The sequence below is a fragment of the Mytilus edulis genome, chromosome 5 (genome assembly GCF_963676685.1).
Source record: "Mytilus edulis chromosome 5, xbMytEdul2.2, whole genome shotgun sequence".
In the NCBI taxonomy this organism is placed as follows: Eukaryota; Metazoa; Mollusca; class Bivalvia; order Mytilida; family Mytilidae; genus Mytilus; species Mytilus edulis.
Genome location: NC_092348.1, coordinates 6,978,899 through 7,235,869, shown reverse-complemented (window position 1 = coordinate 7,235,869; position 256,971 = coordinate 6,978,899). Strand labels below are relative to the sequence as shown.

The window sequence follows — 256,971 nt, the reverse complement described above, 5'->3', positions numbered from 1 at the left end:
AAGTGGAAAACTAACAATCCCTGTCAATTAAGCTTTTGAGTGGAATTCACCTATGTGAGCAGGGTTTAAACTTCTCAGAGAATTTGAATTCAAATTTACATAACAATCAATTGATTATAATCTACATGGACAGACACCTGTCAATCAATAAAAAAGGGGGGTGGTTGGGCGAAAGACACCAGAGGAACAGTCAAACTCATAGATAATAAATAAACTAGCAACGCCATGGCTAAAAATGATAAAAACAAACAGACAAATAATAGTACCTATGACACAATATAGAAAACTAAAGACTGCAACATGAACGCCACCAAAAATTTATGGCGATCTCAGGTGCTCCAGAAGGGTAAACAGATCCTGCTCCTCATGTGGCACCCATCATGTTGCTCATGTTATTACAAACCGATAAAACAAAAGCTTCACTGGAGAATATAAGAACACATGCAGGAGGTTTTTATATGACTACAAACATTTTTTTTGTTCGTATAATGCTATCACGCCGTCTTCGTCTATATACACATTTGGTTTCTAGGCAATAAATTTAGTTTAAGCATGTTATTTTAATGGACCTATATTAAATTTTACCAGAAGGTCTAATAACACAAAAGGAAGGTTGGGATTAATTTTTGGCTGATGGTACCAACAGTTTAGGAAATGGGGGGGCCACAAATAAGATTTATATAAAAAAAAAAAAGGTCGTATATTTGTATCACGTCGTCAGCGTCCAGGATTATAACTTTAGTATAAGTAAATAGAAATCAATCAAATTTTAACACGAGGTTAATAACCAATAAAGGAAGGTTGGGATTGTTTTTGGAAAATGACGCAGTCATTGTTCCATAACTGCCGACCTGAACTTCATTACATTTCTCTGCCTACCGCGCTTGGTTTCGTATTTCCTATTTTCCATACAAACTGGAATCTGCTTGTGTTATCATTATGCATCATTGTGTAGTATTAAATCAGCCAGGACCCAGTTTACACTGGTTTTTGCTTGTATTCCACTACACTCGAACAAAGTGTTGTAGTTTGACGGGAACCAGTTTTAGAATTTGTAAACTACAAAACGTAATCGGTTATTGTTCATTCCGTTTTGGTGTTTCATACCGACTTATATGGTTTGAATAAGCTTAAGACCCTTCAAACATTAATGTGATAGGTATATTAAAGATTGTTTTACAAAAGGATTGAACTGTTTTACTTTCAAAGTCGTACTATAGGGATATCTGTCATATACGGATTTCCACTCTCACCGGTTAATTTCTTCTTTTACACGTGCTTTGGAAACTTCCTGTTTAATCGCAAGTTTTAAAATTGTTTTTGAGTGAATTAAACTTATTTTAACAATCATGAAGCGTTCCAGAATCATTTTAAAGCAGTTTCTTCTTCTCTTTGATGATGGAAAATAGGTTTTCTCAAGAAAATACCGCAAACGATCGCAGAGGAATTGAAACGTACAAGTCAAGTCGGCACCTGGTTAAATTGGCATCTAGTCAAATCGGCACCTATTCGACGTCAATTCGGCATCCAATAATATTTGTTATAATATTTTATATTCAATTAATTAATTACTGTTACCAAGAATAGTGAATATGTTGTTGTGTATTTTGGTAAACCACGAAACGAAAGTGAATATGTAGTGTATAAAGGTAAACAACGAAGCCCTTATCAAAGCTGTTGTTTTAACAATTAGACAATTTGTGTAATTGTAAATACAAGTCAATTATTAAAATAAAATTGAAAACTATGAGTCCCTTTCAATAAATCAAACTTTCATGCCAAATAATTAGCAAATTTAAGGTGTTTGTTTTTCAGTAAAGTTTAAACAGCATTAAACCAACAATCCTGTAAAATGCTCAACTGTTTAAAATAAGGGAGCTACCATTTGATTTTTATGGGGGGGCTAGGATGAAAAATTTTGTCCTGCTTTTTTTTTTAGTTGAAATCTCTGTCCTGCCTTTTTATTTTTTACTCTATTCGGTCCTGCCTTTTTTTTTTTACTAGTTATCCTGACTTTTTTTACACAAATTGTCATCCTGCCTTTTTTTTTTACCAAGTTGCTCATCCTGCCTTTTTTTTTAACTCAAAACTCCTGTCCTGCCTATTTTTTTCAAATTTCATCCTAGCCCCCCCATAAAAATCAAATGGTAGCTCCCTAATGCAGAAAAATACACAATATCTCGTGTATTAGTCCAAATAATTATGACGTCTGGCAAGGCTATGTTAATTTTTTTTCTGGGACGCCTTCCTACGACGTTCGTAGGAAGGCGTCCCAGAAAAAAAATTAACATAGCCTTGCGGTCATAGGAAGGTGTTCCAGAATAAAATTAAAAAAGCCTTGCCAGACGTAATAATTATTTGGACTACTCATATATATATATATCATTAAAAATACACCAAAAAAGTCATTAGTTGAGAAAAATAGATATATACAAAATGTACATGAACACCCAAAAATGTGAAAGTTAGTATTTAACTCTTTTTGCTTAAATACTGAAAAAAATTCTGGCAACCCCTTTCTTATTTTTACCCTATTGCTTAAAATACTGTTAAAAATATATATTTAACATGGGTGACGAATTGACTATATCAGGTGTCGATTTTAACCAGGTGCTGATTTGTCCAGGTGCCAATTTAACTAGGTGCCAGTTTGACTAGAATTCTTTGACAAATGTTTGAAACTATCTGAGTTTCATTAGACCTTTGATAGCAGTAACAAAAAGATTATTTACTTAATATTTTGTGGGAGAAGGGGGTTCAGACTGTGTGGTATCAGGTCTGTTTGTGCCCAATACATTTTCGCACCCTACACGTTCGCACATTCACACTCCACTCATTCGCGCCCAATTTTAATTCAAATTCAAGTTGAATAATTGGAAAATCATGGTTGTTGTTTTAAATTGCTTTGGTGTAAATACTGAATGTATTTATAGCTTGGTATGAGTAAAACATTGAAGATTTTAAAGGAAAAAACACAAAAGATAATTGTTTTTAACAGCTTGGTCCCATTGATCTGAAACAACGAAACAATAAAACATAGAAACCAAAATATAGCAATCCACTAATATAACCAAAACATGATAAAATTTATTCAACACGCAGAAACAAACATAGTCAGAATCTCACTTCATTTTGAAACAAGTCAATGAAACAAGTTATAGCAATACACTAACCAAAACATGATTAAGAGTTATTCAACACAAAATAAAACGTTGACAAAATACCACTTTATTTAGAAAGGATTATTATTATTTTTAGCAATACCTTATCCAAAACATGATTAAGATTTATTCAACACAAAAAAAAAATTGCTGTCTCACTTTATTTTGAGACAATGACAACAATTATACTTATAAGAAAACACTTGCTTACAGAGTTATTAAACACAAAACCAATTAAGATTGGGTGCGAACATGTAGGGTGTGAAAGTGAAAGGGGTGAAAATGAGTGGGCGCAAACGTGAATGGAAGCGAACGGACCCAGATTCAGACTATGTACCAGTGAGAAATATACAAGCCTTTCTACGGTATTTATTTGTACAATTCAGCTAGTCTTGACCTATTCATTTGTCTTAAAAAAACAGCCAGTTGTCACCTTCACTTCACACACACACACATATACGAATATCAATTATATGCTCACGATACATGTTGCATTGTTAAACTAATTACGGTATGTGAAAATCAAGACTTGCATAAAAACTATCCCAATATTAGAGAGAGTGGCGTCATTTTTCTTCAGAGCTTTCAGCTCTTTGATTAGGGGTTTTGGTTCAAACTGTTTAGGAATTAGCGGCCAAAAAGGGGCACAAATAAGCATTTTTCTTGGTTTTCGAAAAATAACTATAGTATAAGTAAATAGAAATCTATGAAATTTAAACACAAGGTTTATGACCACATAAGGAAGATTGGGATTAATTTTGGGAGTTTTGATCCTACAGTTTAGGAATTAGGGGCCAAAAGGGTCTAACATTAAATTTTGTTTGATTTCATCAAAAATTGAATTATTAGGGTTCTTTGATATGCCGAATCTAACGTATTTAGATTCTTAAGTTTTGGTCCCGTTTTCAAATTGGTCTACATTATGTTCCAAAGGGTCCAAAATTAAACTTAGTTTGATTTTAACAAAAATAGAATTCTTGGGGTTCTTTGCTATGTTGAATCTAAAAATGTATTTTTTTTGCGAGACTAAGCACTCCCACATTCCATCAGCATCGGCGGTGGCTGGGTCCACAAATATTCACTCTGTGGTTAAAGTTTTTGAAATTTCAATAACTTTGTTAACTATCCTTGATTTCTACCAAACTATGATGGAATAGATATAGGAAGATGTGGTGTGAGTGCCAAAGAGACAACTCTCCATCCAAAGCTTGTTTTATATGATAATAAGATACTAGTAGTATCAAGATGTAAATTTTGTAAAAAAATAAATTCATTTTTTTCGTATTTTACTTTTAAATGGACTTAGATTTTCTGCCAGGAAACCACAATTTTAATAACTTTCTTACACTATTTTGGATTTTATATTTGGTATATGTAATGATTGAAAGGTGTAAACGTATGTCTAGCTGGATTCATCTGACCTCAACTTTATTTTCATGGAATAATTGGATGGTGTAATTTGGTATGGCATGGTTCATTTAACCTTGACTTCATTTTATGTTGGGTTTTTTTAATACTCGACCATTAGCAATAATATAACTATATTTTGTTGGTATTGTATGATTGTAAGGTGTTTATGTTGTTTAACAGGGTTCACCTGACCTTAACCTCATTTATATTGAGCATTGATAATAATAAGTTTATTTAGATTTATAGTAAATTCTCAATGTAACAATCTTCCACATTATTTAATCACGATTATTAATTCTCTCTTGTTGTTTGTGCTTCGTATCAATCTACTGGGTCAAGCCATTTTCAACTGATTTTACGGGTTGTTCTTATGGCATGATGTTACCGTAGTACAACACTGTCTCATGTAATACATGATGTATGTTTGAGTGTCCTAAGTCCGAAGACTGTAACTCAGTAATTGTAGTTGGTTCATGCCCATCGAAGTTTTGTTTCAAAAACGTTTTGTTATAAATAAAGTGGTTAGTTTTCTTACTTCTTACAAGCTTAATACTTTAGAAGGTAGAAGACCTGGATGCTTCAGACTTTGTATAAAGGTATCTTATGTTATGAAATTTATGTCTGTCATATGTTCATTGTCCTTGACTTCATTTTCATGGTTCAGTGACTTCTTCGTAATAACGGTTTATTTATTGTATAATAGTTATTTCTCTATTATTATGAGTAATTGCATAACTATAGTTGGTATGTGGGTACATTGCAAGGTCCTCGTGTCTGTCAGACATTTTTCACTTGACCTCAACCTCATTTCATGGATCAGTGAACAAGTCAAAGTTTCGGGGTTAAGTCCATATCTCAGATACTATATGCGATAGATCTGCATTGTTGATGTATGGAATGACTGTTAGGTGCTATTGTCCACTGGCAGGTGTCATCTGACCTAAATTATCGTTTTCGCGGTTCCGTGGTTAAAATTAGGTTTCTATGTTTTGTCTGTTTTTCTTGTGTGCAGAAGGTCAACTTTATTTGGTGTATGGAGTGATTATAAAGAGTTTATGTTCCCCTGGCAGGTATCTTTTAGCCTTTACCTCATTTCCATAGTTCATGGTCAATGCTTTCCCCGATACCAAAAAGGCAATCACCTTCCCCAAGTAGGTCAATATGTAATATTATGGTATACACTAAAAGGATATCCATTCTGAGAGATTTAGTTTAGATAAATGGTCTTGTGTATAAAGACAAATAGAATTGAGAATGGCCTTGAAATGGGGAATGAGTCAAAGCGACAATAACCCGACCAAAGAGCAAACAACAGCCGAAGGTCCTCAATGCAGCAAGAAACTTCCGCACCCGGAGGCGTCCTTCAGCTGGCCCCTAAACAAAATGTATACTAGTTCAGTGAAAATGAACGTCATACTATCCAATGGCACTATTACTTGCAAAGATACAAGCCTCGTTGAATAGTCTACTGATTTTTTCTCCGCATTTATTTCATGATTTGTAGTTTTTGAGATAACTGAATTCTATCCATTGTTCTCTGATGTGAATTTTCGATTACTTTTACGTTTAATAACACAAAAGACAGAACAAAATAAAAACGAAGGTACATCTACGTCTAAGGGAGCTACCATTTGATTTTTATGGGGGGCTAGGATGAAAAATTTTGTCCTGCTTTTTTTTTTTAGTTGTAATCTCTGTCCTGCCTTTTTTTTTTACTAGTTTATCCTGACTTTTTTTACACAAATTGTCATCCTGCCTTTTTTTTTAACAAGTTTCTCATCCTGCCTTTTTTTTACTCAAAACTCCTGTCCTGCCTATTTTTTTCAAATTTCATAAGTACTATTCTGGTGATAATTGTAATTCGGAAAGGGCAGGGCCGTAACTAGCCTCTTATAATATTGAGGCAAAATATATTTTTGCGTGGGGTCTCGGGGCCGCTTAAGGCCCCCAGAAGCTCTGAGAAAAATAACGCAAGATCGTGCATTCTGAGCGTTTCCCGGACTCTTTCTTACATTGAAACGCAATTAATTTTAAGCTATTTCTTTTGACAATATTCTTCTCTCAAAGCAAAAACTCATTGTAATTTAAGACTTTTAGGTTTTACGGGGACAACATTTATAAAAGTAGACCGATATGTAGAATAAAGCAAAAACCGAAATTCTCATAATCATTATGTCTGTCTGTTCTTGTCTTGTATTGTGCTTAATTCAGACTTTGGTGATTTTTTTATGGCTAGATTGAAATAGAGTGACAGTGCAGTATTATATTTTAAGTACTAGTACTGCTTAAGTCGACACTAAGGACCATCTTGACTTTGTTTTATGGTATTAATGATTCTTTTATTGTTGAAGACCCTCCATCAACTATCAAGATGAAGAATAGGGAAAAAAAACTTTGGCCATTGATCATTTGTATTTTTTCTATGCATTGACTTTGTTTGAGATAAGGTCCTGTGCACGTTTACTCCATATTCTTTCTTTCTGTTTAAGAGTCTAAACACGACTTCATGCAAGTTTAATCCTTCAATGTAAAAGGTCATATGGCAATACATTGACTTTTTTTAAAGATGATTTGACACCGGTAAATTGGTGGTCTTACTTTAATTTAAACAATGTCAGCTATCTTGTTTCATCTACAAAAAAGAGCCAGTTTTGTATTCTTTGATATCAAGTTCAATTCTCCATGCAGAAACGACAATTTTTTTTATGTCCAGTAGCATCGTATATTCTTAAAATAGTTTCTCGTACAATGTCTGGACATCGGTGGACATGCAACATGGCAAAACCACAGTTTACGAATGAAAATCTACACTCTGCAGATTATAGTTATAAAGTAGGACAATAAATGAACAAAAGACAAACCCGGGACACAGAAGTACAAACAATAGACCATCAACTCTGAAAACTAAAAGTAAAATAGAAACATGGATCTCGAAAAACATGCACGGGAGACATCAGAGAGACTTGCAAGACACTTTCCGTGAAAACAATTTAGGTTGATATGAAGACAATCCTGTTTCAGTTTTTTTTTTTTTTTTTTTTTGGAAATTTCCAACATGAGGCATTTGCCTCATTTGCCTCAATGTACTTACGGTCCTGAAGGGGACAGGATTGGAGTTACGACCTGTCGTCATCCGTAAAACGTAACAAATACGTTTTATACAAGAAAACAAGCATCTGGATAATGTTAGCTTCAGATTTTTTTGTTTGAATAAGAATGATTTTTTTTAAAGTACGATTTATCCTTCACTAAGATAAAAGAATGAGTTGCAACTGCCCGAAGTCATTTACTGTATTCAAAAAGTGAACTTTTATGATTGAATTTGATTAAGATCTTATTTCTCTTACCATTAACTGCACTGTAAATATGTTAAAATCATTGTACAGAGACATCAAAACTAACTAATAAGATTTTACGTATAAAAATGTACGTCAATTTGGTAAATATAGAATAGAGCTAGAAGACCTTTTCAACAACTCTCGATACCGACTAATGGCACCTACAGTTTGCAGGTAAAATGGAGGGGTCGTCACATAGACAAAAACGTCTGATTATCATTACGATATATAAATTCCGTTTGGAAGTTATATACAGCTACAGAAGATATAAAAAAGTAAATAAAAATATTTCTCTATCATACAATATTCTTATTACATGTATTTACACGACATTTCACGTTGAATTGATTAAACTAGAGGCTCTTAAGAGCCTGTGTTGCTCACCTTGGTCTATGTGCATATTAAACAAAGGACACAGATGGATTCATGACAAAATTGTGTTTTAGTGATGGTGATGTGTTTGTAGATCTTACTTTACTGAACATTCTTGCTTCTTACAATTATCTCAATTTATAATGAACTTCGCCCATTAAATACAGAGGAAAATATTTTAAAATTTACAAAATAAAAATTGACAATAAAGGGCAATTACTCCTTAAGGGGTCAACTGACCTTTTTGGTCATGTTGACTTGTTTGTGGATCTTACTTTGCTGAACATTATTGCTGTTTACAGTTTATCTCTATCTATAATAATATTCAAGATAATAACCAAAAACAGTAAAATTTCCTTAAAAAATACCAATTCAGGAGCAGCAACCCAACAACATGGTGTCGGATTCATCTGAAAATTTCAGGGCAGATCGATCTTGACTTGCAAAACAATTTAACCCTGTCTGAATTGCTCTTAATTCTTTGGTTTCAGAGTTATAAGCCAAAATCTACATTTTACCCCTATGTTCTATTTTTAGCCATGGTGGCCATCTTGGTTGGTTGGCAGAATCACTGCACACATTTTTTAAACAAGATACCTCAATGATAATTATGGCCAAGTATGGTTAAATTTGGACTAGTGGTTTTAGAGGAGAAGACTTTTGTAAAAGATTAGAAAAAAATACGAAAAATTGGTAAAAAATGACTTTTTTGTAGATCTTACTTTGCTGAACATTATTGCTGTTTGCAGTGTATTTCTATCTATAATAATATTCAAGATAATAACCAAAAAACGGTATAATTTTCCTTAAAATTGCCAATTCAGGGGCAGCAACCCAACAACCCTGATAAACAATTTTACCCCATGTCAGATTTGCTCTAAATGCAAATGGTTTCAGAGTTATAAGCCAAAACCTACATTTTACCCCTATGTTCTATTTTTAAACATGGCGGCCATCTTGGTTGGTTGGCCGAGTCACGCCACACATTTTTTAAACTAGATACCCCAATAATGATTGTTACCAAGTTTGGTTTAATTTGGCCCAGTAGTTTCAGAGGAGAAAATTTTTGTAAAAGCTAACGACGGACGCCGGACGCAAAGTGATAAGAAAAGCTCACTTGGCCCTTCGGGCCAGGTGAGCTAAAAATTACTTCAATCATTCCGCATCCTGATCAGCTTTCTCTTCAACTTTATGATTATGCCGCATGCCATGCAATAAGAATAAATGTGTATCTGTTTAAGTTTTTCTGAAAATTTCTGAGAATTTCTGAAAGAATATTAATACTGGACTGTCTGTCCGTCTGTTATCACACTTGTTAACACGGTCGATACTTCTTTAAACGATCTAAACCTTACCCGATGTACATGTTAAATTTTGGGAGGGGTAGGCATATTGATTTTAAAGGTCGAATGAAAAGATCAAGATATCTTAAAGTTGGTGTATTTCCTTCTTGAATAAGGGGAGATGTATCAACATTTAAGCAGTACATACGTGCGTATGGAATTTATAATTCAACATACTAGTTACTATAGAACGTTATCGGACCACAGATGAATTATCACGTTGTGATTGGTTAAACACCGTCACGTGGTGACCCCCTATTATAAGTTATATGGTTCCCTACTGACCCCCGTTGCGGCGTTTAACCAATCACAACGTGATAATTCATCTGTGGTCCGATAAGAGACCGTATGGGGTAAGTAAGTTTCATATGGGGTTCATGACGCGTTAATGGCGACGTCATCCATTAATGTTGTTGTTTATTTTTCAACAAAATGCCGCAGAAAAAGTCCAGCGTCCGATAAATTCGTTATACGGTTAACTACTGACTCCCTACGGATCCATAGAGGGTGAATAAAATGCATAGGGGACTCGGCCTCCGGCCTCACCTCCCTATGGATTTTACTAACCCTCTATGGATCCGTATGGGGTCAGTAGCGAACCATATAACTTATATTATCTATTTTATCGTAGACAAATCTTTGCCGGTTTTATAATCTTTTAATTTTTTTTACAAATGATTCTTTTTAAATTTCGTCTATGACCATGCATAAGGGAGGGTTTTTTTAATCTAGTAATCCTGTCGCCTGTTTTGTTCGCCTGAACCAAGTCCTGAAAATGTTGATACTGTGTATAGATATAATAATAAATAAATAAATAAGCTTTATTTAGAGTCAGCAAGGTATACAAACATAGACAAACATAAGCTCTAATGAGCTTTTAACCGACATACGAGACATGTTTAACAATACAACATTTATAACAATACAACCGCAAAATGCATAGCATAAAAATTTGAAAAATGGGGTATGATCTAGACGGTAAATAAATTTGCATAATATATAAACTAAAAGTCTGCGCAAACTATGCACTTACAGCCATTTCCATTCCATGATTTTAAAATATTTTTGAACTGACTAAAATTAGCATTTTTTCTAAAATCATCAGGTAGATCATTCCATTAAACAGCCTGTGTATTTAAAATAGTTCTTACCATAGGTTGATGTTCGGACCCTAGGTATATCTACAATATTGGAATATCTAAAAATAAAAATTATATTTACAATCTTTCAATACAACTGAATCATGTAAGCATGGTGGTGACAATTAATATAAAATTTTAAAACACTCAATAGCCATGTTATGCATGTACGTCTAATTTTCAGTGATGGAACCTTTGCTCGTAAAAGAAGTTCAGCATATAAACTAACATAGTCTTCATATATAAATTGTAAAGCCCTTTCCTGATTTTTTTCCAATTTGGTGGTGTTCTCTTTGTTGCAAAAATGCTATGCCATATGTTTTATTTCCAACTGCAATGGCTTGGAATTTGTCGGGATTTGCCTGCAAACAATTAAAACAAAACCAGTCAGTTAAAACAGCACTTTCTCTTTCAAGTGTACATAATAAATTTTCAAAATTGTTGTCTGCATATGACAGAGTATTATCATCGGCATAATTATATAATATAGGGTACCATGTTCAATAAAATAGAATATGTCATTTATAAAAAATATTAAATAATAGGGGCCCCAGGATTGAGCCTTGGGGTACCCCTTTCTGGATGTCAGCCCAACTGCTGAGTACTCCTTGAAGTTTGATTTGTTGCCTACGATCTGTAAGATAATTTTGAAGTAATTTCACTGATTTAGAAGAAAGACTGTAGGCAGATAATTTACTTAAAAGGATATAATGTGGTAAACAGTCAAAAGCTTTCGAAAGATCCATAAGAATAGCTGCCACATACATATTAATTATCCGGCCTCACACGGTGGAAATTATGCTTCGCCTTCATATTTGATTCCTTTTTAGTCGATCAGAGATTGTTGTTGTTTTTTTTGGGTTTTTTTTCTCCACCGTACAGAAAATGAGTTGATCGTTGTTTTTTTTCTTTCTAAATTTAAAAATGCCATTTTACTCTGTTGGAAGGTATCATTGTCACTCAAATAAATTGCAAGCATTAAATCTCTTAGTGATGATTAGTGAAGTATCGTATTATTTTTATTTTTTATTTTTGAAACGACCCCTCACATCTTACCTGTCGTAGTCGTGCTCAACTGTAGGTGTAGACAATTGTTAAAAAGGTCTATGAGTTGAGGGGCAAACAGATGATTTAGAGTCATAGAAATACAAGAAACTTTAAATATGAAATCATTATACCAATTAATATTTAGATATCCAACTAAAAATAAATTAAAAATATTTTTAATGAATGCATTATATTGTCCCACGAAAAACCTTTTTATTTAACTTTGAGTTCGGTCTTTTATTTACTATAATTTTAAACATAAGATATCGGTACATATATCATAAGTCAAATACCACTGCTTACCCTCTTGTAGGAGCAGAACCGAGGGGAAAACATACTTACCTTCTTTATAAACATTGCCAGAAAAGAGTGGGAATTATACACAGACAAATAGTTCTGGCTGACCATAGAGAAAATAACCTTAGCAATAGAGTGGGGAACACTATTTCTAAAACATCTGTAGTCATTACATAGAAAATTCTACGGGAAAGATTGATAGAAATTAAAAACAATGAATCATTCTGGAAAAACAAATGCCACAAACAAATTAAAAACACATCGTATGAAGATTTTCAAAACGGTCCACATAAACAAATCCGTAACATTTTATAAAGTGTAAAACACATCACACACACGAGAAGTCAAGACAGGAAAATTGAGTGCCTCTTTCTTGAATATCATGCACAAGAAACATTCTCACCTTTTGAGTATTATATTTGTGTCTCCCCATACATGCCATAGGAGAATATTTTTCTTTATAAATACAGGAAACCGTGAACTGAACTGGTATGCCATTCTTATCTGTATGATATTAAAAATAACCTTTAATGTCCTTACTTGTTCATAATATGAGTTTCCTTTATTATTTTTGGTTCTATTTTAAATCAAGCTTATTTTTTTAGCCCCAAAGGATCTTAATCCGTCCTACTAACTTAAATAAAAATACGTCCAGAAATCGACAATTTTGATGAACATTCAAAATATAGATTAGGACGTTGTCTTGATTTGCGATATTAAATCGCATTTGGGTTGTTGGTTTACAATGTCAACTGAACATTTCCGCTTCCGGAAACGCTAGGAAAATGCCGGCTTGATCACCATTCAAAGTTACAGTGAGCTTAATCCATTGAAATCAAATGCTTTTCTTATGCTGACATGTCATGATAAAGAAATAAGGTGCAAATAAGATAACATTCAATGATAACAAACCCGAATGAAAGCCCACAAATCTCTACAATACATTGCATTTCCTGTGTTTATACCACCCTTGTTCAGTGACATTTAGAACATACAAGAAAATAACTTGATATCATGTTCCTCATGATATCGGAGTATATCCTAATTCATTAATGTTTATTGTGCGGTATATGTCAACCATGTAAAGCTATTTTTGTCTATTATCGGGCTGCAAAAGCACCGAACACAACAAAAATATACCACAGAAAACCTTAAATTATATACAGTTTATGCATGTTTACTTTTATCAACAGCGCATTAAACGACGCATATGTAGAAAAGATAACGGTAACATGGGCTTTGATGAACAGCTCATACCTAGTTTAAATAAATTTTTATGTCCTTCCCCTGAAACTGAAAGTGAAAAGTTTGTCAGTAAAATTATGCATGCCAATCGCCATTTACCAGATAGAGGGAATTGCCTGTAAAGTTAGTCAAACAACTTCACGATCTGTATTATGCAGAATAACTAGAAATATTGTTAGTTCCACAGGTACTTAATCGTTCATAATGAAAGCAATGCTGATTATCAATTATGAAATTTAATTTGCCGATTGATTTGTGCAATACAGATTTGTATGTTTTCAACCACTTGCTCCACATGGGAAGGAAGTGACCCTGCCCCTAAATGCACAAACAATGTAGACAGTGAAAAAAGTACACAATTTAAAGCAAGAGCAACACTAACACCTTTAAACATGTTAAAACAAAACTAGGGGCGATCCAGAAGGGTAAGCAGATACTGCTCCACATGTAACGTACTATACGTAGGAAACTCTTCTCAAATGAGTAAGACCTTTGCAAAATAAAGGTTTTCACTTTTAGAGGAAGCAATCTACAATGCAGCAACACAGTTAAGTTTTTTAAAAATATTATCAACTAAAACTAATATTTTTCTCAGTTAGATATTTTCACAATCAGATTTTTACATAGGTCACATCGTGTTGAAAAAATCTTAGACATCTCACAACTGCTTTATCTGTATTTCAGGCTTGAAGAATGTATCTGTATAACTTAACTTTACAAAGAGCTACTGGTATTGCTCATGCAATCCATGGCAACTTTTCTGGAAGCAAGTTACAAGAAATAGTTGTATCCAGAGGCAAAATTTTGGAACTTCTAAAACATGACCCAAATACTGGAAAATGTTACCCTTTGTTGTCAACAGAAATATTTGGAACTATTAGAGCTCTTATTCCCTTCAGATTGACTGGTGGTTCTAAAGGTAAGTTAAATAACTGCTGAGGCCACAATTAAAAATATTTTGGTTTGCCCAAACACTATCCAAAGGTTGAGACAGTGGGTAGGTAGGTAGGCATTTTCTTTCTTTTTTTTCAAAAAAAGAAATTGAAGTATCGGGTGTTTATTAGTCTTCATGCCTATCTGATTAAAAAAAAAAAACTGCTTCAAATCAGGACAAGAAAAGAATTTGAGTAGGCAGCTTTTTTCTGGGTAGGTATATACGTAGGGTTTGGGCAAACAAACCTATTCTTTTTTATGGCCTGATGTATGGCTTTTTATAGATCTTCTTTTAGTTGTCCCTCCACCAATAAAAACTGGCTGCACCAAAATAGCCTAAATATATGGCTATGCAGTGCTCAAAGGTGGCATTTAAGCACCAGAAATCAAAATCCTTTAGTTGTCTTTTATACATTTATGTAGGACTCTTATAAAGTGCGATGGTTGATGTTTTTTTTTTAGTGCGATCAAATGACACGCTAAAGTGTGATGATATATAACATGCCGACAGATGCATTTTAAAATTATTTAATTCAATAAATTTATATCGGACACTTGAAACCGAAAATAACTAGACCAGTCTCAAAATTACCGGACATTTGCCAATGTCTGACTGACCTTTGAAATCACTGAGAGTGTAATTCAGTTTTTCTCACATACACAAAAAAAAATTCTATGAAAAAAATGTTTCCAAGGACAAACACTCAACAAAAACTTGTGGCCACCTATATGGTAGAGGTATTACAGAGAAGTCTGTCAGTATAGTTAATGATAGGTAGGGAATTGACTGATACTTAGTTAGGTAAATCAAGCTATTAACAACAAGCTACCATATATTTAATTTTGAAGTACTTAACATTTGCAAATTTACCTAAAAATTATTGTATACATGCCAATTTTTGAGTAAAATGATATTTTCAGATTACATTGTGGTTGGGTCCGACTCTGGAAGAATTACTATCTTGGAATATATACCTCAGAAGAATGTGTTTGAAAGGGTAGGTTTACAGCTGATAAAAAAATGTTTACCACATATTTGAATTTTCGTGTTTTAGAAAGAAAGGAACATCTGTATAATAAAACAAATTTGTGAGGGTTCCACAAACCAGTGTCTCGCCTACTGTTGCTGTAAATTACAGGCTCAACAAAAAGGAAAGAAAAAAATCAATAGAAATATTCCGCTTGATACTATCTTTTGATTGTAAGAAGCTTCTGTCCAAGTTTGGTAAAAATCCAGGATAGTTTATGAATTTTAAAAACTTTAACTGCAGACTGGATGTAATGTTAACTGGAAGAAAAACTAAGTCCATTTACAAGTAAAATACAGATACACAGGTACAAAATATTAACAAAATTTCCTTCTAGATACAAGCTTATGTCCACGTTTGGTACAAATTAAAAATAGTATAAGAAAGTTATCAAGATTTTTAAAAATTTTAACCACAGAGTGAATGTGTTGTTTCCTGGCAGAAAATCTAAGTCCATTTACAGTAAATTAAGGAAAAAATTAATTTATCGTTTTAAAAAATTTACTTCTGGATACTATCTTATGATCATAAACAAGCTTCTGTCCAAGTTTGGTACAAACCAAAGATAGTTTATGAAAGGTAACTTTAACCAGAGTGAATGTAATGTTTTCCCACAGAAAAACTAAGTCCATTTATAAGTAAAATACAGAAAAAGTGGAATTTTATTTTTACAAAATTTACTTCAGTCAGGGGTACTACTTAAACAAGTTAATTTAATTTACTTGAAGAGGTAAAAAAAAATATACACATATAAGTAAATAAATAATGTTTGAATACTCTCCACTCAATGACAAAGGTGATAAATACATAAATTTTCATTACATTAGTTGACATCTTCGATTTGCATATTTTGTCTTGACATTTTAGTTCTGCCATTTAGAACCAACTTTACTTTGTCTGTAACATCAATTCACTTTCAAATAACAGGTTCACCAAGAGACATTTGGTAAAAGTGGTTGTAGAAGGATTGTTCCTGGACAGTACCTGGCTGTGGATCCTAAAGGAAGAGCTGTCATGATAGGTATTTCACTTACGACTACTTAAATATATCTATAAATCAGTTGGTTTATTACAACAAGTCTTTTTCAAAAATCAAACCGATTTTGATCATAATTGTAAAATAGAATAAAAAAGGTATTAATATGCTGTTTGTTAAGATTAGGGAATCAATTGGTTGAAACTTATGTAACCATAAAATATTATACTTGAGAATTCAGGTAGTGTGAATTTGATATTTAGCGAAGTTTAGGATTACATTTGTTGAATTATAGAATATAAGAAAAAAATTAGTCTTATAAACATAATTTCACCTATTAAGAAGATTATATCATACATGCAGAGCAATATTACATCCTATTCTTGATTATTTAATGATTTTTAAATATATCTCTTTAATTATTAACAGGTGCAGTTGAAAAACAGAAATTGGTTTACATACTAAACAGAGATGCACAAGCTAGACTGACCATTTCTTCACCTCTAGAAGCTCACAAAGCTAACACACTGGTCTATCATATAGTAGGAGTTGATGTTGGTTTTGAAAATCCAACATTTGCTTGCCTTGAAATTGACTATGAAGTGAGTACCTGTTTTAAATACAAATGTGATTTCATAGTGGTAAAGAAAAAATATTACAAAATATTTTGATATAATAATTTTAAGCATATCCAAGTCAAAAGATGGTATTCACAAATTTAAAGCAAATAGACTTTTTGCATCAAAAACTCTCAGTCTACACTGAAAACCACTAGTCTGATGCCCAGACTAGTAAATATTGATTTGACGTAGTGAAAATTTTCAAAAGGACAAGTTTCCAGAATAGTAGATGAAAAGTTTTTGGCACAGACTGAACACTAGAAAAGGAACATTGAAAATTTTATTTTCACAACAGAATTTTGAGTCTTTAAGATGAACAAAGCAGTAAAACAGATTCTTATTCAGTACATGTATCTTAATTTTTTTGTAAGCTAGAGAAAACATATTTAGATAATTTAAATCTAATCCAAAAATCATTTACATTTCTATTTCAAATGTTTTTGTACTCCAGAATTTTCCTTTATTATAGGTCTCTATGATATCTATTTAGTAGTTAAGTTAGCAATGCAGGCTATCTCTTTAAAGTCTCAACACTTCTTCCTATGATTCTGAATAAGTGTAATTTGTAAACCCTGGGTCTGACTTTCTTCTAATTTGAAAAAAAAAATAGTTTATTGGTTCAGGAGATTGCCTTTCTGTATTGTCTGAACATGTAAAACAAGAATAGTCTTTTTAACTTACAGGAATCGGACAGTGACCCCTCTGGAGAAGTAGCAGAGAAAGCACAACAGTTACTGACCTATTATGAACTGGACTTAGGATTGAACCATGTTGTTAGAAAGTACTCAGAACCACTTGATGAACATGCTAATTTTCTTGTATCAGGTAAAGTGGATGTCTGTTAGTTCTATTCCATTGAATGTCCTAGAGGGTTTGACATCACATAATATTATTTTCTGTGGGTAATAGAGATGAAAGCAAATATAACTATTTTACAAATGAAAATAACAATAACTGGTGGTGGGGCAATATAAAAAGTGTTTTTATTCTGACTTAAAGAATTAAAATGCTAAAAACATTTTGTTTAGATACATATTAACCAAGGAAAGTTTGATTGTCCATCTATATGTGATAAATATTAAGATAGTATATCAATGTTACAAACCATGATGTCTATTTTAGTTCCTGGAGGCACAGATGGACCAAGTGGTGTGTTAATTTGTTCTGAGAATTATGTTACATACAAAAATATTGGAGACCAACCAGATATCAGATGTCCTATTCCTAGACGCAGGGTAAGTGGTGTTCTGCTATCATTATTTTCTTTAAAATACTCTTGTGATTATATTCTTTAGTAAATTAGTGAAAGGTATTATGATAAAAAGTTTTCAGAATTTTATTATTTTTAGTTTAATTCTCAGTTTTTTTATGAAAGACATGTTGCGGCAAATTTCCATATGCTAATATTTCAATACCCATTAAAACTTGAGATTAAAAATCTAAATTATATTCAATAAAATTGTAAACCACCTATGCATCTTTTACAGAATGATCTTGATGATCCAGAAAGAGGGATGATCTTTGTATGTAGTGCTACCCATAAAACTAAAGTAAGTATAATACATGTAATTCTAATAAGTGTTCATAGTTTCTAATCAAATGTCATGAATTACCATCCCAACAACCATGTTTTATCACAGTTATAATGTGAGCCTTGCTTTTTCACTAAAAATCATTCATTTAAGTATTGTGAACTTTATATCAATTTAGTTTCCTGTTTTGGCTCATTTTAGAGCATCATGACCTGACTTGTGACTGATTTTAAACAGCATTAAGTTTCAAGTAGTTTTGATTTTTTGAATGTATATTTATACCTTTTGGTGAAAAATTCACCTAAATATAAATTTGTGAGTTACAGAAGATTCAACATGTATTTTGTCCTTATTTTCTGTTTTATTCTAAATTCGAAACATTTTGATAAGAAGATAATTAATAATTTCTTTTTACACTTTGCTCTTATGATGAGGTTGCGTGGCTGGAAAATTACCTTGCAAACTATTGATATATACTTGTTGCAGAAAAATCTTGACAAAATGAATTTATAATTTTATTAATTTATCTTTTCAGTCCATGTTTTTCTTCCTGGCTCAGACAGAACAAGGAGATATATTTAAGATAACTTTAGACACGGATGAAGACATGGTAAGAGGACAAAGAACTTTTTACTGGAAAATTTTCATTTTATATCAACTGCACTTGTGAAGAATAGATCAATTGAATTCTCTTTAAATACAAACAACAGAAGACAAGCATAATTTAAATTTCTTTTAAATTTTTTATCAGAAAATCATACAGTAAATTATGACCCAGAAATTGACAAAATATATTTTACATTTTATTGACTTCCTTTTAGGTAACTGCCATAAATTTAAAGTATTTTGACACAGTTCCAGTGGCAGCTAGCATGTGTGTGCTGAAATCTGGTTTCCTCTTTGTTGCATCAGAATTTGGAAACAGGTATTTATGATATAAAATTCTTATAGGGTGCTAAAGAGTATTAACAGCAACAAAATATTTCTATATAATAGTATTGATGCTAGAGAAGGATCAAGCTCATATTTGGAATAGAGACCATTCCATGGATTAATTTTTTTACGTACAGCAAAGGAAATTACTGGACATCATAAATGACTAGTTTAATATGTTTTGCAGTGATGTTTGGCTTAGAAGATATATGTTTGAGCTGTTTCATTTTATTCATAAAGTCCAGATCTGTTTTGTGTTGAAATTGATGTTAATAGAATATAACTTTCAAATGCACAACTGACTTACAAATGTATTTTGAAGTGTAAATTTAGACCTATTCACAGAAATACCCATTTTTAACATGGGTGTAAAGAAAGTTAGAAAATTTCTTAGCAATTTTGTTACAACACTTGGGGAAATATGATGAAAAAAGTATTGACTTAGCATAGCCTAACTGAATAGCATATTTCTTTCATTTTTTACATAAAATGAATTTTTTCAACTGTAGGTCCTGACAGTGATCAATTAGTTTATTAACTCTGTTAATTTAATTTGAAATAAATTTTATTTCAGTTTTCTATACCAAATAGCACAGTTAGGGGATGATGACGATGAACCTAGATTCAGCAGTAACACACCATTAGATGAGGGTGACACTTTCTTCTTTTCACCAAGATCTCTAAAAAATTTAGTACAAGTAGATGAAGTAGACAGCCTTTCTCCAATTATGAATTGCCAGGTAATTATATGTGTTGCCTTTGATGATGGCCTTTGCTGTTAAGATTAAAAATTTTGTTCAGTCTGAGTCAGATATTTGGATAAAAACATGTGTGATCACATGTGATTGATTCCTATATTCACATTACTTGGCTGATAATTTATTTTCGTGCTATAAATAGAAATTTTTAAGATTGGAATACAGAGATGATTTTATAATCTTTTGCTTAGATATGGATAAGTGAATTACAACTGTTCTTCTATTATATTTGAGATATGTGTATTTATTTTTTGTAGATTGCTGATTTGGCTAATGAGGATACACCCCAGTTGTATACACTGTGTGGGAGAGGACCACGATCTACTCTACGAGTCTTGAGACACGGTTTAGAAGTAAGAATTTACAAACTTTTTATCAAGATTACATTTATTCCGGTAAAATAAACTTGTTAACAAGTCTTGATGTATGCTTTTAGAATCGAAGAGTTTTCTTTTATCACTAGTAAATACAGAAATAACTGAAGAAATATGGCTATAAATGTTAAAGGAATTTATATAACTGTAATATAAATGATTTGGTAATCAATGCACAAAAAGATAAATATATTGCAGTAAAAAAAGAAAAACAGTTGTTGAAATAAAAAACTGAACTATGATTGATGTTATGATACATTATTACATTTATATCTTTTTAGGTATCAGAAATGGCTGTTTCAGAACTGCCCGGTAATCCTAACGCTGTATGGACTGTAAAGAAAAATGTTGACGGTAACTTCATACCAATTCTGTTTATTTTGTAACCACTTTATTCCAGGTATTATATAGCAGATTCCTTTATAGTGGCAGGGAGGGAAATCAATTTGGAAAACTTAAATTTTTTGTTGTAAACTTATTACAAGGACCTCATTTGATTTTTCAGCAGGATACATTTGAAATGATGATTAATCATAGGATCATGTCTTTATCTCACCTGTAATGAAATCTGTTTCCTTTATAAAGTTTTTTAAATGGTCACACATACACAAGACATTTTTGTGTCAGTTGAAAGTCTGATGTCATAAAGAGTTAACAAATTTGTTTATAACTTTAATCAATTACTAATATTCCTGCTGCAAATGAAAGTGAGGTTCATGTGTTAGAAATTGTAGCTGTTGATAGATGCATTTGTAATCAACAGAATAGGCTTGATAGAGAGAGGAAAATTATAACAATATTTCTGATTTTATCTTGCCTTTCTGTTTTATCAGTTTAAAACCTGATAAGAACAGTGCCCGATGTTGACAGTTATTGTTATAAGTTAAACTTGGTTAGGATCAATTTTAGAAAAAAAGATTAATGAGGGCTGGTGTGATGGAAATCTTCCAACACCAAGCCTCTTTTCTAATTTCAGATCCTGTCTAAGAAGCATACTGTACAGTAAACAGGTGGGTAGAGTCAGTAACACACTGACCGGACATTTGAAGCAGAATATTCATTACTCATTCATATCATTTAAGGGAAGGGGAATTAGTGAAGTAAGAGTGAAATATCTGGAATGATTCTGTGGTTTGATTGTTTATCAGGGATGATTTGAGATATATCTTGTTCGGACCTAGAAATATTTTTGTGGCCTACTTAGGATACCGGTAGTAGAGGGGAAATGTGTTTTCAAGTCTGTGGGTATGTCTATCTTGTAGCGATACCTGAACTATTTCATTTATAAAGCCAAATTAGATATGACCCAAGATATCATGGTTCAGCTAGGCATGGTGTTGTATGAATAAATTTTTGTTTGCTTTAAGAAGTTGCTTATAAAAAAAGATGTGGTATGATTGCCAATGAGACAACTCTTCAGAAGAGAGTATGTCATAGTTATTTAGGCTTTGAGGTGCAACGTTCATATTTCTTTCTTTTATATGTTTTGATAGCCTCTGTTGCAGAGGGAATTATATAAAAACAAGACTAATCGTAATGTTTCCCGTTTGATGACCTTAACATGTAAAGGTGAATTTTTGTTTGAATAACTGAATATTTTTATTTTCCATTTCATGAATATGAAAAACTTGTGTCTATTTAAATTTCATTATTAATGTTATAAATTTAAAATACATATCCTGTGTACACTCTTATCTAACAAGAATCTGAGAACACGTTTCTGTTCTAGTTATTTACTACCTAGATCAGCCAATGAAATTACAGCCAACAGAAACAGTAGAATTCTCAGATCCTTCTAAGTGATGCATGAACACAGAATCTGTATTTCAATGATTTATTTCTATGCTATTCCCATGCAAGCAAATGTGTCCCATCATTCAACAGGATATACTTACATGTCAAAACATTTATTAAATTTATCATTCACAGAAGGTGTTTAGCAATCCATCCATATCAACCTAAGGATTCCAGAAATTGACTTTGATTAAACAGAACAACTGATTACTCTATAATAAAAATATGTATTTGATATAAACAATATCATTCTGTAGATTATTCATACAAAAAAAACCGGTGAAAGACGTATTTTATGTATTAGTTCTGATGAATATTAAATAGTTTAATTTTCATCCATGGAGATTGAATATGTGGCCTAGCTTGAAATTATTCCCTCGTCAAATATGGTATTTTGACCAAGTGTTCAGTCATATTTGTTTTTTCATTTTTCAAAAAGAACAGATTATAATAGCTAGAGTCTTAAAGTTTAAACTCTTAGATAATGACTGGAATCTTAATCAAAAGTTCATCACCCTGGTAATTTCTTTTGAATTTTATATGATTTCTAACCAGTCTTTTATCCCCAAAAACGCAAAAATGAATTTTATAAGAAGCAGACTATATTATTGTACCATTTCTACTTTCAGAGGAATTTGATGCCTATATTATTGTGTCCTTCGTCAATGCTACTCTAGTATTGTCCATTGGTGAAACAGTTGAAGAAGTAACAGATTCTGGGTTCTTGGGAACAACACCTACTTTATCCTGTTCACAGCTTGGAGACGATGCATTGGTGCAGGTTAGTAGATGTCATCTATTAAATAGAAAAACTGAATAAATTATAATATATTTGAAAACTACAAACGAATAAAGACATTTCAAATTGATAAAAAAAAAACAAACAAAAAAAACACAATAGTAATAGTACAATGTTCAGTAATCCAACAAAACTTAGGATTTAATTCACTCCACAAGGCTTCAGTTGTAAAAAATATCACTGAATTTTTTGTCCGTATTTGTATTATTAACTTTAAATAGCCAATCTACACCTTATTGTGTAATGAGTCTATTAAAATGTATAGAAACATTATGACATTTTTAATATAGATTCAAATTAAGTAAACAAGAGACCATAAGAACTCTCATTAAGTATATTTAAATATCTAAAAGCTTTTTGAATTTTTAAACAGATTTATCCAGATGGAATTCGTCATATCAGGTCAGACAAGCGTGTAAATGAATGGAAGACACCTGGTAAGAAGAATATTGTAAAGTGTGCTGTCAATCAGAGACAAGTTGTCATAGCTCTGACGGGTGGTGAATTAGTCTACTTTGAAATGGACCCAGTAAGTATTCCTAAATTGTGCACTACAACAATTTCATAGGCATAAAGAGATTCATGTAATATTCTATTTTTTGTTAGTGAAGATTACTTATAAATACAACATGTATCTTAAAAGATAATTTTACTTTTTTCTAATTCTTTGATGAATGTCAAGTTTTAGTTCTGACAAAATCAAGTATTTGCTTGTGATATATCTAAATAAATGAATGTGAGATTTTATCATTGTAGACAGGACAACTTAATGAATACACAGAGAGGAAAGAGATGTCCTCAGATGTTGTATGTATGGCTCTAGGACGTGTCCCTACAGGTGAACAGAGATGTAGATTCTTGGCTGTTGGTCTCTCAGATAATACTGTCAGGATTGTTTCATTAGACCCTACTGTAAGTTTTATGGTATTATATATGTTTCTGGAATTGTTTGCTTTACAAAGAAATTTTGATATGTATTGTTACCTTTTTGGGGAAATTTATCAAATAAAAGCAGTCAGGGATTAAATATTGACAGATGATTCAATTGCTATTTACACCAGCTCAATGGTTCAGCTATTGTTTGTGATTTGATCATTATAATTTCTTTCTTTGTCTTGTAATTCTTTTGAGTACAGTCATTCCACCTTTTGAAATATTCCACAAGCCATCTTTATTTGTGTATTATAAGTTTTATATTTCCTACAGGATTGTTTATCACCATTGAGTATGCAGGCTTTACCAGAACCCCCAGAGTCTCTGTGTATTGTAGAGATGGGAGGTACGGAAGCCAAAGAGGAAACGGGAGAGACTGGAAGTGTGGGAGGCCTCTTCCTCAACATCGGACTTCAGAATGGTGTACTACTGAGAACTGTATTAGACACAGTAACTGGTGACCTGTCTGATACAAGGACCAGATATTTAGGATTGAGACCAGTCAAACTCTTTAGAATATCAATGCAGGGATCTGAAGCTGTGAGTACCTTTTGGAAAGGAAAGATTTCATCTTTCTTGATATGAACTTAGTTATGTAGTGAAACTATATACTTTGAAGTTATGACCATATATACCTTCAAAGACTTGACTTTTGCCCTTTACATTGTGTGTAAACTACTTCTAAAGTTCCTGTTGATCTCGTTCCATTCTATACATAATCTGTACTCATAAAATTGACCACAAGGAATTACAGATGCATGAATTTAAAAAAAAATTTAGCGACAAAGTAAAAGCCACATAGATGTTCACATAAGATTAAAGAAAATCTTAAAATTTTCTTACTAAAAGTCATTCAAAAATAAGCGAGATGTTTATTACAATCTGTATACGTAGTATCATTAGAGATTGTTACTTCATTGTATTTTTACAGGTGTTGGCTATGTCAAGTAGATCCTGGCTTAGTTATACCTACCAAAACAGATTTCATCTAACACCATTGTCATACGAATCTCTAGAGTATGCATCAGGATTTGCCTCTGAACAGTGTCCAGAAGGAATAGTAGCCATCTCTACAAACACACTTAGGTAAATCATATTTATTTAGATGAAAAGAAAATTTTAATTGGAAGAGATTTTGTGATGAAGAAAAATTCTGCTCCAGGTCAATAATGTATTGTTAATTTCATATTCAAAGTAATAGCAGATGATTATAACTTATGGAAGCTGAAAAGCTATTTAAAAATATTGACTAGAAATGTAATTCATAACTAATAGAGGATATAATTTTATAGTTGAAATGTAATTTTTGTTAAAAAAATTTAATATTAACTGTCAATCTCAGTGATCTTTATATAATATTGCACTCTGTTAAATATTCTGAGCATTTGGAGTTTGTTTATAGCTTATAGAGAACTTATGAAGAAGATTTGTTTTATTTGTTTAGGATTTTGGCTTTAGAGAAACTTGGAGCAGTGTTTAATCAGGTTTCACATCCAGTACAGTTTACTCCAAGAAAGTTTGTGATACACCCCGAGTCTAACAATCTTGTCCTTATAGAAACTGATCATAATGCTTATACTGATGCTACAAAGATGGAGAGGAAACAACAAATGGCTGAGGTTAGTTTATGTTGACTTTATAAGTGGAATGAATTAAAGCTTGCCTCCATGGAAAAACCAAGAACAATAAAAAATGTTTTGAAAGTTGAATGTTCAGGAGGAGTAAGAATTAGTCCTAAGATTTTTATGGGTTTTTTAATGAGAAAAAAATATTACTAATTTTTCATAGAAACAGATGTTATATTGCTATTAATACAAAAATGACTTCATTAAGGCACATCACAAAATTACTTACAAAGTTATAACCCTTTAACTTTGCATTATTTGTGTTGTAACATCTGATTATTCCCTATTTACTATTCAGAAATGATCTTATGAATTAGATCTCAGGAATTGTGCTGAATATGTAACATAATACAGTTTTATTATGGGATATGGGAAATAAAGGATAATACTGTAGATTGAATATTAAAGAAATGATGGAATGTTTGGTCAGAAATGCTTCCTTTATTGTCTGTTGTATTATTTATATCAAATGTTTAATTGCATTTGTTGTAGGAAATGGTAGAATCAGTGACAGAAGAACAGAGAGAAATGGCAGCTGAGATGGCTGCACAGTTCTTAAATGAAGAATTACCAGAGAGTATATTTGGTGCACCAAAGGCAGGCTCTGGCATGTGGGCGTCGGTCATTCGTATCATCAATCCTATCAGTGGTCAGACACTGGATAAAATATCACTAGAACAAAATGAAGCTGCTCATAGGTATTTACATTTATATCATGAATACAACACTATATAAATAATTACAACTTTTTGTTTTCCAGTATTAAAAAATACAAAGATATTATCCAACAGTGTTTCAAATATTAAGAGGAATGAAAACAAAAAACAACTGAAACTCCAGGCAGGGTCTTCAAAGAATAGTTTGAATTTGAGTGTTCTTAGTTTTAACTCCATACACATTTAAATATTGTAAACAAGAATGATATAATGTGTCATCAGACAACTCTCTCCCCCCTCCCCCACAGGTATATTCTATTCTTAAGTAGCGGTATATTCTATTCATGAGTAGCTATATTCTATAGTGACCTCAGTGGCTGAGTGGTCTTTTAAGTAGTTCTTATTTGAAACTAATTTATATGTCATGTGGAAATGATGTAAATTACAATCCGTGTTTCAACTGACAAACAGCTGATTATAACAATTTGTACCTGATCCACATGTTCAATTATCAAGTGGTCTTGGTAGTTCAACTACAGTAATCACTAGCCTGTCAACACTGGGATGAGTTCAAACCACACTTGTAACAGGTGCTCTTAGACTCCAATCTTCTTTACTGTATGACGGCTTCCACCACCAATTATAACTGGCTACCAAGAGTGATGAAAGTCATTCAACACCCTACCAATCAATCATATGCATACTAAATGAGTTGCCAAAATAAAGCCAAAAGTTACATAAAAGCATTCAAACGAAATTCTGCAAGTTTCATTTGAAATGTACTGAAATTGCTCCTTTCTACTTACAGTATATCATTACTGAAGTTTGCCAGTCGTGGAGATGATCAGTTTATATTAGTGGGTGTGGCCAGAGATCTTGTTCTACAGCCCAGATCACTGACAGCTGGTTATATATATGCCTATCAATTAAAAGACAATGGAGAGAAATTAGAATTCTTACATAAAACAGAAGTGGAAGAAGTGCCAGCAGCAATTGCTTCATTCCAAGGAAGGTGTCTTATTGGTGTGGGCAAATTTTTAAGAATTTACGATCTTGGCAAGAAAAAGATGCTGAGGAAATGTGAAAATAAGGTTGGTCAAACTATATATCATTTAAATTAGTATTTTGCCACTATAGCCTTCTTGCCCTGATGTAGGACAAAGGAAAAACCAATCAATTCATTTAAATTATGATACTTTTAAATTATCCTAAATAGAGAAAATCACCTGATCTGTGCATTGCATGTACTCCTTTTGTTCATGATGAAGTATTAGATTGGCTGAAGTTTATTTTATTTTATACCTCTAGTTGTAAAAGTATGTCAACATTGACTATGTAGCTTAAGAAAATAATCTATGAAATGCTAATGGAGATTTTTTTATTTTTCAGCATATCCCAAACTTTGTGATAGGAATTCATGTGACAGGAAGTCGTATTGTAGTGTCAGACATTCAGGACAGTTTTCATTTTATCCGATATAAAAGACAAGAAAATCAGTTAATTATATTCTCCGATGATACAAATCCTAGATGGATTACTGCTTCCTGTATGTTAGATTATAATACAGTAGCGGGAGCAGATAAATTTGGAAATATTACAGTGGTAAGTTGACAGCCTTAGAAATGATGACCACTAGATATTTTTTAGGTGTAGATACGCCAACATGTATTCACAATTAGTGTTCTTCCTTTTATAATCCTGGATTTTGTGATGCTTTATTTTATGTAAACAACAATGTATTTAAAAAATTTCTGTTTACCATGATGATCTATAAAATTGTCAAAACAGTAATTTTGTGTCAAGAACTCTACACTTTGTTGACAAATTCTTCAGAATATGGCTTAAAACCTACCGAAGAAAAAAAATAGAAATTGTATGTATGAACAACTTACTTAAGCTCCAATAAAAAAACAAAACTTAGATATTATTGGTAGAAAAACTGAACTCTAACTGAACTTTAGATAAAACATTTTAAAACTTAAGCTATTAAATCAGCGAATTTTTTCTTAGTTATAGCAAGCTTTACTAAAGTTCAACCAAAACTGAATTATTAAAGAATCTCTGCCAAAACACCTTTTAAAGGCTTGCATTTGATATTGACAAAAACATTTATAAAGTACTTGAAAGAGAATATTGTTGTATATGCCAGACAAATTATTCAACTGCTTTTGTTATCTACAGGTTCGGCTGCCAGAGGATATCAGTGATGATGTTGATGAAGATCCAACAGGAAACAAGGCATTATGGGATAGAGGCCTGCTGAGTGGTGCATCTCAAAAGGTATACTCTACTTTCTGATTAAGTTGAAGACAAATTTTTATAGTTGTGTATCAAAGTTGTTTTAAGCATTTAACAAACTATGCATGGTATTAATTGTAACATTTATGTTAATTGTCACACAAGAAAACTTCTTTTTCTTTGCTATCAAATTCTTGTTAAAGTGGTTCAAACATAATTTGTTTCATTGTAGGTTGATATAGTAATGAATTTCCACATAGGAGAGATAGTGACATCTCTACAGAAAGCCACCCTAATCCCTGGAGGTTCTGAGTCTCTAGTCTACACCACACTGTCTGGTGGTATTGGTATGCTGGTACCATTTACTTCACATGAGGCAAGTAACCTATAAAGTAAACTTATTAAGACTTTGTGTAGGAAATAGTATAATATACATGATTACGACTATACAAGTCCAATGCATTCTGTAGATTTACTCACTTGACAAACAAGTTTTTTTAACCAAACAGAAGTAATGAAGAAAAATAAATTTTAACATTTCTGTTTTAAACTGACTAAAATCTTAATTCTGGCAGGCATGTTGAATATTTAAAAATATAGAAAACTTTTTTGAATAAGTCAGATATAATGTAGTATGTATTATTAAATGAAGAGCTTATATTTTTCAGGACCAAGATTTCTTCCAGCATCTAGAGATGTACATGAGATCAGAGAATCCTCCTCTGTGTGGGAGAGACCATCTATCATTTAGATCATATTACTTTCCTATCAAGGTAATACTAACTAGTTAAAAAGTCTAAAGTTTCTTTGTTGAAGTAGTATGTATTAAGGAAAATAAAGGAATGTGATATGATTGCCAAGGAGAATTATCCACCAAAGTCTAAATGATATGATTGTAAACAACTTGACTATTGAGAAGAATTCAATATTATTCTAGGAAAATAAAATAGTCCTTTATAATTGCAAGTGTACAAAATTAGTAGTTCCTTTGATTATTTCAATAGTATTATAAGTATCCTTTTGGTCATTCCAGAGCATCATTGATGGAGACCTGTGTGAAATGTTTAATTCTATGGATCCTGGTAAACAGAAGGGTGTGGCAGAAGAATTAGATAGGACACCTAGTGAGGTAATGTTATTCCTTGATTTCAGGAACATTGATGCTACAGTACATTCCGGTTATTTGCATAGCCTATTTGTCAGACGAAATTATGCAATAAAGCGGAGTATGCTTATATCCGAAATGCCAAATTACGGAGTCAAATAACATCGATAGTGCAGATCAACAAAGAAGGAAGATGAACGTCCATAGTCCACTTACAACATATTGAATGCTTATTTATTCTAATAAAAGTTATTTGTCTAGTGTCATACATTTTATTTCATTGTGTATTCTTTCAATAAAGATTATAAACACATTTTGTTAAGTTTATTTATGTACCGATTTTTCCTTTACCTGAGATACGAAAATAAAATTGTTCTAAAAATAGATTTGTTTCTATGACCCAGATGTACAAATTACATTGTTACACCTTGTTTAAAATAAACTGTTTAACAATACTACACAGTTTATAATCATTGTAAACAATAATTGTGCAATGAACTGTCTTTGATATTCAGTATTTACCGATTACACAGTGATGTGACACTGTTACTTTAACACCGCTAGTTTCGTTTATGCAAAGCAGTTCACAGGTGATGGGGCCATGCACGGGTTATTTGCTGGACACGAGTGTTGAAAGTGAGAAACATATAATAATCAGAAGTTAATTTTCTTTTAAAAAATATTAAAAAGAAAAGATTAATGTATAAAATTCTTCAACCATATATAAAAGCCCTGTAATATTTAACATAAATGTAGATCACCCAAGCTGAATTACGAGATTACACATTGGATAATGATCGATAATTAGCAGGCGTTAATGTTTTAAAAATTCACCCAAAATGGAATCTATGAACAATGTTTGAAATCCAATCAATAATTAACACCTTTTGAGATAGAAGATCATAGAATAGTTGTGTTTTTACAACAATCAGCTGATTGACATTTTTATGACCTCGAGGCTTAAAATAGAATATGGGAAACTTTACCTGTGTACACATCGAGGACTTTTTTATAATCATATAAACACGAAAGATACTGTTTTAAAACTTTATTTGAATAACACACAAGTAAATGTGAAATAATAATGAAAATTATGATGCATTCAAGTAAAATATACTTACCAAATTGCCGTTTCCGGTCAAAAATCTCGTCAGTTTTAACAGAGCATATCTAGCTGGCGATTATTTTCTATGCAATAAACCGAAATGCCACTTGTAAGGCTATGCATATAACTGGACAATTTAACATTAGGTGAATGGGAAATGGTTTCGTGCAGGAGAAAAGTATGCAATTAACCGAATTATGCTATTAAGCGGTATGCAATTAAGTGGAATCGACTGTATTATATTACAATAAGGCAAAACTTTTAGGAATTTTGGTCCTTAATGTTCTTCAACTTTGTATTTGGCCTTTTTAAATTTTTTGGATTCGAGCGCCACTGATGAGTCTGTTGTAGACTAAACACGCCTCTGTGGTGTAAATACAAAATTTAATCCTGGTATCTATGATGAGTTTATTTTCGTAACCACTTTAGGCACCCATTCAAACAGTAATAAGGATAAAAATTTACCACCTATGTTATAATGAGGTATATGGTGTTGTCTTATAAAAGTTGTGTATGTGTAGTATAAGTCAATTTTGTATCACAAATAAAAGATATGTAAAATAGTTAAACTAAAAAAAGACAAATTTATATAAACTGGACATGATGTAGATTACAATCCGTGTTTCAACTGAGAAACTGATTATAACAATTTGTACCTGATCCTTGTTAAATATTTGATAATGAATCATTTTTTGATTGAATGTATTTAAGAAGGTTTAGGAAGATGCGAAGTTAGTGGAAATATTGAAATTCAGGTATCACAATATAAACATACATATAGATAAACATGGTATAAATGCCAATGAGACACCTCTCTATTGGGACTTTGAAATCAAAATTGTAAACTGTGGACATGATGTAGATTACAATCCGTGTTTCAACTGACAAACAGCTGATTATAACAATTTGTACCTGATCCACAGGTTTATTATTGGTAGGTCCAATAATGAACATGTAATACAATAAATCTAAATAATTATACAGTGATGTGAGTAAGTCTTAAAATTGAACTTTAGGTAGCAATACACAGTTAGGAAAAAAACTTAAAATTGACACTCATAATTTTTAAACATCCTCTTTCCCCTCCTGTCTAACAAAGAAGGCTTTATATGTGTGTTATGCATGTATATACTTATAGAAAGAGAATCTTCCATAGATTTCATTTCTAATGGTCATAAGGGTGAAATATAATCCCTCTTGGGTGTAACCATGGCAACAATCTGCATTTCTTAGATACAAAATATAGCAAAAAAGGGGGGTGAACATGTCACAAAAGTCTCCAAAATTTGGTCTAAAGGAAAATTTCAATCAATTACAGTGATACCTTTCCTGAATCCATAGGTTTATATCTATCAAGTGGTCCAAAAAAAATCATATGCTTATCTGCTCGTTTTTCCATAAAATTGAATTGAAAAGATCGAGCGCAAAATCTTTGTTGATAAAAACTACAATAATTTATGGACCTATGAACGGTACGGATAGGAAAATACGGACTGTCAATCATATAAATGGCCTATAAAACATGTTAAAAATAATCAAAATGTTCATATAAACCCACTAAGAAGGCTATATTATTCTTCAATTATCTAAAAATCAATTTTCTTGTACAAAAACTTTCATATTTAAAAAATTCACAGGGGCCATAATGCGAAACTAAACTTCTAACTGTGTATTGCTACCTTAAGGATTAACAATTTTTTTCCCAATTCCACTTTAAATAGATTTCTGTTTTCTACTAGCTAAAACGAGCAAATTGGCCTGCTAGTTTTGAAAATCGGTTCAGAAATAAATATTTTATGAAGGTTAGCAGTTGACACTGAAATGCAACAAAAAAGTGATTTTATGAAACATGCCATGTCAAAGTGCATTTTCTCCTTTTTTAGTCAAATTTCTAAAACTTTACCTTCTAAGCCTGTCTTTTCTAGTTTAAAAACTTAAATTAACCTTAACAGTAGACAAATTATACAAGTTAAAGCTATTTTAAAGCTCTAGAATGTCAATTTTGTTGTGTATTACCATACCAAAGCCTTGGTTAAAATTTAGTAAATACTGAATTCATTTATAACAGCTGGAAAAAATTTAGGCTAAATTCATGCTAAATTGTGACTTTATACTTGCTAAAATAATAAATTTGATTTAGTCGCATGAAAAAATATAAAGCGTTTCCTTCTAAGGTTTCTACATAACGCGCAATCTTCTTTTCCAAGGGGTAGCCAATAAAGTATCAATTTATGACGGAACCAAGTCTTTGTGTCAAAATGTCTATATTGGTTGCTAAGGACAATAAACAACAAAACTAACATATATTGTCATTCTAAAGGTTGTTTCTCCCTCAGCATTGTATCTATAACCTAATTATCAATAGATTTGTGGTATGATTTGTCTTAAAAAAAGCAATTTTTTGCTTTGCCAAATGCCATAAGGTAGCAATACACAGTTAGGAAAAAAACTTAAAATTGACACTCATAATTTTTAAACATCCTCTTTCCCCTCCTGTCTAACAAAGAAGGCTTTATATGTGTGTTATGCATGTATATACTTATAGAAAGAGAATCTTCCATAGATTTCATTTCTAATGGTCATAAGGGTGAAATATAATCCCTCTTGGGTGTAACCATGGCAACAATCTGCATTTCTTAGATACAAAATATAGCAAAAAAGGGGGGTGAACATGTCACAAAAGTCTCCAAAATTTGGTCTAAAGGAAAATTTCAATCAATTACAGTGATACCTTTCCTGAATCCATAGGTTTATATCTATCAAGTGGTCCAAAAAAAATCATATGCTTATCTGCTCGTTTTTCCATAAAATTGAATTGAAAAGATCGAGCGCAAAATCTTTGTTGATAAACACTACAATAATTTATGGACCTATGAACGGTACGGATAGGAAAATACGGACTGTCAATCATATAAATGGCCTATAAAACATGTTAAAAATAATCAAAATGTTCATATAAACCCACTAAGAAGGCTATATTATTCTTCAATTATCTAAAAATCAATTTTATTGTACAAAAACTTTCATATTTAAAAAATTCACAGGGGCCATAATGCGAAACTAAACTTCTAACTGTGTATTGCTACCTTAAGGATTAACAATTTTTTTCCCAATTCCACTTTAAATAGATTTCTGTTTTCTACTAGCTAAAACGAGCAAATTGGCCTGCTAGTTTTGAAAATCGGTTCAGAAATAAATATTTTATGAAGGTTAGCAGTTGACACTGAAATGCAACAAAAAAGTGATTTTATGAAACATGCCATGTCAAAGTGCATTTTCTCCTTTTTTAGTCAAATTTCTAAAACTTTACCTTCTAAGCCTGTCTTTTCTAGTTTAAAAACTTAAATTAACCTTAACAGTAGACAAATTATACAAGTTAAAGCTATTTTAAAGCTCTAGAATGTCAATTTTGTTGTGTATTACCATACCAAAGCCTTGGTTAAAATTTAGTAAATACTGAATTCATTTATAACAGCTGGAAAAAATTTAGGCTAAATTCATGCTAAATTGTGACTTTATACTTGCTAAAATAATAAATTTGATTTAGTCGCATGAAAAAATATAAAGCGTTTCCTTCTAAGGTTTCTACATAACGCACAATCTTCTTTTCCAAGGGGTAGCCAATAAAGTATCAATTTATGACGGAACCAAGTCTTTGTGTCAAAATGTCTATATTGGTTGCTAAGGACAATAAACAACAAAACTAACATATATTGTCATTCTAAAGGTTGTTTCTCCCTCAGCATTGTATCTATAACCTAATTATCAATAGATTTGTGGTATGATTTGTCTTAAAAAAAGCAATTTTTTGCTTTGCCAAATGCCATAAGGTAGCAATACACAGTTAGGAAAAAAACTTAAAATTGACACTCATAATTTTTAAACATCCTCTTTCCCCTCCTGTCTAACAAAGAAGGCTTTATATGTGTGTTATGCATGTATATACTTATAGAAAGAGAATCTTCCATAGATTTCATTTCTAATGGTCATAAGGGTGAAATATAATCCCTCTTGGGTGTAACCATGGCAACAATCTGCATTTCTTAGATACAAAATATAGCAAAAAAGGGGGGTGAACATGTCACAAAAGTCTCCAAAATTTGGTCTAAAGGAAAATTTCAATCAATTACAGTGATACCTTTCCTGAATCCATAGGTTTATATCTATCAAGTGGTCCAAAAAAAATCATATGCTTATCTGCTCGTTTTTCCATAAAATTGAATTGAAAAGATCGAGCGCAAAATCTTTGTTGATAAACACTACAATAATTTATGGACCTATGAACGGTACGGATAGGAAAATACGGACTGTCAATCATATAAATGGCCTATAAAACATGTTAAAAATAATCAAAATGTTCATATAAACCCACTAAGAAGGCTATATTATTCTTCAATTATCTAAAAATCAATTTTATTGTACAAAAACTTTCATATTTAAAAAATTCACAGGGGCCATAATGCGAAACTAAACTTCTAACTGTGTATTGCTACCTTAAGGATTAACAATTTTTTTCCCAATTCCACTTTAAATAGATTTCTGTTTTCTACTAGCTAAAACGAGCAAATTGGCCTGCTAGTTTTGAAAATCGGTTCAGAAATAAATATTTTATGAAGGTTAGCAGTTGACACTGAAATGCAACAAAAAAGTGATTTTATGAAACATGCCATGTCAAAGTGCATTTTCTCCTTTTTTAGTCAAATTTCTAAAACTTTACCTTCTAAGCCTGTCTTTTCTAGTTTAAAAACTTAAATTAACCTTAACAGTAGACAAATTATACAAGTTAAAGCTATTTTAAAGCTCTAGAATGTCAATTTTGTTGTGTATTACCATACCAAAGCCTTGGTTAAAATTTAGTAAATACTGAATTCATTTATAACAGCTGGAAAAAATTTAGGCTAAATTCATGCTAAATTGTGACTTTATACTTGCTAAAATAATAAATTTGATTTAGTCGCATGAAAAAATATAAAGCGTTTCCTTCTAAGGTTTCTACATAACGCACAATCTTCTTTTCCAAGGGGTAGCCAATAAAGTATCAATTTATGACGGAACCAAGTCTTTGTGTCAAAATGTCTATATTGGTTGCTAAGGACAATAAACAACAAAACTAACATATATTGTCATTCTAAAGGTTGTTTCTCCCTCAGCATTGTATCTATAACCTAATTATCAATAGATTTGTGGTATGATTTGTCTTAAAAAAAGCAATTTTTTGCTTTGCCAAATGCCATAAGGTAGCAATACACAGTTAGGAAAAAAACTTAAAATTGACACTCATAATTTTTAAACATCCTCTTTCCCCTCCTGTCTAACAAAGAAGGCTTTATATGTGTGTTATGCATGTATATACTTATAGAAAGAGAATCTTCCATAGATTTCATTTCTAATGGTCATAAGGGTGAAATATAATCCCTCTTGGGTGTAACCATGGCAACAATCTGCATTTCTTAGATACAAAATATAGCAAAAAAGGGGGGTGAACATGTCACAAAAGTCTCCAAAATTTGGTCTAAAGGAAAATTTCAATCAATTACAGTGATACCTTTCCTGAATCCATAGGTTTATATCTATCAAGTGGTCCAAAAAAAATCATATGCTTATCTGCTCGTTTTTCCATAAAATTGAATTGAAAAGATCGAGCGCAAAATCTTTGTTGATAAACACTACAATAATTTATGGACCTATGAACGGTACGGATAGGAAAATACGGACTGTCAATCATATAAATGGCCTATAAAACATGTTAAAAATAATCAAAATGTTCATATAAACCCACTAAGAAGGCTATATTATTCTTCAATTATCTAAAAATCAATTTTATTGTACAAAAACTTTCATATTTAAAAAATTCACAGGGGCCATAATGCGAAACTAAACTTCTAACTGTGTATTGCTACCTTAAGGATTAACAATTTTTTTCCCAATTCCACTTTAAATAGATTTCTGTTTTCTACTAGCTAAAACGAGCAAATTGGCCTGCTAGTTTTGAAAATCGGTTCAGAAATAAATATTTTATGAAGGTTAGCAGTTGACACTGAAATGCAACAAAAAAGTGATTTTATGAAACATGCCATGTCAAAGTGCATTTTCTCCTTTTTTAGTCAAATTTCTAAAACTTTACCTTCTAAGCCTGTCTTTTCTAGTTTAAAAACTTAAATTAACCTTAACAGTAGACAAATTATACAAGTTAAAGCTATTTTAAAGCTCTAGAATGTCAATTTTGTTGTGTATTACCATACCAAAGCCTTGGTTAAAATTTAGTAAATACTGAATTCATTTATAACAGCTGGAAAAAATTTAGGCTAAATTCATGCTAAATTGTGACTTTATACTTGCTAAAATAATAAATTTGATTTAGTCGCATGAAAAAATATAAAGCGTTTCCTTCTAAGGTTTCTACATAACGCGCAATCTTCTTTTCCAAGGGGTAGCCAATAAAGTATCAATTTATGACGGAACCAAGTCTTTGTGTCAAAATGTCTATATTGGTTGCTAAGGACAATAAACAACAAAACTAACATATATTGTCATTCTAAAGGTTGTTTCTCCCTCAGCATTGTATCTATAACCTAATTATCAATAGATTTGTGGTATGATTTGTCTTAAAAAAAGCAATTTTTTGCTTTGCCAAATGCCATAAGGTAGCAATACACAGTTAGGAAAAAAACTTAAAATTGACACTCATAATTTTTAAACATCCTCTTTCCCCTCCTGTCTAACAAAGAAGGCTTTATATGTGTGTTATGCATGTATATACTTATAGAAAGAGAATCTTCCATAGATTTCATTTCTAATGGTCATAAGGGTGAAATATAATCCCTCTTGGGTGTAACCATGGCAACAATCTGCATTTCTTAGATACAAAATATAGCAAAAAAGGGGGGTGAACATGTCACAAAAGTCTCCAAAATTTGGTCTAAAGGAAAATTTCAATCAATTACAGTGATACCTTTCCTGAATCCATAGGTTTATATCTATCAAGTGGTCCAAAAAAATCATATGCTTATCTGCTCGTTTTTCCATAAAATTGAATTGAAAAGATCGAGCGCAAAATCTTTGTTGATAAACACTACAATAATTTATGGACCTATGAACGGTACGGATAGGAAAATACGGACTGTCAATCATATAAATGGCCTATAAAACATGTTAAAAATAATCAAAATGTTCATATAAACCCACTAAGAAGGCTATATTATTCTTCAATTATCTAAAAATCAATTTTATTGTACAAAAACTTTCATATTTAAAAAATTCACAGGGGCCATAATGCGAAACTAAACTTCTAACTGTGTATTGCTACCTTAGGTGTCACCACATTTCTCATCAGATTGTTACAAGAGCTTAAAAAAAATCACTGTTGCAATCAAAATTTAGAAATTTGATATAATGGCCTTAATGAAGCTATTTTGAATGAAATTTTTGCTTCATATAGTCTGGCGATAGGTATCCTTATTACCTTTATTGGCATATTTAATATAGTCTGGCGATAGGTATCCTTATTACCTTTGTTGGCATATTTAATATAGTCTGGCGATAGGTATCCTTATTACCTTTGTTGGCATATTTAATATAGTCTGGCGATAGGTATCCTTATTACCTTTGTTGGCATATTTAATATAGTCTGGCGATAGGTATCCTTATTACCTTTGTTGGCATATTTAATATAGTCTGGCGATAGGTATCCTTATTACCTTTGTTGGCATATTTAAGAGAAATCATCTATTTCTCTGTATTTATCTAATAGAATGTCATAACCACTAATTTGAGCATCTATTGAGTATTTGCTCATCATTTAAACTTGTGTGTAATAAACCACTTTTGTACCAGGAATAAATCATCAAAGTGCAAAGTAAAATAGGAAAAAATTATATTTGATATGGACATGATGTAGATTACAATCCGTGTTTCAACTGAGAAACTGATTAGAACATTTTGTACCTGATCCACAGGTTCATTCTATAATTTGAAAACTTGAAACTTGCATCTATCTTTTGGCTGTTGAATATGCCTTCTTCATATTAAAGTTGTTTGTTGGTAATAAGGCAGGTTTGAATCACACAGAAGATGAAATGAGATCAGCTTCTTTGAGACAAACTTATATACTATGTGGAAATGATGTAGATTACAATCCGTGTTTCAGCTGACAAACTGATTATAACAATTTGTACCTGATCCACATGTTCATTATTTATATAATGGGTCATTTTCTGATTGAATGAAGTAAAACTAAAGAGGGAAGAACATTATTATACTGGAAGAATTAGAGTTATTTGTTTAATGAAATTCAAGGATCACCAGTTTATTCTTGACATCAGTCATTTCTATTCAGTTAAACTTTAGTCTGTTAAGATCTGAAATATAAAATATTTTTTTACATCCAGAAATTTTTACAACCTCCATCTAAATTCATGAAACATCTATAGGTTTAGTTTGTTGAATATTTGCTTGTTATATAAAAAATGTGTGTTTGTTATAAGCCACTTGTGTATCACACAGAAGATGAAATAAGATCATCTTTAATAATTGAAACAAATTTATATAAACTGGACATGATGTAGATTACAATCCGTGTTTCAACTGAGAAACAGCTGATTATAACAATTTGTACCTGATCCATGTGTTCATTATTTGAATAAGTGGGCATTTTCTGATTGATTGAAATAAAATTTAACAGGGAAGAAGAACATTAAACAGAAAGAATTGAAGTTCAGGGATCACCAGTTTATTCCTATAATATCACTATTACTATTTAGGTTGTAACATAACTTTGAAAAGACGTTGTAATAATTGAATTTATAAAAAAAAATGGTAAATCTGATGCAATATAACCTTTACTAGGTAGTTTCATATGACCAAATATACGCCCTACTTGTAACTTACTTGACACATAATCAGAAACTGTTTGCATTGTCAACATTAAGGTTCTGTCAAAAGTGTTAAAAGAAAATTTTTTAAACTTTCTATAACATGAATCTTTAAACTTGAGCATTTATTTTTTGATTGTTGAATATTTGCTGGTCATCTAAAAGTTTTGTGTGTGTTTGTTATAAGCCACTTGTATATCAAAAATAGAAGATAAAATAAGACAATTTCATTGGAGTATAATTTATATACTATGTGGACATGGTGTAGATTACAATCCGTGTTTCAACTGAGAAACTGATTATAACATTTTGTACCTGATCCACATGTTCATTATTTGAATAATGGGACGTTTTATAATTGTATAAAACAAGGTTGAGGCAGGAAGATGTTAAGTTTGTAGTTATAATAAAGTTCAGGAATCATAAGTCTTTTTTTCTATATTGGTCATTTCTGTTCAAATTGGTAGAAGAACTGATGAATTTAAAATTGTTGTAAATCTGATGCATTATGTGTTATAATAAAATTGAAACTCTTTTGTATCTGGACAAAATTAAAAGATCTGAGTTGAGACAAACTGTGGACATGATGTAGATTACAATCCGTGTTTCAACTGAGAAACTGATTATAACAATTTGTACCTGATCCACATGTTTATTTTATAATTTGAAAACTTGAAACTTGCATCTATCTTTTGGCTGTTGAATATGCCTTCTTCATTTCAAAGTTGTTTGTTGGTATTAAGGCACTTTTGAATCACATAGAAGATGAAATGAGATCAGCTTCGTTGAGACAAATTTATATAAACTGGACATGATGTAGATTACAATCCGTGTTTCAGCTGACAAACTGATTATAACAATTTGTACCTGATCCACATGTTTATTTTATAATTTGAAAACTTGAAACTTGCATCTATCTTTTGGCTGTTGAATATGCCTTCTTCATTTTAAAGTTGTTTGTTGGTATTAAGGCACTTTTGAATCACATAGAAGATGAAATGAGATCAGCTTCGTTGAGACAAATTTATATAAACTGGACATGATGTAGATTACAATCCGTGTTTCAGCTGAGAAACTGATTATAACAATTTGTACCTGATCCACATGTTCATTATTTATATAATATAATGGGTCATTTTCTGATTGAATGAAGTAAAACTAAAGAGGGAAGAACATTATTATACTGGAAGAATTAGAGTTATTTGTTAATGAAATTCAAGGATCACCAGTTTATTCTTGACATCAGTCATTTCTATTCAGTTAAACTTTAGTCTGTTAAGATCTGAAATATAAGATATTTTTTTACATCCAGAAATTTTTACAACCTCCATCTAAATTCATGAAACATCTATAGGTTTAGTTTGTTGAATATTTGCTTGTTATATAAAAATTATGTGTTTGTTATAAGCCACTTGTGTATCACACAGAAGATGAAATAAGATCATCTTTAATAATTGAAACAAATTTATATAAAACATGGACATGATGTAGATTACAATCCGTGTTTCAACTGACAAACAGCTGATTATAACAATTTGTACCTGATTCATGTGTTCATTATTTGAATAAGTGGGCGTTTTCTGATTGATTGAAATAAAACTTAACAGGGAAGAAGAACATTAAACAGAAAGAATTGAAGTTCAGGGATCACCAGTTTATTCCTATAATATCACTATTACTATTTAGGTTGTAACATAACTTTGAAAAGACGTTGTGATAGTTGAATTTATAAACAAATGGTAAATCTGATGCAATATAACCTTTACTAGGTAGTTTCATATGACCAAATATATGCCCTACTTGTAACTTACTTGACACATATGATCAAATATATGCCCTACTTGTAACTTACTTGACACATATGACCAAATATATGCCCTACTTGTAACTTACTGACACATAATCAGAAACTGTTTGCATTGTCAACATTAAGGTTCTGTCAGATGTGTTAAAAGTAATTTTTTTTAAAACTTTCTATAACAGGAATCTTTAAACTTGAGCATTTATTTTTTGATTGTTGAATATTTGCTGGTCATCTAAAAGTTTTGTGTGTGTTTGTTATAAGCCACTTGTATATCAAAAATAGAAGATAAAATAAGACAATTTTATTTGAGTATAATTTATATAAACTGGACATGATGTAGATTACAATCCGTGTTTCAGCTGAGAAACTGATTATAACAATTTGTACCTGATCCATGTTAAATATTTGATAAATGAGTTGTTAACCGATCTTTCTAAATGAAATCAGGCTAAGAGTGAGATAGAAAATAATTATATAGAATGTGACATTTGTTCCCTGAGATTTGTTTATGCAGGTCGTCTTTAAGCATGTTAAATCTGGACATGATGTAGATTACAATCCGTGTTTCAACTGAGAAACTGATTATAACAATTTGTACCTGATCCACATTCATTATGAACAAATTGTTTTAGTAGTATGAAATTGTAACATCTTGTTTTACAGGCTATTATTATCAAATAAGTTTGTGAACCTTTTAGATATCATACTTTACCTACATTCATTAGATTGCACCAAACTTATGTTTTACTTCTATTTTTATTTTATACAGGTATCCAAGAAGCTAGAAGACATTAGAACAAGATTTGCATTCTAATTTTGGAACAAAAACATTAAAACAGGAAAATGATCGGGAGATTCTAGTGAAAAGTCAAACATTCTCTTCGTTAGAATTTGAATAAGTTTTATATTTCCACAGTCTTGGGGAAGTGTTTGTTAATGATAAGTGTTATTATGTATATATGGCAGCTGTATTGTGATTAAATGTCAATTTGTACAAAAGACAATGATTCGTGTAGGAATTGACTTTCATGGCTATTTGAAGGTTAAATAAGGGGATTTTTCTTCTTCATTTATTGCAGAAAAGCTTTCTGTGAATATTACATAAAGGTTTTATTTCATAATTCAATTTCAAATTTAATTAGGTTATATTCAGATTTAACTGGGTTATATTCTGACACCAATATTTATATCCTGCTGTCATAATAAATATTTTCATCATTTGCATGCAACTATTTCATGTAATGAAAATAAGTCACATGCAATATAAGTACCATAAGAATCCAAATATCATTTCATCAGTTATTATATTAAATATGATACGCTTTGTCAACATGTAAATTAATTGTCATAATCATGTAAATAACATCGACACTAAATTGTATTTATTGTAAATAAAAAGATTAAAATATTGTGTGTTAACTTGGTACTGCGCAATCAGCTTTAATCATAGTTAATGAAATTAAAAAGAATGGATATGGAGTATTTATTCATCATACACACAAAGAACATACCTTCATAGTTAAGCCCTTGTTAGTTCACACTCACAAATTCAAGTTGGCTTCAAGCAACGATTTAGCTCTATGTTGATACTGGTTGCACTTGATTCTAAATAAAATCTCTCAGGTAATGGGCAACATTTTCAAATGGAAAGTCCTTAAACAAATGGCAAAATCAAAAAACCAAAACATTAAACGAATGTATAACAACTGTCATATGACCATTTACTGCATAATTAAACAAGAATGTGTCTGAAGTACACGGATGCCCCACTTGCACTATCCATTTCCATGTTCCATGGACTGTAAAAATTGGGTTATAATCTAATTTGGCATTAAAATTAGAAAGATTATACTATAAACTAAAAAAAAATTGTAAATTTCATAAATAAATAAAAGTAATAAAAAAAAAAAAAAATGAAATTAACTTAAAGCGACCTCATACAGGCATGCGCCGGAAAGTAATCCTCAAAAAGTTGATGGTATTCCGTAACTAAAGAAGAAGAAGAGATAGGGAACATATGTACTAAGTTTCAAGTTGATTGGACTTCAGCTTCATCAAAAACTACCTTGACCAAAAACTTTAACCTGAAACTCCCCCTTTCCTTTTCTATGTTCAGTGGACCGTGAAATTGGGGTCAAAAGTCTAATTTGGCTTTAAAATTAGAAAGATCATAGCATAAGCAACAAGTGTACTAAGTTTCAAGTTGATTGGACTTCAGCTTCATCAAAAACTACCTTGACCAAAAACTTTAACCTGAAACTCCCACTTTCATTTTCTATATAAAAAAGAAGATGTGGTATGATTGCAAATGAGACAACTATCCACAAAAGACCAAAATGACTATGTTCAGTGGACCTTGAAATTGGGGTCAAAAGTCTAATATGGCTTTAAAATTAGAAAGATCATATCATAAGCAACAAGTGTACTAAGTTTCAAGTTGATTGGACTTCAGCTTCATCAAAAACTACCTTGACCAAAAACTTTAACCTGAAACTCCCACTTTCATTTTCTATATAAAAAAGAAGATGTGGTATGATTGCAAATGAGACAACTATCCACAAAAGACCAAAATGACTATGTTCAGTGGACCTTGAAATTGGGGTCAAAAGTCTAATATGGCTTTAAAATTAGAAAGATCATATCATAAGCAACAAGTGTACTAAGTTTCAAGTTGATTGGACTTCAGCTTCATCAAAAACTACCTTGACCAAAAACTTTAACCTGAATGGATGCACAGACCAGAAAACATAATGCCCTTCTACTATCGTAGATGGGGCATAGAAATAGAGGTTTTCTTGGTATAGGAAGTAAAGAAAATGAATTAGATAGGTGTTAACTACCGTAGTACTTTGACATTGAAAAAATTTTCAAAGAAGTTTATGCAAACAAAGTGAATAGCAAAAACCTAAAATTATTGTTTGAAAAAAGTATTAAAAAAATGGAAACAGCATGTTCATGCGTTCAGGAGCTTTTCTGGATTAACCTTTATCAGAAACACTCGAAGACGAGTAGTTGAAAGCGAAAGGTGTATATGTACCAAATCAGTGGCGGATCCAGAACTTTTCATAAGGGGGGGCCCACTCCAGTCATGCTTCAGTGATTCCCTATATAATCAACCAAATTTTTCCCACAAAAGGGGGGCCCCCCTGTATCCGCCTATGCAAATATAGCTAAATCCATGTAAGTCCAACTTTGCCTGAGGGAGTGAAAACCTAAGTTTCTTTATAATTTTAAAATTAATAATCAGACGATTTAAGAAACATTTGTTTTAAAATGATGTCAGTTTCAAAGTACTGACTACTGGGTTTATGATACCCTTGGGAATGATAGTCCATCAGCAGAGGTATCAACCCAGTGATGTGCATTAAAAGCTTGGAATAGAAGAGGATTTTTCTTCTTTTTTTTTATCCAACATATAATATACAACAGTACAGTTCATACATATAAATGTAATATAATACAACTCATCAGAAATTGTATAGAGCTTAAAAATAACACATTGTTGGGATTTTACTAAAAAGGACAAACAAAAAAAAGTATAGAGAATTAATAAGAAAAGATGATTAAGAAAAAAAGCAAAAAACAAAAACAAATATAGTAACTTGAAAAGAAAAAAAAATTAGTTTCATATCTGTTTGTACCAAGCTTGATTAAACTTATCAAAACATTTATTTTTAATTGATATCTTCTCCAAAATATAAAATAGGATTTGGCATTTTGTGGTTCAATTTTACTTTTGAGTGCTACCTGTAACACCCGAAAGCCATACTAAGTTAATGGTGGAGTTACACGTTGTCTTATCACCTTCCACAATTTAATTTCAGCAAACACATTTGTTGCTGTGGGAGTAATACGATCACATACTTTTCATACCTTAGAATGAAATTGAGAAAGTGTCAAAAGAGCAGAAAACAGTTGAAGGCCACCAACGGGTCTTCAACACACTGAGAAAATCCCATGTCCAGAGGCGTGCTTCACCCGGCTCCTAAACAAAAATTTGTACCAGTTCATTGATAATAGACGCCATACTAAACTCCGAAATGTATAATAATCTAAAAAAATAAAAAGCATACAACGCTAACTAAGGTCAGAGGCTGGTGAATTATGATAGGTCGGGTTAAACATGTTTTGGGAGATCTCAACCATATTCTATACCTCTAGCCAATGTAGAAAAACAAACACAGTATTACTCAGAGTAAACAATCAGTTTAAAAGAAGTCCTAGTCCGATGTCAGAATATGTAACTATACGAAACTAAGCAAAATGACAATGATTCATAAATTAACATAGGACTACTAGCAGCTACCGACCCCAATTAAACTGATTGAAAGATGATGTCTAGACTTCATCATATGAATATCAAGCACAATCGCTCTCGTTAGGGGTTTAGTATAAAATATATGAGAAGAACATATCCTGTATCATGCCAACAACTGGTTTTAGAATAAATGTGTTCAATTCCGATGCAAATACCCTATACGTGAATCAATATTAAAGCCAAAAACCATACCAAGACTGCATTCTTACGTTTATTTTCATCTTGACATGAGTATATTTTGATGAGAAATGTTGTAGGCATTTTGCAGATATAAAAGTTGATTTTCAATTTGGAAGTACCGAACGTTTTGTTGACAGCAGGACAGAAAGGAACCGGAAGAGTAGAAATAAACTCGTAAAATTTGCTTAGATGAGACAAATTGGTGAGATGAATTATCATACGATATTCATAGGCATGATGATATAGAAAAGGGGTGTATACTCCAGTTAGATAGAATCCAAACGACACAAAATGTATCAAGTCAGCCCAAGAGTTTACTTGATAATTAAAATATTATATTCTCTAAGAACTTCTCCCGAGCGATTATAAAGTTTTGTATGCAAGGCAATATTTCTACAAAAATACCCAACTCCGAGGAAAATTCAAAACGGAAAGTCCCTAATCAAATAGCAAGATCAAAAGCTCAAACACATCAAAGGAAAGGATACCCTCATTTTCCAGTGGCAGCTCAGAAGTCCTTTCCCCGGTTTTTGCTCTTCTTTCATCCTTAGAGCATCAGGAGGGGGGAAGCAAACATTTGACGAAATGGTTATCTGATACAACACAATTTGTATAGTTTATCACTTTACATATTAACACACCCGATCTAGCACATTTTAAGGACCTCTGTTTTGTCTGCAACCCGGAAGGAATTATATCTTATTTACATCGATAATCTACTGTTGCCTGAATGGATGTAATAAGTGAGTATGGCATGTAAATATGAGGGTAGAAATGCCCCTTTCCGTCAGGCATCAAACTATCAGTTTAGGTTACCGTTAGCGTCTAATTGATCAAACTTTTATCATTATTAGTCAATATATCTTAAGAGGTCTCTAATATTTATCTGTTATCGTTATTTCTTAGAAGAATTTAACGTGGTTCGTCAAAATCAGTCGATTCTTTATCGTTCCAAAGAAAGTGTACAATTTTTTCGTCATGCACCTAAAGATAACAGAAGTATACCGCTGTTTGAAAGTCATGAATCGATTGAGAGAAACATTTGGGTAGCCTGAAAATTTCCTTGAATTCATTCGGTAAGATTTTTTACCGTTATTCGTCAAGAAGACACCCCTAGTACGTCCCTTTAGTATGTCATCGTGGGCGGGAGGAAATCTTTGGTATACAAAAAATAGCGTACAGTTAGACCAATCAAAATGAGTGAAATAAGACATATTACAAAATTGCCAATGTCAGTTGTTTGTAAAGTTTGCTTCCAAAATGTTGTATGAAAACTTGAAAATCGTTGTAGAATGGCTTTGGGAACAAAATAATTGTACATTTCTTTATTTCTGTGAAAATAGTTTAAGTTCTTGGATAATCCAGAAATGTCAAAGCTTTTATTTTACTGCTGTTTACAAAAATGTTCAAGTGCACACGACATTTTGGAAGCCATTTTGCCAAAATTTTCAAAGCCTGTTTGTGAGATATTTTTTTATTGCAAAATTTGTAATTTACAAGATTTTAGAAGCCCAGCGACGATGTGTAATCAATAATTATTAAATCAAATGAATTTGTTAAAAAAAATGTATTAACCAAAAATTATGACCTCAAGAGATAAATTCAAAAGTCCATGAAATCAAACACTTCGACTTTATTAACCAACTGTTATTATTCTTTTTGAAAAAGTTATTTTCTGATGGAAATAGTGGTTACAACTGGTTCTGTAGTTAGCTAAATTCGTTCTTTTTTGACAGTTTGTATAGATTTTTTGTAAATGTGTCAGCCAGACTTTGGCAGTCACGTTCAAAATCAAGCTGTATAATACATTTTTTTCTGGGATTCAGGTTATGTACAAAAATGTTATGTTTGGCTTGCCGTTTAAACTTTTGCACGCTGAAAATTGTCTGCGTTTAAAGAGTTTTCGGATAAACCAATATCGTCCTTTATTTGATAGGGGATCATATTTTATCGATCAACCTCCGAAGCAGGGACGACGACTGCAGATTTCTGGAAACAAATTCCTAAAATGTCAAAAATTGCAGTATTTTCTACATATGACAGGCTCATTTAAATGTGGTTTTGACCATTTCATTGATTTTTGGCCTCGAACAATACCGAAGAGACATTTTCGTATTGGCAACCAATTTTAGGTAAATGTAGATAAAGGTATAAGTTCCAATTATCACCAAGGACGATTTAAACTGATGTCGTGTTGTCCTGTTTGTCTTTGATACTATTAAATGATTTGTTATGGCTTTTTTAATTTGACCTTCGATCTATGATGTTGGTATCTTCCGACTCGATTTTGTTTTTTAACTCTTCTTTCTTGTCTTTCAATTTTGCTTATGTACGTTGCCATCTGACAGTTGTTATCCATTTGTTTGATGTATTTGAGCCTTTTGCTTTTCCATTTGCTCAGGGACCTAATTTCCGTTTCGCATTCGAGTCCGGTATTTTTGTTATTTTATTTGTCATTAAATTATGCAATTTTGTTTTTCTTTATTGACATTTATTTGGTTCCATAAATTAAGATTATAACACATTGGTGACTATTGTACCTCTATTTTTGTAATTTTTTGCCTGTATGTTTGTACATATATTGGAATTACATATATTGGAATTTAATGCGACTGTGACTTATCACCTAAGTGACAGGTTTAGCTAGCTACAAAACCAGGCTTTATCCACCATTTTCTACACAAGGAAATGCCTGTACCAAGTCAGTTATTATGATAGTTGTTTTCCATTCGTTTGATTAATTTGAGCATTTGTTTTTGCTGTTTGGTAAGAGACTATCAGATTTTTTTTGTTCCTTGGAGTTCGGAATTTTCGTTATTTTACTTACTCTTTTTTTAAGAATCATTGAACATAAACAAAACCTTTTACTCCCTGATGGAAGTTGCCCCCAAACAATTGTTTTGTAACGTTTTTCTGATTGACCATTGCTTGGCTTGGGCCAAATCGGCTCTCCTTGGTATATGAACTTCAATCATTGCTTTCTTTTACATTTAGCCTTTCATATCACATTGACTTTTTGGCTAATAATGTGTGTTATATATGACTTAGAATATAGACGATACTAGGGCTAACAGAGTTATAGAAAATTTAGAATTTGAAACGATAATTGGTTCTGTCATTGACATATTTTTTAGGTCCTGGCATCACAGCATAGCTGACATCGAAAAATATACTGTTTCGAGGTAAATTGAAAGTAGTGTGATAAATTTTAAAGAGTCCTTTGTGTTCTATGCACTGGTTAACCTTTTTGCAGTACAATTTACTTCCTTGTCGGTTACCATTGTAAACAAAACTAGGGTAGGTTAATTTTCTTACTGAACTATTTAGCTATTAGAATATTTCTATTCATCGATTGCACAAATGAAAAATACAAATAACATTACACACTGAGGAACAATATGTTGTGTATATATAGGTCTGAAAGGTACTAGTAAATTTATTATGAGCATTTACAATAATTATAAATGCACATTTCAATTATTTCAATTATTTCGGTCGATTTGCAGTTAAAATATCTAAATAACTTTACATTATTTTTAACATTTTGAGTACCATCATGGAGCAATACACTGTCCCCTCCTGCGCATTACACAGCAAAAAAAGGAAATGCCAATAAAGGGAAAGAAAAGGGTTGGTCTAATCGATACATTTACCTTCTAAGATTCTTCTAACACTTTTGATATTAAATATAAAAGTTAAGTATTATCTAAAAAAGTAAAAGTAGTGCGAATATACATCGTTGGAACATATATTTGGTCTATGATTTATAACAAGGCTGGCTTTCGTTATGTTCATTTGTGTAAGTCATACCTGCCAACTGTTCCTATGTGCTGGGGATTTCACCCATGAATGTTCCCAAAAGGAAATTTTGAAAGAGCAATTTTTCAACAATTATAAAAAAAAATCAATCAATTTACCATGGCTATAGATTTGATAAAAGTATGAAGTAGCAAAACAAAATACACATTAAAATAATTTAATGGCCACTTAAAAAGTTTTGTAGAACTATAAGACACATCTTCCAAATTCAAACCCCAATGGGAATTTTGAAATGTTGGTAGGTATGTCACTTTCTAAATTAAATTTGTTTTCCAATTTTAGGAATTCAGGATGTCGATCCCGGTGTTGATGGTAGCAGCCATTGATTTAGGAACAACGTTTTCAGGATATGCATTTTCAATGAAAGCTGAATTTGAAAACAATCCTTTACAAATCAATGCAAATCAAGCATGGAAGCCTGGAAATCCATCCATAAAATGTCCAACTTGTATTTTGTTTGATGAGAACAAAAATGTTTTATCATTTGGGTATGACGCTGAAGATGACTACATGAACATTGTGTTGGACAAAACACAGAATGAGTATTATTTCTTCAAGAATTTTAAAATGAATCTTTATAAAATAGAGGTTAGTAAAGTAATAAATTATCCTTTTTTTTCTAAAGCTATGTAAATACATATCTAGTAAGCCAAGCTATTTCCAAATATCTATTTCCATTGTATTCAATGTCGAAGTTCCAAATGTTGAAGAGATGAAATTGACCCTTTAAAAATTTCACGATTACCATCACGAGCTGGTAGACCATAATGGAATATCTGCTTCACAGATGACGACGGATATGTCCTGATAACTCCTTGGTTTTCAAATATTCAACTTCCTGATGATGATCATGCATGTGACCTATCGAATTAGACTAACGTGAATAACACGACGGTTGCCTTATTAATTGCAGGGTCTATTAACCTTTTAGAAAAAATTAAATCACCCACGGTTTATGATTTGTTTTGAACAGTTAAATCGGTTTCTGACTGTTGAACAGCGACAAAATACCGGTGCCTTTATCTATGTTGGTGTTCGTGTTGCTCAGTCTTTAGTTTTTTTAAGTTTCGTTGTGTATCATGTTGTTAGTCTTTTGGTCGCTGTCGTTTCTTTGTTTAATATTAATATATCATTTGTTTCGATATAATATTGATGAGGTCCTTTTGATATCCTTTTCCTCTCTTTTTCAATCATCTGAGAAAGGAGCTATTTACAGGAAACAAAAAGCTGCATGGACTTTTCTCATCAGCTTGGTGCAATAACTGTTGAGACACATTTGAAATGCCAACAAATATCACTCCAGTAACATGCGTAAGAAAAAACATGTATTGGTGTGTTACATGTAAGAAAGATTAAACTAAAAACGTAATTCAATATATTTCACTGCTTAGGTCTTAACAAATGACTCCATGATAGAAGATGTAGCAGGGAAACCATTGTTAGCGAAAAAAGTTATTGTCGGATCATTAAAGTCATTAAAGGACAATTTACTGGAAAATTTGAAAAGCAGAGGTCTTCTAGGCAGATTAATTCAGGAAAATGAAATAAGATGGGTATTAACAATTCCTTCTATATGGACAGAACCAGCAAAGAAATTTATGCGAACATGTGCAGTGAAGGTATATGAATTAAAAAAAAACATAATTATTATTTGATGTAACAGTCTTCTTGTCTGATTAGTTTTATTTATTATTTATATAATATCCTGCATTGTATTGCTCTACTGTATGTTGTAATTGTCAAGACGGAATAATATAATTTTGTGAATATTGAATATAAAAAGTTTCATTTTTCTGGTATTCGATTCAATTTATTGAATTAATTTATAAGCTAATAATCGTTTTACTTGCTGAAAATAAAATGATAGAATCAGCACCTCTATATCACAACATCAAGAAAAATATTGCAGATTGGTTTCTTCAATTTTGGTCCTCCAAAATAGTTTTATATCTTATACTCTTTTATCTTAAAGGCTGGATTAGGACATAATCCCATTATTGCTCTGGAACCAGAAGCCGCCTCTATATTTTGTCAATGTGTTCCATTTTCCGCAACGCCATCATTACATCTAAAATTCATGATAGTGGACATCGGAGGTGAGTACATTCTGTGGTATTTTCAAAAAAGATTGACAATAATAGTAGAATGGGTATAGATGTTTTGACATTTGACACACCTCTCTTGTAAAGGAGACGATCATTTTGCTGCATAGGACAAACATTTGAACATTGAGAAATCATACGATAGTACAAACAAGTCAATACATTTGGCGTCTGGCGCAAATACAAAATTTCAATACTCGTATCTCAAATAAGTTTATTGATTCAAGGTATTTGAGAATGCAATGACGCTCTTTGCACCTTAAATCATGCGAGAAACAAACCATTTTTGAAATGTCAACGTGGAATTTAATACGGTCTCATTTTAAAGGTCCAACACATTTTAAATCTTACCAATTGGTATACTGGGAAATAAAACATTTTCTTGTTTAATTTCGTGTGTCCGAATGGTTTTGCTGAACAGGGATTATTCTTTAGTGATGCTTAACATTTGACTTATTATAAGCATCATGTAGATAGAAAGTAAATACGAATGCTGCTATTCAATTTATGTTATAACTTAATAATGCTAGTGCTTATAAAATGTTAAATTTACGGAAACGAAAGTCATGGAAAATTTATATCTCAGCCCGACATAAGTAAATGCATTGCAAGACTAACAAGTGAAACTTTGAAACTTTGCAACCACTGGGTTGATGCCACTGCTGGTGGAGATTTATTTCCCCGAGGGTATCACCAGCCCAGTAGTCAGCACTTCTGTGTTGACTTGAGTTATCATTGATATGTTCATAATTATAAATTAACTGTTAACAAAACTTTGAATGTTTGAAAAACTAAGGCTTTTTCTACCTCATAGACTACCTAAGCTGTATTTGGCAACACTCTTAGGAATATTTTATCCTGAATGCTCTTCAACTTCGTACTCTTTTTGGCCTTTTAAACATTTTTTTATTCGAGCGTCACTGATGAGTCTTTTGTAGACGAAACGCGCGTCTGGCGTAAATATCAAATTTTATTACTGGTATCTATGATGAGTTTATTCGAGCTAGTGCCCAATGATGACACCCCACCTAAATATGCATTAGGAATATTTAAACCATTCTAATTACTTGAAAAATATTCATAGGACGGTTGGACGAACTGATGGATGGACGGACGGACGGACGGACGGACAGACGGACAGACAGACTGAGGTAGAATAGTATACTCCCATTTTTTAAAAAAAAAGCAGAGGCATTAAAAGTATGCATAGCTGATGCGTTTAATCATTTAACACTTCGAATGAAGCACATATAGCAAACAAGAAAATATAGAAATAGCAAATGCATACCAAAATTACAAAACACTTTAAAACGCCAATTATTTCTTTTTTGATCTGTGTGATTGTTGACATGTAAACAATTTCCGTATACTTATTGCACAATCAATTCTAAAATTAAGCGTTGTGAATATTTTTTTAATTTCACAGAATGATATCGTCAGGTGTTTTTATTTCAAGGTTTTGACATTGTGTCAAATAATTCAATGTTGATCAAACAACAGAATATGTTTATTGATGTACCAAAAATGCAACCAAAAACACCTCTTGTCAATCTTTTTTTTTATAGGAGGCACAACCGATATTGTTATTCAAGAGAAACTGAAAGACGGAAGACTGAAAGATTTGTGTAAACCTTGTGGTGATGAGTGTGGCGGTACAAATGTTGATAAAGAATTTATGAAGGTTGTATCACAAATTCTAGGGAACGATGTGATGCTTGAATTCAAACGTGACTATCCATTGGACTATTTAGATATACGGAGAAATTTAGAACTCTTAAAACATGCAGATCCAGAGAAAAGAATTCGAATGTCGGTACCATTGGCGGCGTTCGATAAAATTTGCTCTGCTCATTATAAAAAGAACTTCATTGATACTCTGAAACAGTCAAAACTTAAAGACACCGTGACACATGTTACGGGGGATAAAGTGCAGTTGTCGAAAGAGTTATTCTTGTCTTTATTTAGTTCAACTACATCAAAAATAGTTCATTTGATAAAAGAGAACTTGAAAAATCCCAAATGTAAGGATCTATCTATGTTATTACTTGTTGGTGGGTTTTCTGAGTCGGTAGTTGTACAAAATACGATAAAGAAGGCGTTTCATGACAAAACAGTGATAATTATACCTGACAGCAGTACTGCAGTACTCAGAGGGGCTGTCATGTATGGACATAATCCAAATATAATCGCTTCAAGGATTGTTAAACACTCATACGGAATTTCAAGCAGTCAAAGATTTGATCCTTCAAAACATCAAGAGCGCCGTGCTGACACTGTTGATGGTGTAAAACGTTGTCGAGATACATTTCATAGTTTAATTTCAGCCAATACACCAGTTGTTGTGGGAGAAAAACGTTCACATACATTTCATACAATACAACCCTTCCAGGATATTGCTACTTTTCGTTTATTTTCATCTCCACATGAAAATCCTGTGTATATTGACGACAAAGATTGTAGACACTTTGCTGACTTTAAGATAGATATTCAGAACCCATCAAAAGACAGAATTGATATAGATGTTAATTTTCAATTTGGACTTACAGAGCTTGCTGTAACAGCAAAACAAAAAGGAACCGAAAATAAATCAAATATTTCAATAAAGTATAAGTAATTTTTCACGTTAGACTAATAATGAAAAAAATATAATATTGATATAAAAGATAGGCAATAGATACCAAAATGATATTTAAGCTCGTACGACGAAAAGGAAGCTGACAATGCCATGACACAAGCTTAAAACATCAAACAACAGTACACACACAATATTTTCATATGGTAAAAAAGAGAAGTTGCATTTTAAAGGGCTTTTGGGATTATGCAAACTTGCGAACATCAAAGCAAAACAATCGTGAAGAGCACATCATCCAACTAAACACTCGTGTCTGTTACAGCCATATTAACCTGTCTCGATGAGGGTCGGAATATAACTTTAGTTTAAACATAAGCAATGGTGTAGTGATTTATGAATCGTTATTTTTCATAATGTTTTCTTTGTGCAAAGAATATGAATCGTTTTCATGATGTTGTTACAATTTTTTTTTTTTGAAAGGTGTGCGCACAGAAATCTGAATAATTCACATACTTCTAAAATGTATTTGTCAAAAATGAAAAGACGATTTCCCATATGGGGTAAGCATTTAGGCAGTTTAATGACAGACATATTTCACAATTTCCATACCAATATATATTGATATTTAATGATGTATGTTTTGTGCTATACTCCATACAGCTTCCTGTTTAAGGCACAAAGTTGCTTAATGAGTCCATCATGAGGTAAAATCCTGCGTATTTTCGCTATTTGTATTGAGGCTTGTGTTAATGGCATTCTTCGTTTTGACATCAGATAAGCTATAGCCACTGCCGGAGACTTCCTGTATCCAGCGTTACAGAACAAAAAGGCTTTACCTACAAGACAAATGATGTGTTATTCATTGAACAAATATGTCAAAAGTTTTTTTTACACAAAATTATTAATCCTAAATAAAGGCAACAGTAGTATATCGCTGTTCGAAAGTCTGATTGAGATTGAGAGAAAACAAATCCCGGTGACAAACTAAAACCGAGGAAAACACATCAACTATAAGAGGAAAACAGTGGAACAACAAACAAACTGAAGTGTAATAAAAACAAACGCCAATGCAACACACATAGAAACTAACTATTAGATAACAACTGCCATATTAAAAAAAATGGTGGGCTGAACTTGGTTTCATGGCTAGAGCCAAACCTCGCGCTTAATGGTAATGTTAAAAATACTGCTAAAATTACAACGTTTCATGACAGGAGTACATTACAAGTAAATACAAGAACCCTAAGGACAAAGAAATTCATAAATAAATAACATTATAGTACATTTTTAAATGTTAATCACAGAATAACAACGAACAATTAAAATATGGTAGTTAAACACTTTCAAGACATGCTTCAATTGAAATAATTTATATACTCTTACACAGTCCTTGTCAGAACAAAGTTGTAGAATAAACCTTTTTCTAGAATAATGAGTATCATACTTCTATGACAATCAATCGGAATTTGTTGATGCTTTCAAAACACAACAAATTGCATGCACAAAGCATCGACCTAACACAAACTGTTCTGACATGTCTTTTTATATAGTCCAAATATTCCCTCTTTTAATCATTTTTAAAATTCTTCTTATTTCTTATGTATTTTTTATTCAGTTCATCCACCCTCGATAGATTTTTTTTTGTGTTTAATTTAACTTTCACCATTTGTGGTGGAATCTATTCCTGACTTATAGCATTTGTTCAAAAATCATTGTAAAGGTTTAGTGAAACTAAATTGAGCATGATCTTTCTTTGTCATATTTGTGTATTTTGAAATACTAACGAGTACACAATTATTTGTGTAAATAATATAAAAAATGGAACACAGTCTGAAATTGTCGGGTTGCAAAAAGGTGCATCTTTGTACTCAATGTTTATATATCTGTATCTGATTAACTTTCAGGAATCTTGTCTGAAAACAGTAAAAGAAGTTGATTATACAAAATTGGTCGAGTATTCTGTGTGTTTTTCTCTCTGTTGAACGACCATATTTCGAAATTATGATAAACAGGTGAAAAATTATTTTTGGCTAAAAAATGAATAAATTAAAATCTGCAGAAGAAATTGATTACACAATATAGATGCCCAATTTTTGTCTCCTGCCTGCCTACCGTCTGTCGTTCCAACAAAAAAAAGGTAATGGGGAAATGAAATGGTTGTGTTACCCGTCAAATAACCCGCTAAACTTTATACAATGACAATTTTCGTGTTTCCTTTGTTTTGGACATCTATATTATACTGAGAAAGCTCTGCAATGATATGTTTTTTCTCGTGTCTGACCAAAACGGAAACCGGTTATGAGGAATACATCTTACTAAAAATCCTGTACGTACCTCCTTTTCTGATGATTCTGTCTATTAGATCTGCTGTTTCCAAAAACAGCGGAATATAATTCCTTGTTGGTTCCGCTTCATCAGATATATCCACTGGGTGATAGTTGATTCCTGAATCTCTGTAGAAATTCGAGCTTAGATAATGTACATCAAAACTTATAACATCAGTTATACCCATGATAATAAGTTCCTTCTTATTTTCTGACTGCATACTAAAAAACAATTTCAATATAATTAATCAAAAGGATTCCCTTTACTTACTATAGTAAACTAGAAAGTGGTAAACGCTAAATTTACTGTTTATATAATAATGAAATATAGAATAGGTTATACCGATTTGCCAATGACGAAAGATATTTGACTTAAATATAATTATTCCATTAATTTTCAATGAAAACGTCTCACAATTTCATGAAAGAGAAGGCCAAAAATGTGTGTTATTGAAAATGGCCATTCAAAGTATTAGTACCAAGTGATACATTTTAAAATCAGACGATACAGAAGACCGATATGTACTTACTCAGTGCCCACAAAAAGGTCAGGATATACCTCTGTACAATGTGTCATTTTGGCTTCTGAATCTCTGTCTTTTAAATGAGATGATACCGACAAAAACAAATCATTGTCATAATCCATGTTTTAGACGTCAATTTAACACTAGAATTACAAGATCATGGTTTATATTCTCGTTTGGTTGTCTATGGTAAGATCGGAGGTGGAATAAACATTTTATATAAATAGTTTAGATTTCAATAAGTGTTGTAAACAAAAGCTAAAATTTAATTGTGCCTTTAAATTGGAAGTGTAAACTCTTGAGAATATTTGTTTAACGGACATAAAGGCCGTCAGAGTACACATTTACATCTATTCACTGATCTCTATATTGTTTACTTATATCTACAATTTCATTTCCGTTCTAATTTTTGTAGTTTTCTTTTCTTTAAGGGCTGATTGACAAAACTAATAGAAAAAAATACATTCAAAACGATCGTAATGACTTAAAAGTTTTTATTTTTGTTGACATAATTAGATGTTTTAACTTGTTTCTTCTTTAGATCACAGATAGTAACCTTTTAAAATTGTATTTAGTATCAAGTTCTCGGTGTTGCCCTATTGTAAATAACTGAATCATCATCTTATATCTGTGGTTGTATTTTTCTTCTCTTTACACTCAGTATTCAAAATATCAAGCATGTTTCATATTTTGCTAACTTATTAGTACATTTTTGGAACGGTAAGATTTTCCTACCTTAAGTCCTAGTTTGCCTAAGTCATAGTTGACAGAACATTATGAGAATTTTCGATTTATGATGCTATTCAACTTCGTACTTGATATGACCTTGCATCTAATTGATTCGAGCGCAACTGGTGAGTCGTATGTAGACGAAGCACGCGCCTAGCGTACCATTATTATAGTCGATGAGTTTTTATATTGGTCTTAATCGGTAGATATAAATACTTCAAAAATGAAGTAGAAAATGTCGAGAACTAAACAAATGTTTATATCATTTTACATGATTTATTTAGTTATATGTGATAACGGCTAATATTGCAAAGTAAATAGTATTCAATAAAATATGCGTTATGTAAATATACAGTTACGTGCCGAATTAAAGTTCACGGTACAACTTTTTCATATATATGAACAACATGTATATCAAAACATGATAGTGCATTATTTTATGGAATACATGCCATGCTATATCGCTTCTTTATTTCTAAGTAATTCGATTCCCCACCTTTTTGTCAAAAAAGCATATGATGTTACCTGTATATGAGTAAAAGTGTGCAATGATTTGCAATGCAATTTCCACAGGGTACATGTTGATGGTAAACATTTTATTCATTGAAGAAAAAAATTAAACATACAGACAGACATGTCATTGTTTATTACAGAAAAAAAGATAAAAAATGGTATGTGCTCATGCGGAATAGCTTATCATAATTTCTAAGGTGATGTTGTTTACCGAGCCCAGACATTTCAGAAATTCGCAAACGTTCTGGGTAAACTTGTAAATCCTTTGCATAAACTTAGTCTGGGACCACTATACAAGGTTATTCGGGTACTCAGAATAAGAAATCTAGGTATAAAATATCACCGTGTAGTTGATCGGGTACTCAGTATACTATAAGAAAACTAGATTTAAAGTTTGACAGCGTTGTTGATCGAGAACTGAGTATAAGAAATATAGGTGTACAATTTGATAGCGTAGTTGATCGGGTACTCAGTATAAGAAATCAAAGTGTACAGTTTGATAGTGTAATTATTCGGGTACTCAGTATAAGAAAACTAGATCTAAAGTTTGACAGCGTTGTTGATCGAGAACTGAGTATAAGAAATGTAGGTGTACAGTTTGATAGCGTTGTTGATCGGGTACTCAGTATAAGATATCTATAGGTGTACAGTTTGACAGCGTAGTTGATCGGGTACTCAGTATAAGAAATCTAGGTATAAAATATGACAGTGTAGTTGATCGGGTACTCAGTATAAGAAAACTAGATCTAAAGTTTGACAGTGTTGTTGATCGAAAACTGAGTATAAGAAATATAGGTGTACAATTTGATAGCGTAGTTGATCGGGTACTCAGTATAAGAAATCAAAGTGTACAGTTTGATAGTGTAATTATTCGGGTACTCAGTATAAGAAAACTAGATCTAAAGTTTGACAGCGTTGTTGATCGAGAACTGAGTATAAGAAATATAGGTGTACAATTTGATAGCGTAGTTGATCGGGTACTCAGTATAAGAAATCAAAGTGTACAGTTTGATAGTGTAATTATTCGGGTACTCAGTATAAGAAAACTAGATCTAAAGTTTGACAGCGTTGTTGATCGAGAACTGAGTATAAGAAATGTAGGTGTACAGTTTGATAGCGTTGTTGATCGGGTACTCAGTATAAGATATCTATAGGTGTACAGTTTGACAGCGTAGTTGATCGGGTACTCAGTATAAGAAATCTAGGTATAAAATATGACAGTGTAGTTGATCGGGTACTCAGTATAAGAAAACTAGATCTAAAGTTTGACAGCGTTGTTGATCGAAAACTGAGTATAAGAAATATAGGTGTACAATTTGATAGCGTAGTTGATCGTTTACTCAGTATAAGAAATCAAAGTGTACAGTTTGATAGTGTAATTATTCGGGTACTCAGTATAAGAAAACTAGATCTAAAGTTTGACAGCGTTGTTGATCGAGAACTGAGTATAAGAAATATAGGTGTACAATTTGATAGCGTAGTTGATCGGGTACTCAGTATAAGAAATCAAAGTGTACAGTTTGATAGTGTAATTATTCGGGTACTCAGTATAAGAAAACTAGATCTAAAGTTTGACAGCGTTGTTGATCGAGAACTGAGTATAAGAAATGTAGGTGTACAGTTTGATAGCGTTGTTGATCGGGTACTCAGTATAAGAAATCTAGGTATAAAATATGACAGTGTAGTTGATCAGGTACTCAGTATAAGAAAACTAGATCTAAAGTTTGACAGCGTTGTTGATCGAGAACTGAGTAATAAGAAATATAGGTGTACAGTTTGATAGCGTAGTTGATCAGGTACTCAGTATAAGAAATCAAAGTGTAAAGTTTGACAACGTAGTTGATTTGGTACTAAGTTTGTTCACTCCTTAGATATGCACTTGTCACCGAGTTGTAACTTTCGATTATTGACTTAGATTTTCAGAAACAAATATTTCAAGTACCGATAGTTTAATTTGTCATAAAGACGTCAAACATATGCAGTATAAATAATAAAATAATAAAATCAAAAGTTTCGTTTATAAATAAATATAGGTTTAATAGTTAATAGCTTTAAAACCATTACAAATAGAGTTTATATGAACCAATGCTTGTAACCTGACAATTATATTTATTGGGTTATATTCGTAAAACTGTCGCACTTAATTTTAACTTGTCTCAAGTCACGGATGTTTTTCATCCTTTACATACGGGGCGCCGAATGGGACTCTTGTGATTTTGTACTCGAAATTCAATTTTGTACGGACAAAAGTGAGTTTTGTTCAACAAAAATGAGTTCAGTTTAACAAAATGTGTAGCATACTACAGATTTAAAATTTTGTATGGGCGTCAAGTTGGTTACCTATTCCCTATTCCCTATTCGTTACCTATTCCCTATTCCCTATTCGTTGCCTATTCGTTACCTATTCCCTATTCCCTATTCGTTACCTATTCGTTACCTATTCCCTATTCCCTATTCGTTGCCTATTCGTTACCTATTCCCTATTCCCTATTCGTTACCTATTCCCTATTCCCTATTCGTTACCTATTCGTTACCTATTCCCTATTCGTTACCTATTCGTTACTTATTTGATTTTCAATATCCTTCCCCCTTTTTAATTATGGCATGGAATAGTTTAATATGGCTGCCGTTACCATGGAAACGGCACAATTGTGAAAAAAATGAGTTTTTGGTTTTTGGTGAACTGTTTGGATATGCTTCAACTCAGAATCATCATATTTTAAAACAATGTAGGTGCCCACTATATACAGGTGTTGGATGATTTTGGCGATCATTGGAACTACAATGTTGCCATGGAAACTACACCAAAATTTTCAAAATTCTAAAAATGCTCAAAACTTCATGAAACTTCACAGTAATGATGAGCAACATTGGAGTTGGAATTTCCAAAATAGGTCTTGTTACCATGGAAACAATGCAAAAAGGTCAAAAATTTCAAAAATAAGAATTTTCCGCAAACTGGATGAAACTTTACAGGAATGGTAACTGGCATAGGCAGAGTTGGATTTTGAAGTTAGAATTTTCAAAATGGCCGCCGTAACCATGGAAACAGCAAAAATATCAAAAATTCAAAATGTTCAAACTTAATGAAACTTTGCAAAAATGTTACTAGACATCTGTAGATGCTCTCTTTGACTTTGGAATTGTCAAAATGGCTGCCGCTCACCTGGTAATAGGGGGAAGGGGTGCCTTCCGTTATTGCTAGCAATTACAAATCTAGTTGTTAATAGTCTTACATATGGTAATAGTTCTGAATTGGTTGAGGTAAAATGATCTTTTTATGACTTATTTATATGTGTTTGTGCTCAACCGATCCTTTTACTTCATGTTCGATACGCATTTGTTCCTTACTTGATTTTTTATACGTTCTACCTTTTAACTGCTTTATGTCCGTATGTTTGAAGATGGATCTTGGTTCGACGGGATGAAATCACCGTGTTAGCGCTTGCTAAAAAAACGAAGATGTGGTATGATTGCCAATGAGACAACACTCCACATTAGACCAAAATGACACAGAAATTATCAACTATAGTTCACTGTACGGCCTTCAACAATGAGCATAGCCCAAACCGTGTAGTCACCTATAAAAGGCCCAGACATGACAACCTCATACAATTCAAACAACAAAACTGACGGCCGTATTTCATATACAAAAAAATAAACGGAAATATGTAACACAAAAACAAACGATAACTACTTAATTTCAGGCTCTTGTCTAGGGACAGGCACATACTTACATAATGTGGTAGAGTTAAACATGTAAGCAGGGTGTACATCGTTTCGGAGCATGCTATTACCTTGTTTAATTCGTTCCATTACTCGCTTATAATTCGCTTATAATACGTGTATCTTACGTTGCACCTTTTAAAACATGATTTTCAATTGTTTTGTTGTCTCTGGTGGAAGATTTGGGCTCTTAGAGGTGATATAACTCTATAAGTGCATTTGTATCCGTTCCAGCGGTCGGATAATACCCTGTTAAATATTCGTTACTAATTCGCTTTTAAAAAGTTTGTTGTACGTTGCACCTTTTAGAAAAGGATTTCCAATTGTGTTCATATCTCTGGTGGTAATAATGTGTTCTTATAGATGAAATACCCCTATAAGCGCATATGTACTCGTTCCAGCGATCGGTTAATACCCTGTTACCTATTCGTTACCTATTCGTTACCTATTCACTTATAGTACGTTTGTTGTACGTTGCACTTTTAGAAAAGGATTTTCAATTAAATTCATATCTCTGGTGGTAACAATGTGTTCTTAGAGATGAAATGACCCCATTAGAGCGCATGTACCCGTTCCAGCGCTCGGTAAATAACCTGTTACCTATTCGTTACTTATTCGCTTTTAATGCGCGGGGTATACGGTGCACCTTGAAATAAATCGTTTTTTAATTGTGTTCAGGTCTCTGGTGGTAAGAATGTGTTCTTAGAGATGAAATTACCCTATTAGCGCGCATGAACCCGTTCCAGCGCTCGGTTAATACCCTGTTACCTATTCGTTACCTATTCGTTACCTATTCGCTTATAATACATTTTTTATACGTTGCACCTGTTAGAAAAGGATTTTCAATTATGTCCAGGTCTCAGACGGTAACAATGTGTTCTTAGAGATGAAATGACCCCATTAGAGCGCATGTACCCGTTCCAGCGCTCGGTAAATAACCTGTTACCTATTCGTCACCTATTCGCTTTTAATACGCGGGGTATACGCTGCAACTTGAAATAAATCGTGTTTTAATTGTGTTCATGTCTGGTGGTAACAATGTGTTCTTAGAGATGAAATGACCCCATTTGAGCGCATGTACCCGTTCCAGCGCTCGGTAAATAACCTGTTACCTATTCGTTACCTATTCGCTTTTAATGCGCAGGGTATACGCTGCAACTTGAAATAAATCGTGTTTTAATTGTGTTCATGTCTGGTGGTAACAATGTGTTCTTAGAGATGAATGACCCCATTAGAGCGCATGTACCCGTTCCAGCGCTCGGTAAATAACCTGTTACCTATTCGTTACTTATTCGCTTTTAATGCGCGGGGTATACGGTGCACCTTTAAATAAATCGTTTTTTAATTGTGTTCAGGTCTCTGGTGGTAAGAATGTGTTCTCAGAGATGAAATGATCCTATTAGCGCGCATGTACCCGTTCCAGCGCTCGGTTAATACCCTGTTACCTATTCGTTACCTATTCGTTACCTATTCGCTTATAATACATTTTTTTATACGTTTCACCTGTTAGAAAAGGATTTACAATTATGTCCATGTCTCAGGTGGTAACAATGTGTTCTTAGAGATGAAATTACCCTATTAGCGCTCATGTACCCGTTCCAGCGCTCGGTAAATAACCTGTTACCTATTCGTTACCCATTCGCTTTTAATGCGCGGGGTATACGGTGCACCTTGAAATAAATCGTTTTTTAATTGTGTTCAGGTCTCTGGTGGTAAGAATGTGTTCTTAGAGATGAAATGATCCTATTAGCGCGCATGTACCCGTTCCAGCGCTCGGTTAATACCCTGTTACCTATTCGTTACCTATTCACTTATAATACGTTTGTTGTACGTTGCACCTTTTAGAAAAAGATGTTTACTTGTGTTCATGTCTCTGGTGGTAACAATGTGTAATTAGAGATGAAATGACCCTATTAGCGTGCATGTACCCGTTCCAGCGCTCGGATAATACCCTGTTACTTATTCGTTCCTTATTCGCTTTTAATGCGCAGGGTAAGTATACGTTGCACCTTGAAATAAATCGTTTTTTAATTGTGTTCATGTCTTTGGTGGTAACAATGTAATCTTAGAGACGAAATGACCCTATTAGAGTGCATGTACCCGTTCCAGCGCTCGGTTAATACTGTAAACCAACTTAATTTCGCGAGCGATTTATTTTCGCTATTTTCGCGAGTAGAAAAATAACGCGAAAATAAATCGTCGCGAATATGTAAAACTTGGATCTTTCCTTATTAAACTTCATCAAGTAAATCAGAAAAAATCGCGAAATTAAATAGCCGCGAATTGGTCAAGAAAGGGTAAAACGCGAAATAAAGTATTCGCGAAAATAAGTTGGTTTACAGTACCCTGTTACCTATTCGTTACCTATTCGTTACTTATTCGCTTTAAATACGTTTGTTGTACGTTGAAATCCTTTTCTAAAAGGTGCAACGCACAACAAACGTATTATAAGTGAATAGGTAACGAATAGGTAACGAATAGGTAACAGGGTATTAACCGAGCGCTGGAACGGGTACATGCGCGCTAATAGGGTCATTTCATCTCTAAGAACAAATTGTTACCACCAGAGACATGGACACAATTGAAAATCCTTTTCTAAAAGGTGCAACGTACAACAAACGTATTATAAGTGAATAGGTAACGAATAGGTAACAGGGTAATAACCGAGCGTTGGAACGGGTACATGCACGCTAATAGGGTCATTTCATCTCTAATTACACATCGTTACCACCACAGATATGAACACAAGTGAAAACTCTTTTCTAAAAGGTGCAACGTACAACAAACGTATTTAAAGCGAATAAGTAACGAATAGGTAACGAATAGGTAACAGGGTATTAACCGAGCGCTGGAACGGGTACATGCGCTCTAATAGGGTCATTTCGTCTCTAAGATTACATTGTTACCACCAGAGACATGAACACAATTAAAAAACGATTTATTTCAAGGTGAAACGTATACTTACCCCGCGCATTAAAAGCGTATAAGGAACGAATAAGTAACAGGGTATTATCCGAGCGCTGGAACGGGTACATGCACGCTAATAGGGTCATTTCATCTCTAATTACACATTGTTACCACCAGAGACATGAACACAAGTGAAAATCCTTTTCTAAAAGGTGCAACGTACAACAAATGTATTATAAGTGAATAGGTAACAAATAGGTAACGAATAGGTAACGAATAGGTAACAGGGTATTAACCGAGCGCTGGAACGGGTACATGCACGCTAATAGGGTCATTTCATCTCTAATTACACATTGTTACCACCAGAGACAAGGACATAATTGAAAATCCTTTTCTAACAGGTGAAACGTATAAAAAAATGTATTATAAGCGAATAGGTAACGAATAGGTAACGAATAGGTAACAGGGTATTAACCGAGCGCTGGAACGGGTACATGCGCGCTAATAGGGTCATTTCATCTCTAAGAACACATTCTTACCACCAGAGACCTGAACACAATTAAAAAACGATTTATTTCAAGGTGCACCGTATACCCCGCGCATTAAAAGCGAATAGGTAACGAATAGGTAACAGGTTATTTACCGAGCGCTGGAACGGGTACATGCGCTCTAATGGGGTCATTTCATCTCTAAGAACACATTGTTTCCACCAGACATGAACACAATTAAAAAACGATTTATTTCAAGGTGAAACGTATACTTACCCCGCGCATTAAAAGCGTATAAGGAACGAATAAGTAACAGGGTATTATCCGAGCGCTGGAACGGGTACATGCACGCTAATAGGGTCATTTCATCTCTAATTACACATTGTTACCACCAGAGACATGAACACAAGTGAAAATCCTTTTCTAAAAGGTGCAACGTACAACAAACGTATTTAAAGCGAATAAGTAACGAATAGGTAACGAATAGGTAACAGGGTATTAACCGAGCGCTGGAACGGGTACATGCGCTCTAATAGGGTCATTTCGTCTCTAAGATTACATTGTTACCACCAGAGACATGAACACAATTAAAAAACGATTTATTTCAAGGTGAAACGTATACTTACCCCGCGCATTAAAAGCGTATAAGGAACGAATAAGTAACAGGGTATTATCCGAGCGCTGGAACGGGTACATGCACGCTAATAGGGTCATTTCATCTCTAATTACACATTGTTACCACCAGAGACATGAACACAAGTGAAAATCCTTTTCTAAAAGGTGCAACGTACAACAAATGTATTATAAGTGAATAGGTAACAAATAGGTAACGAATAGGTAACGAATAGGTAACAGGGTATTAACCGAGCGCTGGAACGGGTACATGCACGCTAATAGGGTCATTTCATCTCTAATTACACATTGTTACCACCAGAGACAAGGACATAATTGAAAATCCTTTTCTAACAGGTGAAACGTATAAAAAAATGTATTATAAGCGAATAGGTAACGAATAGGTAACGAATAGGTAACAGGGTATTAACCGAGCGCTGGAACGGGTACATGCGCGCTAATAGGGTCATTTCATCTCTAAGAACACATTCTTACCACCAGAGACCTGAACACAATTAAAAAACGATTTATTTCAAGGTGCACCGTATACCCCGCGCATTAAAAGCGAATAGGTAACGAATAGGTAACAGGTTATTTACCGAGCGCTGGAACGGGTACATGCGCTCTAATGGGGTCATTTCATCTCTAAGAACACATTGTTTCCACCAGACATGAACACAATTAAAACACGATTTATTTCAAGTTGCAGCGTATACCCTGCGCATTAAAAGCGAATAGGTAACGAATAGGTAACAGGTTATTTACCGAGCGCTGGAACGGGTACATGCGCTCTAATGGGGTCATTCATCTCTAAGAACACATTGTTACCACCAGACATGAACACAATTAAAACACGATTTATTTCAAGTTGCAGCGTATACCCCGCGCATTAAAAGCGAATAGGTAACGAATAGGTAACAAGATTATTTACCGAGCACTGGAACGGGTACATGAGCGCTAATAGGGTAATTTCATCTCTAAGAACACATTGTTACCACCTGAGACATGGACATAATTGAAAATCCTTTTCTAACAGGTGAAACGTATAAAAAAATGTATTATAAGCGAATAGGTAACAGGGTATTAACCGAGCGCTGGAACGGGTACATGCGCGCTAATAGGGTCATTTCATCTCTAAGAACACATTCTTACCACCAGAGACCTGAACACAATTAAAAAACGATTTATTTAAAGGTGCACCGTATACCCCGCGCATTAAAAGCGAATAAGTAACGAATAGGTAACAGGTTATTTACCGAGCGCTGGAACAGATACATGCGCTCTAATGGGGTCATTTCATCTCTAAGAACACATTGTTACCGTCTGAGACCTGGACATAATTGAAAATCCTTTTCTAACAGGTGCAACGTATAAAAAAATGTATTATAAGCGAATAGGTAACGAATAGGTAACGAATAGGTAACAGGGTATTAACCGAGCGCTGGAACGGATACATGCGCGCTAATAGGGTAATTTCATCTCTAAGAACACATTCTTACCACCAGAGACCTGAACACAATTAAAAAACGATTTATTTAAAGGTGCACCGTATACCCCGCGCATTAAAAGCGAATAAGTAACGAATAGGTAACAGGTTATTTACCGAGCGCTGGAACGGGTACATGCGCTCTAATGGGGTCAGTCATCTCTAAGAACACATTGTTACCACCAGACATGAACACAATTAAAACACGATTTATTTCAAGTTGCAGCGTATACCCCGTGCATTAAAAGCGAATAGGTAACGAATAGGTAACAAGATTATTTACCGAGCACTGGAACGGGTACATGAGCGCTAATAGGGTAATTTCATCTCTAAGAACACATTGTTACCACCTGAGACATGGACATAATTGAAAATCCTTTTCTAACAGGTGAAACGTATAAAAAATGTATTATAAGCGAATAGGTAACGAATAGGTAACGAATAGGTAACAGGGTATTAACCGAGCGCTGGAACGGGTACATGCGCGCTAATAGGATCATTTCATCTCTAAGAACACATTCTTACCACCAGAGACCTGAACACAATTAAAAAACGATTTATTTCAAGGTGCACCGTATACCCCGCGCATTAAAAGCGAATGGGTAACGAATAGGTAACAGGTTATTTACCGAGCGCTGGAACGGGTACATGAGCGCTAATAGGGTAATTTCATCTCTAAGAACACATTGTTACCACCTGAGACATGGACATAATTGAAAATCCTTTTCTAACAGGTGAAACGTATAAAAAAATGTATTATAAGCGAATAGGTAACGAATAGGTAACGAATAGGTAACAGGGTATTAACCGAGCGCTGGAACGGATACATGCGCGCTAATAGGATCATTTCATCTCTAAGAACACATTCTTACCACCAGAGACCTGAACACAATTAAAAAACGATTTATTTAAAGGTGCACCGTATACCCCGCGCATTAAAAGCGAATAAGTAACGAATAGGTAACAGGTTATTTACCGAGCGCTGGAACAGGTACATGCGCTCTAATGGGGTCATTTCATCTCTAAGAACACATTGTTACCGTCTGAGACCTGGACATAATTGAAAATCCTTTTCTAACAGGTGCAACGTATAAAAAAATGTATTATAAGCGAATAGGTAACGAATAGGTAACGAATAGGTAACAGGGTATTAACCGAGCGCTGGAACGGGTTCATGCGCGCTAATAGGGTAATTTCATCTCTAAGAACACATTCTTACCACCAGAGACCTGAACACAATTAAAAAACGATTTATTTCAAGGTGCACCGTATACCCCGCGCATTAAAAGCGAATAAGTAACGAATAGGTAACAGGTTATTTACCGAGCGCTGGAACGGGTACATGCGCTCTAATGGGGTCATTTCATCTCTAAGAACACATTGTTACCACCAGACATGAACACAATTAAAACACGATTTATTTCAAGTTGCAGCGTATACCCTGCGCATTAAAAGCGAATAGGTAACGAATAGGTAACAGGTTATTTACCGAGCGCTGGAACGGGTACATGCGCTCAAATGGGGTCATTTCATCTCTAAGAACACATTGTTACCACCAGACATGAACACAATTAAAACACGATTTATTTCAAGTTGCAGCGTATACCCCGCGTATTAAAAGCGAATAGGTAACGAATAGGTAACAGGTTATTTACCGAGCACTGGAACGGGTACATGCGCTCTAATGGGGTCATTTCATCTCTAAGAACACATTGTTACCGTCTGAGACCTGGACATAATTGAAAATCCTTTTCTAACAGGTGCAACGTATAAAAAAATGTATTATAAGCGAATAGGTAACGAATAGGTAACGAATAGGTAACAGGGTATTAACCGAGCGCTGGAACGGGTTCATGCGCGCTAATAGGGTAATTTCATCTCTAAGAACACATTGTTACCACCTGAGACATGGACATAATTGAAAATCCTTTTCTAACAGGTGAAACGTATAAAAAATGTATTATAAGCGAATAGGTAACGAATAGGTAACGAATAGGTAACAGGGTATTAACCGAGCGCTGGAACGGGTACATGCGCGCTAATAGGGTCATTTCATCTCTAAGAACACATTGTTACCACCAGACATGAACACAATTAAAACACGATTTATTTCAAGTTGCAGCGTATACCCTGTGCATTAAAAGCGAATAGGTAACGAATAGGTAACAGGTTATTTACCGAGCGCTGGAACGGGTACATGCGCTCTAATGGGGTCATTTCATCTCTAAGAACACATTGTTACCGTCTGAGAACTGGACATAATTGAAAATCCTTTTCTAACAGGTGAAACGTATAAAAAAATGTATTATAAGCGAATAGGTAACGAATAGGTAACGAATAGGTAACAGGGTATTAACCGAGCGCTGGAACGGGTACATGCGCGCTAATAGGGTCATTTCATCTCTAAGAACACATTCTTACCACCAGAGACCTGAACACAATTAAAAAACGATTTATTTCAAGGTGCACCGCATACCCCGCGCATTAAAAGCGAATGGGTAACGAATAGGTAACAGGTTATTTACCGAGCGCTGGAACGGGTACATGCGCTCTAATGGGGTCATTTCATCTCTAAGAACACATTGTTACCACCAGAGATATGAATTTAATTGAAAATCCTTTTCTAAAAGGTGCAACGTACAACAAACGTACTATAAGTGAATAGGTAACGAATAGGTAACAGGGTATTAACCGATCGCTGGAACGAGTACATATGCGCTTATAGGGGTATTTCATCTATAAGAACACATTATTACCACCAGAGATATGAAGACAATTGGAAATCCTTTTCTAAAAGGTGCAACGTACAACAAACTTTTTAAAAGCGAATTAGTAACGAATATTTAACAGGGTATTATCCGACCGCTGGAACGGATACAAATGCACTTATAGAGTTATATCACCTCTAAGAGCCCAAATCTTCCACCAGAGACAACAAAACAATTGAAAATCATGTTTTAAAAGGTGCAACGTAAGATACACGTATTATAAGCGAATTATAAGCGAGTGATGGAACGAATTAAACAAGGTAATAGCATGCTCCGAAACGATGTACACCCTGCTTACATGTTTAACTCTACCACATTATGTAAGTATGTGCCTGTCCCTAGACAAGAGCCTGAAATTAAGTAGTTATCGTTTGTTTTTGTGTTACATATTTCCGTTTATTTTTTTGTATATGAAATACGGCCGTCAGTTTTGTTGTTTGAATTGTATGAGGTTGTCATGTCTGGGCCTTTTATAGGTGATTACACGGTTTGGGCTATGCTCATTGTTGAAGGCCGTACAGTGAACTATAGTTGATAGTTTCTGTGTCATTTTGGTCTAATGTGGAGTGTTGTCTCATTGGCAATCATACCACATCTTCGTTTTTTTAACAAGCGCTAACACGGTGATTTCATCCCGTCGAACCAAGATCCATCTTCAAACATACGGACATAAAGCAGTTAAAAGGTAGAACGTATAAAAAATCAAGTAAGGAACAAATGCGTATCGAACATGAAGTAAAAGGATCGGTTGAGCACAAACACATTTAAATAAGTCATAAAAAGATCATTTTACCTCAACCAATTCAGAACTATTACCATATGTAAGACTATTAACAACTAGATTTGTAATTGCTAGCAATAACGGAAGGCACCCCTTCCCCCTATTACCAGGTGAGCGGCAGCCATTTTGACAATTCCAAAGTCAAAGAGAGCATCTACAGATGTCTAGTAACATTTTTGCAAAGTTTCATTAAGTTTGAACATTTTGAATTTTTGATATTTTTGCTGTTTCCATGGTTACGGCGGCCATTTTGAAAATTCTAACTTCAAAATCCAACTCTGCCTATGCCAGTTACCATTCCTGTAAAGTTTCATCCAGTTTGCGGAAAATTCTTATTTTTGAAATTTTTGACCTTTTTGCATTGTTTCCATGGTAACAAGACCTATTTTGGAAATTCCAACTCCAATGTTGCTCATCATTACTGTGAAGTTTCATGAAGTTTTGAGCATTTTTAGAATTTTGAAAATTTTGGTGTAGTTTCCATGGCAACATAGTAGTTCCAATGATCGCCAAAATCATCCAACACCTGTATATAGTGGGCACCTACATTGTTTTAAAATATGATGATTCTGAGTTGAAGCATATCCAAACAGTTCACCAAAAACCAAAAACTCATTTTTTTCACAATTGTGCCGTTTCCATGGTAACGGCAGCCATATTAAACTATTCCATGCCATAATTAAAAAGGGGGAAGGATATTGAAAATCAAATAAGTAACGAATAGGTAACGAATAGAGAATAGGGAATAGGTAACGAATAGGGAATAGGGAATAGGTAACGAATAGGCAACGAATAGGGAATAGGGAATAGGTAACGAATAGGTAACGAATAGGGAATAGGGAATAGGTAACGAATAGGCAACGAATAGGGAATAGGGAATAGGTAACGAATAGGGAATAGGGAATAGGTAACCAACTTGACGCCCATATCTTTCAGTGGACAAAAGTTACTTTTGTCATGACAAAATTCATTTTTGTAACACAGACTTTACTTTTGTTACTTAATTTGAAAATTGGGCGACAAAAGTAAATTTTGTATGCAAATTTGTTTAGTTTGGATTCTGTGAACTAATTTGCATACAAAATCGACTTTTGTGACACAAAATTGAGTTTTGTGAGACAAAATTGAGTTTTGTGAGACAAAATTGAGTTTTGTGAGACAAAATTGAGTTTTGTGAGACAAAATTGAGTTTTGTGAGACAAAATTGAGTTTTGTAAGACAAAATTGAGTTTTGTGAGACAAATTGACATTTGTGAGACAAAATTGACTTTTGTATTTTGTATGCAAATTTGTTTAGTTTGAATTCTGTGAACTAATTTGCATACAAAATCGACTTTTGTGACACAAAATCGACTTTTGTGAGACAAAATTGACTTTTGTGGGACAAAATTGACAAATTGACTTTTGTGAGACAAAATTGACTTTTGTGAGACAAAATTGACAAAATTGACTTTTGTGTTTTAATTTCCATATTAGATAACAAAAGTCAATTTTGTATGCAAATAAGTTTATATTTGCATACCTTTTTGACAAAATTGACTTTTGTCATGACAAAATTGACTTTTGTCATGACAAAAATGAATTTTGTCTACAAAAATGAATTTTGTCTACAAAAATGAATTTTGTCTACAAAAATGAATTTTGTCTACAAAAATGAATTTTGTCTACAAAAATGAATTTTGTCTACAAAAATGAATTTTGTCATGACAAAACTGAATTTTGTCATCACAAAATTGAAGTTCTCATAAAACAAGTCTGTATCACATAAAAATGATTTTGTTATGACAGAATTGAATTTTGTACAAAACCACAAGAGTCCCATTCGGCGCCCCGTATTACAATGTAAGAATAGGGAGATGAGGTATGATTGCCAATGAGACAACTATTGGCATATAGTTTAAATGAAGCGGCGTTTTGCATTTGCGCCGATCTGCACTTCATTTGCGCCGATTTTTTCTTTCATTTGCGCCGATATTTTCTTTCATTTGCGCCGATTTTTTTACAGGTAAATTACAGGTGATAAGATATAAGAAGATGTGATATGAGTGCCAATGAGAGAACTCTCCATCCAAGTCATGTTATTTTTCATTTAACATTATAGACCTCTTCCATTAGCCACTTGTACAAATTTATGAATTGTCAATCACAACATGTATATAACTGTTGTCCCCTGCTCACAGTGGGGAGGTGGAAGAAGGCCTACAAGATACATCTCCAGACATTTTCCCTGAACGTAACCGTAGTTCTTTAGCCTCTGTCTTTTGGACATCTGCCACATATTTATGCTCGATCTGTGTTTTGACAATAAAATCCGTGGTGACTCTGGCTTTACACAGTTTTATAGTACATTAGTAAGATATGTTGTTATATTTCAGGACACTTATCTTCCGATATGTATAGCCCTTGATGATTAAAGAATTGTCTCCTCGGCTCGTTTCAGTGTGCAATATGTCTATTATGGTACAATGAAGTTACAGAAAAATATGAATCAAAATTATCTTAAACATAAATGAAAAACATTTAGAACCAAATTTTACCAATGGTATAGTACATGTACAAGTATTAATTTACCTGTAAATCTAATTAGGAGCAAATAAAAAAATCGGCGCAAATGAAAAAATGAAATCGGCGCAAATGAAAGAATGAAAATTTTCAAAATCGGCGCAAATGTCATACGCCCAAATGAAGTGAATATAATCAATTATAGGCTGCCTTCAACAATGAGAACATCCAATACCTCAACAGTCCCGACACGAAAAGAATATAAATAAGTGTTATAGAAAAGTCAATGTACTAATATATAGACCTCTGATTTCGTTATACTCATAATCTGATGTTCTTATCCCCTTACGAGCATAATGAAATCAAAGATCCTCCCCGCCGCCTATACAAGGACAATGAAATCAAAGATCTAGATTTTTTTTAGATTGTAGAAAAGTGTTATTAAATATATATTAAAAAAAAAGAAGATGTGGTATGATTGCCAACTGGACAACTATCGACAAGAGACCAAATGACACAGAAATTAAAAGCTATAAGATCACCGTACGACCTCCAACATTGAGCAAAGCCATACCGCATAAAGTCCTCAGTAAAAGGCCCTGAAATTACAAATGTTAAACTTGGTTCGATGGAAATTTTTGAAATTATCGACTAATTATAAAGAACTCTTAAATAGAAAATTACTACTCTTAAAGTACTGTATCAAATACGAGACAATCATACAAGGAAATGGACAAGGTGCATGTAGTTTTATAAGCGTTAAAGCTTTTATCTCAAACTGATTCAGGGGTTAAGTCAGATCATATGATATATATTAAATGCACAATGGAAATAAATCACTTGAACCAGAGACATGTAATTATGACGTAACGCACGGTATTCGGTCAATGTTGCATTTAATAAAATTGAGAATGGAAATAGGGAATGTGCCAAAGAGACAACAACCCGACCATTGAAAAAAAACAACAGCAGAAGGTCACCAACAGGTCTTCAATGTAGCGAGAAATTCCCGCACCCAGAGGCGTCCTTCGGCTGGCCCCTAAACAAATATATATATCTAGTTCAGTGATAATGAACGCCATACTAATTTCCAAATTGTACACAAGAAACTAAAATTAAAATAATACAAGACTAACAAAGGCCAGAGGCTCCTGACTTGGGACAGGCGCAAAAATGCGGCGGGGTTAAACATGTTTGTGAGATCTCAACCCTCCCCCTATACCAGCCAATGTAGAAAAGTAAACGCATAACAATACGCACATTAAAATTCAGTCCAAGCGAAGTCCGAGTCTGATGTCAGAAGATGTAACCAAAGAAAATAAACAAAATGACAATAATACATAAATAACAACAGACTACTAACAGTTAACTGACATGCCAGCTCCAGACTTCAATTAAACTGACTGAAAGATTATGATTTCATCATATGAACATCAGGCACAATCCTTCCCGTTAGGGGTTTAGTATCATACCATCATAACATATATGAGAAGAACATAACCTTGTCATGTCAACAACTGGTTTTTGTCGAGCCTGCAACTTTTGTTGCAGAAAGCTCGACATAGGGATAGTGATCCGGCGGCGGCGGCGGCTACGGCGGCGGTGTTAGCTCACTTCTTAGAAGCTTTATATTTCAGAAGGTGGAAGACCTGGATGCTTCATACTTTGTATATAGATGCTTCATGTTATGAAGTTTCCGTCAGTCACATGTCCAATGTCCTTGACCTCATATTCATGGTTCAGTGACCACTTGAAAAAAAAGTTCAAATTTTTTTGTAATGTTGAATTCTCTCTTATTTTAAGTAATAGGATAACTATATTTGGTATGTGCGTACCTTGCAAGGTCCTCATGTCTGTCAGACAGTTTTCACTTGACCTCGACCTCATTTCATGGATCAGTGATCAAGGTTAAGTTTTGGTGGTCAAGTCCATATCTCAGATACTATAAGCAATAGGGCTAGTATATTCGGTGTATGGAAGGACTGTAAGGTGTACATGTCCAACTGGCAGGTGTCATCTGACCTTGACCTCATTTTCATGGTTCAGTGGTTATAGTTAAATTTTTGTGTTTTGGTCTGTTTTTCTCATACTATATGCAATAGGTCTACTATATTTGTTGTATGGAATGATGGTAAGGTGTTCATATCTAGCGGGCAGATGTCATCTGACCTTGACCTCATTTTCATGGTTCAGTGGTCAAAGTTAAGTTTTTGAGTTTTGGTCTTTTTATCTAATACTGTATGCCATAGGTCAACTATATTTGGTGTATGGAAATATTTTATGATCTTTATGTCAGTCGCGCAGGTTTTATTTGACGGTGACCTCATTTTCACGGTTCATTGCACAGTGTTAAGTTTTTGTGTTTTGGTCTATTTTTCTTAAACTATAAGTAATGGGTAACTATATATGTTGTATAGAAGCATTGTTAGCTGTACATGTCTGCCTGGCATGGTTCATCTGACCTTGACCTCATTTTCAAGGTTCATTGGTCTTTGTTTAGTTATCTTGGTTAATGTTAAGTTTATGAGACAGTTGTAATAAAACTAAGCTTTATACTTAGGACTATCAACATAATATCAATGATTAGTATAGAAGGCGAGACATTTCAGCGTGTGCACTCTTGTTGAATAAATGTGTTTAGTTCCGATGCAAAGACCCTATAAGTGAATCAATATTAACGCCAAAATATGCAATCTTTAATGACCTGTGTTGTAAATGTGTATATTGGTTATTTCCAAGTAAAGGAATATTGTTATTATTGTATTATGAGAGTTTATATGAGTTGTCAGAAGTTATTTCTAGTATTTAGTATATTGAATGAGTAATTTACGTACGTTTTACTTTATGTTATTAGCTGTATCTATAACGTCGTTTATGGGAATAAAGTGCAACTTTGTCATGTATTGTTCAGAACGTTACCGTTGGGTCAATGTTTTAAGCGTGAACCCAAAAGTGTTTTATTAAGTGTTCTTAACTGGAAGAATTGGTATGTCTATATTTGATTATTCATAAGAGTGTATGATTATAAGCATTTTGAGTCGAGGACTCCTATATTTTATGTAAGCGTTTTACGTTATGTTACGCTATGTTTTTCTTCCTGCTTAGAATATTTACTTCCGGTAATTTGAAATAAATACCAGTGCAACGTCACGTTCGTCAGTCTTTGCTGTGTTTACTTTTGGCTTGCAGCAAGGCTCATCCCGGGGGTTCCTAGAGGTAAGAAGCAGCGCATTAGCTGTATGCCTCGCATTTTATATTACAAGTAAGGGTTATAATTTTAGAGGTAAGAAGCAGCGCAGATAGCTGTATGCCTTGCATTTTATTTATAATTTTTTTTGTCATTGAAATATTTAAGATAATTCCAGTTGACCCGTACACGAGAAAGAATATTATTTTAGTAGCTCCGCCCGTATGTAAATTATATATATTATTGTTGGAATATTGTACTTGTATGGAAATATATCGGCTGTTTAATAAAAGTATCATTTTACTATTGACTAGTTATTCACGCTACCAATGATGAGAGAGAACAGACAACAGATTTGACGTCCGTATTTATTTATTACCCCGTGCATTTACTAGTTTTATGAGATATTCGTATTTGCTGGCTTTATAACTATATCAAAACATAGCAAGAAGCAGAAATTACGACAACCTGACAACAGTATCGTAACTATATCCCTTCTTAATAAGTCTATTCAAAGGTTTTGTTAGTTTTTGAGGTGAATACTGACACCTTTGTGCTTTATAAAGAATATTTCCATGAAAAAATGTGAAATACCTGAACGCATAAGATCGTATAAGAAGTCTGCATGTTGAGCTATATTTACGAATGATGTCCTTATACCGATGATAAAATTTAGTAAATGTTTTAACTAGTTTGTGATATCGAAAACCCTGGTGTAATAATTTTTCAGTAATACATAAATAAATTTCTCTCGTTAAAATCTAAAAGATTGTTACATACACAAGTTGAGATATATAAACACCGTAAGATGGTGACAAGGGAACGTCACGGTCACCATCTAAAAATGGATAATTAACGATAGGAAATGAAAAATCATCTCTTTTATCATAAATTTTAGTATTCAGCTTTCCGTTAGTGATATAGATATCAAGATCGAGGAAAGGACAGTGGTCATTGTTAGTATTAGCTTTATTTAAAGTAAGTTCAGCAGGATAAATTTCTTTAATATACATACTGAAGTCTACATACTGAAGTCGTCATTATTGAGAGCCAAAATATCATCCAAATATCTGAAAGTATTATTAAATTTGTTTATCAGATGTTGTTTTGATGGGTCTTTGCTTATTTTTGTCATAAATTGTAACTCATAGCAATACAAAAACAGGTCCGCAATAAGTGGTGCACAGTTAGTTCCCATTGGAATTCCGATAATCTGACGATATACCGGGATTCCCAAAGCGAACAAAAATGTTATCTAGTAAAAATTCAAGGGCATATATAGTATCAAAGCATGTCCAATTGACATAGTTTTTTTGTTTATTGCTACTAAAAAATGACCTAAAAGAGTTTGAACATATATATTCACATTCTGACATTTTAAATGCCCATTTAATTAGGTGTGTGAAATTTTTCTTAATGAGATTGTGAGGCAATGTGGTTTACAGGGTAGAAAAATCAAAACTTTGAACAGATTCAAAATCACCAATATAACTATGCAATTTATCAAGTACTTCCAACGAGTTCTTGACACTCCAAAAGTAATTAATTCCACTATTTTCTTGATGCAAAAGTAGGACAAAAACCAATCAATTATGCGTATTATTAAATAATTACTTGTCTTTATTCATCATTTTAATCGTAATTAAATAAAACCTGATTTTGATAAATTTTATCTTACATGAAAAAGCAATGGTTCCGTGTTCAAAATGCCAATTTTACCGTGTAAGACGTAACTGCAATAACTAACCATATATATAAGAAAGAACGAGGAAAAAGTTCTTGATTTGTGTAATGAAATAAAATCCTTCAAAAAAGATAATCATGATATAAACAGAGTTATTCTTGATATCTATATTACTAACGGAAAGCTGAATACTAAAATTTATGATAAAAGAGATGATTTTTCATTTCCTATCGTTAATTATCCATTTGTAGATGGTGACGTTCCCTTGTCACCATCTTACGGTGTTTATATATCTCAACTTGTACGATTCGCTCGTGTATGTAACAATGTTTTAGATTTTAACGAGAGAAATTTATGTATTACTGAAAAATTATCACACCAGGGTTTTCGATATCACAAACTAGTCAAAACATTTACTAAATTTTATCATCGGTATAAGGACATCATTCGTAAATATAGCTCAACATGCAGACTTCTTATACGTTCAGGTATTTCACATCCATTTTTTTATGGAAATATTCTTTATAAAGCACAAAGGTGTCAGTATTCACCTCAAAACCTAACAAAACCTTTGAATAGACTTATTAAGAAGGGATATAGTTACGATACTGTTGTCAGGTCATTAAAGATTGCATATTTTGGCGTTAATATTGATTCACTTATAGGGTCTTTGCATCGGAACTAAACACATTTATTCAAAAACAGTTGTTGACATGAAACGGGTTATGTTCTTCTCGTATATGTTATGATGGTATGATACTAAACCCCTAACGGGAAGGATTATGCCTGATGTTCATATGATGAAATCATAATCTTTCAGTCAGTTTAATTGAAGTCTGGAGCTGGCATGTCAGTTAACTGCTAGTAGTCTGTTGTTATTTATGTATTATTGTCATTTTGTTTATTTTCTTTGGTTACATCTTCTGACATCAGACTCGGACTTCTCTTGAACTGAATTTTAATGTGCGTATTGTTATGCGTTTACTTTTCTACATTGACTAGAGGTATAGGGGGAGGGTTGAGATCTCACAAACATGTTTAACCCCGCCGCATTTTTGCGCCTGTCCCAAGTCAGGAGCCTCTGGCCTTTGTTAGTCTTGTATTATTTTAATTTTAGTTTCTTGTGTACAATTTGGATATAAGTATGGCGTTCATTATCACTGAACTAGTATATATTTGTTATGGGGCCAGCTGAAGGACGCCTTCGGTTGCGGGAATTTCTCGCTACATTGAAGACCTGTTGGTGACCTTCTGCTGTTGTTTTTTTCTATGGTCGGGTTGTTGTCTCTTTGGCACATTCCCCATTTCCATTCTCAATTTTATTATAACTATTTTAACAAATTTTTACTCGCAGGCAGCTAAGAATTCTTTTGGAACCTTTGCTAATAAAAATCCGATTAAAAAAACTCATTGGGCCAAAATTAGGAATAAACCATGGTTTAATAAATCATGTAAGCTGAAAAGAAAACAATTTCACTCGGCAAAATATAAATATAAAATACAGAAAAGTATAAATATTAAGAAGTCACTGAAAAGAGCAAGTAAGGAATACAAAAAAGAAATAAACAAATGTTTTCAAAATTATCAGTTGAAGACAGAAAAAGAGCTTCGTAACATATCAACAAATAACCCGAAAGAATTTTGGAAAGTTTTAAATAGATTCTCTCCGAAACAAAAAAAGAAAAGTCCAATTTCACTAGAAGTAATGTATGCTCATTTTAAGAAGCTTAACGAAAGTGTGGCAAATGAGGAGGAAGAGTTTCAATTACCTAACCTATAGTTAAATGAGTTCGACAAAATTTTAAATGGGCCTATTACCGAGGAAGAAATTATCAAAGTGATTACAAATTTAAAAAATAACAAAGCCGCTGGATATGATGGAATAAGAAACGAGTTTATTAAAAATTCCATGTCTGTATGTTTATTAAGATTGGTGGTCCTTCTGACACTATGATAGCAGGGAGTTGCAGGGGAATATATGTTACTTATTACAAGAAACATTAAAAATTTATATAGGAGGGTTTTATTACCGCGTGTGTCATTGGTGCTCCAATAACGGAGGAATTTATTTAGAGAAGAAAAAAAGACGGACTATTATCATGTTTGCACGGTAATGTATCTAAAATTGCGTTATGAATCAGGATCAATTACACGTTTTATTTAATACGAAAAAATGCTCACCAAACAAAAACAATTGCTACACTGCACACCGAAAAAAATCGAAATCGTGAAATAAAATGTCGAGCTACCCGCTCATCTTTTGTACCGTTAGTGGCATTATCATTCGACTTGCCTTATTCCGGACCTCTCTCCCTGATTGGATCTCATTGCAACCAGAGGTTTCCACACCATTAACATCATGGGAGCGAGGTAAATTAATATGCAGAGAGGACTTCGGTTGAGCCGCAACTTGAGGGATGCTGAGTTTCATATAATTTTGTTTTTCCTTCCAACTCTTTCACGCTTAAGCTAGTCCAACCTTATCACGAAATTGAAATGTTAAAAGTTCCTTAACTCTTATGAAACAGTAGTCCGAGATTACTCTGACGTCCAACGGCTGTTTTGCCAGACAAGCTGGGCCGTGGGACGTCAGAGCTCGTCCCATATCAAAAAGTGGATATTTGCCCACCCAAAATAGATGCGCTGCTTCGCCGCTTCTGATGCCAACTGACGGCCATGGAATTATATAAATCGGGCATCATTCTGTTCATTTTTCATTTATCTCTATTTATGTAAGTTTCACCTACCTGCCAACCTTATTTTTCCATATTTTAACAGTTTTCACAGTGACCCACGAGAAAACAGTGTTGATTTATGCAAATGACCATAATGTAACACCTCGTTCATTTACGATGCAAGATATCTAAATGTCCGAGAGTTTCCACTTGTAACGTGGTCGGAACTAAATGCTTCATACCGATCTCCTGTAAAGGAGGTGAAAAATCGTGGTTGGCTACTAAATGTAAAACATCGATCTCCTACAAAGGAGGTGAAAAAATATAAATATTTGCATATTTTGAGTCTCGAGACCACGAACTCTCTCGTAACTTGACGTCCATTTGAAAGTGAAAGTCAAAATGCTGAAATCGATGGGTCACTGTGAAAACTGTTAAAATATGGAAAAATAAAGGTTGGCAGGTAGGTGAAACTTACATAAATGAAGAGATAAATGAAAAATGAACAGATTGATGCCCAATTTATATAATTCCATGGCTGTTAGTCTGCATCAGAAGCGACGAAGCAGCGCATCTATTTTGGGTGGGCAAATATCCACGTTTTGATATGGGACAAGCTCTGACGTCCCACGGCCCCAGCTTGTCTGGCAAAACAGCCGTTGGACGTCAGAGTAATCTCGGACTAATGAAACAGGTGCTTCACTGCCATGTCAACATGGCCAATTCAATAGGCATTTTGCTGTGAGAAGAGAAAATAAATTATTTACGATTGACCAACATAGAAGTTAGAACTACAACTAATGATTTCCAAATAAAATAAGCGTAGGCATGTTTTACACCATTTAATGCTTACGTGTTGTATACAGAAAACCTAATTATACAGCCCTTTGACACAGCTTATAAAGATAAACAGCAAATTGACACAGCCTATTGTCAATTTAAACTAGACAGAACATTGACACAGCAGGCAATTATGAATGTCAAATAACTTTGAAGACAGGTTACCAAATCAATGCAGAAATTAGAAAATAGAATGATCAGATCACTGAAACCGAGACGTAAACTATTGTTTTCCCAACTGGCTGCTCTTGCTTTTTAACCATTCATTGAAAACGTTTCTGAATTGAAATTTTCAATTATATTGGAAGAAATACCTTTACATCCAGTTCACAGGTAGAAAACATACAGGTATGCCCTGAAAATCTTTTGATCTGGACTGTTTTTCTAATTTCTAGTTTAATGCACATGAACTTTGTATAGACTTATTTGATCATTCATATGGGACCAGCAATTCCCTTAAGCGATTAAGCCATCCCTGTAATTAATACCTTCTGAAAATTATTAGTTTCAGTGTCATAAAATCCTTTGAATGAATCCTAATCAATTCAAATGTTTTTGCTTTAATAAAATTGAACATGCAAAATGAACTGAGATGCATTGTATAGAATTAAAGTGAATTTAATTTGAATCATCAATATTCAGAGATGTTTATAGTAAGTTTTATATGTTTTGGTGGAGACATATCACATGTGTAAGTATATTATTTCGAAAGCAACAGAGTAGGCTAGGTTGGCGTGGTTATATGACTGCTTTCATAGTTATTCAAGTTATTGTATTACTCTATCAAAGCTATCAGGTCTTTGATTTTTTTTTATATAATTTCATGAATAAACAAAATCTTAACTGTCACTAAAGAACTATGATGTACATGTTTCATTCCAAACTTCTGAAAGACACTGTATCAAATAATTGCCTTTTGTTAAATAGTGTTCTATTATGATGATTATATCAACTGATTGATCCCATTGTACTCAAATGTTATACCTGAAACCCAAAAATAGTTGCCATCACCCTTGTGATAAAATCAAATGTGGGAAGAAACACTGTGAGTGTCACGTGCATGTAGAGTTTCAAAATAAGCCTCAAAATTTGGTTCAGAAATAGGCTAATTATGCATTTAACTTATATTCACAGCGATGGAAGGTATTGCTTTAAAGGAGTATATGATATCGCCTTATGCTGGGGATTTATTTCATGAGGTAATATATACATAATTTAGTTATAATGATATATTAATTCTATATATAAAAAAAAAGTGATGGAATTTTGTGCTACTGTTCATAGGAACTGATGTAAAAAAAAAAACACAAAAGAAACAAGAGTTCATTCAATTATTTTTAATGATGTTTTTTTAAATAGACAGTTAATTTCTACCGAGGTTAATTTTTACTGAGCTGTGTAATAAAGTAAATAAATATATCTAATTCAATAAATGACAGAAAAGTGAGAAAAGCTGTAATATTTGTAACTTTAGAAAGTTACAGATCCCAGATAGATGAAAGCATTTGCATATGATAATGTTTTAGATGACAAAACATATAAACTGTGTTGAAACCTCACAATATACTGTCTTAGTTTTTTTTTACTATAATGTGTTATAATGTGTACTGTTATTAAACTGAGAGATGTATATTTTCATTTCAGACCCCACTAGTTCTAAGAATACTGGGTTTCATGACTTCATTTTCTGACCATACAATCTTACTGATGTTTGTTGTAAGTATATGAATGATTTAAGCAATTTTAAAACTAAATCACACAACAGTTAGGATATAGAAATAATATTTTGCTGTTTACAGTTTGATTGGTTCAATTGTGTCCAAATAAGACATGTTCATCATGTGGTTTATTTGTAAAAAAAGAAAAGAATGACATCATTGAAAAGGTTTCTATTTTTTAATTATTTGTCTTTAGTATTATCACTTACATGTAATATGATATTAAAAAGTAAATATAAGGAAAAAAAATACCAATTTAAAAAAATACATAAGACAACCATTAAAGGTTTCTGAACCAGAATTTGGAAAGCTGATCAATCAATATATATGTAAAATTTTGAGAGCATAACTACTTACGTGATAAAGGGATGAACTGTCTAACAGTAGATAGGAGTAAAAACAACTTGCTGTTGGTTTGGTTGCTTAACAGTATTGATTTTATGCAAATTTAGAATGAGAAAAATTAAAAATATCATATGAATAAGTAAAAGCTGAAAATAGATTGATCATTATCCAGGTGGAAGGGAGATAAATTGACTACTTTGGATTGATATTCATGAACCACAATTTTGAATATTCAACAAAATTACATATTTTCTAAAGGCAAGTAGACAGACTTTGATAAAACCAGAAAATCAAATATGTGCAAAAATACAATTTTTCCTCAATGAAATAAGTGTTGATATACCAGTACACATTATATACCCATTTAAACATTTATATGAAACACAAGATTTGAGGTTAAGAATCATCTTTGACATTTTCAGGGACTCGATGCTTTATGTTTAATTTTGATGGTAAAAATAGCAAATCTGTATGGTGGATATCTGGTAAGTATCATAAGGGTATGACATTTATATGTAATACAGAGTATAATGCAGTTATAGATATCATATGGTTGTATGTATGTAGTCGGATAAGAAAACATGAATAGAAAAATATATTGGACCAAGGTTTATACCACAAACAATAGCACCAATGATTTAGACTACATTAACAGACTTTAAAATCTATGAAATCTACTATAAATGCCACTAATGAAATGTTTTGAAAGATAGAAATAAGCATAAAAGAGGGACGAAAGACACGAGAGGGGCAGTAAAACTCATAAATCGAAAATAAACTTACAATGCCTGGCTAAAAATGAAAGAAGACAAACAATAGAACACATGACACAACATAGAAAACTAAAGAATAAGCAACACGAACCCCATAAAACTTGTGATATAACAATTTTTGAAATTATCATTAAAACATTGGTGCTCATGTATTTATTGGAATTTTTTAACAGCTGAAAAAGCAAGCAAAAGAAGTAAAGAGATATGCTACAGATTGTGACACATTGATAATAAAAACAGAAGAATTGAGAATAATACAGTTTTATGTTATTGTAGCGTAAGTTTGATTTTGCCATAACATCTTCAATTACATAATGACATTACTGTATATTTGTGGGATATTAATTTTCATGGATTTGATGGACAAAGGTAAACAACACATTTAATTATTTCAATGAAGTGCAATTTTTGTACAGGCTTTAATGCATAATTTTGTAAAACCACAAAAATCGAATAGGTAAAGCAAATGCATGTTATCCTCAATCCAAGAAAATTGGTATATGTGAAAATCAAGGATCCTGAATTTTTTTTCACATTTATTTCATGAATTTTCCTACCATTTTCCTAGAATTGTTCAAGAGCAATTAATGGAAGGCACAGTTAAAAGATGAAATGATTTTAATGACTCAAAATGATAAACTTCTCAGACAAGGCTTACGTTTCTTTCAATTTTGAAGACATTGAAGACAAAATTGAAATCAGATGTTTGGCAAAATTTTAAAACGAGCAATTCCGGACTCATTTCCGGGTTTGTCCACCATTTTGTTTATGTGTATACAAAGTGGTTATGATGCAATATCTCAGTAGATAATTGTAAGAAATCACACGATTATCAACTAAAATAGGCAGAAATGAACCAAAGATAATTTTTTCTTTGGTAAATTGGTTTTTGGTTGTTCTTGATAAATTTAAAGTATATGATAATCATAGATGTCAAAACATATACTCAAGTTAAAAACTATTACTCGTTTAAAAATGATAATAAAACCCATCTCACTTTCTTAATTAGGGGTGTATGTTGAGGGTGGGGAGGTGATACCAAAAGGGGTTTTAAAGTTATGTTGTTTTGGGGCTAAATCAATTTGCTTTTTTGCTGTTATTGGACACCCCCACCCCCTCTATAATTCTCTTTGTTTCAGTTCATTGGTCTGTTTCATTTAGATTTATATGTGTTGGTTTGTTTGTTAAAAATGAACTATTATATATTGTAATTTTAATAGATATGTTTCATTATGTTTCAGATTTTCATTGAATCCATACAGTATAGCTGCTTGTTTAGCCAAATCTACAGCTGTTTTCAATAATCTGTCAATCTTATTCATCTTCTATTTCATGCTTAAAGGTAGGTTATTTGTCAAATTATTCTTTTGTGACTAGAAATATTACTAAAAAATTTATAGAAATTTACTGCTTTGTACTAATCTTCGTTTGGGTATAAAGATATATAGATATATTATATTATATATATATAACTACCTGAGACTGTAGTTATGAATAAATAACAAGATAGAAACAAAGATTTGCCATCAACAATTAATTTACCAGATGTCAAAACACATTGAGCGCATATGATACAGTAACAGGGGACATAATGATGTTGCTAAGGTAAAATGTTATTTTTCACGACGTCAAACTTTGCTCTATGAGGCAAAGATGCATTTTTGACTGATTTTTATCATCCATACTGATTTAACTTAAAAACGATTTCATGGATCCCTCTTTTTAAAAATTATATTTGGCTTGATAATGACTGAACATTCTTTGTGCCGATTTTTATGAACAATTCAACAAATTGATGAACAAGTTTTATAACTAACCAGCAATTACCATGGAAACATTTTTCAGGCCAAAGAAATTTAAGGAATTATAGATATAGAGCAAAGCGTTAATACATATATTTATTTGAAATCATTTCTATTTCCTTTTTAATTTCAGAAAATGCCTATCTTTGTTATCTGTTTATTGCCATGTCAGCTTACTTGTCAATTTATCCAATCACACTCTGTGTGCCAGCAGCCATTTTCTTCATGCAGAGTTCAAAATTCAGAAAGGTAATCTATACCAGATGTGATTGTTTCATTTAAATGGAGAAAATTATAGATAGATTGGGGTTTAAGAACATTATTAATCATCATTTCATAGGAAATTTACTAATATTTATTTTGACACTAAAAACAAAGGGAGAATTCTAAACTAGCCACACATGTTAAAAGTCATTATAAACATGCAATGCCATTTAATATAAAGGAGTAGGTCCGGTAAGGGCCGTTTTTGGCCCCAAATTTCAGTTTCATCTAACGAGATATTTAAGACACTTTTTAAACACTTAAGTGTCTATTTCAATTGATTTGATTAGTTTATGCAAAAGATTTTAACTGATTCAGTCATTAAAAACGCTCCGATTGAAGCTTAAATATGAAAAATCTAACAAATATGCCAAAAAACGTCACTTTTCAAATGGTTTTCGTCAAAAATGAAAGTGGCCACATCCGTGTTCATCCTCAACCTTTATATATGTTATGTATTATCATCAAATACAACTTACATTTCAATATTATGAATGAACACGAATGCGGCCACTTTCATTTAAGACGGAAACCGTCTAAAATTTAACTAAAATGCTATAATTGTGAAGATTTCAGTAATTTAGCATGACTTTATGATGCTAGTACACAATATATGTACATTGTATTGTCAAAAACAGCACATATTTATGTAGCAGAAGCATTCTTCTTTACAAAAAATAGCTAAAAGATTACATTTTCACAATTTTGCAAAACTGCTTAATTTTGGGGCCAAAAAGGGGTCTTACTGAACCTACTCCTTTTGCATAGTGATACCTAAGCGGAATAATAAATTGAAATAAGAGTTTTTGTTTATTTCAGAATAAGATATCAGACACAGAAATGTCCTACACTGACAGCCCAGCCTTATTTAGTTACTGCAGAACAGTTGGTTTATGTGTTGTCATGGTAGCAGCTCTCATTGGTTTCTCAGCATTTCTAGAAGGATCATGGAGTTTTATTTCATCAACATATGGCTTTATGTAAGTTTAGTGATTCCCTGTTATGAGCCACTATTGTATTGTATATAATAGTATAAATATAAACTGCAGATAGGATATAAATTTAATGTGGTACAATTCAAAACTTTTTGATATCAACTACATTTAAGGTTATCAGTGGAGAAAATATTCACTTTGGTATGAATTAGTTGAATTACCCTGGAGAAAATATTCACTTTGATATGAATTAGTTAAATTAATTGAAATGCAAGTGTACTATATTACATTTCAGTTTAATGGTTCCAGATTTGACGCCTAACATGGGAGTTTTCTGGTATTTTTTCACAGAGATGTTTGAACATTTCCGAATGTTCTTTATATGTGTGTTCCAGATAAACGTTGTCATTTATACAGTTCCATTATCAGTAAAACTAAAGTAAGAATATCATTTATCTTTCATGCAGCAATTAGATTTTTTGTGTTTCCTACCAGTGTATTAAAATATATGATGGACATAAACAAAACATATACTTTGTTGAATTACATAGTAAACAAAAATTGTCTTGATATTTTACTTTTTGGAAATCTTTTTTTGTGTATTTTCAGGTAGATTTAAAATCAACTAATAAAACCTGAATTAGCTGAATAGGATTTGTTCTATAGAAAAAAGTAGATATATATAAAGAGGAAGATATTTTAATACATCAATAAGGAAATGTAAACTGTATGATTGCCAATGAGACAACGACTGTGGATTCGTGATTATTCGTGGGATACTAATTTTCAGGGATTTCGTTGGTACAGGTGAACCACTAAATTGAGTTTCAAAATTTTTTCTCTAACAGTTGATATGCAGAGTTTGGCAAAACCATGATTTAATATATCCATGAAAATTCAAGTTTTCCTCAAACAGCGAAAATTAGAACCCCAACAATAAACGATCCACAGTATGTCTAAATACCAAAGGGCAAAGCTGTGAACAATAACAGGTGACTACACTGCTTCCAACAATCACTGAATCAGCAAAATCAATTACAAGTATATTTAAAGTGTTGTGATTATTGATATATCATGTATATTAAATGTTTTGCATTCCTTTCAGAGAGCATCCTGTATTTCTTATGTATATACTAGTCAGTTTGATTTGTATATTTAAATCGTACCCAAGTTATAGCGATGTAGGACTCATGTTATCATTGTTACCATTATGGAGATATGCTTTTGAATGTAAGTATAAACATATTATGTAAATTCAGAAATTATTGCATGCATTTATTAATAAATAAATTTGGTGTATTTACTATCTTCTGATTGGTTAAAAGTATTACTTTTATTTTCAATGTTGTCAATTTTTATGGCGACATGCCCGCTCTGAAGTTGTGTATTTATACACCAGCATGTGTGTACGTTGTTATTGTTAATATAAATAATATAAAAAGTTCTTTGAGCCTTACTTTTGATAAAAACTTATTTATAATGAATGGCAATAATTTTTGACTCGTCATATTTTACATAATCCTCTTCGTGGATTATTCAATGTGAAGAGTCAAAAATTAATTTTATGGTTCAATAGATAATAGCCATTTATTAATTGCGATTTTGTCATTTAGACTAAAATATGGTTCTAAATTTTGCAATATTGAGATAAATCCTGATTAAATTTCTATAAAATATTTCAAAATGCGATTTTAAATTATTGCAATTATAACCTTGTCACATGTTTTTCGCAATAATAAAACCTCGCAATAATTTCTGAATTTACATTATGTATTTATGGTGATCTTAACCCTGCTGGTTATAGATGCAACTGATCTCATTTTTACTAGCTGATGATTAAAATATCTGGATTCATTGTTAAACAAGACAACATTTCTTTATTAGGTAGTTTAAATTAAAAGCAACATTCTGGAATTAATGCTATGTTGGAATTCCAACATAAACCACTTTATTATTCATGTGCCTTATGTTATTACCAAGAAACACTTCATAAAACAAATGGTCCTTAAATTGAAGCCAAGAAGGACTGTTTTATCAACTTTCTCCTTTGCTGTGAAAATTTCAAATGAGAGTACATTGTAAATTATTTTCAAGGACAAGCAAATCAGTTTGTAGATTTATAAAATAAAACCAGGAGGATGGTACCAAGGTTGAGAATAAGAATTTTTACACTATTCATAGAAACACTACAATATTTTATACCAATTTTAATTAGGTGCAAAAATGTTTTTTATCAGAAGGACCAATTAAATATATTGCTGTGGAACCCAAGGATTTCTGAGGTTTTTGTGCAGACCTCACATATAAGAAATCAGCACAGGACAAAAAGCTTCATTCTATATCTACTAAAAATTCATGAAAAAAAAAATCAATTTACAAGTGCATTAAACTTATAAAGAGAATAACTATTTTTGTTTTTTACAGATATGAGAAATTCGTTTGTAGTAGCCTGCATGTATATTTGTACGACAGTGTTTGGTCCTATACTGTACCATTTGTGGATCTATGCAGGAAGTGCTAATGCCAACTTCTATTTTGCAACATCTCTAGCATTTTCTACAGCTCAGGTAAGGCAATTAACAGAGGATACATTTTACTCGTATGAGATTTTAAAGCAAAAAAGGATCTTAATTAAGTTACTGTAGAGAATTCTTGAAAACAAAAAAGTAATAGAATAAGTATAAAAGTATGTTATTTAAAAAAAAAAACGTACAAAACCACTGATTTATAATATATACTTGAGTCAATTTTTTTAAATTCCCCAATGAATGACTTCAATGGGATTGCACAGACTTAGATGGAATATTGAAAAGATAGATGAAATTCGAATTTCAGCAAATACATAACTTCAAATGTAGTTGAAATTCAAATTGTTTCATGAATGTGTTCTTTAGACACACAGTTTAATTTAGATGACTAATACCACCTATAGTAAGACATTGTTGTTAATAAAAGATTTGTACAAAAGTGTCATTCATTTTATGTGTGTTTCAAATCTAATTTATTTTCAGATCTTTTTGATAACAGACCTGTTATATGCATATTTACGAAGAGAGTTTGATTTAGAAAATGGATTTAAACATCTTATTAGAGAAGATGGAACGAAGAAACAAGTTATACTTGACTGAAGAATTTGTGAAGATTGTTATTGATTAACAAGTTATGCATGACTGAAGACTGTTGTGTACAGATTGTTATTGATAAACTTATTATTCATGACAGAAGACTGTATACACATTGTTATTGATACCCACCGATGACAAAATTATGTGATTTTTTTATGAAGACAATGAATCATTCCAGAAATTGTCTTGTAATTTGGGCATAAAATGTTCATATTTCTTGTACTTGCTTACAAGTTGGAAAATTGTAAACAGTCCTTTTGAGAAGGTTGCTTGAGCATTTTGTTTCCTATTCTATTAAGTAATTGAGTTAAAATATAGTCATGAAAGACAACCAATGAAACAAAGGAGAAAAATGATATAAAATAGGAAATATGCATGAAGGCTATATGTGGTATAAAATAAGAAAATAAAATTGATATTTGATTTATTTTAGTATTGAATGCTTCTTCTTGTAAATTAATTGGTGTGTAAAACTGTTAACCGAATTACATTTGTACAGTTTTTCTTAAATTAACCTATGCCCTCTATTGTGGAAAAATGTGTCGCCATGAATGTTTATATCAGAATGACACCAGATTGTTGTTAGCCAATCAAAATAATGCATAATAATGAAACATTCATCTACTATAGTGTAATTATTAGCTCCTGAAGTCTGCCAGAAACTTCCTTTACTGAAGTTATTATCTTCACCTGTAATATGTTTAATTTTAAACATTATCAAGGTCAAGATATGTCTTAGGACTCAGAAAGCCTTCTGACTTACAAAAGTACCAATTTGCATTTGATTTTATATGATATGAAAGACCTTTTTTTATGTATTTTTGCTTTGCGATCTGATTTCTAAAGAACAAAGTCTGTATTTTTTTCATCACTTTATATGAAAGAGATTCTTTGATGATTTTGAGACTCATTGTCTGAGCTTAAAATTGTTTTGGCAAAGAATAAAATATGCATAATATCAGACTTGTTTCAATTATTTTCTAATCTCCCTATAAAAGTTATAGGGACCAATATAATTGTCCATTTGTTTGTCCAAAACCAAGAAGTTTTCCTTGCTTAATTGAAAAGAAACAAACACAAATGCAATATATAGAGGGAAGAGGGTAAACTAGATGATTTGGGGTTAAATAGGTTAATTTTAAAGTTTACTGTTGCTATACATAGACTCTTTTTTTTTTGGGGGGGGGGGGGGATTGGTTTTCCATTGATGAGGTTCCTTTGTTGATTTAATAGTGAAATTGATAAATCAGTATAAATTTGGAAGATATAAGGAAGAGGAAGAACCTTATGAATTTTGAGGTAACAGCTGCTGGAAAAAGATTGAAAAGAAGAATATGAGGTGCATTTTGTTGTTTACTTGAGGTACACTTCTGGGATTTGAGTAAAAGTGATGTTTTACAACAAGGAACATATATGAATGTGCAGTCCTAGAAGCATGTAATGAACATGCCAAAGTGTCCTTGAATATTCCAAAAAAGAAATATATTTATTACACCTTGGTATTCTGATAGCATAAATTGCTTGAATCTTTTGATTTCAATGTATCCTAAATCTACAAGGGCTAATAAACCCAATTTATCATCAGCGGGTTGCTTTTTAAGGTAACTGTGATATGGTATTCTTTATAAGTCCCCTACCAATGAAGTCAAAGAGGACTTCAGGTTTGCACTCATCGCCTGTCAAACCTTAAGTTTGGCAAAAAAAATCAACTTGTTTTCTCCATGCTATTAGATATTGATTTGATATTCAGTATATAGTTTTACATATTTGAGTTTGCATTCTGTTCAGGTCTGATGATTTTGTGCAGTTATGGACCTTGGATTTTGACAAATTCCTAAACTGTTGGGACCAAAACTCCCAAAATCAATCCCAAACCTTCCTTTTACAGTAATAAACCTTGTGTTTAAATTTCATAGATTTCTATTTACTTATTCTTAAGTTATGGTGCAAAAACCAAGAAAAATGCTTATTTGGGTCCCTTTATGGCCCCTTTTTGGCCCCTAATTCCTAAACTGTTGGGACCTCAACTCCCAAAATCAATCCCAACCTTCCTTTTGAGGTCATAAACCTTGTGTTTAAATTTCATTGATTTCTATTAACTTAGACTAAAGTTATGGTGCAAAAACCAAGAATAATGCTTATTTGGGCCCTTTTTTGGCCCCTAATTCCTAAACTGTTGGAACCAAAACTCCCAAAATCAATCCCAACCTTCCTTTTGTGGTCATAAACCTTGTGTCAAAATATTATAGATTTCTATTTACTTAAACTAAAGTTATAGTGCGAAAACCAAGAAAATGCTTATTTGGGCCCTTTTTGGCCCCTAATTCCTAAAATTTTAGGACCAAAACTCCCAAAATCAATCCCAACCTTCCTTTTGTGGTCATAAACCTTGTGTTAAAATTTCATTGATTTCTATTCACTTTTACTAAAGTAAGAGTGCGAAAACTAAAAGTATTAGGACGACGACGATGCCAACATCATACCAATATACGACCAAACAATTTTCAATTTTTGCGGTTGTATAAAAATCTAAGTACATGTTTAGATTCAGCATATCAAAGAAGCCCAAGAATTCAATTTTTGTTAAAATCAAACTTAGTTTAATTTTGGATCCTTTGGACTTTAACGTAGACCAATTTGAAAACAGGACTAAATATTCAGAATCTACATACACAGTTAGATTTGGCATATCAAAGAACCCCAATTATTCAATTTTTGATGAAATCAAACAAAGTTTAATTTTGGACCCTGATTTGGACCAACTTGAAAACTGGGCCAATAATAAAAAATCTAAGTACATTTTTAGATTCAGCATATCAAATTGGTCTACATTAAATACCAAAGGGTCCAAAATTAAACTAAGTTTGATTTTAATAAAAATTGAATTCTTTGGCTTTTTTGATATACTGAATTTAATCATGTATTTAGATTTTTGATTATGGGCCCAGTTTTCAAGTTGGTTCAAATCAGGATCCAAAATTATTATATTAAGTATTGTGCAATAGCAAGAAATTTTCAATTGCACAGTATTCAGCAATAGCAAGAAATCTTCAATTGCACAGTATTGTGCAATAGCAAGAAATTTGCAATTGCACAGTATTGCGCAATAGCAAGAAATCTTCAATTAGCAAGTATTTTCAATTGCACAGTATTGCACAATATTGCGAAATAGCAAGAATTTTTCAATTGGAGTTATCTTTCTTTGTCCAGAATAGTAGTAAAATCAACTTAAATCATTGTTTTATACAATATACAATGTATATTCACTTTTACTACCAACTGATAAATTAAAACAATCTTTACCATTCAGTGATAACAAGCACTTTTTTTTACATTTTAATATTTTATGATGTATTTAAATGAGTAGTTATTGTTAGGGGCCATTAGAAATTTTAATTGAGATCAGTTTTGGAATAAGCGAAAGGGGGATGTGAATAAAAATTGGGGGGGGGGGGGGGGGGGGGGTGTCAATTTTTCTCATTTCAGATTTCATAAATAAAAAGAATATTTCTTCAAACATTTTTTTGAGAGGATTAATATTCAACAGCATAGTGAATTGCTCAAAGGCAAAACAAAAATTTTAAGTTCATTAGACCACATTCATTCTGTGTCAGAAACCTATGCTGTGTCAACTATTTAATCACAATCCAAATTTAGAGCTGAATCCAGATTGAATGTTGTGTCCATACTTGCCCCAACCATTCAGGGTTCAACCTCTGCGGTCGTATAAAGCTGCGCCCTGCGGAGCATCTGGTTCTGCTTTTTTGTTGTGTCTGTAACATTAGTTGCAGAAAGCTCAACATAGGGATAGTGATCCAGCAGCGTTAACTAACTTCTTAAAAGCTTTATATTTAGAATGCTTTATACTTTGTATATAGAAGCCTTATGTCACAAAGTTTCCGTCAGTCACATGTCCATTGTCTTCAGTTTGATGGTTCAGTGACTACTTGAAAAAAAAGTAAAGTTGTTTGTAATGTTAATTTCTCTCTTATTATGAGTTATAGGATAATTACATTTGGTATGTGCATACCTTGCAAGGTCCTAATGCTGTCAGACAGTTTTCACTTTACCACAACCTCTCTTCATGGATCAGTGAACAAGTTTTGGTGGTCAAGTCCATATCTCTGATACTATTAGCAATAGATCTAGTATATTTGGTGTATGGAAGGATTGTAAGATGTACATGTCCAACTGGCAGGTGTCATCTGACCATGACCTCATTTTCATGGTTCAGTGGTTATAATTAAGTTTTTGTGTTTTGGTCAGTTTTTCTTATACTGTTATGCAATAGGTCTACTATATTTGGTGTATGGAATGATAGGAAGGTGTACACATTCAACAGGCAGGTGTCATCTGCCCTTGATCTCATTTTCATGGTTCAGTGGTCAAATTTAGTTTTCTTGATTAAGTCTATATATGCAATAGGTCAACTATATTTGGTTAAGATAAATGTGATAATTGAAGTAAAGGCTTTTGGTTTATGGAAATATTTTATGATGTACATGTCAGTCTCACAGGTTTTATGTGACTTTGACTTCATTTTCATGGTTCAATGCTCAGTGTTAAGTTATTGGTGATTTGGTCTATTTTTCTTAAACTTTAAGCAAGAGGTAAACTATATTTGTTGTATGGAAAGATTGTAAGCTGTACATGTCTGCCTGGCATGGTTCATATGACCTTGACCTAATTTTCATGGTTGATTGGTCAATGTTTAGTTTTCTTGATGAACTCTATATGCAATAGGTCAACTATATTTAGTGAATTGAATGATTGCAAGATGTACATGTATTTCTTGTTTGGTTAATGAGACCGTGACCTCATTTTCTTTGATTATGTTAAGTTAATGTGATAATTGAAGTAAAGGCTCCAGGGTCATAACTAGGGTTTCGAATTCAGGGGAGGCAGGGGTTTGGGGGCTGCCGATTTTTTCTCTCTCAGTAAAACTGCTAAAAATGACCCGAACTGAACAGACATGTATATAACTACAACCAGGGACTGTCTATACCAGCATATACTTAGTATAGAAAGTTTTTGAAACAACGAATGGGAGTGTTTTTAAAACTACTAAAGTATTGACCATAAAGCTCTTGTACGATCGGGAGACGTTAAAAAAAAGATCTAACAGCTGATTCAGCCGATAACGAATTTCCGATATCATAAGATTCACAATGCAAAGGCAACTGCCTCCCCTGCCTCATAGGTAGTTACGACCCTGAAAGCTTTATATTAAGGACTATCAACATAATATCAATGGTAAAGTAAAGTAGGTGACACATTTCAGGGTGTGCACTCGTGTTTTCTTCATGCTTAAAGGTATTGATTTTCTTTGCAGATTTTGAATATACTTTTTTACATACCATTGATAGATGTGATGTGTTATGGTATAATGTAATCCCTCTATCCATCAATTCTTTATACATAAAATGATCCATGACTGGAAGAGAGACCGCAAGACACCAAAATGACCAAAAAATTAACTGCCATGGCAAACACAAACGAAACATAGAAAAAGATCAAAAGACAAATATCAGTAAACAAAACAAAGCAAAGAAAACCAAAGTCAGAGTAAAATTAATCTCACCAAAATCTCGAGACTTCATGTGCTCCTAAAGGGTAAGCAGATTATGCTCATGTTGAACCTGGCTTAGAGCCAAATAATTTCCCTTGAAATAAGGAATATCAATGCACAACATTTCCATATTTTCTTCGAGCTGTAAAATCGATGGCCTAGAACTTTTATCAACAATAAGACAACACCTCTCATCTGGATAATACAAATTCTCATTAACATTTTCAAGTAAATTCACAACTTATAACAAGAATATCAAACTGTTCGACCATTTTATTTTTGACAATATATACTTCAGAGCACTTTCAATAAATAAACATTCTTCTTTTAAAAAGACATATATACATAATTTTTTTTTGGTCCTTAAGTTGCAACAAATAACAATTGTCAACAGCAAATCTCCATCAATTAATACCTATTGGTTTAAAATTAGTAGAAGCATTTTTTATAATGTTACCTGCTGGAGCTCTTATCGTAACTATCGAGGCTGTGTGCTCTTTTAGATAAATCTTATCCATATTTGGTTGCAATTTCATCAATTCTATTTTTTTCAGTTGAAAACATACATAATGCAATGTTTCCAAATGAAAGGTTCTCCAATGCCATAATATTTTTATAACAAAAATCAGATTATCATTACGTAAAATATAGTAGTAATTCCTGTATATAAAGAAATTGCTGACAAACAAAATATCGATAGTCAACTTCTCATCTTGTCCTAAGACAGTAAAATGGTCCTCTCATCTGACAATATATGTAAGTAGAAATATACTGACATAATTATAAATGTGATCTTTATACCAAAATCTCAAGTAAAGATCATGATTTTAAAACGTTTTCTATGAAACCTGCCCATTTAATGTACAGGAAAATTATAATTGACATCAACCCTAATATACTTTTTTAACATACTACCCTCCTTGTCATAAACAAGAAAACTTTAAATACAAGTCCTCAAGACTTAATATCTGTTTTAACTTAGATCTAAACTAAAACCTTTTAAAGTTAATTCCTACCTATAAAAGTGAGTTTGTTCTTAACACATAATTCAAATTTCATAGATTTGTCTTTGTATCAAAGAGATTGTTTATTTCCATCTAAAGGTCTGTAAAGTGGAAGTTAAAAGACATTTACATTTTAATTTATTAAACATTTGTAGAATAATAATTAATACCTCGGCTCGAGAACATGCATACATATATTGTTGTTTGTTTATGTTGTAATCATATAATCATTTGAAACTGTTGAACCCGAAGTTTTAACATATTAAACATTTCTTTAAAAGTTTGTTTTTTTACACAAATGAGATTTTCTTTAAAGTCTTTACAATTTTATACTCATAAAACACAGTTTTATTTGACAGTTTTCACAAAAACTCAATTACAAATTGAGACAATTCATTATTATATGGTGCTCCTCGTAATGCCTACACAAATATCAACGCTCCATTCTGATGAAAAGACTTCTAAAACAGAAATGGTCATCTACAGATTGTAACAAGTTTATGAAATAGATGTGATATATATTCTATGCTGTAACAACACTTTTTTTAACAAGCTATTTTTTAACCAAAAACCAATGTTACAAAAGTAGTATGTGCTGCAGGAACATAAAAATTAGATTCTTCTGAATATCCTCGTTCATGATTCACTTTATCTAGCCAGCCAACGTTTAATTAGGTCTAAATTCTTTTGTTCAGAATAGTATTAAATTTATAGACATTGCAGCACTTAAAACAGGCAGTTAGTTGGCTGTCTTTCTCATCCAAGTCCCAATTTTACATAAAATGTTTTATTTTTCACATATTTATCATACAATTTCATATTTGTCTGTATAACACATTACTTCCGATGAATATTTTACAGGCTGTTCTCCATCTATTAATCGTACATCAGATATCTGTAAAAAAAAAATGAAGAGTTTATTTAAAAGACTAGAAATGCAAGTCTTTTTACATGGAGCTAAGAGGTAGCCTTCTTATTAGTAACAAGTTTTATACATGTCTGCATTAAATATTTACAGATATTTCAATTATGTAGAAAAACAAGTTTTATAAATCAACTTTTCAGCAAATTCGTGTTGATGATGATGGCTACTTAATGTCCAGCAGCAAATTATTATGCCTAATCAGGAAGAGAACCTGTTTATGTTATATGAATATTAATGTTGCTTTGTACTAGACCAACAAGCTGAGCCGGATTTTAAACGTGCAAGTTTACAAGGTTACATGCCACATGAAGACATGTCACATTACCCAGACACATTTTTCTGACTCTGAGCCAACCAGTCTTGCTATCATTTCATAATGCCACATGCTAAGTGGAGATGAAGCAAATACTAATTTCAAAGTCTTTGGAATATCCCAGCCGTGGTTCCAACCAAGGCTTCCAAAACAGTCATATATTCCGGTCATTTGTATAATGTCCGGTAAAAGTCCGGCTGTGCAAAGCATGAAACGGTCATATACTTTTTAGTTTTCAATGCTTTTTCTGTCATTTTTACATAATTCACGATCTTTTTGACCCAACCTTTTGCCTTTTAACATCAACACATTTCCGGTCATAAATGTGACATGATGATTAATTACTATCAAAACAACACCTACTTCAATACTTTCTAATCAAGGCTAATTAGTAGTAGAACAGCTGAAATCTACCTGTTCAGGTGATAGGTGAACTATTTTCAGTACCGGACATCGTATAAATTGATAGGTTTATTCACAATTATTTTCTTACATTTCAGCGGTTTGTATCTAATTGATTTAGTCCAAAAGATTAAAATTATTAGAAATTAGTTCATCAACATGATTTGATGAAAAAATTTATAAAAAGGTTTTAAATAAAAAATCGTCAGAACTACGTCGTATGAACTAGAACACGTGTGAAATTAAATAATGCATCCTACATTTCTTTAAAAATGCTAAAATTATCATTGATACCTGTATCTAACATTCAATTCAAGTATTTTGTTGAAGAAATAACGTGGAAAGAGCTTCTTCTCTCAGTTGTGCTTTGTAAACGTACACGGATATTGCGTATCCGTTTATGGTCCATGTTTTACCATTGTCAAGTCAACATCCGGTTGAAAACGAAAGTAAAGTTCTTGACAATGTCATTTTGCACAAATAAAAAGTCTAAGGCAGATAGGAGCACGCTGATGTGCACACTTTGAATGATGCACTGCCAATTTAACAGTAACATCCGAACATCAAATTCATATCATATCAAAGTAAAGTTTAAAATCGTTTTTGATGTAATGTCATTCATTGGAATGGCCATCTGATTACCATACTATTGCCTTTTGTGACTAAGTCTTAAGGGATTAAAATCGGGATCAGATATGAAATGTCCGGCAGGCTCAAATATTTTTTGGAAGCCCTGGTTCCAACCCAAAACCTCCCACACTCAAGGTAAACATGCTACCACGAGACCACCAAGGCGGTCAGCAAATTCATTGTCAGCATATTTTTCTCAATATACCGTATAGCGGATTATTTTGGCGGGGTGTAAATTTTCGTGGGTAGAACAAATAAATTCCGCCCAAATAAAAGTGTACATGCTAAGGTATTGATAAAAATTTTGAATCCCCCAAAACAATGACCGCAAAATGTTTCGTATACCTAATTATTTAATCAAGATTGCGAAATTTTACACCCCCTAAAATATCCCGCTATAAGGTATAATGAATTCTCAGTATTTAACAAAGCTTTGAATGTAGTACCATTGATAAGCTTCAGATAATAATATGACACAAAATATAATAACTTACCTGTAAATCACAGTAAGATTTTTTGGACATAAAGTTAACATGGACAGGGAAGAAATCATCTGGATGTCCAGCTATACTGAACTCTAAGCTGCCAGACTTGTTGGAAGCATCTATAACAGGTAAACTCCACACTAACATTGACTTTCTACTGTCATAATTATATTCCCCATCACAGTCTCCGACTACTGGAGCTCCTACACCAGTCCTGTTAGAGAAAATAGTCATCACTAACAATTGTAAATAATAAACTTAAAAAAAAAAAAAGAGTAGAATATAAAACTTCATTTATCTTTAATTTCCATGCAAACTGTTTTTTTTGTTGGAATACATGTAACATGAAAATTAATAAATTTCCAGTATTAACAGCTTTTCTTGCAGTGTATTTGGTGATAAAAGACTACCATTGTTACATCAGATATTTTTCTATTATATGATAAATTAATTATATATTAAAATCTGAGTTTTTGCAAAACACCAAAAATCAGCACTGAAATGTATACATAATAATCTCGGTATGAAATGATTTTTTAAAAATATTATAACATTAACTGTCTAATGCTGTTTACCCACAGACCAATCCTGCATTCACTGAACAAAACAATAAAGACTTAACAGTTTATTGAAGGTTGATTTATCAAACACACAACTTTAACATGAGAAAAGCACTTACGGTAGAGGAATATTTATTGTTACATCATTTAATTCTAGTTGTGGTTGCTCTAACTGATATTCTATATTTACATCACAGCCATTTCCTGTTTCATTTGGCCAACAGTTTACTGAAAATAAAGGTAAACATTATCAATCCTGAATAGTGAACGGATAAAATTAATTTCTGAAGTGTCTTTATGCAAAATAAATCAATTTTTAAAAAGTCATTCACATGCAAAAATAAAGAATTCTAATTAAATTAGAACATTTTTACATAAAAAATAATTAAATTCTCTATATCTTAACATTTTTCTTGTAGAACTATGGCCATATCACAATAAACTTACTTGATAATGGCATATTAGATTCATCTTGTGTTGTATATCTCCATTTTAATACACCAACATCTTGATGCAGAGGGAAAGGTTTTTCTGGATTTTTCAGCTGAATATTGGACGTTGTACTAAATCTTTTCTTGTCCACATTGGGATGTGTCTAAAAAGTATAAGACAATAAGATATTATGATACAATAAACTAAACTGATTCTTTTGTTATGAAAAAAATATAATTATTCATAAACATTAATTCTATTAATTTCAGAGCAGAACATATAAAAAAAATCATATTTCTACAATCAAAAAATGTTTAACACCCAAATTTGTGAATTATCAGGGGAGATAACTTGACACAAGTTTTTTAAGGAATTTCAAGATTTTAATAAGTTTTTAAGAGATAGACACTTCCTTGATCCTTCAAATGAAATGAAAAAAACAGTAAGCTTATCTAATTGCACGCTTAAACATCTCAAATATATATGTTTTCCAATTAATCCCAACTTTAAAAGTATCAATTTCAAATACCATCCTGTTATTCAGAACACCAAAATGACATGTAAAGTAAATATTAAAATACTTAATTTACTCATATAGATTTTAAATAATTATATAAATTAAAGAACCTTTAGTGAACAAGCTCACATTATCAATGTAAGGTTACATTTGTTTAATTACTTGAAAACCACTTTTAGTCTGTTTTTAGCAACTATGACTTTTACCATAGAATTAATAGTGATCTTCCTCTCATGTAGTCGTTACATGTGACCATTCATTCAAGAAATTCAAGAAATGTTGCAAACTTATATAAGACAAAAATTGTTTTACAATTCAGAAACAACTTTTTTTAACAAATTTTCATCTATTTTCAACAACTATGGACTTAACCTAATTAGATGTCGAGACATCATAATCAATCGAAGTCTTCTTTTCATTATATGCAACTATAAAACAACAAAGTATATATTTGCCATCCCATTTGTAGTATTTGATTAAGCATACACACCACTTTACAGCACAAATGTCTATTTTAAGATATAATGACTGCAAAAATCAATAGGGATTTTCCTTTCATTACATGCTATATATCCATGCAAGGTCGCAATCTGGTGCAAAGTTCCTCATTCAAAATTAAGAAAAGGATGATAAACTGATCAAAAATTATATCCCCTTCCCTTCTACTTCATATCCTTAGATATAGAAAATATGTTTGTAAAGTTTTTTTAATACCAAGTTTTTTTTCACTTTTGAGACTAGTAGCATATTCAAAACTATAGCATGTTCTTATGTTTTTAAATGCTTTCACCATATGACCTACCTGTAACTGTGTTCCTTTTTTATCATTATTAATCATTTGTACTTTAATGCGACCATATTGTTCATCATTGACTTTAACCTTTACCATACCAAGAATTTCCATACTCTGAAGACCACCATCACGGCCGGCCGTTAATGAAACTTTTTCTTCCATTACAATGTGTACACTATAAAAGAAAATAAAAATTCATTAGTAAATATTTATATTAATAAGAATATAATAATAAAAGTTTAACAGCTTTTGCAAAATTACATGAAATGTCTGGATGTGAGAATTATACAAATGGAACTTGTCTACAGAATAATTTCAAGGACAAGTTTTCTAGGAAGAGATTTAAAGCCAAATATTTCTAACTATTCTTTTGTCTACCGAAAATAATCCATGATCTGAAGTAACTGATATAACAGTAGCAAAGTGTGAGATATATGGTCTTACTGCTATGAGGAGAAATTTAACATTAATTCAGCATGAACATTTAGATCTTACCCGTCCTGATCAACAGCTGGTGTAGAAGCTTTGGCTACCGTTGATGATACGGATGTGTTTGAACTGACTACTTCTGAAAGATAAAAAATAATAATAAGTACATTGTACTTTTATACAGTTTTCTTTAATCTCTCTTGATAGTTGACAAAATCACAAAGAGTAGTAAAATTACCCACCACCTGACAATGTTTTCTTGTAAAAGCAATATATCAATCATTCTGCAAAAAACTTATACCAAAACCAGAGCACTTGTTTTGCTTTAGTTTTCTCACAATACTTCCATATTTTACTATATAGGTTCGATACAAGAATGTTTATAACTCCCTCACACAGAGTTTTAGGAAGGATACTGTAAAAGATCTGATTTCAACATGAAGATTTTCAGCTTCCAAATATAATGAGACCTGTCTCCAACACAACATGGGCATGCAAAATGTCATACAACTATACATTTTTAAAAAATACACAGGTCCATGAAAAATCTTATATTGTAACTGGTGTTGACATTGTTTCCTAGTATGACTTCATCATGAGTATCCAGTTTACATCTTTTAAAATCTCATGATAAAAACATACATTCTAGCAATGTCATAGTTTTGATGAAGAAATCTTACTTTGTCCTTCTGATTCTAACTGTCCTACAAATGTATCAACATCTTTCTTCTTACTTCCAAGCTTAAGAGCTTTGCCAGTTCCAGATGGTTTACTAAAATAAATAAAATATGGAATTACAATCTGTTTAATAACAGTATAAGAATAAGAAAAAGAATAAGAATAGTTATCATTCCAATCAAGGGCCCTTGATGGGCAGCATAACATGTATACATAAAACAATACATCATGATTTGTAACAGAAAAACATTTTTATATACTAAAATGAAACATTAAAAAGTTCAGACAGTATACTAATTAGCTACCACATGAACTGAGTTATCAATGCTAATATCTACTTCTAGAATTAATTGTATGGGGTGGAATAATAATATATAGAAATAGTAAATTAAACTTTAATGCATTTCGGTGTAAATTAAAAGTGCTTTCTGACTTCATCCTCCCCTCCTACTTTAATTTCTGGAACAGCCCTATTTATCATAATTAAAAAAACAGAAAAATCTTAATAATTGTATTAAATCAAGATAAACTTGTGGTTTTCTCCTTCCAACCAAAACATGAAAAATTGGTATTGCACAAATATGGATGAACCCACTACAGTACAAATATCTTGTTATGAATTACCTAGGTACAGATGTGTATGATGGTTTTGTCTCTGCTGATGGTGTAGGCTCAATAATGTCTCTTGATGACGATGATGATGAATATGAAGAACTACCAAATCCTCCTGCATAACCAATACCTTTCCCTGATCTACCAGCTTCTTTTCTCTCTTGCTGTAATTCTTTGGCTCTTTTCTTCATTGCTTCCTTAGCCTCTCTTTCTTGTGTCTAAAATTAGAATGCATATTGCAGCTTAAAGTGTTAATATTTAGCACTATTTCAAATATTACTTGGAATACTGCATTGTTGGTTGCTTAACGTTATATTTGGTATGTACAAATACACATCATACAACAATTCAATTTAATATTTCATATCAGCTATATAACATCATACCAATATGTTTTTCATATTCTTGACAAAAAATTCATAAAGGAGTTGATGATTTGATTTTTAAATTTTTTAAATTCAAAATATAATTGCATATATATCGTAAGAAAGGAAAGGGTGTACATTTATATTTTCCTGAGACCAATTTTTTGTTACAAACATGTCTTCATTAATTATTTATTTCATTAAAATAAACCATAATATTTTGTAACTGGTTTTTAAATAGTAGACAAAAGGGTGTGAATATTCAAGTGTTCCCTGAGAGATGCTGAAATATTTACCATAGCATGAAATAATCAGTAAGGGTAAACCATGTATTTTAAAGTTATTCAACTATTTTTTTTCTGTTGTGCTTGTAAAACAAAATATTTCTTAGTACAGTATTAACAAAAACTTTATATTAACTCCTACAAGGCTTTTGACACCCACAGGTCAATATTAAACATTTTACTAGCTCATTCCAATTCTTTAAGTTTTTTACAGTAAGTTTTAATCTGCAGGCCCAGCATGTAAAATCATTTAAACCTTAATAATTATTACCTCTCTAACAGATATTGCAACCTTTTCTTCATGTGAATCCATTTCAGTGAATGTTCTGATTTGAGCAAGATTTACATTTTCTCTATAACCTAGAGCTACGATTTCATCAAAAGCAAAGATAAGAGAAAATGCCTGATCTCCAATCTCAGCCTCCTCCATATTTCTGCAGTATTCTGGTATCTGAAGAAAATAAAAAAATAAAAATAGATATTTGTTATGCATTTAGTTAACTTTTTAACGCATGTCAAGTTGTTAACAAATATTCAATTCTGCTATTTATCTAGATCTTTGCAATGCCATCAAAAATGCTCCTTAAAATAATAAGGTGTAATCCAAGCAAATCTATCACATGAAAAGTATTATCCCCCCCCCCCCCCCACACACAACATCTTTTTGTGTGAGTGATACTTATTGAAAGAAGTTTTTTTCTTTATTAAGTTACTTGCCCTGCCAAACGACACTTTATTAAGATATTCTAGTATGTTGATAGCTATTTATAGAACATAAAGTTTTCTAATTTACCACATGTTCAAACAGACAAATGTTCCAAGATCTTCAGGAACATGTATGTTGTTAGCGATTGTTGTTATTGATAGATCATAAAGTTTTTTTCAAACTTACCACACGTGCAAACAGACGTAATGTTTCCAGATCTTCTAGTATGTTGCTAGCTTTTGTTGTTATCAATAGAACATAAAGTTTTTCTAGAGGCTGATACACATATCTCACACTTTCTGTTTCAACAAAAGTATGTTGTTTTCCTGAACTCATCAACTTAGGAAAAGCTGCAAGCAAGCCTTCTATTCTTGACCTCGTCATTTCCACAAATTGACGGGAAATTAACGCTGAAAAAGTCTTATAAGTATTAATTTCATTCTTCATTTTGTAATTACATCAGGGTGTACAGCACATTATTTATCAAAGAGACGAAGCATTAAATTCTTACATGTATTACAATAACGATGTCAGGCTACAATCTTGAAAATTCATTTAAATTATGTAATTGTATGAAACTTGTATGAGATGTAATAATATATATTATATAAATGTAGTTAATCAATTAATTTAATAATTAAAATGATAGCACTTACCTTTTACCTTTTTTTTTATAATTTAAATGATAGTAAAATTCAATAAAAACAAGTATTAAATTTCTCAGTTTAAAAGTTTGGTTGGTAATTGGGAGGGCAGTTCGTGTCAGTGTTCCTCCTGCAGATCTCAATGAGCTGTAGATCAGTTTATTTATTTATCATGTATACTCTGGCTTTTAAATTATTTGGCATAATTTTTTTATTTGTGTTCTTAATGCTTGAATTACTTTTAGTGCTTTATAATTGCTATTGCATGAATGTTAGTTTATCTGCATTTTATGTTTGCTTATATGCTTTAATTGTGCTAATTAATTGTTGTGCTTGATAACATTATTTATTTTGCATGTTTTATGTGTTTTATGTATTGTGCTTGTCTTATATGTATGTCGGATAAAAGCTCTACAGAGCTTATGTTGTATTGTTATATGTATAACCGACTTTAAATAAATCTTTTATGCTTTATGCTTTATCTCAATTCTCTTGTAAAATATACAGATATAAACATTTTGGTGTCTTAATTAATTAAGAATTATAAAAAATAAACCAACCTTTTCCAGACTTGTTACATACAGCTGCAGCAAGCAGCACCTAGATAAAAGAAAGAAAAATATAGTTGATTGTCCAATAAATTCATGGGTATTCTTACATTCTTAAGGTTTATGAACCCTTCTGTGTCCTGAGAATTACGAAATTTTCAAACTGCAATAGTTTCAATAGTATCAAAACAGCAAAGATAATTATTAATAGAGATATGCAATTTGTACATATACCAAGGGGAAACTTGTGCAAAGCCTTATCATTTTAAGTTTAGTTGCATTTAGTAGAAAAAGAGGATTTGGTGAAAATAAAACCAAGATTTTTGTAGAAAATCCACAGACTTCAATACAGAGATTAATGTAATAAAATTTTGACCATAGATTACTCACTTGTTTTTCTATGATGTCCTAAACAACCTTTAAATTCCAAAACACCTTGTGTTGAGTCACTAAAGTCAAGTGCACCGTAGAAGGTGTACTTGATATGGTGGATATCTATATTTGTTTTAACCAATATCTAACCTATAAACTTGTTTTAAGGAAATTCTTGATAGCACTGCATGCAATAATTCTCTATCTATCAACCATAGAATTACCAAACATGAGAGTACAAAGGGAAAGGCTGTGCGTTTTCTATAAAATTTCCATATGTGTGGCATTAAATCAACACAAGGGTACATAATCCTTAAGCCTAAGGAATGACACTAATGAATATGATTGGTACAGATCATACAAAATTGACAAAGGTATACAATAGTGGTGCATTCTTTTGTTTACTACTACTAGTTTTTATTCTTCCTTTATAGTTACATGTCCAACAGTACATGTATCTTATGACGTTATGTCCTTCATTGGCTTCAATTTTGAAAACTTTTTGATATCCCAGTATTTTTTACATGTTTTACGAATCTGTGCTCATTCCATATTGCTAGTGATAGAATCCAATTATAGATACATTACGTTATGCAATATGTTTACAGTATAATAAAGCAAAAATGAGGTTCGGTTTGTTGTTGTGGAGAAAAAATATGAAGGATGCCGGTAAGTGGTTTGGGTTTGATCAGGCTCTAGCGAGTAAAATATTCATTGTTGAGAGCAATAAGAATGTCTGACAATGTTATAGAAACTTAGTGAATGTCCTACCATGTTGAACGAAAGCTGTTTTGAATACTAGTGTTGACAAATATTGAAGTAATGAACGTATCTGCTGACGGTTTTTCGGCCACGTCAATTTCAAGTTGTAACCTTGCGCTTTATCCCAAAAATTGTAGTTTCTGAACAAATAATAATGGATAAGATTTTGCAATGAGTTCTATGTTTGAAATCTTACAACGTTAAATCTTAGTTTATAAAGCACAAAATTGTTATAAAATTAGGTGTTAAATAGAGGATTATATTTTTAAAAGAAAATCGCCGGATTCAGATGCGCAGGTATAGCCTAATACAACATAAAAATGTCTAGGAAATAATCAACAACAACGGACCAATGAGATGGAAGTAATACAACTCAACTCGCTCCACTTTTGCACCAACTCGCCCCACTTTCAAAATGAGGTTAAATCCCGTTAAATTTACTTCTGCTTACTCACTGCATTTATCAAAATGTGTAAAATCCATATAATAACATGATTAATGTCTGCCAACTCAGCCTCACTTTTATGAAAACTTATCTGTTGTATACCATATTTGTGTATCTATGTTCTTGTTTCTAGTGTTGACATTTTATCTAGTACTTCTTTTTGTGTAATCAAAGATTTGTATAGTAAGAACGATACAAATCATTGGTGTAATCATGACAGTGTTTGTCATAATTGATTTATTGTGCAAAACTTTCATCTGAGAAAAAAATGTGTAAAAATACATGATGATATTTTATCATGATGATTCTTGACTTGTAAATATGTAAAACAGTGATAATATGAGGGTTTGGATGGGGTTAAATGATTAAAGAATAATTCCCTTAAAAAATGAAGATTAGAGAATAACGGGCATAAAAAATGAAGATTAGAGAAAAAAGGGGTTAATTTTATGAAGATTAGAGAAAAAAGGGATTAATTTTTTAATGATTAGAGAAAAAAGGGGTGAAAATTAAAGGTTTACAGAATAACAGACCCCCCCTTTCCAGACCCTATATTTACCAGGAAAAAAATCATAAACAGTTCCTATAGTCAATAACATTGTACGTTCCAGAAATGCTGATACTTACTCATGTCTGCTCTCTTCCAACCTAAAGAGTTTAAGGTAGATAAGGTGTATCCTCCATCTTGGAATTTGAAATACCAGGAATCAAGGTCTAGATCTTTGATAAAATGTGCAAATTTTGAGAGTAGTAGGTAATTCATGTGTAAGAATGTTCATTATGATACAGAAAAATACCATGTTTTAATCATCTTTATGGTTGTATTTTACAAAAACACGAATACTTTTGTTTGATTCATTTTTTTCCCCAACTTTGCCAAATAAGGGAAGGCAACTCAAATGCAAGGGCAGATAATTCAAATAATGTTACTTTTACAATAGACTGTGTTAGGAATTTACCCATTTTAGTATGTAGCAAAAAAATGAGTCCGGTGACCGCCTGTTTTTTCTTTTTCTTATCTGAAAGCATAATATTGGAGCTATGTTCTCATATTTTATCTCAAAATTATATGGTGTAGTTTTGGTTTTATGGCGGAAAATTGGGTTTTCCATCATAATCTATACAAAATCTGCCAATTTTGCACAACCTGTAGTATGAAAATAAGTGCCGTGACCCATTATTTTTATGAAGGTTTTTAAACAAGCAGAATATAAACTACATTTTGGCAAATTATCAAAAAAAATCTATCTATAATACTAAAATTACGAGGTCCAATTTGTCAGCCTTCATCACGTAAAAACGACGAATCACAGAATTCAACTTTATATATAACTTATATTGTACAAAGGTGTAGATTAAAAATTACACCACTCCAGGCCCTTTTGTTTTCCACGTAATTAATATTGCCAATAATTAAGAAGTTCCGGGTCGAGTCCGCTACCGATATCAATAGTATATTCACCTGTTACCTATTACCTTATCTGTACGTTCCGCATTTGACAGGCGCACCACCAAACGTTGTATTCAGGATTAATATGCTATATACACGGGTCATAACCACAGGGTTGACACTACTAAATTGTCAAATTGTTACCTATTGTAGTATTTTAATCAGTAAGACTTTTTAAGATAACAATACGAATACTAAAAATCTGGACTAAAAATAAGGCGTATAGGTACAGTTTTCAATTTGTTAGTGGGCATGACGTAAAACAGCGAAGCAAAGAATTCAACCTTTATTTATAACTTATATAGGACAATGCTATTGATTAAAGAATACTTCATTCCAGGACCTTTTGTTTTCCAAATAATTAATATTATTGTTTCAGTTCGACGGGTTCAAACAGAAAGACTTGAAAGCAGAGAAAAACTGCATGTGTATCTTATAATCGGTATGACTTTATCAGATGACAATACTAATACTAAAATAAGGCTTGCACATAGTTATATACTTTAATTCAGTCACGGACCCGTGATATCACGGGTGTGTTCTAGTGGATTATAATTTAGACACTCCATCTACCTTACAATAACCGAGATGCATTTCTACATTATTCATAAATATTCATTTAATTCATAATTGGGGCAACTAGGTAGGCCTCAATTCTGTACAGTTTAATTGTTTTATTCGTACGGTGGGTCGAGTTGGCTTCATTAAAAGTGGTATGGGAGTCTAAATTAAAAATGATAGAATTTGTTCATACTTTGTCAAAACGTAGTGTCTATTGATATATGTTCAAAAATCATGCCAAGAAATTGCCTCCGTTGAAATTCTGCAAACACTCCATAGGGCAAATTACATGGATGATTAATATTGACCATTTGGTATATAGCTGTGTTCTAAGCAACACGTACATGAAGGTCATAAATTAATTTCTTCAATGAAATCAAATCTTTAGCTACTAATGACTGCCGTAGGGGGTCGACCGGAATTTTTAGCGAGGATTTCTTGGCATGGAGTAACAGATAGGTTAGAATTCATAGAACAGAAAAGGGGCAGTGGCAAATATTTCATGTATATTTTGAACACGGAGAGAATTTACCTGCACCTTTTGCCAAAAAAATCCTTTCTTTTTCTTATTTGTGCCTTCCGACTTTATGTTTTGAATTGTAGTTTCACTTTCCATATTCGGTATTTATTCAAATGTAAGCTCCACATGGTAAAAATCACGTGATGCAGAAATATTATATCTTGGAGTTAGACTATTTCTTTCTTTTCGGGCGGAGACTCCAAGCAAACAACATGCATGTGTATAACGGCACTGTAGATTTTCGTATTAAATAAAGAAAGTTGCCGGTCCGGTACATGAATAGATTGGTTAGAAAGCAAGGTTTTAATTTTAATTAGATTCGAAAGCTTAATTCGAGGGTTGAAAATACAGAGCACAAATAAAAGGGGGGGGGGGGGGGGGGGTCCACAGGGAATATTTGTATCTTATGAACTCTATATTTGAAAGGGTTATTTTTTTTATGTAATTAAAAAAGAGAAAAACAAATATATAACAAATTGTGATTGGTCTTTCTTCCTTTCTCCCGATAACAAAAATGATAGATCACCGCACATTTTCTCAAGCTACAGGTTATGACAAAATGACACCTTTTGTATGGATTATACAGAATAAATCATCATTATGTGATTTGAAGCTAAACTAAATGTTAGCATTGTGAAATAAAATTCGAGAAGATATCTTTTAGAAAATGCTTTTAGAATATCAAAAGAAAAGATAGGGTCACCGTGTGTTTTTTTCCCGGCTAGAATTCAAAATAGCAAAATTCCATGTAGATTCCATCCGAAAAAGCACTATTTCAGAGTTATCTCCCCTTAAAATGCCAATTTAAAAAAAAAAAAACTAATCAAACTGAATTCATTTATACTTGTAAAAATATTAAAATTTATAAGTTATAAGCTTATAAATTTGTTCTTTGAAATGCAAATTCATATTTGTTAACTGCATTCCTGCATCAAATTTTGCTAACTTGATTGAAAATCTAGACCTTAGATTCTCTGTTTTTTTACAATCCAAGATAGCGAAAGACACCCATACCACCTTAAATCAATGGAATACAACTCCTTTTCATAAGTGGGTCGAGTTGGCAACAGGATTGCATCATGTTTCATACGTGCAGGAACAGTCTATGCTAACTAAGTATAAACTGTCCCTGACAAGTGGGATGAGTTGGCATGACTATAAAATTCATCATGGTTTAAAAAAAAATTCCATAAGTGGGGCGAGTACTTTATTCAGCGGGATTTTAACCCTTTTCATAAGTGAGGCGAGTTTGTAGACCTATGATCAATGGGATTTACACTTTTTCATCAGAAAGGGCGAGTTGTCACCAAGAGTGGGGCGAGTTGGGGAAAGAGTGGGGCGATTTGATACGAGGCGATTGCCCAGTAGTGGGGCGAGTTGTCATCGATTCATTGAGACCGTTTGTTAGATAGTTTCAGTTCTATAACTTTGACAAGAATAGATCCTTATAAAATGGTATACATAATACTTATCAAATTCTATTTACACATATATGGATAATTTATTGTATAAAAAAAAATCAAAAAAAATCGATTATTCTATATTAAATCGGGGTCTTCTTGTGATCTATAGCAATATCTTTTTGTATGGTCATTACTCATATTTATTTTCGTATTTTTAAATTAAATTTTGTAAGAATGAAAAGCAATAACAATAAACTTAATTTAGAGATGAATTATGGAATGACTTTATAAATTATGTTCACTGAAAGACTTTTAACAAAATTTGATTCAGAAAAGAAGATCTAGAAATGTTCCGAAAAAACACCGGAAGTTAAATTGAAACATGAAAACAGCTGCAGACAAAGACATTTTTGAAGTTATTTTAAGAAAATATATACCTCTAATTGACACGGTTTTATAGGAAAACCTACTATCTCGTGTATCTTGAATTCTGTCCTCGATCTAGAATTTTCATCGCTTTTGAACGGTGGCAGTTTAACCTATACAATTGAGGTGAATTGGTCAATCCATTTGAGAATTCAAAAAAATAAATTAACTATATATTGTAAGACATAAATTCTCACAGATATCAGACATTCAAGTCACCGAAGTGACAAATCTAACTTAATCAAAAGAGATTCATGGTTTTTTATTTGAGCCATTTTTCTCATTAACCAATACACCTTATCGCTATTTGTCCGCCATTGCTGGAAATCACACAGGTTCCCGTAAAATTTTGACGTCATAAAACAAAATGTCTGACGCCACAATGGAAAAGTGATTGTTGTTGACGTCAAAAGTTCAAGCGGACGGGTCAGCCGGGAATAGCGATAAGGTGTATTAACAATGTCACGCTACCCAAATTACACAGGGACCTATTTAACAAAAATAGCAGTGAAAATCTTAAAAGCTTTCTTCGGGGCTAATTCATTTGTATTTTTTTATTATTTGACATTATACAACAACAACAATTTTAATTTGTCAATCAAGACGCTCTGGGGAGCAGTACAATTACAGGGACCCAATTACAGTTTAAATCAAAGTGTGCAAATAATTGTGGTGATATTTTTCATTGAAATTACAATACATGACAATAAAACTATATTATATAAGAGAAATGAGACAACAAACACAGTATACATGTCTTTCAGATAGGTCTCCTCAATTTTCAATTACATTTAGATATTCACAAAACATACACAGTAATGCCAAAAAAAATATATGTCTGTTTAAGGTTACATGCTTTAAAAAATAGGGTAGGTAGGTTAGTATTTTTGATTTATTTTAATTTTTGTGACACGATTTTGAGTGCAATTTGGTCTTGTCGTGGGCCGAGTTTGCCCGTAATTTAAAAGGTTGAATTATTTCCCTTTGTTTTTGATTGGAAAAAAAAGGCGGCAAAATGTTTATTTCATCACACGAGTTGCGAATTTCCTTAAAACAGCTATCATCTTCATGATTATGAACATTTGGATGTATCAGGCAACACTATTTTCACTTTTAACATGAGTTCAGTTTATTTTTAACGTTATGACAGAAATAAAATGGCTTAGGGTCAGCACTCAAAATAGGGTCAGTCGGGTTACCGTAAACAGACATAGATATTTTGAGCTTATCTCATCACTTTGCGTCCGTCGTCTGTTGTCATCGTCCTTTGACGTTCACTTTTACAAAAATCTCCTCTTCTGAAACTACTGGGCCAAATTAAACCAAACTTGGCTACAATCATCATTGGGGTAGCTAGTTCAAAAAATGTGTCCAGTGACCCTGCCAACAAACCAAGATGGCGACCATGGCTAAAAATGAACATAAGGGTAAAATGTAGATTTTGTCTTGTATCTCTGAAACCAAAGCATTTATAGCAATCTGACATGAGGTAAAATTGTTTATCAGGTCAAGAGCTATCTGCTCTGAAATTTTCAGATGGATCTGAGAACCTGTTGTTGGGTTGTGGTAATTTTAAGGAAATTTTGCCGTTTTTGGTTATTAATCTTAAATATTATTATAGATAGAGATAAACTGCAACAGCAATAATGTTCAGCAAAGTAGGATCTACAAATAAGTCAACATGACCAAAATGGTCAGTTGACCCCTTAAGGAGTTATTGCCCTTTATAGTCAATTTTTAACATTTTTTTGTAAATTTTTGTTATCTTTTACAAAAATCTTCTCCTCTGAAACTACTAGGACAAATTTAACCAAACTTGTCCACAATCATCATTGGGGTATCTAGTTTAAAAATTGTGTCAAGTGACTTGGCCAACCAACCAAGATGGCCACCATGGCTAAAAATAGAACATAAGGGTAAAATCAGTTTTTGGCTTATAACTCAAAAACCAAAGCATTTGTGCAAATCTGACAAGAGGTTAAATTGTTAATCAGGTCAAGATCTATCTGCCCTTAAATTTTCAGATGAATCAGACAACCCATTGTTGGGTTGCTGCCCCTGAATTGGTAATTTTAAGGAAATTTTGCAGCTTTTGGTTATTATCTTGAATATTATTATAGATAGAGATAAACTGTAAACAGCAATAATGTAAACGAAAGTAAGAGCTACAAATAAGTCAACATGACCAAATTGGTTAATTGACCCCTTAAGGAGTTATTGCCCTTTATAATCAATTTTTAACAATTTTCATAAATTTTGTAATTTTTGTAAATTTTTACAAAATATTTTCCACTGTCACTTCTGGGCCAAGTTCATTATAGGTAGAGATAACTGTAAGCAGCAAGATTGTTCAGTAAAGTAAGATCTACAAATGCATCACTAACACCAAAACACAATTTTGTCATGAATCCTTCTGTGTCCTTTGTTAATTAGGCCGAGAAAAAAAAGATCCGTGTTTCCGGTAACCCGACTGACCCTGTTTTTTTAGCCCCGACCCTAACTTTTTTATTGGATCTTCAAAAAAAAAAAAAAAAAAATTTATCAACCGACCCTGTTTTTGACACAGGCTTCTGATAGATGACATAATATTTTTTCTCTCTTGCTTCCTCTTGCATAGAAAGCCAGTAAAACATTTTATTAATGTCAAAAGGTATTCCAAATAGGTTAAAATCCAAGAAATTTGCACAGCAGGTGCTTCAAAAACATTGCAAATGGCACACTTCCGGTTTTTGAAACTAATTACGGATCCGGACTTGGAAAAAACATGATAATTTTCCGGATTTCATTTACGATGTCAAAAAAAAAAAAAAAAAAAAAAGAATTCCGACCTACCGACCCTATTTTTCAAAATGATGTTACCGGAAACACATATCTTTTTTTTTTAGGCCTTATACATATAGACCAAGGTGAGCGACACACGCTCTTTAGAGCCTCTAGTTATAGATAGAGGTAAACTGTAAACAGCAATTATGTTCAGCAAAGAAAGATCTACAAATATGTCAACATGATAAAATGGTCAATTGACCCCTTAAGGAGTTATTCACCTTTATAGTCAATTTTTAACAATTTTTCTTAATTTTTGTTATCTTTTACAAAAATCTTATCCTCTGAAACTACTTGTCCACAACCATAATTAGGGTATGTAGTTTAAAATATGTGTCTGTTGACCCGGCCAGCCATCCAAGATGGCCACCATGGCTAAAAATAGAATATAGGGGTAAAATATAGATTTTGGCTTATAACTCTGAAACAAAAACATTAAGAGCGAATCAGACATGGGTTAAAATTGTTTATCAAGTCAAGATCTATCTGCCCTTAAATTTTCAGATGAATTAGACAACTGGTTGTTGGGTTGCTTCCCCTTAATTGGTAATTTTAAGGAAATTTTGCCTTTTTTGGTTATTATCTTAAATTTTATTATAGATAAAGTAAACTGTAAAGAACAATAATGTTCAGCAAAGTAAGATCTACAAATAAGGCAAATGAACAAAATGATCAGTTGACCCCTGTAGGAGTTATTGTTGTTGTTATTTGGATGGAGAGTTGTCTCATTGGCACTCGCACCACATCTTCCTATATCTATGTGAAGTCCTCTAAAAGTCATCTTTTAAAAATAAGCAAATAAAATATGTTACAAGCCTCAATTTCATGAGAAATGAATAGTAAACATGGACTAAGGATGTGAATTTAAGCATTGATGCAATTTGAGTACTCCTCGATTGGTGCAGAATCGTGGATCTTTTGGAGGCAGGTTAAAACCCATTTTTCAACGATTCAATATAGATTCAAAATAAAATTGGTGGAACTATATGTATATATATGTATATACTGTAATAAATAAGGATACATCTACAAAATAAACACCATGTTGAAGACCATACTTCAACCTATAATGGTTTACTTTTACAGATTGTGACTTGGATTGAGAGTTGTCTCATTGGCAATCATGCCAAATCTTCTTAAATCTATAGAAAGGAAACTTGTGTCTGGATCATAAACAAAACGTGATTGAAAAAAAAACATGAAAATAGGTGCAATTTTGGTAGCCTGGTGTAAGTCATTTGTTTTCGACATGTTTTGCAGGTTTTGGTTGCACATGTAGTCATGGCCACATAACTAATTCAGCCACAGTCTTTGTTGGCATCAGCCTACAATGTAAATTGCCACAGGTTAAATGATGTTCTAACAATATATGCAACAATACTAAAACTTTACATTACAAAATGTAGTTTCTCAGATGACTAGAGGAATGTTTGTAAATCTACATCTACATGGGTAATCAGAAAAGAGTCACACAAATATGTTGATGGTGAAGTTGTGGTGTCAACCGAAACGTGCTACTTTTAAAACACATGTACAGGTGCTTAACATATATACAGGTACCAGTGCAGATAAAAACATTTATCTATATTAGTTACATGTATGTTATCTATAGTAGTAAATGTATAAATAAGTACTTGGTTACAATGGTAGGAATAAAATGTTTTAGACAATATATTCCAACCATGGAAAATTGAACCCCCATGTAAATTGAAAATTGTTTACCAACTGGTTCCTGAATTTCATAGAAAACTGATCCCCCACTATAGACTTTAGATTTTCAAATAATAGTTCAACTGTTACAATTTGTCATTTTTTTTACAGATTGGTAAATAATCAAAGAAAATGATCATGAAAGAGTACCCAAATCAGACTGCTTGACATGGCAAAATGTACAAGGTAAGTTTTTTACTCCACATGTAAGCTTGAAGTTAAAGCTCAGTAACACCTGTAGCCATGATATTCACACGCATTTTGACATAATTATAACTCATTTAAATCATTTCCACAAACAGAAAACTCTGCTGATATTTATGTCTTTTACCTTATAGGTTGCACTTTGTAAATAAACCCAGCCTCTTTTTGGGAGAAATTTTATATTCATACATATTTTGTTTTGTTTATGAACTGGTATACCGAAATATACATCTTTATGCTTCATTTCATAGAGACTCAACCTGAGAATGTTTCTAGTATAAATACACATAGTTAGAGGCTAAATTGATTTCTGAGGAAGACCCTTAGTCGGAGCCTAAGAGAAGGGAGGAGTAGTAAAGATTTTTAGTATAAGTTAACTGTTTAAACTCTGAGAAGGTTAAGGCATATATATACATGTTGAAAATATGCTGCACAGCCCTATGTTTTGACCTTTGAAAAAAATGGTTTTACATATAAACTTTCATTCTATGATATATTTTTTACAAACTTCATAATAAAACAGTAACGTTTTCAGCTGTAACAGGAGTTCCAAAGGGAAATTGAGTTTTCTATAAAAGACTCATTATTAACAGAAATACAACCTTTATGGGCAAACTGAATCTTTTCACCCTTGATTAAACAATTTTTGAAGTATCTCTGTACATGATAATGTAAATTGTGGACAAGTTGTCTCCCTTCAGACATATATTTAAAAAACTATGGTTTATTAATTCATTGTGATTTGTGAGTTTTGTGAATTTCATTGGTAAAGATAATTCACAAATAAAACTGTTGAAAAAATACAAATTACTAATAATTTTATATGTCAACGTATGTAAAATATATGTAAAAAAATTAAAATGTTTTTGAAAATACAAAAAAATGCACTGTACTTAAAAAAAGTTGATAGTACATGTATTTCAATATATTAGTAATTTTTTTTATGGTTGAGGACATTAATCTGGCTGTTCACCTTTGAATTGAATTGCATCTTTTCATGTTGTCATGCATTTTATATATCCTATACAGTCATGACAGTATTAGTTTTGCTATTTGTTGAAGGCCATACTGTTACCTACAGTTATTTAAATCTACTTCATTTGGTCTTTGGCAGATAGTTGTCTCACTTGCAATCATACTATATACAAATTCAATATGAAAATTCAATATACTAAGGATATCAACTAGGTGAAGAATTACTGTTTGGGTTCTTGTTACCTCACAGTAACCTTTCCCCAGTGATATTCAAGTACTGGCTCAGAACATATCAACAAAATGAAACACAAAATTATACCAATTTATGTATTGTGGGTCGTTGTCTTATAGATGTAAAACACTCAATATTATTGTCTAAGACTAGATAAAGTCCAAGGAATTTTATACCACTATTTAAACCTTGATTTAGTCTATATTTCAATAAACACATATTAATAAATTATTACAGACTTGAAAGTTAAATCATATCAAACCACAGTATTTGGTAATTGTACAGAAAACAAAACTAATGATTAACAAAGGGGTGATGATTAGAACTTGCTGATGCATTTAACCACTCTCTGAGGCTCACCACAGGGTGCAACAAATTTGTTCTTTTTTAGGTAACATAGTATTCTGTGAATTATTTTTTGGGGTAGTCACTTTCTCAACTTTGTTAAGTAGCTTACAGTCCTACAGACAAAAATATTTGCCTTGACAGTATAGATGTGTTTGAATGGCTAAGACACATTTATATGATTAAACGATAAAGTGAAAGCATAAGAAAGCTGCTCTAGTGCATAGTCCATCTCTATTTCATAGAAAGTTTTAATAAAAATATAAAGCACAAACTTAAGGTGGTACCCAACACTTTCACTAAAATTAATTCGGCTCGTTTAATTTTCATAAAATTTTGACCCTTTAACAAAAATATAAAAATTTCAAAAATTTTGAACCAACCGTTTTGTCAGAAAAATTACACTGGTTATATAGCAGTTTGACAAACACCAATTTTGATCATTGAGAAGCTTAATATTCCTTTTACAACACAATGTAATTAAAACGTTTAGATGACTTTACAGAGTTATCTTCCTGTAGTGTTAGGTACCACCTTAACCAAAGATTACTACTTAATTTCTAGAGAGATGCTCTCAATAATAACCAATTTCATTTACTGATGTTTGTTTTCTTTCACTTATGAAGTGGGTTTTTTCTAAAGATTATTTTAACCCTTTCAGATTAATGAGAACAAAGTCATACTATTATATGGCTGCAAAATTGTATAAATGTATTTATAAACCTCCTTGAAGACAGTGACAACCACTGATTTTGAAGACGGCTTCCAAATCAGTGGCTGTCACTGTCTTCAGGGAGGTTTATATATTTATAAAATTTTGTAGCCATAAAATGGTATGACTTTGTTCTCATTGTTTTTCTAAGACATTTGTTTCCAGATAAGAACTTGAGTATTAAGTGTATGGATCTCTATGAAATTGTACCACAAGGTTTCATACCACAAATTCAAAAGGAAAGTTTGGATTGATTATAATAGGGTTATTGTACATACTGTTTTACTTTAGGAATTAGGGACCAAACACAAGCATTTTTCTTGTTTTAGGACAATAACTTGTTAAAGTGTATGGTTCTCTATTCAATTGTTCACAAGGTTCCACAACAAAAAAAGGAAGATTTGGATTGATTTTAGCTCAACATTTCAAAGGAACAGTGAGCTTTTGCCATCACTTGGGGTCTATTGTCTTCTGCTGCCCTTGTCCGTCTGGTGTAAACTATTTAAAACATCTTCTCCTTTGAAACTACTTAACCAATTCCTACCAAACTTTAGCTAAATGATCCTTAGGGTATCTAGAATAAACTTTGTGTTTTATTTTCTGTTTAGTCTAAAAACATGGCCGTCAGGGCTAAAAATAGAACATAGGGGTAAAATGCAGTTTTTGGCCTATATCTCAAAACCAAAAGCATTTAGAGCAACTCTGACTGGGGTTAAAGTGTTCATTAGGTCAAGTTCTAACAGCCATGAAATTTTCAGATGAATCCAACAACCCATTGTTTGGTTGCTGCCACTAAATTGGTAATTTTAAGGAAAATTTTGAAGTTTTTAGTTATTATCTGTTAACAGCAAAAATGTTAAGCAAATTAAGATATACAAAAAAGTTTATATTACCAAAATTGTCAATCGACCCCTTAAGGAGTTACTGCCCTTTAAAGACAATTTTTCTGAACTTGTTTATCTAGTTTGCTTGCTTTAAAACTGCTGAAAACAATTTCAGTAAAACTTAAGCTGAATGAGTTTCAGAACATCTAGTATATATTTTGTATTTTATTTCCTTGTACGTCAAGAAACATATAGCCACTATGACTAAAATGGAACATGGGGGGTAAAATGCATTTTCTTCGCTTTTAAGGAAAATATGACGGATACAAAGAATTTTTAAATGGATCTTTTAAGACACTCATTAATGTATATTTAAAAGCAAAATTATCATTGTTGAACGACTTTAAGCAAAAAATACCCGTTGAGTGATTTAGGCTCTTGAGAGCCTCATGTTTTTAGGGCCAAAGGGTTAAAAATTTCAAAATTAAACTTAGTTTGATTTTAACAAAAATGTAATTCCTTGATATGCTGAATGTAATAAAATTGAGAATGGAAATGGGGAATGGGTCAAAGCCACAACAACCCGACCAAAGAGCAGATAACAGCTGAAGGCTGCCAAACTTGTATTTCGGTTTTTATTTGATTTCTGAAATTCAAAAGGAAAAAAGGTTATTGAGTTTTGGATGTACAGCCAACTGGCATTCCTGTGGATTGGTTGACAGCTGCCAAATAGTGTCTGTGCATTAACTCATAAACCTTTCAACCAAAGCTTTTCAAATTTTAATATGTTGTTACTGATGAAAAAATGGAGGTCAAGTTCAATATTGATAATTTTCACTTACACCGTTCAGGAGTTATGGTTCTTGAAAGATTGAAAAATTATCTTTCCAGTCGTGTCTGTTCTTTAACTCATAAACTGTTCAATCAAAGCTTATCAGCTTTTAATTTATTGTTACTGATGACAAAATGGAGGTGAAGTTCAATATTGATGATTGTCACTTTTGCTGTTAAAGTTCTAATGATATTGAAAAATGCCAGGACACAAATAAATGTTAAAACATCTGGTTTTAACGCTCTGACAGCCTCTTGTTGATTTTGTGCTGGGTTTTTATTGAAGTTGGTTCAAATTGTGGTCTAAAATTAGATATAGGAGGTTCCTTGATATGCTGAATCTAACCATGTTTTTATGTTTTTAGATTTTGGATAATGGGCCCCATTATCAAATCTGTCAACATTTTGGTCAAAAGGGTCATTTAAAATTAAACTTTCAAATTGTTTGATTTCATCTAAAATTGAATACTTGGGTTTCTCTGATATACTGAATCTAACCCTATATTTAGATTTTGGATATTTGACCATTATAGGTAAATGTTAATCTTACTTTGTTCTTTGCCTGTCTCTATACCCACTTATGATTATATACTGACCTACAAGACTCATGGCACACATGCTTGAGTCGGAGTAAAGATTCCATGTGTGATCATTCAGTCTAAGGTTAACTGTATCATATATCAGGGAGTACCTGTAGTATCCACATGTTGTTTGTTTAGATATTAAGTCTAAGGTTAACTGTATCATATATCAGGGAGTACCTGTAGTATCCACATGTTGTTTGTTTAGATATTAAGTCTAAGGTTAACTGTATCATATATCAGGGAGTACCTGTAGTATCCACATGTTGTTTGTTTAGATATTAAGTCTAAGGTTAACTGTATCATATATTAAGGAGTACCTGTAGTATCCACATGTTGTTTGTTTAGATATTAAGTAATTGTAATCACCTTAGGGTAGTTACTAGATGTGAAATGATATGTCATATCTTGAAGTATTTAGACTGTTAAAAAATGATGCTTTAATCACATGGTTATCCTGATAAAATACGAAATATCTCATTACATTTAATTAGATAAGAAGATAATTGTGTAATCTGTATGTAATTACTTTGCTGCTTGTCTGTTTCTGTGGCATGGTTATTTTTTAGAAAGTGTTAATATGGGTTAAAAATATTATGGTATGATTCACTACAGTAGAAGCTGTGTATGATCTATGATTTATTCGACTTGTTGTTAAGCTGATCTGATGCTATGAGACCAAACCATGCATTTGTTTATCTGTTATTATTGCAAGTGGTCAGTTTTATGTTAATTTTATTAGGAACTGTTTTTCAAAAACTCTGGGTTCAATACCAGAATTGATTAAGTGTATATTTGGTAAATGTAAGAAAAAAAAAAATTTGAGACAGACTGATACCCTAACTAATTAGTTTGAAGGCAACTGTTTAAAATGTATTAATTTGGTTATATAATAGTCTTTGGCAAAGTAACCTTGCAAGTGGCTGGTTGTAAGCTATTGCCTCATTTCCGTTTCATTAAACAGAACAAATGTAATGTCACACAGGTTCATTCCCATTGTATCCTTTGTGCAATCACATATGCTCCTTTTCTCCATTTAGGATCTAAACCAAATTTTCTAGATATGATGGGCTGAATGTCTTGAAGGTTATTAAAAATATAATGTCATTCCATCATGAATATTCCAGAGAAATACTTCAATTCTTGATTTTAAAATGCCAACTCCTCTGAAACTCCAATTCAAAGCCATTTCAGAAGTGATTATTGGTGTAGACCTGTTATAAATTCTCCTGATTTTGTCTTGATCAGATGCCAGATGGCAGTGATATTACTTGGGTTTCCATTAAACATGTTAAACCCTTTGGAAACTTTTTTTGTTTATAACTATCTTTAATGCAATGTAGTCTCAAAGTTGTAATATATGGATGGTCATTTATAAAAGTGTATTAGATTTGCACAGTGATATTGTTAATATGAGTAACTAGCAACACCCACTACTATAAATATGAACAGTTTGTTGTGAAGTAATTTAGATTTATTTTGGTGAAAGTAAAAATGTGTTTTCAAGAAATTTTTATTATTAATTCATGATGTTTCTTTAACCATCCTGATTTCTCAAACACTATTACCTGATTTACCAATTATAAGTTGAAGATAAACGGAAGTAATTTGGTTAGTTTGTTGATATGATGCACCCTTCAATAAATACAGATTATTGGAACATTTCCCAGTTACTGTTACAGAGGTATCAATATGTGTGAATCATTGATGTGTGTGCATAAACAAATTGTTCTAGGTTAGTGTTTTGTACTCTTTACTCAAAAACAAGTTAGAGGATAACTTTTTACTCTAAACAGGAGGAAATTAAGGAGTAACACATTCTGTTCATGTAAGATTTGTTTAATTATTTTGAATTATGTGACTATCTTGTTTGGATGATTTTGATTAATGTTAGATTACTGTGAGACACTGTATCTGAGTACAGAAAGTGTAAGTGGTTTTATCTTACCTCCTATACATTTCCAGGAATATGATTGGTTAAAAGCGTCCGCGTACAAACCGTGTATATTTGATATTAGGTTAGTAGGGAGGCGGGGCTTATCTCATACACGGTTAGTAGTGGAGTTACGTCCCTTTATATTCCTTATTAGGTAAGAAGGGGGCGGGGCTTATTTCATACACGGTTAGTAATGGTGTTATGTCCCTTTATAAAAAGCAAAACGGTACTGAGAAAAAAAATCTTAAAAGTTCCAACAGACGAAGAAATTGATGATTAAGATTGAAACAAATTCATAAAACACATTTAAACCTTACAAGTTATTGTTTGCATCTGTTTTTGTAGGATCAATGGAAGTATTTTCTTAGTGCTTACAGTATTGCAGACTTGCTCATTTTGAGAACCACTAGTCTTAATTTCACACGTTAAGATAGTCGGTAAGATAAATTCGTTACATAGTGTGCTAGTGACGTAATACGGTATATATGGGGTCAGTAAATTCCATATGGGGATTCGAGCTTCGCTCTCACCCCATATGGAATTTACTGACCCCATATATACCGTATTAGGTCACTAGCACACTATGTAACTAATAATATCACAGATAGATTTATAATATTACATTATCTCATTTTATTGGCTGCCACTTGTCAGTAATCAGGGCAAGTAATATACATAAGAAAAGGACTGGGTTGTGTGTATTGATCAAAAATGTTCTAAAGGGGTAGATGGAGGGGACTTATCAAAATTAAAATGGGCTGTATAGAATCAGGAAAAAGGTACTTATAAACACATTTTTTTGTCAAAAATAAAAAAGGTGGTCCCCTTTTTTGGCAGAACTGTTAAGTTTAAGATTATTTTGTTTAATTCATAATAAACTGTATTGTTATTGGACAAAAATCACACACATTGTAAGAAGGGAAAGGAAGTGCTAATTGTTACAGTCAGTGTGGGATCCAGATATTTTAAGAATTGGGGCCCACTGATTGCCTAGGAGGGGGCCTAGTCAGTCATTCTTCAGTAATTCACTATATAATCAACCAAATTTTCCCCAAGTCTGCCTGTGACAATGATGTTTATCTAGACTGCTACAAAAGTTTTAAAATTAAGATATGTCTGCTTATCTGATCTTGACAACATTAAGTCTTCATAAAACATAGTATTCCAAAAGGTGGAAAAACTTAAGACAATTCACAATTGCTTATTAAAAGTTATGCTGTTATCCTTTTCTTCATTTTCATGGTTCAAGATCTACTGAAGTCAACCTTAAGATTTTATACAAAAATCATATTTCATCTTTTCGTAAAGGGTGTGAATTTTGAAAGAGTGCATACAGTTATAACTTTGTCCATGAGTTCATCAATCTGTTTGCCGGTAAGCAAACAGTACCGGGTATGCCCTATTTTATCTTTCATGGATAGATATATATCCAGGAAATGATCAAAAATTAATAATCCAACAAAAGTGTCTTAATCAACAGTATTTATTGAGCTCTTTCTTTTATTCTATAAATATTAGCGCAAAGGCAGATAGAAAGTTCAACAGCCCCTTCTATATAATTTTGCTATTTTATTTTTGGAATAGGTATAGTAAAATTAATGGTGAACAGAACTTCAGTAGCATTCATTTATATAAAGTCTTTAACCATATGTCTAAACATAAATATATAACACTTGGATTCCTACTAAACAATTAACAGAAAATATATTTTTTTTTATTACTACAATTTATATTTTTGTATGTTTGGCACCGACCTATAATGGTTTGGCAGAGACTTTATTTAATGAACTATAAGGGAAGCAGTCTGATCTTGATGTTATCTTGTAAACACAGATCAGCTGATCTAATACACACTGGCAGGAAGTTCAAGTTGTGTACACAAATTATACAATTATTTGGAATAGTCTGAAACTTTAAACAAAGGTAAAATCTGATACTCTTGATGTTAGAATGTATGTTGTTTGTTCATAGAATGTTGTAATTTAGATGTTACATATTTCAAATAGAACATAAATGATGTAAGTAATAATTTTAACAATCCAAGGAATTTGATCTGACACTTGAACATTATTTTCAGTAATTGCATATTTTACCTTAAAGTTTTAAAGATCTTATTAACTGAATAAGTACCTCAGTCAAGGAAATTATGCTCATGTTCTGGGTCTTAGGATTTTGTTGGCTATTCCTTTATGAGTACATTTAATTCTAAAATGAATACACCTGTATATTAGATTTGATAATTTCCACTTCAGACTAAGAAAGAAAGTTGTATCTATCAATAGTCATGAAACAGATTTTTAGAAGATGTTATTTTACTAGATATATAAAGTAAACTATGAAAAGGGACAAATCTAGAATGAATGTTAATGTGTATGTCCCAGCTTTAGTTAGAAAAGTCTGAAATAAAATAAGTGTCTTTATGTCCCAACTAGAGCCATTATGGTTTTCGATCGGTGTGTCTGTTAGTTCCTTTGTTTGTTTGTTTGTCCATCTGTCTGTTCCACTTCAGTTTTGGTCAAGGTAGCTTTTGATGAAGTTGAAGTCCAATCAACTTGAAACCGAGTGCACATATGCTATATGATATGATCTTTCTAATTTAATTCCAAATTAAAGTTCTGACCCCAATTTCACAGTCCACTAAACTAAAAAATGTAGTGTGAGTGGGGCATTATTGTACTATGGACACTTTCTTGTTTGTCATATCTTCACATGATTTTTGTATATTTTCTTTGATAGTCCTTATTATATTAATTCACAACTTTTCTAGACTCAGACTCTTGCATGGTGATATAGAGTGCCACTTCCTATGGCAGGGAAAAATTGCAGTTCTAGTCATAAATTTAGAGTCAAACGCACCTGCAAGTTGTGGGGTTACTAGAACTATCACATTGGCTTGTGATACTGTAGATGAACTATTTAAACTAAACTGCCACTGACCAGGACTTCCAATAAAGAGAGAAAAAGAATGGTCAAAAAGGAAAAAGGGAACCCAGTTTCCAGAAATAAAATAAATGAAAAAAAATGCACAAATTTTATGTCACAAGAAGGGGAGATAACCAACCATACCAAGGGATCTGCTTTTGCATTTTTGAAACTTTGTGTAAAAGTTCCTTCAGCAACCATTGAAATTATCAGTACTATTTGACTCATTTATCTGAAGGCAGTAAAGATTTTCTAGTAATCAACAAGTTTTCTGTTACTTGATAAGTTTTTATCAGTAAATAAACTTCTTCTCTGACAATACAGTACCCATGTTTGATATCACTGGTACAAAAGTACTTAATCTTGTACCATGAGGAAACTTCAAACCAGGAAATGTTAAATTCAGAAAAATCCATTTAAGAAATATTAAATGGAAAAAAATAGACTGTTCTATTAAGATAATAAGAGTGACAAATTGATTTAAATAACCAGTTGCTAATGTTAGCAGGACCACGAGTAAGAACCTCTAATTTAAAAAAAAAAATGGTTCCTTTTATCTGACAGCAATCTTCCTTTGCTAGAGAGGAGAAGGGTGGTGAAAAGTTAAAATTTGATGCTTAGGGCAGTTTAAATGGAACAATCTTGAAGGAATCTTTTAATACTTCAATTACTGTAAATTCAGAAATTATTGCTATGTTTTTATAATGGCGAAAAATTCGACAGGGTTATAATCCAAATAAATTAAATATGCGTTTTGAAATTCTTTATATGAATTAAGGGTGTATTCTTCTGACTTTTCAGTCTCCTTTCAGTCTCGTTGAAATCTCGTTCTTGAATTATTTCCAAAACATGTGATACAAGTGGAAAATATCAATAAATTCTAAAAATATTATAATCAAACATAACTCTGTGAAAAAATTGTGTATTTACAATGAATGGTTTTTGAGAAATACAGTTTTCAAATTTTACGACCAATCAAGTCAGTATTTTTAGCCAAAATTTTGAGAAAATGGGTTAGAGATGCAAAAAATTATTTTACAAGAATCCTGTACATCCCATATCATTTTAGTCTTTTCAAATTTCTTTGATATGTATTTTTTTAATCATTTATAACAAAAAAGTTGAAATAATATGCATTTTGTTCTTAAAACTGAGAAAAATCACAAAAATACAAAATTGACAACATGGTAAATTTTACCACAAAAAAGCGTCAAAATATGATAAAACTTTCTTATATTAACACTTACCGTTAGTTTGTTTAAGTAAAATTTATTCAGATTGGTCCACTTCATCTTTATAGAAATTATAAAAAAAAGTTTAATTGTGGAACTGTGATTTTTTTCACGATAATAGCCTAGAAATAGGTAAAAATTGATGAAAAATGGGAAAATCATCAAAATTGGGCATTTTCAAAGGGCTGTAGCAAAAAAAGAAGTGCACCACCATATGATTTTTTCTTCATCAATTATTTTGTTACAGTCATATAAACCCAAAAATCAGGTTAAGAAAAAAAGTTTAATTCTAGAAATTTTTGGCTCCTCAGATGTGTACATCCTTTTCTATGTGTACATAGGATTTTCTCAATATCGCAAAAATAAAATTAGCCATAATGACAAGATCACAATAATAAATGCAAAAAATAATTTCTGAATTTACAGTAAGTGAAAATTTGGGACAAAGATATTTCTTCGTGGATTATAGAACTTGAAATAGACAAGACAATGTTATATGTGGGGGTATATGTGATCTTCATTAACAAGGCAAAATGATTTCCCAGTGTAAATATTAGAAATATTTGATGGATGGTAGATTAACTGAGAGTTCTGATGATAGAAACCTTTTTGTTGGTTATAGATCATTTCATACTTTACTGACTTGGAAATGATTAGTTTTTCATTCCATGTAGCCCAAACTTAATCAGAAGTATACCTAGTTAATTGCTGCAATCTTTCCATTATAAATCATATATGTCATATAAACCAATTTACTGGGAAAATGTTTAATAAGTTTGCATTTCTAGTTTTAGTGCAAATTGTGGTAAAATTTCAGCCTAAATCAGCTGTTTTTATTGAGAAACCAATACATGCCAAAGAAGACATTGTTCAAAGATAGATAATGTAATTTTATCTTTTCAATGTTGGTAAAGTATAGTGTTTCAGTCAAGGTTATATCAATACCACAACAGCAGGGAAGAATTACAAAAAAAGTTTTGTATTTCAATGTATTTACATTTATTTTGATATACATCTTCATTCTCAGGACAACTGTTTTTCCAGGACATATTTAATCAATTATGTTCACATGTTGATTGACTTATTTAAAGAGTTGAACTATGTGATGATCTCGCTTTCGATGTATTTATGAATTTCAGGCATTTTCTCCCAAAAAATATCATGACATTTTACTAGTAGGGAACTCTGATTTGATGGGATATCAAAGTGATGATTCCAGAAGTTTTGGTAAAAGAGTTCTGTTTGTTAAGCGGAGGGAGGAACTCTTGATTGAATTTGAATGGAGAGGTCAACTTCAATGCAGATAAACATTTATAACTAATGTTGAAATTGAGAGTAAGACACCCAATATGTTATAGTTGCCAAAGTGTTGGGTATTTGTAGATACACCATAGGAGGGACTAAATTTCACGAGAAAGCTTTGATTTCGTCTGTTTAATTGAATAAAAAACATATTAATGTTAGAGCCATCACCAACATTTAAAAAAAAGATAAGTTACATTATCTATCTTTAAAAAATGTTTATCAAGGAAAGGAATTTAAATGTAAAAATCACTATATTAAAGAATTTAGATCACAGCATCAGAGAATAAACTTGAATTTGATCATATAGTCTTGGTTTCAAGGAACCTCATTAAGAGTTGAAGACCTTGCAAGGTCAAGGTCATAGTTGCTAGCTTGACCTCATTTTCATTGTTCATTCTACCACATCTTCTTATTTTAATATTGACCTCATTTTAATGGTTCAATGATCAACGTTTGGTTTTGGTAACTAGGTCTGATTATATGACACTTTTATCCGATCTTATGGAATGACTGTAAGTTGAATATGTCATCTGACCTTGACCTTATTTACAAGGATCATTGATAATGAAAAGTTTATGGAATTCCTTGTATTAAAACTCTATACTCCTGACTTGAAACATTATAAAGTAATGTAGGCAAGACATTTCAGGGTGACCATTCTTTTTGTTATACTTTCCTGCTTTTTCATTTCCCTTTTCCCATCTTTTTAATCATTTCCACTAGAAATTTAATTGTCAGCCATCATCACCATCAACTAATCATTTGTATATATTATTCATTACTTTCTCCTTCTTTTGCACATTTTAACTCTTTTTAGGTTCTCTGGTCCTTCTTTAATTGGTTATATTTTGTAATATTATGTCATGTAATGACTTAAATTATAGGTTATTATATATTGATATTTTATATTATTCCATCTTTAGCAAACATCAGCTGATTCTGTCTAGATAATATGCCTCCTACATATTATTTTAATTCCAAATGAAAACAGCTGATTATAAGCGCCAAAGCATTGGTATTGAGTTGATATTGATTCTGTCACTAATAATTATTAAACCTGTCTGAAATATTGTGTCTTTAAGTAAATTGTGGTATTTCTTTAGCTGTTATACCTAATACATGCAGTAGTGAATTATAATTTTGCGTTATTTGCGTGAAGCATTTTTGCCCATGGGTATTTTTAACATAAACTTTGTTTTTATTAATGGGGGCATTTACCCCTATATTAACCATCCTTTATTTATTAGCACATATAATCAATAACAATTAAGTTATAACCAATAATATTATATTATAATTAAATTATATGGTGTTTGTAATTGAATTTCCCTACTGTATTTGACATGGTTAACTTTCCATAATTGATAAGGGATTCCCAGAATGGGTTCTCAAATAGCACCATAATGTCCAGACAAGGGTGGGCTAATTGTACACTTTATTAATTGATATTTCTAGTACTTTTACCAGGGGACATTTACAGTGGAACATGTCATTCTATATTTACTATAACTTTTGGATTAACAAAAAATAACAAGGCTTAGGTAACATATAGTTCTAAAGTGATATTGATTCCATCACAAATAATTATGAAATATTATGTCTCTGGGTAGGATAGATAGATATGCAGAAGACTTTCATGTAGGATTAATTTCTCTCTGTCTTTTACTTTGTCATCCTGAAATAGCTTTTAAACTTTCATTTCTTCTACCTGCAATGGAGGATTTATTGTATGCAAAATATGCAGGATGCTTTCATGTTTCTTATAAATGACTATACACTAGTTCTGATTTTGACAAGTCACTTTGTAGGCCTTTTTTTTTTATAAATCAGGGAGTTAATGTTGATATTACGGTAAAGAGAATTAACTAACTTAGAACTTTCTTGAGTTTTCCTTAAATGAAGTAGATGGGATTGAACAAACTCAACTTAACTATGTGGAAATTTGTGTAATCATACAATCTGAATTATTCAAAGAATGATTAGCCATACATAGTTTAACCAGTTTATAACAACATAACCATTTCTGAACATGCTACCATTTCTAATTGAACTTTCGTGCCCCATTAGTTAAACTCTACAAATGTAATTATGTCTGTGATCATTCCAGGAACTCTTGACCTCCAATCAGAGGACAATTTTATAGAACTGTAATTACAGCTTCTAGCCAGACTAAAGATCAGCATCCTCCATCTGAAACCATTCATTATGAGTTAATGAGACAATGTGAGACTTAGGAGTCACATCTAACTTAATAACGGCTTGAGAACACCACAAATCAGAAGCCAATTACTAGAGAATACCAGACCTATGTGACTTCTGATCTCTAATTAACATGGATGACATTTAATTAACCCTGTTTATGTTACATATGATAGAACACCTGATAATCAGACATTGATTTGTTCTTGGATCTGTTTGTATTGAGTCACCAGGTGATGTCCATGTTCTCCATGGAAACACAATTTTACCTGCTTTAAGATAAAAATGCAAGATTATTTTAAAGAATGGAATATAGTTGATATGATTTTCCAACAATAGATCTTACTTAAAAAAAATTATATTCAAATTTGAAAAAATTGAAAAACATGAAAAAGATTAACATTGTATACTTATAAGCACAAACAGTTTATGAAAATATCATGTTTTTAGTAAACATTTGTATTGACAAACATTTACCTTGATGAGTGGCTTGTCATAAATTGTAATTAAAAATTCTAAAAAATAAGAATATAGGAAATAATCAAACCCATTATGATAATTCCAAAGAAAAGTTTTGACATCAATGTGGGAGAATTGTGATGGAATATCCCCTACAGACTGATTTAATCTGGTCTTACATCAATTATAATGGCTTAAGGTATCCTTTTACGTAATTATTGATTAGAAATCCTTAAAAAAGTGCAGTATTTTCCTTCATCAATTGTGACTCAGTCTGAGGTCATTCTTCCTGTCAACTGGTAAAACATGAGCCACTTAACATTTCTTAACAATTCTTTTCACAGCTATATTGATTATTTCAAAGGGGGAAAAGAAAATGTATTAGGATAGGCAGATGGACATTTTGATCTCTGACGCTAAAATGCAACATAGATTTTTGTGAAACCCCGAAATCATGTTTGTTCATTATGCCTTTTAATATTGTTTTATTGAAACATATGAAATCAATATAATCTTTATTTACTGAGGATAATTAATATTTGATCATCCACAGAATTGTTATCTCAGATCTGCAGTGTTTTGTTTTCACTGAACAGTTGGTCTGACCAGTATTAAGCATGTACACAAGCAAGCACCTGCTTTGTGTACCTGTATCAGCTGATTGACTCATCCATGGTCAATAATTGATGATAATGAAGCCATGTCGGTATTTTGTATTTTGTGTTGTTTTATGGAGGATATTGGTCATTACTCACCAGCAGGAGAAATGATCCATTTAAAGTTGATTCAGATGTAAATCAATATCAACATCCAAGAAATTCCATATCTTCTTTGATTTTACTTTGGAAAGGATGCTTCCAATACAATATGGAATCTAATGTTGCTTTCAAGAATTGTTTTGAAGGAAATTGAAAATGCTTATGGACAAAAGATATAATTTATTGACTGAATAACACCTTTTATCATGTTTATTCTTTTGAAAGTACAAAATAGTGTGTTTTGTGATGGAAAAGTGTATTAGAATTCCTGAAATATTAAAGATCATGTTAACAAATATTGATATCAATGAATAAAAACATGAGGATATGAACAGATTGAAATGAGAATTTGAAAACAATTGGGGAACCAGTTAATTGTTTTATGGCCTATGTGGAGATGTTAGAACAACTTTGGGTTATACTTTTGTGTAAGACTGACAGATCACCAACAATTAGTAAATCTACCAGGTATAACAGGTAAGATTCAAGTAACCTCATGGTTCTGGAAGATTGTATAATTTATCAGTTAGTCCATTTCAAAACCATTGTAGGAAAATCAAATGAGTTCTCTTATAATCTTGACTGTAATGACTTCATTTGTGAACCTTTTATTTTATGAAATTCATACAAATTCCCATCTTAATCTTGACTATGTGTTGACTGCAACGACAAGTTTTTTAAAACTTCCTTGACTACCCATGATGGTCTTGCATGGTTGGCATATTGACTGGTGTTTTGTTTTGAATGTTATATGTATTTAACCCCTGCATTATGGTGATACACACCTTGTGTTATATTGTATCGAGTCTGTCTACAGATCAATTATCAGTGTGTATGTTATAACAAAAAGGTTGATAACCTACAAGGCATTGTTTTTGTGGTGGTGCCAGCATCACTTGTGAAGGGAAACAGGTCTTAGATTTGTGTGTAACCAGACATGTAAACCATGAAGATTGTGAAAACAAATAAATTGGCTAAACATTGACCATACATGTGACTCTTCCCTCCTGTCCAGTATCACCAGTATGGTGAAGATACATTGAGAATTGAGATCAATGCCAAGTCTTTACCTGACTTATAAATTGACAACAAGTCTTGGATGAATTAACTACAGTGTTCAGTTCAAAGAAAAGGTGATCCAAGCAAATATTGAGTATGTTTCTAATCCAATATAAATGAAAAGATGTGTAGGGTTTTGGTCAATCATATTGAAGAAGCACTGTATCTCTGGTAATACCAGATTATATCCCTGAAAAGTGAGGCTTTCTGGTAAGATGGGAAGGGGGTGTATTCACTAGCGGAAAGCTTTACACTAACATTTATGATAAAAGAGATGACTTTTCATTTCCTATCGTTAATTATCCATTTTTTAGATGTTGACATTCCCTTGTCATCATCTTACAGTGTTTATATATCTCAACTTGTACGATTCGCTCATTGTTTTAGATTTTAACAAAAGAAATTTATGTATTACTGAAAAATTATTAAACCAGGGTTTTCGATATCACAAACTAGTCAAAACATTTACTAAATTTTATCATCGGTATAAGGACATCATTCGTAAATATAGCTCAACATGCAGACTTCTTATACGTTCAGGTATTTCACATCTAATTTTTTATTGAAATATTCTTTATAAAGCACAAAATGTCAATATTCACCCCAGAAACTAACAAAACCTTTAAATAGACTTATTAAGAAGGGATATAGTTACAATACTGTTGTCAGGTCATTAAAGATTGCATATTTTGGCGTTAATATTGATTCACTTATAGGGTCTTTGCATCGGAACTAAACACATTTAAAAAAAAAAAACAGTTGTAGGCATGACACGGGTTATGTTCCTCTCATATATGTTATGATGGTATGATACCAAACCCTGACGGGAAGGATTGTGCCTGATATTCATATGATGAAATCATAATCTTTTACCAGTAATCAGTTTAATTGAAGTCTAGAGCTGGCATGTCAGTTAACTGCTAGTAGTCTGTTGTTTTTATGCCCCACCTACGATAGTAGAGGGGCATTATGTTTTCTGGTCTGTGCGTCCGTTCGTTCGTTCGTCCGTCCGTCCGTTCGTTCGTCCGTCCGTTCGTTCGTTCGTTCGTTCGTCCGTCCGTCTGTCCCGCTTCAGGTTAAAGTTTTTGGTCGAGGTAGTTTTTGATTGAAGTTGAAGTCCAATCGACTTCAAACTTGGTACACTTGTTCCCTATGATATGATCTTTCTAATTTTAATGCCAAATTAGAGATTTTACCCCAATTTCACGGTCCACTGAACATAGAAAATGATAGTGCGAGTGGGGCATTCGTGTACTGAGGACACATTCTTGTTTATGTATTATTGTCATTTTGTTTATTTTCTTTGGTTACATCTTTTGACATCAGACTCAGACTTCTCTTGAACTGAATTTTAATGTGTGTATTGTTATGCGTTTACTTTTCTACATTGGCTAGAGGTATAGGGGGAGGGTTGAGATCTCATAAACATGTTTAACCCCACCGCATGTTTGCGCCTGTCCCAAGTCAGGAGCCTTTGGCTTTTGTTAGTCTTGTATTATTTAAATTTTAGTTTCTTGTGTACAATTTAGAGTTTAGTATGGCATTCATTATCATTGAACTAGTATACATATTTGTTTAGGGGCCAGCTGAAGGACACCTCCAGGTGCGGGAATTTCTCGTTGCAATGAAGACCTGTTGGTGACCTTCTGCTGTTGTTTTTTCTATGGTCAGGGTGTTGTCACTTTGACACATTCCCCATTTCCATTCTCAATTTTACCCATAAGCAGGATAAGGGAAAAAAGAGTGACCCAAGAATTTTCAAAGGGGGAACAACATTCCCAATAACTGAATATCATATATGCTGAACAGAAGCAAGGTGTTAATATTTTTAGACAATATTATGCTAAAAAAAATTATTCATGACTTTTTGGCGATCAAAGGGGGCCTTCCACACATCATCCCCCTGAATCTGCCACTGGATAGTTTTACTTTACTTACTTTTAAGTCTCAACTCACTGAAATAATTATGCCTTCCTTACAATATTATGAAGCTTATACATTTTTAAACATGCCTAAATGGCCGTGCATTTAGTTTGTAAATAAATGGCATTTTTGTAACCATTGTGGTCACAACAGAAGTAGATAAGAAATGGTGTGTCTGTAAAACAGCTAATTACTCAAAATACTTCTTTTAGATAATTATATATTGATTTTGAAGCAAATGTTAAAATGATTTCCTGGCAATGTATTAATATGATTACCCCAGTTTGTGATTAACAACACATGTGCTACCATGCCCTATTGCTAATATATACATTCATTTGCTGGAATGCTCGCAGAAATTATTTCTTGAGAATTTTTGAGAAAATTCACAAGGTTTTTTACAACTCTTCTGATTGTATAATTTCGCACTATCTCTATAATGGTATAACAATTATTTTGTTATATTTGGAATCTTAATTACAATTTACAACAGAATCAGATTGGTTTTCTTAGATGAAAGTGGAAGATGTATTTATGTTTTTGGATTACATTATATAATGAGATTTAGTTTTATTGGTACAAGTAATCACAAGGTGAATAATTCTTGGATGACCAATTCTCTTCCTTCTTTGACTAATATCATTAAAGATTAATTATCAATGGATTATAGAAATAATTTCGATGATTTAGATGGATTTAGATAAATATAAAAATGATGAATGGATTATACTTTGTACTTTGTGATTGATCAAAAACTTTTGGGGTACAGAATTTGAAACCCTGATGGAGTTTGATAACTGATCTGCATTATAATGCTACAAAACATGTTTAAAAAATCTGAAGAGCATTACGGATGTAAAACAATTACAGTACAAAGGAAAACACTTAACCTAGTAAAACTTGATCAAAGTATGAATGGAGGGTTGATGAGGTAAATTGTTCGTATTTTGCAGCCATTTTTAAATGGTTCCTATACACAACATTTTAAACATGTTACAGTTAATGTTTTAGTAGCTTTATGAATGTTTTTTTCTCTCTCAAAAAGTTTATTGGAAATGAAACTTTAAAAATGGATGTGTTACATGTGTTAGATATTCACTTCAACATGTGTTAAATTGGATATTTAGTGTGATGTTAATAATGACAGAAGAAGGGTATGTATTTACATAGTTTTTATTCACCTTATTTTGAATTTGCTACATTTATACTCAATTTTTGATCCAGGGTTCAAGGAAAAGGGAGTGTAATTGGTTGTTATAGTACAAATAGGGTGGAATTATTGAAAGCAATGCCTGAAATTGTTTTTTATGCCCAACCTACGATAGTCGAATGGCATTATGTTTTCTGGTCTGTGGATATGTAAGTTCGTCCTTCTGTCCGTCTATTCATTTGTCCATCTGTCTGTCTGTCTCGCTTCAAGTTAAAAATTTTGGTCAAGGTAGTTTTTGATGAAGTTGAAGTCCAGTCAACTAGAAACTTAGAACACATGTTCATTAAACATCGTAGAAATCATAGCATGAGTGGGGCACTCATGTACTATTGACACATTCTTGTTTCAATTAAAAGAGGGTAGGGGATGGAGCTTCACAATCTACATGATCTCTGCCACAACCTGAATCCATCGCTGATCCTGTCTTAAATCCTTGATTACTTATATGGATTTTTTTGGAAGATAGAGTATTTGTAAACAGATTGATGTAAAGAAAATTTAACTTCAGCACAGAATACATTAATATATATATGTAACACTTAGAAAGCTGTCCTCCCCCCCCCCCCCAAACGTGTTCACATCGACATCACTGAACTGCAAAACATGTCTGGTTGTAAAACAGCGCCAAAGCTTGTCATTTGTATAAACCCTGAAAAGTGTCCATTTAAAAAAATAAAAAAAAACAAACGTGTCCAATCCCCTTAATGTGTCTATTTTTTTTTACTTGAATTAACATTTGTGTCAGTATTTTAAATATTAAATATTAAAGCAGACACCTTGTGTAGGGAGAATGTCCCATTCTTTACACGTTTCTTACTGAAGTCATAAAAAACTCGGGGTTTTACTAAAAAGAAAAATTAAAATCCCAACTAGTGTTAATCCCGAATCACCGTTTGAATTAAGGTCCAATCTTAAATTCCTGGTATAATAAAAGAACTTATCTACAGTAGAATTAAAAAAATGTGGTATGATTGCAAATGACACAGAAATTAACAGCTACTAGTATAGCTCATACCGCATTCAACAATGAGCAAAGTTCTTACGGCATAGTCAGCTACACAAGGCCCCGAAATGACAAAGTATTTATTGCTAACATGATATCTTTCAAATAATGCATTACATATTTGGCACTGGACATTATGTCTCTTGTTCGTGTGTCTTTAGTGATGTTCGAAACCTTAAATTTATTGAAAAACCTGATAACCAGTTTATGATTTTAAGAGCTTTTAAAATATCAGAACTGTTGAAAGAAATGAAGTCAATTCTACTGAAAAAAAGTGCAATATTTGGATTAATATAAAAGACATCAATGGAGTTTACTAGTACAAAAAAATTAATTACATATTAAACGATTAATTCAACAGAACTATATGTATGTTCGCTCTAACTGATCATGAAATACTTGCAACTGGACAATAATCAATTTCAGTGAAAAGTCAATTTATGTGTTACAGATTAAATTTGCAATATTTTTTTATGCTAATTATTAACAACTGGCATTGAACAAACTAATGCTAATAAATGACCACTTCATCAACTGTGTCCCCCATTACAGAATTGCAGTACACGTTATTAATTTGGGACATGCATGTATAAGTGCTAAAAGATGCGAGACGTTCTGGCGTGTAATATGGGCACGTTTTGGTGAATAACAATTATTGGACACGTTTGGGGGTTATGAAATTGGACATGTTTGGGGAATATTGAATATTATGGACACGTTTGAGGGATTCCGACACGTTTGGGGGAATCGGACACATTTGGGGGAAAGGACACGGTTGGTAGTGTTACATATATAAACTGGTATGGAATGATATAGATGAAAAGACTTCATTTTGAACCCCCTGTTGACAAAATAGTTATTGAATACATGAATAGTGAGTTTCAAAAGCAAGTCTTGCTACATGTATAATGACTGACTCATGACAATAATTGCCAGAACTATTAACATGATTAAGCAGTACTTAGGCCCATTTATGTTATTAGGAGTATGTAATGGTTCTAGTTATGTAAACTTGTTTGATTTCTTGTTAATATTTTACTAACACTATTTTGTTCTTTGCTATATATTTACTACATGTTTATTCATTAGTATTAGACCAAACTGCTGCTTATTTTTTTTTGTGGGTACCAACTTTCTTGCATTCAGGAATAATTGTAATTTTAAGGATTCTTGATTTTATGCTTTTTACAAATTTTGCATTCAACCAAAAAAGACATTTGCAATTCATTGAAAACTAAAATTCCTGGTTCACTTGTACCTCTAAATTGACCAAAACATAATGTGTCCAATGAATAATAGTAAATCCTATAGTACATGTATGTAACTTGGGAGTCTTTTGAGTTCATATCATGTAAAATATATCATTCTTTTGAGTAGTAAAACAAATTTATTGTAAAATATAAATAGCTATCAATGGACAAAAGCTACCATTTAAAATGAACTATTTATTGTATTTTGAATTTTTGGAAATAAGATGGAATCTAGATGATATTATCAACTGGGCAATATACTTACACAAGCATCCTTTAAAGGTTAGATGTATATAATAGGAAGATAATTAGATCTGGTTTGATCTTACTTCAAAATGATGAATACCGAGCTAAATAGTGTAGAAATGAAATGCTCTTGAGGCTGAAGTACATGGGAACATGTTGACCTCCCATCAAAAATGATTTTTTATGTATTCAGAACCATTACTTTTCTTACAGAGCATAACTGAATGATGTGGGGTATTAAGTTGCTTCAAACTATTTAATAAATAGTCCAAATACTCAAAAACCATAAATTTCTGTTTCTTTAATATATTGTGGAGTAATTTAGAAGAAAGATGATATTGTTTATGTGAATCGGCAGTAATTGTTGTAAACTTGTTAGCTGATAGGAAGATTGCCAAGCCATCAACAGCTGGGTTTCATGTTATTGTCTTACTAAACTTTTCGAGATTCTCAGACATCTGGCAGGTCCATATTGTCAGGTCATAGGCGTGGACAATCATGAGACATTGGTCAATATAGGCTTTCAGGAACAAATTTTATGTCAAGACATAATTTTTGTTGAAACATTTCTCTAATCTAAGGGAGGGGTTGATGTTCTGTTTCATTGTTATCAGAGAAAATTGGTGGAAAATTTTATCAAGAAATCATCATCTTGAAAAATATATTTGGAATTAGGAATTAGAAGAATAATATTAATTTGTAATAATAAGAAATCATTTCTGTTTCTTAAGTATTAAGTATTATGTATCTTTCTCACTCCTGTTCTATATGTTTTGTAACCTTGTTTTTGTATACCCCCTGATCACTCTTTTACCAGGCTTCCTCGGTGGATGATCCAGGAATTTTTATAAGGGGCCCACTGAGTCACTGACTGCCTAAGATGGGACCTGCTCTGGTCATGCTCCAGAGATTCCCTATATAATTAACCAAATTTTTCCCAAAATGTACCCTAAACAATACCTTTAGTTCAATTTCACTTGTTGCTGAATCTGTTACGAAAATAATAGCGCTATGAGATTCCCCGATCTGTTTATTGTAATTTAAATAGTAAACCTTTGTGTCAACCTGGATCATTATTTGCTAAATTTATTCTATGTCACACTGTTGAAATGTACCTGTTTAACTCTGTGTAAAGCAGTTGACATTTTGTTTAATTAAACATAAGTGGCAACAACCTGTCCAGATTAGTCATATATTATCTGTAGAATCTATACTGGGATCAATTTAGGGTTAGCAAAGTGAAATAATGGATAATTCCAATAATTAGTTACACTTCAAAATTTAATGACTGATAGTGATAATGTATAATGGAATTCTTATGTTAGGTGTTCTACTGGTTTTTCTTAATGAATATCAACATACATGGTCCAGATATTATTATGTAATCAATTTTGTAATTTACAAACTTTCATGTTTTTTTTCTAATGGTGGTAATACTGTATAGCAACTTATTTTCGCAGATACTTTATATCGCATTAAGTTCCTTCTAGGACATTTCGTGGCGATTTGATTTAGCTATTTTCAAATTTACTTCATGTACCGGTAGTTAAAAAAGGAAATATCCTAGTTTTAAATGTTTGGGCTGATTTATATTTGCATTATTTTTCTACTCGTGATAGTAGCAAAAATTTAATCGCTCGCAAAAATTAGTTGGTTTACAATAACTGTCTGTTCACAACATAAATGAGAATTTCATTTTAGTCAAATTTCTCATTGATTCACTATTTAGTTCAAAGAATTTATTTATAAATGGGAATTTCATATATGTCCAATTTCTCATTGTATCACTGTTTCAATGGCCGAGTTCACTTCAAACTCTCGAGTTGACTTTACTTACTCGGGTTTCAACAATACGATTTTATTTGATCCACTCGAGTTAACCCCTCGTACTCTTGTTCAAACCCTCACTGAGCCAGGGTTAAACTCGAGGAACTCTTGAATAATGTCAAACCAATGAAAATATTTTATTATTTTTTGCTTGGTCAGGGCCTTACCCTAGAGTTACTTAGAGTTGTTCCTAATATCAACTTGAGTGCGTTCACGTGATAATCTACTAACTCTTTAAGTCGATCGTAGAGTTTGAAGAGTTCGGTAGAGTTTGAAGTGAACTCGGCCAGTGGGAATTACATTCATGTACATGTCCCAATTTCTCATTGTATAATTATTTCGTTCACAGCATGAAAGGGAATTGAATTTCATGTCTTAATTTATCATGGCATCACTGATTCGTTTCCAGTATGAATGAGAAGTTCATTTCATTTCCCAATTTCTCATTTACAGATCATAATGAAACAAAGCAGTGGCAATCTATTAAAGCATCATTTTGAAAGCTCAATATGTGACTGTCTATGCCTGTGATCATTGTAGAAACTATCTTTCATTACTTCAATAAATGTCCAAAAACATAATGTTATAATAATCGACACTGTTGTGACAATCTCTTGTATTAACATGAATATTATATGTATATGTATTTATTAGCTTTATACATTAATGACAAATTCAGTTGACCAAGTTCACATACTCCAACTCGAGTTTAATTGAACATATGATATGAATCAAGCAACTGAAAAACAATCAATAAAATGAAGTAATTGATAAATAAAAATTGAATATGAATATTCTAATTCTAATTCTTGCCAGTTTTATCTGGTTTAAAAATTTCTGTCATTGTTTCCTCATTTGGTTGTACATTGTACTTGTTTGCATAATTTATATATTCTTATGTTAGCAGAAAGTTTTGCCATTAGGTGACTCCATGTCAGACACTCTTTGGGATTTTCAACTATTTTTTCCTGTGGATGAGGCTCGGAAAAGTACTGTAAATTAAGTCTAATCTATGATTTTATTTTAAAATCAAAAAGAAGGCATATAAAATACTTCATTTATCATCAGCTTCACTTTCTACAAATCTGGTGTTTGAGTTTTGTTTTATTTTGTATGCATTTTCAGTATATCATATGCCCTTACTATAACATGCCATAAAATGCCATAGTGAATTTAAACAAAATTTTGTATGAATTGTTTGGCCCTTACTTCCATGGTGTAAATATAATTAATGTTGTTGTTACCCTGGCTTTAGTTCAGGAAGCCAATGCTGGAGTGGTATTGCTATCTTTTTATACGACCGCAAAATTTGAAAAATTTTTCGTCGTATATTGCTATCACGTTGGCGTCGTCTGCGTCGTCGTCGTCCGAATACTTTTAGTTTTCGCACTCTAACTTTAGTAAAAGTGAATAGAAATCTATGAAATTTTAACATAAGGTTTATGACCACAAAAGGAAGGTTGGGATTGATTTTGGGAGTTTTGGTCCCAACATTTTAGGAATAAGGGGCCAAAAAGGGCCCAAATAAGCATTTTCTTGGTTTTCGCACTATAACTTTAGTTTAAGTTAATAGAAATCTATGAAATTTTGACACAAGGTTTATGACCACAAAAGAAAGGTTGGGATTGATTTTGGGAGTTTTAGTTCCAACAGTTTAGGAATTAGGGGCAAAAAAAGGGCCCAAATAAGCATTATTCTTGGTTTTCGCACAATAACTTTAGTTTAAGTAAATAGAAATCTATGAAATTTAAACACAAGGTTTATGACCATAAAAGGAAGGTTGGTATTGATTTTGGGAGTTTTGGTCCCAACAGTTTAGGAATAAAGGGCCCAAAGGGTCCAAATTAAACTTTGTTTGATTTCATCAAAAATTGAATAATTGGGGTTCTTTGGTATGCCGAATCTAACTGTGTATGCAGATTCTTAATTTTTGGTCCCGTTTTCAAATTGGTCTACATTAAGGTCCAAAGGGTCCAAAATTAAACTTAGTTTGATTTTAACAAAAATTGAATCCTGGGGGTTGTTTGATATGCTGAATTTAGAAATGTACTTAGATTTTTAATTATTGGCCTAGTTTTCAAGTTGGTCCAAATCGGGGTCCAAAATTAAACTTTGTTCATCAAAAATTGAATAAATGGGTTCTTTGATATGCCAAATCTAACTGTGTATGTAGATTCTTAATTTTTGGTCCAGTTTTCAAATGGTCTACATTAAGGTCCAAAGGGTCCAAAATTAAACTAAGTTTGATTTTAACAAAAATTAAATTCTTGGGCTTATTTGATATGCTTTATCTAAATATGTACTTTGATTTTTTATTATGGGCCCAGTTTTCAAGTTGGTCCAAATCAGGATTCCATATCAAGTATTGTGCAATAGCAAGAAATTTTCAATTGCACAGTATTGCACAATAGCAAGAAAAATCTAATTGCACAATATTGTGCAACAGCAATTAATTTTCAATTGGAGTTATCTTTCTTTGTATAGAATAGAAGTTGATAATATATGTTGGAAATTTGCCAGACATGACTATGATGTCATTTTCTATTTTTATTTGCCAATAACTTTATGTAAATAACTTCATTGGAAATTTGTCAATATAAAATGTTGCTGATGAAGCTTTTTTTCCTTATCTTATCTAAAATGTTTTTTGATAATGTATGTTGGACATTTGCCAGACATGACTATGATGTCATTTTCTATTTTTATTTGCCAATAACTTTATGTAAATAACTTCATTGGAAATTTGCCAATATAAAACGTTGCTGATGAAGTTTTTTTTATTGTTTTATACAATAAACAATGTATATTCACTTTTACTACCAACCAATCTTTACCATTCAGTGATAACAAGCACTTTATTTTACATTTTAATATTTTATGATGTATTTAAAAGAGTAGTTTTTGTTGCAAACTCCATTAGAAATTTGAATTGATATCAGTTTTGGAAAAAGGGAAACGGGGATGTGAAAAAAAAGGGGGGGGGGGGGTTTTAAATTTTTCTCATTTCAGATTTCATAAATAAAAAGAAAATTTCTTCAAACATTTTTTTGAGAGGATTAATATTCAACAGCATAGTGAATTGCTCAAAGGCAAAAAAAATATTTTAAGTTCATTAGACCACATTCATTCTGTGTCAGAAACCTATGCTGTGTCAACTATTTAATTTTAGATTTAAAAAGTTTGAAGAAGAAATCTTTAATTGATTTGTAAAATCTTGACATTTGTTTTGTGTAAAAAAAAACATGTAATGTCAAAAATTTGATCACAATCCAAATTCAGAGCTGTATCACGCTTGAATGTTTTGTCCATACTTGCCCCAACTGTTCAGGGTTCGACCTCTGCGGTCGTATAAAGCTGCGCCCTGCGGAGCACCTGGTTCTGATATTAATTTAACATTTACTTATTGAATAAAGACGTCTTTGATTTATTTAGATATTACATATGATATTCACTTATTGAATAAAGACGTCTTGGATTTATTTAGATATTACATATGATATTCACTTATTGAATAAAGACGTCTTGGATTTATTTAGATATTACTGTCTATATTTGGTTTGAGGGTATATGTCGTTGATATTATTATACACCTTTTAAACAATACACTCCTGACACAGGGTCAGTTATTATCTAATGTAGTTTAAATTAATTCACAAAAACCAGGCTTTGGTTGAGCGACTTGTCACATACAGAGTTACTTATTTAATAATTGGATTAAATTAAGCTGCTTTTTCATAGTTAAAAGTTAATAGGACTTGACTTAAATTATTCAAATTATTAACCTAAATAATTTGTATAGAGTTTTTACAACAGGTTATATTTAATGTTTTGGTACAGTTTGGCCTTAGGTACAGTGATGATACATAAATTAGACAATCGATCAGACACAAATATTTGTGGAACTTTTTTTGGATATATTAATGATTTGATAATATTAATTATCATTGGATAACAAACTTCTCTGAGGTGATAACATTTTGTGAATTATCCTTTTGGCATTACAAACCAGACCAAGTTAGTGGTATAATGATTAGCAAAGTGTGATATTATTCATATTGTTCACAGTGGCTTAGTTTTGAAGAAAATATTTTTAGTCAGCACAATCTGTGTGTTTTCTAGACTGATCAATAATTATGTGAAAAGCTGATTATTTAATAAAGTGATGATTGAATGAGTGTTTTACAAGGGACGTTTAGGCCCCCAGGGGACGTAATACCGTGACAGGTCAGAATGCATGTTTACCTGTACGTCTAAAGGTATCTGTGGTGTTGTATTTATTGTTTTTAATACCTCGATTTGCATTGTGTTGATGGTTTAATGTATTATTAATAATTTTATGGTATGGAGTACCGGAAGATTATGTTATTGTCCTGACCGGGATCATAGTGCACCAGCTTACACACATATGAATCATGTTGAGGGTAAACGAGGATACTATAGGAAATAAATACACAAAATGTGTTACATGTTATGATACAGATAATGCAGTATTTATATTTATTTTGAATGACTTGATGTATTGATTCAGTGTAAGGAGAGCAGTGTTGGATGTATATACACAATGATAATTAATGGGTATGTTAATAATATTATTATATAACTAATTACAATGTTAACATATTTGAAATTGCTGACATAAATTGCTTTAGTATGCCAACGACTTTTCAGTATATAATTGCACATCAGAATGATGTATGATTTCATCACTAACTACTGGAAGAGAATTAATAATTTTGTTTAAGTTGAGCCTTATTTCGTTTACTAATCTAAGCAAAAACTTATGCTAAAATTAAACAAATTAGAGTATAATGTTTATTTTATAATGTTTTTTTGTGGAAATATATTGCACTTATATAAACCAAGTGGATAGAATGATGAGAAAAGTAAAAGTCTAGTTATAGCTCTCATTTAATGATGAGTAAAGTAAAAGTCTAGTTATAGCTCTCAGTTAAGAATGATGAGAAAAGTAGCTCTCAGTTAAGAATGATGAGAAAAGTAGCTCTCAGTTAAGAATGATGAGAAAAGTAAAAGTCTAGTTATAGCTCTCATTTAATGATGAGTAAAGTAAAAGTCTAGTTATAGCTCTCATTTAAGTAAAGTAAAAGTCTAGTTATAGCTCTCATTTAAGTATAGTTTGGTATTCTTTTCTTTTTGATGTTGTTGGTTTTTTTTTCAATTTGCTACATGTTTATGTTAAATTGTTGAAAAATGCTTTGCCATATGACAGTTGTTTTCCTTTTGTTTGATGTGTTTGAGCTTTCAATTGTGCAATATAATAAGGAACTTTCTGATTTGAATTTTTCTCAGATGTTCAGTATTTTTGTTATTTTACTTTTTGCCTACAGTACTATGTTTTGACACATTAGATCTATGAAGAAAGGTATCAAAGTGGTGTCTGCCTAATTAATTCTTATATCAATCATGACACTAGAACAAGAAAAATGTCATGAAACAACACTACATCACATGACCATCTACTTCTTCCTTATGTTAGATGATCTTAGATGACAGATTTGTAAAAATCATATATACAATGCTTTTATCAATACAACATCATGTCCAGTGCTTGTGATTTGTTCTAAGGACATTGATACTAAACACGTTCTCTCTTGTTTTTAGTTTACATTGGATGTAAATTTAACAAAATATATATGATAAAGGTGATGTTGGGTTAATTAAAGTTTAACAAGAACCTTGAAACACAAGTTTTAGAACATAGACATCTATTGGTCACAATATGGAATTTTTGCTATAAACTGACAACAGTACATATCAGAAGGCAAGCTCTGCAAATAGTTGAGCAAAAAAGGCATTCCTTCAAGAGGATGATTGTTAACCCCCTGTTTGTGGGCAGTTGTGTTGCTCAACCTAGATATCTGTGAAGAGTTTCTTCATGACTAATACTCTAGGCAAAAATGGGTATTAAGGATTCCCCTTGTCCCTCTGTACGTCTTAAAAATTGTTTCTTTTCTATAACTTTAAGTTTGAATCAACAAAATGTTATGAATCTTGTACACAATGCATTTTTCCACCAAACACACATCAAATTTTGGTAGCTTCACTTTCACCAGTCGAGTTATGTCCTTTTTAAATGGAAAAACTGCTGGCTTTGAAGTATATTTACAAGCAGAGGCATTTGTATCCCATCGATACATTCTTCTTTTATTGACTGTTGCAAGACAATAGAATTTGTGTGCTGAAATTAAGATCCTGTAAAATTACTGGTCTGAAAAAAAGTTATGAGTCTTTTACAATCAGATATCAAAGTTAAAAGATTTCTGATGTTTTCAGATTACCCCATATGTTTGCATCTTGTCTTTGATAAACTGGCTGATAGCATGTTTACTTTGTTACAGTGTTATAGGTTTTAACATTTACCACGTAATTTGACATTTTATCAGCATAGTATTAAACATTATGTGATTTGTTATCTTTGGTAAGACTGCAGGAAGTGAAGTTTTACAGGAAGGCATTTGGACAGATCTACACTATGTATGGTAATTAATGGGATGTGATGTGTGTGGTCATAATGGAGGTCATTGGACTGTTGAGAAAACTGTTGATGAATAGTGTACTTCCAGTCTCAACATCTTTGAGATCTCCCTCGTTTAGTGTTTCCAACTCTGCATCCTAGGTCTAAGACTGTTTGTGCTAACACTCAGCCTTCTTGGCCTACCTGCTTATGATGCTTTTGTCTCAGGATAAGGGCCTCCATATTTTGATTCTCAAAATCACCATCTTTGGCCTTCCTGTTCAGTAAAGAAATTAAATTTTGAGCAATAAAGATTTTTTTGTCTTTAATAAAAGTTATTGAACTCAAATATTTGTTACCTAAAATGATAAATGTTTGCTACATTACTAAAACTTTGTAAGGATTTCAGCTTGATTGTATTAACATACTTGAATAAAGTACCACATTTAGTTATATGGCTTCCCCATAAATAAGTTATTCAGTTTAGTATGCTGCTGCTTATGCTTTATTTTACTATACAGCTTGAAATAACAATTTAATGTTTATTAAGTTTTATAACACCTAACAGTATTTTAATATCTTGATTTGAATTTTATTTTGGTTTAACATGCTTATTAATTCTTTTATGCCAGCAGATAATAACACAAGAGGATGTATGTAGTCAGCCATGTTAACTATGTTTGATGTCCAGAATATATACAGCACCCCTCAGATGCCCCGTAAGCATCCATGCTTACAGCCTCGCAGAATGACCTTGATTGACCTCAGGTAGTACTCTGGTGTGAGGCATCCAGTTGTACTAACAGCATGAAATTAAATTAAATTGGAAATTAATTTTAGAATGGCTATGTCAATTATGCCTTAGGTCATATTTTTAGCATGCTTAGGTTTATTATTTATGCTATTTGGTATTAAGCAGAAGCCATCTATCCAGTATGAGTTTAGTGATACAGATACTTTGTGTACTAATAGCATGGACTTATACTAGTTGGATCTAGGTGTGACAATTGTGATTCACTAGTGTGTTTGTCTTTAAATATTTTATGATCTATGAAGGCAATGGTTTTTATTTTTTTCACAATTTGACTTATTTTGAATCGTAGAACTAATATTCTGAAATTCCATCAGTTTGAGTGGTTTTCCTAGTGTGTGTAAATTCCTGTATTTATTTGTGTTGAATGGTAAAATCCTTGTTATTTTGAAAAAACATTGAAAAATCCAGGAGACCTGAGGTCCATGTAAAAGCATGTTGAAATGTCTACAAATTGTATACCATACATATCTGAGATATCAGCATGCAAAAGATGTTGCAGTCATTAATTTAAAACACTTGCATCTTTAACTGACATGGTAAAAATTACCTACATTGGGTGCAAAGACTAGGTCAAAAGAATTCAATAACATAACTTCCCTTTCATATTCTACAGTCTTCGAAATGAAACTTTCTACTTTGTTTATATTTAAGATTTACATAATGACAACACTTGTAATTTTTTTTTTCTCCAAAAGGACCACTTGATTCTTTAAATTAAATTGCTATAAGTGTCACCTATACTCTCTAAACAATTGAAGTAAAGGGTTAATCTCCAATTAAATATGACATGTGATATTATATCAATACAAAACTCATCAGAAATAAGTATAAAATCTAGTTAAATCTGAAATGTGAAAATACAGCAGACACGACCTTTAAATTTAATACACATGAAGTTTCACATCCGATTTTATCGTAATTACTTGTACAAAATACCAGTAAGTGGTTATTTTATCTGTGTACAGCTACAGATATTTTAAAGCTATGTATGGCTGTCAAGCTGTGCTCCGAGGATAAAATGTAATTCAGTATAAAGTACATGTATTTGAGAGTAAATCCGACCTTTTTTTTACTGATTTATTGTTTTCTGTGTAATACATTATAAACAACAGGTAAACATGTTGTTTACTGTAAATAGACCAGTAATGAAATATTGTAATGATTTGGAGTTTAAATGTTACAGTCGTGACAGTATATAAGGTCTGTTCTTATAGTTTAATTTTTGTAACTGATCCAGGCTTGAACTATAAGATTGTATAATCAGAGTTCTCAAACCCCTTTTATCCTCTAGTGGTCATTTGGGCCACCACAACTACTTAACATTTGATGGTCCTGTTTTGCAGTTAAAAGTTTTGCTATTGATTAACCAAATTAAGCCAATTACATTCTGTTGGATATAAACTATAGATATAAATTCTGATTAGAGGTATAATAAATACCAGAAAGCATAAAAAAGAATAAAACCACCACAAACTTTCAATTGGACATCAGGACCACCATTACACTCCAAATTTACAGACCTGCCTGATATTTGTTGGTCAGGACCAATAGGACTACCAGTTTTCCAAAACAAAGTATTGTAAATATGGTCAGAACACAAGCTGTAAAAAAAACTTATGAAATTGGAAAGGGTGGGAGAAAGATTGATAAAAAGTTTTGACAGTCGCTGAGGCTAGCCTTCATGCAGGGATAATTTTTATGTAGCAAGAAAGATTGATGTTATTTTCTGTTAGTTTTATTGTGTCTATAAATTTACATCTAAACACTTAAACATTTAAATAAATGTGATTGTTTGCAATTGGAAGATTTCTTTTCCCATATTAGCAATTTTCCTGGTTTTTCTTGAGGTTGTTGTCTGATCTTTTCCATGAATTGCTATTCTTATACTTATGGCAAAGTAATTTATTAGACAGATTTTTTCCCTTTTACAAAGCATTAAATCTGCATCCTGACTGTTTGTATGTAGACCTTCAAATGTGTCCTAAAGTTGTGATGTGTGAATTATTATACACCACTCTCTTTGTTATAAAGCTTCATTTAAAGTTGTATGTTAAATCTAGTGTAAAATATGCATGTCAATAAACGTTTGTTGTGCAGAAGTAAAGGCAGGTGATAAACTTTGAAGGCTTTTTAAAGTTAAAAGTACATTTTATGTTCTTACAAATTGTTTTATGAAGCAAGTAATGTAAAATGTCAGATTTAAAAGCACATTGAATGTTTTAAGATATTGGGAGTGGTTTTATTTAGATTTCCAATTTCTTAGGGGGATTTTCAATCTAATGAGTATTGTACAAAGCATGTAGATACTCCTTGACTGTCCAAGGATTTCTTAACAAATGGTATTTAAGATAGCGCCAGATGGACGACTAGGCAATTTGCAGCTAAAGATTTTTAGTTTCCAGCTAGGAGTTTGTAAAATTTTATGAGGATTCTATAGAAAATGAGTTTACATCATCAGAGTAAATCGCTTTGAAACTTGCAAAATAAAAACCAAGCATATGAAAGCGTAATTGAGGTTTATAGGAAAGCTCTGACAATGTAAACTTATCTGCACTTTGGTAGGTTTGTTGCCTTTTTGACATATTCTCCGTTTTCATTCTCAATTTTTAACCGGATTTTTGTGACAAAAATGTCGGTTATTGATTTGGGGATGTACGGCGGGCGGTCGGTCGGGCGGGCGGGCGGCAATCAAATGTTGTCCGTGCATTAACTCATGAATCGTTCAACCAAAGCTTTTAAAATTTTAATATGTTATTACTGACAACCATACGAAGGTCAAGTTCAATAATGGCGATTTTGACTTTTACCGTTCAGGAGTTATGGTTCTTGAAAGGCGGCAATCAAATGTTGTCCGTGCATTAACTCATGAACCGTTCAACCAAAGCTTTTAAGATTTTAATATGTTATTACTGACAACTATATGAAGGTCAAGTTCAATAATGGCGATTTTGACTTTTACCGTTAAGGAGTTATGGTTCTTGAAAAAGATTGAAAAATGGAGTTTTCAGTCTTGTCCGTGCATTTACTCATGAACTGTTCTACCAAAGCTTCCCAAATTTTAATATGTTGTTACTGATGACAGAATGGAGGTCAAGTTCAATAATGACGATTTTGACTTTTACCGTTTAGGAGTTATGGTTCTTGAAAGATTGAAAAATGGAGTTTCCAGTCGTGTCCGTGCATTTATGCATGAACTGTTCTACCAAAGCTTCCGAAATTTTAATATGCTGTTACTGATGACAAAATGGAGGTCAAGTTCAATAATGACGATTTTGACTTTTACCGTTCAGGAGTTATGGTTCTTGAAAGATTGAAAAAAATGGTGTTTCCCGTCGTGTCCGTGCATTTTCTAATGAACCATTCAACCAAAGCTTTTGAAATTTTTATATGTTGTTACTGATGACAAAATAGAGGTCAAGTTCCATAATGACGATTTTGACTTTTACTGTTCAGGAGTTATGGTTCTTGAAAGATTGAAAAATGGTGTTTCCCGTCGTGTCCGTGCATTTTCTAATGAACCATTCAACCAAAGCTTTTGAAATTTTAATATGTTGTTACTGATGACAAAAAAGAGGTCAAGTTCCATAATGACGATTTTGACTTTTACTGTTCAGGAGTTATGGTTCTTGAAAGATCGTAAAATGGTGTTTCCATTCACGTTGTTGCATTTACTCATGAACCATTTATTCTAAGCTTTTCAAATATTATTATTTCAAAATGTTGATACTGATGACAAAATGGAGGTCAAATTTGATATTGATGATTTTCACTTTCACCATTCATCAGTAATGGTTCTTGTGATATTGCCAGGACACAAATAAATGTAAATAAATCCGGTTTGCTGTCGTTGTGACAGCCTCTTGTATTATATTCTATAGAATCCTAGAAAATAAGTAAGCATAATTACAGTTCATGTAGGTACCAAAGTTCAGGTTTGCCTTATGGCCAGCAGAGATAGAACACTGACAAACATTTCCTCTGACTGTTTATATAGTGTAACATCTTATTTACAGAAATGTAAGAGTTGATGAAGATGATGAACCATACAGGAAAAGTAGTACAGCCACCATTAGATCTGAAGGAACGGGAACAGTTTACTACAACAAGGTACCAGTAGAAATATTTTATTGTTGCCTTTGTTTTGTATTTTTATGACTTGTCACATAAAACAATGGTAAATGAAGCTTACATACATGTATAACTTTAGAAAAAAAAATATAAGTAAGTTATATTTACTTTTATATTACAATGTAAAACTCAGCAATTCCATGAATTTTGAAGACTGACTTAATTTGTAATTTTTACTTTGTAAATTATACCAACATTGTTATTAAAGATCAAAAAGTGATAAACTGACTATCTATGATGTTTCATCTTGAAAGAGTATCTCAGCTACATTTCATTTCAGGGCTACTGTACCACCCTTTAATAAGATTGTAGCCAAGAAACTCCCTCTAGGTTTCAAAACCATAGATAATCTATAAAATTCTGTGCCATTTTGTTGTCTGAAATTTTAATATTCTTATAAGTAAATGGTGTTACTTGTATATGTTTGTTTAAAAACATTGGATATTACAGAGGGCAAGGTGAATGAAACATGATGGAAAATAAATCTGAAATTTGAAAAATTGATAGAATTTTGTTTGCATTATATCCAGTGGCAAATGTTTCATGTGTCTTCAGTACATTAACAATTAATTCTCATCAAATAAGTAGATAATGCAAACTTGATGAATACAGAAATTATATAAATAGTTAATATTTTTACAGCATGGTGGTATCTTACAGTTGTATGACAGTTCAGACAACAGTAGTCTTGATTCACACAGGTCATCAATGATGAAAGTCAGGAGACTTTCTAGGTAAGAACAATAATAGGACTACTCCCCAACTCCCCCAACACCCCACCCGGTCAACATGGTGGTATCTTACAGTTGTACGACAGTTCAAACAACAGTAGTCTCGTTTCACACAGGTCTTCAATGATGAAGGTCAGGAGACTCTCTAGGTAAGAACAATAAAAGGACTACTCCCCCACTCCTCAACCCCACCAACACCCCACCCCGGTCAACATGGTGGTATCTTACAGTTGTATGACAGTTTAGACAACAGTAGTCTGGATTCACACATGTCTTCAATGATGAAAGTCAGGAGACTCTAAGTAAGAACAATAATAGGACTAATCCCCCACTCCCCCACCCCTCCAACACCCCACCCTGGTCAACATGGTGGTATCTTACAGTTGTATGACAGTTCAGACAACAGTGGTCTCGTTTCACACAGGTGATCAATGATGAAAGTCAGGAGACTTTCTAGGTAAGGATCACTCCCCCCATCCACCATCCCCACCCCAGGTCATCTTTAAAAACAAATAGAAAGCTCAGAATCAACTGTAGTTAAACAAATCTGAGTTTATCTTACAAATGTCAGCATCACTTAGTGACAAATACAACCTGTCATGAGATATCTGAATTAGGAAATGAAATTAATTTGTTGAAAAAAGAGGTTACTAATTGAATTACTACTAGTACTTAAATTTCCCTGATTAATAGAAACCAATATAAAAATCTACAAGAAAAAGAAATTAATTAGGTTGACTGGTGTAGAGGATTTCCAATATTTCTACCACCTTATGTGAGTTTAAAGTCCCTAAACTACAATAAATTGTTGAGAGTTTTGAACCTGGTATTGCTAGGATCTTAAAGAGACTACATAATCTTGATTCATATTAGTACCTGAAAGGCAGTAAAATGTTTTTATCATAGGTTTTCAAAATTTACATGGGTCTGGTTGGAATCAAAAAATCTAACATAGCTGCCATACCATCCTAAGCCAATACCATTTGCTTTTTATATGGATACTACCAAAAATGGTTTTGATTAGGACACTGACCTCTATAAATGGCTGACAATATCTCATAATTGATCTTAATATGTATGGTGTTATGAAGATTTCCCCAGAGTAAGCTTGCATGCTCTATATACTGACCTCAGAACAATCAATGTCTGGGATTGGTACTATGTAATAAATGTTATTTCTTGTCAGTGTTATATAGAACTCTTATCTTAAATGAGCTTATTACAGTAAAAAGTTTTTCAACCATTCTGAGGATTGAATACACTAAGTAAAAAGTAGAAAAATAAGGAAAAAAGATCCATTTGTTACATGATTTCAGTTGAAGTTGACATTTATTCTAACCAATATTTCAAATGAAGTTATGGTATTTTTTGTCAAGTACAATATTTTGTAAAAGTAAACGTGTATGCTAATTAAGTGAAAGATCTAGTTGATCTATATTAGTAAAGTTATTTGAACCATGACTTCCAGTTTATAGTATTGATTATTATCATTTTAATGTTATGTAACTATATAACCACTTTAAAACATGAATTTTAATGTGATTTTAGTATATAAATATATATCAATGTAGTCATTATCTAATATACCTTTTATGATAACAATGAAACATTTCTGTTTCAGCACATTTGATGTGACGTCCAGATTTCCTAAGCTACAAGAATGTGCACATTTCCATTATGATTATGTTGAACTCGGCAAAATAAAGGTAAGATATTTCAAAAAATAGTTTTGAGCTGGAAATTGATTATTCATTATTTATATGCCCCGCATAGGATAGAAGTGGGGCATAATGTTAACTAGTCTAATCGTCTATCCTGTATCAGGTTAAAAGTTTTTTAAAAAGTTATATTATTATGAAGTTGGAGTCATATCTACTTCTTGAAACTGTGTACACAAGTTCCTTTTGATATAAACTCTTTTAGATATATGCTACATTAGGGTTTTGACCAAGATTTGGGGGTTACCCAAATATCTGTGTATAGGAATTCTGCATTTTAAATTGTTCTGGGAACCTTGGAACAACTCATATGCAGATAGTTAAATGCAAATGGAGAAAAAATCTTTCCCTTTCCACACACACTCTTTTTCAGCTTAAAATTTCAGCTCTTTATCCTACCTAAATTTGCATAACCATTTTCTTTATTCCTTGTTCAATATGTTTTCTTTCAAGTGGCATAAAATGAAAAGAAATGATCTAAGATTTTTTTTAGAAAATAGCAATAATCAATGACAGGATTTAATTGAGACAATAGAGCATAATCTGAATGAAGCCTGTTTCCAAATCCTAACTGACATTCTATTATCAATGCAATTTTTATGAATATTCTTTGATGTATGTTATCCAAAAATTCTGAGTAAGGTAATAATTGGGTTAGGGAATTATCTGTAATTTGTATAATTTAATTGTCTAAATGTTCTGATAAATATTTTGCAGTCCTTATATTGTTTGATTTGAAAAATGAACTACTTCATGTTTTAAGATCAATACTATATCTAAATGTCATTGCCTTAATCCATATTTAATTATGCTGATATGAAAGCCCCCATATTTCTGAGTGATTAAGCTTCAGAGAAAAGTAAGAATTGATCCCTATTAGTGCATCACATTTAAAACTATTTTAAAATAAAAACCTATTTCCTAATAATTGCATTTGAAATATTAGTAATGATGTTAATTGGATATATGTATTGAGTTCAAAAATCTAAGTTACATTTATTCAAAATCAATATAATTTTTTTTTAAATCAAAACAATTGTACAGTTATATTCTTAATTACTTTTAGTTTTAAAATTGGAAGCTTGGAGCGCATTTGTTTCTAACCTAAACGATGTAAACGACTACGTGTGTAGTCGTTAAATCCATTTGTTTCTTACATTTTTTGGTCAACGTTGACATCGTTCACATAAACGATGTACGCGCAAAATAGTCGCGTAGTCATTGATCGTTTATCGTTGAGACGTGTAAACGATAAATTTGTTTCTGCATCTGTCGTTTAAATAATTACGAGCATGTGTTGTTTTCGCAAAGTCCTGGTTATTTATTTCCCACACTTTTACCTGTTTGTTTACAGTGCGTGATTGTAATCTATTTTTGTCTGACAACGTGGGGTTGATAAAGTTTATTAAACGATGTATTTGTTTCTAGCAGCTTAACGTTTACTAAACGATAGTCATCGATGAGAAAATTTCGGGTTAGAAACAAATGCACTCTTGGTAGTTTTACACACTTATAATCATTTGGTCAACCCCGCAAAACTACATAGTCATCAATCCTAAAATATTACACATGAAAAATATCATCATTCACTAGAAACTTGGTGTAATACCTTTTGTTTTTTGTTGTTCACACCTTAGCTACCAGCTATTGTTAATTCAGAAATTATTGCTATTTTTATTTTAATGTGAAAAATGTGACAGTATCAGGTTCTCAATATTAGTTCATAGACTTAATTTCATGATTTTCCTTTGTAACATTTTTTTTTGCAAAATCACAAATCAGAGGCCACATTTTTAGTGATAATCTATGGTTCACAAAATTGATGTATACTACTGTCATTATATTTATAAAATTATGAATAATAAATATGCATGAAATAGTTTACAGTGGGCAATAAGCAGACAAAATAATATATCAATTCTGAATGAGCTTTAAATCTGAACCCTTTATTTTTTTGCAGGTCTGTTTATGTGATGAAGAACAAGAGAACTATCGACACAATGGAGAAGATTATATGGAGAGAACATTTCTTATCAAAGTACACTCTAACCAAACGTCGTGGAATGTCCGTCGTACCTATAAAAACTTTCGTCTGCTGGACAGACAGTTACATAAATGTATATTTGATAGGAAGTTTAGTCAGCTTGTGGACCTCAGTCAGCAGGAGGAAGGGTCTAGAACATACGAGGTAAGATTTTAACATTGTATATATAAAAAAGATGATGTGGTATGATTGCCAATGAGACAGCTCTTCACAAGAGACCAAATGACACAGAAATTAACAGCTGTAGGTCACTGAATGGCCTTTAACATTGAGCAAAGCCAATAGTTCTCTTTAGATCATTGAGAGAGGATATGAGATTGAACTCTGGTCAATTAAAACCAAAGACTTGAAAATTAGAATTTACCCTTTTTTACTTCTCTGGCATTTATGAGTCAGGGCAAGAATGGTAGGCTTGAAATCAGAATAATGAGTCATGAAAGAATGACATGTCTTCTTGCGGACTTTTGCCTCGTGAACAAGCACATTAAAAACCTGTCAAGTACAAAATAGGAATCATCTTCATATCAAATTCTTCATTACAATTTCTATTCCCAATATGCATGCAACATTTGTATTCCTAAATATTAAACCCCCACCTTTTTTATTTAACAAAAATTTAAAATTTAAAATGCAGGATTTTGTTATCACATGAACACTCTTTTGAGTATGATAAACTATGATAAATTATGAATTTTAAGAAAAGAAAAGGTTTCTTAAGCTTCCTATATATAGAAAAGAGGTAGTATGCAACACTTGAACTTTTTATCATTAACATGTTGTCACACTATATTTCTTTTTCAGGAGATGGAGACAGAACTCAGTAGTTACTTACAGAGATTTTCTAACATTGCCAATAGTATGTTAAATTGTGGTACCATTCTTAACTGGTTTGAGGTGAGTTCAACATGGGTTTTTTTTTCTAAAAAAAGGAATTAAAATAGATATTTTATGCAGTTAGAATATAATACTGTTTTCTAGAGATCTTTCACTGTTGTTGCTATCATCAAAATTGATGATATAGGAAAAACAAACACAATTAAAATTGGATCAAGATTGGGTTAAAACATTAAAAAAAAATTGTTTATTATTACAAATGGATTGTAGAAACTGTAAATTCACAAATCATACTATCAAACTTTAAATGCAACTTTTTATTTTTGCTTAACTTGCCTTCAATCAAAATTTGCAATATCAAAAACAGTATTACATTTGTATGACCATCTTATTATAGATATTTATTTACATGCTGTTTTATAACCGAAAAACAATGAAATAGTGAAAATCATCTGTAACATCACTGAATTTTAATTGTATGAAATATTCTGTTGATAGTTGGATAACCGTGGTAACAGACTACTTGCCATAGATGACTCTGGAATAAATACTCCAGCAATAGCTGCAGCACATTCTGTGAAGAGATATACTGCTCAGGCTGTGGATGAAATCTCTCTAGAGGTAAATTTGTTGTTTGTGCACTGCATAAAAGTTATTCTACAATTGGCAAAATGATCACTTAAAAGACCAGCAACTCTCTTGACAAATCTTATTATAAGGTAGTGAAAATAAATTGTCACTTGTAAACATTTCAAATAACTTTCGATTTTTATAGATAAGGTTGTAAGATTTATAGAAGGGACCTGAACCCCTGAGTGGACTATTTTAAATTAGTTCATCTACAATGCCAATACATAAATAGGAACGTTGGAATGTTAAATTGAGGCTTGTAATAATACTACTTGCCAGATAGGAAAAAATATAGTTTTCTTCTTGTGTGGGAAAGAACTAATACAAAGACGTGAAACTATTAACCCTTTCAACACTGGTTATCTAAAAATAAAAAAAAGTACTAATTCAAGATGTAGACTGGATATAATGTATATTTTGCTAATCAAACTTATGAATACCATTAAATGTTTCTCCTATGTTTAGGTTGGAGATATAGTATCTGTGATAGATATGCCTGCTACTGAGGATACAATATGGTGGAGAGGAAAACGTGGATTTGAGGTAATACTTTGATATTTTATCTTTGTTGTCACTGGAATTTATATTGTTTTTATAGATAAATTACATATATTGTTAGTAGTTTTAAATGAAAAAATATTGAATATGAATAAGAAAACTATGTGGGATAAGAATGAGACAGAAACCTATCAATCAAAGGATAAAAAAAACTATTTAAAGGTCACAGTATGATCAGATGTCCATACCTGTTGGCCAAAAGAGGTCATAACAAAAACTCAAGCAATACCATATCAGATAGTCTAATTCTAAAAAATTATGAAACTCATTAAAGTTACAAAGAACATTTATAATTATTTTTAGGTTGGGTTTTTCCCCAGTGAATGTGTTGAGTTGATAGGAGACAAAGTTCCATCATCAGTAGAGAACAGAATTCCACTCAATAGTAGGCGACCCTGTATGCATGGTTTGATAACTAACATATTAATTGCCTTCTTGTGTGTTGATTGCAGTATGAACTAAACTGTGTGTTTCTAAAATATGGAAAAAATATATATACAATACTCTTGTTTCTGTGATTTTTGTGTGAGTAGGTTGAGCTGTCTACAAGTGAAATACAAAGGAGTTGTGTTATACTTTAAAGGGGGATGAAGGGAGGGAGTTTTCTGCATATCAGTTATTCTTTGTCTATCAGTTATTCTGTGTCTCTCTGTTCATTATATTGCGATTTAGAGGATATATTTAACTTATTATTTTCAAAAATGATTAGTTTTATTTCAAGTATGAAAAGTAGTCAATTGCATAATTTTTACTTTTCTTAAATTGAATTCTGTGAACAGTTACAATTTGTTATGTAAAAAATAAATTGAAAAAAGGAGATATTGGGTATATGTCAGTGAGGGTCAATTAAGTACAATGTCCAAATTTCGTAAAAATAAAATTGATATTCTTGAAGATGACATTTTTAAATAATCTTAATTGGAAATATTGGCATCTGTATAAATTACTATATTAGTCAAGCTGTTGTATTTAACTAATATGCAGGGTATTAGTTTTATGATGTATTTTGGTGCAGTTTATGATTGATTGTTTTTTAAATCTGTATGACTCTATTGATTGTGTGTGAATCATGATATTTTGATGTATCAGTATGACTAACTGCATCCAATAAACTTATAATACAACCTCTTTTTGATTTGATCAAACTAGTCTAATGTCTAATGTCATGTTTTTAATAAAAGGTTGATTAGCTTTTGCATGAAATATTTAGTAAATATTCCCTAGGACTTAAAAAAAAAAAGAAGAAAATATAGATATTAGTAATAGCTTGAATGACAGTTTAACATGACTGCAAGAAGCATGGGTCCCATTAAATTATTTTAATAATAGTTAGTTAGAATAATTATACAGTAGTCCACTATGTTAAGACCATACCTGTGTGCTGGGAAGTAATATAACATAGATTTTATTTTACACTGAAGCATATTATGTCAAATGATTTTAATAGATATTGAGTATTTGAATAAGTACAGAGTTGAAAATCATGCTTTTGCATTATGTATTTATCATAAACCTCGTAAATTCTGTAAAAAAATATTATCAAATAACTAATTTGTATATTAGATTTAATGATTAGAAGAATTTCTTACTGAATATTTCTATCCTTATATTGCAGTGGTCAGAAAGCATGGAAAGTTCTTGTCCTTCCTTCGAATGTTCTTCACTACAAGACCAGCCAGGAACCAGTTGAAACAGACAGGGATTGTGAAGGAACGGGTGTTTGGTTGTGATCTTGGAGAACATTTACTGAACTCTGGACATGATGGTAAATTAATAATATATATTTTGAAAATATGATTTTTGGTAAAAATGTATTAATTTAATCATCATACATTGCCTACCTCATTTAAAAAAAAAAAGTTTTTTTTTCACATAGAAAGAATATAGTGTTTTAATTCAAGACACAAGGAACAATGCTCTTTTGTCTGTTTTTTTTTATTTCAAAATCACAATGAGACATATAACTTGCATTAAAATATCACACAACTTAGTGAAGGTTCAAGACAACTCCTAGCATTCTGGATGTCAAACACACAACTCAGTGAAGGTTCAAGACAGTTCCTAGCATTCTGGATGTCAATCACACAACTCAGTGAAGGTTCAAGACAGTTCCTAGCATTCTGGATGTCAAACACACAACTCAGTGAAGGTTCAAGACAGCTCCTAGCATTCTGGATGTCAAACACACAACTCAGTGAAGGTTCAAGACAGCTCCTAGCATTCTGGATGTCAATCACACTGCATATGTGCAGGGTAGAATCAATAAATCCTAAATAAACTAAATTGGACCAAAAAATAACAAATGGTTTTCGGCCCACAATTTCATCTTAAATACAGAAACAATTTCACCCTAAAATACAAACACAATTAAATCTTTAGGATAACCATAAGGCACTTCTAGATATACATTAAAACACTTAGTAGAAATAGTATATGAAAAGGGCAGATAATTTGTGTGGACTGTATTACAATTTTGATAAACAAAACTTGTGGAAGGAAAACAACTAATTCAGAAATAGTTGATAGAAATTAGCTCAGAAATAAGTAAAGTGTGGTTATCTTCAATTAAAAAAATCTCTAAATACCATGTAACCAAATAAATCTGACTTCTCTTAATATCAATATAATTGTTGATATATATCTGTGAAATCCATGTGTCAGTATCTAGGCTAATTCTAGCTTGAAATTGACAAGAATGTTATTTTACATAAATCTTGTTTACTGATTGATTTTTTTTTATTATATTTATTGAATTTAAGAATATTCATAAATCATTATTCTTTATTTAGTGCCTTTAGTTTTAAAGAGTTGTTCAGAAGTTATAGAAGAGCACGGAATTGTAGATGGTATATACAGACTCTCTGGAATTACATCTAATATACAGAAACTTAGGTAATATTCCTGATTATGAAAATAAGATGTGGTGTAATTGCCAATGAGACCACACTCCACAAGAGACAAACAGCCACAGTCGTTAAGAAATAAGGTCACCAAACAGCCTTGAACAATGAAAAAAACCCAAACTGTCAGCAATTAAAGGCCCAAAAATCATTGCCAGTTAGTTATCTTCTTAAAAGCCTTAGAGGACTCTATTATCAGACATTTAGAATGAAAATTTAAAACAAAATTATTTACTTTTTTTAAATGAATATGTGGAAAAAAGGAAAAATTGATTTTTGGTAAAAGAAACTATTGTTAACTTTTTGATATTTTATTGTGATAATTGTTTTGATATTTTATTGTGATAACTTTTGTTTTGATATTTTATTGTGATAATTTGTTTTGATATTTTATTGTGATGATTTCCCCCCTCAAGTGACATGACTCAGAATGCTTTAAACAGTGGAGTAGATTGAGTGACTCAGAATGCTTTACACAGTGGAGTAGATTGAGTGACTCAGAATGCTTTACACAGTGGAGTAGACTCAGAATGCTTTACACAGAGGAGTAGACTCAGAATGCTTTACACAGTGGAGTAGATTGAGTGACTCAGAATGCTTTACACAGTGGAGTAGATTGAGTGACTCAGAATGCTTTACACAGTGGAGTAGACTCAGAATGCTTTACACAGTGGAGTAAATTGAGAACATGGTAATGTTGCTAAGGAAAATAGTGATAAACAGGTTATCTGTCGTCTTTCAATCTTCTGATGAGATTGTAGCCAAAAAATACCATCATAGATAACCTATAGATATTTCCATATTTGCCCAAAAAAAAAATCCTAATCATAAAGTTTAGCCATCCTGAATTACTGATCCTATTTTTCAGACTAGCATTTGATGAAGATAGAGTTCCAGATTTAAGGGCAGATATTTACTTACAAGATATCCACAGTATTAGTTCATTACTTAAGATGTATTTTCGAGAATTACCAAATCCTTTGTTAACCTACCAGCTTTATGATAAATTTGCAGTAAGTATCTCCATACAACTTATGTTTTAATAATACTTTGATGCAGTAGCATACAGAAAAGAATTTAGGTAATTTAAAGTATTACAATATACTAAACAAAACATCAAATTATTGAATATCACTTCATGTAATGAGGCAGATATTGTCAAGCTCTAATGATGTCTTCAAAGTTGATTTTTGGGAGATAGTGATATTTTCACTGTGGTGTGCTTAAAGTTCCTAATGTATGACAAGAACAAGTTTACATTTTATTTGCTTACATATGGAAAAACAAGGCAACATATACATACCAAACTAATAAACAAAAACAAAACATAAGCTGATTCACTTATTTTTACTTTAAACATACTACTCTTCCACTAAGTTCTTATGTAATGATATTTTAATTCCAGGAAGCAGTTCGAGATGAAGATAATAAGTTATGGAAGATCCATGATGTTGTACAACAGTTACCTCCCCCTCATTACAGGTAGGAATTTGATATAAGAAGATGTTATGAGTGCGAATGAGATAACTCTCCATCAACCCAGGTCACAATTTTTAAAAGCAAACCATTATAGGTCAAGGTACGGTCTTCAACACAGAGGTTTGACTGGTTTCTGTATATATGTTATAGAAATGATAGAAATAATTACAAGATGATCTCAATATTATTTGATTGTTTAGGGGAAAAAAGTATTAACTGATGACTGGCAGAATCTTTTGAATAGTTTTTAACAGGATTTCCAAAAGAAAATATTAGTAATTAATTTGGTGATGTATAGCGGGTGGACCAGTGGCTGCCAAACAGTGTCCTTGCAATAATTTGAAAATGCTAAGACAAAATCTTTTTCAATTTAAATAAGTTGTTTTCTGTGACTAAATGAAGGTCAGTTTCAATTTTTACTATTTTACTTTCTCTTGTTGAGGAGTTGTAGACCTTTAAGTAGTGAAAATTGATAATTTAGTCTAGTCTGTGCAATAACTTGAAAAAACTTTTGAAGAAATCTATTCAAATTTAGATTAGTTGTTTCCTCTGACGAAATGAAGATCATGTTTGATTTTCACAATTTTAGCTATTATTGTTGTTGAAATGTTGACCTGCAAGAAGCTAAAAGTAATACTTAGAGTTTGTCCATGCAATAACTTGAAAACACTTTAATGAAATCTTACAACATTCAGAGATTTTGTTTCCTGTAACTTGTTTTATGACATCTGTCATACTTATAGTGTATATTTAGTTCTAGTCATATATTATTTCCTTCTCATTTTATGTTTATACAATCAATTATTTATTTATTTTTCAGAACTTTGGAATATTTAATGAGACATTTAGCAAAAGTTTCCACAAATGGTAGTGATACTGGCATGCATTCCAAAAATTTAGCCATAGTATGGGCACCTAATCTTCTCAGGTAATTGTTTGTTTAATTTGATCAATTAGTTGCTACTTGCCTACTGTCCAGTAGAAATTATATGTTCAGTCATATTAATTTCTACCAACAGATATAGATTACAAACAATTAATAAGTGTTAAAGGTATAGGAAGATGTGGTATGAGTGCCAATGAGATAACTCTCCATCCAAGTCACAATTTATGAAAGTAAACCAACATAGGTCAAGGTATGGCCCTCAACACGGAACCTTGGCTGACACCAAACAGCAAGATATATAGGTCCCAAAAATTACTAGTGTAAAACCCTTCAAACGGGAAAACCAACGTTTATTTAATGGATGGCTATTATTTATTTTGAATTTATTGAACCATCAAATTAATTTTTGACTCTTCACATTGAATATTGTTATGTAAAATGTGAAGAGTCAAAAATTCATTTTATGGTTCATTAAATTCAAAATAAATTATTGCCATTCATTATAAATAAATTTCTATCAAAAATAAAGCTCCAAGAACTTTTTATATTATTTATATTACCAATAACAACACACATACATGTTGGCGTATGAATACACAACGTCAGAGTGGGCGTGTCGCCATAAAATTTGACAACATTGAAAATATAACTAATAATTTTAACCAATCAGAAGACAGTTAATACACCAAATTTGTTTATATTGTAATAACTAAAATAGCAGAAAGTCATGAAATACTGTCTGATTGGAACTGATTTATATTTACATAGAATGAAACCACAAATTTAAAAAAAACATGAACATTTGAATCCTTGAATTCAAGCATTTTTATGGTAAATCTTGAAAAAATAAAAAGTAAAATAACATGTTGTTTTATGCCAAGGTTGATTTTGTGTCATTTAATTAAACAGGTCTAAAGAACTGGAATCCGGTGGAGGGGCAGCAGCTTTACAAGGTGTGGGGATCCAGGCTGTGGTTACAGAATGTCTCATTGTTTATGCTGATCTCATATTTAGTGACAAATTACCATCTTATAGTTCTCCAGAGTTTACACGTAAATATCTCTTAATTAAATGAGTTACGATAAATTTCAACATAGTGATACACAAAAGTTCTATATCAAATAAACCACAAACTGTAGTGCTATATGCTAAAAGTCTACTATCTTTTTATATATCATGTTTAAGTTTTAAACTGCAAATTTTCATGCTTTTTTTTATTTTTGAGAATGATGACCTTTACTATGAAATTTAAGAAAAAAATTGATGAATTGATTTTGAAATTTCTATAAATATAGGGGAAGAAAAAAATGTATACACATTATAAGATGTTTGAATTAATCAAACAAGAAAGAATTTAAATATTTATTTGACAAAAAAACAACCCAAGAAAACAGAAAACACATTGATTAACAATTAAAATAGTATTAGATAGATGGATATACATATTCAGTCAAAAATATGTTTTTCTTTCAGAGTCTCGAAAAAAACCAAGACCAAAGTCATTAGCCATTTCTACACCAACAAAACTTATTACGTTAGAGGAAGCAAGGGAGAGAGCTCTGTCTGCTAGTCTCCGTCCTGCACCACACAAGTATATAAATGTAGGCGGTGGTCCAGACAAACTTCCTTCCAAATATCACACAGTTATAGACCTTCCTGGATACAAGTAAGACTAACTTTTGATTGTTGTTTATTTACTTAATGTCCAATGGCAATAATTTCATTGCATGTTAAGTATATATAACAGATTATTGTGCAGGCAAACCCTTATGTTTAGATGTTAATACACCTAAGAGATCAGACTTGTAGAACAAAAAACATTTCTAAGGAACAAGATGTAATAATGACCTTTTCTCACATTTTGAATGCTATTAGATATGAGCTAATATTGATTTATAGTGAACATAAATAAAGGTAGACCTGAAATATACAGTACGACAACAAAATCTGAAATTTACAGTACGACAACAAAATCTGAATTTACAGTACAACAACAAATCTGAAATATACAGTACAACAACAAAATCTGAAATATACAGTACGACAACAAAATCTGAAATAAACAGTACATCAACGAGATCTAAAATTTACAGTATGACAACAAAATCTAAAATGTACAGTAAGACAACAAAATCTAAAATTTACAGTAAGACAACAAAATCTGAAATTTACAGTACGACAACAAAATCTGAAATATACAGTACGACAACAAAATCTGAAATATACAGTACAACAACAAAATCTGAAATATACAGTACAACAACGAGATCTAAAATTTACAGTACAACAACGAGATCTAGAATTTACAGTACAACAACAAAATCTTAAATTTACTGTATGACAACAAAATCTGAAATATACAGTACAACAACAAAATCTGAAATATACAGTACAACAACGAGATCTAAAATTTACAGTACAACAACGAGATCTAGAATTTACAGTACAACAACGAGATCAAGAATTTACAGTACAACAACAAAATCTTAAATTTACTGTATGACAACAAAATCTGAAATATACAGTACAACAACAAAATTTGAAATATACAGTACAACAACAAAATCTGAAATATACAGTACGACAACAAAATCTGAAATAAACAGTACATCAACGAAATCTAAAATTTACAGTATGACAACAAAATCTAAAATGTACAGTAAGACAACAAAATCTAAAATTTACAGTACAACAATGAGATCTAAAATTTACAGTACAACAACAAAATCTAAAATATACAGTACGACAACAAAATCTGAAATTTACAGTACAACAACAAAATCTGAAATATACAGTACAACAACAAGATCTAAAATTTACAGTATGACAACAAAATCTGAAATATACAGTACAACAACAAAATCTGAAATTTATTGTACAAAAACAAAATCTAAAATTTACAGTACAACAACAAAATCTGAAATATACAGTACAACAACAAAATCCGAAATATACAGCACAACAACAAAATCTGAAATTTACAGTATGACAACAAAATGAGAAATTTACAGTATGAAAACAAAATCCGAAATATATATTATGACAACAATCAAACCAAAATATGATTGTATCTTTCTATGTTGTGATGTTACATTATTATTCAGATAAGGTTGAAGGTTTGGTACCATTAAAAAATTTAAGCCCACTGCAATTGTTTGCATCTGTCCTAAGTCAGGATTCTGATGTTAAGTAGTTGTTGTTTTTTGATGTGGTTCATTAATGTTTCTTGCTTTTTATATATGTCGTGTACATGTTATTACTTCGTACATATTATTACTTGTACAAACATTTTGTACAAGTAATTACTTGTATGATGCAAGTTATTACATGTCCAATTTTTATTGAGAAAAAGATAATAACTTGTACAAATCGTTATTCTTCCTAGGCCTATTTCCTGTATACTACAAACCTTTCACTTTAAACAAATAATTTATAATAAGCACATCAGTATAAACTTGTAACATGCTAGTAATTTGTATTTGATAAATATGGTGGCCATTTAGTACAGTTTAGTAGGGTATTAAAGGATGAAAATGGAAAACATCATAGAAAAGAATGGTGAAATTAAGTAATGTAAAGGAAGCCAAGACCCCGTTCACATTATGCCTTTTTAAACCAGGTTCGACCCGAATTAATTAATCCGGGTTAAATTAAGGTATTGTGAACGTCATAACCCGGAGCGAACCCGGTGCAGATTTTTATAGTGTGGACATGGTACAAGTTAAGTTCCAAAAAGGACAGTACTTAAAAAATTCTTAAGATGGCATGATGTTTTGAATGTAGCAGGAATTAATAAACTCATTTGCAAAGGAGATGAAATTATTTATTATTGTATAGTTGATCATCTTTACCCTCTGATTAGAACAGCACACTCTGGAGTTCACATTGGGAATGAAGGCATACACATAATAATTATAAGGAGTTAAAAAACCACAATTTGCCAATATATCAAAGATTTTACTATCAGGTAGACCATGTTGATTACCAATCATGTACTGTCAGGATCACTGTACCAAATTCAGTGGACTGCGCCCGTAAATGGCAAAGAGAGCACCTGAAGTGGCTTGCCAACTCACTGACATTGTTTTTACTTTTTGGAGCTCCACATAACCTGCATAGTGTTAATTGAAGAGAATATCTTCTTTGGCTAGAGCTTTAATTTATGTATGATAGACCACTTCCACCTCAAAGACACATGTCCGTAAAAATATAGAATACTGAAATAATGAGTATGATGATTTCATGAACAACTGACACTGGTCTAAATGATTACGAATTGTGCAATTCCATAAACAAAAACAAGAATGTAAATGATTATAACTAAAATCCAACTGTCAGAAAGCAATTGAATATTTCCATCGATTGAAAATATAATAATTCAAAATAATTGGAAGAAGAGTTTCATTTTATTTATTCCTTTCAATGACTTTGTCACTTTGTGTTAGTAGTCAGTATTTTAGTGGCCTCTGGTTGTTTAGCCCAATATGCTCAAAGTGTCATGTTTGCTGAAGTTATTACTTAAAAAGCAGATTGAAGGGAAAAAACAAATTTAACTAAAAGATACCAAGTTGTACAAGTTATTATCTTTTTCTCAACAAAAACTGTACATGTAATTTCTCGTACAATTATGATTATTCTTACAAAGTTTTTATACAGGAAATAATCTGTACAAAACAACAAAATGTACACGACATATAGATTAGACCGATGGTTTTTCCTTTTGAATGGTTTTACACTAGTAATTTTTGGGGCCCTTTATAGCTTGCTGTTCGGTGTGAGCCAAGGCTCCGTGTTCTTTGACCTATAATGGTTTACTTTTATAAATTGTGACTTGGATGGAGAGTTGTCTCATTGGCTCTCATACCACATCTTCCTATATCTATAAATCTTTAAAATGCCATTTAGAGATGATGTTTGTAGGGTCACTAATGGGACTGCATACATCAAAGCCATAAATTCTTTTGGTATGAAATGTAATGATGGCATTTTTGCAAAAAAAAAGAAATTAATTAATTTGACATATATTTGAGTGTTATTTATGTTTCAGGAAAAGAATGCCTCTGAGAGACAATACTACTTCAAACTTGAAGGGTAAAAAGTCCCCAGGGAGTTGGCGGTCCATTTTTACACGATCATCAGGGAGAGGAAGCATCAAACTAAAAGGAGGTAAAGGTAATACATAGACTTTGCAGAAGTGGAATCAGATTGTTTACAATTCTTTGGTACATAACAAGGAATTGTAAAATGGAATCGTTTTCTTAAAATTTGATATCAGATGAAAAAATACAAATGAACAACCTATTTTCTAATTCCTAAAAATGAAAAATATGATTTATATAATTTATGATTCATTTGCTTATCACTGTGAAAGTTGCATTAGGATCCAAGGTCAACATAAAATACTGCCTACTTGTTAAGCAAAAATTGAAACTTCATTTGTTTTTTTGTATGTATAAAAATATTTTAAATATTACACCTCAAACATGGACAAAGATGCTGGAGCCAGTTGAGGTTGTTATCATTTACAATATTATCATATAAAACAGAAATGTTTTCAGAGTTTATATTTGATGTGTAATTAAAATAAATATTTGAAAAAAAATAATTATGAAAATAATTATTCAATAATTATAGAAAAATATTCAGCGAGTGAATGAATAGCACATTTAAGAATGTTTATAGCCCAGGAGTTAATTATCAGTGTTGTTCTGTCAAGAGGTGAATATTTTTTGATATTTTAACCTTTGGATTAGTTATTCTTTTTATATTAGATGATAAAAAGTAGAAAATGACAGGAAATAACTATGTCTTTTCTATGCATCCTCAATTGTTTTGATTAAACGTTTAGCATGATATTTTTCTTCACTGAAATAATAGATGAAATACCTGCCAATGTAAATGATATTTAATAATTTGACATTTTTAGAAGATGTTTTAATGGACTTGGAAAGGAAAGCTATCACTGAGGAAGATGTCCATAACTGGAAGCGAAGACGATTACGTGTAGCTAAAAGTGCAGAATCTCTCATTAATCTGCCGAACAGAGAACATAGGCTTTCACGTCACTTTGATGATTTTCCTAGGATTAATTCTTGTTCAGGTAAGGTCTAGTTAATGAACACAATATTAATATGCTGAATTTAAAAAAATAATTAATTGATTGGTTGTTCAGTTGTTGAATTGGATGGGTTGACTCTGTCAAAATGGATTTGCAGTGTGTTTCTTTTTTTTGCGAAATATTTAGATAAACAGAAATTTGGTAATTTGACCAAAAATGATGTTGATTGGTAATATTTAAGACCAAAATAGAAGGTCAGGTATTTTCGTGGTACTAAGACTTCTTAAAGTCTGATAATGAGAGATTGGCCTTAACACATGATTCTTAAATTTTCAGATGAAGAAATGTCTCCCAGAACTAAACACAAAAGATCTGCTTCTACAGAGTCTCCTAGATGTCTAATGAACGATGAATATCCTAGTTTTATAGAACCTGGGTCACGAGAAGTCCCAATAGATGTAGAAATGGTTGATGGTAAGTGTTCTTGTTTATCTTGATTAATAAATGGACAATAAGTTTAATCTCAAAACATATGTTAAATCGTTATCATTTTTCTTTATGATGATTTTCAGTCTCATGTATCTCGACTTAGAAGAGTTTTTCTGAGTTGAGTAGAGTTAGATTTTGATGGTGGTATCAACCCAACGTCACTGACGGTGCAATGTATATTATTCCTTTGAAATTAAATCTGAGTAGTTTGAACACTTGTGTTATTCAGACATCAATTTATATCTGTTAGCCATTTAGTTTAGACAAGTTGCAGTGTATCGAATTATTTCCATTACCAATATACATGTATAAGTGTTCCAGTGACTATTCACCAAAAAAATCATTAAAAATGTACAAGTTTGTGAGTCATGAACATTTCATAATAATTAACAATAAGTTTTGATCAATAGATGTATTGTGAAAGAACCACTGTTTCAATCCCAATCTATCATGAATACTTATTAAAATATGGATAACTCTCTACCAGTTATTATACCCCATGCAACGAAGTTGCGGAGGGTATAATGTTTTTGACCCGTCCGTCCGTCCGTCCGTCCGTCAGTCCGTCAGTCCGTCAGTCCTGTTTCTTGTCATCACAACTCCTCTCAAACCACACAACAGAATTTCACGAAACCTTTTCAGATAATAAGGACATACTATGTAGTTGTGCATATCGACGGGAAATTGCGTTTCAATTTTTTTTCTAGGAGTTACGCCCCTTTGAACTTATTTACTTTAATGTACTACTGCAACAGTTTGTCATCGCAACTCCTCTCAAACCACACAACAGAATTTCACGAAACCTTTTCAGATAATAAGGACATACTATGTAGTTGTGCATATCGACGGGAAATTGTGATTCAATTTTTTTTCTAGGAGTTACGCCCCTTTGAACTTATTTACTTTAATGTACTACTGCAACAGTTTGTCATCGCAACTCCTCTCAAACCACACAACAGAATTTCACGAAACCTTTTCAGATAATAAGGACATACTATGTAGTTGTGCATATCGACGGGAAATTGCGATTCAATTTTTTTTCTAGGAGTTACGCCCCTTTGAACTTATTTACTTTAATGTACTACTGCAACAGTTTTGTCATCGCAACTCCTCTCAAACCACACAACAGAATTTCATGAAACTTTGTAGATAATAAGGACATACTATGTAGATGTGCATATCAACAGGAAATTACGGTTCAATTTTTTTTCTAGGAGTTATGCCCCTTTGAACTTATTTGCTTCAATGTACTTCTGCAACAGTTTGTCATCGCAACTCCTCTGAAAACACACAACAGAATTTCATGAAATTTTATAGATAATAAGGACATACTATGTATATTGACAGGAAATTATTATTCAATATTTTTTCTTATACAATTTTTTTTTCTTATACTTATTTAATTTCTCCAATGACAATGTGGGGACGTGGGGTATGTGAGCGTGCTCACTAAGATTCTTTAATTCATGAATGCATTCAAAATATGTTTAGAAAAAAATATGCTGAAAAGGCAATCATGTATAGGAAGGATGAGTTTGGAAAAAGAAACTGCTTCGATGATGTTGAATGTTGAAAAGTTTATTTCGTCCCTTATATGATGCTTCCTTTGTTCGGGGAAAACACATTTAACAAAGTATTTTTGTAAAAAAAGAAAAAGAGTGAAAAGTAAAAAAAGATGTGTGATGTTTTTTTCACCTGATTTATATTCCCACAAATGTGTAATACCTATATAACTAGTTATAATAACCAGTTATACTTGACTTAATGAACAGAAATACATTGATGAAAATTATTAACTATAAAATGTCTTTTGTATTCCAGATTCCAGTTCATCAATTGATAGTGGTATGGAGGCTAGGAAAGAAAGGAAAACAGAAAGGAAGCAATCATTTGTAAGAGGAGAGGAAAAAAGAAAACCTACTCACCGCAGAACCCCATCAGGATCATCTACACCAAGAAAAGAAAAAGATCTACCACCACCCAAGGAAAAGAAGGTGGTTACAAAACCTATCGCTCAAAGTGAAAAATTACGTAGGAAAAATGAAAGTAATTTTGAAAAGGAAAATCGTGAGAAATTAGTGCAAAAAGTGGCAAAAAGTTTAAAAAATGAAGAAACAAAAGTAATTGGTTCACGTAGTCGATTGGAATCAATAGGGGATAAGGATAAAGAAAAGTTTGTCCTTCATGTTGATGATGCAACTGTTTTTAATTCAACTAGTCCAAAAAATTTAGACAATAAACAACGTTCTTCTGAGGAAAGGAAACTTCCATTATCTCCTAGTGCTGAAAAACTTAAAGAAACATCTAAAGATAAACATTCAACAAAAAGTAAAAAAAATGTTCAGTCTATAGGAAATCTTCCAGAGAGTCCTGGAGCCAAACGTAAAAATTGGATGAACACTTCACCTGCAACATCGCCTGATGAAGCGCCATCAGGATTTTATTCACCACACAAAACAGATTTTTCTGAACTGCTTTCAGATGATGAGAAATCAAAACTTGCCAAAGAGTCACTGCCAAAGTTTCCCAATCTTCAGGACAATTTAAATGACACAGGACATTCAAGGTCAGATGTGTCTCCTGGTGGTTATGATAATCTAGATTCACCATTTTCTTCATCGGATTTTCAACATTTTGAGTCGAGGACGACATCAACATCCAAATCTGTAGTTTATAAAACGCATTCTTATGAGGAGGAAGAGTATGATAATCTTCATCCCCAGCCAACTTCTGTTTCACCACCATTCTCATCTAAAATGTCAAAATGTCTCAGTGTTCCTTCAGACATTCAAAAATCTCTAGAAAATTTGACTTCAGGCAGTCAGACTGATTTATTGTCATCAGTGACGATAAGTGAACTCTCAACATCTGTGGAAAGCTTCAGTGTAAGTCAAAGCGATGATGCAGCTAAAGTGCAAAAGAAAGGTCGTAGAAGTGCTTCATTGGACAGTTTAAATGATACCGAATCCCCTTTGACACGAACGCTGAAGGAAATAAATGCTCAGATTGACAAAGCGTTTAAGAATGAATCTGATAAAGGAAAAGGGAAAAAAGAAAGTGTCGAACAGGGGTCAATGAATGACTCATTTGATTTCTCATCAAGTTCTGTTGATACAATTAAACGTCAGTCTAACAGTAGTGATAATCTTGAATCTCATGCCTACACAGATCGACCTGGAGCAGAAATCCAGGTTGTTGAAACACCACAGTTAGTCAGAAAGGCTGTAAGACCTACACATATTGCACAAACTAAACTGGAAACAAATATTGATGGTGACTTATTAATTGAACATACTAAGGAATCGTCAATTGGTATTCATCAAACAAATATAAGGACAGAAACTTCAGAAAAGGTCCACTTTGGCCTGTCTGATGAAGATATGATTAATTTTGAAAGTTACAAAGCTGAAACTGGACATAAAATAGACATGTCTGAAGAGGATTTTGAATTTTTCACCAAACAGGCAAGATCTAATCAATCTTCAAAACGTCACTCAACTGCCTCTAGTTTAGCTAGTCCAATGTCTGATATCAGTCCAAGTGAATATCGTAGGAAGATTGTTAGTCCATTGAGTGAAAGGACATCACGATGGAAAAATAATGATAGGTCTGATGGTGAACATACAACACCTACAAACAGTCCACCTATAGCTCAGAGATTAATGAATGTTCGTACTCCTTCTCAAGAAAATGTTCAATATAGTCCCCACAGTCCATCAGCAATTCAAAGACTAAATAAGGATGAAGTTTCTCATGGTAGTCCATCCATTTCTCATCGACCAAGCAAAGTACGAACACCATCACAGGAAGAACTTTATCATGGAAGTCCCATTACAAACCGACCAAATAAAATACGCACACCATCTCAAGAGGACTTATCTTACGCAAGTCCAACAGCACACAGACCAAATAAAATCAGAACCCCACAAGACCCTACCAGTCCTCCATCAAGGAGATTTGTTCAAAATCCTATTTACACAGGACCTGCAAACACATCACCAAACCTGCCAAAGAGTCCACCAGCTAAACTTTTAATAAAAGATCATTTTACTGATCCCCAAAGACTAGAGACTGCTATTGATGAGACATTATTTCAGAATGGACATTCAGAAAGGAAAGAATCAGCTGAAAGACATTTTGAAAAGTTATTATTTCAAACAAGTCAGATGGTCGATGGTGAAAATGCTGTTGTTCAAAGTCCAAGGTCACCTAGACAACAACCAAGATGGGAAGATTTAGCTGGATTGAATCAAGATTTTGTGTCTGTTACAAAAAAAGATGGTCAGTCTCCGAAATCTCAAAAAGTAGCAAGAATACCTCCTCATGCAGGTCATCAGCATAGTATTGAAAGTCCTGATGAAGTGCCATTTGATAAAAAGTTACATGATTTGTCAAATTTTAATGAACAATGGAGAACTCAGTTAGCTCCCACAGGAGATGTTTGTAGGTTAGGTAGCCATGGAGAGAAATTGAATGAAATACAAAATTTAGAAACTAAAATTGAAATGGAAAGACCTTCTATTCAAAAACTGTCAGAAAGAATAAACAAAAATTATGGATTTGAAGGTGAAAGAACACTAAGAAGGTCTTCAACTATAGCAGCAATGGAACGTCTTGAGGAATTCGAACCAAGAGTTCGACAACGAACTCCTGAATGTAGTACTGATCAACAGACTTTAACATTGGAGAAGCCAATGATAAAACGTTGTCAGACTGAATCAAATATACCACAGATTAAACACTCCACTATCGTTACTCAAGACACTTCAAGTAATACATCTTCAAGTGCTAATTCTGAACCAAGTAACATTGAATATGAACCAACTGACTTTGGTAAAGTGCTACGAACTAAGTTTGACAAATCAAAAAGTGCTGTAGACAACAAAAATGTTTCACCATCTGTAACAAGGGGAGTAACTCTTCCACCTTCCTATCCTGTAATGGCAAGTAGTCAGACTTGTCATAAAGGAAGTAAAATGGATGCTCCTATGGAGACTGCAATTGATGGACCGTACTTGAATGACCAGCAGATCATGGCAGAAGTCATGCCCTTTAATTCTGTGATAGATGACATTGATTTTAATGAAAGTTGTTTTGGAATTCCAACACATCAAAATTTGTCCAATGAGATGAGAGAAAAAATTCAGGAAAGGTTAAAAGCAGAGCGTGAACAAAATAGTGGAAACATTCCAGAAACTTTCGATAAAATGCAAGATCCTTATAGCAATACAAGAAGTCCTCCACAAAATGTCCACTTAATGGAAATAGAAACCCATTTCTCTGATGATCCATATCAGTATCCAGTGGCAACAGTACATTTTCTGTCACAAGGTCCAATCATTCATGCTTCACCTCAGGTCATTCAAAAACTGGATAATTCTGAGGAAGCCGCTCAGAATGCCATAAATGCAGATTTAGAATTAAGCATGTCTCTCAAAAAGAATCCAGACAATTTACAAAGCCAAGGTCCAGGAATATTGCAAGCAGAAGTGGTGGGTGTGTCTCATCAGTTAGTCTCACCTCAAAAGGATGCCATCCGAAATACAGGATTAGAAAACATGAGACTAGTGTCGCCATCAAGTGGACAAGTGGAAATGAAAAAAGAAAAATCTGACTTACCAGAACTTGCTCCTCCTAGTCCAGAATATATTGAGGAATACAGAGATGTGGTGGTCAAACGTAAACTGCCACTTCAATCAAAAACAAATAGTCCGCCTACAGCAATTCCTAAATCATTCTCAAAACCACCATTACACAAAGCCTATAGTGTTGATTATTATAAAACTGAGTGTGTAGTGATGGACTCGTGTGATGAAGACACAAGTGATGATGTTTTCGTAGATCACAATAAAATTAAAAGTAAATCAGATATTACGGTTACTGTGCAACATAATGTTAAACATCAAGATCCTCGTGAGTTACAGAATATGCCATTGACATTCTTATCAGAGACTCCTAGTCGATCATCGTTAGATGAATCTGCATTAGAAATGGCATCGTCACGTCATGAGGATTTTCTTCCGGAAGAGGAAGATGATCAGTTTACTCAATCTCATCAATCAACAAAACTTCACAGCTTGAAAGAAAAATTTGAAAATGACAATGCCAATAATAGTTCTGAAGTTACTAATTCAAATGTGTGTTTTAGACATGAAAATTATAACAGTGAAAGAATAAAACAGGCAAAATTTGGATTTACAAGTCAGAGGTCATACTCACAGACAGAGCAATACTCTAGTGATCTTTCTGATTCTGGTAGTAATTCGTTTTCTAGTCGAGTTTCTGGGCAATTGTGGCAAACGCCAGGGAGTAGAAGAAGTATTTCCACAGATTTAGGATATGAGTTCCGTCCGAAGAAAATAGAAAAAGTAACAATAGGAATTACAAACTTTGGTAAGCCACCTAAACATCGTGGAAGCTCCCGTGGAAGGGCTTCAAGTGAATCAGCAATGTCCGAAGCTGAAATGACAATAAGATTTAGTAGTGCTAGAACTTCTCCAAAAACAGTTGTGGATGGTTCACCGAAATCATTAAGAAATTCCCCTAAAGTATTACGACCTGATGAATTTTCGAGAGGAAATAGATCTCCGCAGAGCCAAAGAAATGTTGATCTGTCTCTGAGATTTGTAAGACAAAAGTCAGAGGCGGGATCTCCTAAAAGTGTCAGACATGTTAGCTTTAGTGAAAATAGTGAAACGACACATGTTACCGTTACTTCACCAACAATCGCTCAGACTGAAACTGTTATCACTAGTGAAACACAGAATCGATTGAGCCAGTCTATAACGTTACCTATTAATGGCTTGGAAAATACAAGTTTACGGGAAAATACAAGTTCAAGAAAAGTCGAAAGAAGAGGAAGTATTAAAGAATTGATGCAATTTTTTGAAGAAAAAACTGGTAAACAAGAAGAAAATATGCAAGAAGAGCTTCTTGCAACTTCTCAGTTAAGACATTGTCCCAGAGTGAGAAGTGAATCGCCAAATTATTGTCAAACCGAATCTCGTAGAAATGAAACATTTAGACATAGTTTAGAGATTCCTTCATCTAGTTCACATTTAGAAGGTCTTGTTAGACCACATCCAGTTAGACTTGGTCCAAAACCATTCTATGGTGCTAAGCAATGATGTTTATTTTTCATTAGCTCTCATTATTTTCTGTATAAGATTGTCACTTTGTTATCATCGCAACTGGCATCTAGTCAACCGACATCATTTTTATAAATTCCAGTTTTTGTTGGTTTTTTTTCTTTTTTAAGACTTTTCAATTTTCTTTTTCATTATAAAACTCTTTCTACAGGAATGGCATTTATTTTACAGCTGATTATTATTCCTGCCAAAAATATTTTGTCTTTTTTACTGTTTTTTTATACATACTATTTGATATATTAACTCCCATAAAATTGATGATACAATTGTTGTTCAGTTTTTGTGAAAAAAAGTTATGGTAACACAACAAATTAAAAGTATGATCTTGAAAAGATATTTGATAATGACAATTTAAAATTGATTTTATAATTTTGTTTACAATTACTTTAAAATAGATTAGTTGATTTTATATATTATTCCAAAGATAGACAAACCATATATGTTATAATAACCTCTGAGAATTTTTTTTGAAATCAGCAAATTGCATTAGTTCTAGATATTTTTCCATAGACAAGTTGTTATGGTGTTAGAATGAAGTTAATTCAATCAGTTATAGCTATCACAAACGTTAGTGCTTTAAGGCATCATTTATTTTTATACATACACAATTGTTACTGTTATTTTATATATACGTGTGTGTGTGTGTTAATATTTCTAGTCAAATACCAGCTTGTTATGTTAGTTTTCATGTTGATGTGCCATTAATTAACTAACTAATTAATAACATTGAACATAATGTATATATTGTCAAGGTACATGTATATTATAAAATATTTATTTCCATATAAACAGGGTATATCAATACCTGTATTTTTCTGTGTTTTCCCACCTTTGTTGTCAACAATCTCTTCAAGCCAGTAGTATTTTAAACTAATCTGTTTAATAATTTCTTGATTAAATCTTTAATTTTAAAAAATCTTGTATAGATCATGATAAAATTCAATAATATAAAACCCCAAAAGAAGTATATTCTCTCCCTCAAAAATATGTGTTACTTTTTTATTTTTAATTACTTTTTGTGTTTTTCATTAGCCAGTCAAAATAAAAGTCCATTTGAATTTTCTATTGTCCAACAGCATTTAATTTACATAGACAAAAGTAAGCTTTCTTTGAAATAATCAATTAATTAAATGTTAAAAGTTTAGGCAAAGTAATGGCTGATGCTAGAGATTAAGAAATATTGCCTTGAATGCTTTATCTTATTTTCTGACTAACATTAAAAATATTGTTTTATAAAATATTTATAATATTAAGCATGCTTTTTATTGTAAAAATGGCAGAAAAAAATTATTCCAGTAGCAAACATGCTGGTTGGTAATTATTAGGGCAATGTAAGTTCATTTTTTAAAACAAATTGTATAAGTTATTATAATATGTAGAATAAAGGCATCTAATTTTGCATTTTACATCTATAAATTACTAAACATTTGTTGAGAAAATTGAAATGTCCTGGTAATATAACTAAGGAAACTTTTTACACTAAAATTGACTTTGAACTCGGGAGCCATAAATGATGGTTATATTATGAAATAGGTGAAGACTGATTATTTAATTGAAAATATCCTCCCCAGCAGGTTTGAAGAGATAATGCGATAAGGAGCATTCATTTTGAGAATAGATAAATCTTGAATCTATGGAGCTTTTGAGTGAAAGGATTTTATTTGATAATCACAAGTAACCTTGGAATTCAATATTGCCAATGAAATTGATATGCAAATTCCTTATTTTTTTCCCAAAAAATTGTCCTATTTTTTACTGTAAACATGTCAAAGCATGAACCAAAAACTACCTGTTGCATTTTAAGTTTTTAAGTTTCATTCAACAAAATTTTCAACATACATAATTAAATAAAAATAATCTGTTTTCATGATATTTTATTCTTCTTGTAGTAAAACTACATGTAGAATAATAGTCAAGATGGTCAAGTATGCATTTCCATGACAGTAAGATTCAAGGTTTTTAAATATGTCATTTTGACATTGCTCAGATTTTGATAGTTATTAAAATGATAATAATTCCTTAAATCAAAATGGCGTATTCTACTTAATTATAACCATAAAAGTTAACTTTACCTTACTGCTGATTTATTTATGTGCTTACCACATGGATTGAGGAACAAATGTATTTTCATGGATATTTTATTTCATGGTTTTGCCAAAGTTCATTAAGATCTTTAAAAAATCAATATTTTGCCGAAGATTTAGACATGTCGTTGACATTCTCATTAAATCCACGAAAATTGGTTTCCCCAAAGAATATTAATAAATCCACAGCAATTTCAAATAAAAATTTAGTTTCTCTGTTCTTGTGTTGTGTTGTTGTTAGACCAGTAAATGTTATGTGCCAGTGATATGGAACCTTTCTGTGCAATATGTATCTTTGTACATTCTTTTATTTATATGCAGTATGAAATTCATCTTAACATTATAATACGTTATGATCCCAGATGCAGTTTCTGTGACCAAAACCAAATATTATGTGATCATGTATAGCAGTTTGTATGAATGTTGTGAATTTTTTAAAATAACAAGTTTTTTAAATAAAATTTCTTAGCTGATTAATAAGTCTACTCAGTAAAACATTTGCTTAAATATTTTTACAATTACACTACAAAGGTCAGTCATCTTTTTCAAGTGATATTTGTACTTGATTAAAAAAAAAATTCCCAGGATGACTTATTTTTTACCATATGACTTTGTTTGAGAGTTGCAGTTATCCATTTTACTTTTCGCTTTTTCAGGAAAATAGTCTAAATGAAAATAGAATAGGTTTCTAATTAGAATTCTTTAGAAATTTCAAGGAATATAAAAATCTTGTTGAATATATACTTAGTGAGTCTAGATATTAACCAATTTTTGTGATGCCACTTTTTTGTAACTGAAAGTATGAAATTTAGTTTAGAAGCTTAGAGTTAGCTCCCTTGTTTAATTTTAAGAGTATACTATCTTTGTCCTATTGCATTTCTTTTAACAAATGTTTCTACCATTTCTCATCTCTATATTTCTGAAAATACTTTCGCCTAGTAATTGACAACTGCAACTTTCAAATAGGTAGTGATTTTGAAATTATTTTTAGAAATTCCTTTCACACTTATATGTACGTAAGAATAACACAATGTAATCAATGATTTATAGCATAATATTTATTTCTGTCATATGTTTATAAAACATAATCATTGTTTTCTGTGAAGTAATACATCTCAGTAAACTTTGTACTAAAGTCATTTATGTCTTTTTTCTTAAATTTTTAGCCAACACCACAATTACAGTGCAACAATCAAAGTCTTTAAGGGCTTTAAGCTGACTACTGTAAATTCAGAAATTAATGCCAGGTTTTTATTATTGCGAAAAATGCGACAAACGCAATAATTTAAACCTGCATTTTGAAATATTTCATATGAATTAAACAGAATTTTTCTCAAAATCGTAATTATTAAAATTGCATTTAAGTCTTAAATAAAAAAATTGCAATATTAAATGCACGCAATAATTTCTGACTTTACAGTATACTGTATGGTGTTAACTGATTGTTAAATGCCTTACCGTAACCTATTGTTGCTTACATCATTTACATAAAAGACACATTTATAAAGAAATATATACACAAAGTCAATTTTGATGTTGCATGTACTATTTAAAAAAGCAAAGAAGACATTTCATAAATAATAGATGTGTGGTATTTGTCTATGTGACAACAACCCAACAAGGAAAAATCTAAAGACATCTAAAAGGCAACATTTAGCTTCAACAACAAACAGTCCAGCTATAAGTTGTCTTGAGTTAATAAAAGTTGTGCATAAACTTCCATTTATCAAAAACAATTATAGATCTGCCATTAACACTCAATTCCCTAAAAAACAAATAAAATAAAATAAGATACAACAAAATAAAATTTCTGACAATGTGCATGACTTGGAAAGTCACAAATATAACATGGTTAAGCTAGTATTTGCATTCTCAAACCCTCCTCTTTTAAATCTGGATCAGTAGGTAAAAAAAACATACTTGAAGAAACAAACTAGTACCGTAAAAAAACAGAACATGAAAAGAAGTAACAGAATATAACAAAAATAACATAAACACAAAATAACAAATTTTACAAAATGAACAATGCTCACAGTTACTGAAGGCAGGCTCATAACATGATAAAAAAAAATTGTCTCCTTCACTTGAGGAAGTTTGCTACATAGTTTCAAAATAACAAACTTTTCATATAACTAGAATATATTGATAAGAGATTAATAAAGGAACCAAAAGTCAATGCTTGTTTTCATGATATAAGTCATTGAAATTTTGGCGGGAATGTTCTCTCTTGACTTTTCATAGCTTTATTATTGACAAGTTAAAGTTCTCAAAAACTATAATAAAATAATTAAAAATTCATAAGACTTTTACAGATTACTTATAATTATACATGTGAAAGATTCATAAAAAGAAAAATGGGGATCTATGGGCAAAATTTTTTAAGGTATTCAAATGAATAAAACCAGAAGATTCTGAAAAATCTGGCAGAAATTCCAAAACATTACAAGCGAACATCCTTAATATCAGTTGCTGTATGTCACAGATTTCTTACAGCAGTGTCATAAATAGTACAGGAAAAATTGTGTTATATATTGGAAACTTGTGCTACAGGAAATGTAGTTACAAAATGCAAAAAAATTTTTTTCGCAATAATAAAAATAATAATTTCTGAATTTGCATTACTTGAAAAAAAAGTGAAGATTTTTTGTATTGTTAATTTCTCTCTTATTTTGAGTAATACGATAACTATATTTAGTATGTGCATACCTTACAAGGTCCTCATGCTCGTCGTGCAGTTTTCATCTGTCCTTTACCTCATCTCATCGATCAGTGAACAAGGTTAGGTTTTCGTGATAAAGTCCATATCTATCTCGAATACAATAAGCAACAGGTCTGCTATATTTGGCGCATGGAGTGATTGCAAGGTGTATATGTTCAACTGACAGGTGTCATCTTACCATGACCTCATTTTTATGGTTCATTGGTAGAAATTGTTTTTGTTGAGCATGTGACTTTTGTGGCAGAGCTCAAAAGGGGGATAGTGGTCCCATGGTGATGGCGTAGGCAGCATTAACCTACTTATTGAAAGCTTTATATTTTAGAAAGTGGAAGAACTGGATGCTTCATACTTTGATATAGATTTCTTATGATACAAAGTTTCCATCTGGCACATGTCCAATGTCCTTGACCTCATTTTCATGAATCAATTACTACATGAAAAAAAGTTGATTTTTTGTAATGTTAATTTCTCTCTTATTATAAGTAATAGGATAACTGTATTTGGTATGTGCGTACCTTGCAAGGTCCTCATGCCCATCAGACTGTTTTCATTTGACCTTAACCTCATTTCATGGATTAGTGAACATGGTTAAGTTTTGGTGATCAAGTCCTTATCTCAGATACTATAAGCAAAGGGTCTAGTCTATTTGGTGTATGGAAGGATTTTAACTTTTTAAGGTGTACATTTCCAACTGGAATGTGTCATCTGACTTTGACCTCATTTTCATGGCTCAGTATCTCTAGGTAAATTTTCGAGTTTTGGTGTTTTTATCTAATACTATATGCAGTAGGTCAACTATATTTGGTGTATGGAAATATTTTATAATTTATATGTCTATCTGGCAGGTATGATCTGACCTTGATCCCATTTTGGTGGTTCATTGGTCAATGTTAAGTTTTCTGGTTAAGTGTTTCTTAGAAACTATAAGCAATAGGTAAACTCTATTTAGTGTAATGAATGATTGTATTAAGTGTTCATGTATTTTCCATTTGGTTTATCTGACCATGTCCTCATTTACTTGGATCATGTTAAGTTTATATGACAGTTTTAGTAAAGCTTTATATTTAGGACTATTAACAGAATATCAATGGTTAGTAAAGAAGGCGAACATTTCAGTGAGTGCACTCTTGTTTTTTGGTTTATTTTCTAAATCTATATGCAATTGGTCAACTGTAGTTGGTGTATGGAAATATATAACATGTACATGTTAGACTGGCAGATTTTATTTGACCTTGACCTCATTTTTATGTTTCATTGCTTACTGTTTTTTTTTTGTGTTTTGGTCTGTTTTCTTAAACTATAAGCCATACATTAACTTTATTTGGTGTATATGTCTGTGGGGCAGGTATCATCTGATCGTTGCCTGATTTTCATGATTAATGACACGCAGCACATATTTATACTTGCATATTCAGGATAACAAATATATGAGATAGAAGTATACCTTGCTTTGAACTATAAAAGGACATGCAGAATTTTAATATGGTAGCTCATAAGATGAGTCTGTACACAGCCACAGACATCATTTTTCTGGGATCTTGGCTATTACTTCTTAAAGTCAAATGCTTGGCAACTAACAAATTTTAAAGTGTTGTTTTATACAAAGTGGAGACATATGGCTATTAAAACAAATTATGTTGATCTGGAATGTATAAGGACTCCAAGGAAGATTAGTTTTAACTAATGGGATCATCCTCTTATAATAAAGATTATTTATTTATTTATCTATTTAGCACAATGGAGTATACAGTGCAATGGGGTGACCTGTACTTCACTGTGAGAATTGGGAAGCTGTTATTAGAAATAACACCACAACTACTTTATTTGCTAGCTTATACATGGTATTAATTTATTTGAATTCTGTCTTGATCTGAACAAAACTTGTTGGCAAAGAAGGTATGAAACTGCATACCGTATATACGATGTCAGCATATTGTCTATTTTGTGTGTGTCCCTCTACATAATATGTTGTTAACTTATTTTAAGATCTCTAGTTGTCTCCCTTGAACTAGTTTCATGATATAATTACTACAGTGTGAACTCAGTTTCACTGTAAGTGTAGAAGATCATCTTATTACAACTAGAGTCACAATTAGACCATTGGTTTTCCTGTTTGAATAGTTTTACACTAGTAATTTTTGTGCCATTTTATAGCTTGTTCGGTAGAGTCAAGGCTCTGTGTTGAAGGCCGTACCTTGACCTTTAATGGTTTACTTTCATAAATTGTTTATTGGATGGAGAGTTGTCTCATTGGCACTCATACCACATCTTCCTATGTCTATCATACCTTATCTTAGCTATGCTTATAGAAGGATTAAATTATGAATGCACAATGTGCTGTGCTAAGCATACATAAGCGTGTATTTCAAAGTATCGGAAAACAGGAAGAAGTTGTCTAGACAGATCAGAAAAGCACACACATCTTTTGATAATCAAATATGAAGCCACTTTGAAGAAATATGCGACTACTATTTCAACTTCATTCAATAAGTTCAGTCTGCACGGTTAGCCACTAGTCTGATGCCCCAGACTTGGTAAAATTTCTTTCAGACTAGTAAGTTTTTGCAAAACTTTGCTTAGACCAATAAGAAAAATGTCAGAATATTGGTCTTCGGACTAGTAGTTAAAAAACTTTTTGGTGCAGACTGTACATTATAAAATTCAGCAAACAGGAACAGGGTTTCTGACACATCGGATCAGAGCTCACATTTTACAACACATTACTGCTGAACACATATGAAGGCTTGAACAGTTGTTTTTCGACAAAACTATTTGTTGAATAAATAGACAAATGATTTAATTAGGTTATCCCTAAACAGCTAGGAGTGGAGGTATCATAAGGTTATCCCTAAACAGCTAGGAGTGGAGGTATCATAAGGTTATCCCTAAACAGCTAGGAGTGGAGGTATCATAAGGTTATCCCTAAACAGCTAGGAGTGGAGGTATCATAAGGTTATCCCTAAACAGCTAGGAGTGGAGGTATCATAAGGTTATCCCTAAACAGCTAGGAGTGGAGGTATCATAAGGTTATCCCTAAACAGCTAGGAGTGGAGGTATCATAAGGTTATCCCTAAACAGCTAGGAGTGGAGGTATCATAAGGTTATCCCTAAACAGCTAGGAGTGGAGGTATCATAAGGTTATCCCTAAACAGCTAGGAGTGGAGGTATAATAAGGTTATCCCTAAACAGCTAGGAGTGGAGGTATAATAATATCACTACAATTAGATATCAGATATTTTTTATTAATACAATATCTGATGAAAAGTCTTACACGATTACATGAAAAAACAAGACTAAATTGTAAAAAAAATTACAGCAAAATATTTCAAAATTTACATTCAGATCTTGTAATTTTATATGGATATAAAAGTGTGTATAGTAAAAGTACAGATCAGCAAATAATACTATGTGTAAATACATTTACTATACTCTTATTATGATAAAAACAAAACTTGAAACAATTGTCTGAAAAGGAGATTTGTGTTCATGGACAAGTGCTACTCTATCGTTAAATAGCATGTGATCTATTTATACAAGATAAGCTCTGTTCTATTTTTAAAGTCTTTTTCTTAAATTATTAATGATTATATCAATTTGTAAAATCGTTATTTTGTTTTGTTTTGTTTATGACACTACAATAAAATGAAGGAGACTTTTATATTTATAAGTCAGTTATTGAGTAAATAAAAGTTAAGAAAATTCTGAAAAGGTTCTACCAAAAAAAAGTTGTATATTTTTTTTTATATAGATGAATTTGTTCATGCAAAGTAATCTCATTTTCAGATAGATAAAACATTAATCATTTTATTGGCTAATTACCATTCCTACTTATAAACAAAAACATGGTTTTTACAAGAAAATGCTTTCTTTTCAATTTCTGTAAAAAAAATATACTAAAAGTTAATTCTATCCTAAGAGTTTGTTCTCAGCATGCTATACAATGAATATGAATTGTTCTTTAAGAATACATAAATGAAAATTAAATATTTTACAAAATGTTCTATGATAAATGTACAAAAATTTACAAAATGATACAACAACAACAACATTGATTGTAATTCACAAGTAAGTAACCTTCAAATGACCTTCTAAATTGTACCCCAGATCATGAAAACTACAGAATAACAATTATCTGGACAATACTAATTCAGCATTGTGTGCTAAACAATGAAACAAGTTTTACACAAGGCAGTGACCAAGGAAATGAATAAAACTGATATGTTAAAGGATAAAACAACCTATTTTAAAATATAATATTTTGTACCAATAGTATTTTTTTGTACTGTGAACTTTAGTACCCCCATAAAATAAGCAACACTGTAGATATATTTTGTGTCTAACCTTCTAACTTAAACTTTAAAGAACTTATCCTGCTTGTTATCCTAATAGTTCAACTTCCCAATTTTGATGTGGGGTAGCATATAATGCTGGTTCCTATCTAGTTTTCTTTTCTTTTTAAACACAACATTTTTTCTAAACATTTCCCTACTGCCAAAATTCAAATACTTAGAAAATCAGGGATATCAGGGATATCATATGAATGAATAACCTAATAAGAACAGTGATGGTATACAAAATATAATAAAATTTTTACTGTAAAAAGGGACACAACTCTTTATATACACATAGACAGAACTTGTACTTACTGTTCTAGAGAAGCAGTTTATTTACAAAATAAAACACAAACAAAGTAACTAGAGATCATGACTATCAACTAAATCTAAAGATATGTAAAAACAATAATGTATAGATATCAAAATGACCAGCAGTTTTTCTATGTACATGTGTATGTAAATTCACACTATATCAAGTACACAACATTTGCTTATTAATGTTCGACTGTATTTCAAAACATCATTAAATTATAAAACTGCAGTTACAAATTAATTTACCGTAATTGATATCATTTCACATCATTTTTGCATTGCTGAAAACTGAAGAAGTTTTTAGATAGTTTGATTTATTCCCTTTAGTGTGGTAAACATGTTAAACGAATTTAAAAATAGAGCTTTAGATTTCTCTTTATTAATGCCAAATTGATAATGATTTTGGACAAAAAAAGACTTGTGGTGTGTTTTTTTCCCAGTACCTTTATATTGAAATGTACAACATAGATCACTTTGATAAAAACTGCTTTAAAAAGAGAGAACACGTGCGAAATGAAACATTTAGAAATTTTAGAAGTTCTCTCATTTGGAATAATATACTGTCATCTTTTGTTTCTATTATTTATGTAAAATGATCATGAATATTGTTTAAACCCAAACTGAAATATTTGATCCAAGTGTTAAGTTTAAAATTTTGTAATGAACATATATGAAATTTCAAATGTGTTTGATTTTTAAGTTAAACGAGGTCACAAATATCACAATCTACTGGAAGCCAATCATATTCATGACAATTGATATCATATTGCATTATTCCCTACTTATTATTAATAAAAAAAAAAAGGGTTAATTCAGTTTAACCATGTTAACTGAATAACCCTTAAGCTTTAGTCTTTTTTTCACAGTTACAGTCAATAAGCACAACATTTATGTCAACTTAATACAGATCTTTCTTTGGTGAATAAAAAATGTATCATTGATATGAAAATACAAATGTAAATGTTACCATATATGTAAGGCAATGTAAAGCACTAACCAAGATCAGCTGATCACAACCGGATTTCACTGTGTAAAACTATCTATTTTTTATATGTATACATTTCAAAAATTTATATAACTGACATATAAAAAAGATGAATTTGACTGTCACAAACACAAAAAATCTTTTTTGAACTTCTAAATTTTTTACTGTCTTTTTTATCACATGCATTGAACAGCGTTGGAAGAAAAGAAAAGAGTTTATCTTTTGTAGGATCATTCTTGGTTATTCTTGATAGGCCACAAAAACTATACATTCTGGTTTCCTACCGTGATGCATTTAAAAATAGGGAACTTCGGTTGAATATCTTTTTTTTATTAATTTTACATAAGACTATACAAGGAAATGTTCTGCACATTAACAGATCTAAATATATGTATAATTATTTAATATAATAACTTAAAATGTCTTTACTTTAAAAGAGCTACACCAAAAATGTCCATAAACGTGTTAGGGTAAGTATGAGAAATTAGGGTAGGTATTGAGGCATTGATAATTATTTTTGTTTGCCTTTGTAAAATAGTATGAACTTTTTCACATGCTTACAGACTTTAAAAGACTTTGAGAATATTAAAAAAATGCAAACAATAAATAAAGCTTAATTTTATTGGATAATTTTCAAAACTCACATTTTGATTTCAGTATTCAACATTTTAATATCTTACATCCTATTTCAACATATGAGAGTGAAAATATGCACTAACCATGCATTGACTAACATGAAAATCAACAGTTGTAATTTATACCTACATGCATATGTTGTATTGTATACAAAGGTCAAATATTTTGATTCACAAAAGCTGTTTTATATCTTATAAATGTGTAAATACATAATTGCTTCCTATGTAAACATGTATGTGTTTTTGGTAGAAATGCATATTTGTACCCCAGGACCGTACCTTAGTCAACCAAATGTGTCTCTAACTGGGACAATATCAACCTTCCCGAGTTCAAATGTATTTTTGGACTTGGCACAATAGCTGTAAACACGTACATTATAATTTAAAAGCATATCATCATTAAGATATTCATTATACAGCAAGTTGTATTAATGGCACCTTCTGAGACTTATATAATAGTAAATGAAATATACAACAAATTATTTCGTTCTTTCTTCTCTTGAATCAAATCTGTAATGGCATTCCATCAGCAGTTCATACGATGCTAAAAATGAAATTGCTACATATTTTCCCACATCATTTTTAAGCTTGAACAAATCCCTATTCTCATACAGATGTTTCAGAATTCAATCTCAGGACAAACTTGTTGGTCTTTGGATCAATCACATCTTCAGTTAAATTAAAATGAGGCAGACGTTTAACAACACAAAGTAAAGAAACATCATTTTGCCGTAACTGAAATGTGAGATTATGTTCGATCTCTCTAGAGAGTAACTGATCACAAACTAGCACCCACTTTGTAACAGGTCTGCAGTCTTTTTCACTCATTATGATGGCACCATTAGGCATGTATCTCTCTACAAAAGCTTTCGGGCTCATATCATAGTTAATACATAATGCAAGATGATTTAAAACATTGTCCATTGAATATTTTGGTTGTTGTCGTGTGATACGTAGAAATTTCTGTAGAGCTCTAGCCATTGAAGGAAAGACTGCTTGTGCAGCTTCATGAGGATCCATTGGTATAGCAGGACCTACAAAATAAGTATAAAATACAAGTTAACTTTTTAAAACACTTGGTGACAAAAGAAAACAAAAATATATCTTAACTTGTATTGCTGTCTCATTAAAAGTTACCCAGTCTACTTTTATTTATCTGGTGTAATATAACTGTGAAGTACAGTCAAACCTGTATTTAGAAACCACTCAAAGAAGGCAAAATTGGTCTTTGAATATGACCAATAGTTGAGAGAATAAATATTTTATAAGAATATGACTACTCAATGAATATTTTTTTTTTAACTAAGTGGGTTAATAATAGCTGACTATGGGATATGGACTTTGCTTGTTGTTGAAGGTTATACTGCTATTGTGACATCTAGTTGTTAATTTCTGTGTTATTTGGTCTATTGTGCAGAGTTGTCTCATTGGCAATCATACCACATGTACATCTTCTTTTTTGTATAAACAATTATAAATATCTTATTTTAACCTCCAGACAATTTAAGACATTGTAATGGACTGAGTGATATCAATTATTTTCTGTTGTTTCTGATGAACATCATAATTAGCTATAAATAGAATGATTAGAAAATTCAATTTTGATTCCATCCTCTTAAAACCAGAAGGGTGTGGTGATCCCAGTAAATACTCTATCTTTAATAAAGCAAAACAGCCAGAACTGAAATACATCTAAGAAATAGAATTACTGTGGACTACAGTACATTATAAAACTCCTCATCAATGAACCAACAGTCTGGTTATAATTTATAAACTTTGTAATAGACTGGTAACCTGATCATACAACTAATCTCCTACAAAATGTTTCTATTAAACCTTCTTCTTCATAATCAATTAACTTGGTAAAGTTAACATCAAATAGTACGGGGATCCTGCGGTTTTATACATCATATTCTTCTTTATGTCTATTTAAACCGAAGCATGTTTTCTACTTTCTATTTTTATCAGCTGACTTCAAAAAATGCAGATGACATAAAGTTTTGCAGATTTCTAAAGAAGCCACATAATTTAATACTCAAATGATATTTTAGTTTGCCTATACATTACAATGAAGAGTTTGACAATTTTATTAACCAAATAACTTAAGTATCAACATTTTAAAGAGCAACAGAGTCTGAAGTACTTCCACCTGTAACAAGGCTGTTATCCCAAATTTTCATGACCCAAACAGTACAATTATGAGGTAGCAATGAAGGGCCAACATTAAGAACTTATACATTGAACAAGTTTAATTTTGTGAATTAAAAGAGTATGGACAAAAATATTGAGCTTAAGTCCTAAACGTACTTGAAAGTCATCTGCTAGTTGGTATATCTAAGTCTATGTTTAATAAACAACAGCAAAACAAGATAATATGGGCTCACATGCTTATGCTATGGGAAGCCACAAGATTTTTTGACACCAAATTATATTTTTCTTTAAAAGACAATAAATGATGTTTTAAGATGATTTTAATACATAGAATGAAATATTATGAATTGTTCTGTTCATTAACCTATTATTCATTTTTGCATCACAATATAAAGAAGGAACCGTGTTTCTAAAATTGAATTTTATAAATCCATATCATCTTATACTTTTAATTCTCTACACCATGCGCCACCGAGATCCTATAAATATATTGCCTTTCTGTAACATTAGTCATAGTCAGTATATTTTATTGTGAATCGTAAAAATAAAATTTAGTGTTTACATACACCTTTAAACATTAAAAAGTATAAAATAACAGCTTCTAAATTGCAATATTCTTTACCTAATGATATTTCAATATTGTATAATTTTTCAGGTCATAATTCAAAAGAAAGTGTTTACATATAACTGTTGTATGTAAACTATGAACAGATAAACTTCTTACACCTGGTAGAATCTCTATAAAACATGTTTATTATACAATGTTTCAAAACCTTGGTGCAATAATCAGGATAATATTTACTGACATAAGATCATGTACAATGTTACTAATGACAGCAAATTATTGCATCTTATATATACATATGCACCTATTTTGCATTACACATGTTTTAATGAGCATTAAGAATTTTTAATTATAAATATAGAGTTAGAAGATGATACATCTGTTTTAATCAATTAAAAAAAATACTCTTCATTCTTTCTATTGAATTTCAATCATAATGATTACTCCTTAAAAAAGTTGGAATCTTTTGGCTTTTTTTCCTACATTTGCATAAGATGTACCTAGAAACTTATGAATTACCTTGTTCATCCTGCATACGTTTGATATGAGTGAAGGCTTCCTCTGCAGCAACCATTAACCTTGCTTTCCTCTTTCTTACTCGTCTCTCGTACTCCAACTCGTCATAAAATCTGTCGTTATGACTGGCATCTCTTCTTCTAGAAGACTGAGAGGCAAATATTGCACGAGGACGATCTTGTTGATTCTGAGGTTGATTGTTACCATCAACATTGTAAAACTTAAGACTGGTCATCTTAGCGGGTCTCTTGGTGATGTTTTCCAAATATGGATTGTAAACTGGAAAATCTCTATGATATTGCTCCAATATCCATGCCGCTGCTCGCTGAATACTTAGTGCACCAATGTTATAACATTTAGATTCAGCATCAGGGGATCGTAGGACTTTAACAACATACATAGGTTGAATTTGTCGGATTTCCAGTAAAATGACTGCTATGTAATGAATGAAGAGCAGAGCATCGACTAACGATACGGCAAACTTTACAATGTCATAATATGCAGTTTTCTTTTCTTTTAAAATTCTGACTCCATAAAACAGCCAGAAAGCAAAAGTCAAGATAAAAACTAAAAATAGAACAACTGCTCTAAACAAGAATACCCTTGGCATTGTTGCTTTGGGCTGCCTGAAGAATAGAGCTACTGTAGCAATACATAATATCAACAGTTTAAATGCAAAGCTGATTAAAAGTCCTTCACATTCAGGGGCACACTCTCCTGCCTGCCAGTTACTTAAAAGTTTAGGTAGCACAACCATAGCAACAGGGGAGAGAAATCCTATGACACTTAAGATTCCTGCTAGAGCAGTTCCTATGTAACGAGCACAACCAATACCAATGTTATCGTCAAAACTTTCTTTTCCAAATTTAGAACGGAATTCATCCATAGAAAATCCAGTCTCACTGGTGTTACCTAAAAATAGTCCGTCATAATATTAATTTCTGATTTCATTTATATGTACATTGTAACAAACATTTAAAAAGGTACATTTGTTAAGCTAAATCTGATAAATTTTTAGTTGGTATCAAATGAATGTCACTTCTGATCTATAAGTAAATATATTAATTCATCAATACAAAACCATAGACAAATATTCTTAGAATTCAAAGGTGTAGTCAACATGGTCAATATATTTCTTTGTAATTTCTCTATAAATCTACATGTATGTTTACAGCTAAGTGCTTTGTTTGTTTGTTATGCTGTTTGGTATATTGAGTATACTGATATACTAAGGAACACTGTTTTCAAGGAACTAGCTTTAGTCCATACCACAGATGTAATGAAGGTGTGATGTATCATTAAATTTGTTAACTCATTGTTGAAGACCATAAAATGATAAAAAAAAAAAAAAACAGCCACCAGTGATTCAGTGGTTGCTTTTGTTTATGTGTTACATACGGTATTTGTTTTTCGTTCATTTTTGGTACATTAATTAGGCCATTAGTTTTTTCGTTTGAATTGTTTTACAGGGCCTTTTATAGCTGACTATGCAGTATGGGATTTGCTCATTGTTGAAGGCCGTACGGTGACCTATAGTTGTTAACTTCTGTGTCATTTTAGTCTCTTGTCAAGAGTTGTCTCATTGGCAATCATACCGCATCTTCTTTTATATCAAACGGTAATCCACATGATTTACAGATAGATGTAGATGTATGTCTTAGAAATTCATCATATATCTTTCTTTAAACATATGAACAAGTACTTATATAGCTAGAACATCCACCACACATCTATATCTGCTCATCTGTTTACCTGTAATAGCTGTTGTGTTGTCCCCCCAGTTGTCGTCCTGAGGAAGAATCTGGACTTCTACCCTCTCCATTGGGTCATCATTCTCTGATGCTGGGGTATTTATAGTAACAGAACGATTTTCTCTCTGGTCCCTATAACCACTTCTGTCAGAGGCTCGACTACTGGCTCTGTTACCACCACCACCATGATGACGATGATGTCTGCTGCCATGACTACGATGTGACCTCTCTGACCTATCACTACGACCAGATCTCACAGATTCTGCACGATCATCCATTGTTTGACTGGATCTTTTATTTCAGTTCTGTAATGATAAAGAGCAAAGTAATATTAAATGATCTATCACTTATGAGTTATGAATATATCTTTTCCTAATCTGTAATGAAGATTTTGTACTTACTAAATGTGCTAAGCCTTTCAGTATAAACATTTTTTAATAGAACTTTTCTTCCGAATTCATGTCAACATAACAAACAAAATGAAGAGAGTTAATCACTTTGTATTAAGTGTATGATATTCAAAGGTTTCTATATAAAATTACTTCACCCACACATCAAAGTTTGAGGTGTTAATATTCTGGACAGGACATAATACCCTGAAGCTATTCTATTTAATTTTATTATTTTTCTTAGCCTATGACCATTAGACAGACAGTTCAAGTTTCCTTTGTATATTGTTACCTGGTACTGGCTATATAATTTCAAAACAGTTCTTTTTTCATCTTCTGCGGTTTAATACAGACAGATGCCTATAAAAATGATGTTTTAATTAGCCCCATACTGAGCATCTAAAGCTGAACATATTAAAGACATTCCATCTGCCTTTTAAATATAATTAATGTATTAGAGCCTTTTAATAATAATGTTTAGAGTTTTCATACTGCAAAAATTATGAAAAAAATAAATAACTATTTTATTGATATCTAAATCCAAAGGCATATGTTTATGAATAATTAAATACAGTGTAAAGATTTAAACTGGTTCACTTAATTTCATATGCATCATGTCAACATGTTTAGTTATTTTGATAACTATACAAAATCTATGAAAATATTTCAGTTTTGCTTAGCCCCCATTTTACATTGGACAGGTTGGTACATCTATAACTCTGCAAATGTTGTCTCTTTTTCTTAATTCAGCGTTCATCAAGACCATCAATTCTTGAAGTTTTAAAACAAATAAGACATTATAATGCAATTTATTCCTTTAAAAACATTGAATTGAAGTGCTATGTGTTCAATTATTTTAGTGGCAAAATTTTCACCTGTTAAATAACTGAAGAATTCTTTGTAAAATTACATTATAATATTGATAAACAGATCTACATACTTAAGACTAAATCAACATTTTCAGGACACAATATTGATTTTTCACCTCAATTGAAAATTTTATCAATTTTTGTATTGTATAAACCTGTTTAAATTGAATATCCTCCAAACTGATTCAGATTTCTGTCAATGAAACGTAAAATGTTTATCCAGTAGACAAATTGACAAATAAATTAAATATCTTTATATTGATTGGAACTTTAAGGTGTAATAAAGGTAGATAGGGTGACGAAAGACCATCAAAATGGATCAGTATGGCTACACTTCCTCTGTTGATCAAAGACTACAGTTACTTAGATAAACCTTTTTATAATGTTAATCTATCTAGTTATCTCCATTTGTAGATAAAAGTTAATGTTTCCATTCAATATAACATCTCTGTTAATAGGATCTAAGTTCATATCAATTACCAAATGATATATATACAGATATACATGTAGTTAACATTATTTATTTCTTAATTATGTAACAATTAAAATAAACAAAAGTTTACAGGGGAAATGTAACTAGATGTATGAATGACTATATCTATAATAAAACTACACAATTGCATAGTTATAGAGATACATTGTAATATATAAATATAACTACAACAGGGTTTAAGCTAGGATTTAAAGGGGTTTAGTCAATTTTGCGCGCTATGAAAATCAACCATTTTTTGTGTAACAGCAAGGGATCAAGGATATAAATTATTAGCTTCATCTTTGACTTTGTCAGATTTTAAGGACTTAGGCATGATTGGCAGTTATTGTATAATTTGACTGTATTGGCCCTTAGTATGAATGAAAGATTCTGACATGGGATTCGGCAATTTAGTTCACAATTTCTCTTCAGTTAGTTTCAGGGGACATTCCTGGTCAAAAAAAGTTGGACAATTTTTTTAAACAAGGAATCAGTGAAGAAATTAACTTGCAACAATTGTCTCACTGCGTAATCATTATCTTTACAAAACGTCTGAATCGATGTTTGGAAATCATTTCTAATAAGTTGGAACTGTAAAAAATCCCTTTTGGAACGATATATAATAAATTTATAACGAGTGAGGATTCATCAGGAAATTATAATTTTTTCGATTTAAATTCCTTTAGTAAGAGCAGAGAGATATAATTGTACATGTATTATATGTCTCTGGTAAGAGATATAAATTTGTTTCTCTCGTTTAATAGATACTAAATGATTTTGTATTTTACGTTTTTGGTGTCTGTAAATAGTCATAGGAATACTTTCACGCATGCGTAGCACTCAGTACAGGAAGCACCTGTTTAAATCGTGAAAACATTTCTGAAGGTTTAGAATAAATTTTTGATCAAATGATGAAACTGTACTCCTGGTTGTTGAAATGCGGACAGCCTGAATTTTTTTGGGGAAAATAATTATGATGGTCAATAATTATAAGGTTTATTAATAATTAACAGATTATGGTACCCATCCCATCCATGGAGATAAGCGAATTAGTTGTAATCACAACTTGTAACACCTGAATTGTGAATGTTAATTACCTGGGGGTCATAAACTTGTCAAAAACATAAATACAGGTAGATTTATAGTATTTTAAGGCGAAAATATTTTTACACTTTCAAAATTTAAGTGATGAAATTGATATGAAAAACTTCCGTCAATGCGAAAATGGTTTCATAAATTACAAAAGTGACGAGCGCTAGCAAAAATCACTGACTACAAGACAGTGAAGACACATATACATGCATGTGTGGGAAAAGAGCAATGAAATTAACTTAAAACCGTTAACACCCTTAAAAAAATCTGTGTTTGGTGTTACCTACCCAGGCCTTGTACACTATAGGGTTGGGTAGGTAGATCATGTTTCTCCACAATCCACATTACAGGTTCTTCTATCTAATCCGCTTTCAAATGTATGACAAAAATTCACTTACTGACAGTTTTCCATTGAAAGATTTATATTTCATTAAATGTAAAATGTTAAATTCTCACAGGAAAAACTTTCTCTGAATTTTTCCCTTCCCCTCAGCTTTTCAATTTGTGAATTTATTCAGATGATTGCAAATAGGAAATACATATAATTATCCATTGTTATTTGTTATTTAGAAATAGGGAACATGTAATTACCACCCCAATCATATAAATGAATGACCACTTTATTCAGACATCTCAAATCTTCTTTTTAAACAAAATATCTATAACTGCCAAACATATACATTTTAAATACATTTTTTGGCAGCACAATATATTTCCTGTTAATGTGATCAACCTTACGGAATTAAAAACACCTTTAATGTAAATAAAACACATTATTCCAAATTAAATTCAATAATATTTGAACAAATGTTGAATATTGTGTTAAAGACTTACTTTATAATATGGGAGATTTAATTTAAAGTAGGTAGTATTACAAACTTTTACCCAACTTTTATATGGCCTGGTAGTTTAATAAAGATAGAATGATTATCCTTATGCTTAATTTGCAAAAAACTGAAGGCTATATTATCTGATGTCAACCATCATAAATGTGTACTGTATATCTATCTCACCATCCCTTCATAATTAACATAAATATTGTTGTTTTTATTGGAAACAAATATCAGTACAAGCACTTATGATGTTACCAAGGGAAGTCAAGATGCATGATGATTAAAAATTTATTTTTACTTTTTCATAATTTCAAAACTTTAAAAGAAATTCCAAACTACATGTCAAAGTTTACTTTTCATCAAAAATATTTATAAGTTTTTCAGTAATTTTACATCTAAATGTCTCTATAGGGAGTTTTGTTGTATTCTCATTTAAACAATTAACCAATCTTAAAACAATAAATTTAAATAATAGATTTTATATGTCCATACCAATTGTTTGCCTCCAGGAAATTACTTATTTATAAATGTTCCTGCAAAAGTGTAGGCTGAGAAATTAACATATAGATGTTAATGTACTCTCGATCTTTTCTGGCTGATGTGTTCTCGAAAATCCCACATTTGTGATTTTAAAGTAAATATATATATTGGTGTTATCAGTCATGAACACATTAACATTTCTATTGGTCAACTATTTTTCTACATTTGTCATAAAGAGAAGCTGATCAAGTTCAAACTATTACCTTTAAAGATGTAGTCTGACTGAAAAAGTTTATATCCTCATTTTTGTAAGATCCTTGCACTCTCTATACAGCAATTTAAATAATCTAAATTTGGTAATATAATCATGATTTGAGTATCAACAGATGTTTTTCTTCAATTAAGAAATCAAAAGACCCAAAGGTATGTGTCAAATCTAATAACAACAAAGGAACAGGTATGAATTTCACCCATTTATTGTAGTTAATTGAGATAAAACAATTACAAGGGCTATCAGATTAGGTAATTAAACCACCAACAGAAGGTCAATGAGTTCAAAGCTGTTTGGATTGGTTTATTTAATATGCTTCCCACCAACATAAAAAGATCATTTTACAACAAAAATGTCATTATTGTGATTTATTATAAATCTAAAGTACAGTGAATATGAAAATTTTAAATTTCTGTAATAAATCAATAAAATTATGACTTAAGAAAATGCCTGTATATATATATATTCAAACATATATGTCACATATGATACAATTAGAAAAGTGCTCATTTAGAGATTCAAGTACAAATATGACATTTTTGTTCCTTTGATATTTGCAGATTTCTAAAAATATGAAATTACCAAAGCAAGCAATTGCCAGTCTAAAATTTGTACATCATAAAACACAAACATTAAAATTTCAATTGACACACATGTTGAATTTTATGTACAAATGTACATGTTTTATACCTGTACAATTTCCAAATTCAGATTTGTTTATGAAGAGAAAGCACTTTGTCTATTACTTTTTATTTAGCCCTGTACGTATATACATGTTTTTTCTTTAATTTGAACAACTTATCAAGCACTGTCAAGACTGTTCATTTCTTATGGTGTGTTGCTAAATTTTAATTTGTTGACAACTCTGGGAAAAGTTTACACTATTCTTTAAAACATAGAAAAATTAGTAGATCTCAAATTTCATTTACAAAGTTATACATTATAAAACAATACTATCATAATATCTAAAAAAAAAAAAAAATTAATTATGAAAACTTAAAGACACTTTTCAACTTTTTTTTTACAAATATATACATGCATTAAATCTAAAAAAAAATTAAGGAGCCAAAATCGGTAATACATGTACCTCACTCCTTAAAGTGAGCACTGAATGTATGAATTATATTTTGTACATATCAAAAAGAAGTACACACTGTTCTCACAAAAACATGATTTATCGATACACTTGAACAGGGCTACACAGTATTGTTTTTCCTTGATGAAACAAAACCTCCCAATTTTGCATTTATATCTTCAACTTCCCAATTAATTTGAGCCAAAATTTTATATAGACAAAAACATGATGGGGTTAGTCTTAATATTATGTTTCAGATCCTAAGCAGCTTAATATGTCAACAAGCAATCATACCACATCTTCTTTTTTATAGTTGATACTTTCCAACGTATTATACTTATAAATATAACATTAACTTTGACATGTATGGTCACTGCTGTTACTGGTATATATGTATAAAGTAAATAACAAAGACAACAGTCATCAAGTTACAATAGATGACTGCACATTTCATTTATGATACATCTTTATGCAGATAAAAGTATGTTTAACAACATTTGTTCTGATTATCAAATTAAACCTGGAGTCGTTCATCTGGCACCTAGTGTGTATTAATAATATTGACTTAATCCAAGAAACAGATAAGTACAACTGTATGTACAGTTGTACTTAACCTTTAAGAACTCTTTCAGGGGTCAAAATGATCTCTAAATTGTATTAATTTAGGGGCTCAGAGCTTACCACAACAGAGAGTGGGATTACTACCCTAATTTTCAACTCCATTCTTGAAATTTTGTTTAAAAAAGTCTCTGTCCCCTTGATTTGCAGTTAAATACCTCATGATTATTTAATTTGATCCAAGTTTGATACATTTAGAGATAATATTGTTGCATTAATTACAGTCATAGTGGGTACTACTGATGGCACTTCCAGTCTTCACACTGAATGGCAGCCCAGGCTTGTAAAATTTCTCTCGGGCCTGTTAAAATCATATCTACAGGCCAATAGAATCTAATTAATTTTTTTCAAAAATTGAGCTCCGGGCCTCTAGATTTAACAGTTCATCGTGAAGACTGCACTTCAGGTGACAGAAGTCAAAATTTGATCATTTGAATTTTAATTTTTCATAAATGAAAAAAAAAAATCTATAAGAGGGGAGAAAGATATATATCAGAGGGACTATACCGTACCGTATGGGGTTTAAACTAAGGTTGGTCATGTAAATTATTTACTGAAACCCTCATACACTTTTAAATGGCCTTGTAAATCATTTCTGATATACATGTATGTTTACATGGCAATATTATTTCGACATGTTGTTGAATTTGCAAAACATAACAAAATAAATATTGTAATATGGGAATACTTATTTTTACCAGCTTTATTATAAAACTTAATTGAAGCAGATGTAAATGTTGTGGTGGTCAGAGAGAAGGGGTACATGTTTTTAGAAAATACTGTACATGCATGTACACCAATAACTGAGGGTCGTAATAAGGGTACCTTCATGACGAATAACAGTAAAAAATCTTGCAAAATGACGTTAACAGTTATTTTTGGTGAATGACGATAAAATGTAGACTTTCTTTCAGATGATAAAAACATTGACTGATATTGACGAATCAGATTATTTTTTTTTCAAAATTAACGGTAACGATAATCATTTGAGACGAATAATGAATCACTGTAAATTTTAAACCAATATGACGATAAACAGGTGCCAAAAATGACTTGACACTTGACGTCAAAGGGCATTACTACCCTCATAACTGCTTCATAAATGCATCTGAAAAATTATGTGGTATATATACATTTGTACATGTACTATTTATCTATTACTCAGCAACAAGCAGGACGATGTCGATGCTATAAACTACTTAATACGAGGGTGTTTTAATACATAGATATTTCTTTGTGTAGGATATACAGGAATAAAGACTAAAACGACCGCGAATAATATTAAGAATTATGTACAATTGAAATGTTGTTCGACTACCGGAGTACCGCCGGTGGTGAATCACTTGAGATTCCTTGTAAGCTGAGGAGCTTCAAACTTTACTTACCAAAACTTCTACATAAATCTGTGACAATTAATGGAAACCTTAATCCACAATCCCATTTGCCTTAATGTCAAAGCATTGGATATTTCAATTCAAAATTTCGCTTTGTTTTCTAATGAACTATTCAAATTTCAGGAGACCATTTTGCTTTTGAATTTGCTATTGTGTAACCCACCCGCCAAAACTTGGAACAAAATAAAACGTATTCGTTAGAAAATAACTCCAAAAAAAAGTAACCACCTGTAAAACAACTAAACGAGAAAATTATAGTGCAGCAAAAGGATGAATAAAATTAAAGAATGAACTGAAAATGTGAAATAATGATTTAAATATGTGTGGGAGGTCAACAGAAGAGCTACATATCCGGTTAAATGGGACTTCCGGTGCATCTTTAAGCTGTCTGTGTACACCAAGGGCTACAAGTTTTTAGCTGTTTAGAGAAGGCCGAACAGAATATCCAGACATCAAAGTTAAAGGTATTAAAAGAATTTAATGAGAAGAAATAAAAATCGATCTATTTAAGCGTTGTCACATAGTCATAGTCATAAAATGTCCACCTGAATATAGGAAAAGGGGGGGGGGGGGGGATTTTGGTTTGTAAACCCCCCCATTGACAGAAACAAGTGCATGTGGGTTGAGGGGAAGACACCATCACCATTGTTCTCTCTGGACGACATGATTAAATTTTATATCAAAACGATATATGTCATACATCAGAGCAACAACCTTTTAAAATAAATTTATTACTAAGAATATTATAGACCAACAAGTCTGTTACAACAAACGAGCATTCATAGTTCCAAATAGCCAGACTGAATAGTTCAAAAACTCCACATTTGTACCCGGAGGACACATTAGTGTGTGTCACTTTAACTGAGGAGTTTCAAACAGCACTACTCAGCAAGCACGATTAAATCGTGCGCACAACAGCCCATCACACAATAGCTGGAAGGAATCTGTGATGCACTTAACCATATACAGAGGTGGAAAATACAGATGCATAGTGTACAAACTAATGATAAACTGACATTACAATACAACACATGCAATAAGTTACAACCCTTCATGAACTTCTTCCTTTGTATATCTGTATTCAAAAAAGGATAATGACATTGAAACAAGAAGTTATGCATAAAACTTTTCAAGGAGTCTGGAGAAAAGTCTAAACCTTTGTAAACAGGTCAAACAAAGAATTTGTATTACTTTTGATTTGTGTTTTAAAAAAAAGTTGATCATAATCTATTAAAGTTTCAAAATATTTGCTTTCTAAACTACATGTATGCTTTCCTTTAAAAGCTCATTACTGGTGACCTTTGTTTTTGAAACACTTGACCCAAATATAAAGTTGTTGAAGACTGAAATGACTGTTTTTTTCCCCAGATTGGACTAAATAGCAATACAAATAAAGTACCGCAAGCAATACTGGTGTCATCACCTTGTTTATAATAATTATGTCCTTAGCTTCCAGTGATCGGGAAGGACGTGCGCCCTGCGCCTATAGCGCATATTGACCAGAAATGGCGCATAGAGTGACAAATGTAAGGGCCCACGTGGCGCACAATATTTTTCACATCGTTTCGAAAAGTTTAGATATCGTCAAATGGATTTCATATCGTTTTCCGTGCCGCCATGTGTGTGTTTACAACTGTATAATGTTCCTCCAATCATTGGAGCACCAATATATTTTTGGGACGTCCCGGGTGTTTTCCTATGGTAATAGAACCATGCGGTTTTAAGTCTCGGGTGTTTTTCTATGGTAATAATAGAACCATGCGGTCTAAATGATAACCCAAAAAACGTAATTAACCATCATTCATGATATAACTTTTTATAAACAACTTTAAATTTATGAAATTTGGCTATTACAGACGAGATGTAACTCTAATCTTTTAATTTAGTTTAGCTTGCTATTATTTCGATTGAAAAAAACCCAAGTCTTTTTATGAATATAGTTTTTGTCTCCATAAAAGGCGCTTAACTGTCCTTGTCATTTTTTTGGTCTTTGGCTCGTTTTGACATTTTGTAAACATGACCTCAGCAAATAATTGTTTTGTTCTAACAATAATGGTACTCTCTGCTGTTAATCTTGTCAACGTGATGAAGTAATAATAATAATACAAGAAGTGCCTGAAATGTTCTCTAATACGGAACGTCTGCAATAAGTATGGTATCGACGAAGACCCAAATTTAATGTTAAAAATAAACAACCATGAACATGAACAAGCCAAGGCAACAGTACCAGTTTAAACTTTGTAATTTACAGATTATCTTTAATATTGTCTGTTTTGGAAGAAGTTATTGTATATTCTATTTCATTGAAATTACCGAATCACAGGAACAATATCCATGATATTATTTAAAATAATCAAGGTAAGTACCAACACCTCTTTGCCAAAAAATAATGATAATTTTTATTTTTTTACAGAAGTCAATTCAAATGGCCCAACCATTTGACAACATGGCCCATTATCTTTAAAAATGGCCCATTGAATTTATTTTTGAGGGGCCCTGGGCCCATAGTGAAAAAAACCTTCCAGATCACTGAGCTTCTCATCCCAGTCAAAACAGAAAAAAAGTATTGTCCTATGCAGGATTTTTCTTTACTTTGAATGAATTTTGAATTATTTTCATTTTGTTGTTTTCAAAACAGTCGTACACCCACTTGAAGGATTTTTTGAATGTTTTTAATTGGACATGAATAAAGAGGGGTGAAAGATACCAGATGGACATTCAAAAACATGATTTAAAGGGATAAATGTAAGTGAGATAGTAACTCAAAATTAAATTAGAGTAAGCATCCTAACAATTTATTGTCTTTACCATACATACAAATTAAACCCTAAATGGATAGAAAATGGACATTTTGTTGTAAGACTTTATGTTTCAGTTAATATTATAATACTACATATATGACATAAGACTACAATACATAAGAGTCTAAAAAAAAAAAAAATTCAACAAAACTTTGGTACAGAATTATTTTATATAATTTATAAAAGGATAGGATTTACAGGCTTTATTTATAATTGAAATTATTCATGTTTTCTTTTTCACAGGAAAATGTCACCACCAGAGCCCAAAGAATTCCTACCTGGAGTACCAGATTGGAGCACAGTACATGAACCATCTGGAGATCTGTTTAAGCCTATTACAGTGAGTGTTAATGCAACTAATAATATTTTAATGATTATTGTCTTGTCACAAGTTGTGTACTATTATTTGTCTGTTTGTCTTTCTCATTTTTATCCATGGCATTGTCAGTTTATTTTCAATCTATGATTTTGAATGTCCCTCTGGTATCTTTCGCTCCTTTTCTATCTCTACCTGAATCCTGTTTATAAGATGTTTTCAAACATAAACCTAGTTTTAAAGATGGACAGCGATTAAAATTTATTCACACAATGTCATTTTCACATGAAATCAACAATGTAAGTCTTAGTTAACTTAACATATAAATTATGTGGGATATGCTCAGAATTATCCAAGATACTGGAACAACAGACATTTGTGCATGTGCTTGTTATGTTACAAATAAAGGATAAAACAGTCAGTCACTGCTAAATTGACAACAACATTTAGTGTTACTGAACACATTTGAAGTGTATAAAGTCTACAATTTAATTTCTTCTACTCTTTTGACAACCCTGCATACCATCAGTATCCATTTAAGGGGGCTCGCGGGTCTAAATCAATTTTTTTATTTAATATAGGATTTCGCTATATTTTTCTATAAAAGAACTTTATTCTATTCTTAATAGAAAAAATAAATAAAAAAATGGGGTCACCGTTCATTTACGCTCACAATCTGGCTTCGAAAGAAGCATACATTTTTGTTAATGTCCTTTTTTTCTGTTGAACTAATAGGAGAAAAAGCGGTAATATCGAAATAAAAAAAGAACTAAATTACAGAAATCGTTTAAATTTTACAATTATTTAGTTTATGTACAGCTAATTCGAAAACAACAATAAAAAATATAGGTCACCGATGAGTTAAAAAAGATATTTCAATTTAAATGCCAAAAAATGGCATTTTTGCACCAAAGGGAGATAATTTGGAGCTTTTTCAATGATATCTACAATTTAAATGTCACCTGGGACCAACACGAATTGAGTTTTTGGAATGATTTTTGTACCATATGATAAAGAAACAACTACTAAAGGTAATTAATAAAATTTGTAATGAAAAATAAATGTTAAATTTTTTTCTGAAAATTTTATATCCGCGAGCCTCCTTAAGAAATCTCTACCTTCACCAAACTTTAGAGGCATTGGTTCAGCAGTCCGCCATTTACTCTAAATGAAGTATGAGGTTTTTAGAAAGATTGAAATAAAAAAAAACTTACAAGAATAAGAATGGAAAGTTACAGAAGTTTAAAATACATATTTCTCTTTTCTTTGACTGCATACTATTTATTATATATACTAGTAATTTAATTACAAGAAAGAAAATTTTAAAACTTATGCTGACTGCTTTTTTCCCCAGGATAAAGACGATTGGAGTAAATTGATGTGGACAGAAGAACAAACTAATCAATTTTGGACAGATGGTGTAGTAACAAACATACCACTTCTATCAGAGGAACAATGCAATAGAATTATAAATGATTATAAATACTTCACAGTAAGTATGAAAGGTGTAATCAATTATTGCCTTATTTGGAGGTATTCAAGTAACAAATGAAAACATCAATGTAATTAATTACACAATCTTTTTCTGTCTAAGTAAATATGAATATTAACATAAGAAAGCAGAAATATATTTATGAATTTAAATACTCGAAACAAATAAAAACACTTTAACATATCACAAAATTTCTTGCACAGTAGATAATGTCATGAATGTAGTACCAACACATGTAGACAAAGAGAACTTGAAAGACACATTTTTAATGTTAAAAAAAACAATTTAATTTTATTAGATATTTGATTCAATATTATATGATTGAACAGGAACTTAGACTGGGTTTGTATTCATTTTATTACACAATTAAAAGATGTGTGTATATTGTAGGGTATCAGACATATCATATGTTTATTTCAGGGTGAAGTAGAGCATCCTGGAATGGATATGATGTATGAGTACCATTCTAACCAGAGTGGGGATCCTAACAATGTTCTCATACATTGTCTTGGACATTGGAGATTGACATCATTATTTCATGACTTGCCATTTCTTCCTCAAATTGTGGTGAGTGGTCATTTTTGGCAAACTCTGTTGTTATGCCAACAATATTTACTTGATTTATGCTACAGTTTTTAGCTTATAACATACAAAATTTCACCTAATCCTTAGATTTGTTTTAACTGAGCTAATTTTCCAGTCTTCTCATATAGTATATCATGTATAATTTACAAGGAAGGACAGTAATACTTGTAAATAAAAATTGAAAGAACTTAAAAGATTAAAAAAAGACAACAAAACAAACAATATTTATATATTCTAACTAAGGGCTATTCCAGAAAAAAATGTATGGGGGGGGGGGGGGGGGGGGGGGGGGTTGGAAGGCAGTTTTTGTCAGCACCTGCCACCCAGACAATTGTAATTGAGAATTATAGTGCATTATAGTGTGAAAAGTTGCTCTGATAGCCATCACCCATGTATTATATTAATAATGTGCCTTCCAACCCCCCCATACATTTTTTTCTGGAATAGCCCTAAGGGAATCTAACAAAATTTATATGGAGCTATACAGGTCATTTATAGATTTGAAATAGATTATTGGAGCAAGTAAGCAGTGTATGCAGCAAAGAGCCTTTTTTTTTTTAAATTTTTTAACATCTTATTGAACACATTTAAGGTGCCTGCGTCTCAGTTGTTAGTACCTGATAAACAAACAGCTGTGAGATTTTGGCATGATCAGTTATTTGCTAAGCCTGCTAAACATGGAGGTGTAGTTGCATGGTAACATTTTATTTGAAGTTTCCTCACCTGTTATACCTGTAGTACATGCTAGTCAGTTGTACTCTTATACCTAGTATCCTGAACGCATAATAAATACATATAGATACCATATATACCCCATTGCTTTTCCAAAGCATTTTGTGAATGTGAATGGTTCATGTTTGGAAGGGGACTAGGGAAAGTTGGTAATTTATAGTTATTGCTTACCGGTAAGCAATAACTATAAATTATCAGGTTTTCCGTAAAATTTATAACATTAAATAAGTTAAATTGTCTTATGTATCTAGTACATGTAGCACTGAATGTTAATGTAAAAGAAATTTGATAATCAACTTATTACTTATTTTGTTTTGGGTTTTTTTCATGCAGCATGGCTTAGAATAAGAGCGCAAGTTAATTATATAAATTTGAGTCTGTGCTTTGTGTGCACCTTTCAGCTCTAATTATCCTGCCCAATGCATATTTGTTTTTTGAAGGAAAATACAAATCATTGTAACTACGGAAAAAAGCTTTTTAACTTTTCTTGAGATTATGAAGCCTATATCTCTCACCATGGTACACTGAATATAAAGTGATTTTATTTTTCAGTACATGTTAAGTTTTTTGATCAGATAAGTTGCTAATTTCTATTTTAAAGTACAATCCACTCTCATATGACAATAAATCATGTCATTTTTGTTTGAAATAATTTCTTTTTTTAGAAATGTTGAGCATTAAAAAAAATTTAATAGGGATTAAATGCAAAATTTATGCAAAATAATTAAATGGCAAAATTATGCAAAATCTCAACCATTTGACTAAAATATGTTGAGAAATATTAATGATATGAAGCAATTCTTTACCCAAAGTGATATTCATAATGGGAATGCATTTTATTATCATTTTCTTACTGGTTAATACAGATAAGTGGTTTTTATACAACTGCAAAAATTAAAAAAATTTGGTCGTATATTGGTATCACGTTGGCGTCGTCGTCCGAAAACCTTTAGTGACCACAAAAGGAAGGTTGGGATTGATTTTGGGCGTTTTAGTTCAAACAGTTTAGGAATTAGGGGCCAAAAAGGGCCCAAATAAGCATAATTCTTGGTTTTTGCATAATAACTTTAGTATAAGTAAATAGAAATCAAAGAAACTTAAACACAAGGTTTATGACCACAAAAGGAAGGTTGGGATTGATTTTGGGAGTTGAGGTCTGAACAGTTTAGGAATTAGGGGCCAAAAAGGGGCCCAAGTAAGCATTATTCTTGGTTTTTGCACCATAACTTTAGTATAAGTAAATAGAAATCTATAAAATTTAAACACAAGGTTTATGACCACTAAAGGAAGGTTGGGTTGGATTTTGGGAGTTTTGGTCCCAACAGTTTAGGAATAAGGGGCCCAAAGGGTCCCTAATTGAACTTTGTTTGATTTCATCAAAAATTGAATAATTGGGGTTCTTTGATATGCCGAATCTAACTGTGTATGTAGATTCTTAATTTTTGGTCCCGTTTTCAAATTGGTCTACATTAAGGTCCAAAATTAAACTTAGTTTGATTTTAACAAAAATTGAATCCTTGGGGTTCTTTGATATGCTGAATTTAAAAATGTACTTAGATTTTTAATTATTGGCCTAGTTTTCAAGTTGGTCCAAATGGGGGTCCAAAATTAAACTTTGTTTGATTTCATCAAAAATTGAATAAATGGGTTCTTTGATATATGCCAAATCTAACTGTGTATGTAGATTCTTAATTTTTAGTCCCTTTTCAAATTGGTCTACATTAGAGTCCAAAGGGTCCAAAATTAAACTAAGTTTGATTTTAACAAAAATTGAATTCTTGGGCTTTTTTGATATGCTGAATCTAAACATGTACTTAGATTTTTGATTATGGGCCCAGTTTTCAAGTTGGTTCAAATCAGGAACCAAAATTATTATATTAAGTATTGTGCAATAGCAAGAAATTTTCAATTGCACAGTATTCAGCAATAGCAAGAAAACTTCAATTGCACAGTATTGTGTAATAGCAAGAAATTTTCAATTGCACAGTATTGCACAATAGCAAGAAATCTTCAATTGCACAGTATTGTGCAATAGCAAATATTTTCAATTGCACAGTATTGCGCAATAGCAAGAAATATCTAATTGCACAATATTGTGCAATAGCAAGAAATTTTCAATTGATTGGAGTTATCTTTCTTTGTCCAGAATAGTAGTTGAATCAACTTAAATCATTGTTTTATACAATATACAATGTATATTCACTTTTACTACCAACTGATAAATTAAAACAATCTTTACCATTCAGTGATAACAAGCACCTTTTGTTACATTTTAATATTTTATGATGTATTTAAATGAGTAGTTATTGTTGCAAACTCCATTAGAAATTTGAATTGAGATCAGTTTTGGAAAAAGGGAAAGGAGGATGTGAAAAAAAAAATGGGGGGGGGGGGGGTTAAATTTTTCTCATTTCAGACTTCATAAATAAAAAGAAAATTTCTTCAAACATTTTTTTGAAAGAATTAATATTCAACAGCATAGTGAATTGCTCAAAGGCAAAAAAAGTATTGTAAGTTCATTATACCACATTCATTCTGTGTCTGAAAGCTATACTGTGTCAACTAATTAATCACAATCCAAATTTAGAGCTGAATCCAGCTTGAATGTTGTGTCCATACTTGCCCCAACCGTTCAGGTTTCAACCTCTGCAGTCGTTTAAAGCTGCGCCCTGTGGAGCATCTGGTTTATTTTGTTGAGCCTCAACTTTTGAAGCAGAAAGCTTGACATAGGGATAGTGATCGGGGCGGCAACAGCGTCAGCTAACTTCTTAAAAGCTTTATATTTTAGCAGGTGGAAGACCTGGATGCTTATATAGATGCCTTTTGTTATGAAGTTTCCGTCAGTCATAAGTCAACTGTACATGTTCTTGATCACATTTTCATAGTTAAGTGCCTGCTTGAAAAAAAAGTTGAGATTTTTTGTAATGCTAATTTCTTTCTTTTGAATAATAGGACAGCTATATATATAATATATATTAAAAGTATATATTTAGTATGTGCATACCTTGCATGATCCTAATGTCAGTTTTTGTGGTCCATATATATGCTATTATAAGCAATGGGTCTACTGTATTTGGTTATTGAATGATTGTAAGGTCTACCTGGCAGGTGTCATCAGACCTTGACCTCGTTTCATGGTTCAGTGGTCAAAGTTTAGTTTTTGTGTATTGGGTTGTTTTCCCTGATATTATATGCAATAGGTCAACTATATTTTGTGTATAAAAATAATTAAGGAAGTACATGTCTGTCTGGCATATTTATTTTACATTGACCTCATTGCATTGGTCAGCATTGGTCAATTTTAAGTTTGCTTCTAAGATACTAGCATATATATTTAATGCAGTGGTCACGCTAGCCCAAAATGGAAGGGCGCCGCGCCCTGGGTGCCCTCAGTCGCGCCCTGGGTGCCCTCAGACGCGCCCTGGGTGCCTTCATCCGCGCCCTTCTGCCCTGACGTCTTTTTCCAAAATTATCTTGTGCCGTTTTGGTAAAATTTTGTTTCATCATTTCTGATCTCCAAGTTAATTACATATATGACACCTGTGTGATTGCCCCCAGGTTAATCATGTCATTACACTCAATTACAATGATAAAGACTTCAAAGGTGTTAATAACTAGGTAATTTAATTAGGACAATGTATCTTTTTGTCATACTTTTGATGAATGTGTCAGCGAGTGTGTTTAGCTTGGGTCGGCATTTTTCGATCTCCAAGTCACAATGGAAGAGCGTATATAAGTGAAGACTTTCATGACTTTAGAATTAAATTTTTAAAAGTCATCAAAATAAAACTATGCCTTTACAGAAATGTCTTCCATCTCAACTTGTTAGCGACAAGCACAGTTTTTAATTAACCCAAACGTGGTGGAAATTGATTTTGGAGTTACTTCCCCTGTTTTAGCTTATTACAAATTTGTGCTCTTAAAATATTATCTAGTATCAAAAAAAGGAATAAATCACCAATTGAATATATAATAACATAATAATGTTACCTTAAAGATATTAACTGTCTTTGAACATATTAAAAAATATATATTGCAATTTCTACTTGATAATTATACTTTTAGCAATCCATGTTCTAAACATTGCTAAATTAGTAATGCTCTCAGTTTCAGGTCAGACCGTGTAAGGGCTGTATAGCCAGTCAAATTCGTTAAAAACTTCCATATATTTCAAATCATATGATGCATTAAAAGCTATAATTCCTATATATAAAAAAAAACAACCCACATATTCTTTAATAATGGGTAGAGTGAAGTTAAACTGTAAAAACATAATATGTTAATGAAGATGTACTATATCATTCATAACTACACAAACAAAAAAAAAGAGATTCGTTAACTCGTGATACACACAGAAACGTAGACAAAAAAATGAGCAGTGCCTTTTCTTATCATAAAAAGTGCCCCGCCCTCCACTGGCACCCTGCCCCTTTTGATTTCTAGCTAGAGCACTGTAATGCATAGATTTATTGTAAGGTGTACATGTCTAACTCTTTCTTTTGTGTTTCATCTTACCTTGACCTCATTTTCATGGAACACTGGTCAATGTTTAGTTTTCTTGGTTAAGTCTGTTTCTTAGAAACTATGAGCAAAAGGTCAACTATATTTGATGTTTTGGATGATTGTACAAATATTTTTTGTTTGGTTTATCTGACCTTGACCTCATTTTCTTGGATCATGTTAAGTTTATGTGATACTTGATTTAAAGCTTTATATTTAAGTCTGCATTAAAAATCAGGTGTATCACTTTTGTTTTTGGAAAATTAGAACTTGTTCTAAATCTTTACTTAGGCACCGACCTCCCTAACAACATGACAGGTTAGCTACTGTTACCAAATGTATTCACACTGAAATATAGTTCCCTATGGTTCTGATTTATGTGCACATAATACACATATAAACTGAAAAAGACGGTATATTATTGGAGCAGTTCATTTAAGAATGTAATGTCATTAAGGTGTGTTGATGTGCAGGCTTTTTAAAAAACATTTTGATTAGGTAACTGGGTATTGATTCAACTAGTATGATTGACAACTGTCATTATCACTAAACAAATAAGAGACAAGGTGGACCTTTAATTACAATGCCCCACCTCCTAAACTGCCAATCAAATTGACCATATTACCTATCAACCTCAGTCTCACATAATTATACAGACCACTCAATATAATTCTTAATACACAAGTATTTGACCTCATAATTGAATACAAAAATGTGTATATTAGATGTTTGATATTAATAAGGATGATAGATTTATTTATTGCCAATTAAGTGATTCTGTAAATTATATCTGAAAGATGAATGATTAATGGATTAACAAGATCTTAAAAAAATGAAATATATATAAATATGAATAAATAAAAGGTATTCAAGTAAGGCCTATAATTTACTTGATAAATTTCCAATAATCATCTGTAATTAATCAGCAATTAAATTAGTACACTTTTTTTGATCAGGAATTGGCTTGAAACAGTTTAAAAATTTTAAAACTTTTAATTATAACAAACCATTGTTTATTAGTTTATTTCCCATCAATTATTATGTCTATTTTAGTCATTTGAGTTTTTATTAGAAGTGAATATATATTTTTGCAATCAAGAAAGAATCCACATTTCAATAAGATAAGTTTATTATTGGTTTACGTTGAAAAAGTACATTTTCAATGCCCTGTGTTGAAAAATACTTTAAAAATTGATCAAAAGGCACTCTAAAACTTTTAATCTTTAAAGGGGCACTAGCTGTCAAATTCATTGTAATCGATTTGACTCAAATTCTCATATTTGGTTTATAACAATGTAAAACATTTATCCAAACTATCAAAAGTCTAAAATAAACAGTTTACAGAGCATGGGGTAGATAATATAAAGGTTCGTTTCGTGTGTATTTTAGTCCAGACGCCATCTAATTAACTATCGATTTGATCTCAGATGACCATATAAGCAATGTAAACAAAAATAAAGATACAAATAGATTAAACCAACACGTGCAATTGCATTTTTATAGGTCTGTTTGATTTTATTTTATAGATTAAAAATAGATGTTTCTCATTGTTTTTAACCATATAAGAATGATTTTATATGCATCGAATTAGTAATCAAATGATTTACCGTAGTTTCACTTTCATTGTTGACATTCTTTTTCTTTGAATAACCAGTACACGTACAATGCATGCGTTGTCAATCTCTAGCTAGGGGTTAACTTGAAGTTCACATGAATACCGGTTAGAATGATGATGACGGTTTCACTTGCAAGTGAATCAGTCAAAAATTATGTTTAATCGCTTATTTCAACAAAATTAAAGGAAATTGATTGCTAAAAGCAAATTATTATTTCATTATTCCAATTTGATTAATGATTGATCTAAAAAAAAATCATACTTTATTATTTTATATATATCGTAGCTAGTGCCCCTTTAATGCCATATAACCTCTGTTTCAACTTACAAAATGCCCCAAAACAACATTTTTCAAGTTTTTTTGTTGACACTTTTAAAGTTTTAAGCTGTTGGTCCAGATTTAAGTCTTGCAAGGATAGTTGGTAACATTTACTAGAAGAATTTTTGCATTTTTTTAATTTTTTGAAACATGTTCAGAACCGGCAACATAATTTCGATAAGATATAAACTGCAGTTTAAATAAAATTGTGCAAATTAAGAGACCCATATTATTTAATTTGAGCTCATTTTATCCTCATACTGGAAAAGCAAGTTTCCTTCTAAAGACCTGCTGTAAATGCAATTTTCAGCAATAGTGCTTTATAAATGTTCATTTTCCCCACCATACCTTAATATGAAATAATTCAAACTACTCTTCTAATCTTTCCATGAGTGATTTCCATCACTTTGATTAATTTTTGAAAGGGTTTTCCATGTTGTAAAGTGGTCATGTTTTCCATCAGAATACCTTAAATTTACTGCAAGTTTTAGTTTATATACTAATTGCAAGAGAATTGTTTGACATAAAAGGGGTACTACAAGATGTATTATATATTAAGGGCAAGTGCATCTTTGGTAGATAAATTTAAGTAGAATATCCATATCATATGTAATATGGACAAAATAAGATAATTCCTAAAAGTTAAAAGTTTAAAAAAATGATTTATCTATCTTTAATTTAGATTCTTTTTGCAAGGTACACAAAAGAATACATTATTTACATGAAAAAATAAGATTTTAAATGTATTTGTACTGTTTGCAAAAACAGTACTTAGTTATACATGATTATGATAATGAACCCATCTTTAAACTCTTTGATAAATGATTATGAGAATGAACCCATCTTTAAATTCCTTGATTTCTATATTAGGTAGATTATATTACTTGTTATCAAACCAAATAGGATTAAATGACTGATTCATATTGCATGATATAAAATTAACATGACAATTATAATGTTATGTAACTATGTTTTGAGAATGGTTATTATGAAATTGGTTTATATTTGAACATTTGTTTGGGTTTGAATTATATGAAAATGGAAATATAATAACGTTTGAATATTCTTTTCACTTTCATCGTCTTTATTTGTTTGGTTTTAGAAACATGCAGCATAACATGTAATTATCATATGTCAGCAAAGTTTGGTTATATACTGGTCAGATTTTTATTTGACATCAATCAATACTTGGGCCAAAAGATATTAATGTGTTTCCTTCAGCTTCCCTTTATTTACCTGCCTATCCTAGCACATTATTTCTATGGAGTTTTAGGTTATCACCTAGTCTAAGACATTCCCCCCCGAGACTGAAAATGTTTTCATGTCCAGCCACTTAGTGGTCAGGGCCATATATTTTTACCTTGTCTGTCATTCTGTCATCCCCTCAATGAACAGTTCTACATACGGTATTTTGTTTCTAAATGCCAACACATATTGAGCTGATTCTTAGTATGTGAGTATGCTATGATGAGTTTCAGATCAACTTTACATTTGGTTCAAACCTAATGAACAATTTTATCCCCAACAGATTTTCTCTAAATGTTTTTTTATTTCAGAGATTATATATGATTATATGAACCAAAAACTGCATTTTACCCTATGTACTATTTTTAGCCATGTTGGCCATCTTGGTTCATGGGCGGGGTCATTGGACACATTTTTAAAACTAGATACCCCGGTAAAATTTGTTAACTAGGATGGTTTCATTATTTTCCTTTCTAACAATCTTATTAAATATTACATAATAGAATATGAAGAAAGTCTATTGGAAATGTGTTAATATCCTCCTGAAACAGCTTAGCCAATTGGAACACAAATTGGCATGGAGATACTATGTTTGTAATGACATAAATGATAAATTGTTGTAAAAGCCAGACAGTAGTCGTAAGAATAGTCTTTGATCAGGTATTGACTGAATTTGAAACATTATAGAATGGAGATACAAAATTTGAAAAAAGGAAACTTTAGATAATTTTAAGCATATTATTCATTTAATTTCAAGCTCTATTAGTTACTCTCAAGAATGTGCAACACTAATGTGGACTATATTTTATTTTAGGCACCAAGACTATTCTTACTGGATCAGAACAAGACCCATGATGCACCTTACTGTATGTAGATTCCTTAAAGTAGTCCTTCATAAACAGATAAAACATTTTTTTTTTTATTTGTGCCTATATTTAAGTTGCTGGAGCCATATAATTTTCACTTTTTGTCTGCCTGTCATTCTGTCTGAAACATTATTAATGTATTACTGTCTTCGTATTAGAATTTTTTATTTGTTAATGTGCCTTGCATTAAAAAGTGCAATGGACCTACCTCACTTGGTCAATTTTATAAGAGTTTGGATTAAAGAATGTATTTATGCAATGAAAAACCTTTTGTGGCTGGCTTGATAGTTGTAAATTTCCGATACTTGTCTTTCCTTTCGAGAAAAACTTCAAGCACAATCAGTGTTCTCCCCAGATATTTCATTTAGTATCCTGGTAAACAGGAGAAATTGAAATACCATCTTAATTCTAAAAATTATAGCATCACATCCATAACATAATCTATATTAAGAAAACCACTTCAGATCTAGGATCACTTTTAAGATTATAGCATAACATTACCAGGATGCCACAATATTCTAAGCATCCTTTCCATGAACATTTCAAGAAATTTATTAAGGAAATATGTATTTCCATAATGAAATCACAAAACAATGTGTAAATGTATAATAACCATACTTGTCAAAAAAATGACATGAATTGTGCACGTTGCAGGATTATAAGTCCTAAAATCATCAAGGATATTTAAAATTGAAGTTATCTCCCTTTGTGCATAGATGTAGTTGAATAAAAACAGAAAGGATAGCTAGAATTCATATGTATTGCCTACTGCAAAATAAGTACAATCTATTCCCTTCAGAGCTCTCATTTTTTTTTTTTACTTTAAAACATTATTTAAGATAGAATTTGTTGCATCTGCAATGTGTTAATTTTTTGTAATGTTCTTTTTCAAAGAAAAATTGAAATGAACTGTATTTTAAAGATCTATATAGTATGAAATGGTGTTTTTTGTAGGTACATGTTGCCCTTGATGATCAGTCAGAAGAAAATGGAGGAATTTATTATATACCTAAATCTCATACGTAAGTTTACAAATATGGTTGCTTTATGTTTATTTTTTGTTGCCTTAAGTTTTGATTTTAAGCATTTTTAGAGAAGAATACCTAATAAACATGATAAAAAGATATAAAAATTTCAACAACATTCGGTGTCTTAAAGGAGATTCTCATTCACAATTATAGCTGAAAACTGAAAAGGGGATTGCGATATAATTGTCATTCAATATACATTGATACAAATTCAAGATATAAAAAAATTATTTTGTTTTTTCCATATTTGTTGCTTAGGTGGACAAGAGATGGAGAACCACTGCCAGTATTAGATTTTAATTTTAAAGATATGGAATCTATAAAGGTAACATAATATTTGAGCTATGAATGATGGAGGTAAAAGAACTTTGTATAACCAACCGCAAAAGGAAAAAAAATGAGTTTTTTTTATATATTTTTTAATCTTCAAACGAAAATAATAGACTCCTAAACATGTGAATGTACATGAAAATTGCTGGACAACTGCACTTAAGTTTTGGTCCAAACCATAACCACTATATTCTACATAAGAAAATGTCTGTATAAAGCAGGAATATGACAGTTGTTATCCATTAGTTCGATGTGTTTGAGCTTATGATATTGCCATTTGATTATGGACTTTTTGCCTTGAATTTTTCTTGTAGTTTAGGATTTTTGTTAATTTACTTTCTACATCATTCGAAGAACTCTAGAATAGACCAGAGACATTGAAACATTGTACTAATATGCAAGAAATTATGACCTTAGCCTACTTACAATTGAACAAGAGACGCCAAACAAAATTTAGAAAACTACCACTGCAAAAGTTCATTCATCAAAAGCAAAGCTTGATTCCATAACAGGAACATTATTGCACATTTATGCTCAGTGAAGAACAACTTTTCAACAAATAACTCTAAAAAAGTTCATAGTACCAATTTTTTTTGTGAAATAATAATTTACAGTAAATGAAGCAACAGTCTTTTTATTACAGACCATCTTAACAGAAGAAGAATTGAGCCAGTTCAAACCAGTATGTGCCAGACTAAAGAAAGGAGAAGCTAGTTTCCATCACCCTTTAACTGTTCATGGATCCTATTCAAACAGGTCTTTATTATAATTTCTTGGCAGCCTGTCAAAATTTTAGTATTGCATGCTTAAAAGTAATAAAGTAGTAGTACCACTAAGCTTGTGAAGTTGATGAAAGGTTATAATGAAGCCCTGCCTAATTTACATATCTTATATATATAGATTCTTAATGTTCTGAACTTTCTGTCTGGCATGTGTTGATGTATTATTACATTCCAGTGGTCAGTAATAGAGTTTTGTTATAGGTCTGTTTCTCAAATACTATTAACAAAAGGTGGTTTGAATAAGACTCTGCATGGTTCATTGCTTAATGTTAAGTTTTTTAGTTAAGTTTCATTTCTATGATGAGAAAAATTAACATACCAAAGTAACAGGTCCATTTCTATCTGTTACATGCGACCGTGACCTCATTTTCATGGATCATTAATAACATTAAGTTTATTTATAAAATTCAAAATAGTTAAAACAAGAGGGGTGAAAGATACCAGAGGGACATTCAAACACATGTATCAAAAATAAACTGCCATGGCTGAAAAAGATAAAAAAGACAAACAGACAAACAATAGTACACAAAACAAAACATAGAAAAATAAAGACTAAGCAACATGAACCCCACCAAAAACTGGGGGTGATCTCAGGTGCTCTGGAATGTTAAGCAGATACTACTCCACATGTGATTTCCGTCGTGTTGCTTATGTTATTACAAACCCTGTAATAAGTCTAATTAGAAGGTAACACTAGTGAAAAGAGAACTGGATTGCAGTTATGACATAAGGCCAGACTTTTTATTTTATCTGTTTAACGAGAAAATTTGTAAAAAATTAGGGTCGAGGGGGCGAAATAAAAAAAAAATAAAAGTGCAAAATTGGTCCAGTCAACACTAAAAATAGAAATAAACCATTATAAGTGACTTTTTTTTTTTTTTTTTTATTTTTTTTTTTTTATTTATCAAAATACAAGAACAATGAAATGAGAACAGACCAGTATATTAACCCAGAGAAATATAAATACATATAGTTTATATATGTCTCTGGTTAACCCTTCTATTAATATAAACATAAAAACTATGTTTTGATTCTGTATTTCCACTAATATAGATCCATGGCACCACTCAAATATATCAACCTCGCTACATATATACTATATATGTATATACCAGTCACCCAGACAGGAACCTCTTAGTGTATGCAGAGACATATATATACACATGTGTATATATGTCTCTGGTGTATTATAGTCCCAGAGTTAAGCAACTTTAACCTATAAATTGAAACAATGCTTATACATGGAAATATATATATTAATCAAGAAGATCTAAACAAAAGTATGTTAATGCGTGTGGAATGCGTAATTTTCCCTTTTGGGATCAATTTTTGTCTGTCAGCAGTGCCATTCATGCGTCTGTAGTCATTATCGCAAGAATCCGGACTTCGGTCATAGCAGGTCCGTTTCCGATGAAATCCCGATTCCGATCCGTAGTTCTACAAATTTAAATGTCGGACGAAGAAAAATTTACAAAAATAAACGATGTTTGATACGCTATTTGGAAAGGAATATGACGTTTCCAATGCAATACATGGATGTCAAGTTTACTTTAGGCTAATTTCATTAAGTTCTGATGAAGTAATAACTGATTTTGCCGAAAGTTAGAATGATTTGTCAGATGTACGCTCTCGTGTAACAAGTATGAAAAGCATGCCACCAGCTTAAAAATCTTTTAGAAGAAAATATATCGTTTATGCCTTCAATTTCTTTACTTTTAAATGAAAATTGCTGTTTCATTGACTTGGTAAAAATTAAATATTACCGATAACAAAATTGACTGAAAGCGAGTATCGTGAACAACACATTTTTTTTTTCTGAGGATTTCGTAACAGTCGGCGGGAAAAATAATAATAAAAGTAAGAAGCACTACTTTTATTTTTATTCTAAAATCGGGAAAGGTGGAGTCGGCGGATCTCGTTAAACAGATGATAAAAAAAGTCTGGCCTAAGGAACATATCCGCTATAATCTGTGAATCAGATATTCCATAACAGTCAATCAACTCGTGATGGCATCTATAAAATTTGCGAAAGGAATGATTTCAAAAATAAAAATAAAAATAAAAGCATTTATTTTAAATACTTTTCTCTGTAGGAGTGACCGACCTCGTAGATCAGCTGTACTGAATTACTTTGGTGATGGGGTATATTCAGATTCAAATGAGGAACTTCTAAAAGGCAGTATAGTACCTAAGGTGTGATATATTGGGCTGTTGATGTATGATATATTTTTAATGATATTGGTTAGTCCAGAAATAATTTAATGGAAAAAGGTTAAATAGTAAAACAAGAAGAAAGTTTTGTAAATTGATAAATATTTAACAAACAAACAAATCAATAATTTATTTGACAATTGCAGCACCAAAAATGAGCATAACAATTACAGTCAAAATTTTCAGACATAATATGAAAATAAAAAAAGATTCAAAAAAGCATAAAGTAGACTAACTTTTAATAATGAAAATATATACATGACCCATTGCTTGTTACTCTAGACTCTTTACTGGACAGATATTTTTATTTATTTGGCTGTATTTATTATCATTAGAGTATCAGAACAATATTATTAGAGAAGATGTGTTGTACACACTTATGTAGCTATCAGATTAAAAATATTTATGTTGAAAATACTCATCAAAATTGACAGTTAGTTTTCTAATTTTCTCATTTTTGAATTGTTTTATATTAATTATGTCAAGGCCTTATATAACTCGCTATTTGGTATGGGTTTTGCTCATTGTTGAAGGATGCAGGATGACACATAGTTCTACATCTGTTGGTCTCTAGTCGAAAGTTGTGTTATTTGTAATCATACCACATCTAGTAATTTTTGTACTCTTTTGTAATTTTTATGCCCCATTTATGGGCATCATGTTTTCTGGTCTGTGCGTCTGTCCTTCTGTTCGTTCGTTTGTCCCGTTTTAGGTTAAAGTTTTGGTAAAAGTTTTTGGTCGAGGTAGTTTTTGATGAAGTTGAAGTCCGATCAACTTGAAACTTAGTAAACATGTTCCCTATGATAAGATCTTTTTAATTTTAATACCAAATTAGAGATTTTATCCCATTTTCACGGTCCACTGAACATAGAAAATGATAATGCGGATGGGGCATCTGTGTACTTGGGACACATTCTTGTTTTATCTACTTTACTTATGCATTAAAAGTTTTTGTTTGTTTTGTTTCAGGGACAGAAAATGGAAGGACAATTTTTTCCTGTAGTGTTTGATCCAGCATGGATGAAGTGAACGAAAAATGAATAAAAAACATGTATGTGATTAATTGAATTGGATGTTTGTTAAAATAAAGTGATTAAATCAGTAATAATTGAATAAAAGATTTAAATATGAATTATCAGAATATTCCCTCAAATATTTAAATGCTGTAAATTTAAAGAATTTTAATGTCCCTGACTCAATGTGGAATAATTATGGTTTGGTAATTTAGCCTAACCTTGGGTTTATAGAGAGCATATAAAAACTAAATATTTAACACTAACAGAGTTTAAATTTACACTTGAAAATGTGGGACTTGGGCATGATGTTTCATGAGGGGGTAGGTGGTGTCAACAATGTACAAGTTTGAGAAAAGTTTTACAAATTATGTATGCATTTGTATAAGCATTGGCACATTTCATTTCCAAACAGATTATTTTGCCCCTCCCTCATTCATACTTAATGGACTATAAATGATTTGCATAGTTATCATGTTGAAATATTGCCATTTTAATTTCATCATTTGTGTTATATACTGTCAAAATTGCAGAAAGTGAGACATATCTCTGTGTCAACAGTTTATGATTCAAATAAATTATTTTGAAACCAGTAATATTATTCTTTTTCCCATGTTTCTAATCTAGTCTGTAACCAATGAGCTTCACTTGTCATGTCATGTGACAAACAAAATGGCACCATCTGTTTATATCTTTCTTCAATATTAAATTTGCATGCAAACTGGAGTTTTCTAAGACAAACTGGACAAAGGAATAATGGATGTCTATCAGCTTCCTCCAAACTATTTGATCCATTCATCAAACACTCGTAGAATACACAATGTCTTAATCCAAACATGTGACCAATCTCATGGCACATTGTTTTACAGATTCTTTTGATTATCAAAGATTTACCATCTTCTTCACTGAAAATAAATTAAACAGCCTACATTATTGTTATATTATAGGTTATCAACATTATGCAATGCAAGTTAAATGACATATTATATACAATGGTTCTTACAAGTTTTGATGGGAGAAAGGGAGGGGGCACTTCCTTAATATAAGGTAAAACCTGCTGCTGGAATAGGTCACATTTTCTAAATGAAAATATGTGAATAGGTGGGGAAAACTATCAGAAATGTTTAATACGGTCAATAAAGTTCCAATTATTTGTATATGAGAAGCCCTATCATTTTTCACAGCAGAATGTCTCGCCGAAAGTTAAATGCAGAATCTTAGCCTTATATATTCCACTTTTCAAACACACCACATGAAATATATGAAAAGATATACATTTTTTAAAAGATCTAAATTATATGAAAAGGGTGGGGTAACAGAACCCCAGCGACACCCTCTATCAATAAGTATTAAAGTGACAAACACTTGGCATGATATATATTACCTTTCTTTTTCATAAACTGATGTCTTAGTCTTTCCAAAATTACCCAGATAACGAGCTATTGAACACACACCACATTTTCCTGATAAAACTGCATGTCCAAAAAGATTTGATGATGTTTCATGATATAAATCACACATTGTAATTCCTATTGCACAGAATGCATCACTAGGTACCAATGGGTTCATTACATCCACAATATTATGTGCATCAGCCTGATACACTTCATCTATCCTATTGGTAACCTCAGCACTTAAATTCTTTCTTTTCATAGTCTTTACCGGGAGTTGAAAGAAGATTTCTGCAAATGTTTTTATACAGCCTAGAATTTCCTTAGGCACATGTTCTTCAGCAAAGGATATGGGGAAAATATATATTGTTCTAAATCTTCCAAAGGGCATTGCAATACCACACTGCAGATACTGTATAAAGGATTGACTTGGTTCTTTGTTCTTTGCCAACCAATCATCTTTTCTGCCTTTTTTCTTTTTTTCAAACCATGTAGAATCTGTAAGATATAAATTGCATACTTAAAATGAGTAAAAGATAATTCTATCACTGTATTAGTTATTTTGGTTTAACCCTTTCCTCCATAATGACGCCTTTTGACGCCACCCCCTTTACTCCATAATGATGCCTTTTGACGCCTGTGTAGTACCTCAGTTGAAATGCTTACTACAAAATGTCTGCATCAGACTTTAAAAAAATTGTATCCAATATGAAAAGAATATTCATGAGAATTATCTGACTTGAATTTCATTGATGAAATATTGGTTTTAACAATGCATTAACACTTTAAAACTAATGATTTTTTTTAACTGAAAAAAATCCTATGCGAATCAAGTATGTTAAAAAAATATCCATGGAGGAAAGGGTTAAGGAGTAGTGCATTGTTTGAAACTTTTGTTCATGCTTGTAAATTTATTGACAAATTTGCTGCATACAAAAGGCTTTTTATTAGTCAACTTCTTGGGGAAGGATCAAACCTCAAAAATTAAAGCTAACAAAGAATAAAGACTTAAACACTGAAAGAGCTATATGACCAAGGGCTTGAAAATATCAAAATCTGTCTGAAGTAGACTTTTCCTTAATAAATTTATCAATGGGATATATATACTCTGATATTCAAGTTACAAACTGGTATGAACATGTATAACCGTACAGATTAAGGCAACCTTTTTCATGTATCTTGTATTATACAATCTGTTATTTTTGGTTTCGGTTCAAAGAAATAAGCAACTTACATGGAATGAAAAATTTAACAAAATCCAATGGTAAGTCTGCTCCTCTCTTTGGGTACTTTTCTCTGTATTTCATCACATACACTATATCTTTGTATTTCAGACCATACTCTTCATGCGTAGAAGAACCCTAAAAAGTTCAAGCCTTGATTATACTTCTGAATGCATTGTTACTTGGTATGCACTTTCTTTTTTTTCAACAACATTTTGGTCTTTGTATAACTATGCTTATCATGGTACTATCAGGCAAAATAGATCTCATCTGGTGAGGTATGAGATGGTATCTATTTCTTACTCAAGTGTACTAAATTGTCAATGCTTTTTGTTTACAGTGTCTTAATTTCACTATGATATGTAAATCCACACAATGAATGCAAAAATCATCTTATTTTAGTTATGACTAGGTAAGCTGTATATGTTGTACACAAACATGAGCTTTACAGGAACATTCAACATTCTCAAGATTCTAGCATGATTTTGTAGTTTTCAATCTCATAAATTGTTTTACTGTAGTTGATTACAATTTCTCATGTAATTGTTGTGTAATGTGTAATTGAGATGTTTTTTCAGTAACATTAAGTATACGTCAATAAGATGTGTAATTTAATATAATTACATTTTAATAATTTCATTAGAAAATAAATAATGTCTGAAAAAAAATCCATAGAGATATTTTAATCAATATTAGTACAGACTGATTTTTCCTAATTGTAAAAAACTATGAAAATAGTATTATTTATATGAATATGGCAATATCTGAATTCTTGAAAGTAATGTAAATATGATTTATTTCTGATATAAAGCTGTTAACTTAAACAATGGACACATTATTGTCAATTTTATATTAATTTCTCCCTGGACCTTTTTATTCTACGTCGTTTCATTCTGTTTAATCTGTTTCTTGAAAGGAATACTTTATAATTATTATAACCCCACTCTAGGAATGACAGTAGATTGCGATCACATTGTAAGTCCGTTCGTTTATTAAGTATTAAACTACAAAACAGAGACTTCATATTCAGTCAGAATAAAGACGACGATAAGATGGAATGAGCTCCAATAGTTTACATATTATTTATGATAGTCATCTATCGTTCTTTCTGATGTCATTCACCAGGCATGGTACCACAATTAATGGATTGTTGAAAAAATTGAACTCGGATGTCTAATAGGTCTGTTGATATTTTCTTCAATGCACGTGGAAAGTGGGACAATCCCTTGTTTGTCTGCTTTCTGCTATATTGAGCTATATTGGTGCATTTCAAAATGGTTTCGTATCTTGTCTGGTATCTCCTATCAGGTTGTGAACATAGTTGTTATGAGCTGATGTGACCTCTTTCTTCATGGTATTCCAGATTCTTTTGCCTTTAGCCATGAAGTCCTCGTTTTCTTGTAACTGTTCTTCAGTTTTATTAGTAGTTGTTTAATGCTGATGATAACCCAGAGTAATACTTGCTTTCCTCCAGCTGTTTAAGTTAGTATATTGCACTTGATTGATTAAAAAAAGTTTGTTTTTTTATAATACCCAACTGAGACGAATAGTTTCGGGTTCTAATTGTCCTCCACTGAACGATTGTTTCAGTGGCCATAATCTTGTTGTAATGTTCCTTTAAGAACTAGAAAAAGCACTTTAAAACAACTTTTTTCTAAACTGTATCGTGGTCGCTGAAAATATTTGGTAGGTGTAGTTTGATCAATTGATCTCTTTTCGAGAACGCAATATCCTTCATCATTAATTATTTCAGTCAAAAATACCTCCTTAGTTTAAAGATCAGTCTGTACCAGTAATTTCTTATACCTATACCAAACCATTTACATCTAAAATTTTCAATTACAACACTAAACATCCTGATTGCCCCTGTGCTAATTTCCAATTCACATATAATCCGACTGGCCACATTATTACAGGATACCTCATCATTGTCAATAACACTTCACTGCGAAATTCGTTATCCAAAGGTCCAAAACTTCGTGAGCCTAAATCCATCAATTGGAAATACATCTTCAAAATACTGATGGATTCAGTGGAGGATTATGCCAGGCAACGGGCTAAACGCGAGAAAGAAGACATATATACTCTTCCCGAATGGATTAAGGCTGTGAGGTCGTTGATACAAATCCGAATTAAGAAACTAAATGATGAAGCACCAAACAACATCGTTTTTGTGTGTAAATCTCATTACACAAACTCCTGATAAATGAACTAGGTATTGACCATTTACTTGGAAACTCAACATATACCTTCACGACACTTACCAAAGAGGAAATCCTGGATAATCATAGGTCTGTTCTATGTTCCTTTGGAATTTCAACCAAAGGTGAAGAACTAGATCTTCCCTCCCTGTATTAGAACTTAAACTAAAAAGGTGTTCTTACAAACAACGGTATATTGCTGGGTCTTCCAAGGCTCAACGAAACCTCTTTCTAAATTATTAACTCTGATTCAAACAAAAAAATCTCCGAAATTGGCATTATCAAGATGTGTGATTTGGGAGAAAACTGTATTGTATTTTAAGCTCCGACGGCATCAATTGGTGATTGGATGGTCGCAAATTAAGTTTAAACGGTAAACGGTTATTTGCGACCATCCAATCACCAATTGATATCGTCGGAGCTTAAAATACAATATTGTTATCTCCATTCTAATGAAACTGACAGAATAAAATGTTAAAACATGTGATGTATTTAAAATCTGTCATAAACCGTCTGCCGTACCTTTCATAGCATCAATTGTCAAGTGATGCCATGAAAATTAGTGACGTTATCCAATCAAAATAAACGTTACAACGTTGGTGCATTAGAATTCTTGATTGACAACATATTTGTTACGTTTGGAGGACGTGTTTTTCAACAGACTGTCGGAATTCAAATGGGAACCAATTGTGCCCCTCTTCTTGCCGACTGTTTCTTTTTATCATTTTAAGGCTGACGTCATACAGGAACTTCTTAGGAAGAACGATAAGAAGTTGGCAATATCCTTTAAATTTACGTTCCGCTATATAGATGATGTTCTCGCACTAAATAATACAAAATTTGGTGGCTATGTTGAACGAATCTATCCCATCGAACTAGAGATAAAGGATACTACAGATACAGTTAAGTCTGCCTCATATCTTGACTTACATGTACATCTAGAAATTGACAATGAGATGAAAACAAAACAAAGGAGATGATTTCAGCTTCCCAATTGTGAACTTTCCATTTCTATGTAGCAACATTCCAGCAGCGCCTGCATACGGAATATATATCTCCCAATTGATACGATATTTCCAGGCTTGTATTTCCTATCATGATTATCTTAATAGAGGGTTGCTGTAAACAAAGAGGCCATGAAACCAAGAGTTCCAAATGGTGAAGTTGAAATCATCCCTTTGATAATTTTATAGACGCCATCACGAGTTGGTTCACCGTTATGGAATAACCGTTTCACAGATGATATCGGATATGTTCCTTATGTCGTAACTTCAATAATCTTCCTTTTCACGGATGTGACTTACCAATTTAGATTATTTACCGGATTTGTAATAACATAAGCAACACGACGGTAGCTACATTTGGAGCAGGATCTGCTTACTCTTCCGAAGCCCCCCATGGTCACCACCAGTTTTTTATGGGGTTCGCGTTGCTTAGTCTTTTGTTTTTCTATGTTGTGTCTTGTGCTCTATTATAGTTATAGTTTATTTTCAATCTATGAGTTTGACTGTTCCTTTAGTATCTTTCGCCCCTATTTTACTAGTTGTTCAGTACTTATTTTGTTCAATATATCTATTAAGGGCATACGATACAGTTCCAGGGGAGGTAATGAAGTTGCTTACGTAAAATCTTATTTTCGCAAGGTCAAACTATAACTTATCGGGGGAAAATGCAGTTTTCAACTGATTTTTATCATTCAACTTATTCAACTTGAAAATAAGTTCATGGATCCCTTTTTTTTAAATCCCATTTGGTTTGATTACGTAAGAAGATTATGTGTGACAATTTTCATAAAAGCGTAAATAGTACAATTTTTTAAAACTGATAAATATACAGCAAAAAACGATGTTTTTTCTCTACATTCATGAACATTTGATAAATATGAGTTATTTGAAAAAACAAATATGCCCTTAATGTCTGACACTCGCTATCAATTAGACGGGAATTGACATTCTTATTCATTTTGGTCCATATAGTTGATTTTATCAAATCCCCCAAGAAGATGTATTTAGGGATGAACATTACGCATGCCCTGTGCTTTTCTCAGGTCTAATTGGTCTTTCGGTAAATGTATGTGACGGGTGGTGCAATTTGTGGTCTATACAAGCTGCCTTTGAAATGAGGTTTTCTGTTTGCTGTGATTTTGCTCCATATTGATTCTAATCCATTTTCAAATCCAGCTTAATTATTCATTGGTGCGAAGTCAAGGTTTGCTATTACCAGCAACATAGTCTCTCTAACATTCTGTTCTATCTTTGCGGTATATGTCACATCCTAATGAGTCTGGAGTGAATTCATTGGATTTAATACTGTTGTCAATTTTGGTTTCTTGTATCGTAACTTTATTTGGATTTATTGTTTACACATACCCGTGTAATTCCAGTATTTTACTTCATATTCCGTTGAACACTAATAATTTAGTGGTACAGGTACGTGTTGCTTTGTTTGATGGACTTAACTTGTCGGATAGAACCTCGTATTGGTTTCTCGTTTCTATAATTAATGCTTTTACACTTGAGGAGGAAGTGTAAAGGTTGGTGTCATTTCAAGATGGTCATATCCTGGTGCAACTCGTAGCCTGGATAACTTGGAATATTGCCTCACTATTGCTGAGTCTGAGATCAAGATGTTAGTATGCAAATACAACATGGTGCTGCACAATTTGTGCAGAAACATTCTCTGATATTTTGCAGTTCGCTATACTTTTTGCTGTTTATTAATGAACTTCTTATTTAATCTATGTGTCGAACTCACTCGTGACACATGCTACCTTTATCTCCTCTTTTCACTGGTTTCCTACATATTCCATTATTATTTTTATAGGACGGGGGTTTAATTCGATATACTAGTATCAGGATAACACCAGTGTGACATGCATATGGCTCTCCTTTTGGAAATTAGTTGCACTAAGTAGTTTCCATCTCCTATCCCATGGTGTGTAAGGCATTAATGAAATTATACATACCTTGGTGTTTGATGTATGGTGGCAAATAATAACCTCTTTGTGCTTGTGATTGAGGTTGGTTGCCTTTGTAGTTGAATACTGAACCTATAAGGTGTAGCATATTCCGACGACTGTGCCCAAAATTTTAACGGTATTTTGATTTATCCTAGTGTATCTGTTCTCATACTGTGAGAAGATAACTCGCCAACAATGTCCATCTTATGCTGCACAGTGGAATGCAGGGGGGATCCAGCCATTTTAAAAAGGAGGGGTTCCTAACCCAGGAAAAAGGGGGGTTCCAACTACATGTCCCCATTCAAATGCATTGATCGTCCAAAAAAAGGGGGGTTTCAACCCCCGGAACCCCCCCCCCCCCCCTGGATCCGCGCCTGGAATGGTATGTGAAACAGTTATTCAAATATTATGGTAACGCATGTTAACAACATTTATGCTAGCACGACTACACGTGCATACTTGTTCTTCTAATGTGACATGAGTGACACCATATAATCGACGGCAAACTGAAGTCCTAAAAGAGAGCACTGCTATCATATTTTCACAATACAATGCCAAATTATTTTTTTTATTTGCAAAAATACAGCATTATCAGTTTTACTATTCAGGAATAAAATTACATTTTTTTTAAGTAAACGCTCTACGTTTTTACAAGTTTACCATTGCTACTTCTTTATGTAAAGTGAGTCCGATTGCCTCAAACTCGTTCTGTTCTGAAAAAACTTTTGACTTTGCCATTATAATTTCAAGTCTAAAAATATGCTCGATCGTTTATTTTTGCTTGTTATGACAACATCAAAGTGAAAGCAGAGATATCCGCTTTTAACAAAACAAGTATTTACAAACCGTGCTTGTCTTAATTACAGAGTAAATGATACGCAAGTCATTGATTCTGTTTACTGAAGTTTTCATGATAGTATAGACTTTTAATAAGCTAGATTAAATATCTGGACGAGAACGTTTATTTAAGTAATAACGACATATATTGCTTTTGTCAATTTTGGTACAACATGTCGGAATAGGGTTTAAAATGTTGATTACACTTTGATCCAAGTGGTCATGATATTTACGTGACAATCGCGCCTTATAAATAACACGACAAATCTGGTATCTTTGGTCACTTTTTCTTCCAACAATCCAATTAAAATTATCGGAGATAAATATAAGCATATGTATTTTAATCTTAGCCTTCTTTAAACGTAGATCTTACTGTCGCAAATTGACTTTACTTAGCGATACGTAAACTCGCCAAAAACAGTTAAATAAGTAACAAAAAACTAGTTTAAAATATTACAAACGAGCAACATTTCCAAATAAAACACCTGCAGGCATCATCGATTCACAAAGGACCGAAGGTAACAAACCGAGACTCCGGCTTATAGCGAGACAAACCCTGATTTTAAACTTTGATTCCTCCAAATATTTGTATTTATAAATGCTACACAATTTTAATATGACAATTGATATCAAATAATTCGTTTCTATATATGTTGGCGTTTGTGTTTGTTGCACTTCCGTATTACTGTTGTTTCTTAGTTTTCCTCGGTTTTAGTTTGTAACACGACTTGTTTTCTCTCAATCGATTGATGACTTTTGAACAGCGGTATACTACTGTTGCCTTTATCTAGTGTTTATTTGCAAATATGCTAATGTGATGAAAGAGATAACTTCGGAAATATGGCAGTGTGTCGTAATGAGCAGTTTTATGACATATGCATGTTTGATTTAGATAAATCACACCTTGATGTAAAATAGGAAAACGGCAAAATTACCATTCTAGAAAACCCAGGTATACATAATTACACTTATAGCGAACCCTATGATAGTTTTCCATAGATTCACCTGCAAGTTACCTGTCGATTTAAACTTTTGGCAGTTCTATTGTCCCATCTAACAAATACAACAGGTATTGTTCTCTGTGTAGTTTATTCACTCAGACCTTTAAATTTCTTCTAGGAGAAATATATCACTCATTGATTAATTTACCTGACCAAAAAATTATCTGTTTTTTTATTGAAATACTTCTATAAACTCACATAAACTGTATGCAATATTGTATTTATTCAATATACTATTAATATATTTTCAATCTGTTCAATATAAAATCTGATTTAATAATAAAAAGTATATTTGAGACACATTTTTTAGTATTTTCCAAAGAATTTGCATGTTTTTGTTGTTGTTAATTTATAGACTATGTTTATGAAGACCTTAATTTAAAAATAATAATATTCAAATTTTTATTTATCAAACACACAAAAATATTTATTGAATATTTGATCAGAAATCAACTTTTAATTTTTAAATCATAATTAATATTGAATACATTAAAAACAAGTTTTTGGTTTTGAATAAATACAACACCACATGCAGTTTTGTGAGTCCTTTCTTAGTATTGGTATAAGTATTTTTTCATCATTGACAGTTCAATTTTTTGTTCAGGTAAATTAATCAATGAGTGATATATTTCTCCTAGAAGAAATTTAAAGGTCCCAGTGAATAAACTATACAGAGAACAATACCTGTTGTATTTGTTAGATGGGACAATAGAACTGCCAAAAGTTTAAATCGACAGGTAACTTGCAGGTGAATCTATGGAAAACTATCATAGGGTTCGCTATAATAATTATATCAAGCTCACAATAAAGACAATCATAAATTTTTCATCATAGCTATGGGTGTATGCATCTATTATTACACAAGTTAGTCTTTCTTCAGTGTTTCTAGTCTTGCGAGTCTTGTCCTGAGCCAATTTGCATCATCTCTAAAACCGAACTCCTCCAAAATTGGAATCATTTGTCTATATCTTTCTTCTATATCAAACTTGCACGAAAACTGGAGCTTCCTTAAACAAACAGGACAGAGGAATAGAGGTCGACCATCCGATTCTTCTAAATGATTTGATCCATTCATCAAACACTCATAGAATACACAATGTTTTAATCCAAACATGTGACCAATCTCGTGACACATTGTCTTACATGCTCTCTTAATAATCGTTGATATTCCACCTTCTTCACTGAAATAGAAATACCAAAAGATAGTTATTATAGTGCAGACCGATAGAAAGTCAGTCCCTACATGTATTTTTCCATTTCGGTAAAAAAAATCAAACAGATTGATCTTCTTGGAAAGTCTACCAACCGTTCTAAGGTTTTGAATAGTTACTGCTTGTGATATATCTAAATAGTTATCAAAGGTACCAGTCTTATAATTTAATTCGCCAGACAGGCGTTCCGTCTACTTAAGACTCTTCAGTGACACTAAGATTCAAAAAGTTAGAAGGTAATCCAACACGCATCTAACGCAAATTTCAGAAATTTCCGATTTTACTATTTTGAGGTTTACAAATTCTACTCTCTTTTTTTACAAAAATATTGAAATTTACACATTCATGGTATATTTCCATCATAATAAACCCCAAATAGAAAAAAAATCTGATTTAATACTTCCGTAAGTCAAGATAATTTGTCACTACCGATTTTCACAATTGTTATGTAAAGTGTGTATACATATAACAGTAAGGCCACTTTATATTATTGTGCCATTTTTGGGAAATTGTGTTTAAAACTTTTTTTGGAAATAAAGTTCATATTTTGATGAACGGATTTTTGTGTTAGGATTTTAACGACACAAAAATGATTAACGTGTATTGGTTGAATAATCTAATATTGATTCCGAGTTTCAAAAAAGAATTTTTCTTTTGAAAGTCAAAAATTAACTTCCGACGAAAACCTTTCTCGTATAACCAATGACCGTGAAATGCCTACCTTGCGGGTTCATAAACTGTCGTCTGTGTCTTGCCAAAGTTACTTAAATAACGAGCCAAAGAATATATTCCACAGTTTCCAGCCAAGTTGGCTAGTCCGAAGACGAAATTCCATGATTCTCTGGGATATAAATCACACATTGTGATGCCTGCAACGCAGAATGCATCACTTGGAACCAATGGTTTCATTATCTCTAAAACTTTCCCAGCATCCACTTGATATGTATTTGAATTTGAATTTATCCTGTTCGGAACTTCTTTATTGAGCTTTTTTGTCCCCATCACTTTCACTGGAATTTGAAAGAAAACTGCAGCAAATGCTCTGATAGGATCAATAATTTCTTTGGGTATTGGATCTTCATTGAAAGTCAACGGAATGAGGTATATTGTTATACGCCTACCGAATGGTAAAGAACTTCCAGAACGTTGCCACTGTATAAACGTTTGTCCGGATTCTTTTTGACATTGCATCCAGTCATTCTTTTTACCTCGTTTCTTTTTTTCAAACCATTCGGATTCTAAAAATGAAGAAGTTAGAAATATATAGCTCAATAAACTGCAATATACTACATGTTATAAAAATAAATATATACTCTCGAAAAATCAAAATTAAAAGAATGACGGTTTTGAAAAATAAGAAGAATCTGAGAGGGCAACCAAATACCAGAAATCAATATGAAAAAAGAACTTTTCTCTCTGGTGCCTTTAAGGTGAAGCAATTCCTGATCCGTAACTGACACCCGTTGTGTGGTTCATAGCTAACTACGATTGACTTTTAAAATAATAAAATTAAAATAAGTTGTCTCAACTTACCTGGAATAAAGTATTTTACAAAGTCGTCTGGTAAATCTTTTCCTTTATTTGGGTACAAGTCTTTGTTTATCAAAGCATATCGCAACACTTGAGGAATGGAACTCTACAAGTGAATAACATACATACTCATTTTCCTGTATGACTTTGTCGTGATGGTCTCAACAGAGAAGATGAAATATAAAAAAGACACTTTCCTCTATGGATCTTTTATGGTCACATTAGTAGAACGTGTCGGTTAGGGATCTAGTCGCATCACTTGGCGTTCATCATACTTAGTCCGTAAAGTGTTAGAAAATATTATCCCCTAAAACTTCTAGGTCAAATGGATCTAAAATTTGACCACAATATTCATTAAAGGATATGTTCCTCAATGCTCTTCAACATTGTACATGTTTGGCTTTATCAATATTTCGATTTGAGCGTCACGGGTGAGTCTTATGTAGACGAAACGCGCGTCTGGCGTCCTAAATTATAATCCTGGTATTTTTGATAACTATTCCGACGATCCGATGATAAAAAATAACAAAGGATAAAATTTAATATAAAAAAGAAGATGTGGTATGATTGCCATTGAGACAACTGTCCACAAGAGACCAAAATGACACATACATTAACAACTATAGGTCACCGTACGGCCTTCAACAATGAGCCATGCCCATACCGCATAGTCAGCTGAAAAAGGCCCCGATATGACAATGTAAAACAATTCAAACGAGAAAACTAACGGCCTTATTTATATAAAAAAATGAACGAAAAACGAATATGTAACACATAAACAAACGACAACCACTGAATTACAGGCTCCTGACTTTGGACAGGCACATACATAAATAATGTGGTGGGGTTAAACATGTTAGCGGGATCCCAACCCTCCCCTAACCTGGGACAGTGGTATATAAATAAAGGCAACAGTAGTATACCACTGTTCAAAACTCGTAAATCTATGGACAAAAAAACAAAATCGGGGTAACAAACTAAAACTGAGGGAAACGCTTTAAATATAAGAGGAGAACAAACGACACAACATTAAAATGTAACACACACAGAAACGGACTAAGCATTAAACAAAATCCAATGAGAATAACAAATATAACATCAAAACCAAATAAATTAATTTGGGATAGAAAAGTACCGTGACACGTCTTAGTTATGTGAATTCACACTCAAATATAAGAGAAAACAAACGACAACAATGTTACACACACAGAAACGAACTATTATATAACAATGGCCATTTTCCTGACGGTACAGGACATTTAAAAAAAAAATGGTGGGTTGAACCTGGTTTTGTGGCATGCCAAACCTCGCACTTTAATGGCAATGTTAAATATAACATTAAAATGACAACATAATATTACAGGACTACAATACAAATAAATAGGAGAACGTATTAGGCAAAGAAACACATGAATAATAGATAACAAAAGGCATCAGGTTTAAAATTAAATACGCCAAAAAGTATAACAGTACAAAAATAAGAACGAACTATAAAAATCAGTTGAAAAAGGCTCAACTCATCAAAAAGATTGCTGTACGGCCTTCAACAATAAACAAAATCCATAAAGCATAGTCAGCTATAAAAATACGAAGGTAAGTTAAACATAATTTTGATTCGATATATCGATTTTTTAAAAGATTTATACAAACATACATGTAAAGCTTTAAACAGCTTTCGCCGAATTTAGAAAAAAAATATGTGTACATCAACAAAGTAATCAAACATTAATTAAAAGTATTTTTCGAACAATTAAACAATTATTAAACACACTAAATATATAGCACACAAAAAAAACAGCGTAACAAAATCTACAATTATTTTCATAAAATATCAAATATTTCGCTATATGCTTAAGAAATAAACTAGTTGAAATCGATTATTTTTAAACATTACATACTACTTTACCCGAGTTTCATCAATTTCCGTTGTGATTCCAATGGCCTGCTCCAAAGACCGTTTTGCCATGTTTTATTCCTGTTAACAAATTATATTGTTATGACATTTATAAATCGAAAGTAGAAGTAATGGTTTCCGGAAGCAAGAAAAACCAACTATCCTTTCCGTGCTTGACGCATATATGAATATACATAAATGAAAAAAAATTAAATCTAGTAGAAAAACGAGTTTTAGACAATTTTTTCGAGGTCTAAGTTGTAGCAGCCGACTGCAGTCTTCACAACTGTAGACATTGACTTATTCTGGAATTAGTCAACTTTATATTGAAATAACAAGTCACCTTTATTGAAATCAATAAATTAGCTAGGTAAATAAAATAAATCATATACATCAATATTTGATATTTAACTTTATATTGTGTATTTCTATTTATGTTTTCTAAACTAATTTGATTGTTTACTTGCATGATTTGAATGTAACACACACACCTCTGCTACTTTTGCATAGGTAATATTTCTGTACTAAAAATCTGTAGTACTAGAAATTTTCTTTCAATATTTTGTACTATTTACTTTAACATTATAGTAACATTTAGGTTACTATATTTTACAGTACTTGATTTCTACTAAAAAATTTGGTACTAAAATAAAACCAACAGTGAACACAATATACCATGTTTGAAAATCATAACGTTGACAGATTTGAAATAGACACAAACCCTCAAAAAGCTGAAAATATAACGGTGTAACCAAAAATCTGTAGTGCTTAAATTAAATTAACTACAAATCAAGTACTGTAAAGTACAGGTATCTAAATATTACAATAATTTTAAAGTAATACAATAGTACAGAATATTAAAAGTAGATTCCAAGTACTGCAGATTTTTTGTACAGAAATAGTTCCTATACAAAAGTAGCTGTGTATACTATTTTATAAAATATTAATATCTGTATTTGTATCATTAGTCGAAGGAACTAATTCTGGCTTAAACTAGACGAGAGAGAGAGAGAGCCTATTCACGGCGTTGGAGAGCTGTTTTAAAGCTCTCAACTGGAGCACACTATGTCTTCATCCAGTTGGTTCCAGTGAATCACAGTCTTGATGAAGAATGAGTTCTTCAATTGTTTAGTTTTACAGTTTGTGTTGTTTCAATTGCCTTTGAGTTGTTTTTTACTGAGTTGTTGACTATATTTGTGCTTTCAAAGTCTACAAAGCGTGTCGACTTGATGATCCTTTTGGTTTTGCTCTTTACCAATAATTGTCAGATTTGACTGCTGGGACCAAACCCTCATCCACTTTGTACAATAATACCTGGACTGTAGGTTTTCAAGTTCCAGTACGGTTAGCATTTTGGTGACCGATCCTTCTTCGCTTGATTTATAATCCCCTTTGATGAATCATGATGCTCTTCTTTGGAATCTTTCTAATTGGTTGATGTTGTTTGTTGTATAAGGGTCCCATAAAATTGGCCCATATTCCATCGTAGAACTAACCAATGAAACGTATGCTGTTTTCTTACAGTATTTTGGGCAGAATTTGTATTCATAAGTTGCGCATTAGAAAGCTTAGTGTAGAATTTGCTTTCTTAGCTCATTTGAAATATGGTAGGTACATTTCAGATCTTCCGATATTTGTAGCCCCAAGTATAAATTGTGTTTCACTTGTTGGAGTATGTGTACCAATTTACGTGGATTGTGGAAAACTTTCATGTCCGTGGATTTTTGTTTTCGTAGTTTTGCCAAAATCTACATATTACAATATAGAAAATTTGTATTTCTTTGAATACATACTTAATTTCGTGGTTTACCTTTACCAACGAAATCCACAAAAATTAGTATCCCAAAAATAATAATGAATTCACAGTATCTCGCTTCAGACGATTTCATTATTCAAGTTATATATATATCAAAGCTTCATGTTGATATGCTAATGACTATGAGGTACAGTAATGTAAATGATGGACCTAAAATGGTATACGAGACATTTACAAAATCTCTGATAAAAACACAGTGACAGTGAAACAGGTGATATATCGAGAGCAATGTTTCAGACATATCAACTGATTCGGCGCACTGCTGTATGCTGTTATGGAACAGCAATGCAAGGACTCCGCATGGAACTGGATCAGCATTCTCATGATGTTTATAAGGTAATCATATTCTGGAAACCCAGTAAGAAAGTCTGCTTGATGACTATGAAGAGAAAAGTTTCAACCTTGAGTGACAGGGCACAGTCATGAGAGACTGTTACCTAGGGCAATAGGCCTTGAGCAAGACAACGTGCATCTCCTGTGAGATCCACATTACACGCAATGAACCGATACATATTAGGACACCCTTTAGGCTGTGCGAGAGCGATGGATGATGAACAGCATATACGACAGACTGAGAATAAGACTTGATGATATTGAGAATGGAAATTAGGAATATATTAAAGGGACAATAACTCGACCAAAGACCAGAAAACAGCTGAAGGACACCCATGGTTCTTCAACACAGTAAAAAAAATCTTGCACCCGGAGGTGGGCTTCAGATGGCCCCTAGATAAGAATGTGTGCTAGCTCAGTGAAAATGGACGTCATGCTTACTTACAAATGAATGAACTAATTGAGAACAGAAAAGAACAACGAATGTGGAAAGTCTGCAAGAATGCTAGATATTTGAAGATCTGCCAAAGAAGAATGTGTGCCCCCCTTTCCGACCAACAACGCATATGGAGATCTTGTCAGACGGAGAAGGAAACAATCTATGATGTAAACTAAAGTGATAATAAACTTCGTGTTACCATGAATGCAACAGGATGAGGATGCACATATAGAGCAGACACAGAAGAGATAAAAACAGTTTAAAGAGAAGAGTAAAAGTGCCAAGAATATGAAGATCAAGTGGCTAACGAATGCAGACAAAACAACTTGGAAATCTTTTGATGAAGATCTCTAAAGCATCTTAGATGCAACATTCAAGGTATATGAAGGTAGAATGATGAGAGCAATTGCGCCCATTCTTTACCGTGTAATAAATATAAATGGACTAATAGCTTCCGAAAAATAAAGACAGCACACAAGATTAGAGAAACTATATACAAAAGGAAAGCAAGGACTTGAAAGGAGACATAAAAGGAAAAGTAGTTATAGAGTCTCTGATTAGGAGGAAAGATTACATATGCAACAGTTGAGGACAGAAACAATGGAGGAATTGAAGACACTAACTACAGCCGAGACTTGCAGAAGAGACAGAGAGAAAAAGAGAAATAAAAGTGCACAATTCACAGCTTTTGAAGTATATTTAAAGATTATTTAATGTGAGAAACTGGAAACTACAGATGAATCATAAGAACAATTAGACATGTTCAGAGAAATACAGGACGTTCTTAAAGATACAGGAATGTTTGTGTACACAACGTTGAAAACAATTGAAAACTAAAAATCCAAAACGTGGAGCCAAATTCGGCTAACGTATGCAAGGTCTAAGATATAAAAAAAATGATTCAAATGGCTTTAAAAATATATAAACAGTATGAGATCAATGACTTTACTGGTCTCGTAATACCCTTGAAATGTATATCAACGATGACATCGATAAAGTGGATTTATAAACTCGTCAAATCACAAGGTTTATGATTCAACTGTTACAGCCAAAGCGTGTCTTGTGTATATAAGACTAAACAGTAGCGCTCAAACAAACAAAATGAAGACAAATTCAATGAGAAGTTGAAAAATAATTCGCAACCAAAAGTTCTAAAAGTTTTGTTAAATCTAGGCCTGGCAAATCTGCATGGAGTAAAAAAAAGCCGTTAGTATTTCGAATGACTCACATTTGAAACCATTGATAATATAATAATTGCAATTAATATTCCTTTTTTAAATATTTTTTCCGTCTATTCGAAAAAACCTAAAAAATTATTTGTACCATGTTTAATACTATTTAAGTGTCTGCTGTTCATTTTTTTTTGTCTTTAAACTGTGTCAGGTTATATGTAGACGAAAAAGGCCACGGGCTAAGTAACCGGGTTTTTTTTAACTGTGTAACCTTATAAAAATTATAATCGATATCCAAGTACACAAATCCTCCTTAAGAATTCTAGCCAACTGTATCAGATGTTTTGTGATATTTTATGGCGTGATAACAAATGAATTAATAAAATCGTTTAATAATAAATATGAAACTATATCTATAGTATAATATGTTCTTTTATAAATAAAAAAAATAACCAGCGTTTTAGTCATAAATAGGTTAGCAGGTCTATATAGTGTAAATAGTTGAATTGATCATGACAAAAAAACAAAATTAACATACTTGGCAGGATCAGTTCAAAAATGTCCCGGTATATAGGACACATATTCATACTTTGTAGTCACGTGGGCATATAGATAACACTGGAATAGCAAAAAGTAACACAGAAGCTCAATAGAATATATCGACCAGCTTAACAGAATTTACATTGGTATAGCAAAAGTACAAAAAAATTAAACAATCCTTTTATATCGGTTTAACTCGTTTTCTGAGTCTTTCCCAGTGATATACTACAGAGGTGATATCCTGGTATCTATGATGAGTTTATATATAAGCGGGAAACTGGCAATAAATGACAAACGCGATTTACATGTTTAGCTTCTATGGCATTCGCACGTAATAGACCACTTTCGAGTTCATCCGTTCATCCGGAAAAAATCTCGTCAATTATGCGCGCCTTTATGACGTCATTTACCAGATAGAGGGGCTCGCCTGTATCCCTGCACTATAGCGTTCATCAAGAATCATAAGGGTTGTTCTGAAGGTACTTAATGACAATTCCCTAATGACAGCAGTGCTGATGTCAATTTTGAGAATTCAATTTGCCGAATAATTCGTACAATATAGAATTATAGTTTTCCAACCACTCGCTCAACATTAGAATGGAAGTGACGACGCCCCTAAACGCACAAATGACGTTCACTAAAACCAGAGTTTTTGTCGGAAATGCATCGAACTCGAAAGTTGTCTATTACGTTGCAAAACTAAAAACTTATAAAACAATGGTAAGTTGAGAGTAGTTTGTAATATATAAGAGATCGAAACGTAATGAATACGAGTATTTTGAGATAGATTTGTAACTCAAAATACGTTGACAAAGGCTTACTGAAAATCATCTGAATTTAGTTAACTTGAATATATATGATTAAATACACAGTCTTCATAGAAAGAAATGTATAACAAGATAGAAAGGGGATAATTCTAAAATATTTTCAAGGTTGTCTTAGTGTGTGAACTGGTCAGTGATAAAGTGAGAACAAAGGGTACCGTCAATGTAACAAAATCAGTATTCTGATTTCATCGGTTAACCATTCAGATTGAAGGCTATTTTATAATGTCTAAAAGTAGCCAAAACCCAAACTTATTGAGGATCAATACGATAGATTAAAAACAGGTACATACACTTTTTCCAAGTGCTTCACGAAAACTTTTTCCAAGCTATTTACAGCCATTTTAGCAATCAAAAACTGGGTTTCAGATGTACGGTGAAACTACTTACGTAGGGACGATGTGAATGAGAAAGATACTTAATAAAATAGAAAGATCTGTTAGAGTATACATACTTCTCCTTTTGCAATACTGGTAGTAGAAAACAAAATTTAAAAATGAGCTATCTTTTTATTTAATCTTTCTTTTATAACATATTTTTTTTACACCAACTACCGGTACCTTATATGTTAATTATCTACATTTTGGTATGTAAGATGCAATTCGTCTAAACATTGGCCCGATTTGATCCTCTTAGGAGTATGAGATATCCTAAGACTATCTAAAGACATATACTTGTACCCTATAAGTGGGCTTTCAAACATGTCGCAACTTGTGATATATCACAGAAATAGTCTTTAGTTTAGATCCCCAATAAAGATGTCTCGTACTGGTGCTAGGATAGTTAATAAGGAGATAAAAAAAAAGTAAAATCACAACAATACTGAACTCAAGAGTAAAATCTAATTGGAAAGTCCATAATCACATGACAAAATCAAATGACAAAACACATCAAAAACGAATGGACAAGAACTGTCATATTCCTGACTTGGTACAGGCATTTTCAAATGTAGAAAATGGTGGATTAAACCAGGTTTTATAGCGCTAAACCTCTCCCTTTGATGACAATTTCATCAAATTCCGTTATATTTACAATGATGCGTGAACTAAACAGACATAATAAATAAAATAGTCAAAATATGGGTACAGCAGTCATCCTCGTGTAACAATTTTAAAAGGAACAATTTAGCAGAACACAAAAACATCTATCTACAAACACATTCATTGATTCGCGTGTCTGGCGTCAGAAACCGTTTATATTTAAGCTCCGATTGTACAAATCACGAATTTATGCCGTCGGAGCTTACAATACAATATTGTTTTCTCCATTTTAATGAAACTGACAAAAAACAAAGCAAAAGCATACATTTAAAATCTGGCATACGTCGCTTGTGCTTTCGCGTAAATGTTCACAGCATCAATTGTGAATTGATGCAAAAAAAAAATCATAGCATCATTTGTGAAGTGATACCATGAAAATTTGTGACATTAACCAATCAAATTTAGCGTTGCAACGATGTTGCATTAAAATTGAGCTGAATTTTATCTCATTAAAATAAATTGAGGACCCGACCAAAGATCAGATAAATAAAGGCAACAGTAGTATACCGCTGTTCAAAACTCATAAATCTATGGACAAAAAACAAAATCGGGGTAACAAATTAAAACTGAGGGAAACGCATTAAATATTAGAGGAGAACAACGACACAACATTAAAATGTAAAACACACAGCAACGGACCAATCATTAGACAAAATCAGATGAGAATAACCAGTATAACATCAAAACCAAATACATGAATTTGGGATAGACAAGTACCGTGATACGTCTTATAGTAATGTGAATTCACACTCAAAAATAGGAGAAAACAAACGACAAAACGGAAACACAACGTAAAAATGTTACACACACAGAAACGAACTATGATATAACAATGGCCATTTTCCTGACTTGGTACAGGACATTTTTAAAGAAAAAAATGGTGGGTTGAACCTGGTTTTGTGGCATGCCAAACCTCGCACTTTGATGGCATTGTTAAATATAACATTAAAATGATAACATAATAATACAGGACAACAATACAAATAAATAGCGATTTCGCGGCTGTGTTCTAGTTGATAAATAAAATTGATATAATCTGAAGCGAGACGATGTATGAAATATTCTTGCTTTCTACGATATTAAGACAAAAAAATCAACTCAAACACGCCCTAACATAAAAAGGTGCACTCGATTTTCTCTTTTCGATATAATTGTTACCCATTTTTTGGAATTTTTTCTTGAGTCACATAATGGAAGGACAGACACGAAAATTACTAAACTAATAGATTGATATGTTTTCCGTCCGTGGTAATTTTTTTTTTAAATCGGAGGTGATGCATTTTCTACATCCAACTTGAAAGATACCCATGTCGTCGACTTGATATCTAATTGTTATGCTTAACTATGTACTAAATAAATTGAAAACTTATGCAAATGGTGTTCTTAAAATAAAACACTTCGTTCGTAATTGAGAAGAAATTTGTAATTTTATTTGTTTCTGTTAACTTTTAAAAATTTTGTCACTTTAGTAAACATTACACGTACATTACAGTAAACATTTCTCGCCTTCTCTAACAAAGAGCTTCGATTTTTTGTTATATTTCAACCAGTATTCCGACTGTATATCATTATCCTCATCGATCAATACTTAATTATAAATAATTGCACTTTTAAATTGTAAAGTTTTAAAGAAAAGCAGTTATGGTTTTGGGGTTTTGTTTGCCTTATTTTGTTTCATAAATTTTAAAGTTTTAATGTACACTCAATTATATATAAGAACAGTTTATAATTTTAATTAAATGCACAGTTGTATGATGAAATTATCAAAATAACACAGTACACAATATATCACAAGAATAATTAAAGTACAAGACATAATTTACATAAGTGCATACAATACAGTTATTGATACCACTCTCTCTATTGACCATGGCTTTTTATAGACAGAGCAGTTTACAGTATAACTGACGGACATTAAATACATTAAACCAACTTATTTAAGTTATCCATATGATAATCTATATTTTATATAAGTTATCCATATGATAATCTATATTGAAAAGGATTTTTTTTTAAATTCTCAAATATTCATTTATTTATTTTTTTAATTCTCAAATTTTCATTTTTTTTTTTTTAAATTCTCAAATTTTCATTTCTTTGTTCATTAAGATGGAAAATGATATATGTATATAGATTAATTACAACACTACTTCTAACCATTTTCACTATTTGAATATTATTTGATTACATTATACCTATTGTTCATTGTAATGCATTCTTTTCTTAAGATTAAATTTCTTGCTCTTTGCTTCTTCGTCAACAATAATCACCACTAAGATATAATTATATGTCTTATAGCAGATCCTAGGACAGCTTCGATAAACCGGCACTGGATCGTAAACCCTGAATAATTAAAAGTACATTTCAGATATATTATAGATAGTAATTTCATGTTGACTAGTGCACGAAACAGTTGTTTGACGTTGTAAAGTACATTTAATATGTATCCAACATCTGAGGAATCAATATTAATATGTTAGTCCATCCTCTTTGTAATAATATACATAGCACGACGACATTTTTACTGTTAATCCTGTCGTGCTGACGGGGTAAAGTGGGTTAATATTTATAATTGAATAAATAAATGATTGTCGATCGATCATTGACTATTTTTGGCGACTGTAACTATATTGTGATGTAATAACATAGAAACCCCACTGATCTTCTCTATGAACGATTAATATCCACATCAATCAAAGGCTAAAGTAATCGAGGATGAAAGGAAACTAGGACACAATTAAGCCGCTTTCTTGGCTTATATAAAAGTCTTTCATGTAAATGCTTCAGAAATGCCATATATATAACATGACTAGTGAATTAACAAAACGCAGAAAGATGTTGCATATATTTATAAAAAGTGTAAAAAAAGACATTGAACTGCAAGTCGGTAGCCTAGTGAAGTTTTCTTAATCCAGAAAAGAAGTGTAATCAATGTCTGAATACATACTACAAATGTGTGGCTCTCCGTTATCTTAGTGATTTAATATATTGATATTTTCATCACTTGTTGTCCGTCGTCGTCACCGTCTGTTAAACTTTACAAAATTCTTCTCTTCTGAAACTACTGGACCAAATTTACAGAAATAAAGCCAAAATCCACAAAAGGAATACCTAGCTAAAAAAAAGGGTTGACATTTCTTAAAGTAAAAGATAGGTTTTATTTTATAAATGTCCTGTTTACCAAACTTTTTTTTTATAGATACACTAAGGATTTTCTTATCCCAGGCATAGATTACCTTAGGCGTATTTGGCACAACATTTTGGAATTTTGGATCCTCAATGTTCTTTAACTTTGTACTTGTTTGGCTCTATGTTGATATGAGCATCACTGATGAGTCGTATGAAGACGAAACGCGCGTCTGGCGTACTAAATTATAATTCTGGTACCTTTGATAACTAATTAAATAAATGTTGTGTCCATTATTTTGATATGGTAAAAAAAAACAGGACAACAATGTGCATAATAATGAGATCTACCTTTTGTTTGTTTGGTATTTTTTAATAAAAAAAAATGCCAGACGACTTTTTATAGGAAAATACCTGTACCAAGTCAGGAATTAGTTATTCATTCATTTGATGTGTTTGGAGTGTTTGGTCATTTTGATTTTGCCATTTAGTAAGGGACTTTCCTTTTTGTTTTTCCCGTTGAGTTCAGAATTTCTTTATTTTACTATCTAAGGTTTTAAAAGGTAATTAGTTATCGTTATTCAAGGATTGTACATTTATAACATTTATGAAATAAATGAAATAAAACAAATTTTACACATGAAATTTGTTTATGTAAATAGTGACACCTCAATATAAGTGGTATAAATTATTTTAAGTTTGAGTTCAAATAAATTTCATTCATCTTTCATATGCATACGAGTAATTCAACTCTTTATACACGCGATAAAAAATACTTGCATATAATGTCAATATCATCCAAATATTCCAATTGATTACCAAAGCCACTTAGCACTAGAACTCCTATCTTTGGTTTGTTGAAATGCTGCTCTAACAGAGATATAATTCCAGTTATATCATATATCTCTTGTTTTTTTTTGTAATCATAAAAATACCGGCCATTTAAAAGACTGATCTTCATTTCTTGGCCAGAACATGCTTACGCTTAGTAAATGTATGACCAAAGTGTCAATATCTGCTGATGTTACAAAATTGACAACACATTATCCATCTCTAAGATTTTCTGTTGTATTCTTGTCAAACAACCAGTCTGCCTGTGACATTTCTGCCTCCCCCTTTCTTTTCTTTATACTATGCATCAGTTCTTCTCTGTCATATCCACTTTCTTTCTTAAAATAAAATCTGACTGGTGTTGCATACAAGTCACACTGGCAATGGTCATCATTCTGGCATTCACATTCAGACAAATATGCTTCACTGTCGATGCCTACTATAAGGTTGTTCTTCATATCTACATATTTTAACTGTTTAGTTAGAAACTTGCTGATGAGTTTTTTGCCTGGCATAGTAGAAACAGCAGCCTGTTTGCTGAAGTTTTCTTTGCTTAAAATTTCATTTTCTTCTTTCAAATGGGCAATGGTTATTTTTTATTTTTTCTCCCTTTTAAGTCTAGTACTGGCATTGAAATCATCAGGAGTAAAATAATACTTCTTTTCGCAAATGACAATTCTGTTTAAATTCGGTAGACTGCTAACAAGCTTCTTTATGATTGAATTAGAAACAAACTGAACATGTTGTTGTCCAGAGGAAGCAAATACTTTAAATTTTGTGCCAGCAAACTCAACAATTGACAGATTGGCGTTGTTTCTGATGTGAGCAGGGGCCATTTTGAAGTCAAGAAACACAAGCTGGTCTTCTTCAGAATCCACTGATGAACTTGTATGTAAGGATTTTGCTACCTGGCATGTTTTGATTAAGTTCAGCAGTGCCTTTTTTTACACCAGGTGATTTATTTGACGCATTTTTAGACCCATCTGGTTTCAAAACAGCTTGACAAGTGTTGCTTTTGGATGACAAGGAATCAAGTACACTTCTTAATTTCTTTACTTTAGTTACTCTTTTGTGCTCTTCCTTTTCTGTCTCTGTTACCGGCTTCTCCTTTGGCCTGCATTTGGTTCGACCGACAGTAACACTTTGACCTCTTTTGACACGATTAATAAGCTCTTTTGGTCCATCTAAAGTATCTGTGCTAGGGCAGTCTTCTGTTGTTATTCCTAGAAACTCCTGCTGTGCTATATATCTTTGCACCAAATATTTTACAATATGGTAGGTGTTTCTATCTAAAGTTGTATTTGCTATTGATGGAGTTTTAGAATGGTATATATTTTTTGGTGTGGAGTCTTCTACTGTATTAAAGGCATTTCTTCTCATCATTAGTTACACAGTTCGTATGATGTGTTTTTTGTCATTATAAACTGAAATTTGATGTTCCATGTATTTCGATGCTGAGGACTTCACTGCTTTCTTGTCCTCTTTATCTGTGTCATCAGCTAAATCTTGTTTCCCAAGCAAATTTTTCTTTCTGACTGTATGAAGTTCTTTCTGTTTATCAACAGTAGACATTTTTGGTATAATATTAGTCAATGTAGATCCAGGTCTGATGCATTTTTTGGCTGTTCTATGATCAATTTCTCTGATGCTGTCTAATCCAAAGTTGATTTTGCTGTTATAATGAGGAAATGTGTATAATCGAGTTTTAAAGTTTGAATGGAAATCGCCAGCTTGATAATGCTCTAAAAGTAGTCGTGAGCAAAAACCTGCATACCTAAGGGCTCCATTCAAAAACGAAAATGGCAACGATGATTTTACACTGGCTAGAAGCAGCTTGTATCCATCTGGTCCACCAATACGTTCCGCAACTGCAATTGCAATTAGTTCGTCGCAATGTGTCATCATTTCCTTGTGGAGACAACATGTTGCATTTCTGCTGCAACTATCTTCAATGTACTTTTTGAATTTTGTTCCAAATTGTTCTTCTAACTTGTGAAAAGGATGCTGTTGAGACATGATTTTCTCAATTTCTGCTGCTTCTTGGTCTGGCAATGATTTGATAAAAGACAGACATATTGCTGAATGCAATGCAGTGGAAAGACGCCAAATATTTCTTGTTGCTGTTTCTATGTTTTCAATGGATAAAAGTTTTGACCATTCTTTTTCATTTTCTTCATCTTTCATATATTGTAAAATGTGAATGAGACCGGCTTCTTTATAAGCTGATATGCGATTTGTTATTTTAGACTTCCTCGGATTGAGAACAGGAAACTCGGAAAGAAAGCTGCGATACTTAGGAATAGAGTCCATTAGTTTAAATAAGAAGTTGTTTGCAACTTTGAAATCAGGTGCAAATAATATTCTTTCTTTATTTCCACCATGTTCGGTTTTAAGTAATATGTCATCCAAGACATTTTTTAAAACCATGATGTCATCATCACGCCCTGACGCTGGAAGGGGGTGTCTTGTTAATATTGGATTTGTCTTAAAAATGCTGAATGATTGTTTTTGTACTTCTTCTGATAGGGTAGAGTCATTAACTTCAGTGTCAATATAACTAATAGCACCAAGCATTTTTTCTATTTCACGAACATTTTCGCTGTCTTCCTCCAGTCTGATTTCATATTCATCCCCTAGGCTTAATGTATCAGAATCACTATCTATAGCAGACAAGTTTGGACTTTCAAGATCTTTGTCGTCGCTATCCTCTATATTTTCTAATCCTGAAATATTAATATCGTCTATATGTCTAAATATAGTGTGTTCAACTGTATTTTCTTCATCAGTTTGGATTGTCAATGATCCATTCAATTGATCTTTGGAAGTACGAATTTGACTACTAACTTCGTCTCTATCCATTTGACTTCCAACGGATAGACTCTCCATACTTCTGTCTAGATCCTCGATAGACATATTGAGTTCTTCATCGTTTAAATGAACGGATTATAATGTCATGTTCAGTTGATCAATTAAAGTTTCAGTCACATTACTTTCCATATTTTCATTGGCTTGTTTACTCTCCATAATCAAGTTATTAATTTGCAAATCTTCCCAAAGATCACAAATTGGCCAAGTAGCTTCTTGTTTAGAAATGCTGTATACATGTTCTTCCTCTGGGTACAGTTCAAGAAATGTCCTATTCAAGTAGAAGTGCAAGCAAGAGAAAATCTACAAATAAAAGAGGGACGAAAGATACCAGAGGGACAGTCAAACTCATAAATCGACAATAAACTGACAACGCCATAGCTAAAAATAAAAAGGACAAACATGACCGAAATCGTCAGTCGATTTTAATTGAAGTTATTGCTCTTTAATAAGTTTTTTTGTTTCTTTTTTCCCCTACTATCTGGAGACTTTATGAGATAGGCAGAAATATTGTATACAATAAACTTATCATTGATTCCAGATTTAATACCGACTACGCTAGATGCGTATTACTTTTGGATAATGTCCATTCCTGAAGATGCGAATAGACCTAGGTGAGCAACACAGGCTCTATGTAGTATTTAGTTAAAGTGTTTTGTACAGTCAATTGGTGTTTCAATATAGCTGTTATCTTCTCATTAATAACATCTTTACAAAACAAATGGAGTTCCTGTAACGAATTTTATTTATCGTCTGTCTAATATTTGAGCAGTATTTTATGTTTTCCAGAAAGTACTAGTAACTTAAAATTCATCGGAACAGACATTTGATAACACGCAAATTTATTTGTTCATTCGTTTTTTTGTCTTTGTTATTTTACTTTTTATTCTTTCTTTGTCTTTAAGATAGGATTTGTTCTTGTTTATGTTTTTTTTCACAAATAGGACTCTAAATATGTCATAGTTCCCGTCTGATTTAAAACAAGACGTTTAAAATGAATCGATATGTAATTTTCAATAGTATATTCATTCTTCATATCAATTAAGAAAAGGATATGTCACTTTTGAAACTCTTTTTAAAAAACACTGTTGTTATCCATTCGTTTGATATGTTTGAGCTTTTGATTTTGCGATTTGATTAGGGACTTTCCGTTTTGAATTTTTCTCGGAGTTCAGTAGTTTTGCTTTTGCACTATTTAAAAATGGACGAAACACTGTTTTTTATAATCAATTGTCGAAGTTCTTATTTTGTACTGTTTATCTTATCCATCATATTAGGCAATACCCAAGGTAGGAAAAACCGGTTATGATTCAATTTAGGAAGTGTGTCTTGCGTTGAGGTATTTTTGGGCCGACAAACATTGTATGATCAAGTGCATCTATAGGTCATTATTAACAACTTTTTATCTGCATATCACAAATGACGGATATCAAACATGATTCAAATCGAATGATGAATAAAAATAAATTGTATAAAGTAGATACGTCATAACTTATATGATAAGAAGCTATACGGAATACGTCACTAGAATAACCTCTGTCGTCTAGTGGTCTATAATTAGATCGTTCACCATCTGTCGTCCAGTGGTCTTATTTACCATTTACCAATTCTTTAAATGATAAATTAATGGCTACTAAAAGATATGTTTTACATTCAATTGCAAGTAAGATTGGTCTACTTTTAGATTGTGGACCAGTAAGTGATATAAGTACAGGAAAATTAGCCCTACTTCTTTTGTAGTCAATAAATCATCTTGTTATTGGTAGAATATAGTACTTACTGATCTTCATTGGTACTTATTAGTATTTTCATGATGAAAAATCAAATATCCATTCTTTTTAAAATATCGATCAATTGTAAGTACCGTCAAAGAGGTCTATATTTTGATTGGGGTATATCTTCAATAGTTGTAAATACATTGACAAAGTTCCTTTTATCCTCTTTGGTTTGTACTTATCAACATTATATCTAATCCTTTTTAGTTTGTACATATTACATATTAACATTACATCTAATCCTCTTTGGTTTGTACATATTATATATTAATATTACATCCAATTTTCTTTGGTTTAGATACATTTGGTAATATACACAAAGTAAGGGATGACATCAAAAGTTCAATGAAGTATAAAAAACTTAATTCAAATAGTTTTTTCACTGACCCCCCTACCCCCCTATTAACTTAATTTGGGAAAAATTGATTGACCCATATGGATATATGTAAAAATCAATGTCGGATAACCAAATCTTGCAGCAGTTCAACCCCCCCCCCCCCCACCCCCCAAACTATTTGAATTAAGATTGTTATCTTACATTGATCTTTTGATGTCGTCCCTAAAGATTCAAGTCCAGTTTCATTTGTAACACATAAAGTGTTGTAAAAGATGAGATTAATTTGCATGTCATTAGTAGTTTTATGCTAGATTAGGTGTGATGCCAGTTGACCTTTTTACTGCTGACAATACTAGATCTTGTTTAAGGAAGTATCTGGTTAATAAATAAAGTTAAATAATTAACAGAAGTATCATACATCCTGGTCCTGGGAATTTGCCAGCAATAAGGAAATATGGTTACCGCCCAGCGCAATTTTATTTTTCAAAAGGAGGATGTATGATAAGAGCCCCTTTTTCCCCTGAATAGCAAAACATCATGTTAAACTTTCTACTATATGGTTAAATAAACTCATCAAAGGTACCAGGATTGAAAGATTGTACGACAGACGCGCGTGAGTGACACTCTAACCAAAAAAGTTAAAAACTACAATTTTAACCTTTAATTTTCTTTTTTACTCAAAAAATGAAAGCTGTCGTCACTTTATTTACAATCACGTGCGTATAACTATATCTTAGCAACCATAGGTCACCATAGACCTTTATCATGAGTAAAAGTCCTTTTTTCTCTGTTAATATTTTAGATTATGACTAAATGGGGTTAAATGACATGAAGGCATGTCACATTATATGGGCATTGAACAGTTTTTATACGACTGAAAATTATTTTTTTAATTATGTATTGAAGAACCCTTATAATAATAACAGGCAAGCAAAGTAAATGGCATTTTGGTATTTACCTGATTTGTTAAAACATGAGCAACACGACGGGCGCAACACGTGGAGCAGGATATGCTGACCCTTCCGGAGCACCTGAGAACACCCCTAGTTTTTGGTTGGGTTCGTGGTGCTTATTCTTTAATTTTCTATGTTGTATCATGTGTACTATTGTTTGTCTTCATTTTTAGCCATGGCGTTGTCAGTTTATTTTCGATTTATGAGTTTGACTGTCCCTCTGGTATCTTTTGTCCCCCTTTTATGACTTGTACTAAAATTTGTAACATGGTAAAAATGTACTCAAAATATTGATTGTTGATACTCTTTAAGTGAATTGTGCAACACGAAAAGCTTATCCTCAAAATCCACATTTTTTAAATCAAAATTAGCATTTTCCCTCAAAAAAGAAAACTGACATGAAAACAAGGTAAGAAGATGACAACTAGAAAACCACTTGCACATTTTTTATGAGCCATGGAGAGATAAATGCATACCTAGCAATTCCACTTGACAGGGTCAGAAAGTTAGTCTTTACAACATGTTGGAAACTTTTTGACATCTGGATATGATTTGGAATACCTTACTCTACCTGTACGTCGATTTTCATTAAAATGCATGAAAGATGACGATTTGTTTAAAATAAGGGATTTTTTTTTACAAATACCGAGGCGGAGAATTTACAATAAAATCAAAGTAATGTTTGGTGTGGAAAATGAAATTTCAATAATATTTTGTATATGAATTTATTTTAAATTCAAGCACAAACAAAAATATTTCTCAAAGCTTTAGAATTTATCTTAAAAAAATGTCTGTCCAGATATCTAAAAATAACTCATGGTGGGCCTTCCTTAAATAGAATTTTGCACTGCAAATAAAAGATTGTGAAATCAATTGAAGCAAAAATGACTTATGGTACTACATAAAAGTGCTCAAATGTACAAGTTTCTCTTAATGGGTATTTTAATTTCCAAGTGCATGAATTGATTTATTTGGTCGCTATGGAGATATCTTTGGTTGCTATGGATTTTTTAGAACTATGTTACACAAAAGGACTGAAAATTTACCTAATATATTTCTATTAATCATGAGTAGTTATAATTATCTTTTTCAGGTAAATCTGAATAGAGTTATCTCGCCTTCAAGAAAATTCGAAAATTTTCATGCAAACGATGGAATATTTCTTTAAAATGCACGGTAACACTATGTTTTTTTTTTTTTTTTATTTTCTTTTATATCTATATCTTGGCTACAATTTTAGAGAAAATTAGAAAAATCGGTTTTAGTTTGTTACCCGGATTTGTTTTCTCTCAATCGATTTAGACTTTTGAACAGCGTATACTACTGTTTCCTTTATTTAAGTACTCTTTATAATTAGGCAGTGTCTTTTCTTCCGGCCACGCAAAAAAAAAGCAAAAACATGTTTAGTTTCGGCTAACCGAGAAAAGCTTTTCTATGCTAAACAGTAAAATAACAAAATTACCGAACACCGAGGAAAATTCAAAACGACAAAACCGCAATTAAAGGGCAAAATCAAAAACTCGAATATATCAAACGAATGGATCCATAGTGTCATATTCCTGCATGGCTTGGTAGCAACTATATATGCTAGTTTTTTATCATACAAAAGCCTAAATAATATTAAATAATGATTTTTATTTGTTTATTAAGTGTAAATTGTAGCATCCATTGGAGAAAGTAGTGACACAAAAAAATCCTGTGCAAATACTAAGAATTGGAATAAGAAGGTTCTCCGCAAGGAGGTTACTACATGATTACAACGTGCATTCATGATAAACGTTTTCGAAAATAGTAAAAAAAATTAAAGAAATTAAATCAAAAATAGAATTGCAATGTATTATCATAATTTTCATTCGATATCGCAAGCGATAATGGCACCAGGCTTTATGATTTTTTTTATAGAACTGGATTGAAATGTTTAACGGGATAAATTCCTCACGAACCAATCATATTTAGATGCAAAATTAATGTTGTAGAACGTACATATCATACAGCCTAGTACTAGCAGTGAAACTTGATCGTTTCAGTTTTATGTTCAATTTTAGCAAAGCTTTTAATTATGAATTTACAAGAAAACTTTCTGGAAAATTGTAACAACAAAAATTGATTGAACTGAAACCAAAATGCTCACATAATTTTATCCCACCTAAAATAACAAAGAACGAGTGCTGCATGCTATATGATCATTGTGCAAACTTATATTAAAATGCTGCTATGCGAAAAAAATCCCAGAGTATCAACTTCCCTTTATTTTTCTACTGATTGTCTATACAGTCTATACACTGTGGAACACGCCAAATATCCGAGTATAAATGGTATTGATTGATATGTATGTACATAAAATGGCTGCGTTCTCACCTCAAAATTAACTCTGAATACAGACAAACATGTGTATCTTGAAAAGTTTTAAGGCATGGCATATCTTAGATATATAATATTCAAATGCATTTTGTGTGTTAAAATAACTAAAAACTGTTATTGCAGCGAAGTAGCGGACTTAGACGTGTTAAAAGGAGCTCATGATACGGTTCATGAATATATATGTTACTTTTTCAAAGTACCAGGTTCCAAACCATCAAACTATACATCAAATCACTTTTTAAGTTGTTAAATCTTTAACGTTCACCAGTTCCTTGTCAAGTACATGTATAAATTTGATTGTTTTCACCAAAATGATTTGCTCTACAGGTTAAGAACATGTTTACATTACATAAATCAACCCATTTAATTGATGCCTATTATTATACACGAAGGACGAATGAATAGTCAAATTGTCAAGATCCTGGATCTTTAATAACACAAAACGGAAACAAAAGTGGGTTCTTATGGGGACTCTCGTTATCAGCATGATTATAGATGTCAATAACCTTTACCGAAGGTCGTAGTGACATTAATACTCATCAGATAATATATCAATTAGCAACGCTTTAATGCTTACATAATTTTAACTAATATTTACACGCATATTTGTGTTTTTCTAATGTTTATAGTTCGATCGAGTACTTATTTGGTCATTGTGTAGCATATCGCAGCGACAAGAAAAACCTGTCCTTTTGACTTAAACCAACATTTTCATATTTTAAAGTTTCTGCTTTAGAAGTGATAAGCAGTTCATCTTTGTATGGTTGCTTAGTATTTATGAAATAGTTAGTCTTTCTACTTTTTATAGAGAGGGAAGACATCATAAGGGATTATCACAAGCTACAAGTTGACAAAAGATAGACACATCAGCACCACCATGAAGAAGATGAAAAAACAACATAAACACATAAACGAATGTAAAGTATGGTTACTTATAATTGCGTTTCATATCATAATTTTTTTGATAGCTATAGGGGTCGATAAGAAAGGATAGCTACTGAACCAGGGCTTCATATTGCGGCAGTTGAAGTAATCTCTTTGAAAATTTTAAGGACACCATCAACATTCTGGTGACCATTATACATGATTTGTGTCACAGATTGCTACGGATATGTTTCAATTGTCAAAGCAACAATCCCTTCCATACCGGATCATTAGGCTGTTGTTGATGCCACACGTCATGCATCCGTTCAAAAAATAGGGTTACGTTAAAAAAAAAAAGTGAACGGCTAATAGTTATCAGAGGTACCAGGATTATAATTTAGTACGCCAGACGCGCGTTTCGTCTTCATAAGACTCGTCAGTGACGTTCATATCAAAATATAATATTTATAAAGCCAAACAAGTACCAAGTTGAAGAGCATTATGATCCAAAATTCCAAAAAGTTGTGCCAAATACGGCTAAGGTAATATATGCCTGGGATAAGAATAGGTGCTCGAATGACGTACTCAATTGTTTCGTTGAGTTCAATTAAAAAATACATTATATACTCTATACCGTTTAGTTCAATTTGCATTTGTCGACTATAACATAATTTTTAAAAATGGTAGCGTTGATCACTCTTAACTAAGCTAAGCGTTGATCACTCTAAACTAAGCTGTTGATCACTCTTCAACTTTGTATTTGTTTGGCTTTTTAACTATTTTGATCTGAGCGTCACTGATGAGTCTTATGTAGACGAAACGCGCGTCTGGCGTATAAAATTATAGTCCTGGCACTTTTGATAACTATTATGTAGTACATTTTTGACATTCAGTAAGTAACTACTTATAAGAAAAAAAAATAAGTTTGAAAAGTAATTTTTTTATCAGTTTATTTTGTCATAACATTATTTAGGAATTTTTAATTTGTCAAAGTTTGAAAACAAATACGGTGATGCAAGTTCTTCTCTAGATTCTATTGACTGCATTTTTATTTTCTCTGTCTCTCGCCTGCAGAACTTGCCCCTAATAAAAATCTATAGAGTTAAACTTGTTCTCTTCACTGTTGATCTCCTTTAAACTTTTCTCCTCAATGCAGATTTTTTGTAAACTTTTCTCTTCAATGCAGATTTTCTGTAAACTTTTCTCCTCAATGCAGATTTTCTGTAAACTTTCTCTCCAATGCAGATTTTCTTTTAACTTTTTTTCTTCAATGCAGATCTCTTTTAAAGTTTCTCTTCAATGTAGACCTCCATTCATGTAATATCAAATCTACATTATCATAATGATTTATATAAAACCTATTCCGTATCCCGTATTGTTTTTCTTTTTTATTCTATTTTTAGATTGGATCGTTTGTACCAGTTATGTCCTGTATTTGTTTCATTGTACCAAGGATGAATGTCTAAGTTTTACCGAGTGATCTCACCTCCACTGTCCTCAAGTATTGTCCCAGTTTTTAAGATCATTTGTACTAAGTATGACAAGTAATGTCATAAATTAGTTTTTAAATTTTGTAGAAGGATAGCAGTAGGTTTTTCAGATTGGTCTCACCTCCACTGTCTTCAAGTATTGTACCAGTTTTTA

At 31.9% G+C, this 256,971-nt stretch overlaps 11 protein-coding genes across 45 annotated transcripts; 6 read left to right on the top strand and 5 right to left on the bottom strand.

Moving 5' to 3' along the window:
- Nucleotides 1-12,845: 12,845 nt before the first annotated feature.
- On the top strand, nt 12,846-42,844 carry LOC139525381 (splicing factor 3B subunit 3-like). The gene is made up of 27 exons (XM_071320684.1): nt 12,846-12,986; nt 14,037-14,271; nt 15,207-15,283; nt 16,241-16,334; nt 16,719-16,891; nt 17,593-17,734; nt 18,032-18,144; nt 18,397-18,459; nt 18,977-19,051; nt 19,263-19,366; nt 19,949-20,114; nt 20,390-20,485; nt 20,788-20,860; nt 22,930-23,081; nt 23,473-23,628; nt 23,856-24,011; nt 24,306-24,572; nt 24,964-25,118; nt 25,477-25,651; nt 26,150-26,355; nt 27,122-27,404; nt 27,703-27,915; nt 28,495-28,593; nt 28,784-28,927; nt 29,220-29,324; nt 29,585-29,680; nt 42,205-42,844. Exons 2-27 carry the CDS (start codon nt 14,046-14,048, stop codon nt 42,247-42,249), a joined length of 3,654 nt encoding a protein of 1,217 aa, XP_071176785.1. The 5' UTR covers nt 12,846-12,986; nt 14,037-14,045; the 3' UTR covers nt 42,250-42,844.
- Nucleotides 42,845-49,193: 6,349 nt separating this feature from the next.
- Nucleotides 49,194-54,472, top strand: LOC139522837 (heat shock 70 kDa protein 12A-like). Its single transcript, XM_071316436.1, has 5 exons — nt 49,194-49,230; nt 50,035-50,340; nt 51,144-51,371; nt 51,725-51,848; nt 53,420-54,472. The coding sequence occupies exons 2-5, from the start codon at nt 50,044-50,046 to the stop codon at nt 54,466-54,468; spliced, it is 1,698 nt and encodes a 565-aa protein (XP_071172537.1). The 5' UTR covers nt 49,194-49,230; nt 50,035-50,043; the 3' UTR covers nt 54,469-54,472.
- Nucleotides 54,473-54,917: 445 nt separating this feature from the next.
- LOC139522838 (dual specificity protein phosphatase 3-like) lies at nt 54,918-57,487 on the bottom strand. The gene is made up of 3 exons (XM_071316437.1): nt 57,281-57,487; nt 56,761-56,972; nt 54,918-55,262 (listed from the first exon to the last, which is right to left on the bottom strand). Exons 1-3 carry the CDS (start codon nt 57,394-57,396, stop codon nt 55,072-55,074), a joined length of 519 nt encoding a protein of 172 aa, XP_071172538.1. The 5' UTR covers nt 57,397-57,487; the 3' UTR covers nt 54,918-55,071.
- An 850-nt stretch (nt 57,488-58,337) lies between these two features.
- On the top strand, nt 58,338-60,296 carry LOC139522679 (uncharacterized). The gene is made up of 3 exons (XM_071316146.1): nt 58,338-58,382; nt 59,143-59,613; nt 59,655-60,296. Exons 1-3 carry the CDS (start codon nt 58,338-58,340, stop codon nt 60,294-60,296), a joined length of 1,158 nt encoding a protein of 385 aa, XP_071172247.1.
- A 20,538-nt stretch (nt 60,297-80,834) lies between these two features.
- On the top strand, nt 80,835-92,095 carry LOC139525376 (phosphatidylinositol glycan anchor biosynthesis class U protein-like). The gene is made up of 12 exons (XM_071320677.1): nt 80,835-81,027; nt 83,307-83,371; nt 83,817-83,888; nt 84,658-84,720; nt 85,182-85,285; nt 86,250-86,350; nt 86,944-87,059; nt 87,894-88,054; nt 88,305-88,448; nt 89,115-89,239; nt 90,434-90,576; nt 91,021-92,095. The coding sequence occupies exons 1-12, from the start codon at nt 80,895-80,897 to the stop codon at nt 91,135-91,137; spliced, it is 1,344 nt and encodes a 447-aa protein (XP_071176778.1). The 5' UTR covers nt 80,835-80,894; the 3' UTR covers nt 91,138-92,095.
- A 4,866-nt stretch (nt 92,096-96,961) lies between these two features.
- LOC139522836 (coatomer subunit delta-like) lies at nt 96,962-108,465 on the bottom strand. 2 transcript variants are annotated; one of them, XM_071316434.1, is made up of 12 exons: nt 108,174-108,465; nt 107,043-107,082; nt 106,025-106,248; nt 105,404-105,583; nt 104,496-104,701; nt 103,874-103,965; nt 103,260-103,332; nt 102,774-102,939; nt 101,470-101,617; nt 101,142-101,250; nt 100,472-100,676; nt 96,962-98,602 (listed from the first exon to the last, which is right to left on the bottom strand). In XM_071316434.1, the coding sequence occupies exons 1-12, from the start codon at nt 108,174-108,176 to the stop codon at nt 98,513-98,515; spliced, it is 1,536 nt and encodes a 511-aa protein (XP_071172535.1). In that variant the 5' UTR covers nt 108,177-108,465; the 3' UTR covers nt 96,962-98,512. The 2 variants fall into 2 exon arrangements, with proteins under 2 accessions (XP_071172535.1, XP_071172536.1); XM_071316435.1 differs by having other exon boundaries at nt 103,260-103,329; nt 108,174-108,307.
- Nucleotides 108,466-112,886: 4,421 nt separating this feature from the next.
- On the top strand, nt 112,887-181,647 carry LOC139525367 (uncharacterized). Of its 32 annotated transcripts, none has more exons than XM_071320606.1 (21): nt 112,887-113,095; nt 117,614-117,688; nt 152,835-152,928; nt 153,592-153,683; nt 155,302-155,386; nt 157,359-157,586; nt 158,244-158,336; nt 158,775-158,897; nt 159,372-159,449; nt 159,768-159,861; nt 161,080-161,229; nt 162,254-162,356; nt 163,233-163,377; nt 163,770-163,846; nt 164,664-164,771; nt 165,639-165,781; nt 166,203-166,395; nt 169,777-169,901; nt 170,656-170,829; nt 171,124-171,261; nt 173,098-181,647. In XM_071320606.1, the coding sequence occupies exons 2-21, from the start codon at nt 117,672-117,674 to the stop codon at nt 178,401-178,403; spliced, it is 7,566 nt and encodes a 2,521-aa protein (XP_071176707.1). In that variant the 5' UTR covers nt 112,887-113,095; nt 117,614-117,671; the 3' UTR covers nt 178,404-181,647. The 32 variants fall into 32 exon arrangements, with proteins under 32 accessions (XP_071176707.1, XP_071176711.1, XP_071176719.1 ...); XM_071320610.1 differs by having other exon boundaries at nt 112,906-113,095; nt 169,777-169,895; XM_071320618.1 differs by having other exon boundaries at nt 112,909-113,095; nt 159,768-159,849; nt 169,777-169,895.
- Nucleotides 181,648-186,448: 4,801 nt separating this feature from the next.
- Nucleotides 186,449-202,305, bottom strand: LOC139525375 (vang-like protein 2-B). Its single transcript, XM_071320675.1, has 4 exons — nt 201,961-202,305; nt 194,478-194,781; nt 192,729-193,637; nt 186,449-190,527 (listed from the first exon to the last, which is right to left on the bottom strand). The coding sequence occupies exons 2-4, from the start codon at nt 194,752-194,754 to the stop codon at nt 190,100-190,102; spliced, it is 1,614 nt and encodes a 537-aa protein (XP_071176776.1). The 5' UTR covers nt 194,755-194,781; nt 201,961-202,305; the 3' UTR covers nt 186,449-190,099.
- A 7-nt stretch (nt 202,306-202,312) lies between these two features.
- On the top strand, nt 202,313-222,400 carry LOC139525380 (uncharacterized). Its single transcript, XM_071320683.1, has 11 exons — nt 202,313-202,433; nt 205,014-205,110; nt 206,441-206,578; nt 206,999-207,145; nt 207,756-207,859; nt 216,389-216,440; nt 217,395-217,462; nt 217,727-217,793; nt 218,442-218,554; nt 220,674-220,773; nt 221,761-222,400. The coding sequence occupies exons 2-11, from the start codon at nt 205,018-205,020 to the stop codon at nt 221,818-221,820; spliced, it is 942 nt and encodes a 313-aa protein (XP_071176784.1). The 5' UTR covers nt 202,313-202,433; nt 205,014-205,017; the 3' UTR covers nt 221,821-222,400.
- Nucleotides 220,907-240,409, bottom strand: LOC139525377 (archaemetzincin-2-like). 3 transcript variants are annotated; one of them, XM_071320680.1, is made up of 4 exons: nt 240,350-240,409; nt 224,430-224,556; nt 223,189-223,693; nt 220,907-222,709 (listed from the first exon to the last, which is right to left on the bottom strand). In XM_071320680.1, the coding sequence occupies exons 2-4, from the start codon at nt 224,500-224,502 to the stop codon at nt 222,403-222,405; spliced, it is 885 nt and encodes a 294-aa protein (XP_071176781.1). In that variant the 5' UTR covers nt 224,503-224,556; nt 240,350-240,409; the 3' UTR covers nt 220,907-222,402. The 3 variants fall into 3 exon arrangements, with proteins under 3 accessions (XP_071176781.1, XP_071176780.1, XP_071176779.1); XM_071320679.1 differs by lacking the exon at nt 240,350-240,409 and adding an exon at nt 230,199-230,386; XM_071320678.1 differs by lacking the exon at nt 240,350-240,409 and adding an exon at nt 230,239-230,333.
- On the bottom strand, nt 230,131-236,237 carry LOC139525378 (archaemetzincin-2-like). The gene is made up of 5 exons (XM_071320681.1): nt 236,064-236,237; nt 234,161-234,263; nt 233,349-233,865; nt 232,197-232,597; nt 230,131-231,382 (listed from the first exon to the last, which is right to left on the bottom strand). Exons 1-4 carry the CDS (start codon nt 236,121-236,123, stop codon nt 232,282-232,284), a joined length of 996 nt encoding a protein of 331 aa, XP_071176782.1. The 5' UTR covers nt 236,124-236,237; the 3' UTR covers nt 230,131-231,382; nt 232,197-232,281.
- Nucleotides 240,410-256,971: the final 16,562 nt, after the last annotated feature.

Bases quoted from the DNA above. Each gene is read 5' to 3' on its own strand.
- LOC139522838 (XM_071316437.1), bottom strand. From the start codon at position 57,396: ATGGATTATGACAATGATTTGTTTTTGTCGGTATCATCTCATTTAAAA. The intron at 56,973-57,280 runs GTAAGTACATAT...ATTGTTTTTTAG, and splicing joins GACCTTTTTGTGGGCACTGA to TATGCAGTCAGAAAATAAGA. The intron at 55,263-56,760 runs GTACGTACAGGA...TTTGTCTTGTAG, and splicing joins CAGAATCATCAGAAAAGGAG to GTAAAGCCTTTTTGTTCTGT.
- LOC139522837 (XM_071316436.1), top strand. From the start codon at position 50,044: ATGTCGATCCCGGTGTTGATGGTAGCAGCCATTGATTTAGGAACAACG. The intron at 51,372-51,724 runs GTATATGAATTA...TTTATCTTAAAG, and splicing joins TGCGAACATGTGCAGTGAAG to GCTGGATTAGGACATAATCC. The intron at 51,849-53,419 runs GTGAGTACATTC...TTTTTTTTATAG, and splicing joins CATGATAGTGGACATCGGAG to GAGGCACAACCGATATTGTT.
- LOC139525376 (XM_071320677.1), top strand. From the start codon at position 80,895: ATGTCGAGCTACCCGCTCATCTTTTGTACCGTTAGTGGCATTATCATT. The intron at 83,889-84,657 runs GTAAGTATATGA...TGACATTTTCAG, and splicing joins CAATCTTACTGATGTTTGTT to GGACTCGATGCTTTATGTTT. The intron at 84,721-85,181 runs GTAAGTATCATA...ATTTTTTAACAG, and splicing joins ATCTGTATGGTGGATATCTG to CTGAAAAAGCAAGCAAAAGA.
- LOC139525378 (XM_071320681.1), bottom strand. From the start codon at position 236,123: ATGGCAAAACGGTCTTTGGAGCAGGCCATTGGAATCACAACGGAAATT. The intron at 234,264-236,063 runs GTAAAGTAGTAT...ATTCACTTGTAG, and splicing joins CGGAAATTGATGAAACTCGG to AGTTCCATTCCTCAAGTGTT. The intron at 232,598-233,348 runs GTAGGCATTTCA...TTTCTATTTCAG, and splicing joins ACAGTTTATGAACCCGCAAG to TGAAGAAGGTGGAATATCAA.
- LOC139525367 (XM_071320600.1), top strand. From the start codon at position 148,675: ATGTTAACTATGTTTGATGTCCAGAATATATACAGCACCCCTCAGATG. The intron at 148,776-152,834 runs GTAGTACTCTGG...TCTTATTTACAG, and splicing joins ATGACCTTGATTGACCTCAG to AAATGTAAGAGTTGATGAAG. The intron at 161,230-162,253 runs GTAAATTAATAA...TTCTTTATTTAG, and splicing joins ACTGAACTCTGGACATGATG to TGCCTTTAGTTTTAAAGAGT.
- LOC139525375 (XM_071320675.1), bottom strand. From the start codon at position 194,754: ATGGATGATCGTGCAGAATCTGTGAGATCTGGTCGTAGTGATAGGTCA. The intron at 193,638-194,477 runs GTAAACAGATGA...GACTATTTTTAG, and splicing joins CAACACAACAGCTATTACAG to GTAACACCAGTGAGACTGGA. The intron at 190,528-192,728 runs GTAATTCATAAG...CTTATTTTGTAG, and splicing joins ACGTATGCAGGATGAACAAG to GTCCTGCTATACCAATGGAT.
- LOC139525380 (XM_071320683.1), top strand. From the start codon at position 205,018: ATGTCACCACCAGAGCCCAAAGAATTCCTACCTGGAGTACCAGATTGG. The intron at 205,111-206,440 runs GTGAGTGTTAAT...TTTTTTCCCCAG, and splicing joins ATCTGTTTAAGCCTATTACA to GATAAAGACGATTGGAGTAA. The intron at 217,794-218,441 runs GTAACATAATAT...TTTTTATTACAG, and splicing joins AAGATATGGAATCTATAAAG to ACCATCTTAACAGAAGAAGA.
- LOC139522679 (XM_071316146.1), top strand. From the start codon at position 58,338: ATGCGTTATGTAAATATACAGTTACGTGCCGAATTAAAGTTCACG. The intron at 58,383-59,142 runs GTACAACTTTTT...TCGGGTACTCAG, and splicing joins GTGCCGAATTAAAGTTCACG to TATAAGATATCTATAGGTGT. The intron at 59,614-59,654 runs GTAGGTGTACAG...TCGGGTACTCAG, and splicing joins GAGAACTGAGTATAAGAAAT to TATAAGATATCTATAGGTGT.
- LOC139525377 (XM_071320678.1), bottom strand. From the start codon at position 230,316: ATGGCAAAGTCAAAAGTTTTTTCAGAACAGAACGAGTTTGAGGCAATC. The intron at 224,557-230,238 runs GTAAACTTGTAA...TGAACTTTTTAG, and splicing joins TACATAAAGAAGTAGCAATG to GGTTCTTCTACGCATGAAGA. The intron at 222,710-223,188 runs GTAATATATATC...ATTTATTTTCAG, and splicing joins TCAGTTTATGAAAAAGAAAG to TGAAGAAGATGGTAAATCTT.
- LOC139522836 (XM_071316434.1), bottom strand. The intron at 105,584-106,024 runs GTAAGTTTGAAA...TATTTTCTTCAG, and splicing joins TACGTCTGTTTGCACGTGTG to ATACCAGAATACTGCAGAAA. The intron at 98,603-100,471 runs GTAAGTTATTAT...TTTTTTTTACAG, and splicing joins AATCTTACTGTGATTTACAG to ATATCTGATGTACGATTAAT.
- LOC139525381 (XM_071320684.1), top strand. From the start codon at position 14,046: ATGTATCTGTATAACTTAACTTTACAAAGAGCTACTGGTATTGCTCAT. The intron at 20,486-20,787 runs GTAAGAATTTAC...ATATCTTTTTAG, and splicing joins TCTTGAGACACGGTTTAGAA to GTATCAGAAATGGCTGTTTC. The intron at 23,629-23,855 runs GTAAGTATTCCT...TTATCATTGTAG, and splicing joins TCTACTTTGAAATGGACCCA to ACAGGACAACTTAATGAATA.